This window comes from Aotus nancymaae, unplaced genomic scaffold (genome assembly GCF_030222135.1).
Source record: "Aotus nancymaae isolate 86718 unplaced genomic scaffold, 86718_ANA_hifiasm-v0.15.2.pri h1tg000007l, whole genome shotgun sequence".
Taxonomy (NCBI): domain Eukaryota; kingdom Metazoa; phylum Chordata; class Mammalia; order Primates; family Aotidae; genus Aotus; species Aotus nancymaae.
In genome coordinates, this window is record NW_026988418.1 from 46782871 (window position 1) to 47071228 (window position 288358).

At 36.3% G+C, this 288358-nt stretch overlaps 2 protein-coding genes, 2 long non-coding RNA genes and 1 other non-coding gene across 13 annotated transcripts; 3 read left to right on the plus strand and 2 right to left on the minus strand.

Annotated features, from left to right (window-relative positions):
• Positions 1-77872: 77872 nt before the first annotated feature.
• Positions 77873-80749, minus strand: LOC135272932 (uncharacterized). Its single transcript, XR_010340844.1, has 3 exons — positions 80659-80749; positions 80278-80457; positions 77873-78789 (listed from the first exon to the last, which is right to left on the minus strand). It is a non-coding gene; the product is annotated as an uncharacterized LOC135272932 (long non-coding RNA).
• Positions 80750-80874: 125 nt separating this feature from the next.
• PRKACB (protein kinase cAMP-activated catalytic subunit beta) lies at positions 80875-238864 on the plus strand. 9 transcript variants are annotated; one of them, XM_012442584.3, is made up of 13 exons: positions 172687-172840; positions 173352-173430; positions 181409-181432; positions 183160-183183; positions 187588-187649; positions 189798-189926; positions 191645-191743; positions 192737-192819; positions 202563-202689; positions 204000-204095; positions 208700-208822; positions 220633-220797; positions 235583-238864. In XM_012442584.3, the coding sequence occupies exons 2-13, from the start codon at positions 173424-173426 to the stop codon at positions 235706-235708; spliced, it is 1065 nt and encodes a 354-aa protein (XP_012298007.1). In that variant the 5' UTR covers positions 172687-172840; positions 173352-173423; the 3' UTR covers positions 235709-238864. The 9 variants fall into 9 exon arrangements, with proteins under 9 accessions (XP_012298008.1, XP_064228634.1, XP_012298004.1 ...); XM_012442582.2 differs by lacking the exon at positions 173352-173430 and having other exon boundaries at positions 172686-172840; XM_064372563.1 differs by lacking the exon at positions 172687-172840 and having other exon boundaries at positions 173111-173430.
• LOC105710316 (thioredoxin, mitochondrial-like) lies at positions 88026-89133 on the plus strand. Its single transcript, XM_064371657.1, has one exon. It carries the CDS (start codon positions 88450-88452, stop codon positions 89023-89025), a length of 576 nt encoding a protein of 191 aa, XP_064227727.1. The 5' UTR covers positions 88026-88449; the 3' UTR covers positions 89026-89133.
• Positions 238865-260588: 21724 nt separating the features above from the next.
• On the minus strand, positions 260589-278758 carry LOC105710463 (uncharacterized). Its single transcript, XR_001105792.2, has 2 exons — positions 278609-278758; positions 260589-261779 (listed from the first exon to the last, which is right to left on the minus strand). It is a non-coding gene; the product is annotated as an uncharacterized LOC105710463 (long non-coding RNA).
• A 5516-nt stretch (positions 278759-284274) lies between these two features.
• On the plus strand, positions 284275-284411 carry LOC135273514 (small nucleolar RNA SNORA2/SNORA34 family). The gene has a single exon (XR_010341304.1). It is a non-coding gene; the product is annotated as a small nucleolar RNA SNORA2/SNORA34 family (small nucleolar RNA).
• The last annotated feature ends 3947 nt before the right edge of the window (positions 284412-288358 follow it).

The following is a 288358-nucleotide window of genomic DNA, read 5'->3' on the forward strand; positions in this document are numbered from 1 at the left end:
AACAGGAAAAAAATAGAGAAAATAAATGAAACAAAAAAAATCAGTCTTCAGTAGCATTTCTATACACCAATACTGTTCTAACTGATAGCCAAATCAACAACACAATCCCATTTACAATAGTTACACACAAAAAAAAGCAAATGAAATATGTACATATATATCTAGCAAAAGAACTGAAAGATCTCTGCAGGGAGAACTATAAAACACCACTGAAAGAAATCAGAGATAACACAAAAATGGAAAAATATTGCATGCTCATGGATTGAAAGAATCAAAATCATTTAAATGGTCACACTGCCCAAAGCAACTTATACATTAAATGCTATTCCTATCAAAATAACAATGTCATTTTTCACAGAAGTAGAAAAAACTATTTGAAAATGTATATAGAACCAAAAAAGAGCCCTGATAGCCCAAACAATCCTAAGCAAAAAGAACAAAGCCAGAGGCATCACATTACCAGACTTCAAACTGTACAAGGCTACAGTAAACAAAATAGCACGGTAATGGTAGAAAAACAGACACATAGACCAATGGAACAGAATAGAGAACACAGAAATAAAGCCACATAGCAATACCTGTCTGATCTTTGACAAATTTGACAAAAATAAGCAATAAGAGACCAGTCATGGTGGCTTACACTTTTAATCCCAACACTTTGGGAGGCTAAAGCAGGTAGATCACTTGAAGTCAGGGGTTCATGACCAGCCTGGGCAACATGGTGAAACCCGTCTACTAAAAATACAAAACATAGCTGGGCATTGTGGCACATGCTTGTAGTCCCAGCTACTCGAGAGGCTGAGGCACAAGAATCAGTTGAACCTAGGAGGCGGAGGCTGCAGTGAGCCGAGATCATGCCACTGCAGTCCAGTCTGGGCAACAGAGCAAAACCCTGTCTCAAAAAAAAGATAAAATAAAATAAATAATCAATAAGAAAAAGACTCCCTATTCAATAAATGGCACTGGAATAACTGGCTGGCCATATGCAGAAACAATAAACTGGACATCCACCTCTCACCACAAGCAAAAATAAACTCAAGATCGATTAAAGATTTAAATGCAACCCCTCAAACTATAAAAATCCTAAAAGAAAACCTAAGAAATACCCTTCCTTGCAAATGCTGGCTTTGACAAGGAATTTATGGCTAAGTCCCCAAATGCAATTGCAACAATAATAAAAATTGACAAGTGGGATCTCATCAAACTTAAGAGCTTTTTTGTACAGCAAAAGAAACTATCAACAGAGTAAACAGACAACCTACGGAATGGGAGAAAATATTTACAAACTATGTATCTGACAAAGATATAATATCCAGAATCTGAAAGGAACTTAAATAGCTGAAAAAGTGAAAAACAAATAACTTTGTTTAAAAAAAAAATGGGCAAAAGGTTGAGTGCAGTGGCTCACATCTGTAACCTCAGCACTTTGGAAGGCTGAGGCAGGAGGACACCTTGAGCCCAGAGCTTGAGACCAACCTGGGCAACATAGTGAGACTTCATCTCTACAAAAAATAGGCGACATTAGCCAAGTGTGGTGTTGCGTACCTTTAGTCCTAGCTACTCAGGAGGCTGAGGAAGAAGGAATGCTTCAGCCCAGGAGGTCGAGGCTGTAATGAGCCAAGATTGTGCCACTACACTCCAACCTGGGTAACAGAGTGAGACCCTGTCACAAAAAAAGAAAAAAATGGGCAAAAGATATGAACAGACACTTCTCAAAAGATGATGGACAAGTGGCAAAAAAAATACGAAAAAATGCTCAACATCACTAATCATCAGAGAAATGCAAATCAAAACCACAATGAGATACCATCTCACATCAGTCAAAATGACGACTAACAAAAAGTCAACCAGCAGATGCCAGCAAGGCTGCAGAGAAAACAGAACACTTACACACTGCTGATGGAAATGCAAATTAATGCAGCCACTGTGGAAAGCAGTTTGAAGATTTCTCAAAGAACTTAAAACAGGACTACCATTCGACCCAGTAATCTCATTACTGGATATATATCCAAAAGAAAATAAGTTGTACTACCAATAAGACACATGCACTTGTATAATATGCTCATTGAGGTACTATTCACAATAGCAAAGACATGAAATCAACCTAGGTGCCAATCAATGGTGGATTGGATAAAGAAAATGTGGTACATATACACCATGGAATGCTATGCAGCCACAAAAAAGAATGAGATTATGTCCTCTGCAGCAACATGGATGCAGCTGGAGGCCATTATCCTAAGCAAATTAATGTAGGAACAGGAAGCCAAATACTGCATGTTCTCACTTATAAGTGGCAGCTAAACATCGGATACTCAGGGACATAAAGATGGCAACAGGAGACACTGGGGTCTACTAGAGAGGGGAGGGAAGGAGGGATATGTGAGCTGAAAAGCTACCTATTGGGTACTATGCTCACTACATGGGTTATGGGACTATCTATATCCCAAACCTCAGCATCATGCAGTATACCCAAGTAACAAACCTGCACATGTACCCCCTGTATCAAAAAAAAGTCTTCTAAAACAATGTATAAAATTGATAAACCTCTTGCAAAACTGACAAGGATTTTGTATGAGTCAGGGTTCTCCAGAGGAACAGAATTAGTAGGATATATGATTACATATATAAGGGAATTTATTAGAGAGAATTCACTCACATGATTACAAGGCTAAGCCCCACAATATGCCACCTACAAGCTGGGGAAGAGAAAAGCTGGTAGTGGCTCAGTCTAAGTCCAAAAGTCTCAAACCAGGGAAACCGACAGTGCAGCCTTCAGTCTGTGGCCAAAGGCCCAAGAGCCCCTGTCAAGCCCCTGGTTCAAGTCCCAGAGTCCAAAGGCCAAAGAACCTGGAATCTGAGGTCCAAGAGCAGGAGAAGCAGAAGGAAGCATCCAGCGCTGGAGAAAGAAGGCAGCCAGAAGACTCAGCAAGCTAAGTTTATCCCATCTTTTTCCATCTGCTTTGTTCTAGCCAGGCTGGCACAATGAGGGTCAGTCTTGTTCTCCCAGTCCACTGACTCAAATGTCAAGCTCTTCTGGCAGCACCTTCAGAGACACACCTAGAAACAATACTTTACCAGCTATCTAGGCATCCTTCAATCCAATCAAGTTGACACCTAATATTCACCATCACAGATTTTTTCAAAGATAAGATGCAAGTCACTAATATCAAGAATGAAACAAAGACGGAGGATTGCTTGAGCCCAGGAGTTCAAGACCAACCTGGGCAACACGCGAGAACTGTCTCTTAAAAAGAGAGAGAGGGCCAGGCGCGGTGGCTCACGCCTGTAACCCCAGCACTTTGGGAGGCCGAGGCGGGTGGATCACTAGGTCAAGAGATCAAGACCATCCTGGTCAACATGGTGAAACCCCATCTCTACTAAAAATACAAAAAATTAGCTGGGCACGGTGGCGCCTGCCTGTAATCCCAGCTACTCAGGAGGCTGAGGCAGGAGAATTGCCTGAACCCAGGAGGCGGAGGTTGCAGTGAGCCGAGATCGCACCATTGCACTCCACCCTGGGTAACAAAAGCGAAACTCCGTCTCAAAAAAAAAAAAAAAAAAAAAAAGAGAGAGAGAAAGACAGAGAGAGACTATCTGAACAGAACCTAAAGACAATAAAAGGATAATAAGGGAAAATTATGAATAACTTTACTATTATAAATTCAACAACTTAGAGGAAACTAATCAATTCTTTAAAAAAACACACACACAAAAAAATACCCAATCTTAGGCAAGATAAAACAGATCACCTAAATAGTTCTATAACTACTAAAGAAATAATTTTGATTTTGTCATTAAAAACCCTGAAAATGAAATGTCCAGACCAAGATGGTTTTATTATGGGATTTTGCCAAATACTCTGTGAAGAATTAACACCAATTTTAAACAAACTCTTTAAGAAAATAGAAGAGGAAACACTTTCCAACTCGTTTTATGAGACCAACAGTACTTTTGACAACCAAAGCCAGACAAAGAAAGCATCAAAAAAGAAAACTACAAACCAATATATCTCATTCACTTAGATGCAAAAATCCTTAAAATTCTGCAAACTGGATCTAACAATATATGTGCATATACTGTGTGTGTGCCTAATGTGCGTGTGTATATATCTATAAGTATGTGCTATCATGACAAAGTAAGATTTATTTCATGTATGCAAGCCTGATTCAATATTCAAAATAAATCAATGTAATCTACCATATCAATAAGCTAAGGAAGAAAAATCATACATCCCTATCAATTGATACTAAAAAAAGCATTTTATGTAATTAAACATTCATTCAGGATAAAATGTCCCAATACACTAAGGACAGAGGGAAACTTTCTTGACCCCATAAAGAGCATGTACAAAAAACCTACACAATTAGCCATATATTTAATAGTGAAAGACTGATTTCCCTCTATGATTAAGAAGGTGGCCAGGCATGGTGTCTCATGCCTATAATCCCAGCTCTTTGGGAGCCTGAAGCAGGTGGATCACCTGAGGTCAGGAGTTTGAGACCAGCCTGACCAATATGGCGAAACCCTGTCTCTACTAAAATACAAAAATTAATCAGGTGTGGTGGCATGAGCCTATGTCCCACCTACTCAGGAGGCTGAGATAGGATAATTCCTTGAATTCAGGAGGTAGAGATTGCAATGAGCCGAGATCGTACCACTGCACTCCAGCCAGGGCAACAGAGCGAGATTCTATCTCAAAAAATAAATAAATAAATAAGACAAGGATGTTCACTCTCACCACTTTTACTTAACTTAGTACTGGAAGTTCCAGCCCATTGCAATAAAGCAAGAAAAATAAAGACATAGAGATTGGAAATAAATAAATAAAACTGTCTCTATTTTTTGATGACATGATTGTCTACATTTTAAAAAAAACCCTCAAAAGGTCTATAATTCTCAGAACAAAAAAATGAAGAACACAAGATCAACATACAAAAATCAACTCATTTCTACATCTTGACAATGAAGAAATGGAAACAAAAATTTAAAACTCAGTATCATTTAAGTTGCTCCCAAGAAAATTTAAAACACAGGTATAAATCTAAGAAAACATGTACAAGATTCATATAATTAAAATTGTAATTGTGCAAGAAGGTTTACATAGAAAAAAGAAAGAAAAAAACAAAAAAAAGAAAAAAATTATAAAATGCTAATGAAAGAAATCAATGAAGACCAAAATACCTGGGGACAGCTCGCCATGTCCATGGATTCAAAGAAGCAATGCAGTGATGATAGCAATTCTATCTAAATTGATGTATAGGTTTAACACAGTTTCTATTAACATCTGGTTAAATTACAGTAACAAAATTCTATATTGGATAGATTTTTTTAAAAAAAGCTCTTCCACAGAGACAAATTCTATTGAAATTAATTTTAATTTGTAAAATAATTGTGTCATGTATCATCACTACATAGTCTCAGGAATAATACTGTGGACTTTAAGAAGGAAAGGAATTAGTAAACAGCAATTTGAAACAGTTCTAACAATATTTTTTTAAAACTGCTAACAACCAATGCTACGTAGGCAACAAAAGCAAAAATAAACAAATGGGACTACATCAACCTTAAAACATTTTGTGCACCAAGGGACACAATCAACAGAGTGAAAAGGCAATGCACAAAATGAGAAAATATTTGCCAAACATATTATCTGACAAGGAGCTGATACCTAGAATATATAAAGAACTCCTACAGCTCAACAACAAAAAATCAAATAACCCAATTTACTTATTTATTCTATAACTTCAATTTTTATTTTAGATTCAGGGAGTACATGTGCAGGTTTGTTACCTGGGTATACTGCATGATGCTGAGGTTTGGGGTATAATTGATTCCATCACGCAGGTAGTGAGCACAGTACCCAATAGGTAGCTTTTCGGCCACATTCTTTCCCCTCCTACCTCCCTACAGTAATCTCCAGGGTCTATTGTTGCCATCTTTATGTCCCTGAGTATCCAAAGTTTAGCTGCCACTTATAAGTGAGAACATGCAGTATTTGGCTTCCTGTTCCTGCATTAATTTGCTTAGGATAATGGCCTCCAGCTGCATCCATGTTGCTGCAAGGACATAATCTCATTCTTTTTTGTGGCTGCATAGCATTCCATGGTGTATACGTATCACATTTTCTTTATCCAGTTCACCACTGATTGGCACCTAGGTTGATTTCATGTCTTCGCTATTGTGAATAGTGCTGCAATGAGCATATTATACAAGTGCATGTGTCTTATTGGTAGTACAACTTATTTTCTTTTGGATATATATCCAGTAATGAGATTGCTGGGCCGAATGGTAGTCCTGTTTTAAGTTCTTTGAGAAATCTTCAAACTGCTTTCCAGAGTGGCTGAACTAATTTATATTCCCACCAGCAGTGTTTAATTCTCTGCAGCCTCGCTGGCACCTATTGTTTTTTGACTTTCTAATATTAGCCATTCTGACTAATGTGATGGTGCCTCCCTGTGGTTTTTGTTTGCTTTTCTCTGACAATTAGTGATGTTGAGCACTTTTTCATATTGTTGGCCACTTGTCTGTCTTCTTTTGAGAAATGTCTGTTCATGACTTTTACCCACTTTTTTTTTTTTTTTTTTTTTTGAAACAGAGTCTCGCTCTATTGCCAGGCTGGAGTGCAGTGGCATGATATTGGCTCACTGCAATCTCTGACTCCCGGGTTCAATTCTTCTGCCTCAGCCTCCCAAGTAGCTGGGACCGCAGGCACATGCCACCACGACCAGTAATGTTTGTATTTTAGTAGAAAAGGGGTTTTTTCACCATGTTGGCAAGGATGGTCTTGATATCCTGACCTCGTAATCCACCATCCTTGGCCTCCCAGAGTGCTGGAATTACAGGCATGAGCCACCACACTCAGCCTTTTGCCCACTTTTTAATGATGTTCTTTGTTTTTTGTTTGTTCAACAGTTTAAGTTCTTTAAATTCTGGATATTAGATCTTTGTCAGATACATAGTTTGCAGACATTTTCTCCCATTCTGTAGGTTGTCTGTCTGCTCTGTTGATAGTTTATTTTGCTGTACAGAAGCTCTTTAGTTTGATTAGGTCCCACTTACAAATTTTTTTGCTGCAATTGCTTTTGGGGACTTAGCCATAAATTCTTTATAAAGGCAATGTTGGGATGGGTATTTCCTAGGTTTTCTTCTAGGATTTTTATAGATTGAGGTCTTATATTTAAATCTTTTAAAAGCTAGTTTTTGTATATGGTGAGGGGTAAGTGTCCAGATTCATTCTTCTGCATATGGCTAGCCATTAATCCCAACATCTTTTATTGAATAGGGAAATGGGGAGTTTTTTCCGTATTGGTTTTGTCAACATTGTCAAAGATGAGATGGCAGTCACTGTGTGGCTTTATTTCTGGATTCTCTATTCTGTTTCACTGGTCTATGTGTCTGTCTTTGTACCAGTACTACACTATTTTGTTTACTACAACTTTACAGTATACAGTCTAAAGTCAGGTATTGTGATGCCTCCAGCTTTAGCTTAGAATTGCTTTAGCTTAGAATTGCTTTAGCTATGCAGGGTCTTTTTTTAATTCCCTACAAATTTTTGAATTTTTTTTTTTTTTTTTTTAGTTCTGCGAAAAATGACTTTGGTAGCTTGATGGGAATAGCATTGAATATGTAGATTGTTTTGGGCAGATGGCTATTTTAACAATATTAATTATTCCAATCATGGAATTTTTTTCTTTTTCTTTTTTTTTTTTTTTGGTGTGTAGTCTCTGATTTCTTTCAGTAGTGTTTTGTAGTTGTCTCTAAAGATCTTTCACCTCCTTGATTAGATGTATTCTTAGGCTTTGATTGTTGTTGCTGGGGATTTTTTTGTGGCTACTATAATGGGATTGCATTCTTGATTTGGCTCTTAGCTTGAATGTTATTGGTGTATAGAAATGTTACTGGTTTTTGCGCATTGGTCTTTTATCCTGAAACTGTATGAAAGCTTTTTTATCAGTTCCACGGGCTTTCTGGCAGAGTCTTTAGGGTTTTCTAAGTAGTGGATCCTAAAAAATGAGGAGAGGTAATTTGATTTCTTATTTGGATGTCTTTTTTTTTCTCTTGCCTGATTGCTCTGGCTAGAACTTTCAATACCCTATTTAAAAATGGGCTAATGTCTTGAACTGAAAGAGGATATACAAATGAGCAAGAAGCAAATGAAAATATGCCCAATGTTACTAATCATAAGAGAAATAGAGGCCGGGTCCAGTGGCTCACACCTGTAATCCCAGCACTTTGGGAGACCGAGGTGGGTGAATCATGAGGTCAGGAGTATGAGACCAGCCTGGCCAATATGGTGAAACCCTGTCTCTACTAAAAATACAAAAATTAGCTGGGCGAGGTGACATGTGCCTGTAATACCAGCTTCTCCAGAGTCTGAGGCGGAAGAATCGCTTAAACCAGGGAATCAGAGGTTGCAGTGAGCCAAGATCACACCGCTGCACTCCAGCCTGGCGACAGAGTGAGACTCCATCTCTAAAAAAAATTTTTTTAAAAAAGAGAAATATAAATCAAATCTATAACGAATCTTACATTACACCCATTAAGACAGCTACAATCAAAATATCACAAAGTTTAAGTGGCAAGGTTGAGGAGAAATTGCAACACTTGTGCACTGTTGGTGTGAAAGTAAAATGGTACAATATGGAGGTTCCTCAAAAATTAAAAATAGAACTACCATATGATCTAGGAATTTCATTTCAGGGTATAATCCGAAAAAAATTAACAGCAGTGTCTTAAAGAGGTATTTGCATGCCCATGTTCATAGAAGCAGTGTTCACAACAGCCAACAGGTGGAAGCAACACAACTGTCTATGGGTGATGAATGGATAAACAAACGTGGTATATACTTACAATGGAATAATATTCAGCTTTAAAAAGTAAGGAGATTCTGACATATCCTACAACATGAATGAAGCTTGAGGACATTATGTTAAGTGAAATAAGCCAGTTACAAAAGACAAGTATGTATGATTCCACTTGTATGACATATCTAAACTGGTCAAATTCATAGAAACACAAAACAGAATAGTGGTTACTGAGGGCAGACGGTGAGGCTAGGGGGAGGTAGGTGAAAAGGGGAGTTGTTTAATGAGTATTGAGTTTCAGGTTTACAAGATGAAAAAGTTCTGAAGGTCTGTTTCACAACAATGTGAACTATTTACTACTGCGCTGTACACTTAAAAGTGGTTAAGATGGTAAATATTATGTGTTTTTATCACAGTAAAAAAATTATATGGCCAGCCATGGTGGTTCACACCTATGATCCCTGCATTTTGAGATGCTGAAGATGGTAGATCACTTGAGCTCAGGAGTTTGAGACCATTTTGGGCAATATGGCAAAACCCTGTCTTTATGAAAAATACAAAACTTAGTTAGGCATGGTGGTACACCTGTAGTCCCAACTACTCAGGAGGCTGAGATGGGAGGATTGCTTGAGCCCAGGAAGTTAAGACTTCAGTGAACCATTGTCATACCACTGCACTCCAGCCTAGGTGACAGAGGGAGACCTTGTCTCAAAAAAAGAAAAAATACATATATATTAAAAATAATGCTACAGAATATTTACTGAAAGAAAAATGTGCCTTTGTAGAACACCCACAATCACCCAAATAATCATATAAATAATAAGATTTTCACACTCTTGAACTATATTATTAGGTTATTTTACTTGGAGATCTAAGTCAGTAATTGCTGAGTATATTTGCTTAATTTTATTCCCAGTAGAAGCTACACTTGAGGACCTTCACACATCCTATGTTTATATTATTCTAAGTCCTTGTAGGTTCTAAAAACAAATTTCACAGATACACTCTTAAGCACAATATGGAAGTATAGGCCCTACTAGAATGAAAAACGATATTCACTTTTAATCCTAAATCAAGGATGAAAATAGGTATTGATGCATATTATATATTCAAGATAAATGTTTAAAAAAGAAAATGCCTCTTACTCTGAAATGTCAACCCCATAACATATGTAGCAGTAAATGTTTCTTTCTGCCAAAAACGCTTATTTGGCACTGATTTTTGACAAGTGAAAAGGCTTTTTGCACATTTGTATCTACAGTTCACTTAATTTTGAGAAGCACTGATCCCTCCCTTTCAAATTTTCCATATTATTTAAGTTGTCTATTTCCCTATCATTATTGTGGCAAATTCCAGAAACAACTTGTTTATACTTTCCAAAAAAATAATGGGTTGAAATGTATGTGTATTAACTAAGGGGGAAGCTGGTATAAACTGGAAATAGGCATCACAGATTAGTTTTTCAAAAATTCAGTTAACTTGAGAAGACACTTTTTCCTCAAATACTCTAAAAGGAAAAAACAAAAAAGACTAATAAACCAATAAAAGTTGTCCTCTTATTTACATATGACAGCAAAAACTAGCATCTATTGTCAAAACTAGTATCTAAAACAGGCCACTATAGATCAATTTCAAATCTCATTATGATTCTGCATGCTAATTCTGCCTGGCTTTTTCTCTCTAGCTCCATTTTTCACATTGTAAAAATGGTGGGAATAATATCTGCCAATCTGTAAAATTCTAGATTCAAGAGATGCTTTAAAAATTATCATCTAGGATATGATCAAACCTAATGCTAAATGAAAATGCCTCCATGTGGTTTCATAAATATTAAACTGCTTATAGAAGTATTCAGGTTCTTTTCTTTTTTTTTGGGAAATGTTCAGTTTCTAGCTGTTCTCTCCATAAAACAACTAGCATGTATTTGTTAGTTAACTGCAGACTGACTGATTCTAAATATAGACTAAGTTGTGTACTAAAATTACCATCCTGATTTTTCAGCAATCACTATGAATATCACACATGGTCACAGATTTTGTTAAGTACCCTGAAAAATAGATTTTTAAGTCATAGTGATGACAAAATACACATGAAAACTTTCCCATCAAATGCAATAATTCAAATTAAACCCATAGACGCTAACTTTTTGTGCCAACACTTCACATTATGACCTAGTATTAGGACCACATCAATTAAAGCAGATTTTACAAAATAAAGTTTTAATGGAGTCATTTCACTTACAAAACAAAAATAGGCCCACCTTACCTGAGAGGTATACGTAAGCATCCTGAAGATTCCAATCCAACAAATAGCATTGAAATGATCTTGAAGCTGCTACCTAGATTACTGCTGAGCCACCTTTCAAATCTAAAAATGCTCCATTTATTTTAAAAAGTCAACTTCACTACATATATACTAATGGAAGAGGGAAGAACATGTTTATAAAAAACAGCTACTGCCATATTGTTGAATTAAACATGGCACCAGCTCACACTCTGCAAAATAGTGGGTAAGAGAGATAAAAATGTTCTAAATAATCATTTGTCAAATATACTGTTCCATTACACGTAACTAAGCAGAAAGACAAATATAACACAGAAGTTAGAAAGCTCAGGCACTACAGCACAATTTAGAAAAAGCAAACAATGTGGATGGTTCAATATGCCCAGTGGACCAACAATCTCATCAATTTCAAAAGAAAGGATCAGAGACCTTTGGGTCAGCCACAGAGAAGACCCAGAGAATGCTGGACTACTTAACTCTAAGGCTTCAAAGGAAACATAAGCCAATTCGTTGCATGCAAGTAAAAGGTGAAAGAAAAAGGGGGAAAATTTACTTAGCATTCACCTTCCCAGAGCCAAAACAATTCCAATACCTTGGATCTGTCAACTACTGTGTGTGCTATGGGCAGAAGTGTATTAACAGATAAATGTCAAATGGGAAATAACAAAAATAAATATTAGTGGAGAAAAGTCAAGTTTATTTAACTTTTCTACTTTAACTTAACTCCAGGGAAAATGTTTGCTAAGCTCACTTCAATTTTGACAGATAATGCCTGAGAGAAATGGAGATAGATTTACCACCTTCTAAGAGCTTACAAACTTTTTAATAATAGGTTTCAACTAAGCACAGGACAAATTCTGCCTAAAATACTCTGCCTATGTCAATGTTCAACTTCTATCAGAAATCCTCTTTCAGGACCTGAAAAATGGGGTGGGAATCCTTTTTTTGGTTTGTAATGTGATGCTTTTATTTTCATTGTTTCAAGTCTTTCAAGACTGATGGCATATTATAAGAACCTGCCTCTCTGTTCCCTAGTTGTGCCCTCAGGCACATTCATCTGCCTTGGCTCTGCTTCCACTGGCTCTCAGAGATGCTTTAAGGCCTGCCTTCCCCAGTGGATTCCCAGCCTTGTGTCCTCAATGGATTCCCAGCCTTGAAAGACAGTGGAGGCAGGACAGAAAGGAAACTCAGGGAAGAACCTGGAGGAGGAAGTCAGGAATCCAGCCAAAGTACCTGTCCAACACTGGGCCCCTGCCTTTCTCATTGCAAGAAGGTAGTACCATGTATCCCTTCAATGGATAGAGGAAACTGATGCAGTTTCTCTCCTCCATGAGCGGAATTTCCTCTGGTGGAGGGATACTGGGGACAAGGGGAAGGGAGCATCTGAATGCTGAGAAGAGATGTTGGGAACATTATGCATCTCCCAATCACTGTTCTCAAAGGTCATCTCTGGCAAATGTACAGGGAGGCATGAGGGCTCTTTAATGTCTGTCAAGTGTGCTTCCCTTACACCTTATACCTTCTGCCCAGGACTACTGCTCAGACCTAAGCAGAGGTCCCATATTCCTTCTCTCTCCTTTGTGAATTCCCCAAATTAAGAGTGCAAAAGTGAGCTCACAGCTGTGCCTTGCAATACCAGGACATTGAAGCTGGAGACCTAGGAATCTGATACAGGAGAATGGAAGAAGCTGAAACTTGAAGGAGATAGATATGGTGTGTGTTGTGGGTGAGGGAGTGCAGAGGTTTATAGCTGAAGTCCACAAAAACAACATTGGAACCAGAAAATAGCCTATCACATATTCTCCTTCTCTAACTATAAACTCTTGCTCACTCTTACCAAGACTCTTCTCCAAATTAACATCTTCTCTCCTCAGTAACACCAACTGCCTGCCTTTCTCCCAGTCCCCATGATTTAATCAGTCTTTCTAATCAAAAGAAGTTGCTTGAAAGAGTATAATCTGAGGAGCCACAGACAAGATTGGATGTTATTAATTATTAATATGCAAATATTCTATAATCAACATGTAAGTGTTCCAAATGGAACATGGGGAAATGATATAGTTTGGATATAGGTCTCTATCCAAATCTCACGTTGAATTTTAATCCCCAGGGTTGGAGGTGGGACCTGGTGGGAGATATCTGAATCATGGGGACATATCCATTATGAACAGCTTAGCCCATCCCTTTGATGATAAGTGAGCGCTCACTCTGAGTTCCCGTGAGATCTGGTCACTTAAGGTGTGTGGCACCACCCCCTCACTCTCTCTCTCTTTCTCATGCTTTCCGCTATGTGACATGCCTGCTTCCCCTTCCCCTTCAACATGATGGGAAGCTTCCTAAGGCCTCCCCAGAAGCAGATGCTGATATGCTTCCTATACAGCCTGCAGAACTGTGAGCCAATTAAACCTCTTTTCTTATAAGTTACCTAGTCTCAGGTATTTATTTATATCAGTAAAAGAATGAGCTAACATAAGAACCCAGTAGTTTCAAAAGATGCTTAAAATAGTGCAACTCCAAGACCTCATACCCTTTAACCCAGAAATTTTATTTCTGAGACTCTATGTTAAGGATACAAAATACAAAAAAATAAAAAAGACCATATGCACAAAGATGTTCTTCACAGTGCTATTATTATCATCAATAATTGTTTATTATGATGCCATCAATAGTGACAATGAGGAATGATTAGGAAATGATAATACATCTACCAAGTGGAAAATTATGTAGGCATTTTTAAGCCTATTAGGCATTTAAAAACGAGTATTAAGCCTAATTGTAATTAAATGAAAACTCAAGTTACACAATTTTAAATTTAAAAATAATATGAAAGTAATATGGATAGCATAATTAAAACTACACATGAAAAAAATGGAAAGAAACATGTCAAAAATGAATAGTGACTGTCTTTAGTTGGTGAGATTGTGAGGGTGTTTTTTTTCCTTTTCGTATTCTTGTAGTTTCTAAATTGTTCATAATTCTCTAATGGAGGCTGGAGCTAAAAGGCAAACTCCTTTGGAAGAGGAAAAATTGTACTTGCACAGAAAATCTTTTCTGGGTTCAGTTGACAACTAATCCTTTTAGTACCCAGGAAACAGACCATTTCCTGAAAGAGGACTCAGGGCAAAGGATATGGAAAATATAAGAAAGAGAAAGGATTAACAGATCAGAAACAGATCTCACTGCCCGACATTCAAGTTTCTTCATGATCTTTCACCATCTACCCAAACAGCATATGAGCACTTCTTATCTGAACCTTTTGTGGCATTCTCTTTGCCTATCAGAAACCTTCCCAACTCTGAGACTGATTTAATTCACTTCAACCCATGAAGGTTTTTCTGATCCTCTGATCCTCCAAGGCTCTACTATTTCTCGTTTCTCTTAAGGTATTGCTATAGCAGTTAAGTCTGAACCACCTTTTTCTGGTATTAAGCCAATTCTAAGTTATTTGTTAATTCCTCATGTGTAAGTAAATATTTCTCCTGCTAGACTTTTAAGTTTCTTGAAGTGAGGAATTTAGATGGTTTACAGACTATAGTCATTGGACAAACAGAGAGAGGAGAGAGAGAGCAGTTCTAAAGCCAAGTTGGTATTATATTAATACTGTCAGTGATGTCATCTAAGTAAAATGTGCTGCCTCTGTTTTAAAACGTTGCTGCTGACCATCCATCACCAGGCCATGCACTTTCCTTTTTTTTTTTTTTAATGGCAGTGATATGGTATTTTTGCTTATTCATGCATACCAGTTCTGCTGTCCCCCTTAGGATTAAACAGATTGGATTGCAAGATGTCTTGCCAAGGTTCAGAATATAGGTTACAGCCATGTAAAGAACAAAATCAAATGACCTTTTAGGAATCAAACTCAAGACTTTTCACAAGACCCCACTTCTCATAGTCTTGTTTGAACAACAAATATAAATCTATGCCTCCATTTTATGTCCTTATTTAGGCAGTGGATTTTATCAACATCCCCATTAACTTGAAAAAGAATTCTCCAATGCAAATGGCTCAATACTTTAGAAATGATGGACTAAATGATGGACTAATGATGGAATCTATTCCTGCCTATCATCAAATACTATGTTGAGTATTTAGAGACAATGAGCATCTGTACTATAACAACCTGCCTGCTGAGACATAAACAAGAGATGTATTTCTCAAGAGAAAATCCCTAAGTCCCTAATGAAAGCAAGTCGAAAGACCCATCAACAAGCAAAGAAACACCTGGCATCCATTATTTTTACAGAAGGACCATACAAGATCAATATAATTGTTGTCTCTGAAGGGCAGGGTAATAAAAAACTAATTCAGTTTTCCCTATATAAAAACTACATTTTACTACAACATGCATATTTCTAAACTGACTAACAGTCAAGGCTTGTCCAAATTCCACTGCTTACTGAGTGATCTTGAACCTTCTCTGAATTTTGTTCCTTAGTCTGTAAAATGGAGTTATCACCTGTTATGCAAAATCACAGAGTTGTAATGAAACAAGTAACATTATCTTAGTATGAGTGCATCTGTCACCCTATTGTGGGGTGAAGTTCAGTCGCACACCTCATGAACTAAGTAACTATTTTTACTGTAAATGTCTCCCTAACACTTAAGAAAAAGATTTCCAGAGTTCTTCCTACTTTTTAAATCAATTTCTCCAACACTTGAGCATCCACATCACTGCCAAAAATGTGTTGAACATCTTCTGTTATGACCTCACTCTGTAGTGTTGTTCACATATTATTTTTTGCCATATGCTTTCTAAGAAAATATATTTTTCACGATTCAAAGCATCTTACTTTCATATTGAAAGAGCAATAATTCCATATGCAGAAAGTTTACGGGTTGTTGCTGCTGTTTGAGATTACTTCTCAATTAATTAATTCTATGTATAATATCTAATAGGGCATATATATGTGTACTTGGACACACTTCATTAATACAGTGGAAAGTCCATGAACTATACAGAGTCAGGAAAACCTGTATTCGAATTCCTGTCCTGTGACCTTGAGAATGTAATTTAACTTCCGTGCTCCTCAGTTTCCACATTTGGTTCTGGGTTATTATGATGACTTAATAAAATACGATATATAAGAGTAAGTGCCTAGGCTCTGAAGGTGTTATTTCCTACCTTCCCTAAATCTTTTTTTTCTATGCCAGTATCAATCAAACCCACACAGAATACAACGCAACTTTCACAGGGTATCTTTCACATCAGTCGAGGGAATGCTGCGACGTGATAAAAGTGGATGATGGCATCCAATGGAGCAAGACGTGTAGAAAGTGAGAGGTATCAACAAGGGCCCTAGACTTCACTCGCATGTGCGAAAAAGGCATTAATGTGACACACTTTCAAGAATGCCCCGCATACTCACGGAGGTTTATACCAAGACGTGGGAAAAAGACGGAATTACGGAATAAACCAGCAGAGAGCCTCCACGTTCACCCGACCCGACCCTGCCTGCCCGAGTCTTCCATCTGGTGCCTAAAAACTGAGGTGAGATCACGGCAACTGACCCCGTCCCCTCCGCCCTCTCCCTCCCCCATCCTGCCCAAACCTCTCGGGGCACGAATGGTGCTGAATCATTTGCACGAACGCAGCAGCTCCCCGTTCCGCGGCTCCCAGCGGGAACAGTGTCCCCAGAGCAGTGACGGTCCCGGGATGGGGGCCCGGGATGAGGGCCAGGGTGGAGCCTTTGGGCGTGGGGACGTAGAAGGGGGTCGGGGGAGGATGGCGGCAGCAGGTACTCACCAGGGTGAGGAAACCCCAGCCCGAGTCCTCGCGTCTCCACTGCAGGCGGTCCCCCGGCTGCTCCCGCGCCTCGAGGCTTCCCCGCGGGCCGCCGCCCGGGCTCGGCAGCCTGCGCTGGTAGTCCGGAGCTCTCCTCCGCCCGCCCACCGCCCGTGGCAGCCACGGCTCGGGACTCCGGCGCTCGACACGGAGCTCCTGGAACAGCTGTAGCTGTCCGAGCTGGTGGCAGCTACCGACGGGCCAGACCATTCGCCTGCCGCGGCCGGGGGTGCACGACGTGCCGAGAGGCGCGGGCGCCGGGGGCCGACGACGGTTGGGAGGAACCAAGGACGCGGGGAATCCTCTGCCCTCTCGGAGTCAGGAGTGCTTGGGGACAGGAGGGACCAGCCGAGGGTCCGCTGCCGCTTCTGGAGATTTACTGAAAACACTGCTCGAGCTTTCCTGCGCCACCCCCGCTCCCCGTTTGCCTTGGTCGCGCTCGGGGCTCCTTCAGAAAGCTGCAAACAGAGGACTTAGCAACGCTAGCGCCTGGGCGGCGCCCCTCCTCAAAGATGCGAGAGGCGTTGGCCTGAGCGCCTCCTGCCACCTCCCTCTACCTCCCAGCCCGAAGCGCCGGATCCTCCTCCTGCCTCTCTGACCACAGACATCTTCCCACAAAACAGTGGTGCTTCTTGAATCTTTGAAGAGAGTCTTCAGATCGTTTAAGCACCTTTGTGAAGCAAAGAATAAACAGCTCGAAAGTTAGGAAATAAAATCAGATGGGGCCCCATCCCGTAGGTGCTTTGTAGATCCAGGGAGGTGAGGGACAGTTCTGACCTAGAGTTCCTGCTAAGCAAATTTTGAACCACGGCAGTTGGAAAAAAAAAAAAAATGTAGATTTAGGAAGCCATTTCAAGATAAAGATTTACAAAAGATCATTGCAGAAATTAAAGCATATTTGAGGTTCATTGTTCACCATTTTAGAGATGAGTGTCTTGAAAACGGAAAGGCAATCATGTCCTCACATAAAATGAATTGTATAGAACTGGAAGAAGTCCCAACACATGTATTCCTTAGACTTTTGTGGGCCCTGCCTCTGTCACACTGGGCTCACAGAGGTTCATTTCAAACCATGGTGAAGATCAGGACAAGTGTACAGTTTTATCTGTAAGAAAAAAAAAAAAAAAAACCAGAACTGGCAACTACCTATAAAATGTGATTAAAGGTAGCCAAAAAAAAAAAAAAAAAAAAAAAAAAAAAACCTTCCAAATGCATCCCAAATAATCTAAAATTTTGCAATTTAAAGTGATTTCCTCTGGATTAAAGCTTTGTCCTTTGTTGAGTAAATCAACATAAATTGAGCACTTTCTATAGACCATTGTACTGAGAGTGGTCTCATTTTCATTTCTTCCTTTATTCTTCTAAACTCCAGTGAGATTTGTAATATCTGAGAAACTGGGATCAAGGTTTGTCATGCTGGGTTAAAGTCTTACGATAATAAGCGGCAGAGCAGACATTGCCACCTGGAGTTTTTGACTTGTTCCTTTCCCCTAGAATACCTCTGGGAACCGTATGCGTTAAACAATGTCACATCTATGATTCCAACTTGAATGTGGGTCTATTTAACCTTCCTTTGTGAAAATAGGTTTTAGAATGGAGAGAGGGGGCAGTTAGGTATCTAGGGTAGGCATCACCTTCAGGTAAAAAAAGTGACCAAAAAGAAGCTGGACTTTATCCAGAACTAGCCGAATATCAGCGTCACAATATACTGTCAGGGTCATATGAGGGTGAAGAGGAACTCTCCACTGCTGCCTTGTTAATCATCTTCACATCATCATTTTCACTATATTACACTTTGCACTATGCATACACTATTACTACATGTTATCATTCTTCCATTCCCAGGAAAGGGCAAGAATTTTTCAGTGAACCTATTATAATGGATCCTCATATACCTTATCAAAAAATTTTTTAAGTAACAGAGGTATTAGCAACTCTTAACATCACCTCAAGAAAGCTTTTTAAGAAATCAGGAATAAAATTAAATTGTTTCCGTATGATACGGCATTGTTGTTATGTTAATGGTTGTTGTAAAGGTTCATACGTCAGCACCAGTACAGCAGAAATCCCCAAAGCTCCATGTTGCCAAGGAGCTGGAGCATTGGATCCCCCAGTGGGCCAGACTGGCCTCAGGCTCAGAAATGTGTGATTCTTCTCTCCTTGTGCATTGTTTCCTTTTCAAAGGGAACAGCGGGAACAGCAGGAACAGAACACAAATAGATGAGGCACCTTCTGAATTAGTGTTTTGTGTCAGATGCTAGATGATAGGAATATAGAAAAGGATTTAGAACCTTATGATTTATGATCCTGATGGGCCAGTGACATCTGCAGCCATCTATTTGTATAAGTTGACATTCTTGGGACACATTTCTGGATGAAGAAAGGGGAATTTTTGTGCTGGCAGCCTTGCGTAATTGTCAAAACAAGTGGAGAGAATGGTGTGATGCCTGCATTCTTTGCTTTCCTCAGAGTCCTCAAATGATTTTGAGCCTGCTGGGGAAAGAAGTTAGGCCCAGAAGCTAAATAATCATCTTCACAAGGTCATTTGTGAAATTTAAGTTCTAAGAAGTACTACTTTAGGCCTGGTGACAAAGGACAGCACAGAGCTGGCAAGAGACCCATTCTCTCACCCAACCTGCAATAGACTTCCATACAGCCTTGCCAACAATAGGAACTGATCTGTCCAGTAAGAGCATATTCTCATAAAGGACACTGGTGGCTAATACAGGGTCAAGGTAACTAAAGTAGGAGCCCAGAGCAGTAAAGCAGGAGCACTTGAAAGACACAGCTGAGGATTTCTTGCCCTAAATGATGGATCCTAGGGAGGCAGTGCAGGGTCAAGGGAATGATTATTAAACTTAAGATGATTGTTAAACCTTATTTAGACACTGATATTAATATGAATTTATTTGTATTCACAAACTAGCATGATCTGGGAACATTCCAATGATATTACTTTTTAAATAATACTCATAAGAAGACAGCTAGAGAGAAAGAGAATACTTAATGCCTTTGATAAAACTGCAGTGCGAGCCACAAAATGTTAAATCTTGATGAAAGATACTCAAGTACCTGCTATGTGTTGATCTCTTACCAAAACATGTGGTGACATTAACCTCTCAACTTACTCTTGCTGAAGAGAGTGTTTAATTGTGTTGTTTCTGTTTGCGTTTAGCTAACACTCATTAAATCCTAAGTGTGTTTCAGTGAGTAACTAGTATTCTGTGAAGTAAGTACTATTATCACATTTTATAAATAAATAGAATTACAAGGTTGTATTAATTTGTCAAAGATAGCACAACTGGAAAGAGACAAAGTTGGATTTCAAACTCAAACTAATAGATTATATGAATCTCGGCATACTTTTACTGTCTCCTGCTGTAGAGAGAACATTGCATATTCTCTCTGCAGTAGAAAATATATTCTTTATTTATTTTTTAAAACCTGTTTTCAACTCTCATTTCTCAGAGGAAATGAGTCATTTCCCACAAAGAGGATTTAAATGACAGTCCTCCCAATGGAAACATTGGATACCCTTTTCTATGTTTCTGTAAAAAATGAACCTTGTAGCATAAAGTTGACCAGTGATGCCTAAAATTCTTGCTACAAAGTTATGATTGCAGGAACTCTTGCATTTGACTCTGGAAACTAGATTCTTATGAAGTTCTGTAGGTAGTTCTAATGTACAGCCAAGTTTGACCAGACCAAAGTGGACAAAAAAAAGTTCAGTCTCCTAGACTTAACCCCTTAATCCCACCTTTTATTGAAAAGGAAATGAGAGACTGGTATTTAAAATCTACTTTATGCAATTTTACATTTATTATGTAAAATGTATTTATTAAAAGGTTTAGAATTTGTTTCAGTGTTGTTTTGATTATTCTCAACAAATCTTCAAAAAGCCCCAAATTTAAAATTATACTCATTCACAATTACTTTTATATATAGATATTGGATTTTAGGCCCTTTTCAATTATTATATGGCATTTTATATAAGACAAAAAATAATTAGTAGTGCATTAAACTTATGTATTAAATTTTGGAGAATTGACAAGACACTTAAGTCATTGCATCCAAGAAGATGATAAACTTTTCCAATTTTTATTTTCATTTCCCAATCATATTTTTATAATTTTGCTTATATATGTTCTGTAACTTTCTTACCAAATATACACCAAATTTTTTTTTATAGCATTTGCCTTCTGAATGAAATGTTCTTCCCATTTCCTTTTCTAGGGACTTTTACCAGAAAAGAGAGAAGATGATGCTTTCTGTAATTTATTTTGTATTCAAATAAATTCTCTTATTACTTGTTTTTTCATGAATCCCTTGGATTTTCTAAGAAAACAGGCATATCAGGCCGGGCGCGGTGGCTCACGCCTGTAATCCCAACACTTTGCGAGGCCGAGGCGGGCGGATCACGAGGTCAAGAGATTGAGACCATCCTGGCCAACATGGTGAAACCCCGTCTCTACTAAAAATACAAAAATTAGCTGGGCGTGGTGGCGCAGCCTGTAGTCTCAGCTACTCAGGAGGCTGAGGCAGGAGAATTGCTTGAACCCGGGAGGCGGAGGTTGCAGTGAGCCCAGATCACGCCACTGCACTCCAGCCTGGCGCCTGGTGACAGAGCGAGACTCTGTCTAAAAAAAAAAAAAAAGAAAGAATAAAAAAAGAAAACAGGCATATCAGCAACATCAAAAACTTTGTTTCTGACTGGGCACAATGGCTTATGCCTGTAATACCAACACTTTGGGAGGCTAATGTGAAAGGATCACATGACCCCAGGAATTTGAAACCAGCAGACTAGCCTGGGCAACATAAGGAGATCTGGCTCTACAAAACATTAAAAATAAGCTGAGTGTTGTGGCCTGTCTGTAGTCCCAGGAGGCCGAGGTGGGAGGATCCCTTAGTCCAGAAGTTCAAGGCTGCAGTGAGCCTTGATCACGCCATTGCACTTCACCCCGGGCAACAGAGTGAGAGTCTGTCTCAAAAAAGATATATTTTTTATCATTTATACCAGTTATTTTATTCATATTTGTTCAAATCACTAATGTAAGTGATTATGGTGATGCCTGATTCCAGATTTTAAGTGAAAGATTTAATTTTTGTGATTTAGGATGATGTTCACTAGTGGGCTTTCCTTGATTACATAAGAAATTTTTTTCTGATTCCATTTTGCTTAGAGTCACTTGACTTTTGTCTGATGCCTTTTCACAACTTATTGATAATGGTTGAGCTTTTTTCCCTTCAATTTTTAATGTAATCAATATGTAGCTAGACTTCCTGATATTGAACCATGTTTTCATTTCTCTAATAAAGCCTATTTTTTCACTCCATGTTATTCTTGTAATTCATTCCTCTGTTGTAGTCTGTAATATGTTATTTACAAACTTGGCAACTATATTCAGAAATGAAATTGCCCTATACTTTTAATTATTGTTGTACTCCTTCTTAGGCTTTGGTATTCAAGTTAGTCTGGCTTCAAAAAAATTAACTGGAGAGCTTTCCATTTTTTTCTAAGACTTACAATAGTTTAAATAATATTGGAATTATCTGTTCTTTAATAGTTAGATTAAAAATTCAGCTGCGAATTCATCTGCCTGCGGCCTTTTTCAATAGCAGATCATTAATCATTTCTCCAATCTCTTCGGTAATAATTGCTCTTTTCAAGTTTTTCACTTCTTCTGTGTCAGTTGTGATCATATATATTTTCCTAGGAAAGTATTCACTTCTTCTAGGTTTTATTTTTCTAATGTATTGCTAGTACCATCTTTAGTATTTACTTAGAATTGTTTTAATGTCTTTCCTGCTTTCACACAATTATTGTGTCTAATTTTGATCTTATTGTCTTTTTCTTAGCAGGCTCACATGTTTATTTTATTTGTCTTTTTAAAGAGGCAATCTTTGAATTTATCATTCTTTTCTACTATTTTATCTATTTTAATAATTTCATTGTTGATACCCTCTTCAGTTTCTTTTGTTTTGTTTTTGCTATTGTTTTTGTTCTTAAGTGAACTCGTTACTTAATTCCTTTAATTCACCTTTCTGTTTCTATAATTGAAGGCAACACATTATCCTGAGTTCAGTTTTTGCTGTGCCCCGTTTTTTTTTTTTTTTTTTTTTTTTTTTTTTTTTTTTTGAGACGGAGTTTCGCTCTTGATACCCAGGCTGGAGCGCAATGGCGCGATCTCGGCTCACCGCAATCTCCGCCTCCTGGGTTCAGGCAATTCTCCTGCCTCAGCCTCCTGAGTAGCTGGGATTACAGGCTCGCGCCACCGTGCCCAGCTAATTTTTTGTATTAGTAGAGACGGGGTTTCACCATGTTGACCAGGATGGTCTCGATCCCTTGACCTCGTGATCCACCCGCCTCGGCCTCCCAAAGTGCTGGGATTACAGGCTTGAGCCACCGCGCCCGGCCGTTCCGTTTTTAAAGTGTTTGATTTGTCAGTGTTTCTGGATGTTTCTTTATTCTTTAATTTCCTCTGTCATACAAGATGTTTCTTATTGTGTGCTTCTTTATTTTCAATTTATTTTAGTGAACTGTGGTGAGAGAATGTAACCTGTAAGCTTTCTACTTCTTTGATTTTGGTTTTCCTTTCAGCTAAACACATTATTTGTTTTGTGAAAGTTTTAGGGAAATATGAAATATATTTATATGTGTGTGTGTATATATGTGTGTGTGTGTGTGTGTGTATGTGGGTGGGGATGTGTGTATATATGTATTTGTGTGTGTATTCAAGAAATAAAATGTTCTACATTAATATGTGCTCATGTCTATAATCTCATCACTTTGAGAGGCCAAGGAAGGAGCATCTCTTGAGGCCAGGAGTTTGAAACCAACCTAACCAACAAAGTGAGACCCTGTTTCTACAAAAAAATTGGCACATCTGTAGTCCCAGCTACTTGGGAGGCTGAGGTGGAAGGATCACTTGACCCCAGAAGTTCGATGTTACAGTGAATGATGATCACACCACTATACTCAGTCTGGGTGACATAGTGAGACCCTATCACAAAAAAAAAGTGCCATAGACTGAATGTTTATGTTCCCCCAAAAATTCATGTTGAAACCTAATTATCACTATGATATTATTAGAAGGTGGGGGCTGTTGGAAGATGATTAGATCATAAGGGCAGAGCCCTCATAAATGAAATCAGTGCCTTATAAAAGAGGCCCCAGCAAGCTGCCCTGCCCTTTCCACCGTGTGAGGACACTAGCAAGAAAACATTGTATATGAACCAGAAAGCAGGCCCTCACCAGACTCCAAATCTGCTGGCACCTTGATCTTGAACTTTGCAGCCCCAGAACTGTGTCTATGGTGTTTTGTTATAGCAGCCTAAATGGACTATGGCAATGTTTAACAAGTTAAGGTTAATAACTGTATAATTCACTTACTCTATGTTGTCTCCATAGATTTTCTTTTTTTGTCGAAGTTACTTCATTTCTGGGAGAGATACACTGAAAAATCCAGAACAATTATTTTTATCATGTTCTTTAATTTCCTTTTGTTAATTGAAATAAAATGTTCCCTTGCAGTCCTAAAGTTTTGCTTGTTTATTTAGGTTTTTTATTTTGTTTGCTAAAAAAAGAACATTTAATCAATTTTATAATATCTTTCCTTCTATTACTTAGTGCTTTAACCTTCTATTCTGCATTGTTTGCTATTAAAATTGCCTCTGTTCATGTCTTTCTGTGCTTTCCCATTGTTTGGTTTGGTTCTTCTTTTATCTTCAAACTTTTTTATTACTGTATTTTCAGTATGCATTTTTCAAAAAACAAATCTACTTTTTTAAAATAAAATCTTTTTTTTAATAAGAGAGTTTCAGTCCAATCACATTTGTGAAATGCCTGATATGTGTAACTTTATTCTTCCTGTCTTATTTTGTACTTACTTATCATATTGTTTCCCCTTTTACATCTTTTTGTGGTTGCCAGTGTGATCAAGTTTCATTAATTCCCCTTTCTAATCATTTATTTGCAAGCTTGCTGGGATTTTTTCTTTTCATAAATGGTTATCTTCCCTTCCCTCGCTCTTACAATAAAATAGTATTACCAGATCATCATATGAAGGAAAGATATTATTTTCCTATTAGTTGTATTAGTTGATTTTCATACTGCTATACAGAGCTGCCGGAGACTGGGTAATTTATAAAGGAAATAGTTTTAATTGATGCAGTTCTGCACGGCTGCGGAGGCCTCAGGAAACTTACAACCATTGCAGAGTGGGAAGCAAACACGGCCTTCTTCACATGGCAGTTGCATGGAAAAGTGCCAAGGGAAGCTGGGGGGAAGTCCCTTATAAAACCATCAGATCTCCTGAGAACTCACTCACTATCATGAAAACAGTGTGGAGGTAAGCACCCCCATGATTCATTTACCTCCCACAGGGTCCCTCCCACAACTCATGGGGATTATGGGAACTATAATTCAAGATGAGATTTGGGTAGGGACACAAAGCCAAGCCATAGCACAGGTCCTATATTTCCTCTCTTTCCTGCATTTGAGTAAGACAAGCCTTGTAGAATATTTTCATTTAACTTCCTTTTTCAACATTCTTTCTCTCCTATCCTCCAATTCCACTTCTCTCCTCCTCAACCTCCATCTCTAAAGATTTCTATTCTGGTCTATTTACTGTTTGGTTCAGGCCTTTTCTTATGGATTTTCCTGTGATAAAATACTAAGTAATAAACTCTTTCTTGTATATCTATGAATTTTTTTATTTTGTGTTGAGAGATGAATCACATCCTGTCCAGGTACTGAATCCTTTGGTTAGGGTCCAATTCTTAAACTATGGATACTAGTTAATTTTTGTTTCTAGCTTCCATTATTACAAATGTGAAATGTGATGCAAATCTAATACTTTTTTATTGTAGATAATTTGTTTTTACTGCTTGAAACTTGCAGGTTTTTCCCTATATCTTTAACATTCAAGCATTTTACCACAAGGCCCAGGTGTGGTAGCTAACACCTGTACACCAACATTTTGGGAGGCCTAAGTGGGAGGACCACTTGAGGCCAGGAGTTCGAGACCAGCCTGGGCAATATAGTGAGATCCTGTCTCTAAAAAGAGAGAGAGAGAGAAGAATTTCACCACACTTAGGTCTTAAACTAGGAAATTTTTTCTTCTGGTTATTTTAAATTATTGCCTTTTGAAATTCAAAACATACTTTTATTTCTTTTTGAGGTTCATTCTCCTTTGCCTTAAACTTTGAAGTATTTCTCAGACCTTGATCTTTCAGATCTTCAGTTGAGATTTCTACAGAGAGTATCCTGTTCTTCAGATCTTTTTGTGAATTTTTTATTTGGGAAGCCATGTTTTCAGTTCCAGAAAGAATTTTTTATGCTGCTCTTTAATGGTAATTCAAGTTGTCACTGTCTCCTTTAACTCTAACAGTGCTTTGTTTGCTCTGATGTGTGCTCTTCTCTGAGCAGTTGGATAGGTTATTTTTCTATATTAATTCATTGGAGCTCAGATGCTCAATGACAGGAATCTCACCGACAGTGAAAGATAAAGCCCTCTCCATGTACAGGGACTTACAGTTGAAAGCAGAGAGGCCACCAGACCCTGCTCCAGATCTTGAAGGAAACTCTACTACTCTTAAGTCTTCTGGTACTCTCAGAGCCTGAGAAACAGGAAGATCCAGTCTTCCTGCACATTTCTTTCTTGCCTTTGTGAAGGCATGGAGATCTGAGCCAACACTGTCTTCTGTCCAAAGATCCACAGATCTCTAACCACCTAGCATTCCCCAGGCTCCAGTGCTCTTTGTCCTCACTAAGTCCCTGACGTTGTTCTTTGCCCATCCTTTGGAAGACAGAGCATTGGGCTAGGTACCCTCTGTTGGATTCCCCACAGAGCCAGAGACCTCACTTCTACCTAGTTGTACACGGAAGCTAGCTGCCACTAGACTCCTGAGAGGCAGACATATTAAAGCTGAGGATGAAGGGAGCTGTGTATGTGTCAACATATGACCTGTCCTCCCTTAGGTCTAACTGTATTTTTCTATAACTCAAATGAACTTTTATTTGAGTCTCTCACTCCATCAGGCCACGGAGATTTAGTCTCAAGCAATTCAAGATCTTCCCATATTTTCCCTGGATCATGGTTCTATGGTTCTTACATGATGGATGCTGAGATGTAAGGGCAGAAATACGCATCTAATCTGTGTCATCTATTTTACTACCTACATAGAACCAAACTGTCTGTATTAGTTATTACTGCATGTTGCATGTTCAAACACCTATTTTCATGTTATAAAAAAGATACATAAACAACAATGAAGCTAAGATTTACAGGGCTCTAGGTAGTCTATGCTTTGAAGATCAGTTAGGGCTTGTCTGGAAGGCTAATGTCTGCCAAGAATATATCTGAATAAGAGTCTGAGGAGTTTCCCGGTAAAACAGAACTCATCCTGTGCATGTCCTTTGTAGGGACATGGATGAATCTGGAAACCATCATTCTCAGCAAACTAACACAAGAACAGAAAACCAAACACCACATCTTCTCACTCATAGGTGAGTGAGAACACACAGACACAGGGAGGGGAGTATTACACACTGGGGTCAGTGGCAGGGGCTAAGGAAGGGACAATGGGGGATGGGGAGGCTGGGAGGGATAACATGGGAAGAAATGCCAGTTACAGGTGACAGGGGTGATGATGGAAGCAAACCACCTTGCCAAGTATGTACCTATGCAACAATCCTGCATGATCAGTACATGTACCCTAGAACCTAAAGTACAATTTTAAAAAAAAAAAGAACTCATCTTAAGGGAGAAAAGAGCTGGCACACAAATTTGTTTCAGTAACCTTGACTTTGTGCCAGAAGGAAGGGATGATTTTAATTGAGTTTGATATCTATTGCTCACACTGTCCTCCAGTCCAGTTCCCATGTTTAAGTCCTGGGAAGATGTTAGTCCTGCAACACTGAAGAGCCTGTTTTATTGGAAACTCAGTAAGACACAGAAAGCACAAAACACCTGGGAACTCCATGACAAAGATGGGTGAGACTTTTTGTTTAATTTTTGGGTTGTTGCTATTTATTTGTTTTACTAATTTCAGCTGCTCCCATTTCTGTGAGCGGTAACTTATCACTGACATTAGCAGTACCAGCAAACTAGGGGAGAAGTGGCACAGAAGGCAGCAGCAGACTTGGACTTCCTGGGATCTCAAGCAGAGGGGAAACTCATGCTGCCCCATGGTGACCGAACATCCTTAGCTGAGCAACTCCCCACCAGCTGTATTCGTCTCCTTGAAATAACTAGAACATGCTAAGTGGAACTCAAAGTATCTCAGAAGATACAGAAAGAACCAAGTTTAACTACTCATAGTTATTGTGTCTCCATTCACCCCCAGCAGCTGAAGTTTGAGGAAACACAATTTTATAATCAAAATCTGGCTATGAAGGAAACTGGGTCCCATAAGAAATCAATAATTGGACCAAGGATTAAACTAAGTCATCTAGCTCATAACCCATGTTATTTATGGAAGGAACGACTCAAAGTAAATCACAAACAAAGCACATGAAAAAGACAAACCCTTAAATATTTGTTCTAGTAATTATGGTTCTATGATTTTATGGTGCAATTTGAAGACTACACACGTGTTAGCCCCTCAGGCAAAGAGTGATCTCTGGTCTTCTGCATGACTCCCACACTCAGCTGATACAATCTGAAGAAGAAATATGGCTCTTCTTTTTTTTTTTTGACACAGAGTCTCACTCTGTTGCCAGGTGCCAGGCTGGAGTGCAGTGACGTGATCTCGGCTCACTGCAACCTCCGCCTCCCAGGTTCAAGCAATTCTCCTGCCTCAGCCTCCCGAGTAGCTGGGACTACAGGCACATGCCACCATGCCCAGCTAATTTTTGTATCTTTTTAGTAGAAATGGGGTTTCACCATGTTGGCCAGGATGGTCTCGATCTCTTGACCTCGTGATCCACCTGCCTCGGCCTCCCAAAGTGCTGGGATTACAAGTTCATGGCTCTTTTTATCCATTGCAATCCCCACTTCTTCATTCTTTCAGGGATGTGGCTTAAGGTTTTTTGTTTGTTGCTCCCAGCAATGGATACCTTAATTGTAATTTGCAAGTCTGATTATTTTAAGAGTGAGACTAAAATTTCTAGTTGATAATTATAGTAAGTCAATGTGTTAATAACAGGACTCAGTACATCAGATTTGTCTTGATAAAAAAATTGTAAGCAATTAAACCTAAATCACCCACAGAAGCTACAGGCTTGGTAGATTATTACAGTAAAAGAGCTAATAATGATAGTTATTTTTTACTGAGCTTTCAGTAAGCACAGTACGCTGTACAAAATATTTCATTTTATTCTCATTAGAAGGCCATATTACATCCATCTTATAGATAAGGAAAGTGAAATTTTCAATGTATCAAACAACTTTCTCTGTTTACAAAGGAAAGTGAGATTCAAAACTCAGTTTGTCTAAATCCAGTTCATTCTGATTTCTGGCTTCTCTTCCTCATTAAGGAAGAGAAACCAGTATAGTTCATCACATTTGGGGACTCAAATATCCTAGACATACAATATTTCATCCCCAGGCCAATTCCTTAAGAAATCATTCCATTTGCCAAGAAAATAATACAACATTAAACTTGCTAACATTTTGGTTCACGCTCAGATTCCAAGATAATTTCCTTAGAAGCACAAGAATGAAATCCTGACTCACAATAAATAATCCTATCAAATGGAATTCTGTACTGTCTTTGACCTTGCTCTTTTGCCTTAAGTCACTGCCAAGACTAATATAGATCTCATAATATTCTCGGGGGATAAATAACAATCATTGACAGTCATCTAATTATAAAAAGAAAAAAATTATTTTTACAATACACAGAGTGTTTGTTTTCCAAAAACAGCTCTTTCCTTCAAGTATCATATAATAATCCACATGATGATTTTGCATTTTCGGTGTGTAAAAATAGTTACCCTAGGATTATTTCCTACCTTCCCTTATTACTCACTGCCAAAACAAAAGATTAGAATTTTACATGTTCATTATTACCTAAATATTCAAGAATAAAACTAAGAAATAAAGCACAAAAATTAATAATTTAATTCACAAACATTCTTTATTTGGTGTTTTTTTGCCTGTAATTTCAACAATAACATTGTTTTGCACACAACAAATACCAAATAAATATTTGTCGAGTGAATGAATGAATAATATCTGGATTACAGATTTTTGAAATCTGTAGGCCTATTGCAAAATTATTTTGTCTTACCTACCCAGAATCCATTCACATTACTCCAGTGATATAACAACTATCTTGCTGTGTTAGCTATTCTCCATTGTGTCTTCCTGAAACATAGTGTCTTCCTAAAACCAAGGGATAGGTGTGAGGACTAAGCTGGTTATCAGAAATACTCCCAGTACTTTAAATCTGGAGTACCTATGACAGTTGGAGTTCATTCCTTTTAGTCAAGGTACCCTAACAAGATAGTTAAGTAATCTTTGTTGCCTAAACCTTTGGAAGTACCCTGGTTCTTGTGTAATTTTGAATTTTTTTCTGTTTATTGTTTGTTTCTTTCTTTTTTAGAGACAGGGTCTCACTGTATTGCCCAGACTGGAGTGCAGTGGCACAATCACAGTTCACTGTAACTTCAAACACCTGGGCTCAAGCGATCCTCCCACCTCAGCTTCCCAAGTAGCTAAGACTACAGGCCAAGTCTAGCTAATTGTTTTTTAATGTTTTTACAGAGATGGGATCTTGCTATGTTGACCAGGCTGTTCTTAAACTCCTGGCCTCAAGGGATCCTCCTATCTCGGCCTCTCATAATGCTGAGATTACATGTGTGAGCCACTGCTCCTGGCCTGAACCTCTTTCTTTAGCTTACCTGTAGGTTCAGTTAGTGCCCCAATATCAATATAAGAGTATTTTTTTCTTAAGTTATCCAGGATTGAGTTCTATTACTTAAAACTGAAGAATGAACAATTTCAGTTTCCTTTTAAGATATTTGATACAAAGTTAATATGATAAGGATTATCACTCTAAACCTATAAACAAGAAAAAGCTGATTAATCTATTAAAGCATAACGTGCCATGGAGCATTTTAGAAAGCTGCAATCACTAGGCAGTTGAATTGAGTAAACTGAATTCCAAAGTGAGACAGAGTCCTTCAAAAGGAGACAGAGCACATGAATCTTTAGACCTCTGGCAAAGTATGGGAAAAACTGGTGGTCATCATACAAGTGGGTAACAACAAAATGATCTAAAATAAATTTAAAACAAAATTAAGCCATATGTAGGAGAGCATGTGAGTTTTGGATAATTGAGCATCTCAGAAACAAAGAGAGACTTCGCTCTTGGACTTTTTTCACCACAGGGTACTCACAAAAGACTGAGGTTCTGGCTCAACTCACTGGCTCAGGTGTGACGAAGTGATTGATAACTGTTAGGGGATGGGCACAAGACCTGACTTGCTTTTAGTTCCTTTTCTTCTATGAAGCAGACACCTTAAATCATTGGGAAAGGAGCAGCTAACTTTCTTTCCTACAAGCAAAGACTCATTTCGCATGAAAAGAGTAGAAGCAAAATCCACCTCCCTCTTGGGGAGAGGCAAGAAACCATCTTGGGCCCTATGTCTTACACCCCTACTAATCAGAAGTCTACTGGCAGTGGGGGAGAAGCAGGATACTCCTGCACAGAACCAACCCCAGATCAAGACAGTTTCATTGCCACTTGGAGGACATGCAAGAATAGTGAGAAAGTGCCAGTCTGAAGGTCCAGCTGCAAAGGGCCTAAGAATGAAGCTGGAACAGGACAACAGGAAGCCCCTCCCTGAAACAGCATTATACCATTGAGGAATGGGGAGCAAGAGTGTGAGGAGAGATTCCCTCTGCAGCACAGGTGTGCAGAAATGACTGAAAGCTAAGGGAGTAGCAAAAACAATGAAAGAAACCCTTCAGCACCCTGTTTTCTATCCCAAGGAGTACAGGTAGTAGTAGCCCAACTACTAAAGGAATGAAGCCTGTGGTGCACTGAAAGCAACAAATGAAGGACAATACCCAAAGCGAACTCAACACCTAACTAGATTGACCCAACTCCACACTAACGGCCTGACAGAAGAAGAGCATATCCAGAAGTTAATACTGTTTACCTTCCTCTCCACTGCAGTATACAAAATGGCCCAATATTCAATCAAAAATTACAACACTGAGGCTGGGCACCATGACTCATGCCTATAATGCCAGCACTTTGAGAGGTCAAGGCGGGAAGATGGCTTGAACCCAGGAGTTAGAGACTAGCCTGGGCAACCTAGGGAGACCCTGGCTCTACAAAAATAAAAAAAAAATAGCCAGATGTGGTAGCACATGCCTGTGGTCCCAGCTACTCTGGAGGCTGAAGTTGGAGGATCACTTGAGCCTGGGTGGTTGAGACTGCAGTGAGCTGTGACCATACCACTGCACTCCAGCCTGAGTGACAGAGCAAGACCCTGTCTCAAAAACAAAAAATTACGAAACTAAAAAGAAATAAAAAACAACCTGCTATGAGGATGTAAAGCAATTCACAGAACCAAGTTTAGAGATGACCCAGATATTATTAACTAACAGATGACATCTTTAAAATAGTTATGAATAATGTGCTAACAAATCAAACATGTAAAGTGTACAACATGCAAGAACCAATCAGGAATTTCAGCAGAGAAATAAATCAAGAGCCTTCTACATTTTTGAGGAAATTATGTTGCTAAACAAACTGTGAGCTCTAACTAAAACAGCATTTAGCTATTTGAGATTTAAAACAACTTCTAAGGCCCAAAACGTGCACCAGAAAGAAATGGGCTTTGCTATTGTCAATAGTACTGTAATGAACACTCTCATTCATGTGTCTTCGTGGTAGAATGATTCATATACCTTTGGGTATATACCCAGTAATAGGGTTGCTGAGTTGAATGGTAATTTTGTTTCTGGCTACTTAAGGAATCACCACACTGCTTTCCACAAGGGTTGAATTGATTTACACTCCCACCAACAGGGTATAAGTGTTCCCTTTTCTTCACAACATAAATGCCCAACAATGACAGTTTGGATAAAGCAAATGTGACACATGTACACCATGGAATACTATGCAGCCATAAAAAAGAATGAGATCATGCTTTTTACAAGAACATAGATGGAGCTGGAGGCCATTATCCTTAGCAAACTAAAGCAGGAACAGAAAAGCAAATACCATGTGTTCTCATGAAGCAGAAGCTAAATGACGAGAATTCATGGACAAAGAGGAAACAACAGACACTGGGCCTACTTGAGGGTGGAGAGTGGGAGGAGAGAGAGGATTAGAAAAAATAACCACTGAGTAGTAGGCTTAGTACCTGGGTGATGAAATAATCTGTACAGCAAACCTCCGTGATGCAAGTTTACCTAGATAACAAACCTGCACGTGTACCCTCGAACCTAACATAAAAATTAAAAAGAAAGAAAGGACTGAGCTGTGAACATTGGCCAGGGCCTTTTAAAAAGAATTTGCTAATGGGTTAGATATAGGATATGAAAAGAGAGGAATTAAGAAAGCTTCCAATTCATCCTAATTAGAAGCATCCAATTTTGTTAACTGAGCTCTAGAAGCCCACCAGATAAGGTTGTTGGGAGTGGGAGAAACAAGCAGTTGCATTTTAGACACGTTAAGCTTAAGTCGTTTATTGGACATCCAAGTAGAGCTGTCAAGTAGAAAGTTAAATGTATGAGACTGGAGTTTCAGAGAGATATCTGGGCTGGAGAAATAAAATCAAGAATTAAAAACATACAGATGGATTTGAAGCCATGAATCTAGCTGAGGGAACTATAAGAATGGATGTATATAGAAACAGAAAAGGTTCAAAGACTAAGCCTCAGGGAATTTCAAATTTAAGAGGTTGGGAAAAAGAGAAGAATCCAACAAAGGAGACCTATCTGCTATCCCTGGACTAGACATATCTGATTGTCAATGAGTCTTATATGACTGGTCATCTTAAAAACCTGGAAATACAGACTTTTAAAAATAATGAGCAATCCTAATATTCTTTTATTTGCACCAGGTTTTTGAGCTAATATTTTTTTGCCAAACTGAAAATTTGATATGAGAATATATGTCACTTTCTGTTAATAGTGGTTTTTTGGGGTTTTTGTTGTTGTTGTTTTGTTTGTTTGTTTTGAGAGGGAGTCCCACTCTGTTGCCCAGGCTGGAGCACAGTGGTGCAATCTCAGCTCACTGCAACCTCCAACTCCCGGGTTCAAGCAATTCTCTTGCCTCAGCCTCCTGAGCAGCTGGAATCACAGGCCCCCGCCACCACATGCGGCTAATTTTTTGTGTGTTTTTAGTAGAGATGGGGTTTTGCCATGCTGGCCAGGCTGGTCTCCAACTACTGATCTCAGGTGATCCACCCACCTGGGCCTCCCAAAGTGTTGGGATTACAGTGCGTGAACCACCGCACGCTGCCTAATAGAGTATTTTTTAAATGTATAGAATGGTTGGTTTTTAAAATAATTTGGGTTTAGCCAAACATACCATTATATAAATCTATGACTGTAACAGTGAGATAAAAAGAATATAAATAACAAGTTTTGCAGTATTTGCACTCGTATAGGAAGTACTGCCAAATGGTGCTAAAGAAAATAAATTTGCAGTTATAACGAACTGTAAATTCTGCATACTAATGAGGACTTCAATGTTTTTCAAAGCTTTGGATATTTTTAGTACAAATTATGGCTGCATCTTTTCATAGAGTCAGTTATGAAGTATGACATACTTTCATGTAATAACCATGTTTTCTAGCTTTTGTGTTTGATGTTTTGACATCTGGGGCCTTGCTGACCCTAGAAGGGCAGCTCCTCCCAGGAATAGCTACTTCCTAGATGGCACACAGCTCACCTGCCCGCACATCTCTCATGTAGTAACCAAGCAATCCTCACCTCCCTCCTTTACAGCATCTTATGCCCAGTGCCACTATTCACCTACCCTAGTCAACCCAGATTCACATACCAGAAAACTAGGGACAGCCCTATGCCCCAGAGACGGTGGAAATTGTTTAAACTAGCCAATCCTAAACTTACTAACCAACCATGGTACTTCCCCGTATAGCCCTGTGTGGTGAGACAGCTGTTTCTCTTATTTCTAGGTAACTGTGAGTGAAAACTTCTTCCTTCATGACCATCATTTCTGTGTCTTTGTGTCTTACCACAGCTGAATAAAATAAATCCTGGGTACCTGATTAAAATATTGTGCACATAACCTCACAGTAGGAGGTTACTAGAACAATACCAAATTTTTTAAATGTCTAGCTCAGAAAAGGCAAAAATCCCCCAATTCAAGTTTTTCTTACTGTCTGTCTGGCCTCTTATGTTAATAAACAAATGATACAGTCATCTCTGGTTTGCTGTAGGGAACATTAAAAAGCCTTCTATTTTCACCATGTACCATAACTCAAGGTCTAAAGATATAAGGTTTCAGCAGACAGAAGTTTTTGTCATTTTCCCTTTTTTTCAGAACAATTTTTTTTTTTTGAGACGGAGTCTCACTCTGTCGTCCAGGCTGGAGTGCAGTGGCGCGATCTCAGCTCACTGCAGCCTCTGTCCCCTGGGTTCAAGCGATTCTCCTGCCTCAGCCTCCCAATTAGCTGGAACTACAGGCACACACCGCCACATTCCACTAATTTTTGTATTTTTAGTAGAGATGGGGTTTCACCATGTTGGATTGTTTTGATCTCCTGACCTTGTGATCCACCCGCCTCAGTCTCCCAAAGTACTGGGATTACAGGTGTAAATCACTGTGCCCGGCCTCTGAACAGTTTTTAAATTCATCTTGGAGATGATTAATATCTGTTCCAGTTCTACTATATTTTCTAGTATTCCTTTTCTGACAATTCTAAGCAGCCATTTTATTTTTATCCCTCATATACCTATATCATTTAGAAGTTTAGAAAGAGATTGGCTGAAATTAGCCAAAAACTGTGTGCTATTATTTATACTGGGCTCTCCTATGAAAGCAGAATAAAATTTATCACATTTATTTTTATTTTATTAAGTTGGTGCAAAAGTAATTGCAATTTTTGCATTACTTTTAATGGCAAAAACCAAGATTACTTTTTCACCAACCAAATATTTCACTATCATCTTTATAATAAATTCAAATGTATTAATACTTTAAATTTTAAATTGCATGTATTTAATATATTACATTAAAATAAAATGTATTATCTTAACGAGTTCTCTGTCACATGGTTGAGGTTTTCTGTGGGGAGGATGCTATTTAATGAATCTTTGGAGAATCATTAATATGATCTAAATTAAGAAAATTTATATTATAATTACCTACTTCTTTTTCCAATGAGAAGATTGATGTGTAGAAATGGTAATTGTCATCGATTTCTAATCAGTTCAGATTCTGGACTTGGAACAGTGGTGGTCTCAATGAGTCTGCTGTTTTGAATATTAAAACACTAATTATGGAATGGATCATAGCTCCTCCCTCTGCTGTATGAGTATTATTATCATATTATATCATATTATGCTCTATGAACCAACACTGAAAGACAGAAATTTCAGGTGGCTAAGCCAGATTAACAGTAAGCAAGACTAGGTTGTTGAGGAGGCACAAACATCATGAAGAAACAATGGAAGCATGGCTGCAGACACTCCAGTCTTACAAACTGGGATATCTGCCTATAGAGGTGTAGAATCAGCTGGGAGAGTAGGCTGAGCTGGTTGACTTGGGTGAGTAAACCCTTCTTTTCATCTAATTGTTGTGTGGCCCTCGAGGAGTTGACTTTGTGATTCCTTTTTAAGTTTGTCCTCTTTCACCAGCTTATGTTTCTATTACTGTCTGAAATTAAGCATATCATATTAGTATAAGGGTTACGTTATGCCCACAAAGTCTGTCAATCAAGTCCACATTCTGCTGGAATGGTAACTGGCTGGCCATGGGCCCAAGTGCATTACACTGGGCTCTTGAACACGTGCTGCAGCACCCCAGGAGAGGTGACACTCCTTCCACCTTCCCCTTCTTTTCCTATTTCCCCTGTCCACCTCCCACCTGGTGGAGAGGGCAGGGTGGCACAGAAGCAAGAACCTAGGAAAGCTTTATGAAGCCCACACAGATAAACTGCAGATTGCTTGCTAGTTTGCAAATTTAATATTTTCTGCTGCAAATCAGGACTTTACTACCAATTGCAGCATTCCTACGGACAGCTAGAAGACTGGAATTAATGCTTGACTAGGTCCAGAGACATATAACACTACTTAATAGTAGCAATAATCATGATAGTAGGTATTATTATTGCTCTAGGCACAGCACTACCTCATTCAGTCCTCTTAATAATCTTATGAGGTAAGTACTATTATCTTCTCCATTTTACAGATTTAAAAAACTGGTTTAGAGGGATGACCCAAAATGACACAGTGTGTGGCAGGGCTCAGATTCAAACCAAGGTCTATGTGGCCTCTTTACTTCTGCACAAGAAAAATGGTCCTGTATTTCCTAAAAGTCAACCTCAACATTTACCTCCCAGTCTTTATGCCTACACTCTAGCTTATACAGACTATCCTAATTGTACACTGCCAGAGCCTTCTGTACTTCTTTCTCAAGACACCCATCACATATATAAATCGCTTTTTTGAGATTTGCCTCCCCTCACGTCTGAGGAGGACAGAGCCATGTCTGCCTTGCTCCCCATTCTCTCTCTCAGGCCCAGTGGTTAGCAGTCACTTAATAAAAGTTCTTAAAATATTTATAAAGTTTCATAATTTCAGAATTTCCACTTTAACATACATGAAAACATTTGATTCTTATACCTCTGGAACAAAGTCTGTATTTTAAAAGGTATACTCTTCATGACTTGAACAAGAAATTTGACTTCCCATGGATAACATCCTTCTTATAAAACACACATTTGTAGAGTCACAGAATATGACCATTTAGGAAGCTATGCAGTTCAAGTCTCTCATTTTATAGGTTAGGACCTAAACAATTATGTAACTAAAACAAAGTCACACAGTTAAGCATAACAGAGCTGTAATCAAAAGCCTGACTTCTATTTAGTGAAGTTAGTGAACTTTTGAAGTCCACACGTCATTTAATTAGATGACAGCTTTCCATTTCTAGAAATACAAATTCAAAGTTTTTGTGGTTGTGTGTAGTGGGGGGAAACCTAAGCAGTAGAGTTTCAGGAAAATTAACATAATGTGTACATTTAGAGAACTTGGAAGACAAAAAAAAATCAGAATAATATTGGCTGAGACCTTAGGTGTGTCTGATATATTCAACATCAAAGGATAGTGTAGAAAGGACCAGGTGCTTGGTGGGAGTGTTAGGAATCAACAAAAGAAACATGGTTTTCTTTGTAAATAGACAATTTCTTTTTCTGTCCATTGTTTTGCATTTACCTTTCCTGTTTCTTTAGCAGGGTGACCGTCCTTACATTATGTTACACACCTTGAAGCCTTTCATTCACAACCAGGACAAATGATGTGGGAGCAGGCTCCATGGTTTGTCTGGCAACTAAATAGAAACCCCACTGGTGCTTGTACCAATACAAACACTCCACTGTCTGTGTTCCGAGGGCAGAGAAATCCACAACACTCACAGAGAGTGTATTTTTTAAAGTGTATTTGAGAATGCCCTACTTCCACTCACAACGTATTCCCTCAAAAAATGAAAAGTGTCTGAATCTATGAAACTCAAAACTAGACACGCATGTTATAGAATTGTAGTGGTTTCTGTATCCAGAGAATTCAAACTTAATTATAATCATGTTTTAGATTATCTTTAATGATATATTTTATCATTTGTATATCTTTTAAAATTTTGTTATTTACTCTTGCAGTTATTAAAATATGCACCAGGCTAACAGAAAAAATGGGCTCCCTGTGGATAACTAATTTGCTAAAAGTTAAAATAGAATCAGATGGCCATGGGTGGGTCAAGGAGTGGTTACAAACTCTATGTTCTCAGAAACATGTTGTAAAAGTGTCACAGGACCTCTCTTTCTACAATTGAGCCAAACCAGTTCTTGTCCTGCCAAGATAAACTGCCACAGGAACTCTCCTGACCCCAGCAGTTGAAAGAAACATTTGACAGAGACTCCTGGTTTGGGGCTTGGAAACTGCTCAATCAGGGCTTGGCTATTTCGATCAATCAGAGTTGAATCAGTTTGAATCCTTCACTTGCATAAGTGAACCTGATTGAGAATTCAGATAAGAATTTTCTGTATTTAAGCCGGACCCTCCCTTTGTCCTTCAGAAAGTACACTTTCACTTGTACAGGAGGCTGTGCCTCCCCAACCTGAAGATTTTTTTTTTAATATATAGAAAATAAAGCTCTTCTTTTTTCCTCTGTAGATCTCATGGTCTTTTGTTAACACAGTTGTTTGGCATTGTACCAGGCATTTTATTTCATGTATTAGGCTGACCTGCTATAATGAAGAGACTCAAAAATTCAGTGCTTAAAAAAAATAGAAATTTGTGCTCTCTCTCGTAACTGCCTGGAGTGTAAACCAAAAAGCATCTGAGACAGGTCTCAATCAATTCAAAATTTTATTTTGTCAGGGTTAAGGATGTGCCTTGGAGATAGGTCTGTGCCTTTCTTTACAGATGATTTTGAGGGGTTCAATATTTAAAGGGGAAAGGTGGGCTGTAGAAGAAAGAGGAAGTGTATGGAAATCCACATATTGCAAGAGAACAGGAACAGCTAGGGGAGTAGTCAATTATGTATTCATGTGGTGCTCAGTAAATCAGCACTTTACACAAGATGAACATACAAGGTGAACATAGGGTAGCTAGCTACCTGTAGAGATATTTAACCTCTTATCTGTAGCTATCTGATTAGGAACAAAAAGAAAGGCAGCTTCTTGCATGATTCAGCTTTTAGCTTAATTTTTTCCTTTTGACATAGTGAATTAGGGTCCCAAGTTTTATTTTCCTTTCATGTTTCTTCCCCTTTTCTTTTTAAAATCTTTTTGAGAAAGACATTTAGAAGAAAAGGAGTCTCTGGTCTTGGGTTTTCTCTGATCTCTTGTGGCTAGAACAGTTTATTTCAAGACAGATAAGTCCCACATTGTTAGGAAAATTAGTTTTCAGCAGATTGTGAAGTCTCACGTCCCACAAAGAAAAAAACAGGAGAGAAAAACAGAAAGAAAACAATAAAACAAACAACAACAACAAAAGGTCCTGGAAAACAGATAAAAGCCATATTACTCTAAAGTCCATACATCAATAGGTAGGTATGAAAGTGGCTTACATATATGAATAGGTTACTGTTCTTTTCTTCCAAAGTTTAAGTTGTCTAGCTTCTGTGTTTCAAATCAGCAAAAATGTCAGGGGTAGGGGGAGAAAAATAAAGAAGGAAAAAATTGAAACAAAACAAGTTTTGGAGACTTGTGGCCAGGAAAAATTTAGCATTCAGTCCAAATTGTACAAAATAATAAAAATCAAAAAACATTGGACAAGGTTAGAATCTAACAACAGGTTGTATTAGTCCATTTTCATACTCCTGATAAAGACATACCTGAGACTGGGAAGAAAAAGAGGTTTAATTGGATTTACAGTTCCACATGGCTGTGGAGGTTTCAGAATCATAGCAGGAGGCAAAAGGCACTTCTTACATGGTGGTAGCAAGAGAAAACAATGAAGATGCAAAAGCAGAAACCCCTGATAAAACCATCAGATCTCCTGAGACTTGTTCACTACCACGAGAACAGTATGGGGGAAACCACCCCATGATTCAAATTGTCTCCCACCGGCTCCCTCTATAACATGTGGGAATTATGGGAGTACAGTTCAAGATGAGATTTGGGTGGGGACACAGGCAAACCATATCGCAGGTGTACTATAGTTTATTTTGAAACATAACTTTTCTCTCTTCAATTCCCAAATTTTACTAATAACAAAATCATGGTAGGACCAATTTATTCGTAAAATAAATTTTAGTCCTATTACACTTGGCATGATTATTTGCATAAAATGCAGCACTAACAATCATTTGCCACATAGGCTCTCTCTCTCTTTTTTAAATTGGTTTTGCTGGAAACATTTTCACAAGGGACTTTAGATTGACATTTTTAAAAGCCTCAAGCCAAGCCAAGGATTTATCTGTGTCTGCAGATACTTGTGAATTGTGTGAAATCCCTTCTTTTTGAGGTCCCAAGAAAACTTAGAGTTCCTAGGTCTGTCAGAATGTGATTCTTTACTTAACATGGATCAGGACCCTGTAAAGGACAAGGTATGGGGCCAGTTTTTCTAAAGTGCTTCTATCAGCTCTACAGGTCAGCCTCATTTTCTCAAGACAGTCTGATAATGTCATTCCAGTCAAAGCTTGGTAAAATAACCAGTATATAATAATAAATAATTATATCATAAATGTATATATAATTATATACAATATAATCATATACAATATAATCATATATAATTACATATAATATATAATTATATCATATTATATATATAACAGATTCTTACTGATTTTATGCAAATAACTATATTGTCATAAATTAGGAATACTCGCAAAAATAGTTTCCAAATTTGGGAGGAATTAAGTTGACAGAAAGGAATTACGTTTCAACTTTTGCTCATAGGAGTAGAGTTTACACAATTGTTAAAAGCTATAAATAGCTTTAAAAAAGTTTTCTTGAGTATTAAAAAAAAGAAAATAAAAACAATCAGCAAATGTTTTCAACAAAAAAGTCATAAAATATTATTTCAGTCTTCTGTTAGTTCAGTTCATGAATTATCTCCTGTTTTGTTCAATGTTGGATCAACAATCCTTACAAATACATCAGCTCTCCATGAAAGTCCTCCATGAAGGTTTTGTCTCTATTCCAATGACACAATCTCTAAAGTTATTGGAAATCTATATTTAAGAGTCATCAGAGTTCTGTAGCTGATTATAAACCACTCTCTAAAAGAATCAAAGTAAAATAACAATTGTAGATGACAAAAGTCTTACAACAGCCATGGCTAAAGGCACAATTTACAAGGATATTTGTTTACTTCTGTGGCATACAACAATGTTACATAATAATTATAATTACTACTAATATTATCCTAAAACATATCAGAATCACAGGAATCGCAAACAATTTTGGAACACATACCAACAATATATTTATATAAATGTATATCTCTAATTTTATGTATCCAGAGTGAATGGAAACAAACATATTTTCCAGTTTGACTTTTCTCTTTTGATTTTTATACAAATCAAGAAATCTTAATAGTCTGGCAATACTTCAGTTGGCCATCAATCCATAATAATAATAGCTAATAACAAAAATAATAGCAACCACTTATTCACTCCTTTTAGTTATGTGGGCAATTAGTATTAGGGTGTTGTTAATGAAATTTCGTAAGCATTCTGTGATTCCCAACTAAAGTATCATATCAGAGCTTATAGTCATAGCCAATCCAAAATTTTAAAATTTTACTACCAAATTTCTATGCAATTTTCTTGTCTATTAACAAAACTACTTGTTGATCCTTAATCCCAAAATGTGCCATCATTCCTTCCAAGTGGATGTGCAAAATCTAGACTAATTCTGAGTACCTGGGCTACTGAACCTGGAGTTGGATGAAGGCTCAAACTCAAAGATATCAAACTAAAAAGAAAATAAGAGCCACCCGATGTTGCAAACCAGAACTGGCATGGAGACAAGATGAAAGAAAAGGTTTTTAACTTTCTTGTAGAAGCATTTTGCAGAATATCCGTTTTGAAGAAACACTATAGCCGTCCATGCTTTGTTCCTCATGTGGCCTATCCATCTCAGAAAGACAATATTAACAAATCACAGTGGATGGCATACCGGCCTATCTTTAATGTATCCCCAAGTTTCTTAAGTACCTTAGAGGGTCTCTAAAATCTGTCCCTGATGACAGTATGTAACTTCCCCCACCAGTCCTATGATGGGAATATTATTATCAGCTCAATTTTGCAGATGAGGAAATAGAGGCTCACCAAGTAAAAATAACTTGTCCAGGGGCACAAATCTAGGAAGTAGCAACCAGGGCTTAAAAAGTCTGCATCTCTATACTTGCCCAGCTGCATGAAGCCCCAAATTTGGCAATCGTCAGAGTACTCGTCATTCAACTTTCTCTCCCAGACAGGCACCAAGTCCTATCCTTTTAATCTATACAATAGTTTTCAATTTTTTCTCATTTCTGTATTACTATTGCTCCTGAGTTAGTTCAAGAGCTTTTCATTTTTTCCCAAGATTTCTCTAATTCTAATAATTACCTAATCTTGCCTTAGATTTTGTCCCACTTCTATTCCATCCTCTATATTATTGTCAAAGTGGTTTTTTTTTAATAACACAAATCTGATCTTGCCTCTTTCATGCTTAAAGCCTTTACTAGCTCTCCATGGCCTCTAAATTAAGTCCAGATTCTTTGTTTGATATAAAAGACACTTGGAAATTTGCTCTTGCTTAGCTCTTACTCTCATCAATCCCATCACTAACTCATCTACCCAGCTGTACAGCCCCAATAAGGAAAAGGATCATGTTTGCCATCACCAAGCAGCTCTGGTCATGGACTTACAAAGAATTCTCTATCTCTGTAATTAATTATCCAAAAATTTAAAGTCTTTATCAACTATATTTAGGTAACCATGTATACTTGTGTTTCTGTAAGTTTTTGTGCCAACTATATTTAGGCACAAAGTCTTTATCAACTATATTTAGGTAACCATGTATACTTGTGTTTCTGTAAGTTTTTTCATAGGCAGTGATGAAATATATGGAGATGCCTTTTTTCTGTAACTCGACAAATATACTCTGCTATGAGTGACTGGGAATTCTATTTTCTCTTTCTGCAGTAAAGTGAGTAGTTGGTTTTTTAGACTGCCCTGACTTTTGGTAGGAAGAAGCATTTCCAAAATAAGCACTACACAAAAAGTTTTTTCTTGCTCCTTAGAAGTCATTTATTTCAGTGTGGAATTGTCAAATGTCAAACCACGACTGCGTGACTTGATATAATACGTTAAAGGTAATCAAAATAATTGCTGTCCCTCCCCTTTAGGGCTGTCCTTTGTGCCCTATTGATGGCAGGCTTAGCTACATGACTTGCTGTGACCAGAAATAGAGTAGAAGTGGTGATGCCAACTTTCAGCAGAAGTTTTTTGAGCCCTCATATGATCTTACAATTTCACAATTGCAGCAATGGCTACATACAGGTTTTCTTTTCAGCCTAACTCCAAGAGAATGAGATGTGGTACAGAATTTTACTCAATTTGAAGCTAACATGGAATGAGAGTAAGAAAGAGATCTTTGTTTCTTTCTTGTTAGGCCACCAAGATTTTGGAATTGTTTGTAACTCCAGCATACCTAGCAAAAACAGACTGATGCAATTGAGGCTTTGATATTCTCCTTCTCCATATTTCACTATGTAGATTATTTATTTAAACATCCTCATCTGTAATTATTTAAGCATCTTTGGTTGGCTTTCATATGCACCATAATGAAGTCTTAGCATGTATCTTCAAAATTCAAAGAGGGAACATTGACTCTCTGAAGTCTCAGGTTTGAAAGGGACCTTAATGTCATCTGCTCAGTTCCCTATATAGCACTTGCATATTCCACATGATTTTCATGACAAACGTCTGCTTAAACAACTCTGGTGGTGAGAAACTCACTCCTTCCCAAGGAAAGTCATATCATTTGAGGCAGCTTGACTTGTTAGAAAACTCTTCCTTACATTTAGTGAAATTTGTTTTTCCCTTAGTTTCATATGGTCAGTTCTAACTCTATAGCCATACGCTTCTCTCTTTTCTCCCTTTGTCTGGTCATCTCTGGGCTAATCATTTCTGGAGCATTTGAAAATGTGTCATAGGCCATGATTTAAATTCCTCATGACCATAATGGTTGCTTTCATCCAAAAGCATTTGCAGTTTGCATCGTCCCTCTTAATGTGTGTACTCAGAACCAATCAGAGTAATAGAAGTATGCTTTGATACCTGGTGCAGAGTATAGACAGCCTATCATTTCCCTTTTTCTTGACTCTATATTTCTACTAATTCAAACTCAAACCATATCAACTTTTTTGACAATTACATCACATTACAGGGGAGAGGTTTTTCTTCTCAAGTAAAATTTAAATTTTAGAAAGGGAAATAGAAACAGAAAATAGAGTTGTAAATATGAATAAGACTATACTACTGGATATGGATGAGAATATTTGCATTACGCCAGAAAAGCACTTCAATGACTTTTGCTAACATTAAATGATCATCTCGTGACCTCAGCCATTTTCCGGGCTTCTCATCTTTTACTTCTCTTTCTAAATAACCTTCATCAACATATTCTTAGAGAGGTATACACCTCCTTGCATCCTAACTAAATAAGCCATCTACTTTGTATCGTATTTCCCAATTTCCCTACACAATTACTTTTTCTATTTTGTTTTCCTATAGCACTTTTAGATACATCTATTAAACCCACTTACCACACTGCATCATAGTTATTTACTTATATATTGATAAACATCACCATGATGGATAATGTCAAATTTAAAATTTTATTCCCTGCACTTTAAGAAAGATATGGCTAACACTTACTGAGTTCTTACTACATGCCACTCTTCTAATCACTGTACATACACTATCTGGTTTAATGCTTATCACAACCTATGAACTGGGTACCATTATTGTCCTCATTTTTTCTTTTTATGATAAGGGGTCTCACTCTGTCACCTACGCTGGAGTGCAGTGACATGATCATGGCTCACTGCATTTTCAACCTCCCAGGCTTAATTGATCCTCCCGCCTCAGCCTTCTGAGTAGCTGAAACTACAGGCTCGCAACACCATGCCTGGCTAATTTTTTAATTTTTTATAAAGACAGGATTTTGCCATCTTGCTCAGGCTGGTCTCAAACTCCTGGGCTCAAGCAATCTGCCCACCTTGGCCTCCCAAAGTGCTAGGATTACAAGCATGAGACACTGCACCTGGTCCCTGTCTTCATTTTATATATTAGCAAATGGGGCTTACAGGGGTTAAATAACATTCCCAAGGTGGCACAGACAATACGAAGAAGAGTTGTACTTCAAACTTCAGCCTCCAGTTTGTGTATAGCAAACACTAAAGATTTATGGTTTGGGCCAAAATATCAATTTCTTAAAACTCTCAAGTCATGAATAGAACAAAAATAGCTTACTCACTAAGTGTTATCCACTAAAGGATAATATTCTTTAGTGGTAATTTCTCTCAAACAGCCAAGGCCCTACCCCCACGTCCTGTGGATCCCTTGGCAGGGTGCTGGTGGTTCCTGTCCTCTGATTTTCCACTATTGCTGCTACTGCTGTTGCTGCTGCTGCCAATCTCTGCTCCACCTCTTGAGGGCCTGGATCAGCTGCTTCTCCCTCCAACACTTTCATTGTCCTGTTCCCAGTTTTGTTGGTTCCTCCTCTTATAGCATAAGCAAGTTGCCCTATTAAAAATATTTATTTTAATTAAGACTCAGTTCTCATATCTGTGATGTTTACCTCAAAGTGAGTGTGTGTGTGTAGACAGTACAGTACACGGAGGATGGGAGTGTGGGGGATGGAAAAGAAAAGAGTGAAGACAAATAAGTTAAAGTAAGTAGGACTACTAGTGACTTTCTTAATACACGGTTTCCAGAGGAAGGCAAAAGGCTAGGCAAGCCCCCACCTCACTACCCTAATATTTGGTTACGGTAACTTTGAAAAAAATGTGTTTTTAAAATCTATGCAAATAAATTAGATATTTATTTTAGATCTTTCCACAGAAATATGCCATGTTCTGATAGTAGCTGACAAAATATTAAGTGGAATTAAATAAAACTTACTATTTATTGTTTATTGGATTAATAGTATTATATACACTAAAAGGTAAGAAAAGATGGAGAGGAATATTTTGAATTACTTAAATGGTTAGCATAGAAAAGAAGTGGCCATAACCAAGCAAATTTATTTAGGAACTCCCCAGAGCAAAGGGATTAACCCAAGAGACAATAGAGCAACAACAGGGATTAGAACTGTTGCAGAATAAATCTTTGTGTCTCCCCCCAAATTAACTTGTTGAAACCCCAACTCTCAGTGTTGTTGTGGGGCCTCTAAGGAAGTAAGATTAAATGAGGCCACACAGGTAGAGCCCTGATCCAATAGGATTAGTGTTCTTATAAGAGACACCAGAGATCTTATGTGTTCTAGATAGATCGATCGATCAATAGATCGATCTAGATCTATCTAGACATGTCTCAGTTAATTTAGAAGTTTATTCCACCAAGGTTGAAGACATGCACCCATGACACAGCCTCAGGAGGTCCTGATGACATGTGCCTAAGGTGGTAGGAGCACAGCTTGGTTTTATACAATTTCGGGAGATGTGAGACATCAATAATATATGTAAGATGTACATAGATTCAGTCTGGAAAGGTGGAAAAACTTGAGGCAAAGGTGGAACAACCCGAAGCTGGGGAGGGGGCTTCCAGCTCATAGATAGATAAGAGACAAATGGTTGCATTATTTTGAGTTTCTGATTAGCCTCTCCAAATGAAGCAGCCAGATATGCATTTATCTCAATGAGCAGAGGGGTGACTTTGAATAGAATGAGAGGCAGATTTGCCCTAAGCAGTTCCCAGCTTAGGAACTGCTTGACTTTTCCCTTTAGCTTGATGCTTGGGCCCCAAGAATTATTTTCCTCTCACATTTTTTATATATAGGGGTGTGTGTGTGTGTGTGTGTGTGTGTGTGTATACATATACACTATATATAATCTCTCTCTCTCCTCTGTGTGCACATACTAGACCACATGAGGATGTAGTGAGAAAGCAAGAAGGGAAATCTTTTTGCAAGCCAGGAAGAGAACACTTACTAGAAACCAAATTGGTAGATGTCCAAGATCAAGGTTCAAGACAGAACCTTGATCTTCGACTTCTAGACTCCAGAAATGTGAGAAAATAGATTTATGTTGTATTAGCTATGCAGTCTATGGTATTTTGTTATGGCAGCCCAGTAGACTAATACAAGGACCTAGAGAGTATCAAGAAGTAGCAGCAAGGACCAAACATGTGCATCCTAAGGCAAGCAATCGGTAACCCAAAACTGATTCAGGACAGGTATCACTGAAAAACTCCAGGGTCAGTAGAGACCACTGGAAAAAAGCAGAAACCTAAAATTTTGGAATAAGACTTTTGGATAGGGAACCAAAGCAATTTATATACAGAGAGTGGGGGTTTAACTTAATCGTAAACATTTATAGACTAGTTTTTACATGCCAGAGACTGCATAGCAGTCTGAAAATTATAGTTACAATACAGACAAGCAGTTAAGTCATTATTATTTCTATGTAAGTGAATTTAACTTGTTTATCATCTCCCCATTTAGGCTCTGCAGAGAAAAGCACCTCCAGTATTATAACACATAGGTTCCCTGCCATGTGAAGTGAGTGCTATTACAGTGGGAAAGGCCAGATGGAAGCCACTAGAACTGCCTCTACCAGGGAAAATAGTAAAGAAAAAGCAACACCATATCACTGGAGTGATTGCAGAGATTACCACTGTGATCAAGCACTAAAGGATGCAGGGGTGGTGATTCCCCTGACATCTTCATTCAGCTAACTTATTCAGCCTGTGCAGGAGATAAGTGGAACTTGGAGAATGATAGTGAATTGTTGTAAGGTTAACCAGATAATGACTGCAGTTGCAACTGTTGTATTAAGTTGATGCAAAAGTAATTGTGGCTTTTGCCATTAAAAGTAATGCTGGCTATGGTGGCTCACACCTGTAATCCCAGCATTTGGGGAGGCCGAGGCGGGTGGATCACCTGAGGTCAGGAGTTCAAGACCAGTCTGGCCAACATGGTGAAACCCTGTCTCTACTAAATATACAAAAATTAGTCAGGCGTGGTGGCACGCCTGTAATTACAGCTACTCAGAAGGCTGAGGCAGGAGAATTGCTTGAACCTGGAGGCAGCGGTTGCAGTGAGCCGAGATCACGCCATTGCACTTGCAACAGAGCAAGACTCCATCTCAAAAAAAAAAAAAATTGCCGGGCATGGTGGCACATACCTGTAATCCTAGCTAAGGGGAGGCTGAGGCAGGAGAATCACTTGAACCTGGGAGGCAGAGGTTCCAGTGAGCCGAGATTGTGCAGCCTGGGCAACAGAGCAAGACTCTGTCTCAAAAATAAAACAAATAAAATAAAATAAAAATAAAAGTAATGGCAAAAATCACAATTAAAACTAATGGCAAAAACCACAGTTACTTTTGCACCAATTGAATACCAGATGTGGTTTTATAGCATGAATGAATTAATACATCCCCTGGTACCTGGTATGCAGCTATTCATCTGGCAAATGCCTTTTTCTCTATTCTTGTCATTAAGACCCAGCAGAAGCAATTTTCTTTCAGCTGGCAAGACCAGTAACATACCTTCACTGCCCTACCTCAGGGATTTCTCAACTCTCCAGCCCTATGCATAATTTAATTTGCAGGGATGTTGATTGCTCTTCCCTTCCACAAGATATCACATTAATCCATTACATTGATGGCATTATGCTGATTGGACTTAGTGAGCAAGAAGTAGCAACTCCTCTAGAATTAATGGTACGATATTTATTTGCTAGCAAGTGTGAAATAATCTGACAAATATTCAGGGAACTTCTAATTTTGGGGGCTCCGGTAGTATGGGACATGTCAAGACATCTCTTCAAAATGAAGAATAATTTCTTGTATCTAGCCCCTCCTATAACCAAAAAAGGGGTACAATGCCTAATGGGCCTCTTTGGATTTTAGAGACAACATTGTATTGGTTAATACTGAGTGTCAACATGATTGGATTGAAGGATACAAAGTATTGATCCTGGGTGTGTCTGTGAGAGTGTAGCCAAAGGAGATTAACATTTGAGTCAGTGGGCTGGGAAAGACAGACCCACCCTTAATCTGGGTTGGCCCAATCTAATCAGCTGCCAGCACAGCTAGAATATAAGCAGGCAGAAAAATGTGAAAAGAGAGACTGTCCTAGCCTCCCAGCCTACATCTTTCTCCCGTGCTGGATGCTTCCTGCCCTCAAACATTGGACTCCCAAGGTCTTCAGTTTTAGAATTCGGACTGGCTTTTCCTCCCCCTCAGTCTGCAGACAGCCTATTGTGGGACCTTGTGATCATGTGAGTTAATACTTAAAAAACTCCCCTTTTTATATATATGTCTATTCCATTAATTCTGTCCCCCTAGAGAACTCTGACTAATATAAGCATGTTCCTCATTTCAGTGTGTTACTCTGGCCCATTTACCATGTGACCTGAAAAGCTGCTCATTTTTAGTGGGTCCTAACACAAAAGATCAAAATAGGTCCAGGTTGCTGTGCAAGCCTCTAAGAAACATAGGCCATATGATCCAGCAGATCCAATGGTGCTTGAAGTGTCAGATAGTGATGTAGTTTGGACCCTTCAGTAGATCACTGTAGGCAAATTTCAAGGCAGACCCTTAGGATTTTGGAGGAAAGTCCTGCCATCCTCCACAAATAACTAATTTACAAAAAGCTCTTGGCCTGTTACTAGGCCTTAGTAGAGACTGAATGCTTAACTATGGGTCACCAAATTACCGTGGAACCTGAGTTGTCCATCACGAATTGAGGTAACACCAAGCCATAAAGTTGGGCCTACACTGTAGTACTCCACCATCAAATGGAAGTTGCATATACTTGATGAGACCCAAGATAGCCTCAAAGGAACAAGTAAGTTATTTGAAGAAGTGGCCTAAACACCCATGGTCTCCACTCCTGCTACACTGCCTTTTTTCTCACAACCTGGACTATGACCTCACAGGGAGGTCCTTATGACTCAATGACACAGATAAGGTATGAACCTGATTTAGAGATGGTTCCTTAGGATATGCAGGCACCACCCCAAAGTGGACAGCGACAACACTACAGCTCCTTTCTGGTACATACCTGAATGGCGGTGGTGAAAGGAAGTCTTCCTGGTGGGCAGAAGATCAAGCAGTGCACCTTGTTTTCACTTTGCTTGGAAGGAGAAATGGCCAGACATGTGATTACATACTGATTCATGGGCTTTTGCCAATGGTTTGGTTGAATAGGCAGAAAATTTGAAGAAACATGACTGGACAGTTGCTGACAAAATTTGAGAAAGAGGTATATGGGTAGATGTCTCTGAATGGGCAAAAAAACATAAAGATATTTGGATTACTCTGTTCTTATGCTGCTAATAAAGACATACTTGAGACTAGGTAATTTGTAAATGAAAGAGGTTTAATTGACTCACAGTTCCACATGACTGGGAAGGCCTCACACTCATGGTAGAAGACTAATGAGGAGCAAAGTCACATCTTACATGGCAGCAGGCAAGAGAGCGTGTGCAGGGGAATGCTCCTTTGTAAAACCATCAGATCCTGTGAAAGTTATTCATTATCATGAGAACATGGGAAAAACCCAACCTCATGATTCACTTACCTCCTACCAGGTCCCTACCACAGCAGGTGAGGATTATTACAATTCAAGGTAAGATTTTGATTGGGACACAGAGCCAAACCATATCATTTGGCCCCTCCCAAATCTCACGTCCTTTTCACATTTCAAAATACAATCATGCCTTCCCAACAGTCCCCCAAAGTCTTAACTCATTTCAGCATTAACTCAAAAGTCCACAGTCCAAAATCTCAACTGAGACAAGGCAAGTCCCTTCTGCCTATCAGTCTGTAAAATCAAAAGTAAGTTAGTTACTTCCAGATACAATGGGGGTACAGGCATTGGGTAAATATATTTGTCCCAAATAGGAGAAATTGGCCAAAACAAAGGGGCTGCAGGTATCATGCAAGTCTGAAATCCAGTAGGGTAGTCATTAAGTCTTGAAGTTCCAGAATGATTTCCTTTGACTCCATGTCTCACATTCAGGTCATGCTGATATAAGGGTTCCCATGGCCTTCTGCAGCTCTGCCTCTGGCTTTGCAGGGTACACCCCTGACTCCTGGCTGCTTTCATGGGCTGGCATGGAGTGCCTGCAGCTTTTCCAGGTGCACAGTGCAAGCTGTCAGTGGATGTAGCATTCTGAGGTCTGGAGGACAGTGATCCTCTTCTCACAGCTCAACTAGGCAGTACCCCAGGGGGATTCTGAGTGGGGGCTCTAACCCTATATTTCCCTTCTGCACTGCCCTAGCAGAGGTTTTCCATGAGGGCTCTGACCTTACAGTAAACTTCTGCCTGGATGAACATCCAGGCATTTCCATACATCCTCTGAAATCTAGGCAGAGGTTCTCAAACCTTAATTCTTGACTTCTGTATACCCACAGGCTCAACACCACCTGGAAGCTGCCAAAGATTGGGGCTTGCACCATCTGAAGCCATGACCTGAGCTGTAACTTGCCCCCTTTTAGCCATGGCTGGAGCTGAAGCAGCAGGGAAGCCCTAGGCCAGGCCCAAAAATCCACTTTTCCTTCCTAGGTCTCTGGGCCTGTGATGAGAGGAGCTGCCCTCTGGCATGCCCTGGAAATATCTTCCACATTGTCTTGGCTATTAACATGCAAATTTCTGCAGCTGGCTTGAATTTCTCCCCAGAAAATGAGTTTTCCTTTTCTATTGCATCATCAGGCTGCAAATTTTTCAAACTTTTATGCTCTGCTTCCTCTTGAATGCTTTGCCACTTAGAAATTTCTTCCACCAGATACTAAATCATCTCTTTCAAGTTCAAAGTTCCATAGATCTCTAGGAAGTTCCAAAGTTTTCCACATGTTTCTGTCTTCTTCTGAGCCCTCCAAACTGTTCCAGCATCTGCTTGTTACCCAGTTCCAAAGTCACTTCCATATTTTTGGATATCTTTACAGCAGTACCCCACTTTACCAGAACCAACTTACTGTATTAGTCTGTTCATACACTGCTAATTAAGACATACCCAAGACTGGGTAATTCATAAAGGAAAGAAGTTAAATGGACTCACAGTTCCACATAGTTGGGGAGGCCTTACAATCATGGCGGAAAGCAAATGAGGAACAAAGTCACATCTTACATGGCAGCAGTCAAGAGAGTGTATGCAGGGGAACTCCCCTTTATAAAACCATGAGATCTTGTGAAATTTATTCACTATCACAGGAACAGCACAGGAAAAACGTGCCCCCATAATTTAATGACCTCCACTAAATCCCTCCCATGACAAGTGGGGATTATTACAATTTAAGGTGGGATTTTGCTGGGGATGCAAAGCCAAACCATATCAATATTTGTGTCCTTGTGAATGCTAATCTAAGTGTTACTCAGCGGGGGAGAAGACGGAGTGAAGAAGATGGCATGTCAGCCTCTTTCTCCAGCCGCTACAGTTATTGCACAACGGACTCATGAACAAAATAGCTATTGTGGCACAGATGGAGGTCATGCATGGACTCAGCAACATGGGCTTCCACCCGCCAAGACTATTTGGCTGCAGCCACTGCTGAGTGCCCAACATGCCAGCATCTGGTACCAACACTGAGTCTCTGATATGGCACCATTCCCCAGGGTAATCAACCAACTAGCTCATGCAGGCTGATTCCATTGGACCACTTTCATTATAGAAGAGGCAGTAGTTTGTTCTTACTGAAATAGACATGTACTCTGGATACAGATTTGTCTTTCCTGCATGCAATGCTTCTCCCATCCATCCATTCAGTCATCTATGGACTTACAGAATGATGACCTATCCACCATCATGGTATTGCACACAGAATTTGTTCTCATCAAAGATCTTACTTCGCAGCAAAAGTAGTTCAATAATGGATCCATGCTCATATAATTCACTGGTCTTAACCATATTGCCCACCATCCTGAACAGCTGGTTTGACAGAATAGTGAAATGGCCTTTTGAAGACTCAGTTCCAGCACCAGCTAGGTGGCAGTACCTTCCAGGGATGAGTCAACGTTCTCCAGAACGTTGTATATGCTCTGAATTAGTGTCCAGTATATGTTGCTGCTTCTCCCATAGCCAGGATTTAAGGTCCAGGAATCAAGGAGTGGTAATCGAAGTGGCACCACTCTCTATTACCCCTAATGACTCACTAGCAGAATTTTAGTGTTCTGTTCTTGTAATCTTATGCTCTGCTAGCCTAGTGGTCTTTTTTCCAAAGACAGAAATGCTTTTAACAAGAGACACAACAATGATTCCACTGAGCTGGAAGGTAGGACTGTCACCTGGATATTTTGGACTCTTCATGCCTCTGAATCAACAGGCAAAGAAAGGATTATCTTGGCTGTCTGGGGTGATTGATTCTAACTGCCAATGGGAAATTGTACTGCTAATCTATAAAGAAGGTAAGGAAGAGCATATCTGGGACACAGGGATATCTTAGAGCATCTCTTAGCATTATTATGTTCTGTGATTCATGTCAATGGAAAACTACCACAGCCCAATTGGGGCAGAACTATGAATGGCGTGGACCCTGCAGGAACGAAGATTTGGATCACTCAGGTAAAGAACCGTAACTACCTGAGTACACTGGCCAAGAAAGAGTAGTGGAAGATGGTAGTTATTTATGTCAAAACTATGACCGCATATAATTGTCATGAGTATTCCTCATTTTTGTATGAATATGTGTGTGTGTGCGTAACTTTGTTTTCCTCTGCCTCTTATTCTTTTCTCATGTAATGTAGATGTATTGACTTACTATCTTAATATTTCAGTCTTCTTAATTTTACATCATAGTGTTTAAGTTATGGGATACCAAGGAGAAGAGCAAACATCACTCAAGGATTTGACCTCCCCTTCTGGGGAAGCGGTCAGTGTATTTTCAATTGCACTCAGGATAGTCATATCATTTTAGGTGGAATTCTGACCTTCTTATTATCTTTATTTGGATATAAAGTATGATTTAAAGAGATATGTATAGATGTTAAATTGTGGTGGTTAATTTTATTTATTATTATTATTATTTGAGATGGAGTCTCACTCTGCTGCCCAGGCTAGAGTGAAGTAGCATGATCTCAGCTCACTGCAACCTCTGCCTCCTGGGTTCAAGCGATTCTTCTGCCTCAGCCTCCTGAGTAGCTGAGATTACAGGTGCCCGCCACAATACTTGGCTGTTTTCTTTTTTCTATTTTTAGTAGAGACAAGGTTTCACCATGTTGATCAGACTGGTCTTCAACTCCTGACCTCAAGATATGCCCACCTCAGACTCCCAAAGTGCTGGGATTACAGAGGTGAGCCACTGCACCTGGCAGTGGCGGTTAATTTTAAAGTCAACTTGACCTGGATTCAGGGTGCCCAGTTATGTAGTTAAACACATATGTGGTTAAACATTGTTCTGAGTGTGTCTGTGAGATGGTGTTTCTGGGTGATATTAGCATTTAAATCAATAGACTGGGTAAAACAGATTACCCTCCCCAATTTGGATGGATCTTGTCTAATCCATTGGAGGTCTAAATAGAACAAAAGGAGGAATAAAGAGAATTTGCTCTCACTGCCACCCTACTTGAGCTGGAACATTGGTCTTCTGCCTTTAGACTTGGACTTATATCATTAGCTCTCCTAGTTCTCAGGCCTTCAGACTAGAACTGCAACTACAGCACTGACTTTCTGGGGTTCCTCGCTTTCAAACAGCAGATCATGGGACTTGTCCTCCATAATCACGTGAACCTATTACATACACACACACACACACACACGCACACACACACCATTGGTTTTGTTTCTCTAGAGAACTCTAATACAAAAATTGGGGGTAATTTCTCACTCACTTCAGGATGTGAATTGACTCATTTTCATGTTCAAACCCCATCAGTCTCTTCATCCCGCTAAAGAATTTTCTTCTCACTTTTCTCCCTTCAATAGTGTCTGGATACAGCAGAAAAATCCTGAATCTACCAAATTATAGTCATGTGACCTTAAAGTTTCTGTACCTCACTGTCTCATCTTTAAAATAGACTAGAATAGACTTTATAGGTTGCTAGGAGAATTAAATGACATAAAGCATGTGAATGCTTAGATCAGGTTATTGTACATAACAAATACTCAATATATATTAGCCATCACCACCATAGTAGAAGAGGGGTTTGCAAACAGCAGGTCATGGGACTTCTCAGGCTCCATAAAGGGAGGGGGCCCTGGGGGCTTCTGGCTTTAAAAATATACTGGTCCTTTCTTGCTTCTCCCAGTGAGGATGTAGCTTGTTCTTTGGTGTCTGGGAGTAAGTGGGACTGGGTGATTACCCCGGCACCACCTTCACTCTCATGGGCTTGCTGATTATTTGAGTCTTAGTTGAATCCTCCATCTGGTTCCTTGTTTCAAGTGTTCTTCCTGTAACTTTTATTACAGGGTTTCCTTGACTCCTTCTATAATGTCTCCTTGGTAAATACACTGACTTTTAATTATCATCTATTTTCTGTATTTTTTTCCAGAGGGGCTAATGGCACCTTCTTATTCTTCCCTATTCAATGTTTATCTTTAATACTATCTATGCTCTAAGTCCTGGAGTCTCTAGTTTTGGTGGTCCAAAACAAATCTTTTTAGAAATTAAAACAAAACAACTTTTCTCTCAAGGCCTAATCTTTGCAAATCAAAAGCTCTTTAGTTTCATACTGTGATGCCTACTGAATGTTTAAAGAATTCCACTTAATATTTCTACAAAATCTTTTGTTGTAAACTTTATCTGATTTGCCCCTGCTGTGATGAATATTAGCCCACTAAATGAAGAATTCAGATGCAAGCAAAATAATCTCAAAGAAAGAAAAAATAATTTCAAATCATAGAAATCTGATAAATAGGATGGATTGACCTGATGTAGAATATACACCATGTACCTGCTTCCAACACAAAGAAACACTGCATAAAATATAAAATATTGTTTTTAAATTGTTGGTGAAATCAAAGGAGAAAAAGAAAAATTCAAAGTGCCAGAAATTAGCAGGAATTCAGAGTTGGAATGGTGAAAACTTGCTTATAAGATTACCAAGACTGAACGTAATTATTAAAAGCGGGGGGCTAGAATTTCAATGTTTGCATAAAGAGGAAAATCCATGTCCTATGAATATCATGTTTGAGATATAAGTTGAGATAACTACATATAGCTTGAGAAAACTATGTGCTGCTGTCTTCGGGGCTTCTCAAATAGGAAGGGAAAATGAAGACAAAACAAAAAGCATCAAATGTTGCATTCTGCTCAAGGCCATGGATAGCAAAAGAGTCATGGAAAAATATTTGAATTCTCAACTTATATGAAACATAGAAGCAAAAAAATGCTAGTTAACAGAGTAATAAACCTGTGGGCAAACTAAACAAGCATTAGATTTCCTAACAACACGGTAGTAATATAGCATACATGTAGCAGGATTTCAAGCATTCTAAGATTGTTATATTTTTCAGGAAGCAATACAGACTTTAACTTTAGACTTACTTGAGTGTTATTTTAAACATTCATGGTTTACCAAGAAAGAATAGAAATGTTCTTACTCCTTTGTAATACTCCTATGATAGCTACAAAAACCTATGTAGTACTAAAAAAATTTTACCAAAAAGTGGAAAAATTTATGGAGAAAGTTATTAAACTTTATTAAGGACCTGATATGATTTGGTTCTGTATACCCACCCAAATCTCATGTTGAATTGTAATTCCCAGTGTTGGAGGTGGGGCCTGGAGGGAAGTGAGTGGATCATGGGGATGGTTTCTAATGGTTTAGCACCATTCCCCTAATGCTGCCTGAGGATAGACTTCTCAGGACATCTAGTTGTTTGAAAGTGTGTAGAACCTCCCCCTTGCTCTGTTTTTCTCTCTCCTGGCTGCCATGTGAAGACTTGCTTGCTTTTCCTTTGCCTCTGCCATGATTGTAAGTTTCCTGAGGCCTCCTCAGCCATGCCTCCTGTACAGCCTGTGGAACTGGTTTTTCTTCATAAATTATCTTTTCCTCATAAATTATCCAGTCTCAGATAGTTCCTTATAGCAGTGTGAGAATTGACTGACACACTGCCCAAATGGATAAAGAAAGATTTCATGCTCATAAATAAAGATATTCAATATTTCATAAATATCAATTCTTCCCCAAATTAATTTAAGAGTATAATAGAATTGCAATTCAAATTTCAACATGCTTTTCACAGAATTTAAGAAGCTGATTATAAATTGGATGGGAAAGTAAAGGATTGAGAAGCAAACAGAACACATGCTGCCAGTCATCAAGTAATAAGAATTAAAGTACAGACATATGGAACCAAATGAAACACTTAGAAACAAATTATGAATACATGGAATCTTGGTATGTGACAAGGGTAGAATAACAAATCCTTGGCAAAATGATGAAATATTCAATAAATGCTGAAAAAATTTGCTACTCACATCAAAAGTATATTACCCCATATGCAAAAATATATTTTCAAAATAGAGTAAATTCACTAAACAGGATAAAAACCTTTAAACTCTTGAGGGAAAAGATAAGAAAATAATGTTAGGTATTTCTTACATGTGAGGCTAAGTATTTGGAGTTTTGTCCTGTAAGCTAAGGGAGACATTGAAATGTTTTAAGCACAGGAATGGCATAATGCATGCAGAAGACAGCTGAATTACTGTAAACTTCATCAGATGTTAATTTCAATTACAGCTGCTGTTCCACAGGAAGTCTTCTTTGCTGGTGGTGCAAATCCACACTTCTCTGATGCCTTATATACAAGCTGTTGATCTTGTGTATGCATTTATTTTCTAAATCTATAAATAAAATTCTCAGAAACAGTTTTCTGCTGCTAAGTCCAGCAATACACCCTGAAGTTCCTGTCTCAGCATTATAGCCACTATTTAGACCATGTCAAATTTTTTAAAAAATTTCCATAGGTTTTAGGGGAGCAGGTGGTGTTTGGTTACATTAGTAAGTTCTTTAGTGGTGATTTGTGAGATTTTGATGCAAACATCACCTGAGCAGTATACACTGCTCAGTATGCACTGAACCCAATTTGTAGCATTTTATCCCTCACTACCTTCCCACCTGTTCCCCACAAGTCCCCAGAGTCCACTGTATCATTCTTATGCCTTTGCATCCTTGTAGCTTAGCTGCTACTTATGAGTGAGAACATATGATGTTTGGTTTTCCATTCCTGAGTTATTTTACTTGTTTAATAGTCTCCACTTCCATTCATGTTGCTGCAAAAGCCATTATTTCATTCCTTTTTATGACTGAGTAGTATTCTATTATACATATATGCCACAGTTTCTTTATCAACTCATTGATTGATGGGCATTTGGGCTAGTTCCCCATTTTTGCAATTGCAAATTGTTCTGCTATAAACATGCATGTGCATGTATCTTTTCCATATAATGACTTCTTTTCCTCTGGGTAGATACCCAGTAGTGGGATTGCTGGATCAAATGGTAGTTCTACTTTTAATCCTTTAAGGAATCTCCTCACTGTTTTCCATGGTGGTTGTACTAGTTTACATTCCCACCAGCAGTATAGAAGTGTTCACTTTTCACTGCATCCATGTCAACATCTATTATTTTTTGATTTTTTGATTATGGTCATTCTTTCAGGGATAAGGTGGTATCACACTGTGATTTTGATTTGTATTTCCCTGATAATTAGTGAGGTTGAACATTTTTCCATATGCTTGTTGGCCATTTGCATGTCTTCTTTTGATAATTGTCTATTCATGCTCTTAGCCCATTTTTTGATGGGATTGTTTGCTTTTTTCTTGCTGATTTGTTTGAGTTCTTTGTAGATTCTGGATATAAGTCCTTTGTCGGATGTACAGACTCTGAAGACCTTCTCCCACTCTGTTGGTCATCTTTTTACTCTGCTGACTATTCCTTTTGCCATGCAAAAGCTCTTTAGTTTAATTAAGTTCCACCTATTTATCTTTGTTTTTATTGCATTTGATTTTGGGTTCTTGGTCATGGAATCTTTGCCTAAGCCAATATCTAGAAGGGGTTTTCCGATGTTATCTTCTAGAATTTTTATAGATTTAAGTCTTTGATCCATCTTGAGTTGATTTTTGTATAATGTGAGAGATGAGGATCCAGTTTCATTCTCCTGTATGTGGCTTGCCAATTATCCCAGAACCACTTGTTGAATAGGGTCTTCTTTCCCCACTTTATATATTTTTTTTGCTTTGTTGAAGATGAGTTGGCTGTAAGTATTTGGGTTTATTTCTGGGTTCTTATTCTGTTGCATTGGTGTAGGTGCCTGTTTTTATCCAGTACCATGCTGTTTTAGTGTGACTATGGCCTTATAGTATAGTTTGAAGTCAGGTGAGGTGATGCCTCCAGATTTGTTCTTTTTGTTAGCGTTGCTTTGGCTATGCAAGCTTTTTTTGGTTCCATATGAATTTTAGGATAGCTTTTTCTAGTTCTGTGAAGAATTATGGTAGTATTTTGATAGGAACTGTGTTGAATCTGTAGATTGCTTTTGGCAGTATGGTCATTTTCACAATATTAATTCTACCCAACCATGAGAATGGGATGTTTCCATTTGTTTGTGTTGTCTATGATTTATTTCAGCAGTGTTTTGTAGTTTTCCTTATAGAGGCCTTTCACCTCCTTGGTTAGGTTTATTTCTAAGTATTTTATTTATTTATTTATTTGCAGCTATTATAAAAGGGGTTGACTTCTTGATTTGATTCTCAGCTTGGTCGCTGTTGGTGTATATCAGAACTACTGATTTGTGTACATTAATGTTGCATCCTGAAATTTTACTGAATTCATCTATCAGTTCTAGGAGCTTCATGGAGGAGTCTCTAGGGTTTTCTAGGTATACAATTATATTATCAGCCAACAGTGACAGTTTAACTTCCTTTTTATCAATTTAGATACCCTTTATTTCTTTCTCTTATCTGATTGCTCTGGCTAGGATTTCTAGTACTATGTTGAATAGCAGTGCTGAGATTAGGCATTCTCATCTTGTTCCAGTTCTCAGAGGGAATGCTTCCAACTTTTCCCCATTCAGTATTATGTTGATGGTGCGTTTATCATAGATGCCATTTATGTTCCTTGTATGCTGATTTTGATGAAGGTTTTAAGGTTTTAATCATACAGGGATGCTGTATTATTTTAATGCTTTTTCTGCATCAATTGAGATAATCAACAACATAGTACTAGAAATCCTAGCCAGAGCAATCAGATAAGAGAAAGAAATAAAGGGTATCTAAATTGGGTCACAATTATTCAGTTCAAAGAATTTTTAAATTTCCCTCCTGATTTCATGTGTAAACCAAAGATCATTCAGGAGTAGGTTATTTAATTTTCATATATTTGCATGGTTTTGAAGGTTCCTTTTGAAGGTTTCTATGGTTTTTGAAAGAAATCATAGACAAACAAATGGAAACACATTCCTTGCTCATGGATGGGTAGAATTAATATTGTGAAAATGATTGTACTGCCAAAAGCAATCTATAGATTCAATGCAATTCCCATCAAAATACCACCATCATTTTTCACAGAACTAGAAAAAGCCATCCTAAAATTCATATGGAACCAAGAAATCTGCATAGCCAAAGCAAGACTAAGCGATCCTGTTATATGGATTCCACTTAATCCCCTGGAATAAAAGTGTATTCCCAGTTTTACTCCACTTGGTCTTAAATTATTTAGACTTGTTTTGTTGCCTGTTATATGGTCTATCCTGGAGAAAGTTTGATGTGCTGATGAGTAGATTGTATATTCTGCAGTTGTTGGGCAGAATGTTCTGTAAATATTAGTTAAGTCCTTTTGCTCCAGGGTATAGTTTAAATCCATTGTTTCTTTGTTAACTTTCTATCTTGAGGACCTGTCTAATGCTGTTAGTAGAGTATTGAAGTCCTCCACTACTATTGTTTTGCTGTCTGTCTCATTTCTTAGGTCTAGTAGTAATTGTTTTATAAATTTGGGAGTGCTAGTGTTAGGTGCATATATATTTAGGATTGTAATACTTTCCTATTGGGCAAGGCCTTTTATTATTATATAATGTTCCTGTTTGCCTTTTTTAACTGCTGTTGCTTTTGGTATAAGGATAGCTACTCCTGCTCACTTTTGGTGTCCATTTGGATGGAATGTCTTTTTTACTCTTTTGCCTTAAGTTTATGTGAGTCTTTATGTGTTAGGTGAGTCTCTTGAAGGCAGTAGTTACTTGGCTAATCAATTTTTTTTTAATGGAGTTTCGTTCTTGTCACCCAAGCTGGAGTGCAGTGGCGCAGTCTCACCTCACTACCACCTCCGACTCCCAGGTTCAAGCAATTCTTCTGCCTCTGCCTCCTGAATAGCTAAGATTACAGGCGCATGCCACCATACCCAACTAATTTTTGTATTTTTAGTAGGGAAATAACTAAGATCAGAGCAGAACTGGAGGAGATTGAGACATGAAAAACCCTTCAAAAAATCAATGAATCCAAGAGCTGTTTGTTTTGAAAAGATCAACAAAGTAGATAGACCACTAGCCAGACTAATAAAAAAGAAGAGCAAGAAGAATCAAACAGACACAATAAAAAATGATTAAGGGGATATCACCACTGATCCCACAGAAATACAAACTACCATCAGAGAATGCTAGAAATACCTCTACGCAAATAACTTAGAAAATCTGGAAGAAATGGATAAATTCGTGGACACATACACCCTCCCAAGACTAAACCAGGGAGAAGTCAAATCCCTGAATAGACCAATAACAAGTTCTGAAATTGAGGCAGTAATTAATAGCCTACCAACCAAAAAAATCCAGGACCAGACAGATTCACAGCCGAATTCTACCAGAGGTACAAAGAGCAGCTGGTACCATTCGTTCTGAAACTATTCCAAACAGTAGAGAAAGTGGGAATCCTTCCTAACTCATTTTATGAGGCTGAATGAATCTTATCTAACACATATGATGCTTTGGCATCATCCTGACACCAAAATCTTGCTAAGACACAACAAAAAAAGAAAATTTCAGGCCAATATCCCTGATGAACATCAATGCAAAAATCCTCAGTAGAATACTGGCAAACCAAATCCAGCTGCACATCAAAAAGCTTATTCACCATGATCAAGTCAGCTTCATCCCTGGGATGCAAGGCTGGTTCAACATATGCAAACCAATAAACATAATCTATCACATAAACAGAACCAATTACAAAAAACACATGATTATCTCAACAGATAAAAATTTGATAAAATTCAACACACCTTCATGCTAAAACTCTCAATAAATTAGGTACTGATGGAATGTATTTCAAAATAATAAGAGCTATTTATGACAACCCCACAGTCAGTATCATGCTGAATGGGCAAAGGCTGGAAGAATTTTGGGTTGTCATAAATAGCTCTATCCATCCAAATTCCAACTCTATCACATGATGCTTCAATAGCTCCCTTTCACTACCAGGATAAAATAAAAATACATTAGGATAGGTTACAAGCCCCCTTTAATTTAGTTGTTTTCTACATCACCATTGAAAACTGGCACAAGACAAGGATGCCCTCTCTCACCACTCCTATTCAACATGATATAGGGCAATCAGGCAAGAGAAAGAAATAAAGGGTATTCAATAGGAAGAGAGGAAGTCAAATTGTCTCTGTTTGCAGATGACATAACTGTATATTTAGAAAACTCCACTGTCTCAGCCCAAAATCTCCTTAAGCTGATAAGCAACTTTAGCAAAGTCTCAGGATACAAAATCAATGTGCAAAAATCACAAGCATTCCTATACACCAATAATAGAGAGCCAAATCATGAGTGAACTCCCATCCGCAATTGCTACCAAGAGAATAAAATACCTAGGAATACAATTGACAGGGTATGTGAAGAACCTCTTCAAGGAGAACTACAAGCCACTGCTCAAGGAAATAAGAAAGGAACGAATTGAAAAACACTCTATGCTTTTGGATAGGAAGAATCAATATCGTGAAAATGGTCATACTGCCTGCCCTAAGTAATTTATAGATTCAATGCCATCCCCATCAAGCTACCACTGACTTTCTTCACAGAATTGGAAAAAACTACTTTAAATTTCATATGGAACCAACACAGAGCCTGCATAGCCAAGACAATGCTAAGCAAAAAGAACAAAGCTGGAGGCATCACGCTCTGTGACTTCAAACTATACTATAGAAACAGTAACAAAAACAGCATGGTACTGGTACCAAAACAGATATACAGACCAATGGAACAGAACAGAGGCCTCGGAGGATATCTAAGGATATCTAAGGAAGGGTAATTTTCTAAAGAAGGGTGTGAAATTCTGTGCTATCATCAATGTAGAATTTGAAATATGGAAGACAAATGTTTACTGTATATTATTTAGGATTTTGTTCAGCAGCTGAAAATAACATGAAACCTAACCAACAGAGGCTTAAAAGGGGATTATGTATTTCAGAGATTCAACAATGTCATAAAAAAATTAGGCTTCTCTATCTTTCTGATCTCGTATGTGGAGAAGGTGGTTTTTGTCCTTATATCCAAGCAGAAAAAAAGGTGGAAAGATAGCTAGGAAAGAGAAGTACCTATATCAGTAAGTTGAAAACTTTTTCATAAATCCTTAGCTTGTATCTTCTTACTCAAATTGATCGCATATTCATCCTGAGCTGTAAGGAAGCTAACGGAAGCAACACTTTTTAAAAACAATATAAACCCAAACAAAATTGTGCTCATGTTGGTAAGGAGGAACAAAAAATGGACTTTGGAAGGCAACTGGCCGTGTCTTTAGTCTTGAGCTTTTACATTTCATTGTTTGTCCTGGTACTTAGTTATTTTTAGAATACAAATCACACATTCCTCTGTACAATCCTTCAATAGCTCACTTTCATTGTCAGGATAAAATAAAAACACATTAAGATAGGTTACAAGCCCCCTTTAATCCAGTTATTTTCTAATTCACCATCTATATCTTTTCCCATTTCCCCATAACGATCCTTCCATATTGGAGTATTTGCGTTCCCCTGATTGATCTGACCACACTCACATTTCACTGCCTCTGAACAGGCTCAAATATATGTTCTACTTCACATGTTTGTTCCCATCTCTCAAGCCCTCTGGCCAACTTCCATTTCCACTTCAATGCTCAAGTGTAACAATCTTTTTACTGAGTAGTTTTCCCAAAGTCAGAGTTAAATACCCTCCCTCTCAGTGCTCTCACAAAAACTAATGTGTACTTATAACACTCTGCATTAGAAACACACACTGAATTAGATAGAGTTTGCTTATCTGCCTCTTCTCTTAGACGAACTGGCAGAGCGTACAGGCTCAGGAAATCTTTGCTAAATCAATGAATGAGGTTAACTCTATCACATGATGCTTCTAATAACATTATTTTAAAATATAGAAAGCAAATGTTGGGAAAATTATAAAGAAAGTCAACAAATCCACCATCCTAGTGGGAGATTTTATTACCCTCCATCAGTATTTGCTAGATTAAATAAATATCCAAAAATCAGTAAACTTGTACAACACTTGAACATGATTAACAAATTTAACTTAGTAGACATATATGAAACACAGTAAAATAACTGCAGAACACACATGTTTTCATGCAGACTTTTGACAAGCATAAAATTTGACCATTTAACTGGTGATAGAGCATGTCTAAACAAATTCAAAGAATGAGATAACACAGAAAATGTACTCTCACAACAGTGCAACAATAGTAGAAATTAATAACACAATCTAACTAGAAAATCTCTTATAGCTATAGGTTTTCATTTAGGAATATGATACATTTTGAGTTAACTTTTGTATCTTGCATGAGGCATGGATCAAAGTTCTTTTTAAAAGATGGATATCCACTGTTACAGCAATTTGGTTACAAGGTTTTCCTTTCTTCACTCAAAATGTACCTTTGAACCTTTTGCACCTTTGCCAAGAATCAACTGAAAATATATATATGGGTCTATTTCTGGCTACATGTCTGTCTTTACACCAAAAGCATACTATCTTAATTACTGAAGCTCTATCATAAGTCTTTAAATCGGGCAGTGTATATGTTACAACTTGCTTTTTCTTTTTCAAGGTTGTGTTAGCTATTCTTTCTAAGTCCTTTGCATTTCTATGTGAATTTTAGCTTGTTAATGTTACAAAAAAAAAAAGTAATGTAATTTTGCTTGGGAATGCATCAAATCTATAGATAAATTTTGGGAAGAAGTGACATCATAACAAAATTGGTCTTCTGATGCATGAACATGGCTTATCACTTCATTAATTTAGCTCTTTGTTAACTGCTTTTTTTTTTTTTTTTGGAGATGGAGTCTTGCTTTGTCACCCAGGCTGGAGTGCAATGGCACGATCTCGGCTCACTGCAACCTCCATCTCCAGGGTTCAAGCAATTCTCCTGCTTCAGCCTTCTGAGTAGCTGGGATTACAGGCATGCGCCACCATGCCCAACTAAGTTTTGTATTTTCAGTAGAGACAGGGTTTCACCATGTTGGCCAGGCTGGTCTTGAACTCCTGACTCAGGTAATCCACCTGCCTTGGCCTCCCAAAGTTCTGGGATTACAGGCATGAGCCACCAAGCCACGATGCCACCATGTAACTTCTCACAGCAATATTTTATAGTTTTAAGTTTACAGGTCTTGAACCTCTTTTGTCACATTTATACCTAAGTATTTAATATATTTGATGCTATTGTAAGTTGTGCTTTAAAAATTTTAATGCACAGACTAGAACTTCCAGTAAAATATTGAATAGAAGTAGTGAAAGCAGTCATTCTTATCAGGTTTCTGATCTTAAGAAGAAAGAATTTGATCTTTCACCACTTGTTAGCCTAGGGGTTTTTGTAGCTGTCACACATTTGGATGAAGTTCCCTTCTATTCCTAGATGAAAGGTGTTTTAAAATCAAGAATGAAATTGGATTTTGTGAAATAATTTTATGCATCTATTGGGATGATTATGCTTTTAATATTTTACCCCATTAATATGGTAAATTACAATACACTGATTGCTTTTCAAATGTTAAGATAACCTTGCATTTCTGACATAAGCTCTATTTGGCAATGATGTATTATCTCTTTTATAAATTATTTAATTTGATGTGTTAGCATTTCATTTAGAATTTTTGCATGTATGTTAGTAATTGATATTGGTTTATAGATTTATTTTGTATTTTTCTTTTTTATTGAGATGGAGTCTTGCTCTTGGACCCAGGCTGGAGTACAACGGCACAATCTCGGCTCACTGCAACCTCTGCCTCCTGGGTTCAAGCAATTGTCCTGCCTCAGCCTTCTGAGTAGCTGGGATTACAAGTGCTGACCACCACACCCAGCTAGTGTGTGTGTGTGCGCGTATGCGCATGTGTGTGTGTGTGTGTGTGTGTGTATTTTTAGTAGAGATGGGGTTTCACCATGTTGGCCAGGCTGGTGTCGAACTCCTGACCTCAAAACAGGTGATCTACCCACCTCAGCCTCTCAAAGTGCTGAGATTACAGGTGTGAACCACTGAGCCTGACCTGTAGATTTTGTTCTTCTAACATCTTTGTCTAGTTTTGGTAACAAAGTAATGCTTGTCCCATAGAGTGAGTTAAGATGTATACCCCCATCTTTAACTTTCAGGAATAGTTTGTGTAGACTTGGTATTATTTTTCTTAAATATTTGGTAGAATTCATTAGTGAAGCCATTTGTACTTGGAGTTTGTGCCCCAGTGCTAGGCAAAAATTTGTTGATATGACAACAAAATCATGATTAAAAAAAAGAAAAAAATGATAAATTGAATTTTGTTAAAATTAAGAAAAGAACTGTTCTTTGACAGCCAGTATTAGTAGAATGAAAGACAAACCACAGATTGAATGAATATATTTGCAAATAACGTATCTGATAAAAGAACTGTATTCAAATAAAGAACTCTCAAAATGCAATAATGAAAACAGAGAACCCAATAAAAATGGGCAAAATGTTTGAACAGATATTTCACCAAAAAAAGATACATGGATGGCAAGTAGGCATAGAAAAAGATGCTCAATATTACTAGCCATTAGCTAAATGTAAATTATTACCATAATAGAATACTATTACACATTTGTTAGAATATCTAAAATTAAAAAGATTATGCTAAAGTACTGATGAGAGTGTGGGACAATTGGAACCCTCATACTGTTGGAAATGTAAAATGTTAGAATATCTTAGGAAAACAGTTTAGCAATTTCTTTAAAAATTAAACATATATATCTCATATAATCCAGCCATTCTACCACTAGGATTCACTCAAGTTAAATGAAAGCATAAAATCATACACAGACTTGTACATGAATATTCACAGTAGCTTTACTATAATAGTCAAAATTGGAAATAATGTAAATATTGATCAACAGGTAATGTATAAACATAGCCATACAATGAAATACTACTCAACAATCAAAACCAGTGAACTCTTGATGCATGAAACAACACGGATTAATCTAAAAATAATTATGCAGAGTGAAAGAAGCCATACCAAAAAAGAATACATACTGCTTGAGCCCATTGTTTAAATTAAATGAAATACAAACTAAACTATAGTGACAGCAAGCAGACATATCATTGACTAGGACTGGGTGGGCAAAGAGGGGCATGAGGGAAAGATTCCAAAGGAGCAAAAGGAAACTTTTTAAGGTGATGAATATGTTCATTATTATAATTAGAGTGATGGCTTCATGTGTACATAAATTTAAAAAATTATTACACACTGAAATACGTCAATTATCTTCAATAAAGCTGATAAAATATTAAATACATCAGAAATACTATAAAGAAAATAAAAAGTCTAACCATTTGTGGTGGTTAATTTCAGGTGTCAACTTTACTGGATTGAGGAATGCTTCTGAATGTGTCTCTGAGGGTGTTTCCAGAGGAGATTAACACGTGAGTCAGTGAACTGAGAGAAGACCCATCCTCAATGTGGGCAGGCATCATCCAATCAGTTGGGGGCCTAGAGATGAGAAAAAACAGGGGAAAAAAAGAGGTGATTGGTGATTCTCTCTGTCTGTCTCTCTCCCTCCCTCTCTCCTTCCCCCACACTCCTTTCCTGGAGCAGGATACTTTTTCTCCTTCTGCCTTTGGACACAAGATTCCAAGTTTTTCAGCTTTTGGACTCAGCAACTTGCACCAGAGGTTTCCCAGGGCTCTGGTGCCTGACTGGGAAGCTGTACTGTCAGTTTCTCTGGTTCTGAGGCTCCTGAACATGGATTGAGCCACTCCTGGATTCTCTTCACCTTAGTGATACTGTGAGCTGATTTCCCTTAATAAACCCCCTTCCATATATCCTACTGGTTCTGTTTCTCTTAGAGAACACTGATTAATACACCATGAATGGGGAGAAGATAATTGCCACATATATAGGCTACAAAAAGTTAGGATATAGTAAATATGCAGAGCCCCTAAGAATCAATAAGAAAAATGTTAACAACTCAATACAGAAGTGGGTAAAAGTAATGGAGAAAAATGCCACATAAGTGACTCTCAAACATATGAAATTTTACACAAATTTTTTCAGCATGCAAATTAAAACCACTTTTCAAATTGGTTAAATGGGAAAAGTAGACAAGAAAGTATATGTGAGAATGTGGAATAGTAGGAAATAATTATTAGCAATTACTGGTGTGTATATAAATTGATACAACTAGTTTTAAAAATAGTTTCCTATTACCTAGGAACACTAAGCATGCTCAAACTCTACACACTTTCAATTTCACTATTAGATACGTATCTAAATACATTGTTGAGTGTGTATGCTTATAAGCAAGAATGCTTATGGAAACATTGTTCAAATAAAAAATATTCTAGAAACAGTCTAAATATCCATTAGCAGTCTAATAGATATATAATTTATGGTATAGTCATACAATTGTATATTTGTGATATTATAGACACGTAAAAATGAATGAACTACAGTACCACACTCAACATGATTATACCTCAAAAGCAATGCTGAGTGAAAGAAGTAAATTACCTAATTCTTACAAATTCTTATAAATTTCAAAAACAGGCAAAACTGAAGAGTATATTTTTTAGAGCTATATGCTTAGGTAGCAAAACAACAACGACAAGAACAACCCAAAAAATAAACCCACAGCAACTATAAAGTAAAAGAATGATTAATTAAATCAGGGTATTATTTATCTTTGGATGGAAACAATGAATCAGGGAGAGTCACATATGGTGCATCTGAGGGATAGTAATGTTCTATTTCTGGCCTGGAAATGAGTACAAGGATTTTGTTTTTTATTAAATTTGTGCATTTATATTTATTTATATCTATATACTCCTTTTTTAAAGATACTCTCCACTTCACAATTTAAGAATATTTACTACAAAGAATGGGAGAAAGATAGGAGCTAGGGGATAGGGACTAAATACAAGGTTAATGCAATTACTCACACAAAAGAAATCTGAAGACCTGGAGCTATATGTTGTCTGGAAGTGGGATTGGGGACAGCATGAATCACTATTTTGGATTAAATGAGTTAATATCAGTGCTCTGCATGGTATGTGACCCAAAGTAAGACTCGATAATTGTGAGTTTTCCTCCTTCAACTCTTTTCTCACTGACTCCTCATACTGTAAATGTATGGGGAAAATATACCAGATAAACTTTCAGTACTAATTCAAGAAGTTCAGTACTATCCTAAGTACTCTTAAGTGATGTCTGACCAACCGTGTGTTGGGACAGTTGATCTAGAGTAGCTGAAACTTTGGATGCAAGAGAATAGTGTAGTGGTTCTCAAATTTAAGTGTGCATAAGAATCACACTTAAATATATAAGGATTAAACACACACATACACAGGAACACACTTTGTTAAAAGGCAGATTTTTAATTGATACATAATAATTATACATGTTTATAGGGTACACATGATATTTTGATGCATGCTTACAATGTATAATGATCAATTCAGGGTAACTGGGATAACCATCACCTCAAACATTTATCATTTCTTTGTGTTGAAAACATTCCAAATCTTCTTTTCTAGCTATTTTGAAATATATATTATATTATTAATAACTATAATAAAAAAGGCAGATTATTTTGATCCACATGAAATATTTTGATTTAATAGGCTTAGTTAGAGTCTAGAAATCTGCATTTTTACAACAAGCACTCTCTAATGGTAATAAAGCAGATGGTTTAAACTAGACTATTGGAAACACTGGTTTTACTGGTGACGGTTTTGGAATGAGACAGATCTGGATTGAAATGAAGTCTATATAGTTCTTGATTTCCCAGGTATAAAAATTTGGGCAAGTTATATTACCTGTCTCTGTCTGATCTTCATCTTGTGGAATGGGAATATAATACTCTTTTAAATATATTACTTCATATAATTCACAGAATAGTCAATTGTGTGAATTATATGAAGTAATATAGTTAAAGGGTTTTAGTGCAGAGCCTGGTAGATAGAGGAGCTTTCATATATTTTAGTAAGAATTACAGTTGTTGGTGCTGTTGGTTGTGATTCTGTAGCCCAGATCAGCTGGGGCCATTCAGCTACATAACTCTACAAAAAGTTGATTCAAATCCCAATCACATGGATTTTGTATCCAAAACCTTCCTCATTTTATACACACCGGTGATAGGTTTATATTTTAATATATAGGTCATATATTTTCTGAGACACTCTGGTTTTCTTATTTCCTGTCTGTCAGAAGTTTTTGGCCTTTGCTGGATAATATCTTACGGCTTTTCATTTCTCTATCATAATTTTAAGTCAAAGGCAAAAATGCCCTTTATACTTTATCATTTCCTTCAGAGTAACCACAAAGATGGGCTGTTGCTTGTAGCAAAACTTGAATTGAAGATTTTGGGGCTACTTTAAGTGATACATAGGAAACAACTCAGAATCATATGTTAGATCTTTTATCTGCAATAGCTACCCTTGTCTACTGCAAACTTGCTAATTTTTCCCTTTTTATGTCTCTTCTTTTCTCCCTTCTTTCTAGATTACTCTAAATTTGGAATTCTCCTTTAATTAAACAGAGCAATTCAGCTCTCTCTAGCTACTTTTACACTTGCATAGTTACTGATTTTTTTTTAAAAATGCCTTTTATTTAGCAAGAGTTATTGTTTCTGAGAGAATAATTGTGGTTATAAGTAGTACATAATAAAATGTTTAGAAATAAAAACATAAAAATCACTTTAATGTTCTACAATGGTTCTGCCACATCCCACAGATAGTATTTAAATATTCACTTCAACTTATAGGTCAGAAAAATTAAAAAACTATATTTAAATTCATTCTCTTTAATTAGACCCTCAATAATTATTTAACATAATATTTTAAAAAGAAAATTAAACTTGCATTTCCTTCTTTATCCTTTCTGTGTTTCCAAATTATCATGAGTTATAGGGGTAAGAACTTCTAACACATCTGTGTGAAGTTCATTGAAACACTGGGTTGGGACTCTAGAGACTAGGTTTCAGTCCTGGTTTGTTCTCAATTTAACAAATCCACTTAACCAAATCCCTGTTTTCGCTGTTTTCAAAATGCAGTGGAGAGTATTCATTTTCTATTGCTGCTGTAACAAATTACTATAAAGTTTGTGGTTTAAAACAACCCAAAATTATCGTATAGTTCAGTAGGTTAGAAGCTTAACACAGATCTCGCTGGGTTAAAATCAAGATGTGAGAAGGGTTGTTTTCCTTTCTGGAGACTACAGGAGAATTGATTTCCCTGCTCTTTCTAGCTCCTAGAGGCTGCCCATATTCCACAGCTCTTGGCCCCCTTCCTCCATCTTCAAAACCAGCAATGGCATTGAGTCCTTTTCACATCTCATCACTCTGACCTCCTCTTCTGCCTCTCTCTTCCACTTTTAAGGATACTTTGATTACACGAGGCCCACAGGTATAGCCCAGGGATAATCACCCTATTTTTGCATCAACTAATTAGAAAAATCTTAATTTCTCTTTTTCATTCAAGGTGCCATATTCACAAACTGTAGGAATTAGGACATGGACATCTTTGGGAGTGACATTATTCTGCCTACCACATCAGGTAACAGAATATTTCTAGTATATTTAATAAAAAGTGTCTATGACTTTATAATAAACTTCAGCACATATTTTTGGAGCGGGGAAGGGGTACTCCAAATAGCTCTACAGATAAGAAATATTTGTCTTTACTAATACTGTTAAACAAATCCTCTATAGTGGACATTGTTTTGTGTGTTTTTTCTTTATGTTTATGTTTTTTTTCCCAAAGTGTTCAACTTCTATTCCATCTTCTTTGGTAATGGAAAATTTGTGCTCTAGCACTGATGAGTTTCATGGGACTACTAATCATTTGCCTTGCTCTGGGTAAGAATTAGAAATGTAACCCAAGGTAGGCCAATTGAATTGTATGCTTAGAAAGTGAAGTGTAAGAAAAGGAACAAAACTGAATAGCCTTTGTTTTTGTTTTCATTCCATTGGCTACATCAGGGGAAATAGTCAGGTAGTAACTGCTATTTCAACTTTTTGGAGCTACCTGGTTCCTGAGTGTGCCAAGTCTGATTCTTTAGTTTTCCATTCCTTCCTACATGCAGCTAAATATTCTTCCAATGAATTTGTCTTGCTTATATCAGTTGGAGTCCATTTCTAGTGTGTGGTCAATCAAATTAATAAAAACAATATTCCTCTTTCTTTCTTGACTTTTATGACTGAATTTTCTTGTTCTTTTTCAACTTGTCTGACCACTGCAGGCTCCTACTACACAAGACTCCTTTTCTTCTCTCTTCTATAGCTATTTATTCTTAGCTGCCTTTTTTTCTCTACATTTTCTATTTCATTCATAGTTATGGCTCTGACTCTCATCTTTATACTAAATTCACAACTCATGCATCTTTTTAATTTTTTTATTTCAATAGGTTTGCAGGGAGCAGGTGGTGTTTGGTTACATGAGTAAGTTCTTCAGTGGTGATTTCTGAGATTTTGGTGCATTGATCACCCGAGCAGTGTACACTGTACCCAGTGTGTAGTCTTTTATCCCTCACTCTCTCCCACCCTTTCCCCCTGCTCCCCAAAGTCCAATGTATCATTCTTATGCATTTGTGTTCTCATGGCTTAGCTCCCACTTATGAATAAGAACATATGATGTTTGGTTTTCTACTCCTGAGTTACTTCACTTAGAATAATAGTCTCCAATTTCATCTAGATTGTTGCTACATATATATATATATATATATCTCACATGTAATACTATTCATTCATTAAAAGGTATGAAACAATGGCATTTGCAGCAATCTGGATGAAACTGGAGACTATTATTCTAAGACTATATATATTATTCTAAATATATATATGTGTGTATATATATAACATTTTCTTTATCCATTTCTTGATTGGTGGGCATCTGGGCTGATTCCATATTTTTGCAATTACAAATTGTGCTGCTATAAACATGCATTTACAAGTATCCTTTTCATATAATGACTTCTTTTACTCTGGGTAAATACCTAGCAGTGGGACTGCTGGATCAAACAGAAGACCTACTTTTAGTTCTCTACACTGTTTTCCATAGTGGTTGTCATATTTACATTCCTGCTAATAGTGTTAAAGTGTTCCCTTTTCACCATATCCATGCCAACATCTATTTTTTTTTAATTGATTATGGCCATTCTTGCAGGAGAAGTAAGGTAGTATTGCATTGTGGTTTTGATTTGTGTTTCACTGATAATTGGTGATGTTGAGCATTTTTCCATATGCTTGTCGGCCATTTGTATATATTCTTTTGAGAATTGTTTATTTATGTCCTTAGCCCACTCTTTGATGGGGTTGTTTTTTTCTTGCTGATTTGTTTGAGTGCTTTATAGATTCTGGTTATTAGTCCTTTGTTGGATGTATAGATTGTGAAGACTTTTTCCCACACTGTGGGTTGTCTGTTAACTACGCTGATTATTTCTTTTGCTGAGCCAACTGAATTATACAACCCCTTTAATAAAAAATCATTTTTCTAACCTTATTATTATAACTTACATAGAACATTACAACATGCTTAGACTTTCTGTTTTGTCCTAAATATCCCTTTTTCTTGAACAAACCAGTCATTTTATTTTAGGACAAAAATTTGCCAAACAACATTCTTTCTTGCACAAAATTGCTTTCCTTTTTCCCTTTTCTACCAAAATTACCTCTTCATAACTTTAGCCTTTTTTACATTTTTTATTTGATTCCTTTTACCTTGTTTTATATATAACCCTTAAATAAGCTTTCAATTAGACAAATATATTTACCTTTTAATAAGAACATTAAAATTATTTTCCTGTGGCTCAAGCCTGTAATCCCAGCACTTTGGGAGGCCGAGGCGGGTGGATCACGAGGTCGAGAGATCGAGACCATCCTGGTCAACATTGTGAAACCCCGTCTCTACTAATACAAAAAAATTAGCTGGGCATGGTGGCGTGTGCCTATAATCCCAGCTACTCAGGAGGCTGAGGCAGAATTGCCTGAACCCAGGAGGCGGAGGTTGTGGTGAGCCGAGATTGCGCCATTGCACTCCAGCCTGGGTAATGAGAGCGAAACTCCGTCTCAAAAAAAAAAAAAAAAAAATTATTTTCCTATAAACTTTTAATTAAAAATCACCCAGATATTTAATATTTATTAATAACACTAGATCCTAAATTATATAACGTTTGTTTACAAGCATTTATGCCATTACATTTACCTGATTTATTTAACAATTATTCATATTATTTACAAAAACTGTGATATTCATTATTTCCCTGTTAACTATTTCTATAGCTGTGAATTTTAGGTGTTTACTTAAGTAAGAAACTTAAGGTTAAATATAAAGTTATTTTTATCAATAACTCAGGATTTAGCTGTTTTCATTAAACCAAGAATATTCCATGTCTTACTTGTCAAAAATTATCCAAGCAAAAATCATTTGTCTTGTGCTGGGTTTTATAATTTTATAGCCCTTATGGCTGATCTTATAGAATTCTGCAGGAGTAAACACAAAACCATCTCTAATATTATTTTACCAATAATTTTAAAGCCAGAATTTTTATTAAAGAATTTACTTGTCACATTAACTTGAAAAAGCACTTGACTAGTCATTTCTTTTGATTATCTGATTTAAATGCTTTTATTTTTTAGCCAATTAGAGCTCTTTTATATATTTTTGATGCTGAAATATTGTGTACACAACACCTAAATACATAGACATATTTGGACACGCCAATAGAAATGCATCTTATAGAGTCATAAGATCTTTTTTCTTTTTTTTTTTAAATCTTAGACTTTTAAGTTCTTGATAACCCGTTTCACTACCCTAGGCAGTTGTCAGCTAAATAGCCTTAAATTTGCATGTTAAAGGAAACAACTCTAAGGTGAAAATCAGCAAAGTTTACAACTCTAGGTACTGGTGTGCTAGAGGGAAATTAAAACAGATTGAATTTCTATAAACATAAAATTACAGAAATTATAAAGGCCTTTTAAATAAACACACACACACACACACAAAGATCCTATAGCTTTTACTTCAGAACTTTAGCCATGATATAAATACAAATTCCCTGGCTTGCAAAAAAAAAAATAAAACCTGTTAGATCCAAGCAGTGGTTTTTATCTCTGTAGAAAAGTAACAGCAGATTTAAAGCAGGCAGAAGAGAAAAGAGAAAAAAAGAGAACTTAGGAATTCTATCGTTTGCAGGTCTATCTTAGGGCTCCTTTTCCTTCATGTAAATGTGCATGAAGACCGTATTACTTCCATTTTACACAAATAGAGGTGCCATAAAACCTAGAGTGGTTGAAGGGGGGTTATTCCCCTTGTTTTCTGCTCATTCTTAGATTATTTGTTTCCTGTACTTTTTTTTTTTAAGGAGGAATTGAGCTCTGGCCTAGGGCTTTTGTGGAGTGAAACAAAGTGTTTGCTGCTTGTGGGCAGGACTCCACAATGTGTCACCAATCATTGCCACCATCTCATGTGTCTCAGTTTTTCTCTCCAGGTGGGCTCAAAGTGTGGAGTGACCAGCATCTATATGTGCTTGGTGGACAAGCCTTTTTAAAACTAATTTTGTTGGGGGTTCCCTGTAGGGCCACTGCACCCTAGACATTCCCATGAGGCCCCTGGCCACCCAGGGGTGCCTTTCAGTTGGGAGGAGCAAATGTCCTTTCTCTCTGGAGCTGAAGAAATGCAGTCTCTCATTTACCTATGAAAACAACAGTTCAGTTTCTCACTCAAATGTGAACCAACAAGCCAAATTGAGATTAATTTTGGAATAAAAGCAATAGAAATGACCCTTTAGAATGCAAGGATTAAATTAGGATCTGAACCAAAATTGGGATCCTTAAAAATCTTCCTAGGAGAAAAAAAAAAACTCAATAAAGCAAGGACCCTCAGCCAAAGGGAGGTGCAGGACTCAGGAGGACTCACCAGATCCACCAGAGGAGAAGCTTAAAGTCAGAGAGGCTTCAGTGGGCCCACACTGGTATGTTACCACTGAGTTTGGGCAATTCCTTTGGGGTCCTGAGTCTTCTCTGAGGCCCAACATGTTTGGGTGCCAAACTATTGCTGATGAAAAGAGTAAAATTGTAAAATATTTTGAAGAAATTTATTCTGAGCCAAATTTGAGTGACCATGACCCTTGACACAGCCCTCAAGAGGTCTGAGAATATGTGCCCCACAACTCATGTATTGATCTAACTTTATATTTCCCTGCTGTTCATCATCCCTATGGAGAAGTCCCGCTACCAACTCGAACTCAGTATGACCCACGTTACACATCTCTCACTAATTTAAAAACCAGTTTTTTTCCCTTTATTCCTGATCTCATTATCCACTCACTCAGGATAGAAGATTGATTGAGAGCTCTAAGTCTTTATTTTCGCTATATTGGGCATCTGTTATTTTTGTCTACTCCATATGACAGTTTCTTCTAGCAAATTATACGTCTCTCATTTCATGTCAACCATGGCCTCCTTTCCTCATAAGAATGTGAATGTGACCCATGCAGAACCAATATTTATAATATACAGGTTGGATTCCTAATCCAAAAATTCAAAATGCTCCAAAAGTCAAACTTTTTGTGCACCAGTATGATGCCATGAGTGGAAAATCCCATACCTGACCTCACATGACAAGTCGAAGTTGAAATGCAGTAAAAATTTTGTTTCATGTACAAAATAATTTAAAACATTGTTTAAAATTACCTTCAGACTGTGTATAAGGAATACATGAAATATAAATGAATTTTGTGTTTGGACTTGGATCTCATCCTCAAGATGTCTCATTATGCATATGCAAATACTCCAGAATCCAAAATCTGAAAACATTTTTGGTCCTAAGCTTTTTGGATAAGAGATATTCTACCTAACTTTATAATATATGGATGTTGGGAAAGAGAAGGCATTACTATTTAGACTGTTAAGCTGGGAAGATGTAAATTTGTCATGTGGAGAGAGCCTGTTTGACAGAATACAGTCAAATATATGAACAGAATAAGGATAAATATATAGAGATATATAGCCTTGGATCTATCTAATTCTAAGGACCATATCCAACCTAAATTTCCTGGTTCTGTGACCTAGTAAGTTCTGCTTATTTTTTCTTATGCTAGTTTGAATTGGGCCTCTATCATTTGTATTATGCTAAAGAGTCTTAACACTTACCAAATTCTATAGATCTTAACATTCAAATATCTGACATGCATCCTTTCTATTTTCTTCCACTGCTGATATACTATTGAATGACTTCCTCTCATTCTTTTACTACAGTAGTCATCTTGCTGCCAATCTATTGTTTCTCCAACATATCCATCACATTACTATTAAAGTTACCTTCTTAATAAAATGTGGGATTATATTACTTCTCTCTTTAAATATCTTCAAGTACTCTATTGGATAATAAAACCTGTATTTCTTAAGTGGCATTTAAAATTTCCCTAAATAAATACAATCTTATCTGAATCTACTATTTATTCATTTATTCACTCATTCAGCAAATATTTATTGAGTACCTACTATATGCAAGGCACGATTCTGGATATAGTAGATATAGTGATGACGAAATCAAAATTCCTTCACATATAGCTTACATTCCAGTGGGAAAGTTGCGACTCTTACTACATTCTTCCACAACATCTGGTCTAGTATGACCTGGGGATAATTTACATGCAAGCCTCTGCTCAAGCTGTTCTTGATGTTCTTCCCCACCTGTTAAACATAAAAATTCAATGTTAAATTATCTATGATTTAATGGCATTTACCTTTATGTTTCCTAATTGTTTACAGTTATGCTATAATACAAATTTATCTCATTTTACGCAATTACTGATTTATATATTCATCTTGCCATATATAAAACCTTCTTGAGGACAGAGAACTGATTTTGTTCATTTTTGTCCCTTTCATAATACTTTGCATATAGTACAAACTCATTATTATTCTATTTCTTGTAATCGAATTTGTTGAATGATTGTTGTTGAAACATAAACGTGAGAAAATACAATGTTATTGAGGAGTGGGGGACAGAGTTATAGTTACTGAGTGCCTATCATATAACAAAAGTTATCCTAGGTGTTTTTCATAGACTACATGATTTAATACATATTACTTCACACTATGGGAAACTAAGTTAAGGTAAACAAAATAATTTCTAGAAAGATTCCCTCTAGAATAGAAGGAATATCAAAAGCCCTTAATTTGGTATATATGTGGTTTAGTGCACACTATTTATTGAATTTTTTGTATGTGGGGCAAAATATTACATCTACAATACAAAACCAAATATGATTGGAGATGACATTATTGTGATATTGTTGCATGCTGACACAAATCCTCACATCATGTAGTCCAAATCCTTGCTTCCCGATCTTTATTTGAATTAATTGAAACCCAGAAAACAATATAATAAATTTCCCTAGGAAGTAAACTCACTCTCTTCAAGTCAATGTGATTTCAAATGGAGAGAAAGCAATTTACAACATCCAGAAGTTTCTGTTCAACATTATAGACAAACGGTCAGACTTTGGAGCCCAATTGCCTAGGTTCAAATACTGCTTCCACCAGGTAACAGCTGTGTAACCTAGGGTAAGTCACTTCTCTGTGCCTTAATTTGTTCGTAAAATTACAGTAAAACCAGGTCTCATAAGGTTCTTAGGAGAAGCAAATGAGTTACTATTTGTATAAAAGTTAGAACACAGTATACATTATTAATTTAACAGAATTGCCAATAATATGAAGTTTACTAAGAATCTTCTACTTATCGCTTCATTTTTTGTCAGTAATGAAAAATTTTTTAAAAGTCTGAGAAATTTGAAGTCAACAGGTATTCATAAAACACCTACGATGCCTGGTGCCTTGGGAACATGGAATAAATTGGGAAATTACAGTCTTTCTATTTTGAATTTGGAATAGATAGAAAACACAGGGCAAGGTGCAATGGAACATGCAACAACAAAAATGCTAGAGTGCCACATAATTTACCTAGGTAAAGCTAACAGCAAAATCAAGTACTCTAAGATTTATATTAATAAAACCGCAACTAACAATTGGGAATGTATTTATTTTCAGATCTACACAGAAGTTGCTAAATACAATGCCATACATCAGCAAAAGTTCTGCAGAAATAGTAAAACTTTCCTTTATCTCCACTTGGGAAGTCTGAAAACATCATAGGGTTTGTGATTGGAGCCTACTAACCCCGAGGACAACGTGGTGGGCTGAGCGAATACTTCAATGTCCGAGGGAACGAGAGGCTCGAACCACGACCATGCCTAGGACCAGGCTTTTCCCGCGGCCGATGCCTGGCAGATGCAGACTTAGAGGCCACCCTCGCGTGCGATGTCCAACCCGAAGGTGCTGCTCCTCTCGGACCTGGAACTGTGGGGAGAAGGCAGCCTTTGACTGAGGAGCCGCCGTGTGGCGGGACAGAAGGAAAACCACACGAGCCGCTGCATAGTCTCCCGCGACTCCACTCCAGGGCACCGGAACGCTAGGATGAGGAAGGACTCTGCGTTCTGCAAAGCTAGCGGTTCCCACTCCACCTCCCATTATGTCAGGGATGGGCACCTGAGCGCTAACCTGACAGCGGCGGAGGAGGCAGTCTGCGACACCTCTGACACCTGCCCCAGGCTCTGCCAGCTGGGGTCCAACGCCCGCCCCCGGGGTCCCGAGCCTACGTCACTTCCGGTGCGCGCGCCCGCCCGCGAACATACAGCGGGGCCAGAGCCTGACCCGGGCTCGCGGCTGCCCGGGGGCGCGCAGAGAGGGCGGGCCGCGCGAAGGGGGAGTGTCTCCCTGCCGCCGCCACTGCCGCCGCTGCCACCGGCGCCGCCGTCGCCGCCACCGAGGAGTTCGCTTAAGCCCTTTTCTCAGACCCGGCCCGGTCTTCCCGCCTGGACTCAGGGCGCCAGCGCCAGGCGCACTCACCGCTCCGACGGGTACAGAAGCGGGAGTTGCCTCAGACTGTGGAGTGGCGGGCACAACCCCAGCCCCCACTTCCCCTCCCTGACCCCTTCTTGCCGTCGCCCCAGACATGGGGAACGCGGCGACCGCCAAGAAAGGCAGCGAGGTGGAGAGCGGTAAGTCGAAGGCCGGGTCTGGGTATCCGCTGGGCGGGCCGGCGCAGGGCACCGAGCGCACCTCTGGGTCGCAGACCCTGAGGCCGCGGGCACTGGCCAGGCCTAGCAGCGGCCGCCGGGAGCCATTCTTGGGGGTCGAGGGGACCAGCTGCCTTCTTCCTCCATGCCGATCTCCAGCTCCGCGTTGAGGGTTGAGCGCGAAGGGCCGGATGGGGGGAGCTTGGGAAGAGCGTTCCTTGGGATTCCCTTTCTCACTCTAGCGAGGAGGACTTGCACACATTCTGGAACACTTCCCCAAATATGGTCCGAGGAAAGAAGTCCCTAGTGCCATCCCACCCCAGCTTTCCCCCCACGCCGACTCTTTTGGAGCTACAGGTAGTGCTGTGGGTAAGGTTGGCTCTTCTCCCTCCATCACTTGGGTCCAATCCAACCTTATCACAACGCGGGGGCTGCTAGTCTGGCTCTATGCAAGTGAGGCTAATCCTGAGTGGACAACCCTGTCTTAGATCTCCTTCATCTCTTCAGATTAGGAATGGAAAACATAATGAGACCAAACAGCAACTTTATCCATTAGAGGAAAGAGCCAGACAGGTTTGCGTTTTCTCTAGATTCAAGGATCTGCTACAATGCCTTTAAAACTTAAAGGTCATTTGGAGTTGAAGTGCTTCCAGAACACGGTTAATTTCTTCTGAGAGCTGAAGGTGCGGGTACTCCACACTTTACATCAAACAGTAGAAAATCATGAAAATGGAATTTCTGTATGGCTATATGATGTCTGTATGTGTGTGTGTGTGTGTGTGTGTGCGCGCGCATGTGTACACATGCATATATATGTATATATGTGTCAATCAGAATGATTGTGCAAGAAGAATTAGTTTGCCTTTGTAAAGTTCACATATTTTTATAATTCAGAATGGCCAAATAACAAATGGTATTTGTTACGTCACCAGGAGTAAATGACATCTTAGCACTTAAAGTGGGCCTGGTGATTTTAGTTTGTGTAAATCTTACTTGTAATGTTTTTATGGTTGTAACATAAGAATTAGGCTTTATAATTTAGCATGAAGAAAATAGCTTTTTTTCTGTATTAATAAAGTAGAATTCATTTAGAAGGATTTAGTCATTCATTTTGTTTAACATAAATAGTGAGATCAGATAATATGGTTTATGTTTCATCAATAAGGTTTTAGCTTTAATTTTCAGGAGCTCCAGAAAAGTTTGATGAACTAATATATAAACTATTTAAGAACACAGTATGCCATACGGAGATTTTAAAAAGCCAACGTAGAGGTAGAATTTATGTTTGTTTGTTTGTTTTTTAAGACTGAGTTTCGCTCTTGTCGCCCAGGCTGGAGTGCAATGGCGCAATTTCAGCTCACTGCAACCTCCGCTTCCCAGTTCAAGCGATTCGCCTGCCTCAGCCTCCCGAGTAGCTGGGATTACAGGCGCCCGCCATCGTGCTCAACTGATTTTTGTATTTTTAGTAGAGACGCGGTTTCACCACTTTGGCCAGGCTGGTCTGGAACTCCTGACCTTAGGTGATCCACCCACCTCGAGCTCCCAAAGTTCTGGGATTACAGGCTTAAGCCACCGTGCCCAACCTATGTTATCTTTTTAAAATTGCACAAATATGGTAACTACCCGTACAGAAAGGATAAAGAATGCAAAAAATGTAAAGAATTATTTGTACCTGATCATGTTGTCATTTTTCGTGTTAATTTAAAGCTTTATTAACTTAAAACGTGTTAATGTTACAAAAGAGTGTGCTTGGAGATTGGTCATATTAGTAGTTTTCATTAGCAAGTCTTGACCTGTATAATGTTTATATTTTTGATAATGATAGTAGACTCTTCTGTGACCTATATATTTTTTATTAAGTTACCAAAACAATTCTCCCTAAAGATTGTTTTGGTAACTTAATACCCTTAGACAGTATTAATTTGCAGCTCATAGTTGTGCGATAACCTCAGAATATTTACTGAAAACAAAATGGAAACTTTTAATGTGTATTTGAACATATTTAAATTATTTCTATGAATAAATTCTTTACTATGTTTTAAATGTTAATGACAGTCTAGTTCTTAAGTATGTTAGTCAGCTTTTTGTGTGACAGTATTTATGGAAACTGAAGGTTATTATAATAGTTTAAAATACTGTTGTGAAGTGACAAAAGAAAATAGCAAGTTTTGTGTTATGGGGAAAATTATTTGAAATGTCATGTGTTGATTAATGTTTGTAACTTCATTTGGAGTAATGTTATCAGGTATATGTTGCTGTTCTACTGTAGTGAGCATAGAAATTGTATTGCTACATTTTAAAACTTAATGAAAGAACTCTTATCATTACATACCTAACTGTTCTGTGTATTTTTTTAAAGAATTATTCTTGAAAATGTTTTTGAAAACTTAGAAGTATGTGACGTGAGAGGTCAGCCTGTACAATCATTCCCTTTTAAGATCCTGACCTCTGTAGAAGCTGGAGTTGAGATCATATTGTTAGTAATAATAGAGCAAGGAATAGAGTCTGATGCCTGGACTCCATTCAGCATCCCTAAATAATCAATTAATACATTTATTTTCAAAATATTCACTAAATGTTTTACTTTCAATTAGAGACTATAAATAAAAGCTAAAAATATTACTGTCTAATGGGAAAGAAAATATGTATATATAAGAGTTACCTGAAAGGCAAAATACAAATGCTGACATTATGGAAAGTGGAATTAGAACTCTGAAAATTGCTGTATGAAAATGTTTGATTTGAAAGTTGATTAAAAATGTCAAGTTAGTTAAGATTTCAGATTCAGCTAGCACCAAGCTTCAGAAAGATAGGTGATTCCAGAGCTCAGTTCTAAAAATATTCCAGAAGAATGAAGTTAGGCATAAAGATAATTTAGAACGGTCTTGGTTAGCTTTGACTGCCTGGTGCCTGTGTTGTACTCTACCGAAACTTGTCCCTCTATTAGAATAAACATGTTCTGGAGTAAGACCTAAAAGCTAGGTGAGATTCCATCTTCATCTCCACAGGCTTTGGAGATAACATTAAGTTGGGTACCTGTTGTTCTGCTATAGTGAATTAGGAAATTGTATTGATGTATCTCAAAATTTAATGAGAGAATAACTGGTACTATTATATATAACTGCTCTGTGTTTTTAAAATTACTCTTGAAGATATATCCCTTTTAAAATTTGAGCGTAGTTATTTAAACATCAGCTAATACACAGAAGCATAAACTTTTAAAAATATGTTGTGATAAACATCTCAGTTTTAAAATTTTAGACTCCTGTCGGTTAAGTTTGTTTTACTTATCCAGTCTTTTATCTTTACTTACTCCAGCCTCAGTCACCAACACAAAAAACACATGCCACTTCTTTTAACTTGGGAAGGGTTTTTAATTCATTTTTAAAAATACTATACCACCAGGTTGTCTATGGGGCTTTGTGTTATACCTTCATTGCAAAAATGTTGAGGCCCATGGGAGAAAAGTGTTGGTAGAGATTTGGATGTAGATTCTTTCATGACTGCAAGTCATAAAGTCATCATGTGACCTAGTGTTCACATATGATCTTTGAATGTTTTCCAGAGTATCTCTCTGTTCTATGCATTTGAAAGTCAATAAGAATTAACCAAAGAAAGTCACCAGTAAACTAGTTCAACCAAAATGCAGGTTTCTTAACAACTAACATTTTTTGAGGACTAATATATGCCAGGTTCTCTAATGCTTTGCATGTATAAACTTTTACTTAATCTTTTTAAACTTGAAGTACTTGAATTCTTTCTTCATTTACAGATGAGGAAATGAAGGCTCTGAGAGCCTACGTGACTTACTTAAGGTTGCATAGCTAATAAGTCAAGAAGCAACATTTATGAAATTCTAACCACTTTGCTGAAAAGTCTCTATATCCAATAGACTAGCCAATGCTAAGACACACAGAATAGCTTAGACTTTATTTCAGTTTATTATCAATTATAGCACATTTCAGTTTTCAAACATGACTTTATTTGGCATATTAAAATCTTAAATGAAAAAGATTTTTTTTTCTTGTACCATTCTCTGGATTCAGTTTCGTCATCATTAAATTATCTTTTCAGATTCATACTTAATGGCTTCATTACTACAGTAATTTATTTATTTTTTTCCCATTTGTAAATGTATACTTTTTCTTCTTGCCAAATAGTCAATCAAAAAATTATTATTTGAACTTGCATTACCATTTAAAAAGTATCAGCAAATTTGCATTTCACCATGATTTAAATTAGCGCTGTCCAGTCAAACTTTCTGTGATAATGGAGTGTTCTCTACCTGTGCTGTTCACTGTAGCTACTAGCCACATGTCTAGTGAGCACTGGAAATGTGACTAGTACCACTGAGAAACTGTATCTTCAACTTACATGTGGGTAATTAGTGTTTGGTATATTGGACAACACAGGCTTAGAACATAGCTGTTTTTGCATTTAATAAAAATGCCAACCCATCTTTCTGTCATCTTGGTTATTTGTGGATCCTTACAAGTGTGTGTAGATGAAAGCAATGTTGGATTTATCTTTTCTCATTTAAGAATTAACTGGTTTCTTCAGCATTTCCTCGGAATAAGCATTTATAAACTTAGTGAACAAATTATTATAGTTCAATAATTTGTGTATAATTTATTAACTACAAAGTTAAATTCTGTCTGGGGCTGTACTAGAATTAAAATTTTGTGGTTTTTAATAATCTCAGTGAATATTCTCTTATTGGAAAAATTTTTATAGATTTAAATGTTGATGAACAACAAATTTAGTGGTTTCTTATATCGTATGTCTTTGCACCTTTCAATTATCAAAGGAAAATTAGTAGCAGATATTTGTTCCAATTCAGTAGAATGCAGAAGTACTTGGGAAGTCTTTCTTGGGTGTAAGACAAGTAAAGTCAAAACAATCAGTTATGCAATTTTGATGATAAATACACATGATCTCATCTAGTTCCACGATTCTGTGATTCTGTTGGTACAGATTGTCTACTGTATCAAATTATCTCATGTTCAGGAACCATTTTTCCTATTCTCCTCCTCAGTGTCCTTCACTTAGACTGTAGACAGATTGTTGCTTTTTCATTGCCAGCAGCAGGATAATTAGAGGCATGAAAGCCAGCTTAGAAAAGTAAGCCATGGCTGAGTGACAGAAGCAGCATGTGAGAAGGTCCTAGGTAAGCCAGGATAACTATTAAGATCCTGTCAGATAATTAATAGTTGACCATAATTCATTTTGACATTCCATTAGATTAATTTTTAAAAATTAGTACAATTTATGAAATTGTATATCTAGGTGATAAACGTCTGTATACATGGGTGATCAAATTTCCTCAGATTAATAAATCTTAAATTTTTAATGAAAAACATTGTGTTAAATATAAAAATGTGAAATTTATGAAAGGTAAATATACTTAGGTCAGTATCATATTATTTTGAGTAATCTTACTTGTAAATGTATTCTTTCAAGAATGTTCTGTATAGTTCTTTTTTCATTGCTTCATTCATTCCTTTATTCAGTACACATAATTGAGCTCCTAAAATGTGACAGAGTCTACACAAGATTATAGGAATAAAGATTGAATAGGACACAGTACCTGCTCAGGGTGCCCATATTCCAGAAGGGGAAGATAGACATGTCAACAAATACATGAAACCTGTCATGAATTCTTTCATTAAAGTTCAGTGGGAGAACCAAAGGAAAGAATGGTCATTTCCACTGGGATGGGGAGGATGAAGTTCAAAAAGGACTTCAAAGAGAAGTTGAGCCTTGAGTTGAGCATTGAAAATTATAAGTGTTCATCAGATGGATTATAGGAGGAAGGGTGTTATGAGTAGACAGAACATTGTTAAGTGAAGATGCCAAGGAGTGAGACCATGTAGCATATTCAGGATAAGGAATTTACCCATTATGACTAAATGGTGGAATGTGGGGTTGGTGATAGAAAGAGGGGACATTGTGTAATGATAGATGAGACTGAAGAAATGGACAGAGGGCCACATAAGAGTTTGAATTTTATCTTTTAGACACGAAGGAGATATTGTACACTTGGAAACAAGAGAGAAACATGATACAATTTGGGTTTAAAAGAGGTTACTTTGGTGGTGATGTAAAGATAAATTATCATGGAGCAAGTGTAGTAGAGGCAAGATCAATTATAAGACTCATATGATAATTTGGGTGAGGGATTTTGAGGCTCTGAACCAAGGTAGTAGAGGTAGGGATGGAAACAAGGATCTGAAATGGGAGAAATTTGAAAAATTGAGCAGAATGTATTTTACGGATGGCATGTGTGAAATGAGGAAAAGGAGGATTGGGGATGACACATTAAGTTTTTAGCTTTAATGTTTTGGTAGATGGGTTGCAACACCAGTAATAGAGTCAGAAAATGAAGACAGAGGGCAGGATTATATTGGGGAGAGGGGTGGGGACATATTGAACTTGGGATACCCATGGCATTTCTGATAAATTATAGCTGATTGGTTATCACACATGTGGACTGTCTTTTATCTCCCAGCCTTGGGGGGAAATGACCTCAGCTGGTCAAGGGACCTTTTCCACATTTTATCTTCATTTTACTCCTCTTTTCTAAGACAACTGTTTAGAAACTATAGAAACTAAACATCTGGCATAACTTACATAAATTAAGAATTCTACATACTGAAAGTTCAGCCTTTTTGTTATGAAAAGAGGAAAGCCAAAGTACTGATAAGAACAATGTAACTTTTAAAGAAATAAAATAACTTAAAATAATAAAATATTACTTTTATAATTTAAGTGTGCATCCTCTAAGGTATTGAGTTTTGTAGTTATTCAGGGTAATGGAAAGAACATGTAAAATATAGTATGAACATCTAAAATGTACTAAGTAAATGTCAGTTTTATTCCCCTAGAGTCCTTTAAAATAGATATTTAAAAGTTCAGGTGTAATTTAATAGTAAAATCATAAACTGAGAATAAGAAAAATCTAAATCCTTTTTTTCTAATACGTTCTAATACCTCACTTTGGATAAATGTTTTAGTATCTCCAAGTGATGGTATAAAATTGAGAGGGATGAATTAGATAATGACACTATGATCTCTTCTTCCAGCTTTATAATCCAATGCTTCTATTACATTTATTAAGAGAAAAAAAATCCACCTAGGAAGCAGCAAGATTTGGGAATAAGTCATAGACAGTGCTCACAAAATGTGTGGGCAGAGAAGTGGCAAATGATCCTCAATTGAGCAAATAAATATATGGTAATATATTTAGGGAAAACTTTTGATCTACAATTTAGGAATGATAGTCTCTGACAAGAGTGTCCTTGACAGGCAGGGAGGGCTAGGCTGTGCATCCCTCCGCTTACTCTGGAAGGAGATGACTCAGCAACTTCTGAGGAGGTTCCTGGCCTTGGACGTCTCCAGGAAGCCCTCTCAGGGTCAGTGGCAACCCGTCCCTTCTGAAACCCTGCAGACCCCACAATGCAATCCTGCTGGCCTGACTGTAACACCCAACCCAGCCCGGACAATATACACCATAAGGATCTCCTCAACGACCTTCAATATCCAGAATGGACCTGACTTTCAAGACGAAGTGGTCAACAGTGAGACGCCAGTGGTTCTGGATTTCCACGCACAGTGGTGTGGACCCTGCAAGATCTTGGGGCCGAGGTTAGAGAATATGGTGGCCAAGCAGCATGGGAAAGTGTTGATGGCCAAGGTGAATGTTGATGACCACACAGATCTTGATATTGAGTCTGAGGTGTTGGCGGTCCCCACTGTGTTGGCCATGAAGAATGGGGACATTGTGGACAAGTTTCTGAGCATCAAGGATGAGGATCAGCTGGAGACCTTCCTGAAAAAGCTGATTGGCTGACAAGCAGGGACGAGTTCTGGTTCTCTTCCCTGAGTGGGACCCCAATAGAACTTAGCCCTTCCGTGTGGACCCTTCCCGCTGCCTCCCACATGCCTTTTGTCCCCTCCCTCCAGGACCTGTGGCAGTCCTCCCAGGATGCGTGGAGAAAGCCCGGGCCAGCCCACAGCACTGCTGGTCAGGCAGTCACACCTTGGTCCTCATCTCTGGTCCTTCCAGTCTGAAGCCTCGTGCATGGCTTGTCTGCACCTGCATTTCTCTTTCCTGCTGCTGTTTTGTAAAAAGAAAAAGAAAGAAAAAAGCCCAAATTAGTGAGAGTAATATATAATATTATCATTTTTGTAGGTCTGTAATGAAGTTAGTCATCCCTTCCACCTCCTACTGTGAAGAGCAGACCCTGGGTACCACCCTGAAATCCCCTGTAGTCACCCATCCCCACCCCCCAAAGAGCCCCTTCCCACCTAGCCTCCCAGGCAGGGGGGCAGAAAATGAGCGATGGGCCGAAGAGCCCTGGAGAGCCTTGACTCTGGAAGGCTCCAGGCACCTCCTTCGCTCCTTAGCTGGCCCATTGGTCCTCTGAGCAGGGGGCTTAACTGAACAAATAAGACCAATAAAGCAAGCGTCTGCACCTAAAAAGACAAATTTATGAATCACTGTACTGATCTTTGAAGATATTTTCATGTTGTACTACAGGTAAAGGAACCATCAAAATGTTCACCATCAGGGTAGAGTGTTAGAAATAAAACATGAAACATTCTGCTCTTACGTGAAACCATTAGTGTGCTATGTGTAGTTGTGGTGTTTTGTGTATAGCAGAACCGGAGAAAGTTTAGATCAGGGGCAGCTAATAGGAGTAAGAGCATGGGAGGTCTATATTGTGTGTGAATAAACTATATATATGTATTTTGTTTAGAAAAATTAGAGTTTATGATTTTATACACTAAAGTGTATAAAATTAAGAAACAGAACTCGTGGACTATTGTTCCAAATTTATAAAAGCTACTTGTAGAACAAGTAAAATGAATTATAGTAAAATCTTGATATAAACTGGGCTTAGACAATAAAGGTATTTAACTGATTAGTCATGGTTAAAGGTGAAACGTGTTTACAAATTTAGGTAGTATTTTTAGCAATTTAAAAAGCTAGAAAATTTTAATGCTTTTTTTCTCTTAATTTTTTTTATTTTTATTTATTTATTTTGAAACAGATTTCACTGTGTTGCCCAGGCTGGACTCAAACTCCTGGGCTCGGGCAATCTTCCTGAGTAGCTGGGACTACAGGTGTGTACCACCGAGGCTTGTTTTTTCACTCTTTTTATAGGTTTTATAATCTCTCCAGCCCTCAGCACTTTCCAAAAGAATCATCAGTATTCATAAGATAGGTCTTTTTTTTGATAATACTAAGGTTAACTACTATTATGCAAATAAATTGTTTCCCCTGATAGGGTGATATAGCTTAAATTGCTTTTGGTGGATTTCTTTATTTTAACCTGCTATAATTATTCATTTAGTTTGTTTTTATTTCCTAACCAATGAAATAGGGAGTAAAGAGTTTTCTTCATGTAGCTCATAGTCTGGTAAAAGATTTAGACAAGTAAAAGCACAATTATGAGAAGTGGATTATAGGGCATGTTTTTTTGTAATGTGAATTAGATTCAGTAATGCTGTGTATCTTTGCAGAAAATTTTCCGAATCAAATTTGGGATTCTTATAAGAGAGAAATGCACTAGTTGAATTGATACACTAGCATAATTGAAATTAGTTGTGCCTTAGAAAATCCAATGTAGATGCCTTTTATGTGACCTGAAAATCTTTTATGTGGCCTGGTGTAACAAGGTATGAAGTCCCAGGCTCTGTGGCCATAGTTTAATGTTATATTTACTGTTGTCTTCTATTCATATGTTAACTTTTCAGAGACATCTGAAACTTGTTTTGTTGTAAGACAACTATGGAATCTAAACCTTTAAGTCTGTGACAAACCTGTTTTCTTGATCTGGACTTTGTCCTTAGAAAATTAGAGACTGTTCTTGTTATCTTATTAGAGTCCTATTTAGTAGAATAAATATTCCATTTTTATACTGTATTATTCTTAAGTAGATGACCATATAGTATCAGCCAGCCATTGTTGTATGTGAGCCAAACTTGAGAGAACATATTGGTACAGGTAATTTGAACGTTACCTGGGACTGTCAACTAGAGCACCTACACATGACCTCTACATGTGGCTTGGGCCTAAGCCCAAGAAGGAGGGCTTCTAAGTTCCAAGAAGGAGGGAGAGAGCCAGGTAGAAGCTGTATCACCTTTTATGAACTAGCCTCCAAAGTCAAGCAGCATCACTTCAGCTGCATTCTGTTCATTAAGTGAGTCACTTAAATGAGTGTATCAAGGGAAGGTAAATTAGATTTTTCCCTTTGATATAAGGAGTTAGAAAAATTTTGGGACCACATTTCACATCTTTTTCTGCAAAGCCAGTCTCTCCACTATTACTTTGGATCCCAGCCCCTCCTGTTTTCCCTGGAGTCTTATGTATTCTTGTCTTTTATATCTATAATAATATGTCTTCTCATTTATTTAAAAAATGTGTACCTCTTTCCCCTTCACTTTCAGTTTTCTCTTTGACCCTACTTTCTCTTTCCCTTTCTCATCTCTCATGTACTAAAGTGAACTGGCCTAAGATTTACAGTATATGTGGTCAAATCAGTTGACTTTGGTGGCCCGGCAGGTAACTTTAATATGTCTTAGGTAAAACCTGAGATGAGAAGAAAGAAAAAAGAGAAAAGTGTTCTTTTTCTGTTCTTGCTATGTTATAATTACTTACAATCAAGATACAGAGAACTTAAATTTAATGTAGCTCAGCTTTTAGAATACAACTTGGTTGAATGTTGTGGTCTGCATATTAATGTTTAAGTATTAACATGAAGTTATATGAGGTATGTAACCACATAAAAACGGTCAAACTGGGTTATATGCACAACCTGGCTTAAAATATAAGAACCTATTCTCTAAATACCATTAGAATCTTTGACTTAACAATTATTTGGTTCTTTATGATTAGATTTAACTTTCTTGTTTTTTGTTTTTTCTGTTCTTTTGAGACAGGGTCTCACTCTGTTGCCCAGGCTGGAGTGCAGTGGTGCAATCATGACTCCCTGCAACTTCTGCCTCTTGGGCTCAGATGATCCTCCCACCTCACCCTCCTGAGTAGCTGGGACTATAGGCATGTGCTGCCATGCCTAGCTAATTTTTGTATTTTTAGGAGAGATAGGGTTTTACCCTGTTGGCCGAGTTGGTCTTGAACTCCTGGGTTCCAGCGATCGACCCACCTCAGCCTTCCAAAGTGCTGGGATTACAGGCATAAGCCACCACAACCTTTTTGTTCTATTACTTACACAGGTTTAGCATGAGAAGCAAACGTGTTAATGACTTCTTATCTTTAATCTTTATTGTACTCAAAGGCATCAGTGACCCAAAAATCTTCAAATGTTTTTTCCCAGTGATTTCTGTGACAATAACAATGGGAGCTGTAAGTTTTTTGGTTTCTGTTATGATTGGTTTTTGTTTTGATCTATTTTATAATATTCTGTGTAGTAGAATTGCGAAACTATGTTGCAGTAGTACTATTTTCAAGTAAAATTTAATTAAAGTATAACATGCATTTCAAAAGTGTTCAAATCCTAATTTATAGGTTGATGAATTTGATAAAGTTAACACCTGTGTGAATTATCACCCATACCAAGAGATAGAATATTATTGAAACCCCGGAAGCTTCCCTCCTGCCTCTACCCAATTATTGCTAGACTTAAAATGTGGCATACTGCATCATGTTTTCCTTTGTGACTGCCTTCTTTCACTCATGTATTTGTGACACTTATTCATGTTTTTGTCATAGCAGTGTTTTATTAATTTTCACAGATATATATCACTGTATAAAAATATAGCAAAACCTGTCTTTTCTATGATTGATGTAAATTTGGGTTGTTTCCAGTTTGGGGCTCTTACGAATAATGCTTTGAACACACTCGTACATGATTTTTGGTAAATACATGTATGTTTTGATCAATATGTATTTGATGAATGTATTATATATATACTGATATGCATACATTCATATATACATGGATGTGTGTCTTTGTGTGTGCATGAGAGATAATGATATTGAATTAATTACTGGATTTCTAGGTCACAGATCATGTGGTTCTGGTAAATACCGCCAAATAAATTTTCAGATTGGTTGAACCTATTTCTAACCAGCAGTGCGTAGGGTTTTAGTCACTCCGCATCTTTTCCAAACTTGATGTTTTTCATATTTCTACTTATACCTATTCTTGTGAACATATCCTGGTTATAATTTGTACATCCCTGATGACTGATAGTGTTGATTACTTTTTCATGTCTGTATTGGGTATTTGGATATCCTCTTTTTATATAATTTTTTTTCAGGTTAGTTCCCCATCCCTTTTTTGGGGTATTCTGTTGTCTTTTTCAAAAAAATTGATTTGTAGAGTTATTTAACATGGGTATAGGATTTTTTTCCTCAGACATGTGTACTACAAATGTCTTCTTCCATTTCATAGCTTGCCTTTTCACTTTCTTAACAATGTCTCCTTCATACTGTTTAATATTTTCAAATTTAAAAATAATTTACAAATAATTTCCTTTATGATTTTTGTTTTATTTGGCCTTCTTTCGTCTTCTTTAAGAAGTTCTCACTGCCCTAGAGTTACAGATATTTTCCTGTATTAGGTTTAGAAGCTTTGTTTTACCTTTCATATTTAGAACTACAGTCTATCTGGAGTCAAGTGCGTGCGTCTCTGTCTGTCTCTCTCTGTGTGTTTGTGTTTGTGTGTGTGCATGTGTGTGTGTGCATATGTGTCGTGAGGTAGGAGTCATTTTTTAATATCAGTATTTGACATACCATCATTTTAAAAGGAAAAAGAAATCGTCCCTTCCCCAAAGCATTGTAATGACATTTTTGTTATCAAAGGCTGAATACATTTGGTTTCCTTCTTTTCTGTTCCATTGGTATTGTCTGTTTTAGTGTCAGTACAAAACTGCATGAATTCATGTAACTTTATAATAGAAGTCATCATAGTCAGTAGTATAAATCCTGAAACTTCATCCTTCACAATAATTTTAAATATTCTTTCTTTTTGAATTTCCTTTAAGAATTTTAAGTCAGCGTGCTCTGGTTTCTCTTCATAACGAATAAATCTTTCGCCTTTTACTAAAGAATTTTAAGTCAGCTTGTCAATTTCCACATACATAGCTATATACACTAACCTTGTAGGAATCCTAATTAAGATTGCATTGAATCTAATTAGTAGTTTGAGAAGTAGTTTGAATCTAATTAGTAGTTTGAGAAGAATTTTTATCTCTATGATAATGAATTTTTAAGTCCATGAAAAGTATCTCTCCATTTATTTAGATCTTCTTTAACTTCTTTTAGTAATTATTTGTAACATTCTGTAACTTCTTTTAGTCATGCTTTGTAATATGCTGTTTAAATTTTAAATATAATTTAAAAATTACATTTATTTTAGTTTTACATGCTTTTTTATGTTACTATAAAGGTTATCCATGTCAAAGTTTTATCTTCTAATTTTTCATTGTGAGGATATAAACATAGGGTTAGAAATTTTATGCCGACCTATCTAGTCTTCTTGCTAATTTTATTAACTGTAAATTATTTATAAACACATTTAGATTTTATATATACACAATCAAATCACTTTTTTGCTTAATTCTGACAGTGTAATTTTTTTCCTTTTAGTCCTTATACGTTTTTTCTTGCCTTATTGCACTGATGAGGACTTGCAGTACACTAATACATAGAAATCATGATAACAGCCACCCTTGTCATATTCCTGGTGTCACTGAAAAGCTTTCTTTTGGAACCGGGCAGAAAAATTTTAAGATACCTGTTATCTGTTTAAGGAAGATTTCTTCTATTCCTGGTTTGCTAATTATTTTTCCTTTGAGAAAGGGTATTTAATTTTATCAAATATTATTTCTGCATCTATGAGTTTTGAATGTTAAACTAATATTGCATACCTGGAATAAACCCAGTCTGGTTGCAATATATTATCCTTTTCATATATATTTTTTTAAATGTAATAGTGAATTTGGTTTGCTAAAATGTCTCAATATGTTTTCTCTTTATCATTATTCCATTGTTTTTTCTTTGAATGGCTACATTGGTTCATTTTCAGATATTTGGGGTTTTCAGCTTAGTTTCACTGTGTTCAAAGAATATGTTTGGAAAGATTTCAGTTCTTTGAAGTTTGTTGAGACTTGCTTTATGGCTCACCTATAGCCATATACAGTAATCACTTATAAATATTCCAATGACTTTTGAAGAGACTGTCTGTTCTGCTTTTGTTGCCTACATCTACTTTCTCTCTCTCTCTCTCTCTCACACACACACACAGACAAGTTTAATTCACACTGAATTCAAGTTATTCTGTATCATGTTACATTTCTGTAGAGAGGACTTATTTTACTTCTGGTATGATTCAGTGTTATTCTTACTAATTACAACAACATTTCAGTCAAAAGCGAATATACAATCATGGTTCCAAAAATTATACTACTTTATTTTTAATGTACTTTTTATATGCATAGATGCACAAATACCATTGTATGATAACTGCCTACAGAATTCAGTACAGTGACATGCTGTATAGGTTTGTAGCCTAGGAGCAATAGGCTATCTATAGAGCCTAGGTACATAGTAACTGTCTAGATTTGTGTAAGTGTACTCTGTGATGTTTGTACAATGACAAAATTGCCTAATGATACATTTCTCAGAATATATCCCTGGCATTAAGTGACACATGACCGTATTTAACACCCCATCATGCGTTATTATTATTGTTCAGGGCCACCAATATTTATTTATATTCATATTTATCCTATAATTTGCTCTTTTTTTTTCACTTATTCTTTCATGCATTCTCTGGTCTAAGTTACTTGTGCCATAAGTAAGCCTTATGTAAAGGTGTCCTAGTGATGAATTATGTCAGTTTTTGTTTATCTGGATTTTTGTATTTTTTACTTTTTAGGAAATATTTTATAAGTATAGAATTTTAGGTTGAGAATTACTTTCTTTCAACACTCTAAAGATGTTTCATCGTGTTGTTTTCCATTGTTTTGTTGAGAAATCAGCTGTTAGTCTCAGTGTTGCTTTTCAAAGGTAGTATATTTTTTTTTCTTTGGTTACTTTGAGATTGTCTCTTTGCCTTGGTTTTCAGCAGTTTCACAATATGCCTAGGTGATTTGAAACACTTTGTGTTTGCAGCTTTTTAGAACTGTGGCTCAACATATTTCATTCATTTAAGACAATTTTCAACTAGCATATCTTAATATATTGCCTCTATCCCATCTTTTCTTTCGTCTTCTTCTGGGATAAAAATTACATGTATATGTCAAATTTATGATATATAATTTCAATTATTATATTTTTAATCTCAAATAAAAATTTCAGTTGATTTTTCAGTTTATACTTGTAAAATTTTCTACTCATTTATTTTCTTGTACAAATTAATCATAGCAACATTAAAGTTCTGTTGTTTGAATATATAATTTTTATTACCAATGTGTTTTTCTATAGTATGTTTTTTCTCTTTTTTTTGGTTATTTGGTCTTATCTTTTGGCCTGCTTGGAAATCTTTAATGGAATGTTGGCAATGGAGAATGCAAACTATTTTGTATCATGTTATATTTCTTTAGAGAGGACTTATTTTGGCTGATAAGAGTTGGGTCAGATTGTGTTGATCTAGTCAACAATTGAGATGAATTTTCTATTTCCTATTTATCCTTACTCCTATTGATGGAGCCTTTCAGTGGTTTTGACTGAAAGTCTGGCGATGTTTATTAGGGCCCTACTCCATGCTTGCCCTGAACTTCAATCTTTGTTTCCTCACTGTGAGATTACTGAAATATTTGCTTACTTTTCTAATCTCCTAAAAGGTACTTCTTGGTATCTGTTCTTCAGTGTTATGCCTTAGGATCTTAGACATCTGAATGCTTCAAGAAGAAAAAGAGCTGCTGGGCAGGTACGTTTAAGTCTGCTGCAGCAGAACTCATAACCCCCGCTTTTTTTTTTCCCAGATGCTCTGTCCTGGGGAATTAGGGCTTTATTTATGAGTTTCTGTTGTGCTGCTGGCTTTTTTCAGGGCTGCCCTGCCCAGTGAGGAGGCAGCCTAGTCACTGTCTGCATGCAGAGGCTTTGCTGAGCTGCTGTGGGCTCCGCCTAGCTGCCATGTGAACTTCCCTGCAGTCCCATTTATACAGGTATAGTTAGAAGTGCCTTGGCAATGGCTGCCCACCTCTGTAATGGCGGGCTGCCTTGGCAATGGCAGGCTGCCTCAGCAATGGCGGACTACCTCCGTAGTGGTGGAGTGCCTCAGCAATGGCAGATGCCCCTCCCCCACAGAGCTGGACCATCCCGGGTTCAGCTGTGCTTGCTGTGAAACTCTCAATCCAGAGCGTTTCAGATTGCTGTTTTTTTGTGGGAGTGGGACCAGCCAAACCTGATCACCTCGCTCCCTGCCTCAGAGCCTTTTTTTTTTTTTTAGTTGAACGGTCGACTGTCTCCCAGATATTCCAGTTGCCTGTTGAAAATGTGCTGGGATCTGTGTGATTTCCTGTGTGGTGACCCACTGCACCAGCTGAGATTCGTGGCGCTTTTTTGCCCGGAATCTCCTGGCCTGGCTCCCTATTTCAGTCCCCTTTTCTATCAGTTGAATGGGCAACTCTGTCTTCCCGGAGCTCCAATCGCCAGCTAAAATGGTGCCCGGACCTGTGTATTTTGTACGGAGAACCGCCGTGCCGGGGCTGGCCAAAACAGCCACACTGGGTGAAACAGCTGCGCTGGCGACCCGTGGGGCTCCTCCGCCTGGGAATCTCCTGGTCTGTGGGCAATAAAAATCCGTCTGGAAATGCGGCGTGCACCCACCCTCCGCGCTTTCGCTGGGAGCTGCAATCCTGAGCTGCTCCTAATCGGCCATCTTGGATCTGTCTCAGAAATAATTTTTACTAGCTCTCTGGGCGTCCCTTAGTCTAGTCAAGTTGATGCATAAAATTAACCACCATAGTGGGTGTATATTAGGATATAATTATGCTTTTAATTTTTGTTTCCCTGATGATTAATCATGTTGAACAACTTTTTATGTGCTTATTGGGTTATTCAGATATCCTTTTTTAGATGTAATGCCTAATTAAGTCTTTTGCCTGTTTTTCTACTGAGAAAAGAAAATAGGAGTTATTATTTTGCAGAAATGTTATACATACACATAGTTTATGAATATAAACAAAAATATTTTCTCCAACCCTATGGGTTGTATTTTATTCTCTTAATTATATATCTTGATGAGCACAGTTTTTAGTCTCAATATACTGAGGATACTAACTTTTTTCTTTTTTCTTAGCCCGTTTGTTTCCTTTTCAACAAATCCTTTTTAACAAATCTTTGCCTACTCCAAGTTCATGAAGATAGTTTATTTTTTTCTTCTAAAAGATGTATTATCTTTGTCACATTTAGGTCGCTTGCATGTCTCAGAGCAGTAGAAAGCAATACTATCAGTTGTGAGGAAGAATTATGGGAAAAGTACTGGAGGTTTGGTAAAGAAGAGAAGGTATAGAAGTCATCTTGAAGAATGGGAGATTGGATGGACTAGGGAAGTACAATATGATTGCCAGAAACCAGTAAGTATACACTTGAGGTTTCTGGTTATAAACTTTGAATCATGAAAAGTCAGAGTAGTTTGTTTTTCTCCAGCCTTACTCAGGTGCACAAGTACAGGCACAGAGTAGATATAGAGATTTCACCAGGGTTGTGGTTTTTCCAAGCAAGTATAGACAAAATGAGAGAGGGGCAAGTGGCTGAAAATGTATGCAGGAAGTGATTATAATGCCTGGCTTTGGAATTTGTGCTTTTTAAGGAGGAAAAAAGATAATATTGGGGTATCAAGGATCCTGAAAAGGATTGGAGATCCTAGTAAGATTTAAAGATTGTTGAAGTTGAGATATTAAAAGGGAGTGATCTAAAAAGATAGAACATGGTTTTCAGAGGGAAAGGGTAGAATGAAATGGGCTAAGGATATGACCTTTGGAGTCAATGCCTAAGATAGGGTAGGGTGGGAATGTATATATTAAGTGAATTTAGATATTGTATTAGAAAGGTTAGAGGATATACTTATTCAATGAGTATATACTACAAATAGTCCAATTTTATTTGTAGTGTTAAGTATAGTAAGAAATATAGGTACGATGCCTGTTTAAATAGTCTACAAAATATTTTAGCAAAGTACTTTTTAGAAATTATTAGCAAAGTACTTTTTAAAAATTTAATTTTTGGCCGGGCGCGGTGGCTCACGCCTGTAATCCCAGCACTTTGGGAGGCCGAGGTGGGTGGATCACGAGGTCAAGAGATCGAGACCATTCTGGTCAACATGGTGAAACCCCGTCTCTACTAATACAAAAAATTAGCTGGGCATGGTGGCGCGTGCCTGTAATCCCAGCTACTCAGGAGGCTGAGGCAGGAGAATTGCCTGAACCCAGGAGGCGGAGGTTGCAGTGAGCCGAGATCGCGCCATTGCACTCCAGCCTGGGTAACAAGAGCGAAACTCCATCTCAAAAAAAAAAAAAAAAAAAAAAAAAAAATTTAATTTTTAACTTGATTTATTTTTCAGGTAAAAGGATAATATATTCAGTGCATTTTAATGGAATGAGATTTTAATTAACGTTGTATAGTCAAAGACATAGTAGTATCATGTTTATATATTTTCTAGAATAACATATTTCAGTTTAAATGTGTATCTATTTTTGAATTTAAAATATTCATACTTGAATAGTTAAATGAGGATGTATCTTATTTCTGTGGAAATATAGCTTTTATTAATAGCGAATATAAATGTGTCTACTTGAGAAAGTCATTGGATTGTACCCCTGCCCTTTCTTTAATTAAATAAATATCCTTTGAGAATTTAGGAGCTAGCTACTTAGGGGATCAGAGGTTACTTACCTGGGCACTTAAATTATTAACCTGGTATATGGATCACATTGACATTCAGAAAGTAAAAAAATATTCTCAAAGAAACAATAAAAGACATCAGAGAGTATTTCATAATTCACACAGTTACTTTCAGATTTTTCTCTTTTGCAAGATAGAAATAGTTTCTAATTGTGAGGTTTAGATATCCTATGTAATGTGTTACTCTTAGTACCCAGAAGATGCTCAATAAATAGTAGCTATTGTTTTTAAGGGGAATTCTTAAGCATGGTCTATATAGATTAGGCTCGTTTTTAACAAGTTATTTGTAGTATAAGTCTGTGGACAACTAGAAACAACAAATTAACCCACTGGGAGTAATTTTATATTAGATTGTAGGGAACTTTGTATTTGTCCATTTTTACACTGCTATAAAGATATGAGACTGGATAATTAATAAAAGAAAGAGGTTTAATTGACTCACAGTTCTGCATGGCCAGGGAGACCTCAGGAAACTTGCAGTCATGTTGGAAGGGAAAGCAGGCATGTTCTTTACAAGGTGGCAGGAGAGATTGTGAGCACATGAAGGAAGAACTGTCAGACACCTATCAGATCCCATCAGATCAAAACCCATCAGATCTGGTGAAAACTCACTCACTGCTAGGAGAACAGCATAGGGGAGACCTCTCCCATGATCCAGTCACCTCCCACTGGGTCCCTCCCTCAACATGTGGGTATATGGGGATTACAATTTAAGACAAGATTTAAGTGGGGACACAGCCAAACCATATCAAATATATTTATATTCATATCCTCAGGATCATTAAGAAGAAAAAGATATAAAAGTGAAAGGGGTTATTTTAGAAAGTTATTTAGCAAAACTTTAATAATTACAAAATGTGGCTTATATCTCACATTTATTTCTCACAATAACCCTATGTAGTAAGAATACTGAGACTTAGAGAAGATAAGATCACACACTTAAATGGCAGAATTTGGAATGATACAAACTCCATCAGTCTGATTCTAGGCCCTCTGCTCATAAGCACCACATTATATCATTTCCCTCACACAATGATGAAAATTTTTTTAAAAAAATTATGCACTTGAAACTCATCAAATCTGAAGGACCTTAGAAGATCTATCTACCTACCTATCATGTTATTAGAATATTACATAGTTTTTCCTGTATGGCAGGCACTGTTATCAGTGCTATAACAACTCATTTAATCTTTACAACTCTTTGAAGTAGGAACCATTATTCTTATTCTATACAAGAGGAAATTGAGGCATAGATTAAGTAACTTGTCCAAAGCCACACAGTTAAAAAGTAGGCAAGCTAGGACTTGAAACTAAGCAGTCTGACTCTAGAGTGTTCTTAACCACCATGCCATATTGACTAACTTTGTAAAAATTTGTAAAGTTTTTACTTCATTTAGTCTTCTCCTTCATTTTAATCTTTTCAGTGATAAGAAACTCATTACTCTAACGCTGTGTGCAGTCAGAGTTACATCAGAGAAACAGAACCAGTAGGATATATCTGAAGAGATACATTGCAAGAAATTGACTTATTGATTGTGGTGGCTGGCTAGATAATCTGCAATGAAGGGCAAGCTGGACCTCTCAGTCATAGGTTGAAGCTGTACTTTATAGTCTGAGTTTCTTCTTCCAGGAAGCTTCAGTTCTGCTCTTAAGGCTTTCAAATTATCTGATATCCAAATATCAGATAATCCAAATTATCTGATAATCTTCTTTACTTGAAGTGGACTTTAATCACATCTACAAAATACCTTCACAGCAACACCTAGATCAGTGTTGAATAACTAACGACTATACCCTAGCCAAGTTGACACATGAAAATGTCCTGTAGGCAGTTTTTCCCCTTAAGCTCTGACAGTTTGGGGGATTGGTAGTTCATTTTCCCAAGTCAGAAATGGAACTTTCTACTTTCTTTTTAACTTTTGTTTATTTATTATTCTTTCTTGTCACCTCCTCACCTCCCATTATCACAGCCAAAAAAGATTTCAGGTGTTTTGCAATAGAAGGCACATATAATCTTTAAAGCAAAATTGTAAAAACAAGAGCCTTGAAATCAAAGGCAAGAAGGTGGTTGAACCAGTAAACCTATGTTGAAGCTAGTTACTGTATTTGAGCATAAAATTTAGCACTTTTTACATGGTGAGAGTATGGTATAAAACCACTTTCCTAGTGCCAAATTGTAACAGCAATTTAATCTATCTAAATACAGGGAGCAGTGATTTATATAATAAATGAGATAATTGTTATTTAGTAAAGATTTAGAGAACTCTCTCTAGATTCCTATGTTCATGAAGGAGGGTCTCAAAGCTGCCTGCAGTTATATTTTTATGGTAATTATTTATTAATATCTCTTGACTTAAAAATTCTGTTAACAAATAAAATAACTACCTTTTAAAAAATACTGTAAGACCCTTTGCTATGACCTCAGATAATTTAAAGTGATGCCTCATAGGTCTTTAATTAGACTGAAAGGCTTATAAGAATCTTGTGTGTATGGCTCACATAACTCAATTAGACAGTGAGGGTTTTTAGAAATCTTAAGGACTTGTCCCATAGCAGTCTTATGTGAGGCCCAAGGTAGAGAAGATCCTCTCCAAAGGAAATGTGGATGTGGCTTTTGTCTATTGGAATTTATTAAAATTTGATACATGAGAAACTCACAGAGTTTTAAAAGAAATTGTATGAATGTTGATTGAAAGGATCAGAGATAATACATAATGAAAAAAAGCATTCAGGCCTTTAACCTATGGAAAGGAAGCAAGCTGAAAAGCTACTGAGCTCTACACATAGGCCATTTCATGTGGAGGAATGACTCAGAGAAGGCAGCCAAGAAGCCAGAGTGTACAGCTAAGAGACAAGGAGAAGCACTGTCAGGACTAATCAAGCAATTAGTGACATGTGCCCAACTGGACTTTAGAATTGCTATTGATGAGGGAGTGTTACATACCTTTTATTTTCCCTCTTTTTGAGTGGGAGTATCCATTGCAATTTCTTTTTTTTTTTTTTTTTTAATGAGAGAAAGAAAGAGAAAGAAAAAGGGGGAGAGAGAATAGGATTCTTGCTCTATTGCCCGGGCTAGAATGCAATCTAAAAATAGGTATTAAAAACCTCTTTTATGCCAATAATTTTGCTTAACAACGGAGACAGGAGGGAATAAGGGAAGAAAATAACAAACAAACAGCCAACCAGTGTTTCATTTAAGTCTGTGAAATGCTATGCAAATGCTGAAGAATGATTTACTTCCAATTTTCCAATTATGTGGTCACTTTCAAAATAGGTGTAATGTGATACTGAGAAAAATGTATGTTCTGTGGACCTGGGGTGGAGAATTCTATAAATATTCACTAAGTTTACTTATTCCAGGTCTAAGTTCAAATCATAGATGTCCCTATTAATTTTCTATGTTGTTGAACCGTCGAATATTAACAATGTGGTGTCAAAATCTCCTGCTATTATTGTGTGGGAGTCTAGGTCTCTTTATAAGTCATTAAGAACTTGTCTTATGTATCTGGGTGCTCCTGTACTGGGTTCATATATATTTATAATCATTAACTCCTGTTGTTGCATTGATCCTTTTACCATTATGTAATGTCCTTCTTTGTTTCTTTTAGTCTTTGTTACCATTAAACTATTAAACTATTAAACTATATTAAACTATTTTGTGAGAGATGAAAGTTACAACTCCTGTGTTTTTTTTTCTTTTTTTTTTTTTTTGCTCTCCATTTAATTGGTGAATCTTCCTCCATCCCTTTGTTTTGAGTTTTTGTATGTCGTTGCTTGTGAAATAGATCTGGATACAGCGTACTGATGGGTTTTGACTTTTTATTCAATTTACCTGTCTGTGTCTTTGATTGGGGCATTTAATCCATTTAAATTTAGAATTAATATTAATATTTGTGAGTTCAATATTGTCATTTAATGCTAACTGGCTATTTTGCCCATTAGTTGATGTAGATTCTTCATTGTAAAGATACTCTTTATGTTTTGGTAAGTTTTTGGGATGACTGATACTGGTTGTTCCTTTCAGTTTGTAGTGCTTCTTTCAGAAGCTCTTGTAAAGCAGGCCTGGTGGTGATGAAATCTCTGAGTGCTTGCTTGTTCACGAAAAATTTTCTTTTTCCTTTGCTTATAAAGCTTAGTTTGGCAGGATATGAGATTCTGGGTTGAAAATTCTTTTCTTTGAGGATATTGAATATTGACCCCCACTCTCTTCTAGTTTGTAGGGTTTCTAGTGAGAGGTCTGCTGTGAGTCTGATAGGCTTCCCTTTATGGGTAACGTGACCTTTCTCTCTAGCTGCCCTTAGAATTTTCTCCTTTATTTCAACCCTAATGAATCTAGCGATTATGTGTCTTGGAGTTGCTCTACTTGAGAAATATCTTTGTGGTGTTCTCTGGATTAGCTAGAGTTGAGTATTGTCCTGCCTTACTAGATTAGGAAAGTTTTCCCAAATAATATCCTGAAGAATATTTTCCAACTTGGATTCATTCTCTTCATGACATTCAGGTGTACCTATCAATCGTAAATTAGGTCTTTTCACATAGTCCCATATTTCTTGGAGACTTTGCTCATTCCTTTTTACTCTTTCTTCTCTAATCTTGTCTTCTCATTTCATTTCATTAAGTTAGTCTTTGACCTCTGATATCCTTTCTTCTGCTTGATCAATTCAACTGTTAAAACTTGTGCATACTTCACAGAGTTCTTGTATTGTATTCTTCAGTTCCATTAATTCACTTATATTCCTCTCTAAATTGTCTATTCTCATTAGCATTTCATCAAATCTTTTTTCAAGGTTCTTAGTTTCTTTGCATTGGGTTAGAACATGTTCTTTCAGTTCACTAAAGTTCCTTATTATCCACTTTCTGAAGCCTAAATCTGTTAATGGAATGCACTCGTTCTCCATCAGGCCTTGTTCTCTTGTTGATGAGGAACTGTGATCACCTGTAGAAGGAGAGGCATTCTGATCTTGGGTATTCTCAGCCTTTTTACGCTGGTTTCTTCCCTTCATTGTGAGTTCATCCACTTGTCGTCTTTGTTAATTGCCCACTTTCAAATTAGGTCTCTGAGTGGACGTCCAACTTGTTGATTCCCAGCGCCAAAATCTGAGCAACCCACTGTGCCAGCCAAAACAGTGGCATCAAGATTCGTGGTGCTTTTCTGCCTGGGAATCTCCAATCTGGCTTCCCTCTTGAGTCCCTTCTTCAATCAGGTAAATGGGCGACTCTGCCTTTCTGGAGCTCCAAACATGGATCAGTTCCGTTTACTCTGCACCAAGAACTGCCACGCTGGGGGGCTGGCAAAATCGCGACGCCAGCCACAAGAGTCACCCTGGCGACCCTTGGGGCTCCTCCGCTGGGAATCTTCCGGTCTATGGATAACAAAAATTCGTCTGAAAGTGTGGTGTCCTCTCGTTCTGTGTGTTTTCTCTAGGAGCTACAATCCCGAGCTGCTAGTGATCAGCCATCTTGGATCTCTCTCTCCATTGCAATTTCTAATGCTATCTCACCATTGTGTATTGGATGTGTATTGGCCAGATAACTTGTCTCTTTAGGTCACAGGTCTTCAGATTAAGGGAAACTAAGTATGGGAAGTTGCAATCAGGAAACTGGATCTGAGGGGGCCTCATCTATACCTGCTTTTGATTTCAATTACATCCTGGACGTTAGGATGAGGCTTCTGGGGGTCTTGGAAGGAGTTGAGTATATTTTGAAAATGGAGGAATAGTCTGTGACAAAGTAAAGATGGCTGCAAATTCTTAACTACCCTTTTCATTTAGAAGCATAGCTAATTTCTTCATTCCATTGAATCTGGGCTGTGCTTCTCGTTGCTTTAACCAGTATAATATGGTGGATGTGATGCTAGATTGGTTATAGGGTTGAGCCTCTATCTTCTTGAAAGCCAACTGCTATGCAAGAAGTCTGACTATTCTGAGACCAACATGCTATTCGAAGCCCAGCTAGCCACTTGGAGAGAAAGAAAAAGAGGGATGGGTTGTGGGGATGGGGATTAGAGATTGGTAACACTAGATAAGGTAAATATTTCATGGAGCTTTTAGTCAGTGCAGACTTCAGCTGAAGATAGATGAGAGAGTGACTCAGCCAACAGTGTGAAGTGAGCCAGCAGACCTATGACTTCACTTGGGCTGTTCCAGCTTCTTGTAGCTGTTGAGCTACCCAGCTTAGACCCCAGACAATGTGGTATAGAGATGAACAGTTCCTACTGTGTGTTGCCCAAAATTCTTGACCCAGAAAATTTTGAGCAAAATGTGGTGGTTGTTTTAACACTATGTTTGTTACGTAACAGACAACTGAAACACAAACGGGAGAACTTAAAGATAGAAAAATTTTATCACCTACCCAACCTCACAGAGCTAGTAAGAACCAGTGCTTTCCCCTTTCCTTTTATTTTTAGTTGACACATAATAATTGCACATATCTACAGGAATACAGAGTAATATTTTAATACATATATAATATGCAATGATCAAATAAGGGTAATTAGCATATCCTTACCATAAACATTTATCATTTCTTTGTGTTAGGAACATTCAAATACTCTCTTGTAGCTGAAAATGTACAGTAAATTATTGTAAATTATAGTCACCATACAGTGCTATACAACACTAGACCTTTTCCTATCTAGCTATAATTTTTTTAAATCAGTTAACCTCTCTCTAATCTCTAATAACCCACAATTATCTAATTCTCTCTTCCTAACTTTTAATAACCACAATTCTCCTGTCTACTTGTATGAGCTCAAGTTTTAAAAGCTCCCTCATATGCGTGAGAACATATGGTATTTATCTTTCTGTACCTGACTTATTTCACTTAACATAACATCCTCTAGGCTAATCCATGTTGCCACAAATGACAGGATTTCATTCTTTGTTATGTCTAAATAGTATGTCTATAGAATAGTCATTGTTTATATATACCACACTTTCTGTTAATCTGTTAATGTACATTTAGGTTGATTCCATATCTTGATTATTGTGAATAGTGCTGCAATAAACATGGAGTGCAGATATCTCTTCAATATACTGATTTCCTTCCCTTTGCATTAATACCCAGCATTGGGATTGCTGGATTGTATGTTCTATCTTTAGTTTTTTGAGGAAGCTTCCTTATTATTCCATAATAGTTGTACTAATTTACATTCCCACCAGAAGTATATGAGAGTTCCCTTTCTCTGCATCCTCACCAGAATTTATCATTATTTTTTCTCTTCTTGACTATAGTCATTCAAATTGAGGCGATATGATATTGTGGTTTTGATTTGGATTTCCCTCATGATTAGTGATGTTGAGCATTTTTTCATATACCAGTTGGCCATTTGTATGTAGAACCAATGCTTTTAATCACATGTCAAACTGCCTATGTCCCAGTCCTTTCCAGAGGGCCTTCTGAAACGCTTTTCCCATTGTAAACAAATTTATTTGCACCTACAGCTTTTCCATGGAATGGAGGTTTATTCTTTAGTACTTTGCATCTACTAGTTGGGCAGTTAGGGTAAGCATATCTTTTTAATTCTGTAGTAATGATATCTGAGATACAGCTGGGAACCATTCTTTAGTTTAAAAATCTCAAGCAGGACTCTCCTTGGAGTGTTCTCTTAAAAAAAAAGTGATTCTCTTAAAAGACAGTTAGCAGAGTACAGCTGACTGAAAATATCTTAAGTGAAATTCAGGATAGTCTGTATAAATACTAAAAGATAAATAAACAACATAGTCCTCATGAGACAGTACAGTTTTTTTTCAACTGTCCCTCTGACTGCACTAACTGAAAGTCTTCTTTCTTGACCATTCTTTAGAACAGAATACCACTGTGGTCACTCCTCCCTTCTGGATGTTTTTTTCTGGACCATCCAATTCATTTCCACCCCCTTACTATGCAGAGAAACTTTCCTCTTTCATGGAACAGTCAATCTGACATCAAGGCGTCACAACTTGCTTTTAACAATAGAGTGGACATATCAAACTCTTTTTCTCAACAAAATAATTTTCGGAAAAAATATTAAGGTGAAAATTTCCATTCATCATTACATACATGTAAGAAAAGAAGAAAAATCTCTGCCAGAATCCCAGCATTTGCAGGTAACCACTGTTAGCATTTATTTATTTATTTATTTTTTGAGACAGGATCACCCTCTGTCACCTAGTCTGGAGTGCAGTGGCGCGATCATGGCTCACTGCAACCTTCACCTCCTGGGTTCAAGTGATTCTCTTGGCTCAGCCTCTTGAGTAGATGGAATCACAAGTGCATGCCACCACAGCCTAGCTAATTTTTGTCATTTTTAGTAGAGACAGGATTTTGTCATATTGGTCAGGCTGGTCTCAAACTCTTGACTTGAGGTGATTCACCTGCCTTGGTCTCCCAAAGTGCTGGGATTACAGACTTGAGCCACCACACCCAGTGTGTTAACAGTTTTTGAATACTGTTGGTTTTCTGTATCCACAGATTCAAACATTGAAGGATTCAACCAGCCATGAATCAAAAATATTGAAACAACAAAACAATAAAAATAATAAAACAATAAAAAGTAGTAGAAATAAAAACAATACAATAACTATTTACATTACAGTGTAATAGGTATTATAAGTAATCTAGAGATTCTTTAAAGTATACAGGAAGATGTGCATAGGTTATATACACATACTCTGCCACTTTATGTAAGGGACTTGAGCATCCATGGGTTTTGTTATCCACAGGGGCCCTGGAACCAATCTCCCATGGATACCAAGGGATGATTGTATAACCTCTTTAAAAGTATATGGGTGAGTTTCCTCCTAGTCAACATAGTATTGGAAGTCCTGGCCAGAACAGTCAGACAGGAGAAAGAAATAAAAGGCATTCAAATAGGAAGAGTGGAAGTCAGATTATCCCTGTCTGCGGACGACATGATTCAATATCTAGCAAACCCCATAGTCTGCCCAGAAGCACCCTGGTCTGATATACAACTTCAATGAAGTTTCAGGATACAAATAAATATACAAAAGTCAGTAGCATTCCTATACACTAACAGCACCCAACCTGAGAGCCAAATCAAGAATAGAATCTCATTCCCAATCCCCACAAAAAGGATGAAATATCTAGGAATACAGAGCTAACTAAGAAGGTAAAATATCTCTCCAATGAAAATTACAAAACACTGCTCAAAGAAATCAGAGATAACACAAACAAATGGAAGAACACTCCGTGCTCTTGGATAGGAACAATCAATATGGTTAAAATGACCCTACTGCCCAAAGCAATTTACAGATTCAGTGCTATTTCTATCAAACCACCATTACATTCTTCACAGAACTAGGAAAAAACTATTCTAACATTCATATAGAATCAAAAAAAGAGCCCAAATAGCTAAGGCAATCCTAAGCAAAAAGAATAAAGCTGGAGGAATCACATTCCCTGACTTCAAACTGTACTATAATGCCGCAGTAACCAGAACAGCATGGTACTGGTACATAAACAGACACACAGACCAATGGCACAGAATAGAGTGCCCAGAAATAAAGCCACACACCCAGGAGGAGGGAGAGGTTCAGAAGAGAAAGGAAAAAAAGGAAAAAAACAAACAAACTATTAAGTACTATGCTTAATACCTGGGTGACAAAATAATCTACACCAAACCCCAAGTCACAAGTTTACTTATATAACAAACCTACAGCCGGGCGTGGTGGCTCACGCCTGTAATCCCAGCACTTTGGGAGGCCGAGGCAGGTGGATCACTAGGTCAAGAGATCGAGACCATCCTGGTCAACATGGTGAAACCCCGTCTCTACTGAAAATACAAAAAATTAGCTGGGCATGGTGGCGCGTGCCTGTAATCCCAGCTACTCAGGAGGCTGAGGCAGGAGAATTACCTGAACCTAGGAGGCGGAGGTTGCGGTGAGCCGAGATCGCGCCATTGCACTCCAGGCTGGGTAACAAGAGCGAATCTCCGTCTCAAAAAAAACAAAACAAAACAAAAAACCCTACAGATATGCCCTGAATCTAAAATAAAAGTTAAAATATTTTTTAGAAAAAATATAAAATGGATATATGTGTCAGTTTTAACAAACTGATATTTCACAAAGCTGATTAAACAAGCAATAGGGAAAGAACTCACTATTCAATAAATGGTTCTGGGATAACTGGCTAGCTGTATGAAGAAGACTAAAACTGGACCCCTTCCTTATACCATATACAAAAATCAACTCAAAATGGATTAAAGACCTAACTGTAAAACCTAAAACTATAAAAACCCTGGAAGATAACCTAGGAAATGCCATTTTGGACATAAGAACAGGCAAAAATTTCATGACAAAAATGACACAAGCAATTTCAACAATAGCAAATATTGACAAATGGGGCCTAATTAAAGAGCTTTTGCACAGCAAAAGAAACTATCGACAGAATAAACAAGCAACCTACAAAAAATATTTGCAAACTATACATCTGACTAATGAATAGTCTGGATCTAATATACAGAATCTACAAGGAACTTAAGCAAATGTACAAACAGAAAGCAAACAACTCCATTAAAAGGTGGGAAATGAACTTGAACAGACACTTTTCAAAAGAAGACATGCATACAGCCAACAAACATGAAAAAAAATGCTCAATATCGCTAATCATTAGAGAAATGCAAATCAGAACTGCAAGAAAGATACCATCTTCCACCAGTCAGAATGGCCATTATTAAAAAGTCTAAAAATAACCTGCTGGCAAACTTGCAGAGAAAAGGGAACACTTACGCAGCTGGTGGGAGTGTAAATTAGTTCAACCATTATGGAAAACAGTGTGGCAATTTCTCAAAGAACTAAAAAGAGATTTGCCATTTGACCCAGCAATCCCACCGGGTATGTATGCAGAGGAATAGAAATCATTCTACCATAAAGATGCATGCACTTGTTTATCCATTGCAACACTATTCACAATAGCACAGACATGGAGTCAACCTAAAGGTTCATCAGTGGTAGACTGGATAAAATAAATGTGGTACATATACACCATGGAATAGTATGCAGTCATGAAAAAGAACGAGATCATGTTCTTTGCAGGAACTTGGATGGAACCAGAGCCCATTATCTTTAGTAAACTAACACAGGAATAGAAAACCATCGTCACATGTTCTCACTTATAAGTGGGAGCTAAATAATGGACAGAAAGACGGGAGCAACAGACACTAGGACATACTTGATGGTAGAAGGCAGGAGGAGGGACAGGTTCAGAAGAAAAAGAAGAAAAAAAAAACTATTGGGTATACCTGGGTGATCAAAAAATCTGTACACCAAACCGTTGAGTCACAAGTTTCCCTATATAACAAATTTGCACATGTACCCTGAACCTAAAATAAAAATTTTTTAAAAAGTGAATTTTAACAAATCAAAATTATAATGATAATAATATAGTACTTATTATATACCAGGCACCATTATAAGTGCTTTAATCTGTTTGTTTAATCCACCTGAAGACCCTCCAATAAGGAGTGTACTTTTTATTAACCTCATTTGCAGATGAGAACTGATGCCCATGGTTGTTAAGTAAATGTGCTCAAGATCACATAACTGGGATTCACATCCAGATAGTCTTGATTTAAGAACCTACCCTAGTAACCATTATTCTAACCTGCCATTCATATTACATATTCTGAAATAATTTGTTTTTTTCATTTTTGTGTCATGAATTTTTCTTTGCAATCAAATAATCTTCCATAAGGAATTTGTTGGACAGTCAGCATGTTAGATTTATTAAAATAATAAGTGTATGGAACTGATTTTTTATCTTCCTAACTTAAGGGTAACCATTCTGTCTACTTCTGACTAGACTGATTATATTTCCCTCTTTCATAAATATAATCACACAGCATATACTCAGTATGTACTCTTTTTGTCCTGGGCTTCTTTTTGCTTGACAGTTTGTTTGTGGGATTCATTCCTCTTGTTAGGTATAGTTGGAAATTGTTCATTTTCTTTGCTGTATAATGTTCCATTGTGTGTATATGTCACAGTTTAAATGTTCTACTGTTGATGGGATGTGATGTTTCTTTTTTGGGCCTGCTGTGAATGGTGCTACTATAAACATTCCAGTATATGTATTTTGGCAAACATATGTATGCATTTCTATTGAGTATGCATATCTAGGAGTGAGCATTCAGCTTTGGTAGATACTGTCAAATATTTTTCTAAAATGGTTGTACCAATTTGCACTACTACTAGCATTGTATGAGGGTTCTCATTGTTTTACATTCTCATCAACTTTTGGGTTTTCTTTTCATTTTTGCTTTAGCCATTCTGATGGATGTTACAATAGCATTTTTATGACTATATAGTGTTCTATTGTATGGATATGTACTATCTTTTAGAGACAGCAGTTTCTATTGTGCATTTAGGTTGTTTACAGTGTTTCTTTGAAAAAATATTAATGGTACCTACATTAATACTTTTGTAGACTTTCTTTAAGGCTTGTGATATGTGTTTCCCGTACATATGATTGAAAAATAACAAGTGTGTTTCCCTGAAACATTATGAAAATTAGTTATAATTTTTACAACTTCATTCAGTTACTAGGCAAAAGATAGCTTCTCACATTTTAAATTTAAATTTCTTTTATTTCCGGAGAAAGTTGAGCATTATGTTTATTGTTAATTTTTATGTTGGTAATTTTTATATACTTAATAAATTTCCTATTCTCATCTGTGCTCATATTTCTATTGAAGTATGTGTGAATATCTTAAGCCCTTTTATTAACCCTTTTGTGGCTATATATGTTATAAACTTTTTCTATTTATCTTTCAACTTTATAAAACTTTAACTTTTTATATAGTCAAGTGTATATTTTATGGCTTTTGTCTTTGGTATCATGCTTTAAAAACCTACTCATACTTTGAGCTTTTTCATTTTGCTCTGTTCTTCCCCAGAGTGCCTGTGTATGTCTGTGTGTACATATATATGTATATCTATTCAAATTTTTCCCATAAAAACATTATGCAGACAGCCCTCCATATCTTTGGATTCCACCAACCAAGAGAATCCAACCAGCCATGGATCAAAAATATTAAAACAATAAAACAGTAAAAGATAACAATACAACAATACAAAATTATATGAATAAAAACAATATAGCAACTATTTACATAGCATTTACAGTGTATTAGGTATTACAAACTAGAGATGATTTAAAGTATATGGGAAGATATGTATAGGCTATATGTGTCAGTGTGTATGTATGTTTACATGTATACATATATGTATACTTGAGTTTTCTATAATGTTCAATTTCCTCTGGAAAGAAAATGTAAACTTGCTTCCTCCATGCTGTATCATTATCTTATTCTCAAATTCCCTTCAAAACTAAACTTTTTAATTGGTAGGCTAATTCACCGCTTCCATTTTCTTACTTTCTGTTTATGTCTCAAATCCTCTGAGGTTGATTATTCCTTCCTGCCATGGCAAACGTCATCAATAATTTGTTGTGAGTTTTTTCCCTTACTCTATGGTAGTTTCCCTTCTCAATAGTGTTTCCCCCAAGTGACTTATTCACTAATTATTTCATGTTCTGCCACTTCCAATTGCTTTCTATCTTTGTGACAACACATATCTCTTCTGTGCTCTGAGCATATCTAATTTTTGCTGGATGTGAACCCTGGAAAGTCAAATTGGGGAAATTATCTTTCCCTGAATCTATACTTCTTATTTTGGTGAAAATGATGTACCTCCTTAGTCATATAAGCCAGAATTTTGGGAGTCATCTTAGATACTTTAATTTTCCTTGTCCTCTTCCTCTCCTTGGTGACCGTGTCTTAGGAATTTGTTCCTTCGTTTCTGATTTCACTGATTCTAGCATAGTTCAGGTCTTTATCAACCCTTTTGAGGATATCTGCAACCATTTCTTAGCCATTCTCCCTGTCTTCAGTTTTCCTAGTCAATCTTCCAAATCGGATCTACTCCCTGCTTAAAACTATCTTTATGGTGCTCCATTGCATATAGGATAAAATCTATTCTTAACTTGATATATAAGAACTGTCATGATTTGGCTCCTTTATCTTGTTTATTTGTTTTCCCCTGTCACTTCTTATAGTACTTTTTAAGGCACAATAAGACATTGTTATTACTATGATTACACTGGCATTGCTACTGACTTTAACACCCAAAATTTTTGTATTCAGAATTGTGCCCCAAACCAAAATGAGTCTTTCTGTGCTACTAGCTAATGTTTACTAGGATCTTACAAATTACTTCTTTTATTAGTTTGGAAAAAATATGGGGTTAGTTCAATGCTAAATCAAAATTATTTTTTCTGTTTCCTGCTTGAGACTATCTATAGTAATATCTTACATTAGTATGGATTATTAAAGATTTATATATGTAATCCTTCCATTATTTGATTTTATGGAAACATCTCAAAGGAATTAACCAAGGGTAAATTAGTACCCATACGTAATTTCCAACATTTTGATCAGATTCTACTGGGTAAGTATGTATGTTTTTTAAGCTATAATTTCTATAATCTGTACAACAAACCTCCATGACACAAATTTACCTATATAAAAAACCTGCACATGTACTCCTGAACTTAAAAGTTAAAAACGTGTATGTCCATGCCATAGAAGATAAAGAAAGGCTGTATAAATTTTCTAGATTAAAGGCAGAGTAAAAGACATAACAACTAAATGCAAGGCCTGATCCTCAAGTGGTTCCTATACTCAAAGGGAAGAAATATTATATAGTATATTATTAGAATGTGAGTGATCTTTAAAAATACAAATAAAATTAATTAGAATGTGTTTTTAAAAAATACTAATTAATAAATTAGAATGTGAGTGATTTAAAAAAATACACATAAAATATTTAAAAATGAATATGAGTGATAAAGTATTATACCAACACTAAATTAACCAGTTTATAACTGCACATGTGAGAAAATATATTTATTCTTAGAAAATAAATACAAAAATATTTTTAAGAGATGTAGAGCCATGATATATTTACCCTCAATCGTTGAAAAATTGGGAAAAGTAGTGACAGAAAGAGGGAGTGCAGGGAAGCAGATGGGTTCAAATGTTAATAGGTGAATTTGGACAAAGGATAAATGGTATTTATATTATTTTTACTTTTGTAACTTTTTATGTAGGTTTGAAATAACTTTCAAATAAAAAGTAAAACTTTCCTTTAAAACTTCAAAATAAAACTATAATTTCTGAAATTTGCCCCCATACTTAGCTTTCATAAGGCCTTGACCCATACTCTTTCCTTCCCGGAAGACTCTTTACCTCCTTCCTCTTTACGAAGTTAATCCTTCTTCACATCCCTCACATTTTATTTCAATCATTATGCCTTCAGGAAGGCCTTTTCTCATCTTACCACACTATAGCAGGGTCTCATATTATATGTTTTTATACACTTATACCACTTTTTTCACAGTTTATTCTCTTCCACTGCCCTATCTATGGTGTCTGTTTTTGCTTGTCACAGAAATCTAGCATACAGCATGGTGGCTGGCACATAGTAGGCACTCAACAAATACTTGATGAATAAATGAATACAGTTCCTTGGAAGGTGAGAGATAGATACAGAGCTATTTGTGTCTTCAGTATAGTCATAACAACTTATAAATATTTAAAAACACTGCAACAACATCTCTGCTGACCCCAGAGAATGATGTGGCAACTATTGCTTTCAATTTTTATTTTGCATTTATTTATAATATAAGATTGGGAAAATAGCCATCAAAATACGTATGTTTAGTAGTCAAGAAGACCAATTATGTACCTGGAAATAATTACAACTGTGTACTTCACCTTCAGGCCAGAGTTTACATGTTATATTAATAAGAAACCAATATTGTGAGTCTTGTGAGCCTGACTCAAAGACACAAGATTAAATGATTAGTTTTACAGAATGAGAATATAGTGATGTAGTAATGCATATCCATTGGTGACATTGCCATTAGCATTGGAGGCAAGTGTCCATTTCACAATAGATGGTGTCCTAAGGTTTTTTTTTTTTTTTTTTTTGAGACAGAATCTTGCTTTGTCTTCCAGGCTGGAGTGCAGTGGTGTGATCTTAGCTCACTGCAACCTCCACTTCCTGGGTTCTGGTGATTCTCCTGCCTCAGCGTTCCAAGTAGCTGGGATTACAGGCATGTGCCACAATGCCTGGCTGAGTTTTGTGTTTTTTTAGTAGAGACAGGATTTTGCCATGTTGGCCAGGCTGGTCTCGAACTCATGACCACAAGTGATCCACCCACTTCGGCCTCCCAAAGTGCTGGGATTACAGGCGTGAGACAATGTACCCGGCCGTACTTCTTAACTATGTCTTGCCTCATTTGATTCCTGCCTAAATTTGGTTTTCCAGTCTTCTCATTTACTCCATGTGTACTCTTAATAAATTCATTTTCTGCTTAAATTAACTAGCATCAGTTTTTATTTTACATTTTGGCAGCTAACAACCCAGACTAGTACAGGTCATAAAGGGGAGCCTAATTCACATGTCCTACCAAGAAAGGCAAGTAGCAAGGAGTCTTATTTGTATGTGTCTGATAGGGCTCCCAAGAAACCAGTGGAAAGTACTCTGAGGATGGGTAAACTCTTAGGCACAGGAATCAAGGAACCTAAGACTCTGAGTGACAGAGAAATGTTTTTACATGGGAGAACTCTGAGATACAGTGTTCAAAATTCCTTGAGGAGGTTGATAGGAAATATTTTCCAAGAATAAAACTGACAAAGGATTAATATCCTGAATAAAGAACATTTTATAAGTCGACATAAGGAGACCAAAAATGAAATGGAAAAACATAGCAAAGGATATAAATGGATAAATTACTAAAGATGAAATTTCGATGATCAATTAACATGAAAATATTTTGTTTCACTAGTGATCAGTGAAATGTGATTTAAAATGAGGTACCTTTTTTTTTATTCACCAGATTAGCAAAGATGAGCAAGTCACATAGTATCACATATGACAAGTATGTTGCATGTAAATTGGGATAGCCATTCCTGAGACAATTTCATTGTATCAGTTAAAATGAAAATGGGTGTAAACTATGACCTAGGACTTCCACTTATAGGTATCTTCTGAGTAGAAACACTTATACATGTTCAAAAGGAAGTATGTATCACAAAAAGACAAATATTGGTGAGGATGCAAAGAAATGGGAACCCTCAGACATTGCTGATGGAAAGATAAAATGGTACAGCTGCTTTGGAAACAGTTTTGCAGTTTCTTAAAATGTTAAGCATCAAATTGCCATACCCAGCAATGTGCACTTCTAGAAAAATAGCCAAGATGAATAAAAACACTCCATACAATAATTTGTACTTAAATAGTCATAGTATCATTATTCTTAGTAGCCACACACTGGCAATAATTGGTGAATAAACAGAATATGGTATATCCATACAATTCAATACTATTCAACAATAAAAAGGAACAAGGTATTGATACATGCTACAACATGGATAAACCTCAAAAACATGCTAGTGAAAGAGGTGAGACACAAAAGACCACACATTGTGTGATTTCATTTATATGAAAGGAAAGGCAAATCTGTATATACAGAAAGTAGATTAGTGCTTGCTCAGGGCTGGGAGTGAGGACGGAAAATGACTACAAATAGGAGTGAGGCTCCTTTTTTGGAGTGATGAGAAAAATGATACATTATTAAGTTATGGCAGTCATTTCACAACTTATTAAAAATCACTGAATTATACATTTAAAACTGGTGAAATTTATGGTACATAAATTATCTCAATAAAACTGTTAAAATGGTTAATAGCTAGGGACTTTATAAACATTACTGTAACCTGGAACAGTAGACCAACACTTGTAAGAAGGATAGCTGGAAGAAATCATGGCTACAGGCCTATCATGTTAGGAGAAACAAAATGGAAACAGGAAGAAACAGACATGAACATGACGTCCATTATTGAATTATCTGTGAGACTGGAAATGAGAAATAACCAAGAAGCCCATCAATAAAGAAACTGGTAAACTATAGTACCTTTGAAAAAAGTAATTTGTAAAATATGTAGACCATGATACCATCCAGGAAATGAGAAAAATAAAGCAGTATATGTTTTCTGTGTAAACGTTTATGTAAAAGTATAAAAATGACATTTGAAGGCTATGAGCAAATTCAGAATAGTGGTTGTTTCTAAGGGCAGAGAAGGAGAATCAGGATGTGGGTAGTAATCAGGAGGGCCTTTAGTGTTATTTATAGTGTTCTTTTTTTGTTTTTCCAAATTAATGGGGTAATGTGAATTTTGTTAAATGTATGTGATTTATAGTGATCAAGTCACGGTGTTTAGAGAGTCCATCAGCCAAGTACAATATACTTTTGCTTACTTACCCTACTCTGCTATCAAACATTCAATATATTTCTTCTATCTTACTGTATGCTTGTACCCTTTAATTCTCTTCAGACTCACCCCCACCTCCACCCCAGTCACCCTCCCCTATCTCTGGTCCCTATCTTTTCATTCTCTTCCTCCATGTGATCAAATATTTTAGTTTCCACATAAAAGTGAGAATGTGTGAATTTGTCTTTTTGTGCCTGGCTTATTTCACTTTTAAAAAATGATTTCAGTTCCAGCCATATTGCTGCAAATGACAAGATTTCACTTTTTAATGGCCAAGTAATATTGCATTTTGCATACATACCACATATTCTTTATCCACTTATACATTCATGAACATTTAGGTTGATTCCATATCTTTGCTATTGTGAATAGTGCTGCAATAAACACACGAGTGCAGATATTCTTTGATAGACTGGTTTCTTTTATTTTGGGTAGATACCCAGTAGTGGGATTGCTAGATTATATGATAGTTCTGATTTTAGGTTTTTGATAATTTTCCATACTGTTTCCCATAGTGGCTGTACTAATTTACATTCTTAGAAAAATGTATAATTCCCTTTTCTCCACATCCTTGCCAATATGTCCTACTTTTTTTTTCTTCTTATAATGGCCATTCTGACTGGAGTAAGGTGATACCTAGTTATGGTTTTGATTTGAATATCTCTGATGATTAGTGATTTTTCATAAACCAGTTGGCTGTCTTCTTTTGCAAAATGTCTACTCATGTCATTTATCTGCTTTTTAATTGGATTATGTTTTTCCTATTAAGTTATTTGAGTGTCTTGTATATTCTGGATATTAATCCCCCGTTGGATGAGTGGCTTGCAGATACTTTCTTGCATTCAACAGGTTGTCTCTTCACCCTATTGATTATTTCTTTTCCTGTGCAGAAGCTTTTTAGTAATTAAGTTTCATTTGTCTATTGGTGTTTTTGTTGCCTGTATTTTTGAGGTTTTAGTTGTAAATTCTTCACCTATGCTGGGTGCAGTTGTAGTGGCTCACGCCTATAATCTCAGCACTTTGGGAGGCTGAGGCAGTTAGTTCAAGACTAGCCTGACCAACGTGGAGAAACCCCATCTCTACTGAAAATACAAAATTAGCCAGGCATAGTGGCGCATGCCTGTAATCCCAGCTACCTGGGAGGCTGAGGCAGGAAAATCACCTGAACCCAGGAGGCAGATGTTGCAGTGAGCTGAGATAGCACCATTGCATTCCAGCCTCGGCAACAAGAGTGAAACTCTGTCTCAAAAAAAAAAAAGAAAACTTCACCTAGAGCAGTGTTCAGGAGAGTTTTTCCTAGGTTTTCTTCTAGTATTTTTAGAATTTCTTGTCTTATGTTTAAGTCTATAATCCATTTTGAGTTTATATTTCTATGTGGGGAGAGATAGGGGTCCAGTTTCATTCTTTTGCATGTGGCTATTCAGTTTTCTCAGGACCATTTATTGAAGAAAGTGTCTTTTCCCCAGTATATGCTCTTGTCTGGTTAGTCAAAGATTAATTGGCTGTAAATATGTGGCTTTATTTCTTTCTGGATTCTCTATTCAGTTCCATAATGTGTCTTTTTTCATACCAATACTGTGCTGTTTGAGTTACTACAGCCTTCTAATATACTTTGAAAGCAAGTAATGTGATGCCTCCAGTTTCGTTCTTTTTGCTTAGAGTTGCTTTGGATATTTGGGCTTCTTTTAGGTTGTGTGTGAATTTTAGGATTGTTTTTTCTAATTCTGTGAAGAATGATGTTGGTATTTTGATATCGATTACACTGAGTCTATAGAATGCTTTGGGAAGTCTGATCATTTTTAACAGTACTGATTCTTCTAATTCATGAGCATGGGATATTTTTTCATCTTCAATTTCTTTTACTTGTGTTTTATAGTTTTCAATGTAGACATCTTTCACCTTGGATAAATTTATTCATGGGTATTCTTTTTGTAACTATTGTAAATAGGATTGACTTTTTAATTTCTTTCTCAGATCATTATTGGTGTATAGAAATGCTACTGATTTTTGTATGTTGATTTTGTCTCCTGCAACTTTACTGAATTCATCCACCAAATCTGGGAGTTTTTGGTGAAGTCTTTGGTTTTTCTAAGTATAAGATCATATCATCGGCAAAGAAGGACAATTTTGCTTCCTATTCTCTAATCTGGATGCCTTTTATTTCTTTCTCTTGCCTGTTTCCTCTGGCTAGCACTTCCTGCACTATGTCGAATAATAGTAGTTAAAATAGGCATCCTGGTCTTGTTCTAGTTCTTAGAACTGGAAAGATTTTCAAGTTTTCCCCACTTAGTATGATGTTAGCCGTGGGTTTGGCATGTATGGCCTTTATTATTTTGAGATATGTTCCTTCTATGCCTAGTTTGTTGAGTTTTATTATGAAGGGATATTTAGGTTGTTTTTTTTTTTCAGATGTCTTTTCTGCATCCATTGAGATAATATGATAGTTTCTGTTGGTGTGGTGCCTCCCATTTATTGATTTGCATATGTTTAACCATTCTTGCATTCCTGGAATGAATTCCAATTGATTATAGCATATTATCTGTTTGATGTGCTATTGGATTTGGTTTGCTAGTATTTTTTTGAGGATTTTTGTGTCTCTGCAGCAGGGATGTTGACCTGTAGTTTTCTTTTTTGTTATTTGTCAGGTTTTGGTATCAGATTGATGCTGACCTTGTAGAATGAGTTAGGGAGAATTCCTTTCTCTTTGATCTTTTGGAATAGCTGAAGGAAGATTTGTATTAGTTATCCTTTGGTAGGATAGCTGTACATTTGGTAGAATTCAACTGTAAATCCATCCAGTCCTTGTCTTTTCTTTGTGGAGAGACTTTTTATAACTGGTTCAGTCTCTCTACTTGTTATTGAACTGTTCAGGTTTTCTGTTTCTTCCTGATATCATCTTAGTAGGTTGTATATTTCCAGGAATTTATTCATTTTCTCTAGGTTTTCCACTTTGTCAGCATTTAGTTGTTCATAATAGTCTCTGATGATCTTTTGTATTTTTGTGATATCAGTTGTAATGTCTGCTTTTTCACTTCTGATTTTGTTTATTTGCATCTTCTCTTTTCTTGGTTAGTGTAGTTAGCAGTTTATCAATTTTGTTAATCTTTTCAAAGAACCAACCTTTTTTTTTGTTGATCCTTTATGTTGCTTTTAGAATCTCTATTTCATTTAATTCTGCTCTGATCTTGTTTCTTTTCTTCAGCTAATTTGGGGTTTAATTTGTTCTTGCTTTTCTATTTTCTTGAGGTATATTGTTATATGTTAATTTGTAATCTTTCTACTTTTTTGATAATAGGCATTTAGTGCTGCAAAACTTCCCATGATGACTGTGCTCCCAAATTGGCACCTTGACACAGCTGTTCATGTCTAGGTGGGAGTGAGTGACCCAGCATGAATTCCTTGTCTCATGCAATGCCCTCACACAATCACCAAGTCACCATCCATGCTAGTTTCATGATTCCTGTTGGTAGAGGAGTTCTACTGAGGTTTAGTTCACAGCAGTCTGTAGCAGAGAGGTGAACTGCTGAAGTTCTGTCACTTACCCTGTCCCTGCAATACTGAGCCCTTCTAGGCCCCAAGCCAATCTTGACCAAGCTGTTTACTTGCTTCCTTTTCCTTCTGTGCCTCAAACGTTCCCTATGTGTTCTCCATTACACTCTAGTGTTCTCTCCTAGATGTTCTATTCATGGTATGATAATCAATTAATAATTCTGATTCTTCTTTCTGGAGAGAGCAGGTACCTCATGTCCCTAGTCAGCCATCTTGTACCAAAATCCCATTATTCGTAATTTTCTAAATTTCAAATAGATATATATTCAAAATGAATACATTTTAACATTACAGACAGAAATATGGACTTGAAGCAAATATTCTAAAATGTCAATAATAGTATTTCTGGGTGCTGGGAATAAGAGTGACAAAAGAAAAAAATCTAGGAAACAAATATAAAACAGCCATCATTCTCTTTGATTACCTAATATAAAGTTTAAAGTGAAGAAGAAAGCCGGAAAATTGGCAGTGCGGACCTGAGAACAGCAGAAAAGAGTGAAACAACAACTCCCCACCAAGGACACTGACCTTTGAAACACAGAATCAGTGACTATTGTAGGAAAACCTAGGACTCTGCTTGAAAACAGAGAGATTTTAGGGATCACTTATAATATTTACTTCTTAAGTTGAGAAAGGTGGGAAGTCACTTTTGTTGTTACCTAGCAGCTCTTAGAGATGAATTTGTATACAAAAAGTATTTGACATATATATCAAAAGTAGGATGATCTAAGAAATACTCTTGTTTTTGGAATATGTATTTAATATGTTTCTTTCAGTTGCAAGAAGCAGAGACCCTATTCAAACTGATTGACACAGAAATGAAATAATTTTTTTAGGTAACTTGAAAGTTCAAGTGGTGAAATAGCCTTTAAGCATTGAAATATCTGGGACCTCAAATGATGTCATTAGATATACATATATTTCTTCTTCTTTCTGTATTTGTCTCTGTGCCTCTGCCACTCTTTCTCTGTCTTACAATATGGATATGATTTTTTTCATAGTTCAGAAGCTGGAGCTGGAAGTGACTAAAATACTTCTGAGAAACCTTATTTCCATGATCATGATTGTCATCAGAAATATATATTCAAAGATCATAGAAGAGCATCTAGTGGGGAGAACTTTATTTTTATCCAAAACTTAAGGAACAAGGAATCCAGGAAATATATTTTATAGCTTTCCAGCCCATCCTACTATTATAGGAGAATGGAAGGGACATTGAATGAACCAATTTGCTATATCCAGCATGGTCCACTCTTTTAGCTATTCATCACCTATTTATACCCTTCTACTGATGCTTTCAAAGAATGGCAGTTACACTATGCTACAGCTAACTTAATGCTACTATCCTTCATATAAATGAAAACCTTCAACTTCTACCCAAAAGGAGAGATTTAAAAATCCATCAGTCCCTGTATCAATTTCTGGATGATATTCACTCATATCATTTAGCCATACTATCACCTTGACTTTCTGCAGCCCTGGTGCTGAATTATAAAATAATGACCATGCCTTATGTAAAATTATCGGGGAAAAGGGAGAAGGAAATTGATGTGTTTATATATACACACATACAATGGCACACATATAGCATAGCAAGGTGGCATTTATGGGCAGCTGCTATAGTCCTTGTTCTGTTTGGAAGTTGGTTTGAATTTCCCACTGCCAGCATGTAAGTGTAGAAGGGATTTTTTTTCAGGATAGTAGTTCAGACCATCATTCTTGAATCATTGAGACCTTGGTAGTGTTTCCTATATTGGATTACTGAAGTCTTCTCTGTTTTTACACTCAATATGCAAATTACAAGAAGTTTCTTATAGTACTATAATTTTCTTCCATCTATAACACAAATTTGTGTCTCAGTAATAACAAGGATTAATATCCCAAACACAAGTAATTCTCCTTTTAAGTCTGTTTTTTTTTTTTTTTCAGTGAAATGTGACCAGAATACCCAGATGGCATTCTAAACTTCTAGTTCAAGGGATTAATTGTTATGGGTACTTCCCATACTTGAAGAGTACTTCTAAATTCATATTTCTTGATGAGTACTTCCAGAGGTATTAAGATTTCTCAACTGTTAGAGTCCAAAGTTACAAAGACAAGAAGTAGAAAATTTTAAAATGGGTAACTTATGGTATTATAGTTCATTAATTCTAACATACATACTTTTTTCTCATATTTTAGTATATTCGAAATTAGGATGTTTCCTAAAATGATGACATCAGTCAGGCAATTCTTGTAATGTGCTTGTTATTGTCTGTGCATGCACAAACATGAAAATGAGTATCAGCAGGTTGGAAGAAGAAAATATAGGAAATGGTAGTAGGGTGCTTCAAGAAATACCATATCAACAATATTTTTGATATCATAAAGAATAATAATTGTGTAAAAACACAATAATAACTGTGAGTCAGAAAATGATCTGGAAGAGTCAGACTATGAATATGAAGGCATTTTAGGAATTTCTTAAATTTTAAAGTGTTCTTTTCATTTTATATGTATACAAGAGTGATATAAAAAGTTATGTCTAAATAAATAAAAAATAGTTCTCTTAATAGAGAAAAAAATTATAAGTGACAAAGTAATACCTCATAGTTTAATTGCTGTACTCTTTTTCTTTTTTTTCTTAGTGGTACATGATATAATGATGATTTTTATAATTGATAGTCATAGATTCAATATGGGTAGTGATAGCTACCACTCCCACCTCCACCTTCTGGTTCCCAGATATGTTTTTTTATGGTTGAAGAAACACTATGTAATGGTCCCTGAGAAGTTTCTTTTGTATGTGAGCTATAAAATTTCCTTCAAGTCTTGATCTTAGGTAATTTTTGAAGTAACAATATTCACTGATAATTTATCATCTTTAATGTCCTTGTACTAGCCTTCACGAGTTTTAATGTATCTTTGTTATTGTTACTATTTTGTGTCAATTGGCAAGAGACTTAAACTCTTTTCTAACATGTTCATATTCTCTTCATTAATTACATTATGAAACAAAGTATGTATTTATTATTTCTATTTGGAATTTTTCCTTTTTTCATAATTTAGTGTATTTGTATGTTATACAAAATAACTTGAATTCACTTTTCCATATAGGGATATTTTTATTTATGTCTCATCTTTATAATCCATTTCATATTTCATTATGTTTCTCCTAAATTTATCTTGTTTTTTTAATATATAAATTTAAAGATGAAAAAGTAGGTATTCCTCATATATGATTTATGTATTACACATATATATTCACATACATATATATGTATACATTCAAATCATGAAGGCTGTCATTTTTTTACTTTTTAGTTGAAAAATCCCCAAACTTCTTTCCAATCGTAGCTAAAACTGCACATTACCACCTTAACTTTCCCTTATCCAGATCTCTAAAATGCCTGCTGCCACTCCATTAGCACCTGACATAATGGAAAGTGTGAAGGGGAAGTTGGAGAGAAAAGAGACAGCAATCTCAACCAGTTGCAATTAAAATATCTTACTTTTGCAAGTCTTACAAAAGCATATGTCCTTGTGAACACAAGTTAGAATCTCTCCCAGGATATTAGAAAGGTCGCCTGCACTTGAGAGGTCCAGAAATTTAATCACAGTAAACCTGCTGTGGCCCTCAGATTTCAGTTCCCATTGTGATAGAAGGCGTCTCCTCTGGCTGGCCACTAATGATTCCCTTGACCATACTCTCTTTTGTAGGGTCCATAGGACATAAATGTATTTTCCGTGCTATTCCAGGTTGACCTCCCTCTCAACACAACTCTTTTCACCCTGCCACTGTACAGAGGTGACTTTATCTACCATTTAGTACCTTTACATTTTGTACATTTGGTGAGTTCCGCAAAACAGCTCCTAACTCTTATAAACTCTAACTGATAGGGTACATGTCAAGTCTCTGAGTGGTTCCCTTGAAGCACCTCAATTGATTTGAGGTAAGGGTGAAACACCTTTTTTCCTAAATGTGTTGCATATCTCATAACTCCTCCAAAATAATTCTCTCCAGCACTCTTCAACCTCTCCCTTTGATGTAAATTGGCTAATGTTGGCGGATCTGGCTTTAAAATCTTGTTTTTGTAGGTGGTTTTGTTTTTCATTTGGGAAGGCTGGTCACATGGTAGAAAAATAAAAATAACCATGCTAATACAAATTGGTGTTTTAGCTGTCTGCTTAATTGCTTTCGGCCTTCAGTTTTCTCCAAAATCTTATACTCAATTGAGCAAATGTTTCTTAATTTGAGGGTTTATGTGTTCTAAGTCCTGTGATAGGTACCAGGAATGCAGAAATAAACAGATCCATTGTAAGCAGTCAAATGTAATAGAATAATAATATGGCTAATCTGCCATATATTAAGTCATAGTGTCTAAACTCCATTAAACAAACCCAATATAAGAACAACTGTTTTCTTAGAAGATATATGAGATTTTATTAAACATTCTACCTTGCTGTTATATAGTAATTATGATTAAATATAATATAATGTAACATTTATTAGTGTTTTTCCATTAAATTTTTAGTGAATTAAAATGATATTTTGGAATTACATGGGGGAACTTTGGAGGACTTAATTTTGTCATGGGGTTGTATAAGTTTTATGAGAGAGGGAAAATGGGTATTAGTTTCTGATATGTCAGTATATTTGAGAATTTTATAGTTTGATTTGTATACATAAAATAATGTTATTGCATAGTTCTAGTACATTACACTTTTATTTCTATAAGAACCTAAAATTGTGTTTATCTTATATTGCCAAAATTTAAGGTAATGATAATAAAAGATTTTTCTGGTATATATGTGAAGCCTAAATGGCCCCATTCTGCCACCTTCTGGCTGACTCCATTGCTTATAATACTGTGAGGTAAGTGCCATCTAACTGTTATGTCGTGGTTGGCAGCAGAGCATACTTTTAGGGGCCTGAGTGATTTCAAACGGGGTCAGTTAAAGCTATAATGTAGTTCTAGTGCCTCAGACTCACATTTATTTCATAGTTCTAAAATGTGTTAGAATTTATTGGAGTAGGATACCACATAGTGATGTGTGAGATTGTTTCTCCCAGAGTATGGAGTTGTAGTTTCTTTTGACTTTTCTTTAATACTAAAGTGTCTTCAGATATTACTGATATCGACTTTGTTAGCTATTTATCAGAATCACCATAAGAAAGTTATTTGGAGAGTGATATAGAAATGAAAGTTACTGACATCAGCACCAATTCCTCATAAAGAAACTAATGTTGGGTTCAGTAATCACTTATCAGAGTTCTAAAATAAAAGGAGAAATCATATGTACAACAACAAAGTACTAACAAAACTTTAGTAATTTAAACCTCTACTTTTGTGACACTTCTATATATTGCCATTTATTAAAAAATAATTTGGGAAGGCTTAAAACTTTTGGAAATGCAATTCACTTAAAATTGTTTTGATAAATTTCTTGAAAAGGGATAGAGAAAATAAAGTAGAACACTTTATAATAGAATGTGTTTGTTACCTTTTGCAACACACCTAACCTCTTTGTCCCTCTGGAAAATGGGATAATAATAACCAATATGAAGGTAGATTGTTGAGAGGAATAAATGCTTTATTTACTTCATGTAAAACACTTAGAACAATATCTGACATATAATAAGTTAGCATTGTTATAGTTAGTCTTACAACATTTAGAATATATTACATAGTCTAATATAAGAGGATTCCAAAATATTCTAGACTGTAAGCTTTGTATTTTCTTAATAGTTTTGCACTCAGTAGTATTAAATTAAAAGAGAGAAATTGAAGCCTGGAAATACATGGCTCCCCAAAGTAGTGTAGAAATATGTGTGGTATACTGGGGCCTAAAAAAGGGCCTCTATTTCTGTCTGTGACTCATTGTTGAGATACCTAAAGCTATCTCATAAAAGAGCTATGGTATCTTGAAGAATTTAATGAATTCAAAAACATTTATTGAAGACATACTGCGTCATCACCATTGTGTTAGATACTGGTAAGAAATGATATGAAAAGCTCACAAAAAGAGTTAGACGTATAAACAGGTGATTACTACAATGTGGTTAGTACAATAATGTGGATGTTAATATAACATAGAAACTAGAAGAGGCGAACTAACATTGAACTACATTTTGATTAACAAGTTGGAATGTGCTAGGAGAAAGTCATCTTACATAAATAGAACTTCTGTGCATGAATTTTGACTGCTGGTTTACCTGAAGTTTCTGACATTTTGTATTAGTAGTACCAGAGTGCTTTTTCACATGTTACCTGAAGAATTAGGTTTTCAGGTTATTATTTGAATGCTGAAAATTGGGCTTCTATTATAGTAATTATGGGTGAAGGTGAAATGTGTGTTTTTTAAAACTGGAAATTTGTAATGTTTCTTTCTGAGCCTATAGCCCCCTACCTTCACCTCCTTATGCTGTGGAGTCAGGGCAACCACACCTACACTAGCAGTCAAATAAATTTCTGACATCTGAAGTTTGCCCTTATCAATGCTCTTGAGTGTTCTAATGTGAGTGAAAAGAGTGACTGTCCCACACCCTGTAACATTTCTGTGGTGTTAGTGGTGGTTGAGGGGAGAAGTTTCATCTTCACATTTCAGGTGTTTAGAAAGCCCATCTGTGGATATTTAGATATGGGACTACCTGGCCATAGTCTTGGCTGGGGTGTTAGTATATCAGTGAAATTTTGTCATCGCTCTAAGTGTTAAAGGGAGACAGTGCCCGCACCAACCATGGCTAGGAGTTTCACATGTCCATATTTCATACATTTTAGTACTCTGGAAATAGAATCCCCTTCCTCATCCCTATCACCTTTACTTTAACTCCTTTTACTTTAGTTTACTCTTTTCAGCTATCGTTTTCAAATCTCCATTTGGATGTCTAATAAGCATCTCAAATTTAATATGTCCAGTAGAATAATCTTTTATTACAACACCCCTCCAGCCCCTTCCTTCTGAAATAGGATAGTTCCCTTGACCCCGTCACAGGACTCTCAAAGGGATTGACTCATTTACTAAGCCTGCAGCTCTCAACCCCTCACTGGAGGGGAAGCATGCAAATGAGTGGGTGCAGGGACTGGGACAAGTGCTTCTGGGTGTCAGCAGGAGTGTAGAATTCTGTACAGTCCTGTGGCAGCTTCTAGGGGTGGGGTACCTCTGACCTCTGGAGTCCCTCTAGGGCATCTGTTATAGTGTGCTCATTTAGCTTTTCCATCCATAGACAACCCTAATGTTTAACAGATCAGTGGAGGGTCAGGGTGACAGCCTTTTGCACCCACCCTCTTGGTAGCCGAGTTCTTGTCTGGTATCCAGGAAGAATAAGGTCATGCAAATGAATTGAAGGGTGGTGAATGTGGAGGATTTTATTGAGTGGTGGAAGTGGCTCTCAGTGGGATGGGAAAGTGGAAAGGGGATGGAATGGGAAGGTGGTCTTCTCCTGGAGTTCAGCCGTCCCCTGCCAAACTCTTCTTTGAAGTCCCGCCGTCAAGCTGTTCCTCTGAAGTCAAGTTGCTTCTCTCTAATGTCCTGCTGCTGCTGCTCTTCTCTCCTTCTCTGCTGCTCTGCTGCTCTGCTGGTGGGGAATTGTTCATTTGGGTCTAAAGCATTCAGTCCACATTGGCAGAAATTGATAGTTATGGCATACCCACCACTTTCATGCTCAAATATTATAATAGAATAGTTTTTAAAAATCTCACTTGAACAGTTTGATTGTTTGCATGCTTCCAGTGTTTAGACTTTAAAAAAATATATTGAAATGTACTTTGATTTTCTTTAATTTAAATAAATAATAGTCATTAATAGTTATTATCTCCTCAATAAGTTGTATATCCTCAATAAGCCCTGAGTCAAATGTATAGCTTGATGAAATCACAAGTTAGAATAAATAATAATTCACAGTAGCTCCTAAAAATACTTGTGAGAAATTTAAAATAGCCTCACTTTTCTAAAAAACTTAGAAAATGATTTGAATTTTTTTCACTGTATGCGTAAAATAATAAGGGCTAACACAGTTCTCCCCTGTAGCTAATTCAGGAACTATGCTTCTATAAAATTATGTGTGTTCCTATTGCCCAGTTTTGCCCATGTGATTTTCTGTGATGTTGGAAATGTTTGATGTTGACACTATCTAGTAGATAACCATTTAGCTACATGTGGCTGTTTGAGCATTTGAAATCATGGCTCATGTGACTGAGGAACTGAATTTTTAATTTTATTTAATTTTAATTTGCATAATCATGTATCACTAGTGACTATAATATTGGACAGTGTACTCTAGACTCAAACATGTGAATAAAAGCAATTTGAATTTCTGGAAGAAAAATTAGAGAATACTTACTTTTCAATGTAGAGCATATGTTTTGAGCAATTGAATATTCTCACATTGGAATTGTGAGATTAAATAAATTTCCATCTCTCTTTTTATGTTGAATAGTAAGATAATTTTTTGTATATTATATTAACTTATTGCTTAATATTCAGCAAAATTACAAACTTTTTTAGTTTACTATACTTTGAGATTTATGTTACTATTAAAATTTTAGGTGAGTCCAAGGTTAAAAATATGGAGTGTGATTGTGAAAATTTGTTTATATATTTGAAAATATATTAGTTTTCCAAGTGTGAATCCATTTCATATTAATAATGGAACCATACTTGTTAGTAGAAATAATGAAATTTTGTATAAAATTTACACTTTTTTAAAGAAATGTATGCATGTAACTTTTTGTCTCATAAAGGACTGTGACAAAAGTAATACAACTTTACTGTGGATTTACTTAGAGAAATGTATGTTAATTTCATGCTTAGATTAAGGTGAACCATGTTGAAAGTCAAACTTTATCTTTTAAATTTTTTGTTTCTAAATCTATTATTAAATTATTAAAATCACAAGTGATAAGATTAGTTTCTAGTTCCAATTAAGATGGAGTAAGTAAGTGCACATCACTTTATTCCTCCCACTGATTACGCCTAAAAAAAGATTCTGAACAGAATACATAAAGTAGCTGTGGAAAGACTTTGAAAAGTAAATATAGCAGGCAGATTGGAAAGGGAAATCAAAACTTGAAAAGAAACAAATACAGTAGTGAATTTCCTGCTTTTAAAAATTCCCTCCTACATCCTCCAGCTTAGACTCAAGGCAATGTGAATTCCAGAACTGTACAGTGGATTCAGATAGCAAATACACCAAGAGAAACCCTCTTTTTCTAATGAAAGACCCTGTAAAGAAATCCCCTGTGACAAGGAAAAAAAAATGGATGAAATTCCATTTGTTTATTTGTTTTCTGGTCCTGCTTTGAGACAATACCTACTCCTAAAACTGCATTCCTGTGTTAGTGACAATAGCAACAATGACCAAACAAGTACCTAAAACTATGAGAAAAAATGGAGATGACACAGAAAAGAGTCAGTGAATTAAAATAGAAGATCAGAAGAAATTGTCTGTTGTAAAACAACAGGAAAACATTTGTTTGAAAAAGGGAAAAGAGCCTTAAGATTCTGTAGGACAATATAAAAATGTCTAACATACAGGTCTTTTAAATCACAGTAGGAGAGGAAAGATATTGCTGCAGAAATGTTTTAAAAATTGAATATGTAATGGCTGTAAACTTCTCAAATTTGGCAACTGAGATAAATTTACAGATTGAAGAAGCTAGTGAATGTCAAGAAAAACCACATCCAAAGATATAACCAAATTACTGGAAACCAAAGAGATAATTCATCAACAGCAGTGCTGCTTTAAAAGAAATGCTAGGCCAGTCACAGTGGCTCACGCCTGTAATCCCAGCACTTTGGGAGGCCGAGGCATGTCGATCATGCGGTCAGGATATTGAGACCATCCTGGCCAACATGATGAAACCCTGTCTCTACTAAAAATACAAAAATTAGCTGGGCATGGTGACATGTACCTGTAGTCCAAACTCCTCAGGAGGCTGAGGCAGGAGAAGGGCTTGAAACCGGGAGGCGGAGGTTGCAGTGAGCCGAGATCCAGATCGCGCCATTGCACTCCAGCCTGGGTGACAGAGTAAGACTCTGTCTAAAAAAAAAAAAAAAAGGAGAAATACTTTTAAAGGAAGTTATTTAAACAGAAAAGAAATGATACCAGAGAGAAACTTGGCACTTCAAGAAGGAAAGAAAAGCAACAAAAATGATAAATATCTGAATAAATATAATAGATTGTTTTTTCTCTTAAGTTTATTAAGACATATATAATGGTAGAAATAAAAAGTTACAATATTATCTGTTGGAGTTTCCAATGTATGTGGATAGGAAACAACTAACAATATAAAGGAGAAGAATTTAAAGAGAACCAAATCTCACTCCTATAATCCCAGCACTTTGGGAGGCTGAGGCGGGTGGATCACCTGAGGTCAGGAGTTCGAGACCAGCCCGGTCAACATGGTGAAACCCCATCTCTACTAAAAATACAAAATTAGTCGGGCATGGTGTTGCATGCCTGTAATCCCAGCTACTCGGGACGCTGAGGCAGGAGAATTGCTTCAACTCAGGAGGTGGAGGTTGTGGTGAGCCGAGATTGCACCATTGCACTCCAGCCTGGGCAACCAGAGCGAAACTCTGTCAAAAAAAAAAGAGAGAGAGAGAACCAAATGTCTGTAAGGTTTATAAATTTCCCTTGAGGTGATAAATTTTAATTCTGGCTGGGAGCGGTGGCTCATGCATGTAATCCCAGCACTTTGGGAGGCTGAGGCAGGTGGATTACCTGAGGCTGGAAGTTTGAGACCAGCCTCACCAACATGGAGAAACCCTGTGTCTACTAAAAATATAAAATTAGCCTGGCATGGTGGTGCATACCAGTAATCCCAGCTATTAAGAAGGCTGAGGCAGGAGAATCGCTTGAACCCAGGAGACAGAGGTTGAGGTGAGACGAGATCACGCCATTGCACTCCAGCCTGGGCAACAAGAGCGAAACTCCATCTCATTAGAAAAAAAAAAAAAAAAATCTATGTAGACTTTGAAAAATGAAGTACATATATTGCAATCTCTAGAACAACATCAAAAAAGGGGAAAGAAAGCAACTATGCAGATGTTCAAGTAATTCAAAAGAAGGCAGATAAGGAGAAACAGGAATGAAAACCAGAGAGAAGAGACTCCATTTTTAGCACTGACATGTAAAGAACCTAGAGTTCTTACAAGTCTAGTGTTCTTACAAGCTAAGAAACTGAGAATCAGTGTTTTGTTTTTTTTTTTTCCCACATCAGAGAACTGAGATTGCAGGGCAACCACTAGCCTGAAATCTGGAGAGAGAGAGAAAGCAAATCCAGAGACTCACAGAAGCAATCTGCTTACCTAGAGTCAAAACTACTGTAGCCATAAATTGGTAGGAACATTTAAATGATAGTTTTGACAAATTGCTGGAGGCTGAGTGTGGACTAACATGGGAGTGTGACACCTCTGGGAGCAGCATTCTTAGGGAGGCCCCTACACTTTTCGTGGATTTTTCTTTCAGGTACTTTATCAGGTACTTCATCTTCTCATGAAGATCCTGGGAAAGGTCCCCTTGTAGTTCTAGCAGAGGGAAAGAGGATAATCATTATGATATATACCCAGAGTATTCGTCAACAAAGATCTACTCTGTAGGGGAAAATATACTATTAGACCTCTATCCTGGTTTGCGCAGGGCATTTTTCTCACTTCAGCTCCCTCTAGCCTTCCTGTCTCAGTTTAAGTGGGGGAAAAGCTATACCAGTGGAGAAATGCCCATGAAGGTCACAGCTCAGTGAAAATAGGCAAAGTAAAAACTGAAGGCTTAATGCTTATTCTATGAAAATCATAGAATGTTTTTCATTCCCCATATTTTACTACCACACCAACAGAGCTCTGGTATAATAACAATGCATTTCAGCTGGAAGAGCTGCAAGGATGGATTCTTTTCTGAGGAGAAGTACTGAGACAAGCTCAAAGTCAATGGAGGAGACAAATATAAGGTTACTAGAGGAACTTACTTGTAGTTTCTGATGTCTATAGCAAACATTAAACACTTCCTGTCCAGATTGACAAATCCGCACCATAAGTTTACCTCTGCTCTCAATGTTACTCAATGCAACATGGTGAACTTTGAACAAAAAAAATTAGAAGGCACACCTAATGGCAAGAAAAAACAGTCTGTAGAGATAAAGCAAGAATCAGAACCAGACTCAGATATTAGAAATATATGAATTATCAGCTAAGAAATATAAAATAACCATGATTAATATGTTAAGGACCCTAATGGAAAAAGTAGACATCATGTAAGAGCACATGAGATACATAAAGCAGAGAGAAACAGAAAAGATCAAAAGGAAATGCACTTTCAAAAGATCATAAGAAAAGCACTATAACAGAAATGAAGAATGCCATTGATAGGTTTATCAGTAGAATGAGCACTGCTGAGGAAAGAATCAGTGAGGCTGAAGATAGATCAATAGGACCTCCCTAAACTGAAATAAAAGAGAAAAAATAATAAGAAAACAAAAACAGAGCACCCAAGAACTGTGGGACATTTTTAAAAGGTATATAACTTATCTATCATTGGAATACCAGAAGAAGGAAGAAAAAAGAAGAAATATGTAAAGTAATAATGGCCAAGAATGTTACAAAATCAGTGACAGACTTTAATTAAAAATACAGATCCAGGAACTTCAGAAAATACAAAGCAGAATGAATGCTAAAGTAACTGAACCATGCACTTTATATTCAAACTGCAGAAAACCAAAAACTAAGAGAAAATCTTAGAAGAAGCAAGAGCATGGAGGGGAAAATAAAAATTTACCTATAGAAGAACAGAAGAAGAATTATGGCAGACTTCTCATCACCATGCAATCAAGAAGAGGGTGGAGTAAAATATTTTAAAAATTGAAAGAAAAAAGATATATATATATATATATATATATATATATATATATATATATCCAGCCAGGTGTGTGGCTCATGCTTGTAATCCCAAAACTTTGGGAGGCCGAGGCAGGTGGATCACCTGAGGTCAGGAGTTCGAGATTAGTCTGACCAACATGGAGAAACCCTGTCTCTACTAAAAATACAAAAATTAGCCGGGTGTGGTGGCACATGCCTGTAATCCCATCTACTTGGGAGGCTGAGGCAGGAGAAGCTTTTGAACCCAGTAGGTAGAGGTTGCAGTGAGCTGAGACCGCGCCATTGCACACCAGCCTGGGCAACAAAAGTGAAACTGTCTCAAAAAAAAAAAAATCCACTGACTAAGAATTGTAGATCTGTGAAATTAACCTTCAAAACTGAAGGACAAATAAAATAAATACTTTCTCAAATAAAAACTAAGGTTATTCATTGCCAACAGACCTGAAACTCATATCTACTTAAATAAAGGAAAATAATACAAGGAAAAAACATGAAAGTAAAATAAGGATCTTTTATTTTTCTTATTCCTCATTGATCTGAAAGAAACTGTTTAAAGTAACAATAGTAACATCGTACTGGGTGATAATGAATCAGGAAGTTTTCCCTGACCCCTTCGTAGTGGTGGGGGAGGGGGGAGTTGGGAACTAGAGTGTCGGTGCTAGAGCTAGTTGGCTCCTTTGGCCAACTTCACATAGCTTCACTTGGCTTCACTGGGTTTCACTGACTCAGATCTGCTGCACTCCTCCCCTTGTGGGAAGAGGAGCACAGCTGAGCCACCAGCTCACACCAGCAGGATTCAGACTCCATGCAGGCCATGGCAGCACCTAGTGGGGGAGTACCTGTGACCCCCTCAAACCCCTAGAAGTAGTGTTACAGTCAGTGCTCTTTTAGCTTTGCAGTCCATGGATGGCTTAAGCGTTTAACAGTTCAGTGGAACCTTTGCCTTTTCACAAGGGCAGAGGGTCAATGTGATAGCCTTTTGTATTCTGAGCTCTGGTCCTGTGTCCAGGAAATACCAGGTTGCGTGAATGAATTGAAGGATGGTAAATACAGGGGATTTTATTGCTGATGGAAGTGCCTCTCAGTGGGAAGGGGAGCTGGAAAGGAGATTGAGTGGGAAAGTATTCTTCCCTTGAAGTCTGACCCAGCCAGACTCTTCTCCGAGTTCCTGCTGTCAAGCCATCTCTCTGAGTCAAGCTGCTTCTCGCCAACGTTCAGCTGCTGTTTCTCCTCTCCATGTTCGGCTGCTTCTCCTCTGCCAGCTGGGTCAGGGGTTTTTATGCGTACAGGATTTGGAGCATGGCAGGCCATGGGTGGTTTTGGAAAACGCAACATTCAAGCGGGGGAATAACTGGAATGTATGTTCTCACTTTGAGCTGTGCTTCCAGGTTTGAGGATGGGGCCTTCGCTGGGTCTCCACCCTTTTCTGCCTAGAATTTTTCTGCCTCCTGTCCCTATCAGTAATACCATATGGACAAGGGATGAATGACCACAGCGTTACAAGAGATAAGAGAAAGTATTTGGGAATACTGTTACAAAGTACCTGTACTACAAAGAAAACAGTAGAGTGTTCTTTGAAGGTGCACTTAGATTAGTTAAAAATGAATACTGCAAACTGTGGGACAACCACTAAAATTCTAAAAAGAAGTATAAGTGAAATGTTAAGAGAGGAGATTAAGTAGAATCACATAAAATGTTCATTTAAAACCAGAGGAGAAAGAAAAATAGGAGGGGGAAGAAATAATAAATGTAACAGTTAGAAACAGTTACAAACATGGTGGATATTAATATAACTATGTCAGTAGTCACTTTAAATGTGAATGGTATAAACACATCAATTAAAAGGCAGTTCAGAGTGGATAAAAAACAAAACTCTTTTTAGAAAAGCAATACTTTCTCCCATCTCTTATGACATGGCAGTTATTCATTTTTCTTGTCCATGTTGATATTATCACCTAGTATGTTGTTACTGTTGTTACTTTAAACAGTTTCTTTTAGATCAGTGGGGAATAAGAAAACTAAAAGATACTTATTTTACCTTCATTTTTTCTTTTATGATTTTTTAAGGCAAGTTATGCATTGTCTGTAAGAAACCCACTTTACATATAAAGAGTAGGCAAGGTAAAAACAAGAGGTGGAGAAAAATATACCATATAATCACTAACCAAAAGGAAGCTGAAGTAGCCACATAAATTTCAGAGAAAGCAAACTTCAGAGCAATAAACATCAGGGATTTTAAAAGTTCCAGGGAGCATTACATATGTATTTGGCAATCAATTATCCAAAAACACTTATCAATCCTAAATATATGAACTTAACAACAAAGTATCAAAATGCATGAAGCAAAAGCTGACAGAAGTGAAAGGAAAAACAGTCAACTCCACTATTATAGTTGAAGACTTCAACACTCCTCTTTCAATAATTGATATAGAGTAGGCAGAAAATCAGTTTAAGTATGTAACTGACCTGAACAGCACTGTCAGTTTGATGTAATTAGCATTCATTAAATGCTCCATTTAACAATGGCAAAATATACATTTTTTCTTTAGCTTATAGGAACATTTACCAAGATAGACCACATTCTGGGCCATAAACCACATTTAACACATCTCTTAAGATCGTAATCATGCAAAATATGTTCTTAGACCACAGTGGAATTAAACTAGAAATCAGTAACAGGAAAAAAGCTGGAAATTAGTTAAAGAACATATTTCTAAATACCACTGGGGTCAAACCTCCAGAGAAATTTTAAAATATTTTAAGCTAAATGATAAAGTATAATTTATCAAATTTTTTACAATTTAGTAAAAGCAGTGCTTAGAGGGAAATTTATAGCCTTAAATGCATATCCTAGAAAAGAAGAAAGATCTAAAATCAGTAACAAAAATTTCCACCTTGGAAAACTGAAGAAGAGCAATTTAAGCCCAATGCAAGCAAAAGAAAAGAAATAACAAAAATTAGAGCAGAAATCATTGAAATGGAAAACAAGAAAATCAACAAAACTAAAAGTTTGTTATTAAAAAAAAAGTCAATAACATTGATAAAATTCTAGCCAGGGTGAGGAAGAATAAAAGAAGATAGAAATTACCAATATCAGAAATGAAAGATGGACTTCACTGAAACATCCATGGGCAGTAAGAAGATAATAAAGGAATATTATGAAAAACTTTATGCCCAAAACTTTGACAAATGAAATGGACCAATTCCTACAAACTATCAAAATTTACACATGTGTAAATGAATCTGAATACTTCTATAGCTTTCAAAAATTGAGTCAATTATTTAAAAATTATAATTAATAATTTCCAAAAAAAGAAAGCATCAGGACCAGATGAATTTACTGGTGAAATATACCAAATAAAAGTTAATACTAAGATAACAAACAACCCAATTAAAAAGTAGGCAAAAAATATGAACAGCCATCTTATAAAAGATATAGATGTCAGGTAAACATATGAAAAGATATTTAATATTATTTGTCATTAGGAAATTACAAATTAAAAACAATGAGATATCACTGTACACTTACTAGAATGGCTAAAACCTCTCTCTCTCTCTCTCTCTCTCTCTCTCTCTGACTGCCAATTGGTGACAAAGAGGCAGAGCAACATAAACTCTTTTTCATTGCTGGTGATAATGAAAATGGCACAACCACTTTGGAAGACAGTTCGGCAATTTCTTGAAAAATTAAATATAGTCTTACCACACAATTCAGCAGTCACACTTGTAGGTATTTAACCAATTTAAAAAGGAATTGCCGCACAAAATACCTGCACAAAATGCCGCACAAAATACCTGCACCAATATCCGCACAAAAACCTGCACATGAAAACTCTGCATTATGGTTTCATTCATAATTGCCAAAAACTAGGAGCAACCAAAATGTCCTTCAGTAGGTAAATGGATAAACTGTGATATATTCATTACCCAAATCTCATCTGGAATTGTAATCCCTGTAATCCCCATGTGTCAGGGGGAGGAAAACAGCTGGAGGTAATTGAATCATGGGTGGTTTCCCCCATGCTGTACTCATGATAGTGAGATCTCAAGAGATCTGATGGTTTTATAAGGGGTCTTTCCCTCTTTGCTTGGCACTTTTCCTTCCTGCCACCTTGTGAAGAAGGTGTCTTGCCTCCTCTTCACCTTCTGCCATGATTGTAAGCTTGCTGAGGCCTTCCCAGCCATGCTGAACGGTGAGTCAATTAAACCCCTTTCCTTTATAAATTACCCAATCTTGAACAGTTCTTTATAGCAGGATGAAAACAGACTAATACATTCATACAGTTGAATATTATTGAATTACATATAAAAGAGCTATAAAGTCATAAAAAGACATGGATAAATTTTAAATACACTGAAAAGTCTGTATACTTTATTATTTCAATTATATGACATTCTGGAAAAGGCAAAACTCAGCAATGGTAAAAATAAATATATATTTATATAAAGACACTGATATATATATCAGTAGGTGCCAAGGTTCAGGGAAACACAAGGGATTAATTAGGGTTGTAAAATTATTGGCTACATGGCCTTATGCATTTGTCCAAACCCACAGTACTTACAGCACAAAGAGCAAGGCTTAATGTTTGCAAACTGTAAAAAATCATTTAGAAAGTTGATAGATCCTAGGAAGGAATGCAGAAGGTGAAAAATAATCTAACTGTAGTACAAATGTGTTAAACAATCTACTGAAGCAAATGGACACAAAATGTGTTGACTTAAGTTACCTTGGAAATAAGTGGAATCTGTAAGACTAGAGGCAAAGGAGTACCGTACTCTAGTTGGTAAAGTTATTTTCTATGGGAATAAAGTTGTTAACTTACTTACCAGGTTAACAATTCTAATATTTCTATATGTGTATACTAAAATTGAACAAGTAAATAAGTTGATGGTGGATGGTGGGAGCCAGGTTTCTCTCTATTGGAATGAATAGGAATTTACAGATACAGATAAGCTAGGCAAGGCAGCTAAAAGAAATCATGTAGTAATTCATTAGAGTTGGAAAATAGAATGAACTCATGCTTTGTTTACAGATACAGGCAGTTACATATGGAAATATAAATAAAGGAATATGCAAATGTTGGTATACATGTATATTTTTCTTGCTCTCAGATAAGAGGGCCTAGAAGCAACAGCGCCCCAGTAGATGAATGTACCCATTTCCCAGATCTTGATTTCTAAGACGGTTCTCCAGTAAAAGGAACGGAGGCTCCTTGGAGAAATGGCTGATTCTAGGACTGGGGCAGAAAGTAACACAAAGTGAGCATGGAGCATCTCGTAGTGCTAGAAAATAAGGAAGTGCTCAAACGTATTCATGTATATATACATGCACACATACACAATTATGGAGGTATATCAAAGGGACACAGGAGACAGTTAATGGAGCTTACAATGGTCAAAGTGGAATAATCTGATCAACAAAATAAATAACGTAACATTGTATAAATACCACAGGCATTAAAAGAGTAATAAGGGGATATTAGAAACAACTTTATTCAAACAAAGTTGACAACTTAGTTGAAATAGACCATTTCTTGAAAGACACAAACTATCAATATTCATTTGAGATGAAATTGATAACTCAATAATACTACATCTATTGATGACATTGTATTGGTATTTGTCATCTTCCAAAAACCAAAAAGTAAAACACTGTCCCAGATAGTTCTACTGGGAAATTCTACAAAACATTTAAGGAAGAAGTGATACTAATTCTCAAAATTTCCTCTGGAAAAATATAAGACAGAATACTTCTCAACTTATCTTCTGAAACCAACCTTAACCTGCTACCAAAATCATGCAAAGATGGCACATGAAAATAAAACTACCGAACAATATATCTTTATGAACACAAACACAAAAATCCTCAATAAAATATTAGTAAGTTGAATCCAGCAATATATACAAGGAATATTACACCAAGACAGAAAAATATAAGACAGAATACTTCTCAACTTATCTTCTGAAATCAACCTTAACCTGCTACCAAAATCATGGAAATATGGCACATGAAAATAAAACTACCGAACAATATATCTTTATGAACACAAACACAAAAATCCTCAATAAAATATTAGTAAGTTGAATCCAGCAATATATACAAGGAATATTACACCAAGACCAAGAGGCGTTCATTCTGAGAATTCAAGGCTGGTTTAATGTTTGAAAGTTAATCTGTGCCTCCCACCATATTAGCAGACTAAAAAGGTAAAACCACATGATTATATCAACAAATGCTAAAAACACATTAGGTAAAATTCAGCATCTTTCCAAGATAACTCAGGATAAAAAAGGAAACTTTCTTATCTCAATAAGAGGCATCTACAAAACACTGTCTATGGCTAACATTATAGTAGTTAATGATGAAAAACTGAATGCTTTCTTCCTAAGAGTTGGAATAAGGCAAGGATGTTCACTCTCACCACTCTTGTTCAACATTTGCACTGTGACTAATGCAATAAGACATATAAATAAAAGGCATACAGATTAGAAATAAACAATTTCTGTAAAAAGATGACATGACTGCCTACACAGAAAATTCCAAGAAATCTACAGAAAGAAAGTCTCCTAAAACTGAGTTGAGCACCAGTAAATATGAAATATAATAATGTATAGTAGCAAGGAACAATATATTAGATTGATGCAAAAGTAATAGAGGTTTTTGCCATTGAAAGTAATGGTGAAAACTGCAATAACTTTGGCAACAACCTAATAAAATATTTTTAAAGTACTGTTTGCAATAGCTCCAATTTTAAAAATAATTAGGTATAAATCTAACAAAATATGTTTAAGATCTGTATGTTGAAAACTATAAAACAATGATGAAAGAAAACAGAAAACCCAAGTAAATGAAGAGACATGCTATGATTATGGATTGAAAGACTCAACATAGTTAAGATATCATTTCTTCCAATAAACAGAATCCAAATAAAATTCCAGCAATATTATATTTGTAGACATAGATAAACTGATTTTAAAATTTATACCTGAAGGTGAAGAAACTGTAATTCCCCAACAACTTAGATAAAAAGGAAAAAAAAAGTAGATTTACACTGTCAGATTTCAGACTTACTAGAAAGCTATGGTAAGCAAGACAGTGTAGTTTTGGTGAAAGAGCTGACACATACATAGATTAGTGAAAGAGAATGGAGAGTCCAGAAATAGATCCACACAAATATGGTCAATTGATTTTTGATAAAGATGCAAATGAAATTCAACGGTAAATAGATATATAAATTATGCTAATTCCATACAATGGAATACTATTCAGCCATAAAAATGAGTGCACTAGTAAGATGCACAACATAGATAAATCACAATTGCTATACTATACTAAATTAAAGAAGCCAATCTGAAAAGGTTACATAGTCTATAAATCCACTTATATATAACATTCTGGAAAAAGCAACACTATTACCCTAAAACCTTTATATGAATAGCAGGAGTTATAGTCATGTCGTTTGTCCTCCATATGAAGCAAATACATCATTTACACATTAAATATGTTTTCGTGTTTTTCTTTTATTCAATGTTTAAACTCTAAAGTACATAGTTCTGCTTGGCCCCAACATGATTGTAACAAACATGGACAATGAAATTGAATGACTGTAGGTGACCATCTTAATGGAAACCTTTTCAGCAAATTTTCAGATCTGGGACAATATATCCAAGAATCAATCTTACCCACCACTATTCTTTCACCCCCACTTTTTCACCCTTATTTGGAAAATAACAGCGTTAAAAAAAATGTTTACTGCTTGTGTAATCAGTGTCCTGCAGTACAAGGAACCCTAATCTAGGAGTTTGAAGACCTAGGTGACTTTGGGCAAGTCACTTAATGTTTATAAGTTTATTTTTTGCATCTTAAAACAAGGATAATAATACCTGTGCTGCTTACTTTAATTGTAAGGGTCTTATTTGCCTTACAATAATATCAAAATGGTTTTACAGAGCAAATCACTTTATATGTTGTAAAGTGCTTGGTAAGTATGTCATCACTATTATTAAATAGAAGAAACCAGTATTTTGTAGTATTTTATGGCAATTAAAGCTGGTTCAACTCTGAAATTTTCTGTAATTTTAAAAATTAATGCAGAATGAATGAGGAATAAAATCAACCTCATGAAGTTGATTGCACTCTAGTTTTAAAATCTTATTTAACTACAAGATAAGCTATTCTGACAAATTCTGGGTGCATGGCAGGACATTTAGTGCAAATTAAAGTTACGGAAACACCATTAGGAAGAATAAAAAGCAATATACTTCTTAAAATTAATTTCACTTATGAAGAAATTCATAGTTTTAGTTAAAACTGCAGTTGTTTCTTTCTAGCAGTAGATGCCAGTAGAGTTCTTCTTTTTATTTTTTTTAATCAAGAATCAAATATCCTAAGCACTTTCATAGCAATAGCTTCCTGGTCACATTACCATATGTAGAAACATTGCTCTAAAGATTAAATATTCTATTTTCTGGAAGGACTTGATTACGAATTGGAACAATTTTATTTTTTAAGCTGTGCAGATTTAAAATACAATGTTTTGGGGATGAACTCATCTAGTGAAGTTTACTCTTTTTGCTATAGTAATTTTGTTTTAAAGCTTATGCATTGTTTTAATCAGTGTTCTAGTTAGGAATCTGCAGTTTCTGTACTTGAGCAACATTGAATATAAATTAAAAATCTGGCTAGATGTGTTAAAAATGAATATGGTCGAGCTGAAATGTTCGGATTAGTTTGTGTATTTGGCAGTGGAATACCATGAGTATAATATTTTGGGGAGGTTAATATGTCAGAGAAGTGAATGACTAAAGGGGATGATTGGAAGCAGAGAAAACAATAAGTTATTTTAAGAAATCTGCATTGGCACTGAATAAAAATGGAATTCAAAGAATGAATAAAATTTAGTAACCATACAGAGAAAAAAGGAGAAGTTCGATGTCAATTCTATGCTGTTGTCTCTATATGTGAACAAGTTGGTGCTTGTTGGATTATCTATAAATACGGTCCTATCATAAATAAAATTCAAAAATTTTCAAGTATTTGATGATTCTACTTTAGACCTTTAAATAGTTAAAAATGAGAGGATACTTCTTTCAGCATGTCTATTGAGTATGTTATACGTGTATTTCTTTTGTGAATTCAAGTAACTCACAATTTAGGGTCATATAAATTCATAAACAATACCTTTTAACATAATATTTTAAGATCACTGAAAACAAAGGAGCAAAGTTTATTTTCCTAGGAAGTAAGTGGGAGACTTCACTGAAGAGGTGACATTTGAACTGAGCCTTGAAGATGATTAGAATTTCCTTCATTAGAGCAAGTCAAGGGAATTCAGTAATTTTATCCACTTCTTCCCTTACAGTGTCAGTCTATGCTCTGTAGATGTTTAGTGAAGACTACAGACATTTAATTAGTGTCTGTTTTGTATAAGGCACTACCAGATGTTAAGAAATAAGTTATGGTTATGCACAAATAATATTTATACATAAAGCTACAAATTTAAGAAGTTTATCTTATAGATACTATTGCATATCTGTTTAGATTGATATAAATTTTATTACACAAAAGAAGTATATAGAAATGAGCTGTTACCATGGCAAAATTCATTGGTGTTTTGTTAATAAATTGTTATGCACACATAATATGTATACATAAAGCTACAAATTTAATTTATCTTACAGACGTTGTTACATATTTGTTTAGATTGATACAAATTTCATTACACAAAACAAAATACACAAATGAGCTGTTACATGGCAAAATTCATTAGTCAGTGTTTTCTTATTGACTTTGTATGTAGTCCTAATTTGATTACATTATTGTTCCTATTTCTTGTATTTGTCATTATTGTTTCTATTTTTTATGTTTGTCAAACAGTTGGCAGTAAATCTGAACTAAGATTTTTTTAGATAGTTTTAGATAGATCTTTTTTTTTCTTTCCTTTCCTTCCCTTCCTTTTTATTTTCCTCCCCTCCCCTCTGCCTCCAAAGAAAACCACACAAATTTCTTACCCTTTAGCGTCAAAAAACAAGAACTCAAAATTTTTGTTAAATGCCACCAGTTACTTTCATTCCTGAAAATCAACAAGGCAAATTTTATTTACTTTTAATCAAAAGAGATGTTTTGGCCAGGTTCAGTGCCTCATGCTTGTAATCACAGCACTTTGGGAGACCAAGGCGGGCATATCGTTTGAGGCCAGGAATTTAAGACAACTCTTGGCCTGGCCAACGTGGCAAAACCCCATCTGTACGGAAAATACAAAAATTGTCTGGGCATGGTGGCGCGTGCCTTGTAATCCCAGCTTCTCAGATGACTGAGGGGCGAGGGCGAAACCCCATCTCTACTAAAAATACAAAAATTAGCCAGGCATAGTGGCACAAGCCTGTAATTGCAGCTACTCAGTGGCTAAGGGACAAGAATCGCTTGAACCCAGGAAGCGGAGGTTGCAGTGAGTGGAGATTGCACCACTGTGCAATCTGTCTGGGCAACAGAGCAGAACTCTGTTGGTGGTGTTGTTAAAAAAAAAAAGAGAGAGAGAGAGAGAGATGTTTCTAAGTGAGATCACTAAATCAGGAATTTAGGTAAGTAGTAGTCTTCAGTGGTAAGATTTTAAAATTAACATGTCTCAGCCAACTAGAAAGAACATTTTTTCTCTCAATTGAAATTTGTTGGTATGGTGAATTTTATGTAATTTAAATCTTCTATTTTGTTATTTTTTTCAAATTTTAGAATGTTTTAGAATATACTCCTGGTAGTAGACATATATCAGCAGATTAAAAGTTTGATAAGCAATACTGACATACTAAGTGTCTGTAGTTATGTACGTGTTAGACCTAAATCAATGAATTAGAAACTTTCCATTTTTTAAAGTGCTATTTCAGATTGTTTTATTTATATGTGTTATAAATTTGTTTTGTAAGAGTTTTGTCATACCCATTTCATACTAGTTTTTTGATGAAAAGTTAGCTGCTTATAAGATTCATAAAATCTGTATATTAGTTGATTTCCTAGAAAAAAATACAGCCTGTCTTTAGCATGTTGTATTTGGAGAACAGCTTGGCCTTCAGTTGTTTGCATAGACTTGTCATACATGTTTAACTAGTTTTCTTTTATTTAAATATTCAGCCCACTATATATATATAAAGTTTTATATTTAATGCTCTCATTGACCTGTATATTAATATTAAAACACCCAAACACAAAGCCTTTTAGGCAGATATTGCAAGTTTTTAAAATCCTCATCTCTAGCTGAGATGAAAAGTGTTTTGCTGAGAAAAGCTCAGTAATGTGCTGTTTGATATTAACAGGAAACAGAACAGCAGTAGTGGTTTGAATACCCTGCAAACAGGAAGTTTGAGACATGCATAGCTCTTAGCTTCTGTGTAAGAAGTTGTGAGCTCTTTCTGGAAATATTTGCAGTTACATTAAGTAAAGTGTAAATGCACATGAATGGCAGCTTATAGAGAACCACCTTGTAACCAGTATACAGGTACAACTACAGCTCTTCAGAAATTGGAAGGTTTTGCTAGCCGGTTATTTCATAGACACTCCAAAGGTACTGCACATGATCAGAAAACAGCTCTGGAAAATGACAGCCTTCATTTCTCTGAACATACTGCCTTATGGGACAGATCAAGTAAGTTTTACTTTTTAAATGCTACATTTTAACTAGCAGCTAAAATGATAATTGGAGTTTTACAATCAAACATAAAGAACCCTCTTTTGTTTGTCGTTTTCTAATTTTCACAAGGACATTTTACAAGATAAAGTTAAAAGAATTCCACAAAAACTTGATTGTAAGTTTAACTGAATCATGCAGCTTTCATCGTTGTATGGTTTTATTTTTGACTATTTAAGTTCAATATCAGTGACAAAGTTTTCTACAAAATTCTTACATCATTTCTAATGTATTGTTTTTTGTTGTTTTTACATAAAAGTGAAATACTTAAGTTTTAGAAACAATCATCTGTTTACTTCTTAAAATTTCTTGTATTTATAAGCTTTAAACTTTGAAAGGACAACAAGACTCTTGAATTTATAATTAGATTTCTATTGTGTTTGCCATGTTTTTATTTTTAAATGCATGTGTGAAAGTTATTTCAGTTTTACAAACAGGAATTTTAAAAATAAAACCATAATTATTCTATCTAAATTCTTACATTTATAACATTATGGATATCAAAACTTTATATTTCATGTTATTTATACGTATGACTCAAATGCAGGAAAAAATTGATTATGCATGAATCGCATTCCTTCCAGGCACATTAAAATGTTTGGACTTACTACTTTGCTTAACTGGTACTATGGAACCATTTTTGGTGCCATACACTCTAAAAGATAAGTTGCACATATAAACAATACTAGTGCCGCCATTCTGCATCTCACCTTGGACCCTACTTAAGGTACTTTTGTCACTTCGATTAGATGAACAATAGAATTACCCTTGAAACTTTTGTCCTCTTTGGTGTGTTTGTTTGATCATCAGATAGCACTATGGTTTGATCTTTCTGTTTATGTATTCGATAGCAGTTAAGGAAGAAAACTCAAGAATGGCTTACAAAAGTTACTTCTAGGTTTATACAGTACCTCAACAGTGTTATAGAAGCGTATTTGAATTAATTTTTTACTGAGTCAGAAATTTTTTTACATTCTTCAAACTATTTTAGAGATATTGAGGAAGAACATATATTTGTGCACTTTTTTCCACTTAAAAGGTTTTGGGTTAAAGTAGTCTTTACTGTATAGCAAGTTGATGGATTAGGAATATGAATTATATATATACATATATATATAATCTTCAAGTTAATGAACTGTTGAATATTGAAATAATGACATATTATTAAACTTTACAATGTAACAATGGCTTATTTATTGTTATCTTTGCCCTATTCTTTTAAATTTCAGTCTCCTAAATCCTTTTGGAAATTATTTATGCATTTCAAATATGTTTTAATTTAAAGTTAAATGAGGAATAGAGACAGAATTGAATTAATTTCTGTTTCATTAATACCTGCTCCTCGTATAGTGGGTGTTTAGTAAAAATGTCTCAAATAAATTAATGTTAGGGGTTTTTAATAATTAAAAGTTATGTTTGAACTAGACTTTCACCACTTTTTAAATGTATGGGACTTGTGATGCTTTCTAAAACACATTTTAAAATCTAGTAATGGAAAATAGTATGAGCCATGGTTTCTATTGGAAAAACAGACTGATAAAATGCTGTTTTTCATTTTTTTTTAATCGTGAAGTCAAAACAAATAGAATCATTGTACACAAAAAATTAGGAGCAAACCATGTAGCCCTGCAAATAATATACATAGTGTAAGAAATACTCAAAGATTAACTGAATGTTCATTAAAGTATTCCTTTACTTGACTCTCCTTTTTATATCCCCAAATACCATAGTAGAGATAATAATTTTATATCTAAGGATGAGTATGGTAGCGTGAAACTCTAATCATGAAATGTGTTGATATAGAGGAGAAAACAGTGATAGAGCTGAAATAGAGGAATCCTATCATTTCAGAATTCCGAGGTTTATTTTTGTGATGAAAACATAATTTTTATTCATTTGTCAAATTAGTTATAGAAGGAGTTCTGACTGTACAAAGTTTCATATGAACCACATTCTTCAAAGCTTCCTAAAGCAGTTTACTTGTATGACTCGTTTGACAAGGAAGGGGAATGTAATGTCTCCTGATGATAAACACTGAATATGTTTGTTCCTAAAGTGTTTTTTTTTTTTAAATGAAATCAAGTAAGCATAGAAACTTTACCAAGTTACAAAAAAATTAAGTTCATAAACTGTTTATAAAAATTGATTACAAATTTAGGAGATATGTAATGCAACAAACTTTAATCCAAGTTTCTTTCTTGTCCAGTGACAGTATATATAGGAAGAAACACAGAACGAAGACCATATAGTGGTCTCCAGGTGTTTCATCTTTTACTGTTAAACTTACAGAAATTCATGTTTGATTAAATAAATATGTAACAGTTAATTGCATGCACATATAAATACATGAAGTTCATAGAAAAGCATGGAGGAATTCTGCTTTTTGTTCCAACTCAGAATGAATGAGAGTATTGACATTCATTAAGTTCTCTTTCTAGCAAATTTATTATGGTTAGCTTTTTAATCTTTGTTTGATCATAAATGTGTAAAGTTATATAATACTGACTTAATGAATGTCTAACTAACTGCAGTATTTTAAGAAGCAAATAGGTCAGTGCCATCAAATACTTTTCCTTTCTCCTTTCCCATGAATTGACAGGCTGTTTCTCTTGTAAATACAAATCCATTATTAGTAAATCTTAGATTTAAATATGATATTAAACAAATGAGCAATTTTGATTATGGATATCCTCACAAAAATTATAAAGTGGTTACAATAGACCACTTTAGTCAGTTCTACCTTTGCAAATTTTATACAATCTCTCAGACAGTTTACCTCCTATTTGTTAGCCCATTGAATCTATATCATTTTAACTTCTCGGCTAAAAGACTTTCTACATTGTCTTTTCAACAGCTTTTCCCACTTGCAACTAATCCATAAGCTTCTTTTTAGTAGTGAATTTCTACTTAATTTCTACTCATTTGGTGAAACTATTTTGAGTATTTACTATATCATAGTAAGTAAGCAAGGTTCTAGGAAATATAAGATCTATTTTTTATCCTCAATAAGAAGAGTAGGAAGAGCAAACGTAATATTCAAGGTGTAATGAAATAGTTGCTTTAGATGTCTAAGTAGCTTACTGTGGAAGCTAAGTGTAAGAAAAATTATTACTAAAGAGAAAATGGGAACCTTCAAAAACATTAACAAATGAATAAAATTTTGAGACCCAGTTAAGAAGGTTATTTTGAGAAAATAGCATACACAAATATGGGAAAATATGAACACTAAGAAATTACTTAAAAGATTTAGTAAGATATTGTCTGGAAAATTAGTTTCTGGATTTATTTAAAAGTTTTCTGTTAGACATCCAGAATTTTGTACTATGCTATATTAGTGGGGAGCCAATGCAGTTTTTTAAAGTGGAAAATAATATAATGCAACCTTTGTTAAAAGAGCCTAAAGATTTTAACTAGCATAATACAGGATTAGTTAACTTGCTTACTTTACTACATGGAAATGTATATAGCTACTGTATATTTTCTGTTTTTGCTGGGCATTTAATTAGAAGTAATGCTTTCGACATGGCATGGCAATGAATAGTCAGATAATAGATTCCTTTTATACAGTGCTTATTCAAGATGCTGCTTCTGTCTGGAATTCTCTTTCTTCACTTCCACCAGTGGTGAGATTTGCCCATACTTTAGGTATCCTCTCAGCTATCATCTCTGTAATAAAACCACCAATGCATCCTATTTATCTATCCTTCATCCTTATTAGAATCTATGCTCTTCCTTATGTTCTTATATCATCTGATACTTAACTTTTAATGTGGTTTATTCATAGTATTTAAAATGTATTACTGTAAATCCTTATGAATCTATCTCTCATATTTGATTTTGAACTCCTTGAAGGCAAATAACTTGTCAGTTTATTTCAGTATTACTAGCATAATTTTCAATAAATCTTGAGTTATTTGTTAAATTAACAGTAAATATCTCTGCAGTGTTACACAAGTGATCTTCTTCTAATTTCTTTTATTGTGATCTTTGCAATTTATTTTAAAAGCCCATGACCGTTAACTAAAAGCAGTCAAATGCTGACCTGGCTCTAGTAAATACCAATTTTTAGTATTACCTATGCATTTTTACCATGATTTTTAATAAAAAATTGAGTAATAGGCAGACTTTTTAGTAAAATTAAAGTAGTTGAGATATTAAATGATGTTGAAATCAGGAAATGATTCCATGGGTTGTTTAGCAATGCAAGTACTATATCAAATTTACTAACATAACCAGAAGCTTTTACTTGCTTGTACTTTGCAAAAATAGCCATGTGACAGAGTTAGAAGAGAGCTTGCTACTCCAATGTGGTCCCTGTCCAGCATCATTAGCATCCCCTGGGAACTTGTCAGGATGAAGAATCCCAGACCCCACCTAGACCTACTTGGTCAGAATCTGCATTTTAAGAAGATTTCCCAGCTGATTTATATGCACACTAAGGTGTGAGAAGCACTTTTTGTCTAATAACATTTTAATATGATATCTAAATGTGTATCTTCACTGGAGAAAATTTTGAAACCACGGGGAAAAAAGAAAAAAGTTAAAAAAAACCTCACAATTCTGTCAAAAGGTAATGACTGTTATCATTTTTGTATATATACTCTATTTTGTATATAGACACACAAATTTCTACCAGGTCTATTTTTTTTTATTTTTTAAGACAGTCTTGCTCTGTCACCCAGGCTGGAGTGCAGTGGTGGGATATTGACTCACTACAGCCTCTGCCTCCCAGGCTCAAGGGATCCTCCCAACTCATTCTCCCAAGTAACTGGGACTACAGGCACATGCTACTATACCTGGCTAATTTTTTGTGTTTTGGGTAGAGGTGGAGTTTCACCATGTTGCCCAGGCTGATGAACTCCTGAGCTCAAGCAATCAGCCTGCCTTGGCCTCCCAAAGTGCTGGGATTACAGGCCTAAGCCACTGCACCCAGCCCAGGTCCAAAATTTGGATCTTTCAATACACAGTGTTTAGTAACATTTTTCCTTATAGAGAGTTGTTCTACAATACTATTTTGTATTAAATCAGAAGGATGTGCCATAATTTATTTAACCAATCATTGGCCATCTAGACTGTATTTAATGTTTTGCTATTACATTAAAAAATATCATGATAAACATCCTTGTAACTCAATCTTTGTACATGTTAGGATATTTTTTATTTTATAGGATAAATTTGAAGAAGTTATGACCGTTTTAAGGCTTTTGCATTAAATTAATTGAATCCCAGAAAAATATGCATATCTTTTTGGAGTTAATTATTATAATAATTTTTTCATAGATTATAGCACTTGAGAATGTGTGAAAATAATTATATAACTGTTATCCTTAATGAAATTTTTAAAAACAAATTTAAGGCCGGGTGTGGTAGCTTACATCTGTAATCCCAGCACTTTGGGAGGCTGAAGTGGTCAGATCACTTGAGGTCAAGCATTTGAGACCAGCCTGGCCAACGTGGTGAAATGCTGTCTCTACTAAAAATACAAAAATTAGCCAGGTGTGGTGGTGCACACCTGTAATCTTAGCTACTCAGGAGGCTGAGGCAGGAGAATCACTAGAACCCAGGAAGCAGAGGTTGCAGTGAGCCGAGGTCATGCCACTCACTGCACTCCAGCCTGGGCGACAGAGTGAGACTCCATCTCAAAAAATTAAATAAAGTGAAAAAATGAAAACACATTTAACATTATAAAATTTATTCTCAAAACAATATATTTAAAAATTAAAAAATATAATGGCCCAGTATACTTCCTTCTGTTACAACTACCAGTATCATGGTAAGAACATTATATGTTTGAGTATTTGTCCCCTCCAAATCTTATATTGAAATGTGATACCCAGTGTTGGAGGGGGGGCCTAGTGGAAGGTGTTTGGGTCTTGGGGGAAGATCCCTCATAAACGGCTTGGTTTCCTCCCAGTGGGTAATGAGCGGGTTCTCGCTCTATTAGTTTACGCAATAATTGGTTGTTTAAAAAAAAACAAAAAACAAAGCACCTCCCCATCTCTCTTGCTCCCTCTCTTGGCTTGTGACATGCCTGCTTCCTCTTTGCCTTCTGCCATTATTGAAAGCTTCCTGAGGCCCTCATCAGTAGCACATGTTGGCACTATGCTTCCTGTACAGCCTACAGAACCATGAGCCAAAATAAATCTATAAATTATTCTGCCTCAGGTATTTCTTTATAGTAATGCCAAAATAGACCAATCCATAACAAAAATCTGGATGTGGAAAATACGGATTTGATCATTTAGCTCCATTCTTTATAAGTTGAACCTAGAAAGTTTATTTCTTCTCCCCTCCTCCTCAGCTTTATAAATGTATACTTGACAAATCAAATTGCATGTATTTATGATGTAAAACATGATGGTTCAATATAAGTATACATTGTGAAATGACTAAAACAAATGAATATCCATCACCTCACATAGTTTTTTTTTTTCATAGCAGAAATTTAAGAATGAATCTCTTAGCAACTTTCATGTATAGTCATCCCTCAGAGATACTGCAGGTCTAATTCCAGACTACCACAATATAGCTAAAGTCACAGTAAAGCAAGTCACACACATTTTTTGGTTTCCCAGTGCATTTAAGTTATATTTACAATGTAGTCTATTCAGTGTGCAATAACATTACATCTTTTTTAAAGTATATATCGTAATTTGAAATTATTGCTAAAAAAAAAAGCTGATGATCATCTCAGCTTTCAGCGAGTCCTAATTTTTTTGCTTGCAGAGGGTCTTGCCTTGATGTTTGGCTGTTGATTGATCAAAGTGGTTGTCGCTAAAGGTTGGGATGGTGGTGGCAATTTCTTTTTTTATTTATTTATTTATTTTTTATTTTATTTTATTTTTTTGTATTGCATTTTAGGTTTTGGGGTACATATGAAGAACATGCAAGATTGTTGCATAGGTGCACACATGGCAGTGTGATTTGCTGCCTTCCTCCCCTTTACCTATATGTGGCATTTCTCCCCATGCTATCCCTCCCCAACCTCCCACCCCCACTGTCCCTCCCTTATTTCCCCCCAACAGACCCCAGTGCATAGTGCTCCCCTCCCTGTGTCCATGTGTTTCCATTGTTCAACACCCGCCTATGAGTGAGAACATGCGGTGTTTGATTTTGTGTTCCTGTGTCAGTTTGCTGAGAATGATGGCTTCCAGGTTCATCCATGTCCCTACAAAGGATGCGAACTCATCGTTCTTGATGGCTGCATAATATTCCATGGTGTATATGTGCCACATTTTCCCTGTCCAGTCTATCATTGATGGGCATTTGGGTTGGTTCCAGGTCTTTGCTATTGTACACTGTGGTGCTATGAACATTCGTGTGCATATGTCTTTATAGTAGAATGATTTATAATCCTTTGGATATATACCCAGTAATGGGATTGCTGGGTCAAATGGAATTTCTATTTCTAGGTCCTTGAGGAATCGCCACACTGTCTTCCACAATGGTAGAACTAATTTACACTCCCACCAACAGTGTAAAAGTGTTCCTATTTCTCCACGTCCTCTCCAGCATCTGTTGTCTCCAGCTTTTTTAATGATCGCCATTCTAACTGGCGTGAGATGGTATCTCAATGTAGTTTTGATTTGCATTTCTCTAATGACCAGTGATGATGAGCATTTTTTCATATGCTTGTTGGCCTCATGTATGTCTTCTTTTGTAAAGTGTCTGTTCATATCCTTCGCCCACTTTTGAATGGGCTTGTTTGTTTTTTTCTTGTAAATCTGTTTTAGTTCTTTGTAAATTCTGGATATCAGCCGTTTGTCAGATGGGTAAGCTGCAAAAATTTTTTCCCATTCTGTTGGTTGCCGATTCACTCTAATGACTGTTTCTTTTGCTGTACAGAAGGTGTAGAGTTTGATTAGGTCCCATTTGTCTATTTTGGCTTTTGTTGCCAATGCTTTTGGTGTTTTGGTCATGAAGTCCTTGCCTGGTTTTTATGGTGTTAGGTCTCATGTTTAAGTCTTTAATCCATCTGGAGTTAATTTTAGTGTAAGGTGTCAGGAAGGGGTCCAGTTTCTTCTTTCTGCATATGGCTAGCCAGTTTTCCCAACATCACTTATTAAACAGGGAATCATTTCCCCATTGCTTGTTTTTGTCAGGTTTGTCAAAGATTGGATGGTTGTAGATATGTTGTGTTGCCACCGAGGCCTCTGTTCTGTTCCATTGGTCTATATCTCTGTTTTGGTACCAGTACCATGCTGTTTTGATTACTGTGGCCTTGTAGTCTAGTTTGAAGTCCAGTAGTGTGATGCCTCCCGCTTTGTTCTTTTTGCTTAGAATTGTCTTGGCTATGCGGGCTCTCTTTTGGTTCCATATGAAGTTTAAGGTGATTTTTTCCAGTTCTGTGAAGAAGGTCATTGGTAGCTTGATGGGGATAGTGTTGAATCTGTAAATTACTTTGGGCAGTATGGCCATTTTCGCGATACTGATTCTTCCTAACCATGAACATGGAATGTTTCTCCATCTGTTTGTGTCCTCTCTTATTTCGTTGAGCAGTGGTTTGTAGTTCTCCTTGAAGAGGTCCTTTACATTCCTTGTTAGTTGTATTCCTAGGTATTTTATTCTCTTTGTAGCAATTGTGAATGGCAGTTCATTCTTGATTTGGCTCTCTTTAAGTCTGTTATTGGTGTATAGGAATGCTTGTGATTTTTGCACATTGATTTTGTATCCTGAGACTTTGCTGAAGTTGCTTATCAGTTTCAGGAGATTTTGGGCTGAGACGATGGGGTCTTCTAAATATACAATCATGTCATCTGCAAATAATAGAGACAATTTGACTTCCTCCTTTCCTATTTGAATACCCTTTATTTCTTTTTCTTGCCTGATTGCTCTGGCTAGAACTTCCAGTACTATATTGAATAGGAGTGGTGAGAGAGGGCATCCTTGTCTAGTGCCCGATTTCAAAAGGAATGCTTCCAGTTTTTGCCCATTCAGTATGATATTGGCTGTTGGTTTGTCGTAAATAGCTTTTATTGTTTTGAGATATGTTCCATCAATACCTAGTTTATTGAGAGTTTTTAGCATAAAGGGCTGTTGAATTTTGTCAAAGGCCTTCTCTGCATCAATTGAGATAATCATGTGGTTTTTGTCTTTGGTTCTGTTTATGTGGTGAATTACGTTTATAGACTTGCGAATGTTGAACCAGCCTTGCATCCCTGGGATGAATCCTGCTTGATCATGGTGGATAAGCTTTTTGATGTGCTGTTGCAATAGGCTTGCCAGTATTTTATTGAAGATTTTTGCATCTATGTTCATCATGGATATTGGCCTGTAGTTTTCTTTTCTTGTTGAGTCTCTGCCGGGTTTTGGTATCAGGATGATGTTGGTCTCATAAAATGATTTGGGAAGGATTCCCTCTTTTTGGATTATTTGGAATAGTTTCAGTAGGAATGGTACCAGCTCCTCTTTGTATGTCTGGTAGAATTTGACTGTGAACCCATCTGGACCTGGGCTTTTTTTGGATGGTAGGCTCTTAATTGCTGCCTCGACTTCAGGCCTTGTTATTGGTCTATTCAGGGTTTCGACTTCTTCCTGGTTTAGGCTTGGGAGGAGACAACTGTCCAGGAATTTATCCATTTCTTCCAGGTTTTCTAGTTTATGTGTGTAGAGTTGTTTGTAATAATCTCTGATGGTGGTTTGAATTTCTGTGTAATCTGTGGTGATATCCCCTTTCTCGTTTTTTATTGCATCTATTTAGTTATTCTCTCTTTTCTTTTTTATTAGTCTGGCTAGTGGTCTGTCTATTTTGTTGATCTTTTCAAAAAACCAGCTCCTGGATTTACTGATTTTTTGAAGGGTTTTTTGTGTCTCTATCTCCTTCAGTTCTGCTCTGATACTAGTTATTTCTTGTCTTCTGCTAGCTTTTGAGTTTTTTTGCTCTTGCTCCTCTAGCTCTTTCAATTTGGACTATAGGGTGTCAATTTTAGATCTCTCCTTTCTTCTCATGCGGGCACTTATTGCTATATATTTTCCTCTAGAGACTGCTTTAAATGTGTCCCAGAGATTCTGGTATGTGGTGTCTTCGTTCTCGTTGGTTTTGAAGAACATCTTTATTTCTGCCTTCATTTCATTGTTTATCCAGTCAACATTCAAGAGAAAGTTGTTCATTTTCCATGAAGCTATGCGGTTCTGGGTTGGTTTCTGAATTCTGAGTTCTAACTTGATTGCACTGTGGTCTGAGAGACTGTTGGTTATGATTTCTGTTCTTTTGCATTTGCTGAGGAGTGATTTACTTCCAATTATGTGGTCAATTTTAGAGTAGGTGTGATGTGGTGCTGAGAAGAATGTATATTCTGTGGATTTGGGGTGGAGAGTTCTGTAAATGTCTATTAGGTTTGCTTGTTCCAGGTCTGAGTTCAAGTCCTGCATATCCTTGTTAATTTTCTGTCTCGTTGATTTGTCTAATATTGACAGTGGGGTGTTAAAGTCTCCCACTATTATTGTATGGGAGTCTAAGTCTCTTTGTAAGTCATTAAGAACTTGCCTTATGTATCTGGGTGCTCCTGTATTAGGTGCATATATATTTAGGATCGTTAGCTCTTCTTGTTGCATTGATCCTTTTACCATTATGTAATGTCCCTCTTTGTCTCTTTTGATCTTTGTTGCTTTACAGTCTATTTTATCAGAGATGAGAATTGCCACTCCTGCTTTTTTTGCTCTCCATTTGCTTGGTAAATCTTCCTCCATCCCTTTATTTTGAGCCTTTGTGTATCCTTGCATGTGAGATGGGTTTCCTGGATACAGCACACCGATGGGTTTTGGCTTTTTATCCAATTTGCCAGTCTGTGTCTTTTGATTGGGGCATTTAGTCCATTTACGTTTAGGGTTAATATTGTTATATGTGAATTTGATACTGCCATTTTGATGCTAGCCAGCTGTTTTGCCCATTAGTTGATGCAGATTCTTCATTGTGTTGATGCTCTTTACCATTTGGTATGTTGTTGGCGTGGCTGGTACTGGTTGTTCTTTTCTATGTGTAGTGCCTCTTTCAGGAGCTCTTGTAAAGCAGGCCTGGTGGTGATGAAATCTCTGAGTACTTGCTTGTTAGCAAAGGATTTTATTTTTCCTTCACTTATGAAGCTTAGTTTGGCTGGATATGAATTTCTGGGTTGAAAGTTCTTTTCTTTAAGGATGTTGAATATTGGCCCCCACTCTCTTCTGGCCTGTAGGGTTTCTGCTGAGAGATCTGCTGTGAGTCTGATGGGCTTCCCTTTGTGGGTAACCCGACCTTTCTCTCTGGCTGCCCTTAGTATTTTCTCCTTCATTTCAACCCTGGTGAATCTGACGATTATGTGCCTTGGGGTTGCTCTTCTTGAGGAATATCTTTGTGGTGTTCTCTGTATTTCCTGGACTTGAATATTGGCCTGCCTTGCTATGTTGGGGAAGTTTTCCTGGATAATATCCTGAAGAGTATTTTCCAGCTTGGATTCATTCTCTTCGTCACATTCAGATACACCTATCAAACGTAGATTAAGTCTTTTCACATAGTCCCATATTTCTTGTTGACTTTGTTCATTCCTTTTCACCCTTTTTTCTCTAATCTTGCCTTCTCGTTTTATTTCATTGAGTTGATCTTCGACCTCTGATATTCTTTCTTCTGCTTGGTCAATTAGGCTGTTGAAACTTGTGCATGCTTCGCGAAGTTCTCGTGTTATGTTTTTCAGCTCCATCAATTCACTTATATTCCTCTCTAAGTTGTCCATTCTCGTTAGCATTTCGTCAAATCTTTTTTCAAGGTTCTTAGTTTCTTTGCATTGGGTTAGAACATGTTCTTTTAGCTCTCGGAAGTTTCTTATTACCCACCTTCTGAGGCCTGATTCTGTCATATCATTACACTCATTCTCCAACCAGTCTTGTTCCCTTGGTGGTGAGGAGTTGTGATCTCTTATAGGAGGAGAGGTGTTCTGGTTTTGGCTGTTTTCATCCTTTTTGCGCTGGTTTCTTCCCATCTTTGTGGATTTATCAACCTGTCGTCTTTGTAGTTGCTGACTTTCTGATTGGGTCTCTGAGTGGACGTCCTGTTTGTTGATGATGAAGTTATTTCTGTTTCTTAGTTTTCCTTCTAACAGTCTGGCCCCTCTGCTGTAGGACTGCTGAGGTCCACTCCAGGCCCTGCTTGCCTGGGGGTCACCTGCAGCAGCTGCAGAACAGTAAAGGTTACCACCAGTTTCTTCTTCTGCTTTGTCCCAGAAGGATACCTGCCAAATGTCAGTCTGAACTCTCCTTTTTGAGGTGACTATTTGGATATATGGGGGTCAGGGAGCTGCTTGAGGAGACAGTCTGTCCTTTATAGTCGCTCAAGTCCTGAGCTGTGAGCTCTATTATTCATTCAGAGCTGCTGGGCAGGTACGTTTAAGTCTGCTGCAGCAGAACTCATAAACCCCTTTTTTTCCCAGGTGTTCTGTCCCGGGGAGTTAGGGCTTTATTTATGAGTTTCCGCTGTGCTACTGCCTTTTTTTTTTTTTTTTTTTCCCAGGGCTGCCCTGCCCAGCAAGGAGGCAGCCTAGTCACTGTCTGCCTGCAGGGGCTTTGCTGAGCTGCTGTGTGAACTTCCCTGCAGTCCTGTTTATTTGGGTATAGTTAGGACTGCCTCGGCAATGGTGGTCTGCCTCTGTAATGACAGACTGTCTGTAATGGCAGGTTGCCTTGGTAACGGCAGAGTGCCTCCGTAGTGGTGGAGTGCCTCGGTAATGGCGAACGCCCCTCCCCCACAGAGCTGGACCGTCCTGGGTTCAGCTGTGCTTGCTGTGAAACTCTCAACCCAGAGCATTTCCAATTGCTGTTTTTTTGTTTTTGTTTTTGTGGGGGTGGGACCAGCCGGGCCTGATCACCTGGCTCCCTGTCTCAGAGCCTTTTGTTTTTTAGTTCAACGGTCGGCTCTCTCCCAGGTGTTCTGGGTGCCTGTTGCAAAGGCTCCAGGATCTGTGTGATTTCCCATGTGGCGACCCACTGCGCCGGCTGAAACGGCAGCTCTGAGATTTGTGACTCTTTTTTGCCCGGGAATCTCCTGGACTGGCTCCCTGTTTCAGTCCCCCCCTTTTTTTTTCAATCAGAGGAATGAGCAACTCTGCCTTCCCAGAGGTTCCCAGAGCTCCCCGGAGCTCCCCTTGCTGGCTAAGAGGGGACCCAGTTTTGTTTACTGTGCACTGGGAACCGCCGCGCCGGGGCGCAGGCAAAACAGCCACGCCGGCCAAAACAGCCGCACTGGCGACCCGTGGGGCTCCTCCGCCTGGGAATCTCCTGGTCTCTGAGCAATAAAAATCCGTCTGGAAATGTATCATCCACTCACCCTCTGCACTTTCACTGGGAGCTGCAATCCTGAGCTGTTCCTAACCGGCCATCTTGGATCGGTTACCGCAATTTCTTAAAATAAGACAACAGCTAAGTGACACATTGACTAAGTCTTTTCATAAAAGTTTTCTCTGTAGCATGTGATATTTTTAGTACCGTTTTACCCACAGTAGAACTTCTTTTAAAATTGGAGTCAGTTCTCTCAAACCTTGTTACTGCTTTACCAACAATATTCATGTAATATTCTAAATACTCAATTGTCATTTCAATAATCTTCATAGCATCTTCACTAGAAATAGATTCCATCCCAGGAAACTACTTTCTTTGTTCATCTGCAAGAAGCAACTCCTCACCCATTAAAGGTTTATCATGAGATTGCTGCAATACAGTCACATAACCAGGCTCCACTTTTAATCCTAGTTATCTTGTCATTTTTACCACATCTGCAGTTACTTTCTCCACTGAAATTTTAAACCATTAAACTTATCTGTGAGACTTGGAAACAACTTGTTCCAAACTCCTGTTAATGTTGATATTCTGACCTCCTCCCATAAATCACAATGTTCTTAATGGCATCTGGAATGACTCCTTTTCAGAAGGTTTTCAATTTACTTTGCCCAAATCCATCAGAGTAATCACTATCTGTGACACCTATAGCTGTATAAAATATATTTCTTAAATAATAAGACCTAAAAGTCAAAATTACTTCTTGATCCATGACTGCAGAATGGATGTTGTATTATCAGCCATGAAAACAACATTCATCTCCTTGTACATCTCCATTAGAGCTCTTGGGTGACCAGGTGCATTGTCAATTAGCACTAATATTTTAAAAGGAATCTTTTTCTGAGTAGTTCCCAATGGTGGGCTTAAAATAGTAAACCATGCTTCAAACAGATAATGCTGTCCTCTAGCCTTTCTCATTCCATTTATAGATTACAGGCAGAGTAGATTTAGCATAGTTCTTGAGGGCACTAAGATTTTTAGAATGGTAAATGAATGTTGGCTTCAACTTGCAGTCACCAGATGTATTAACCCCTAGTGAGAATCAGCCTGTCCTTTGAAGCTTTGAAGCCTGGCATTGTCTTCTCTCTAACTAAGAAAGTTCTAGATAGTATCTTCTTCCAGTAGAACACTGTTGTGTCTGCATTAAAAATCTGTTGTTGAGCCACATTCATCAATTACTTTAGCTAGATCTTCTGGATAACTTGGTGCAGCTTCTCCATTTGCACTTGCTTTTTTCATCTTGTACTTTTATGTTATAGAAATGGCTTCTTTCCTTTAAACCTCATGAACCAACCTCTGCTAGATTCAGACTTCTGCAGCTTCCTCACCACTCTTAGCCTTTATAGGCTTGAAGGGCATCAAGGCCTTGTTCTCAATTAGGCTTTGGCTTACGGAAATGCTTTCACTGGTATGATCTTTCCAGATCACAACAACTTTCTCTATATCAGCAATAAGGCTGTTTGCCTTATCATCATTAGTGTGTTCACTGGAGCAGCACTTTTTGTTTCCTTCAAGAACTTTTTTCTTTCACCTTGGCTGTTTGGTGCAAGAGGCCTAGCCTTTGGCCTATCTCAGCTTTCAACATATCATCAGTATTAGGCTTAATCATTTCTAGCTTTTGATTTGAAGTGAGAGATGTGCAATTCTTCCTTTCATCTGAACACTAAGAGGCCATGTAAGGTTATTAATCAGCGTACTTTCAGTATTGCTGTGTCTCAAGGAATAGGAGGGTCCAAGGAGAGGGAGAGAAATGGGGGACCAGTGAGGGGGTAGAGCAGTCAGAGCACACACAACTTTTATCAATTAAGTTCACCATTTTTATGAGTGCAGTTTGTGGTGCCTTAAAACAATTACAATAGTAACGTCTGAACACAGATTGCCATGACAGATACAATAATAATGAAAAAGTTTGAAATATTGTGAGAATTATTAAAATGTGACACAGAGACATGAAGTGAGCACATGCTGTAGGAAAAATGGCACCAATAGATTTGCCTGACACAAGGTTGCCCCAACCCTCAATTTGTAAAAAGTGCAGTATCTGCTGCGTGCAATAAAGTGACATGCAATAAAATGAGGGGTGTACCTGTATTAATGCATTATTATTAAATGCAATCACCGTGCTATATGATGATTCTCCAGGACTTATTCATCCTGTCCAACTGAAATTTTGTACCCTTTAACCAACATCTTCCAAATCTGCCTTCCCTGAACCCTCCCATCCTTCAGCTCCTGACAACCAGCATTCTATTCTCTGCTTCTGCAATTTTGACATTTTTAGATTCCACATGTGTGAAATTATGCAATATTTGTCTTTCTGCGTCTGCCTTATTTCACTTAGTATAATGTCCTCCAGGTTAATTCACGTTATCACAAATGAAATAATTTCCTTCTTTCTTAAGGCTGAATAGTGTATTCCACTGTGTAGTTACACACCACAGTTTTAATCTATTCACCTATCAATGGAAATGCACATGGATACCATATCTTGTGAATAATGCTATAATGAACATGGGAGTACAGATATCTCTTAGACCTACTGATTTCATTTCCTTTGGATACATACTTAGAAGATTGCTAGATCATATGGTGGTTCTATTTTTAATTTTTTGAGGATTCTTCATATTGTTTTCTGTAATGGCTGTACTAATGTATATTCTCACCAACAATATACAAAGGTTCTCTTTTCCCTATATCTTAACCAATGCTTGTTATCTTTTGTCTTTTTCATAATAGCCATTCTAACATATGTGAGGTAATAGCTCGTTGTGGTTTTAATTTTTATTACCTTCATGATTAGTGATGTTGAGCATTTTTCATATACCCATTGACCATTTTTATGTCTGCTTTTGAGAAATGCCTATTCAGATCCCTTGCCCATTTTTTAAATTAGGTTATTTGTTTTCTTGCTATTGAGTGTTTTGAGTTCCTTACACATTTTTAATATTAACTCCTTATTAGATACGTGGTTTGCAAGTATCTTCTCTCATTCGATAGGTTATCTCTTCACTCTGTCGATTGTTTTCTTTTTGTGCAAAAGCTTTTAGTTTGATCCAATGAACAAACCAATAAGGAATATAGAGACTTTGAATCAGTAATCAAAAAACCCCCAACAAAGTAAAACCCAGTAGTACTTCATGGCTTCATATGTGAATTTCTATCATTTAAGGAAGAATAATGCCGGTCCTTCTCAAACGCTCCCAAAGTAACTGAAGAGCGGGGAATACTTTCAAACTCATTTACCAGGCCAGCTTTGCTCTGATACCAAACCCAGACAAGGACACTGCAAAAGAAAATCATAGGCCAACATCCCTAATGAACATAGATGGAAAAATTCTCAACAAAAATCTAGCAAATTAAATTCAACAGCACATTAAAGGATCATACACCACAATCAAGGATGGTTCAACATATGCAAGTCAACATTGTGATACACTATTAACAGAATGAAGGATAAAAGTTATATATAGTCATCTCAATAGATGCAGAGAAAGCTTTTGAGAAACTTTAACATTCTTTTATGGTGAAAACTCTCAAAAAATTAGTTATAGAACTACTGTACTTCAACATAATAAAGGCTATATAGGATAAGCCCACAGCTAACACCATACTCAATAGTGGTGAAAAGATTAAAGCTTTTCATGAATAAGGAAAGGATGCCCACCAGTTACCACTTCTACTCAATATAATACTGGAAGTCCTAGCTAGAGTAATTAGGCAATAAATAAATAGCATCTAAATTGGAAAGGAAGAAGTAAAATCTTATACATGTGCAAATATTATATATAAAAAACCCTGAAGACTCTACCGAAAAAAACTGTTAAAATTAACATTCAATAAAGATGCAGGATACAAAATTAAAATACATAAATCAGTAGTGTTTCTGCATACCAACAATGAACTATGGAAAAAAGAAATCAAGAAAGCAGTTCTTTTTACAATATCACAAAAAATGCATGGGAATAAATATAACCAAAGCAGTAAAAGATTTGTACACTGAAAACTAAAGCATTTATGAAGAAAGTAAAGAAAACACAATGAATGGAGCTATCTAATGTTCATGGATCTGAAGAATTAATATTATTAAAATGCCCTCAGTATCTAAAGCGATCTACCGATTAATGCCATCTCTTTCAAAGTTTCAGTGACAATTTTCACAAAAATAGAAAAAAAAAATCCTAAAACTTGCATAGAACCACAAAAGACCTTAATAACCAAAGCAATCTTGAACAAAAACTTCTTCCACTTTTAAAAATTGATCGGTTAGTAGTAGCAGGTGATCTGAGAGACAAATAACTTTGAAAATAAGATGTCATTCAGAAAGAAATAGTAAGTTGAACAGGAAGAATGACGTGTTTTCTGAGAGATTGAATATTACTTGCATGTTCTAAAACCATGGTTGCTTTTAGCTCTGATTTCTAGTTATTGTTATTTAACAAGTATGGCTCACTTGAGTTACAAATAAGTTGTCATCTTTTAAATATTTAGTTTAATCACTGATACACTTGTCTATTCAAATTAGCAAGACTTCCAAGGAGGTCTTTTCTTAGAGTCTTCTTTCAGCTGCTTCAAGTATTGCTATAGTCCTAAGAGTTTACTCATTCCAAGGAGACTAATTTGCTTTCCAAAAGTTAGTTGAAGAAAGAGATGGGGATTTTTTTTTTTTGAGATTGAGTCTTGCTTTTTATTTTTATTTTTTGGAGACAGGGTCTTGCTGTGTTGCCCAGGCTAGAGTGCAGTGATGTGATCATGACTCACTGTTGCCTTGTTCTCTTGGGCTCAAGCTATTCTCCTACCTCAGTCTCTCAAGTGGCTGAGAATATAGATTCATGCCACTGTGCTAGGCTAATTTTTTTTAAAGTTTATTTTTTGTAGAGACGAGATCTTATTGCATTGCCCAGACTGTTCTTGAACTCCTGGGGCAAGCAGTCTCCTGTGTTGGCCTCCTAAAGTGCTGGGATTGCAGGCATGAACATATAAGCTAGTGATACCATTTTCAGCTGCTGTTGATTTTACCACTGCTACATTATTTCATGATTTAAAAGTGGCCTCAACAAATTTTATGTATCCTTGCTCTTGTTGATGTGATGCAACTGATCTTTGCAGAGTCCTCAGTGGTTCTTAATGACAAGATGATTCACTCTTCAGTATTATGTTCATTCAAGGGTTATGTCAAAGGATTTCATTTCCTTAATTTATACTCATAGCTTAGTCATCTTGGCTTCCTTGCCAAGTTGGATGTGTGAGAAGGTACTTTCAGCCCATCCCCACACTGTACCAGAATTAGCCTTTCTTTCTTGAAATCTAGTCCAGGGATAGCAAACTAGTGGTCTGTGAGCCAGATGCAACTTGCGGATATGTTTTGTTTAGTTCTCCTGGTATTTTTTAAAATAGTTGAATTTCATATCATTATAGGAACTATAAAATACCATGATTTTAAATCAAGAGATTCATTTAAGTATCTGGACTTTGATATGCTTGAACCATTGGAGAAACTGATTTCAGTGGCCTCTTATTCTATCATGAGAAAAAAATGGGTTGCACTGAATAATTGTCCTCTTTAATCAGATATACACTATCTGATTTGCTGCAGCCTTCACTCTTTCTATTGCTTTACCTGCCTGGCCTCTGTAGGCACTTAGATTTAGCCTACAATGTCTCTACTTTTCAGCCTGAATCACCAACCCAGATTCTCCTTTCTTCTTTGATAAAGCCTTCTTAAGCATATCTTCCTACTTGTGAGCCACAGAGCTATCACTAAAATCCATGAAAGAGATTTTTGTAATTCTGAACCTCAGAGAGGATGGAGTCTAGGAGTTGATCCCTTTCGGAATTCCTGTTTTGTTTTTTTATGCAGATCTATTTACCTTCTTTCCCTTAGTTCTCTCTGTTTACCACAAAGTATTGAGAAGAAACAGCCTTTACAAACCCTCAAAAGATTTTTGTTAGATGGTTCCCCCAAGGTAATGGATGCCTACCAGTCTTACATTTGCATAATTAAATTGTCCACTGAAATGATTCTTCCCATGGCAAAGATCTGTTTCAAGCCAAGTGTTTCTTCCTTGGTAGAGAAGCATTTGACAACTTCTTTTTAAAAAATGGAGGTATGTTTTCATTACCATTTAACTCACTCATTGTAAGTGTATAATTCAATATTAATTAGTAAATTTAAGGATTTGTGCAACCATTAGCACAAATCAGTTTTAGAACATTTATGTCACCCCACAAAGTTCTTTTGTTACCCATATCCAGTCAGTCCCCACTCTCACCTCAACCTCAGATAAATACTGATCTGCTTTCTGTCTCTATAGATTTTCATTCCTGGATATTTTATATAAATGAAATTATATAATATATAATCTTTTGCTTTTGGCTTCTTTCATTAGAATAGTATTTTTGAGGTTCATCCATGTTTTATATTAATAGTTGGTTCTGATTTATTGTTGAATTATAATATGTTGTATGGATATAATACATTTTGTTTATCCATTCTGCAATTGATACACATGAGAATTGATTTGTTTTTGGTTATTTGGATGTTGCTATAAATATTTGAAAACAAGTCTGTGTGGACATATGTTTTTATTTTTCTTGGGTAGATATCTACAAGTAGAAATTTCTAGGTATATGTTAAATTTATGTTTTAAAGAAACCGCCAAACTGTTTCGCAAAGTGGTGGTACCATTTTACATTTTCACCAGTAATGTAAGAGGGTTCCAGTTTTTTCACATGCTCATCAACACTTGGTATCATCAGTCTTGTTTTGTTGTTGTTGTTGTTGTTGTTTCTGAAACAAAGTCTTACTCTGTCACCCAAACTGGAGTGCAGTGGCACAGTCTTAGCTCACTGCAACCTCCGCCTCCAGGTTCAAGTAATTCTCCTGTCTCAGTCTCCTGAGTAGCTGGGATTACAGGTGTGTGCCATCATTCCCGGCTAATTTTTGTATTTTTAGTAGAGTTAGGGTTTTACCATGTTGGCCACGCTGGTCTTGAACTCAACTCAAGTGTACCAACCACCTCGGCCTCCCAAGTGCTGAGATTACAGACATGAGCCACTGCCCCAGTTCATCAGTCTTTTTGATTATGGCCATTAGGTGGGTGTGAATCCGTTGTTCATATTGTTTCACTTTGTATTACCCTAGTCACTTTATGATGTTGAGCATATTTTCAAATTTTTATAATCCATTCATGTATGTACTTTGGAGAAATTTATTTTCAAATCTTTTGCCCACTTTAAAAAGTTTTTTTTCTTATTATAAAGTCTCAAGAATTCTTTGTATATTCTGAACTAAGTTCTTTTCCAAAGATATAAATTTCAAGTATTTCCTTCTAGTCCATCTTATGTTGTCATTTTTAAAAATGATGTTTTGAAGAGCAAAATTGGTAATTTCAGTGAAGTCCAATTTATCATTTTTTCCTTTATGGATTGTACTTTTGGTACCAGATCTTAAGAAATCTGTGTCTAACTCAAGGTAGTGAGGATTTTCAATCTGTACTTCCTTCTAAAACACTATTTTTTTAGTTAATTTTTATATATGGTATGAAGTATGAATTGAAGTTCTTTTTGCAACATGTATATCCAATTTTTAACTGCACTATTTGTTAAAAAGACTTTCCTTTCTCTATTTAATAATCTTGGCATCTTTGTCAAAAATCAGTTGCCTATAAATGAAAGGGTTCATTTCTGAATTCTCAGTTCTGTCCCAGTGAACTACATTTGTCTATCCTTATGCCTATATTACACTGTTTTGATTACTATAACTTTAAGGTAAGTTTTGGAATCAAGTAGTGTATGTCCTCCAACTTTGTTCTTCTTTTATCAAAACTGTTTTGTCTATTTTGGGGTCCTTTGCATTTCCATATAAATTTTAGGATCAATTTGTTAGTTTCTAAAGAAAAGCCTTATGAAATTTTCGTAGAGATTATATATTGAGTCCATAGATTAATTTGTAGGGAATTGTTACTTTAACAATATTGAGTCTTGGAATCCATGAATATGAAATGTCTCTCCATTTATTTAGATATTCTTTAATTTCATTAGTGTTCAAGTCTTGTAAAAGTGATTCCTAAGCACTTTATTTCTGTTGATATTATTTTGAATGGAGCTGTCTTAATGTCACATTTGGATTGTTTGTTGCTAGTATATACAAATGTTACTGATTTTTATATTGATCTTATATCATCCTATGGTGTTGCTAAACTCATTTTTTAGTTCTAGTGGTTTCTTCATAGATTCTTTATAATTTTCTACATATAGAATCATTTCATCTGCAAATAAAGACAGTTTTTATTTCTTCTATATCCTTTAATATCTATTTTATTTCCTGATTGCACTGGCTAGATTTCCCAGTACAAAGATGCATAGAAATGATGAATGCCTTATGCCCCATCTTACAGGGAAAGCATTCCATCTTTCATCAATAAATATGACATAAATATAGAGTTTCCCCTGCCCCACATGCCCTTTATCAGTTTGAAGAACTTCCTTGCTAGTCCTGGTTGATGATTATTTGGTTTTATAGTTTATTAATATAATGTAGTCCATTAATTGATTTTCAATGTTGAACCAACCTTACCTTTCCTGGAATAAATCCCACGTGGTCATTGTGTATAATCCTGGTTATATACTGCTAGATTAAATTTGCTAACATTTTGATAAAGGTTTTTGCATCAATGTTTGCAATGGATATTGGTCTATAGTTTTCTTTTGATCTTTGCCTATCTTTGGTATTAGGCCCCTCAGAATGAGTTGGGAAGTGTTCCTGCTGCTTCTGAATTCTTAAAGCGTTTGTGTAGATTTGTATTATCTTTGAATGTTTCATATAATTAACCAGTGAAGCCATCTCAACTTGAACTTTTCTTTGTGGGAAAAATCTGAATTACTAATTCAGTATTTTTATTTGTTACGGGTTTATTTAGATTTTCTATTAGTTTTGGTAATTTGTGCCTAAGAGTTTGTCCATTTCACCTGTTATCTTATATGATTGGGTAAGGTTGTTTATAGTATTCCCTTATAATTCTTTTAATTTATTTAGCATCAGTGGTGATATCATAGTTTCAATCCTGATTTCTATAATTAACATCTTCTCTGTTTTCTTTTAATTTATTTTGTTTTGATATTTGGTAATGCAAGTGAAAGTTTTATCAATAAGACTTTTGGTTTTATTCATTTTTCTCTACTGTTTTTCTATTTATTTTACTAAATAGATTACATATAATATGATAACAATATAGTATATAATAATATCTATATATATAAAGCTTAAGTTACTGATTTGGAACTTCTTTTTACTCTAAATGGTTAAAGCTATAAACTTTTTTCTAAACCCTGCTTTAGCTACATCCAATAAATGTAGATATGTCATAGTTTATTTTCATTCACCTCAAAATATTTTCTAATTTCCCTTGGAATTTCTTTGTGATTTAGTATCTAAATATTTGGAGATTTCTAAAATTTCTCTGTTTTTTATTTCTAACTTAATTCTGCTGTGATTATAGAATACATTTGGAAGATTTCACAAACCTTTCAAATTAATTGAGACATTATATTGTCTAGCATTTGCTGAATATGGATAATATCCATGTCTGCTTGAAAAGAATGTGCATTCTGCTGATGATGTCAAGATTTTTTTGATGGTGTAATTTAAGTTGTCTCTTTTCCAATTTCCTGTCTAGTTTTTCCATCAATTATTGAGAGAAGTATGGAAATCCCCAACTATTAATATTAAATTTTTTTTCTCCTTTCAATTTCGTCCATTTTTATTTTAGTACTGTGGGGGCTCTTCTATTCCATTCATATGCATTTCAAATTGCCAAATATTTCAAATGTATTGGCCTTTTATCATTACGAATGTCCTTTTTGTCTTATAATATTTCTTGAATTAAAGTCTATGTTGTCTAATATTGATAAAGACATTCCAACTGTCTTATGGTTACTGTTTGCATAGTGAATCTTGTTTTTTTCCCTTTACTTTTGGCCTATTTATATCTGTAAATCTAAAACGTGTCTCTTATAGATGGTACATAATTTGACGTTGATTTTTATCCAATCTGATAATTTCTGCCTTTTGATTTGTGTTTCTTCCATTCATGTCTAATGTAATTATTGATATGATTGGATTTCTATCTTCCATTTTACTGTTTTCTGTCTCATACTTTTTGTTGTTCCTCTTTTCCTTTTCTACCACCTTCTTTTCTATTACAAAAATGTAGTGTGACATTTAAATTCTTCTGTTTTGATTTTTTAAACTAAAATTTAAAAGACATTTCTTATTTGCTTTAGAGACTATACTACACATTTTATCTTGTCCTAGTCTATTTCAGGTAGGTACTGACTTAATTCTGGTGAAATAGAACTGCTTTAATCCAATATAGCTTCATTTCTTTTCCAAATTTGTGTTTTTTCACATATATTATATGTTTTATAAACCCAGCAACATAATAAGTATTGCCTCATACAACTTTAAGTCTCTTAAAGAAATTAAGAGATGAAAACAGAAAAAAAATGTGTATTTATACAGCCTTTTATGTATATATTTACCATTTTCAGTGCTCTTTATTTCTTCTGTTTGAGCTATTATCTAGTGTTATTTCCTCTCAACTTTAAGGACTTCATTAGGTATTTCTGCTTGCAACAAATATCCTCACTTGTTTCTCTGGGAATGTTTCATTTCACCTTTATTTTTGGAGGATAATTTTCCCGGACAGAGAAATGTTGGTGGATGGGTTTCCTTTCTTGTTTCTTTTAGCACTTCATTTCTCTGCCTTCTGGCCCTTCTTATTTCTAATGAGAAGTCATTAATCATATTCTTTTTCACCTAGACATGATTAGTCATTTTTCTTTTGCTGCTTTCATGACTTTTCTCTTTATCTTTCAACAATTTGACTATGATGTGCCTGAGTGTGGATCTTTTGGGGTGTATTTCATTTGGCATTGGTTGAGTTTCTTGGACCATAGGTTACTGTTTTCCATCAAACTGGGACATTTTCAGCCATTATTCCTTCAAATGTTTTTTCATCACTCTTTGTCTCTCTCCTCTTTTTCCAATTCTCATAAGATATGTGTTGGTTTCCTTGATATCCCATAAGTTTCTCAGGCTCTGTCCACTTTTCTCCTGTCTTTTTTTCTCTGTGTTCTTCCAACTGGATGATTTCTATTGGTCTGTTTTCCAGTGCACTGATTTGATTTTTTACTCTTTCAAATCTGCTGTTTAAAATTTTGGTTATTGTACTTTTCAAGTCCGCACTTTTTATTTTTAAATAGTTTTTTTCTTTCTGTATTGAAAGTTTCTTTTTGTTGTTTCATTACTGTCATGTTTTCCTTTAGGTGTTTAACAAATTTTCTTTTAATAATTTTAATATATGTATAATAGCTATTTTAAAGTCTTTAAAGCCTTTGTCTGCTAAATTCTATATCTGGGCCCATTCAGGTACATTTTTTATTGACTGCTTTTTTCTTCATTATGGATCACACAGGTTTTTGTCAAAAATGTGTTTTTTAAAATAACATGATAGTAGCTCTGGATTTTGATTATTTTTTCCTTGAGGGTTGGTTTTGTTTATTTTTTTATTAATAAATTCCTTTGTCTTAATCTGTAGAATCTATCTATATCCCTCATGATATGTGACTGCTGATTTCTCTGCTCAGTTCTTTTTTCTTATTCTAATTTTTCTTATTTAACCTGGCTTCCTAGGGATTGCCCTGGATCCCCATAGTTTAATTGTTATTTAATGATTGATCAGAGGTTGTGCTCAAACACTGGGACCAGCCAGTGCTGATGGAACTGTGTGGCAGTTGAGGAGCACATGCAATATTTTGGCAGTTTTGAAGTCTGTACCAGCTTTAACTTTCCACTGGGCCCTCTTTCGTCTCCTTTGTGCATGTCATTATGTCCTAGTCAGATTGTATAGCAAGGCGGACAGACTGGGTGGCCTGGTGAACTTACGTAGCCTCTGTCTGCCTGTCTCAGATTCATTTACCCTGGTATGTTTCTTGCTATACCACCAATGTGCTGCTAACCCCTACCAGGGCCATAGCCGTAAACTTGTAGAGCTGGGAACTTTCCTTATTAATTTCTTTCAGTTTGCTTTCTTTGTTGACAATATCACTAATAGGTTTTTTGGCCTCCACTCCAAATCAAATCAGCCCCCTCTATTGTCAGCCCCTTTCAGAAGTGAAGCTGCTAGTTTTCATGACCAGCCCTACCCTGGTAGGAGTACTGTACTGACTGAGCTATGAAGGAGTGGGAGCAGCCCCAGGCAAGAACATCTCTGACTCCCAGTGTTCTTAGGCAGAGTTCAGTGATTCCTCACGAATATGTTTCTCAATTTGATGTTTATGATTTCTCGATTTCCAGAGCCATGAAATCATTGTTTTTGATAATTTTGTCCAGTTTCATAGTTGTTTCTTGGGGAAATTTCCTGACTTACTTCCACATCAACAAAAGTCCTGCCTCAAATGGCAACTGTTAAAATGGCAAGTTCACTTGCTGAAGTTCTACTTAACAAGAATCCATTCTATAGAGTCTTTGTACCGTTTTGGTACAGATTTTGGGTCTCTGGTAATCAGAACAATCTGTTCACCATGCTACCCAGTCAGCCCACTTTGCTATACAATCTGTCATCTTAGTCCTGTTTGAGGAATTTTACATTTCAAAAATAATTACCAGTAACTTTTTGCATATTATTTCCTTTTGAATACCACGTGGATGGCATCTGACACTGTTTGTAATGCTGAATTTAATGGAAGTTTACAAATAAGTTATTCTATGATTCTTCTTTAAAAATGCAGATATACATATATGTATATAGTATTATATCTTGTCTCTTCTATAACACAGAATGTCTAAATGGTTAACATTTGTGCTGCAGTATAGCTTTCTGGCTCATGAAAAATGAAAGCTATCAGCGATCTGGGCAATAAGATTCATCGCCAATAGTCACTAGCAACAGCACACAGCATTTTAATATCAGTGAGGTCCACAGCTAGCAGTAAGAACTGGTGTAATTGAAAGACGTTTAGGTGCAATCATTCTGCTGTTTGTTCCTTGCCAGGTTCAACATGGGATTATGTGAGTATTTGAAGAAAACAGCATTTTTTTTGTATCTTTGAAAGATGTAAAAAGCGTAGATTAGTGCTTAAATGTAAGGAATGTGGTAATTTAAAATCATGTGGCTCTAAAATAAAAAGGTATTTTATTTGTCTGGTTGATTAAAGCTTTATAAAAGCTACGCCATGGATACAAGTGAACCGATAATTCTGGTCTAATGTTGCCGTGGTAACAACTCATGCTGATATAATTGAGAACATCTTATACATCCTGGTTCGAACATTTTCTCCCTGCCATTTTGAGTTGTTCTAGTGGTATATGAAGGAGGCTGGATAACTAGCTTGAAAGAAATTCAATCTCGTCATGGACATCTTTGGCATTAATCTGATGTTTACTAGTGATATCTCATGCTAGGCAGTTATGCTTTGCTTCTAGGGGCTTCTCTTTTTAAAACAAAAGAAAGCTCTTTTCATTTTCTGTGTGCTGCATGCTCCAGTGTGTGTGTTTACACCATCGGTTCTTCTCCCTCTAGAGATTAGCATAACTCCCTTTGCCGTTGGATTGTTGTTTTGAGCAATATGTTTTGGAAAGGTTGGTTTTCATCATGAGTGGTAAGTATGCTCTCTGAGACTCTGCAGCTGTTTATTTAAAAAATATATACTTATAAAAGGAAAAAATATTTTTGAAGGGGCAGTTATAAAGCCGGAGCTACTGTGAATTATATTTTGTGACGATGCTTTTGTACTTAAGCATTATAGTAAATTGCCTTCAAAAACCATTAAGAACTGTAAATAATTAATGGCACTATTAATAGTCAATACCAATAATCAGTTTCTAATTTTCTTTATGGTTTGATTTATTGTATTTTTGGACACTGTTATTAATTGTGTTATAAATTAGTAAATAGACTGACCATAAGAGAGGATTTTCTTTTAGTATCTGATCCTGAAGATAATTAGTTTAACTTTCCTTTGATTAGTTTTGTCTTCCTAATGCTAATTTTTGTTAGATTATTCTTATTAGATTTTTAAAATACTAATCTTGAAAATAAGCTGCTGCCAAAATTTTGTTGATGTATTGGTTGCGTTTACCTACAATTTATTAAGAAATAAAGATATAATGATGAAATAAATAGAGCATTTTGGTTTGGTAGGGTTCATTAAAATTTTTAATAAACAGTTTTTTGGGTAAATAATTTTTTAGAATAAGTACACTTGTAACAATGAGTCTCTTTTTTGTTATTATAATGTGATTTATTTTTTCTAAACATTTCCAATACTGTTTTTTTTTTTTGAGAAAATATACTACAGTATGTACTGCAGTTTATCATAGGGTAAAAGCTGTCACTTCAAGCCAAACCTGCAGCTAAAAATAGATATCCTGTTGTTAGAGTGAGAAATATTTGCTTAGAGCATAATTCATTAGCATCTTTTGCTTAACTAAAGAATAAGATGCTTGGAAGTTAACCTTTGATTCAGATATTTTTAAGAGAAGTCAAATTTGGTTTCTCTGATAACGTAACAGTCCTATAATTTGCATTTAAAAGATTTGGAATTGGAATTTTAGAAACTGAGAGGTGAATTTTTGCTGTATAATGATAGAATTCAAAATTGACAAACCTTTTCTTTCATAACTGGAAATCACCTTATTATAACCAATAAATATTCTTTATCCTGCTGCAGTACAATATAAACCTCTTAAACACTGTTATATATTTGTTTATAGAATAATATTAGACATTAAATGGACATTTCAACATGCAAAATATTAAGAATTAACTGGATTGTTATTTTCCTGTTATTGAAGTAGATCTTTCTGATCTGCTGTTTTAAATTTAAACTAATATTACAAATTCAACATACCCATTCCTTAGGATTTCTGTGGATATCAAAAGTGAATATACCTGGTTATTATACGTTTATTTGTTTGAATCAGGTCAATGTATGTTTTCTCTTTGAAATTTTGGCATATAATCTAGAGTCTTTAGGTAACCACTGTGGTGTTCTGGAGGTTTTACAATAGGATAGATTGGATTTAGCTGACGAAAAATGTTGTTGCTTCACTATTGCTTATTTTTCTTTAAAAAGCTATGCATTATAAATAGTATTTGATATATTTGATCATATTGGCCTTCTCTTCTAGCCATTTTCTACCACAATAATCATCGTAATCACAATTAGGCATTCTGACTTTGTCAGGATTGCCCAATTTCAGCTGATTTTAATCATGTCATAAATGGTTAAATGCCCTAGCCATTTCAAAATGTGGAAAATTACAAGTGAGGTGTGGTTTTATTTGTAAAAATAAGCAAATGCTAGGCCTTTTAATCTAAGTCTATAATACACTTGTGGTATTTATGTGTATGTGGTACTTTTCTCATTATAAGGCTATTCCTTTTATCCTTTGCCAATTAAATGTTAGTTTTTTCTGAGAATCTATCTTTGGCCTTCTTTCGATGCTACATTCTCTCCAAATAATCTCATCCATGCCTACATCTTCAGTCATTACCTGGACATTCAGTTCAAAAGTGAATTGTTTCTTATCATCCCTAAATCTGCTCCATTTTCATTGACTCTGATATCTGTTAATGATCTCACTGCCCATGCAGGAAGTGAAAACAGAAACCTTGGTCATTTCTAACTTGTTTCTTACCCTCAGGCATGTACTCAGTCATTAAGTTCTATTGATTCTATATCAGAAATCACTCAATATTCTCCAGTCTTACTGACACTGGGAAGGCTTCTAGATCTCTTCTTAATCCTATTACAATAACTGCATCACTGGTCTCCCAGCTTCCAGTTTTATATCCTTCAAGGCCATTTTCCACACTGAAATTTTTTAAATGCAAAAATGCCCATTTTTTAACCTAACATAAAAATTTTCTACTCCCTATTGCCTTTAGAATAAAGGTTAAACCCCTTAGTAGGTTATATGTGATGAATGACTTACCTTTCTGGTTTTATTTGCAAAATCTCTCTCACAAATCTTGATCTAGCCATACTTTATTACATATAATTCCTTGCTATCTTTCCATATTTATATTCTTTATTATAAAAATTTGGAGAACTAGTCAGTACCTCCAACACAGACCCTGTAAAATTAGGTGATTTATCTGTACTTCCAAAGCAAACTCACAAACTATAACAATTACTTTATTATATTGAAATTATAAATTTGTGTGTCTCTTTCTAATTTCAAAACATTGAACACAAGTCTAAGATAGTGCCTTGTTCATTGTATGTTTCTAGTAGTCACCACAGTACCCCAAACATAGCAAGGAACCCCATAAATACTTATATAATTAATTATTGACTAAATATAATTCCTTTTTATATACTTGAACATTTTAAATGTTCACTTTTAAATGTTTTTTTACTCATAACACTTTTTATGAAGTGTTTGCTTTTGTTAAGCAAACAAGTTCTATAAAGAAATACTAAAGGAACTTCTCTAAAAATCTATCAAACTATTTTAAGGCCCTTTTGTTTAGAGGATATAGCAACTTACTCAAATAAGCTTAAGCAGAACAAGATACAGGTATTATTGGGATGCAGAGTATGCCATGGAGCTCAAAGGCAAAAGTAGAGTTGAGCTGTCCCAAAAAGTAGAATTGATTTGGAAAGCTGACTGGAATCATAATAATACCTTTCTCTGGCAAAGATGCCAACACCTAAATAAATCTCAGTTTTTCTCACTGAGATTACATGACATCTTGACTTTTTTCATTGTAATCGCTTTATTATCCTCATTGTGTAGAGAATAGGTTTCTCTGATGCTTGTGCAAATTGAAGCTTAGTTCTCTTAAAGTTTCAAAGTTTATGTGCTCTCCTAGTTCATATGCTTATTGATATAACTAGCATAATTATATGAAAATCCTGGGTGAGAACTTTGGCCCAGCTGTAGTTGAGGGCAAATCCCTGAAGAAGAAGGCATGAATTTGCTGTGAATTACAGCACTATACAGACTTGAGACCAACACTTCATTAATTTCCCTTTCTAGATCCTAACTAAAAAATACAGGAAAAAAAATTGGGAAAGCAGTATATCAGTTCTGAAATTAAAGATGTATATTTGCCCAAATATGTACAAGATTTGATGATGAGACTCCAAAGTCTAATTAACAGTTTTAACTTGAGTAGCTTTTCTTCATGGAAAAGAAGTAATAGTTTCACCCTCACTAACTTGGAGGGATGAGGAAAATGAGTGGAAGATCAACACTGCTCATTACTTTCATTCTAAAGCAGCTGTAGTGGGACAACCAAGAATGTATTAGGCCATTCCAAGTTGAAAAGTGGCCTCTATTTAAATATAGAAGACATGGAAGGCATCATCACCAGCAAGAAATCCTATAGTCCTGGCCACATTCCCATTTATGAAGGTCACGTTATTACTTAACTAATAATGTAAACGTGTACGCTAAATGATCTGAAGAGTTTATTCTAACAGCACCTAAATAGGAAGTCAGAAGGCCCAAAGAAAAACCACTTACCTTATTTGGATCGTTTGAAAAGTTTTGAAAAGCTTGTAATTGTTCATGAATGAATAAACAAGAAAAGCAACAATGTGGAACCTATAAAAGAGCATATACACCACAAAATGATAAAGTCACAGTCTTCAAGAGGTAGAGAATGAACTTATATTTAGAAAATATGTTCTAAATATAAGAGTATAAACACAAAAAATTATAGATTGCATCTGTGTTAATTCTTGAAAGTTTCAAGTGAGCATGGAGTTAGTGAACTAAGACATGAAACAAAGATAAAACAAGAAACTAGAATGAAAAGATTACTGGCTGAGAGGCAGGAATGGAAAAGAAACATAATGATGTGATAGGGAAAAGTTATAAGAAAGTAAACCTGGCATTTGCAGAACATAAAGTTGCATTAGAGGCAGTAAAGAGCAAAATAATCACTGCAGAAAATTAAATTAATAACGCGAAGATCTAGCTAGATAGACCCTAATAGAATATAGAGGAAATGGACAAGATAAAAATTTTAAAATTAAAAGTATGTTGAATAAAAGTAGGGCAAAAATTAAAAAAGAAAATAAAAGTAGGACATTTTACAAATTGAATGGATAGCATTCCAACAGAACAGAACAGATATGATTAATAGAATAGAAGCATTCAAAAATATGATTCAGGATAACTTGTTAGTTGAAGAAAAACCTGAATCTGTAGATTGAAAGAGCCCATTTTGTTTTGATAAGATTAACAAAGATGCCAACACCTAAATATATCCTGGTGAGAATTTGGAATTTCCAGCATAAGAAAATAAAATCCACAAACATTCCGGTATCTTTGCATCTTACAACCTAACATGAAGCTTGTCCAATAAAGAAAAAAATCCAAAATTGGAGACTAGATAACTTAAAAATATTTTTGGGGCAGAAATTATTGAAAATCATAGCACCTTGAAATGCTGAATAAACTGTAACAAGTGTCCCTTTAAATGAATACCTGAATTTGCCGTTTAAGTGAATGCTGATTTAATTAGGATTAAAATAAATTCTCAAAGTACAAAAAAAATGATGTGGTAAATGAAAACCAGAGCTGTAAGGGGGAACATACTTCAACTGCACTGAGGATATTTTTAGACCTTGGTGGAGATTTTGTTTAAAATGGCCTCACAGAGATGTTTAATGCCTGCAGTTTAGGATTTCTTTGCCCCCTGTATAAAAACCAGGATCCTACAAGGATCATAACCTCAGTGAAAGCATAGATTAGAAAATAAAACCGCTCCACTGACAAAAGGAGAAAATAAGGAAGCTTGCATTTCTCGGCTTGGGTTCCTGGGAGCAGGGGAGGGATGTGTACTCATGTATAGGATGCCTCTCCTGAGAATATTTTATCAACTGCCTCCTCTCAAGTAGGTTTCAGGTTTTAATCTGTATTAATTGTGTGGTTTAGGAACCACCAATAAAATACATCATTATCAGAATAGTTGCAGGCCTGTAACATATACTCTATAGGCAGAAGCTAATACAAAACCCTATACTGGGACACATCCTCAGACCAAGACCTGCAGGTTTCTTGCAGCTAAAGCCCCACTGAAGTTTGTGTTCACAATCTAAAAGCAAAATAGACACACACACACACACTTACACACATCCTACAAATGATACTGAGATACAACAGGATTAGAACCTGCCAATAATGTCGGTAGACATAGTAAGATCATTGCCTATGACTACTATATTTAATTAGTGACATAAAAATTAATATGAGGAAAAAATGTATATAATTCTAACAGAAACTTAGAATATACAAAACAAAATTGACCTATGTAGGAGAAATTTCATAGATATAGAGAATTCTAACCCAGTAATTGAAGAATACACAGGAATATGTATAACACTTATAAAATTAATTATATGACTAAACATATTCAACAAATTTCAAAGACTCGATATACAGGCTACAGTATATCAAGTATAATTACTTAATTACCACAAGGCAATTAAGCTCAATCAATAATAAAAGGCATAAAAAAACACACAAATGTATATATTTGGGGATTTAAAAAATTTAACTCACCAAAGAACTCATAAATTTAAAGTCTATGTATCAGAACTTGTGGGATGCAGCAAAAGTGAATATAGAATTAAATTTCTAAGTGCTTAAATTAGGAAAAAGAAAGACATTCATGATGTAAGAAAACAAGTTAAAAACACTGCATGGTTACTCAAAAGAAGAAAGAAACTAATAAAGACATGAGCAAAGATGAATGAGTGGAATGGAAACATTCAAAGAACAAAAATTTCAATCTTGTATGAAATTTTCCAGAGGATTGAAAAAGAGAAAATATTCTTAAATTCATTTATTGATTCTAGGATAGTTTTAGAAGTCAAGTATGGGAAAAGAAAATTAGTTAGATACATTTTCTCTGAAGTTAGGAATAGGAAAAGGATGCCCACTGCCATTGTTTCTGTATGTCATTGCAGTTTTACTCATAACCTGAGCAGTAAAAGAAGAAAAATGTGGAGAGAACCAAATTGTCATTATTCATGTGTGATTTGTGATTGTTTCATAGAAGACTCAAGTTAATCTACCAATGTGATTTCAGAATTGATAAGAGAGTCTGGCAAGATTGTCAGATATTAAAAAAATCAATATATAAACATCAACCATGTTCTATACATCAGCAACAAACAAAATAAAAAGTAATTTTTAAAAATCTCCCTTTTACAATAGCAACCAAAGTGCTAAAAACCTAGGTATAAATCTAATAAAAGTATAATAAGACCTTTAAGGGAAAAAGTATAAAATTCTACCAAGGATTATTTACCTAATTTTTAACAATAAGATATACTTTCTATATTCATTAGATTAGCAAAATATGGAAAGTCTGACATTAACAAATTTTGTTGAGGATATGAAACATCAAGGATATGGTGGGAAAATAAATTGATGCTACCATTTATTGAGCCATTTGTTACTGTGGAAGTTGATACTATGCATTCCTTATCATCTAGGAATCCATTCTTAGCTCTATATTGTCTGGAAATGACAAAATATTTGAATTCAGGCCTCTCTGGAAAATCCTTAACATATGATTGTAGTAGATATAATACACCTACAAGAAAAAGCCTTACTGAACAATTAAGGAAATGAAGTATATTTCAAGGAGCATTTCAAAGATTGTCTGGGTCATTAGTTTTAGGCCTGTAAATTTGAGTTTTCATTACAAAATTATATAGGAAACATCACCAGTCAAACATGGCATGGATGGCCTGGAAAATCCACAGCATCCCCAGATGGAGAGCTATTGGGAGAGAAAGCATGTACATGTGATTAGTTGTGAGTGAATACACTGTGTGAATTCATAGTATATCCATCTATCCATGTAGATGCTAGTAATATAAGTTAATGTATTTCTTTCTAGAATGATTATGTAAATGTATGTCTTATTAAAAGTGTTCCTATTTTTCCATATAAAACTGTAATAAAAATTTTGTTTTTCACAGTTTCGTGACTCAGTCAATTATGCTGTTCACTTGTAACTAAGACTTGATGAAAAATTAACAACTAATAAAACAGAGAGAGTAAAGAAGAGTAAAATAAATATTGCAATAAGAAGTATAACTTTCATTGCCTATTAAACTTCCAAATACTTATTTATATGTGACTTTAGTCTTTGTAGAAAGACTAATTAATCATCTTAGAAATCAAAAGTAGGCATAGTCCAATCCAATAAACTGCACAATTACAACTGAAGTGTTAAAGCTGTTTTTTATACCCACTATCATTTTCAAGGTTATGGTGAATTTAGTTTGAATCAATATGTTTAAATATGATGAGGCAAGTAAAGTGCCCCGTCAGCAAAGTAAACACAATTATTCTTCCATTTCAAAGGATATAAGATGATAATTTATTAAAATATTTCCCGAGAAGAATTTTGGTTGGTTAAAAAAGGGATATCCAAAGAATTTCTTTTAATCCTTATATAAAACGTTTTTAGTATGTATGTTCAAGTTTTTTTTCATTCTATTTCTATGTGCAGTACAGTATTGAACATGTATGGATGGGTAAGTTCTTGTAGGTATGTTATTTTATATGTTATTTAATCTCTGTTTATTCTTTTTGATCAAGCACGCAAGTCATCAGATGCATCTGGTAGGAAAACCTTTTTTTTTTTTTTTTTACAGAACAATTCTGTTGCTTTGATTATTGTAAGCTAAATTTTTGTGAGATATTTTTGTGGCAATTAGAATATTTTGTATTGTTTTTACAGTTCTGTTTACTGAAAATATTTTTAGTGGATGTGGGGAGGGGGAGAGCATTTTTAGAAATACCAAGTAGAGCTCTAAAGAGGTAGATGTTTTTAAATAGGGATGGAAGAAGACAGACTAATGTGTTCCCCTAGATGTACACTTTCCAGAGATTTTGGCAAGATTTTGGAAGAGACTGTTCTCTTCTGTTATTTAATGAAAGAACTTGGTATTTTCATAGGTAACTTCCCTTAGTTTCCATTCTGTTTTGTTCTTTCTGGCATTCACTAAATAATTCTTAAATGGAATAATGCTTTTATTAAGGTAAATGAGGGAGATGAAAATAATGACAAAGACAGTAGAAGGAGCATGAATTACTGTCTTTTCAGCAACAAATTTTTCAACTGTTATTACAAAATTGACACTATTAAAAATGTATCATATTATTGTTTATGGTTCCTAATATATTTTTCTAATAGAAAAGTTTATAATAGCCTTTTTCCTTATTCCCTACAAAAATAGCCATCAGGGTTTAACGTACTGAAACCTCTAATCCTCATCATCCCTCATTATTTTATCTGGATTCCCCACTCCCTTAGCAAAAGATCTTGCCTTCTATTTCCCAGAAGAAATAGAATCTAGCAACTGTGAACTAACTCAGTTTACTCCTCTTTCTACCCATCCATTGAAAAGTATCCCTGTGCCAAAAAATGCCTCGATGATTCAGCACCTGCTTGCCTGGGCACTTCATCTCCCGCTGATGTTTTACATGTACCCAATGCTGTGGTTATTAAAGTCAGTTGCTATTTCCTGGATAAACCATGCTCTTCTTCCATCCCATTTATGTAAAATCACCTCAGCCTAGAAGGTCTTTTTCCCCAACTTTATCTGCCAGAGGAATTCTTTATCTTTCAAGATTCAGCACAAATGTTGTGTCCTCCATTATGCCTTACCTTACTGTCCAAGAATTTCCCTCTCCCAGCTCTCACAGCACCTTATAATTGCCTTTTGTTGTTGCCTTTGTCCCATTCCATTATGATGATTCATGTAAACTTCTCATTTCCTTAACAGTGGTGATACATTTATTCTTTGTAGTATTCAGAGTCTGGCTCAGAATCTCACACCACTAAATGGTGCTCAATAAATGTTGTTGAAAAGATTGTTAAATCAGCACTGAGGAAGTAGAATGACTGAAAAATACTAGTCTTTCCAAAGGGAAGAAACCAGGTTTTTTAATTCATAGTGTCTTTCCTGCAGTAGATTTTGACTGAATAACATAACTTCAGAGATGGTATTGCAATAGTTACAGGATATGCATTTCAATATTTACTTCTTAATATTATTATGAGGACTATTGTTATAAGAACTTAAAGTTTTTGTTAGTTTTTGTTTTAAGGAAAATAAGAAGGGTATTGATTTTGGCACTAAAGAGCAGTTACTGATTTTACTTCTTTACCGTTTAATTTTAAGATAACTTATTTGAATAATGCAGTCAAATAATTGAATTTCTACATTAACATTTTATTTCTGTATATAGTATTCTGAAAAAAATGTGCATTGGTGACTTCATGCTAATATGTTATTTTTATTCATATAATTTAATCATTGTCTAATTTATTTTTTGGACACAAGCTTGCTCCTCTTCAGAAATATCTGGTAGGCAATTACTTTTTAATAAAACAAATATTACTTTTAAAATTTTTTATTTATTGTTTGCAAGTTTTTACTTTCCTTATAAAGTTATATTTTTATTAATTATATTGAGCTGATACAATATTTTCATTGATGAAGGACATGGTTTGTTTAGTTTTATTGGGTTTTACCTATATAAATGATTTATATTGCAATTTCTTGTGTGATACTTTAGAAAGAATAACTATAGCATCATGAAACAGTAGAAGTTGTACAATCAATAACTATAGCATCATGAAACAGTCGAAGTTGTACAATCTAGTATAAGAAAGATTAATATATACCACTGAAATTAGATTACCCAGGTTAATGAGTAGTTTTTGAAAATACATTTATACTGTTGTAAACTTTGCATGAAACAGTGAATATTTTAACTGTGTATTTACCCTGGAAAGTTTTTATTCTGTTTTTTTTTCTATTGTCGGTTTGTTCTTTTTCTATTTTTCTTATATAAATTGAATAAAAGTTAGAGCTTTGTGTAAAAGAAGGTGAAATTTGTCTTATTAAAAAGAAACTGGAGAACTCAACATTTAGAGTTGTAATCTGTTTATGAATCTTAAAAGTAGATTTATAAACTCTAAATACAAAATATGAATGTATTTTATACTTTCAAGACTTGGATAATAGTATACTATAACAACATACTCTTTTTATCATAAGCAGTAACCTAGTTTATCTTACACAGCACCCAAACATATTTAATAAATACATTTGTTAAATGTTAATAGTGAAACATTCTTGTCATAGTAGAATTATCTAAATTACATGGGATGAAGTTATGCTGTGCCCTAATTTTCAGGTCAGTTTTCCTAATGTTTAAAATAAACTTTGACATCTGATTTTTAAACTATGTTCTAGATATAAATACATTAGAAATTTCAGGTGAGAATAAGAACTAAGTTGTGCTTTTATATACTAGTAAAAATGGATAAAAATTGTCTCTCTTTTTTTCATCTCATGAATGTGGGTGAATGTTCCTGCAAAAAAATCTTTGGTGAACATAAAGATTCCTTTGGTATGCTCATTTCCTTTAGAATGCAATGCAATAGACTCTTTAAATGATACAAACAGAAAAAATATATATTTGAAAATGTATACTTCTGGGAATAAATTATTTTTTGTATGTGTCCTCTTTTTGGTAGTACCTAGTTTTCTCAGATATTGACCAATACAGAATAAAATGTACTGCAGAAAAATCCTTTGAAGTATTTTTTTCTTATGAAGAGTTATTAATCACTGTTAGATGCTTTGGATTTAGGTACCTATCATCACACAGCTAGGAAGTATTAGAGCTAATATTGTAACTCAGATGTGCCATGCTCCAAAACTATCACAGTGGTTTAAGTGGTTAAATGTAGATATGGCTTATATATTAGAACACAATAAGTAAAGCAAAAAATTGAGAACTTGAAAGCATATACTTTTAGGAAATTCTGGGTTGAATGTGAAGCAGTATTTGAATCTGACTGTCTGTCTCACGTATTATTTTATTATCTGCAAATGCTTTATTTCAGTGGATAGAAATTTTTTAAATAGCTAGATAAGAGAAAGGCATTTAGAAGTTACATACACCAATATCTAAATGTAATAAAATTAAAAGCAAATACATGTGGTTCTAGATTGCCTATTGTTTTAGGGTTACACATAATCCAGTATATTGTGAAATATTTATTTTTGGTAGATTTGTTATTAAAAGATGTATATTTTGGTTAACTTATATTTTTACAAAGAATTACCTATGTTCATCTTTGCATCTACATAGTACACATATAAACTAGAAATTTCATGTGTCGATTTTTTATATGACAAAAAAATGTTTCAAGAACAGGTTTTCCTCATGGAACTACTAACAACATCATACTTAGTGCCCATCCTTTAATGCACTCTTAAAGGAAATCCCTTTATATGTTGATGTAATTCATAAAATTTAATATATTTGATTAATACCCATTTCTGATAATTGTCACATAAGACCTTTATGAAAACTTTTATTTACTTTCTTTAGTATTTGACAATAAACTCAGGAATATTGATGAGTACAGAGAATATTTTAAAGAATTTCTTGCATATTCTATTAGTGAATAAAGTTAAATAATACCTGAAATTTTTCTTTTAGCTTATCACCAAGGAGGGAAAAGGAATTTTTTTCAACTTAACCATCTTTGACAAATACTGCCAGTCCATCCTTTGATCAGTTACTTTTTTCTTAACTCCAGATACACTTAGCATAAGGTGACAGGAAAAGCTGAAATAGGATGTTAAGGGTGTTTTTTTTACCTTGCCTGACTCTCTTCTTTGTCTCTAAATTATTTATACTCATGTAGGCATCTGGAGAGTTTATACTGCAACTTAATGTGCAAGTTCTATAAATAAAGATAACTAAAAATATTTTTCACAAGAAACAAGAGATATATTTTGGGAATCACAAGTTGTTTTTTTTAAATGCCACAGTGCATGTTGCAATAAATTATGTTTTTAATTTAATTTATAGCCATCATGTCCAAGTGAATGCCATGTGCAGATATGTCTGCTCCATGCAAAAAAATAAAATATTACCTATGAAACCACTCTTTTTCAGTTGTAACTAGTGCATTAATTTTTAGAAGAATGACTCCAACCATCCTTAATTCCAAGAAAACAACAATTTGGCCAGCACAGTGGCTCACACCTGTAATCCTAGCACTTTGGGAGGCTGAGGCAGAAGGATCACTTGAGGTCAAAATTTCAAGACAAGCCTGGGCAACACAGTGAGACCCTATCTCTATAAAAAATAAGAAAATTAGCCAGATACGGTGGTGCACATCTGTAGTCCCAGCTACTTAGGAGGCTCAGGCAGGAGGATTGCTTGAGCCTAGTAGTCTGAGGCTGTAATGGACTGTGATCATGCCATTGCACTCCAGCCTGAGTGACGGACAAGACCCAGTTTTAAAAAGAACTAATAAAAAGAAAAGAGAAAATGTAAGAATTTGCCCTCCTTAATCCATCCCTCAAGAAGAATTAGATTATATTTGGATGATTAGGTGCAATTCTTTGATTCATTGTTTTAGTACATGAGATTTTCCTACAATGGGAAAGTTCTAAGTTTAAAATTTCTTTTTCTCAATTTTTCTAAAGTAGGCATTCTGAGAGTATTTTACAAGAAAACACAAAGAATAGTTTATACAAAGTAGTAAAATAATGTCTTCAGAGATTCATACTCCTGTTACTTAAAAACTAATGTCTGCTTTTGGTGCCTGTCATCATCATTTTGAAATCTCAAAACATTTAAAATGCCAAAAGCCGTTTTGGTTAGTAACAGTATTTTGCCAAAGGTATGACATTGGTATGACATTTATAAAGAAGGAAAAATAAAATATACTTTAGAATAGGTACCTATCTCACTTTAATACTACTGTATCATTGAGAACATTAAAGAATTTGTGAGCCCTTTGCTAGTATAGTCAGGTTTTGTTCTTTTACCCAAAGATATGAACAACAATACATTTTATTAATGCCTTTTTATCTCTTTGGAATATTTTTTCTATTTAGTTTTAAACATCTGATGTTGTTTTCTAAAATAGCTTTTGAAAAGGGGGAAACTTTTAACTGGTTCATTTAATTTACAAATTAAAAACTTCAAACCATAGCTCTATAAAATAATATATATATTTGATACCCCCATTATTAATCAATATATAAACATTCGGTTTTGAATTGCTTTACTTTAGTGTACATTTTAAATTGGGTATTCAGACATTTAGTTTATGCTGCAAATTTAGAATGAGATTGTTAAACTGGATTATTTGTTGGTGATGTTTTGTTCTGTTTTAGCGTCTTTGTTGGTGTCCTTTATGTGTTAGTCTGTGCTTTTATTTTTCCCTTTACCCTTAGTAAAAAAAAAAAAAAATACAAATCTAATAAATAACATAAATCCTTACACCTGAAAACAGCTCTTTATAAAAATCAATTATTTTTGAAATTCCACAAATGTTAATGTTCTCCAGATGTTTTCAGTTCTTGTATCTAAAGGCTCTGTTAGTATCACTGATGGCCTTTTTACAATCCCTATTTTGTCCTAGATCAATTTCTGAGTTTCTTACATTAATTTCTGGTATGTTTTCAGGTATAGAATTTTCGTTCTATTCTGTTATTTCGTCATAACATTTGAAATTGGTTTCCTTATAGAACAATGTTAGAGATTCTTAAAGATTTGAGAAAGTTCTTAGAGATACTAAATAGCTCTTTGATGTATCATGGTGATAAATATACATTTTATCACAATAGATGACATGACTGTTTTCTTAAGCAAGAAAACATGTAATATAAATATTCTTATACATAATTAAATATTCTTACAAGGCAAATTTGTTTTTATATGTATATTTTCAGTGAAAGAGTTTCTAGCCAAAGCCAAAGAAGACTTTTTGAAAAAATGGGAGAATCCAACTCCGGTAAGGAATATTTAGATTTTTGTACAATTTAAAGATCTTGTGTTAATAAAAATCATGATTCTTGCCTAAGAAATTTACACTTCAGAAATTTTAATTTTAATGTGGTCTTAGCAAACAGAAGCTTAAAATGGGAATTTTGCCAGTTATACTTTGATGTATTAATTAATAATCTTAATGTATATCTAAATTGCAGAAGGAACTAATTTCCAGTATAATACCTAATTATAAAGTTTGATACTAATTCCAATTGCTATAAAATTTTATTATTTTCTAATATATTAATTTTGAATTATGCCTTTAATAGCATACTTAATATTTTTATTAAATACAAAAATAAGTGTCCTTTTGTACAGTTTAAAATTCTCAATCATAGAGAATTTGGCTATCAACAACATTCCTGGTACACAGGCATCTTTTTTATCATTTTGATGGGGTATGTCCTATATAATTTAAGTATTTTTAGATCTTAACTAGGATCTAAAAACTGTATATAAAAAGAGCCATCTATACTTTATAAAAATAATCTTTTTAGAGTTATAAATAATGAATAAATTTTAATAGTAAATTAAATTTTAAAGCCTTTTCTTTCTAGCTCAAAAGTTTATATTTCAAGTATTTTCTCACTAAAGAATTCTAAGTAAATGTTATTTAAAGATGCCATTACTACCAAGATTTAGAGTATGACCTATAAGTTAAAACATAGTCACAAAGATTAAACATTGTGATTACAAAATGTAGACATTGTGTAACATGAAACAATAAGAGAAGTAAGGAAGATAACATATTTTTATAATACAAAGAAAAGCAATGAAAAAACCATAAAGAGCAAAAATGCATGTTCTGTTGCCTATCAATAAAATTTGTTTTAATTATTTAGTTGGGATTATGGTAAGATTTTAATCCATCTATGTTGATAAAACCTAAAATTAAAGATTAATTAAATTAATTCAATCAGAATTATGAGAGTTTTTGCATTGATAAAAAAATCTCATAACTAAAAATTACTTTAAATTTTAAATTGTGAAATCAAACTATGATGAAATCAAGTTATAAGTAAAACAGAATTGCTTGCTCTCTGTAATGATCCAACAGGAAGCTAAAATGGGTCTCAAAAGGCAATGTTTGATTTGCAATACAGATACATTCCAACTACAGTGAACTCCAATACCTATTCGGATTCCTCACTGGATGAAGAATCATATTGCATCACATTTTTCTCAAGCTAAACACTGCATATTGGGCCTTCAAAGTATTTTTCTGATATTTTCATGGAGTTCTTTGCATTGAAAACCTATTAAACAAATGGGTCAGCAATTACTACTTGTTGCTGTTTAACACATAATAATTTTCTAATAATTTTCATTTTGTTGTGGCAAGAACAAATTTAATAGATTGATGCCTCCAATTATTTGCTGCTTTTCGGTAGTCAAAGCCAAACAAAGATGTTTCCTTATAACAAAACATCTATTCAAGAAAAAAAGAGTCTGATTATTGTTCTGGGATTCTGGCTCTTGGTTCTTTGTAGAATGAGGAATGCTTCTTTCCTTATTGTTACTGTTTTAGATAATACTGTGTTATTACAACATACAGAGAGAAAGCCACTAGGCTCTCTCATGCTGCTATTATCTAGTTCTACAAGCTTATATAAGACAGAAATGAAGCAAGACAGATTTCTTCATAGGTAACTTTAGTGAAAGGGTTCTGATTCCTTAGTTTATCTATTCATTACAGTTATTTGCAAGTGCATTAAGTCTGTATGGCTTCTATGACTGTCAGTATGCCTCTAGTCAGTTTGTAATTATTAAAATATGAAACTGATTTATTAGAAGTTCAGTACTAAGATTAAAAGTTCAATACTAGGAATGCATACTGGCATGTAATCTTTAATATTTCAGCTGAGGCTCTTATTTCCTTCTATTACTATTATGCTCTGTTTTGCAATACATTCTCTCCTCAGATATTAAATCCTTTCTTGTTCAAAGGGAAAAATTGAACCAATAACCTGGAATCTCAATAGCCTTTTGTATTGCTTTTAAATGGATAGTTATAAATTGAATCATTCATTATGATTATGTATTGTTAAAGCATTTATAATTCTCATAGTGTTTTTATGAGAAGTTTTAATTTTATTTATATATTTATATGTAGAGTAATGCTGGACTTGAAGATTTTGAAAGGAAAAAAACCCTTGGAACAGGTTCATTTGGAAGAGTCATGTTGGTAAAACACAAAGCCACTGAACAGTATTATGCCATGAAGATCTTAGATAAGCAGAAGGTTAGTATATTTGTTGTTATTTACCTTTAGTGTAAACTTTACTTTTATCAGCTAGACTACTAAACAGATTCAGTATAATGTCTTACCATTGACACCTTGAAATAATTTTATTATTACATTTAATTTTTATCCTTATTTATTGTAACTATATGATACATAGTTAATATACAGTCAGCACTTCCATATCCATTGGTTCTACATCCATGGATTTAACCAATCACAGATTGGAGATATTTGGGGAAAAAAATTACATCTATACCTAACGTGTACAGACTTCTTTTTCTTATTATTCCTTAAACAATACAGTATAACAACTGTATACATAGAATTTACAAAATATTAGGTATTATAATTAATACCTAATATTAGATATTTAAATGATTTAAAATATATGGAGAATGTTTATAAGTTTTATGCAAAGCCTCTGTCATTTTATATAAGTGACTTGAGTACATGGGCATTTTGGTTTCTGCCATAGGTCCTGGAACCAACCCCCAGGGATACTGATGGACAACTGTAATTTATTGACAAATATGGACTAATTTGTTATGTAACTAGTTAAAATGTGTACAGTAGTGACCCAACCACTTCATGTTACAGATTTTGAAAACCTGAAGCCCAAAGAGTTGAAGTCATCTCCAGAGTCAGAAAGTTAGTTAAATAGAAGGCCTAGATTAAAACACAGATCTGAAAGAAAGAAAAAAAAAAAAGACCACAGATCTGGCTCCTACTCAATTTCTTTGCTCAATATTATTGGTATACTCCAAATATATATCAATACCTGATTGGCTTCTTTAATTACTTTTCTTATTCATATTTATTTAACTTCTTGACTTCTGTGACTATTTTCACATTGACAATTAGACTCTAGCAAGAAAGAATGCCACCTTCTAATGATTTACACATATACGAGAAAATTATTTATATGTTTTGCTAAGGTCACCACTTCTTAAATTCAAAATAGAATCACATATGGAATAGAATTACAATCTTCGTGAAGCCAACATAAATTACTTAACCCTTCTATTGAGTAGAAAATCCGGAGGAAACTGAAGTCTAAATGACCGAGGATACAAAGATAGTTTTTGTTACGAAGATAGTTTTTTCCCCAATATTTTGTGTGTACTCTTCTATGAGAGTATAAATTAAATTTTTAGAATTTATTAAATTTTTAGAATTTAGATATTATAAAGTGAAGATTGTTCACTTTTACTCACTATTTTTTAATTATGTACTTTCTCTTTGTTCTTAATTTTCTTACTGATCTTCTGAAGTATTTGAAATCAGTATCTAGTTATTCCAGAGGTTTGGACCAGCTTTTATAGAGGACTTTAAGTCATTAGGACCTTAGTATTTTCACATTAATTTTTAATTTAGGTAATTATATATTTGTTTAAGTTTAATTGACATAACTAATTTTAAAGTAATTTCTTATGGGTCTGTTTCTTATTCCTACTTAGCTCTCACTTCTTAATTAAAGCTGTAGTTGACCTTTCTAAGACCAAGTTTTAAATCCTCTATTAGGTTTTTATGTGAATCCTATTATTAAAAGTAATGGCAAAAACCGTAATTAATTATGCACCAACATAATTGTTGGTAATTGTTGTTATCTTCCTTATCCAATTCTAACAATTTTGCTTATCCAAGTTCATTACTTGATAATATAATGTTTTAATTTTGCTTAAATACATTAAAAGATATTTATCTCTCAATGACAGGTCGTTAAACTGAAGCAAATAGAGCATACTTTGAATGAGAAAAGAATATTACAGGCAGTGAATTTTCCTTTCCTTGTTCGACTGGAGTATGCTTTTAAGGTAAATTTTAGTAATATCTAAATAAGATATTTTCAACCTGATTTTTTTTGTATGAAGCTATAAATAAGATTCTAAACCAGATAAGCCTAGAGAATATAATTAAACAAAACAAATATCTTTAGAGTTTATGTAATTAAATCCTATTGTGCTTATAAACTCAGCTAACATTTGAAAAGGTTTTGATTCTCCTTGGAGAAATTGTTCAAGGTGATATGTGCAATTCTTCACAAGTCGCTATTACAAAATGAAATATTTCAATTTATCAAAAACCATAAGGATATCTTATTAAACAATTCTTATACTTACACAAATAAATACACCCAACACATCTTCTACTTTTATTTAACCCTTTTTGCCACTATCTCACCATCTTCTTTTACTTAGTAATTTAAGTTCTAGTCTTTTCACTTATACAAAGCAGAATAATGTTTGTTTCACTATTCAAGTGTCTGAAAAATTGTACAAGATTTATTATTTAAATTGGCCACTTTTCAGCTCTTTGGAATAATACCAGCATCTCTCTGCAATATTGAATCATATGAAACATTTTAATCTTTTTTCCCCTTTATTCTTTAGATTAAATGAAGACCTATGTATTTAAGATATTAAAATGTAAATATTCTTAAATTATACATAACATGTAAATATCTATTAACTTTTTCAAATTGTTTTTTCACTTTGTTATTTATTTGCATATATTATAGCACTGTTTCATTTCCTGAGTGTTTAATTGTTCGAGAACTAGGAGGTCTCTGCAAGAAAAGGAAGAGCAAAAGCCCCAGACTAATTTGTGACAAAAATAACTAGGAGAGGAAAAACATGAGTGTCTCTATATAGAAAAGCTAGAGCATGTTTCATTGATTCTTTATTTCTCAAGGTTATTAATCTGTCAGAAGGATATTAAATTTTTCTTTTTCTAATTCAACATGATGTGATATTAAAATAATTTTTACCTAAGTTTAATAATTTTATTTCCTTTTTATTTTTTCATAGGATAATTCTAATTTATACATGGTTATGGAATATGTCCCTGGGGGTGAAATGTTTTCACATCTAAGAAGAATTGGAAGGTTCAGGTAACTAATGCTTTGTGTTCTTCAAATCTTGTATGCTTGTGTTGTTTAACCAAATTTTTAAGTTAATGCCAATGCCAAAAATTTATTTCATTTGATTAATATTTTAGCCATATGAAGCATTAGGTGGAAACAAAGAGGCCACATCATACACAAGTTTTAAAATTCAAATAAAAGAACTTTGAAGACAATTTAAATGTTATACTATTGGTAGGTTTTGTGAGGGTCCACTATTTGAAGATTTTTTGGAAAATGCAAAAATTAATTGAATTTTAAAATACCAATATTTATTAAACAAATATTAATAATATAACTCTGGGACAGAGGATTGGGTTAGGGATGAAGATGGAAAATAAATATATAGAGAAATAATAATAATGGTATGGTAATAAAATTATTAAAGTTTGTTTTTCATAAATTTAATTCTCCTTAAAGTTCTTGCTAAGTTTAGTTTTTAAAAATATGCATAATTTAAGAGGAGTTTATACCTCATCAGGTTATGACTAATAAGATCTCACAGTTATTAAAATAGTTTATAGAATCTGATAGTTTTACTTGTGTGCAATAGTTTATAAGCTTCTACTGTTCATTAATAATCACCAATAGAATAAAGCTAAAGTAAAAAACAGGTACAGCTTCATTCTGTTTAGTATGTTAAGTCAAAATAAAAATGTAGAGACAAATTTCTAAGTCAGCATTTTATTAAAGAAGCAAAAATTGCAGTTTGAGGCATATACACAGACCAGGTATTCTTCAATGTGTCTAGAAAATAAAGAGAAGATTGGAAGTTTTATAAAAAGGAGAAATTTTATGTTTATTTGTTTTGAAACAAAGTTTACTAGGACTAGTTAAGTTTTGGGACATGGCAAGCTGTGATTGGTGAGCGATGGTGGTGGATCAAACTAGTCTAAGAGTCGCAGTAGGTTGTCTCAATAGCTGTTAGAGAAAACTAGTTTCAGGTTACAACAGGCAGTTTCAGCAGCTAGGCTTGTAGAAAATTTAATTTTTTTTTTTTGAGACTGAGTCTTCCTCTGTTTGCCAGGCTGGAGTGCAGTGGTGCCATTTCAGCTTACTACAACCTCCACCTCCTAGGTTCCAATGATATTCCTGCCTCAGCCTCCCAAGTAGCTGGCACTAGAGGTGCCTGCCACCGCACCCGGCTAATTTTTGTATTTTTGGTAGAGACTGGGTTTCACCATGTTGGCCAGGCTGGTCTCGAACTCCTGACCTCAAGTGACCCAACCTCTTTGGCCTCCCATAGTGCTGGGATTACTGGTGTAAGCTACCACACTTGGCCTTAATTCTTGGAGCAGGGGACAGGTGCTGTGTGTCCTGAGTGCTTTATTTCCCTGGCGCCTTGACTCTGATTTAGTTGCTTATGATGAGAATCAGCTTTCATGTTTTTTCCCTTTCAATCAAGATCTTTCTCTGAAAGCATTACTGATCAACCATCTTGAAGTCAGGCTTAATTGTTCGTTGGTGCCAGGATGGACTTATTCTAGTTGTTTCTGTCCCATATATGAGAGAAGGTATGGGGAGGGGGGCATTCTCTGTCACAGAAGTAGGTCACATTCAAGTAACCAAGAGGTCAGAAGGTAAATTTTTCTCAAAGTAGATGTTTGTCTGGAATCCAGCATTGAGTTCCCTCTTATCACTTCCATAGGTATTAGCAGTCATCTTTAAGTGTTGGGCTAACATTATTCTGTTGGGACTTTACAAAGATTAGATAGGCACTAAGAACAAAGCTTACAAATGATAGGAAAAAAAATTAACAATATAGTAAAATTTATTTGTGCAGTGCTTTTGAACTAAAGCCCAGGCCTAAGGGCAAAAAACTAAACAAATTAAAGGACCAGGGGAAACTAGTGAGACTTGCTGTTGCCATTGACTAACATTTTATGACTGGGTTGAACTAAAGCAGAGAATGCCTAACTTTGCAAGAGGGACCACCAGTACAAATTAAACTAAAAATTGTGTTAAAGATATTGTCGATGTTGTGGACTAGATGAACTGAAAGAATTTCTTAAGTCAGGTTTTGTCAATGGCCATAGCAGGTCTTACCAGTACCTATAGCAGTAACTGATTGTGAATTTTTAATTACAGTATTATTTGGTTAAGTGAAAAAGGCAGGCATTAAGAGGGGTAAGAGTTTCATTACAATATGGAGTCTTGTTCCAGTGTCTGAGAAAAGCTGTTTACACCACGGAAAACATCAACTTTCTTGGCCTTGTTTACAGTTTAAATGTCTCTGACTATGGCTTTGGACAGTTTGATGAACTTTCTGTGTGGCCATACATCAGACATGAGATTTGTTTCTTAAAATTTACATAGTTTCAGCTTACAGGGCTTCAGGAACAGAGCGGTTCTCATTTTAGAAATTTTATGGAAGAAAGTTTGATTGGAGGAACCTAGAAGAATTTAGGACCTTGTCTAGTCTATAGGTAGATAACAATACTCAAAAACAATGTACAGACTTACAGTCTAATAACAGGTGTATTATAGTTATTCTTTAGAAACAACTTTTTTCTCTACATTGATTACATAGGAATCTTAGATTTAAAAACTTCTTGAGGCAAGGAAGCCAAACCAAGGCAGTCTTTAGATTTTATTTACAGTCCTAAGGTTCCTGGTCCTGCCAGGAAGTAACAGTTTTTACTCATTGTAATGCTGAGACACCCTTGAGTTGGGCATTTTATGCACTTTTTAAATACAACAGGTCGGTAAGAACCTTGGTAATATAATCAGTGTTTTCAATTGTATTCTGCTGTAAACAGCAGATTTTTACTGGACTTATGCAAATCATCATATTCCCATAAAAGTACTTACAACTAATTTTTGAATAATAAGGAGAAAAAAGGGAAATGCTTTTATCTTTTTTTTTTTTTACAAATATATACTTTGCCAAATTGCTACAAATAATAAATAGCTTAAGAGATAATTTTTTAAAATCTGGAAACCAAAATATTTAAGTAAAGAACTAACAATGTTTTAAATGAAAGCTATAAAAACATTATTTTTATCAATTACTTAATTTATGTAAGTAATTTTTGTTTTGCTTGATCTTGATTAGTATTTTCATATACTCATCATTTTTATTAGCGTTCTGGAGAATTTTATTTAGTCAGTTAGTCTTAAAGTTATTAGAAACCTGTATTTAAGAGTACTTGTTGGGGTCTTTTCCACACATCTGATTATAAACGATTCTGGGAATTCAAAATAATAACTCTGGATGACAAAAATATAGAATAGCCATGGGTAAAAATCTGATGAAAGTTTACAATGAACAAATACACTTATTTCTATTGTATCTAGCATTTTAAGACAATAACTGGAATTATGAATAACATTAATTTATATGAATTTATATAATTTTTAAAACATTCAGATGAACAACGTAGCCATAAATGCAACTAAAACATCTAATATCACATCATTTATACAATGTCTTTTATATAATTTACCAAATAAATCTGATTATTTAATATATCTACAGGATGAGATCTGTGTCTTCGGATGTTTTTCAAGGGCCACATATGGAAAATCCCAAAGCTAATTCTAGATCAAGAACACTTAAGTTAGGATTTGATTTTTGTGGAGTTTGTTAAAGATCTTAACAAACTCAAAACACTTGGTCAAAACAGAATAACAGGTCACTGTAAAATAATAGTCATTTAAATGAAAAACCTGATGAAGACAACAGGATGTTATCTTGATAAAATATAAAATCAAGTTTTTTAGACAAATTACCAAAATGGTACAGAAAAATTTTCTGCAGTATGTTCATTTTTTCTTATTTCTTTTTCTCATTTAGAACTTTCCATTAAAAAAATTACCAATCAGTGAAAGTTGATTGAGTAGTTGAATTTAATCAGACACAGGATGAATGCATGCAGAGTATAAGTGTACACTGTTAATATCAAATGTTTACCTAAATAAGAACTTAAAGTTAGATACATGAATATTCTGTCAATAACTCAGAAGATACATATGTTTATTAAATCAATAAGATTCAATTAATCTTATGTATCAAATAATTGCATAAGCAAAGATCATTTTGTTTTAATATGGGTTTATAGCTTCATGATTTTAAGGAATTTATCAGAGGCAAACATAAAACTCTCTGACCAGGAAATCCAGACAAAAATCTATGTTGACAATTTTGAAAACATTTCTGATTTTGTTTTATTAATAATTGTTTAGTTCGTATAGTTAAGTCTTGTTGAACTGGACCCTTTATCTTTATGTAATGCCCTTCTTTGTCTTTCCTGATCATTTTAGGTCTTTTTTGTTATATGTAAGCATAGTGACTCCTGTTCTTTTTTGTTTTCCATTTCCATGGTAGTTCTTTCTTCATCCCTTATTTTGAGCTTTTGAGTGTCTTTACAGGTGATATGGGTCTCTTGAAGATAGCAGACAGTTGAGACTTTTCTTTTTATCCAGCTTGCCTCTCTTTGCCTTTTAAGTGGGTCATTTAGACCATTTACATTCAGAGTTTGTAGTGATATGTGAGATTTTGATCCTGTCATTATGTCACCAGCTGATTGCTTTGTAGACTTGATTTTGTAATTGCTTTATGTTGTCTGTGGGCTATGATCTTAAGTGTGTTTTTATGGTACCAGGTATTGATCTTTCATTTCTATGTTTAGGACTCCCTTAAGGACCACTTGTAAGGCTGATCTGGTGGTAATGAATTCTCTTAGTGTTCCCATGTCTGAGAAAAATTTTACTTCTCCTTCACTTATGAAGCTTAATTTGGTGGGATATTAAATTCTTGGTTGGAATTTCTTTTCTTAGAGGATGCTGACAATAAGCCCCATCTCTTCTGGATTATAAGGTTTAAGCTGAGAGGTCCACTGCTGATGGACCTGATGGACTTCCCTTTGTAAGTGACCTGACATTTCTCTGCAGCTGCCTTCAAGTTAAGTGGAATATATACACCATAGAATAGCGCACGTCCATAAAAAAGAATGAAATCATGTCCTTTGCAGCAACATAGAAGCTTCTGGAGGTCATTATCCTAAGTGAATTAGCACAGGAACAAAAATCCAAATACTTCATGTTCTCACTTTCAAGTGGGAGCTAAACATTGAGTGTACATGGACATTAAAATGGAAACAGTAGACACTGGGAACTGCTAGAGAGGAGAAGGAGGGAGGAAAAGCATGGGCTGAAAAATTACCCAGTAGGTGTTATGCTCACTACCTGGATGATAGGAACATTCATACCCCAAACCTCAGGATCATGCAGTATGCCCATGTAACAAACCTGCACATGTACCCTCTGAATCAAAAACAAAAATTTAAAAAAATAAATAATTTAGAAACCAATTAATTTATCAAGGATGTACTTAAGTCATGTGAACTAAAATATTTTATATTAGTATGCATTTATCCAAATAGAATTCCTTAAGGGATTTCTAGACAACTCTGTCAGATTTTGTTATATAGATACAACATATAACATCATATATGTACATATGCATAAAAACATCTAAACACCTATACAAATATATAAATAAAAATCTTACAGCTTCTTTTTTAGAACTCATGAGATAGTAAAACAATAAACCTGCCAGTTTACAAAAAGAGAGTTAGATCCAAATTGTTGTTTTTCTAACAAAATGGGATAAGACTAAACTTACTAAGCTTTTTTTTAATAGGTAATATTATGAAGTCTGTGAACTAAATTATAGGTAGAGTGTTTTGAGCCAGTTAGCAATATACTGGATTAGACAAAGAATTATTAACTGTGAAAATGTGAATGAATTATGTGAGGAGACCCAAATAATAGGAGTTATAAAGTTTGTACAATATTTTCTTGTCTCAATTCTTTGTCCCTGAAGATAAGATTGTTGCCATTGCTTTTAGTATAGAGACAGTGTCCTTTACATTGAAATTTTATCTTAAAAACAAAACAACATGAAAATCAAAATGACTTTCTTTTATATCTGATGATTTTCCAGTGTTTTTACTTAAATAGTCAGTATGCCAAAATAGGAAAAGAGAGTTTAGTCTAGATTAGGATAAAGAAGAGGAATTGTAAAAGTGGAGGGAAAAGCTTCAGAGAGGATATTGTCTCAGCTAGCTTTGAGACAGTATTTTGTAGCAAGGCAATCTCTGAGTCCTGAAATTTTTGTTAGCCTTAAGATATCGGTTGAGATATGAGTCTTATTTAGAGTATATGATTTTATGACCATGGTCTTTTAGTTTTGTTGTAAGAACAACAGACTGTTTGAATGATTCCTATAATGTTTGAACACTTTACCAGCTGGAGTCCCAGAAAATATCCTGGCATGCCTTTAAACTTTGAGAGCCTATTTTTAACTAAATGTATTTAGGTGATTCAGTTTAATGCCAAATACACAAAAGCCAATTAAACACAAGTGCTGAATACACAAGGCCAAATAAACACAAGCGCCAACAGAAAATAAAGTATGTCCTTACCAAAAAGAACAATAAGTCTCCAAATGAAAGGGAAAGTACCCTCAACTAAACATCAAAACTGAGATCTAAACCTTGCAGCTGAAGTTAACAGGAGAAAAATAACCCTCCCCAACAGGAGATCAGTCAGCCAGGAGGCAAAAGACCCCTCTCAAACAGGAGGGGGAATGAGAAAGACCCTTTCCCAACCAAATCCCAAACAAAAGAGAACTCAACCAAAATTAGGAGTTTAGTCCAAAAGAGACTCACCAAGTGGAAAACAGGTGATCCCCCCCCCGACTCAGAAGCAGCGAGACCGAAAGGGCCCCAATGTGGGTACTTCATGCTATAGTTCCCAGGGCCAAAGATTCTCCCTGAAGTAATTCAGCTTTAGGATCCCACTTCTGACACCAAGTAAATCAAAGTCAAAAAATATAGAGAGATGAATCTCTAGATTCAGTATTTTATTTGGGAAGCAAAGATTGCAATGCAAGGCATACACACAGACCAGGAGTTATTTGGTGTGACTGAAAAACAAAAAGAAGGTTGGAGGTTTTATAAAAAGGAGAAATTTTACATTTGTTTTGGAACAAAGTTCATTGGCACTAGCAAAATTTTGGGGAGCTGGCAAGCTGTGACTGGTGAGTGATGGTGGTGAGTCAAACTAGTCTTAGAGTCACAGCAGGTTGTTTCAGTAGGTTTTAGATAAAACTGGCTTCGGGTTACAGCAGGAAGCTTTAGCAGCTAGGTGTGTGGAAAATTTAATTCTTGGAGTAGGTGCCATGTGCTCTGAGTGCTTTATTGCCCTGGCCCTTCAATTCTGATTTAATTGGGTATGACAAAAATGACTCAATTTGTATAATCAACTTTCACAATTAAATATTGGCATAATTAAAACACAAGTATGAGCTGAAACATGACTGATGATGGTAATTTGATTCATAAAATGATGATGGCAGACTCAGAATATCACAAGATGATATCGAGTAATGACCAAACATTAGTCATTTTAATTACCTGAAGCCTAAGCCAAAGCCAAGATTCATTTATTGACTTAATATGTACAGGGCAACTAATATAATTAATAGTGTCAGGCACTGTGCAAAGTAAAGTAGCTTCTACTTATCTTTGAGAATTTTCTTTCCCCTCCTGTTGTCCTCTCTATCCTACTGCCCCTTGTTCAAGCTGAATCCTCATATTGCCCTATGATTATTTAAAGTTTTCACTAAAGTACCACACCTGAACCTGTTCTCAAAAAAGTTTTCGTTAACTTTCTATAATTGGTAACTTCTTTTCTTTGCAACTCCCCACAGTCTGAGTACTCTTTGATAGTGGCTCTTTAATACTTGACTTGGTACTAAACAGCAAGTCGATTGAAGGAATTCACACTGAGACACTTGTCTTTTCTCATCTTTCACAAATACTACATATACACTTGAACGATTGATAATGTCTGTCTTAGAAGTTTTGAGGCAATAGGAATATAAGTTATTGTTTTGCATGACTTTAATCAGAATCAAAGGAGTCATTATAATTCTCTACTTAAAGCTGTCTAGACTTAAAACTACCACAGCATTAGCCCTTACTATTGTCTTCCTACATTTAATTAAACATCAAATAGAAATATCCAATAACAGTTTGCACTTGGAATATTTACTTTCACCTTTCAAGAATTTGATTATAGACTGAACACATAGGCTCATGTAAGCCTGTAATTGCAGCACTTTGGGAGGCTCAGGTGGGTGGATCACTTGAACTCAGGAATTCAAAACCAGCCTGAGCAACATGGAAAACCTCCGCCCTCCCACTACAAAAAAATACAAAAAAATAGCTGGGCATGGTGGTGTGCAACTGTAGTCCCAGCTACTCGGTAGACTGAGGTGGGAAGATTGCATGAGCCCAGGAGTTTGAGGCTGCAGTGATCATGCTACAGCACTCCAGCCCTGCAACAGAGCAAAAAAAAAAAAAAAGAATTTTATTATAGATCTATGTAATGTGTGTATTCCTCCAATTAAACACCAGGATTTGGAAATTAATATTTTATAAGTCAAAAGTAATAATACTAATGACATGTTTACAGATGCATAAAGGCAATAAGAGGGGACCTCCCAGGTCAAATGTTTCCCAGTTTAAGCATAAATGTTGCAATTATTTATATAACCAGAATGATTCTTTTAATCTCTGCTTACAATGTTCTCCTCATTCCTTGTCATTTGGCATACAATGTAGATTGATAGTGTTGGGATGAAGCTGAAACTAGAAGAGTATTATAAAATTTTGCTCCCTAAAAGCATTTTTCTTTACATACTCATTCTTTCGACAAATATTTACTGAGCACTTGGGAAATGTAGTGACAAGCAAAGAAGACAGCACATATAATCTTTTTTTTTGAAATTTGTATTTCCTGTGCTACCAGATCAAATTCATACCAACCATCTTGAGGGAAATCCTATTCATAGTAAAGGTTGTTCATTGAGGACACAAATCTGAAAGTCATTACAATTTATCAGGCAGTTTACTAGAATTCAATTAATACATTAGAAGATATATTAGAAACTCAAATTAGAAAATTGGTACATCCTTTTGGATTTTTCGGATTATGACATCAAAATTACGCTGATCTCTCAATCTAATTATACATAAAATAACTGTACATATTTACACTAACAGAGATTATACCGATGTCTGTGTATCTATGTAAACATGCATAGTAGAAGATTTGGAAATTCTCATGCCAGAATTATATGTATGGTCTCTGAATGGGATTAGAAGTATTCATTATTCTTCAACAATATTTTATGATATTTTTCCCTGTGAGCATATGTCATTTTTGTAGCAGAAACTATTACAAAATGAGTAAAATGACATTAATCTGCAGATAAATTCAGCTAAAGAGCTTCTATTTAGGGAAATTCTATAAACACTTGAAATTTGTGAGAAAAGTAGATGGAGCCTGTTAACAATAGCAATGGCCCTGTTAGACAATCCATTGTTACATTTGCTTTCAAATCATTCTCAAGATACCACATAATTAGAAAGACATCAATATATTCAAATATAGGCAATAATGATTTATAAGAAGATAATATTTTAAGTTTATATTTTTCCTCAACTTATACTTCCCTATAAATTTGTCAGAGTTTTATTTGAACACAGTATAGAGGTTTTCAAAATATTTGGAAACTAACAAGATTCTTTATATACATTTTTTTAAATACTTCTTGTTCCCAAAGTATCTCTACTTCATGTTAATTTTTATGTATAATCTACTAATTAGAATGTATTAACTCATTTTTACAGAAAATCAATGTTTTTGTTTCTTTGCAGTGAACCCCATGCACGGTTCTATGCAGCTCAGATAGTACTAACATTCGAGTACCTCCATTCACTAGACCTCATCTACAGAGATCTAAAACCTGAAAATCTCTTAATTGACCATCAAGGCTATATCCAGGTATGACTTGAACACATTATGTATAGTGTATTTGAGAAAATACTAGGGAAGACATTGTATGTATGTAACCCCAACTTCGACCTTTTTTATAAAGGAGACATTTACTTATTCCTGATAGTTTAAGTAGAGCTCAGAGTTTCACTGCTGTGACAGAGAAGCAAAAATCCTATTATGAAAGAAAACTGTTTATATCTCCTTTAATCTATAGTTGTGAACTTAGTATATAGGCTCTTGCATGAGGAGATATTAATAGCTAAATCTGTTAGCACTTGTTAGTGCCAGGCATATTTCAAGTGTTTTACAGGGATTATTTCTTCAATCCTAATAAACCTATGAAGTGGAAATACCATTGCTATCTTCATTTTAAGATTAACAAAACTGGCTGGGCACAGTGGCTCACGCCTGTAATCCCAGCACTTTAGGAGGCCAAGGCAGGCGGATCACCTGAGATCAGGAGTTCCAGACCAGCCTGACCAATGTGATGAAACCCTGTCTCTACTAAAAATACAAAATTAGCTGGACGTGGTGGTGCATGCCTGTAATCTCAGCTACTCAGGAGGCTGAGGCAGGAGAATCACTTGAACCCGGGAGGCGGAGGTTGCAATAAGCCAAGATCACACCATTGCACTCCAGCCTGAGCAACAAGAGTAAAACTCCGTCTCAAAAAGAAAAAAAAAAAAAAAAAAAAAAAAAAAAAAAACTAAGCATAGCAAGGTCATTTAGCCCGTAAATGGTAGAGTCAAAATTTGAACCTAGGCAGTCTGATCCCAGAGTCCATGCGCTTTACAACTGCAGTATAACTGCCAAAGGATCCCTGACTACCAATACTGAACTGGTAGCAACGTTTTCTTTCCACTTCTACTATTAACAAAGTGGGAACATTTCTTTTTACACAATTATTGATAGATTCTCCCATTGATGTTTTTGCACTTCTGGTGGTGCAATTAATGGCAAAGGGCACATTGGGGTAAGGCAAACTTTTAGCATTGTTTCATTTTTATTAATGCTATTTACTTTTACCTTTTTTTTCACTTTTTTATTTCTTGGGTCTAGGATCTTATGACAATGACTGAAAAGTGTTTTGTTGTTCACTTGTTCCTTTTCTTTGAGTTGAGGAAGGATTTCCAACTTGGGTTGTTTAAACCTTCATTCACTAAATATTCATGAATGAATCTCAATTACATGGACTTAATTTATTTTTCCATTTCTTTCATGGTTTCAATTTGAATTTTAAACTTTCAGTTTAGGCTCAATACATATATTTATTGTGAGGCAATACATTTTCACAAGTATTTTCTTTTCTTTTATAGGTCACAGACTTTGGGTTTGCCAAAAGAGTTAAAGGCAGAACTTGGACATTATGTGGAACTCCGGAGTATTTGGCTCCAGAAATAATTCTGAGCAAGGTATATTCCTAATATCAATATATAAGAAGTAGAAATATGAGGCATGCATTCCTATGAACTTATGTAAAAATAGTTTGTTGATCTAATTTTACATTTTTAATTTGATCTAAGTTATGAATTTAAATCTATTTGTGCATGATTACTAAAGAATAATTATTTAGCATCTACTGCTAATCCTATAACCTCTGTCAATTTTAACTCTGCATCTTAGAGAAATAATACGAATAAATATGACCTCTAGATCCATGTTTTGCAACCAAAACATAGTCTTTTCTTAATTATTCCTAGTAACGGGAGGGTAGAGAAGACTTGCTCTGGATTACACCAAGAGGTAAATCTAGAGATGATATGTACTAGTTGTCCATTCTTTATTTGTTTCAAATTTACCATTTAAATAAAAGGAATGTATGAGAAGTGTTTTTAAATCTTAAATAGGACTATTAACAGCCATTTAATAGTTTTAGTCTTATTGAAGGCAGCTCTACTTTTCTAAATAGTGAAATATGGTGAGAGAAACTGTACCTATATCTAAAAGAACGGTTTAACTTTTCCTCTGCCATCTCTTGGTGGAGAAATCTAGAAATGAGAACCTAACAATAACCAGGCACAAATAGGAGAGAGGAAAAGGAAAGGGATAAAACACATGCTTCAGTGGTTCCCAAATGGAATCAGTGAAATATGGCTAATCTATAGAAGTGTTAAAATAAAAGATTTCTTTCAACTTTTCTCTCATCATCTTTTATGATTCAAATAATAACTTCTTGATCTTTTATAGTCCAAATGTCATTGCAGTTAACACATTTCTTCTTTAAATACAGTTAACATATAATGTGACATTAAAATGAGCACTAAAACTTTTATAAATATGTATATATTGTAAAAATAATACTCATTTTACAAATTTAGAAAATACAGGAAAAAAAGAAACAACCAAAAAAAAAACTATATGTAATCCCACCAACCTAGAGGCAGCCTTTTTAAAAATATTTATTTATATGTGTGTATATATATATACACACACACACACATTCACACACATATATATGATAATATATCATATATGATAATATATATGACTATATATATATTAGCTTATATTTTAGGTTCAGGGGTACATGTGAAGGTTTGTTACATAGGTAAACTCATGTCATGGGGGTTTGTTGTACAGATTATTTCATCACTCAGGAATTAAGCCCAGTACCATAGTTATCTTTTCTTATCCTCTTCCTCCTCCCTACCTCCACCCTCAAATAGGACCCAGTGTCTGTTATTTCCTTCTTTGTGTTCATAAATTCTCATCATTTAGTTCCCACTTATAAGTGAAAACATGTGGTATTTGGTTTTCTGTTCTTGCTTTAGTTTGCTGTGGATGATAGCCTCCAGCCCCATCCATGTTCGTGCAAAAGACATGATCTTATTCCTTTTTATAGCTGCATAGTATTCCATAGTGTATATGTACCGTATTTTCTTGATCTAGTCTACAATTGATGAACATGTAGGTTGATTCCATGTCTTTGGTATTGTGAGTAGTGCCACAATGAATAAACAAGTACATTTGTCTTTATAATGGAATGATTCATAATCCTCTGGGTATATGCCCAGTAGTGGGATTGCTGAGTCAAATGGTAGTTCTGCTTTTAGTTCACTGAGGAATGGTTGAACTAATTTACACTTCTACCAACAGCGTATAATTGTTCACTTTTCTCTGCAGCTCTGCCAGCATTTGTTATTTTTTCACTTTTTAATGATAGCCATTCTGACTGGTGTGGAATGGTATCTTCTTGTGGTTTTGACTTGCATTTCTTTAATGATCAGTGATATTGAGCATTTCTTCATATCCTTGTTGGCCACATGTATGTCTTCTTTCAGAAGGTATCAGTTAATGTCCTTTGCCCACCTTTTCATGGGGTTGTTTGTTTTTTGTAAAATTTGTTTAAGTTCCTTATGGATGCTGGATATTAAACCTTTGGCAGATGCATAGTTAGCAAATATTTTCTCCCATTCTGTAGGTTGCCTGTTTACTGTTGATAGTTTTTTTTTTTTTTTTTTTTTTTTTTTGCTGTGCATAAGCTCTTCAGTTTAATTAGATCCCACTTGACAGTGTTTGCTTTTGTTGGAATTGCTTTTGGTGCCTTTGTCATGAAATCTGTATCTATTCCTGTGTTCAGGATGGCATTGCCTAGGTTGTCTTCAAAGGTTTCTATACTTTGGGGTTTTGTATTTAAGTCTTTAATCCATCTTGAGTTGATTTTGTATGTTGTATAAGGAGGGGGTCCAGCTTCAGTCTTCTGCATATGGCTAGCCAGTTATCCCAGAACTATTTATTGAGTAGGGAATCTTTTTCCCATTGCTTGTTTTTGTCAGCCTTGTCAAAGATCAGGTGGTCGTAGGTGTGTGGCCTTATTTCTGGATTGTCATAGTTGAAATCATAGTAAATGTATATAGTCTTATCTCTGACTTTTTTTACTTTCATAATAACAAGCATGGAAACATCATTCTAATGGCTTGTTTGCAAATGTACCATGAAGTATTTAGTCACTCTTCTATTGTTGAGTATTCGGGTTTTATTTTTGTGTTTTGTTTTTTATTATTATAAATAACTATGATAAACATCTTTATGCATAAAGCTCTTTCTGTATTTTACATTATTTCCTTAGCATACATTCCCAGAAGTAGAATTACTGGGTCAAGGATTAGGAACATTTTTAAGGCTTTTATACATATTGCCAAATTGCTTTCCAAAATTATTATGCCATTTTATACTTCTACCATTAGTGTATTAGAGTGCCTATTTCATAACACCATCACTCATTTTTAAAATATTTACTGATTTAATAGGCAATAAATTGTATCTTATTGTTTTCATTCTCAAGTTTTTGATTCTTTGTGGTTTTTTTTTTTTTTTTTTTTCGCTTTTTTGTTTTTGAGATGGAGTCTTGCTCTGTTACCAGGCTGGAGTACAGTGGTGCAATCTCAGCTCACTGCAACTGCTGCCTCTCAGGTTCAAGCGATTCTCCTGCCTCAGCCTCCTGAGTAGCTAGGACTACAAGCGTGTGCCACCATACCTAGCTAATTTTTGTATTTTAGTAGAGACAGGGTTTCACCATGGTGGCCAGGATGGTCTTGATCTCTTGACCTCACGATCTGCCCACCTTGGCCTCCCAAAGTGCTGGGATTACAGGTGTGAGCCACTATGCCTAACTGATTAATTTTTTAAATGCTTAATAGCCATTTGGTATTTCTTTGTGTGTCTGTAAATTATTAGTTCATCTCCTTTGCCCATTTATCTATTTTAATTTTACGTATTTCTTATTGACGTGTTCTGATTTCTATACTGTGGGTATTAACTTGTGTCTGACATATTTACTATAAACATTAGCACACAATTTAAACATATAAATCAATAAGTTAAAGAGAGCTAATGCCTATTTCTGTTAGAAAACAAAGTGATATTCCTATTATACCACTCCTTCCCTTAGAAAGATATATGCAGAATCAGGGAAAAAAAAGAGAAAAAGAATATCTCTATAGTGTTATAGAATTATGTTTTTGCTAGAATTTTGAAAACTAAATAGTTTGTAAAGCTTAAGTTTTGACAAAAAGGTGGAATGTGGGGAGTCGTGATGATAGAGGGTATTTCTGAGGGTAGAACAATAGATCTGTGTAGAATTCAGTTTATTTCTCTTCATGACCAGGTTGTCAGGGTTTTTAAAAAATCTCTTGGGCCAGTTGATACTGATCATAGTTGATAAACTATATTAACATGTTAATATAAACATGTTATTCTTATTTGTCTTCTTGTAAATAGTTCTAGATCTTAATTTTAGTAAGGTTAATATGAAAAAGAACAATTAAACATAACCTTTAATTTTTACATTTGGTTTGCAAAGCCCTTTTTATACACATTACTCCCTTTCATATGATATGGTCCTCACAAAACCCTATGAATTCATTTTTTTTTTCCTGCATACCTTTTAGAGATAGGAAGCAAAACAGTAGATAGCAGAAGTAAAGTATACTTAAATATTTACATTAATTGAATTCTACATTAAACTTTTTGTTTTCACAAAATCCTGTGAAACAGATGGGATTGTCCCTAGCATATTTACCCTCCTAACTCCAAAAATACAGAGTGTTTTGAAGTCAACTTCACTATTCACTATGTAGTTCAGTTTCTATTATTTTCTTTGAAAACGTTTGATCTTTCTAGGCATGCTGTGGAAAATCTAATTAGTAAGATTATGGACCTAGAACAGGCCTTAAGAAGTAATGTGGTCTAATTGCCTTCCTGTTATTGAGCAAGAACTAAATTATCCCAGTGAAATAAAGAAAATTTCATTATCTGTAATATTCTTAATCATTTAGGAAGAAGATTTAATAATCTTTCCTAATATCCAATTTCAATATCTGGAAATTCCCTCTTTTGTATAATTTAAATCTGACCTGATACATTTGGTTCATTTTTAAATTCTGTCCTGAAGAGCTGCTCAGCAACTGCTTTAAAAAAATTTTATATGCGTCCAGATCATTTTGAAATTACCTTTGACTTTATTCTCTTCTGAGTAACTTAAGTAACAATTGACATTGGTGTTGGTTTATCTCAGGGCTACAATAAGGCAGTGGATTGGTGGGCATTAGGAGTGCTAATCTATGAAATGGCAGCTGGCTATCCCCCATTCTTTGCAGACCAACCAATTCAGATTTATGAAAAGATTGTTTCTGGAAAGGTAAGTAATATTTTTTTAATTATTCTCTTACTCATTGTTACTGTCCATGAATTTTAAGCTTCATGGATTGAAACCATATTTTGTCATCAGAGTATTATCGAGAAAAATATAGAAAAATCTATAGTTGGGAATCTACATTGGGAAAAATATAGAAATATACATCAAAACATAGAATCTACATTGGGAAAAATATAGAAAAATCTATAGTTTCTACTTTTACTAGCATAAGAATTGACACATTTAAGTCTCATAAGAATTGACTCATTTAAGGAAAAAAAGGACCGCTTTATCAAGAAATTAGGAAAACAGTAAAGCAATGTCTATATTTAGTATTTTTATCACAAAGAACAGGATGATAGCCATAATTCTCAATATTCCTTCAAATAAATAAAAAATAGTTTATTATTTTATATATCTGTCTTCATGGAGACAAGTTTTAGGGGCTGTTTTATATGCCCTTGCATTTTCAGGAGAGACTTCTAGTTTTAATTATGTCTAATACTACAAAATTGGAAGTAAAAGTAAATATAAAATGAATAAGGCTTTTTAAGATGAAAATTTATTGAATTGATTTTAACAGAATTGTTCATGTAAATTGTGATTATAATTGTCATTGGTTTTTAGCAAGCATGGAAATAACATTAATTTTTCTTGAACATGAGTAGATTTACTATGTTATAGTTTTTTACATTTTGTAAATTACTTCATAAATCTTCCTTCTTTTGCATTTCTCTCATTTTGCTTTCAAGAGTATTTTGTTTAGGGTCAATCATTTGCTCTTGCCTTAGCTCAGACCTCAGATCTTTTTTTTAAAAGACCATAGTCGATTCAGTAGAAATGAGCCTGAATCTCCTACCATGCAGCAATGAAAGAATAGGCTTTTAAACATTCCCAGAGGAGACCTTCTATACATTAATGACAAAATATATGGGACGGGATATTTTGCTTATTTTCCCTTCTTTCTATTTCTATAAGTGGTACTTTGTCTTTTATTTTTTTTTCCCCCCACATAGTTCCATCTAGAATATGATCAGGAAATAGAGCATCATTCTTGATATCACATTACCCTGAGATGTTATATAGTTGAAATTTTTTGTTTATTTTTTATTTGTTTTGTAGTTTGTGACCTTCTTAGGCAGAGATAAACCTAATCAACCTGAAGAATCTGGAAGGGAGATAGAGGGAAAGGTTCTGTTTCTTTGTATCTCAGCCAGATTCAAATTCTACATTTAGTGTGAAAGCTTACCATTGGCATCTATCAGCTTAAAATTTCCAGTGTTAACTATTCACAAGGTACCCTGAATGTCCATATTGTAGTAATTTATCTCTTTTGCCAACACTTAAATTTAAATCATGGATGCTGCACAGCTGGGCTGTAGGAACAAGACACTTGCCACTAGAATTTGTCTATCCAATCACCTAGAATATGCATTTCAACACAGTATTATTCCTTTTCTTATAGTACATATACAGTCTACTGGGTCACAAGATTTCTGCTTGTATTTTGCCACATTGTATGCAGAAAGTTTTATGTATTGTCAGTATTCACAAATTAAGAGACTGACTACCCCAACTATGTCAAAGGTAAAAAATAAATACCTCTTACAGATAAATAAACTAAGCTAGGTGTTGAACACTGTGCACTGATAAAGGCAATACAGAAAAGTAGAATGCAGTACTTATTTAAACAAGTATTAATATCACTGTTGTTCTTGTCACATTTGTAGATCTGTAGATCTCTGGCTTCAGATTTCTTATTTTTGTAATTGTTTTCCCCCAGCAGAACTTTTGATATGAACAAAACAAAACTTTGCAAAAAAATTAACAGACAAAGTAGTGATTTATTTTTCAAGAATTTGAGAAGTGTAGATTCTCAAGAGGACTAAAGGTCATATGAAGGATGATGAGAGAACCAAAATACATTAAAATCACAAACGGAAGAAGAATATTTTACTAATATAAAAACTGAGTGTAAAAATTATAATAATTGTTTAAAATTAATTAACAGTAAAGTTCTTGAATCTTTACTATATTGCTTTTATTTATACTTCATAAAAGAAATCCAATTTTCTAACAAAGATATTGTCATAAATAAATTTACATTTATTAACAAAAATTGCTTTAGTTAAAATTAATGTGTCTTCATCTTTATGCATTGGCCTCAATTTGCCAATCATTCTTCATTGGTTAAAATTTATATTCAGCTGTTTATGAATATATATTCATTTTATATCAAACTTTAAAATTTTGTACCTGATAATCAGCATATATTCTAAAATCATAACAGTCTAAATCCTAGGCACCTTAGAAGAATAGCAATATAAAACTTTATTATACTACAATATTCTGTTTTTCCCCTTCATTTATTTAGAAATATGATAGGATATTTGGTGTACTTTTGTTTTTTAACTAAAAGTACCAGATTATCTCTCCCCATATGGGATATAAAATTATTCCGATCTCTTCATTTACTCATCTAAAGTAGAAGTCGTGAAAGCGGAATATTGCTGTTAAATGATCTCTAGGCTCTGTATTATGTGAAGTATAGATTGTACTAACTGTTTCCCAATAAGTCATCTGTTTCAATACTCAATTTCAAACTAGAATGTGTTTCTATTCACATTGCAAAACTATTGTCTCCCTGGTTAGTAACTAACAGCCAAACTGGAAACCAACTAGTTTTTTACATTTTTTAAATTGTGTGGTTAGTTAAAAATCCAATTTGGTCTTATATTTGTGGATCCTTATATTTATATTTGCATTTGAAATTTTAATGGTTTTAATGACATATCATTTAAGAATATGCTTTTCATTCAGAATTATTTTTATTTTAAAAGCATATTATTTTATACAACAGCATCTTAAATTGATTATATCCTCCAATCTGAAGTCATGTTATGAAGATTGTTGAGTATCAATGGCTTATCAAAGTTAAAGTTAAATTTATTAATTAAGTGATAAATTCACTAAAGTACATACATATGAACATTAGATTGTAAAATACTTTCTCTATTACGATATTTTAACTCAAGCTGGTATTTTTAAATGCACAGAAAGATGATCAATCAACTTGTTAGATTCTCTCCTACACATATTTTGCTTTTAAAAAACAGAGAAGGTGGTATTTAAATGTCAAATTATTCATGCAATGTTAAGGTTCGAGTCTACAAATGCATAGTTGACAGAAAAGATTTATGATTCCTGCATTAACTATGCCTCATCATAGCAATACATATGCTGAGTTTCTGTATATAGTCTTTAAATTTCATGCCTCAGTGTCATGTACTCTATGACAAGAATCAGTTATGGTCTCCATAACACCTCTATCTGACTGCATTACCCATGGAAATATAGAAAGTTTATATTGCAGTCAAAAATTATACTTGCAATTAAGGTACTTAAGTAATAGCTACTATGGAAACCGTAACTTTAGAGTCCTTGACTTATATAATTTAAAAAATTGTTAGCTTCAACATATCTAATGTAAATATTGTTCCACTCTTAATGAGTAACAATGTGTAAGAAGACATTATGCAAAATATAGAAGTATAAACGTAAGTATATACTGAATGGTCAAAGAATTGGTTAATATTTCCTGAAGGGAAATTCAACATTCACATGAAGGGTAATTCATTATCAGCCCAATTGCTATTCCTTTCTGTGTCAGAGGTCCCCAAGACCATTTTCAAGTTTGGTGATTCACTAGCAAGACTCAACAAGATTCAGCATACAGTGGTACTCAAGGCTAAGATTTATTACAAGAAAAGGGTACAAAGTGAAGTGAGCAAAAGGAAAAGGCAGTCAGGGCAAAGTCCAGAAGAAACCAGATACAAGCTTTCAAGAGTCCTCTCCCAAGGCAGTCACAAGGGATACTCATAATTCCTTCAACAACAAACTGTGACAAGTGTAAAATTTTATCTACCAGTGATACTCATTAAATACTCAGTGCCTAAGGTTTTTATTGGGGCCTGGTCACATATGCACCCTCTGCCTTGCTCATGCCAAAATCCCAGGCTCCCAGAACAAAAGTAGATATTCAGAATAAACTATATTGTTTGTACCAACAATCTAGGCACAGTGAGCCACTTTAATCATTTAGGAAAAGTTTCATATTGGTATAAGGCACTGGTACTATTCAAGTTGCCAGACACCTCCCAAGGGCCAAACTTGTAGCATTTCTTTCTAAGGGTAGCAGACTCAGGCCTGCTATGTTACTGCTACTGCTTTTCTACATACATTCTGTTTCCTAAGTAACATACACATATGCGGATATACCACTATACCTTTTCTAAGATATTATTGTCGGTGCTTTTGGGGAAATTACAATGTCATTTTCTGTTTTGCTATGGCCATAGTCAAAGAGACTTAGAAGTACTCAGAAATCATTTTCATAAAACACAAAAGCAGTTTTACTCTTTGCCTAAAACCCAGGGTCAGTTTTAAACACTTGATTGTGGTTATTTAAAATTCTTGTTAATACCTTCTTTGTGACAGCTCTTGTGGTCCTATGAGCAAATAATTGCAAAACTGGCTTCTTATGTGGGAGCAGAGGGAGGGAGAACAGGGTGGATCATAATCCTCTGCAATCATGTAGACTCATTATATCTACCACTGTTTCTGCGTAGGTAAGGGAACAGATGAGAGAGCCCACAGATACAGTACCAATATTTATAAATATTTTTAATCTCATAGCTTTCTTTTCACATACAGAATCAAGGCTGATTAAAGATGCTCAGGTCTTATGAGGTAGTATGGAACTTGGCACTGTACCTATTACATGCCTAGTGTATGAGAAGTATTGTGCCTATTGAAAACTTGTTTAATGTATATGTTAATTTTTTATAAATCAGTTCTTTACTGGGATTGCAGATATTTTTAGAACTTACTGTACCTAATTTAGAGATAATTTGTTAAAGTTTATCTCAATATGCTTGTGGCCAGAAGTTAATAAATTATTGCTTCTTGGCTGTGTGCAAACTCCTTTGAGTCATGTAAGCCTAGTAAGTTTTATCCCAATTCATAAAAGATAATATTACTAGTTAAATGATCCTTTCTCCTGCCAATAACTGCAGAATAGCAGTAAGATTTTTCCCTTCTTTCAAAGGTCAACTTTGTAATTTCTATGATTAAGCTTAGTGTAAACAAATTTGATTTGGCCTTCTTTTATTTCTTTTTCTACTTCTTATTTATTTATTTATTTAAGATGGAGTCTTGCTCTGTTGCCCAGGCTGAAGTGCAGTGACACAATCTTGGCCCTCTTCAGCCTCTGCCTCCTGGGTTCAAGTGATTCTCCTGCCTCATCCTCCTGAGTAGCTGAGACTACAGGCATGTGCCTCCATGCCCAGCTAATTTTTGTGTTTTTAGTAGAAGCAGGGTTTCACCTTGTTGGCCAAGCTGGTCTCAAACTCCTGACCTCAAGTGATCCACATGCATTGGGCTCCCAAACTACTGGGATTACAGGCATGAGCCACAACACCCAGTCAGCTTTATTTTTTATTTCTAAAAGAACAAAAGTCAGGCCGGGTGTGGTGACTCACGCCTGTAATCCCAGCACTATGATAGTCTGAGGTGGGCGGATCAAGAGGTCAGGGGTTCGAGACCAGCCTGACCAACATGGTGAAACCTGGTCTCTACTTAAAAATATAAAAATTAGCCGGGCATAGTGGTACACACCTGTAATCCCAGCTACTTGGGAGGCTGAGGCAAGAGAATTGCTTGAACCCGGAACGCGGAGGTTGTGGTGAGCCGAGATCATGGCACTATACTCCAGTCTGGGTGACAGCAAGACTCTGTCTCAAAAAAAAAAAAGAAAAAGAAAAAAAGTCAGTAAACCAGTTAGTGAATTAAAATCACTAAGTATTGATACCATGAACAACATGAATGGATTTACTTTTTGGTTATAACTTCCTCTTGAACTTTTAGAAAGTAATAGTTATTCCTAAAACTCAAATGTACAAGACTTTATAATCAGTGCTGAAAGCAGAGCAGATAATCTGTTGAGTTTGCTCAACTCCGAGTGAGTTTTACAGTTCATTTAACATATTACATAATGTAATTTGACAGCAGTTTAGGATATCAGCCATATTGACAATGGTGTCCTTATAAAACAGTTATAGTAAGACATTTTCTCCCTCACTTTGTTAAACTTAGGACCTTAAGATAAGTGTTTGTTCTATAAATTAATAGGTGGAGCCTGAGACAAGAAGAAAGGAGGAACTTCCTATACTTTCCCAATGACTTTTCTAGCACAGACTGTCCTTGGCTTGTCTGTAAACATAATGATGGATATGGTTGTCTTCGAAGTTCTTTCTTTGATTCAAAAATTCAGTTTCATATCATTAAAATAGTATTCTAATGGGAAGGCTTAAAAATGAAAAATGTGTTGAATTAATGTCTACAAAATTCTAGGCATAATACAAGGCAGTTTCATATGTTACATAATTTTTTTTCATACCTGTCAGATAATACTCTTATTGTTTTATAAATAAGGAAACTGAGAGTCAGAAAGTTAAGAGTTATCCCTAGATTGCAGAGTGTGTATGTAAGTGGAGTTGGGATTGGAACCCAGGAATTCTTTCTACTAAAGAAATAGCTTGGTAGAATTTTTTAAGTGGCAAGGATGTTTACTTTTATTGCATAAAGCTCTCTAGTCCTATATATAGGTAAATCAAAATGCAGAATTACTCAAAGACAAAAGGAAGTTTGCGGCAAAACAAGAAATAGAAGAATTTAGTTCAGTGATTTATTTGTTACTCCTTCATTTGACTTCAGTGACTTTGTATCACTGACCATTCCCTCTCCATCTCCTTGACTAGATCCTCTTCTCTTGTTTCTCTGAACTTCCTCAATTGGTGGTTTCATCCAGTCTCATGACTTAAATGCTCAAGATAATTCCCCAATTCATTTTTCCAGTCCATACCTGATTCCCAAATTCCATACTCTTGTATCCAGTTTCTAACTTGAAATCTTCATTTGGATGTCTAATAGTACCTTAAATTCAACCTGTCTAAAACTGACAAGTTTTTGTTTCCTTTTCTACACTCCACCCACTCCCCCTGCACGAAGCCTTCCCCATCTAAACTGATGACAACTCCACCCTTTCAGTTGGTCAGGCCAAGACACCTGGGAGTCCTCACTTCATATCTAATGCACAGGGAAACCATTTTTGCTCTGTCTTTAGAATTTACAGAATTCAGCAACTTCTTACCACATCCACTACTGTCACTCTTAAGTGAGTCACTAGAGTGGTTTCTTAAAGATGTTAAATCATATCCTATTATTCTTTTAAAAATTTTGCAATAGTTCTCCATTTTCTTCAGACTAAAAGTCGAAAACCTTACAATGCAGAGTTTCTTGAAGAGTGATAGGATAACGTTGTTAAAGGATCACTTGGTCGCTAAGTTTTAATTGTCTTCCTCACTAGAATGTAAACTCCATGAAGGCAGAAATCTTCAGTTTATTTTGTTTACTAATATAATCCAAGCACATGTTCTGAGATATACTAGTAAGCACATAGTACTTGCTTAGTGCAAGCATAACATATAGTAGAGGTTCAATCAATGTTTGTCAAATTTCTATTCGTTGATTCATTAAATATTTATGAAGCTCACAGCATGTGCCAGACCAGTTCTACATGCTAGATACAGCAAGTCAGTTGTGGTCTCTGCCTTCATGAAGCTTTCATGAAGTGTACTTTATCTTTGGTGTTTCTCCTGAGAAATACTGACTCAGAAGGTCTTCTGTGGATTCAAAACATTTTTTTAAGTATCACAAATGATTCCGATAAACACCATGTGTTGAGAGCTTGTTTTGTGTATCTGTACCTCACTGGGGAAGTAGATTTATTCTCAAGAAAATATAATTATCAAAATCAGGAGTAATATGGTCTCAAATGGTTGGAAAAGAATCCTAAACAAGAAATAATATTGAAGAAAAAAGGATTAAAGAAAACACTTCAGGAACTGTGTATATCACAAACATCTCTTTTATGTTATACAAACACCTCGTCCATGTTAAATGATGCCAGTTTCCAATAACCTTATCTCTCAGACTTAATGGCTTAATTACTTTAGGCTGTCTTTCTCTTTTCAATATCTAGCTCTTTGCATTTACTTTCACATTATTTGTTCTATCTTGGACTGGCAGAAAGCTCCTAGCTATATGTCAGGAAGATTAAGTTATTTTCCCAGTAATTCCACTAACTGGGTTGGTAGCCTCACTGGAGCTCAGATTTCTTGTCTTTAAAATGAGAGTTGAGACTCAATTAAACTAAGCTCCCTTTCACTCCAATATTTGAGAATTCTGATTTCACTTTCTATAGTAGTTATAATTGATAATAATGATAAGGGCAATACCCTTTTGATATAATTTTAAAAGAAAAATTAGATAGTCACTCTTCCCATCATAGAAATCTTTAGTGTCTCCAGATTGATGTATTACAAGTAAAGGTTGTACATTTAACAAAATTATGTTGAAGTTATCTTCTGTTTTTTACTAGTTCCAGTTTAATAAATCAACATGGCTCTTTGGAGAGTTCAGTCAATTAGGAAATTACATTTCAGGTTACATTTTAGAATAATCATGAGAAAAAATACTTTCACAGTGACTTTCATTATTTCTCCCCCAAAATACTTTAAAGATATGACAGATTCCCATTATTAAGTGGACCTCTATGAGAGTATGGGCTGCCTATCAGAATCTCTGGGGAAGCGGGTGTGATGTGGAGGTAAGGAGGATATGTCTATAATTTGAAAAAGTTCCCGAATCATTCTGATATCTGCCATCACAACCCACGACCACTCCCCATTTGAGAATCACTGTTCTGAAGATTAAAAACACACACACACACACACACACACTCAAGAACATAACTTTATTTGCATTCCAAAATAAAGAACTACATTATTTAGAATGCTTTTATTCTTCAAGCATTGCATTGCATGTTACCAGAATTCCAAAGATAATTTGTATGTAGTGCAGTACTGTCTGCCATCTGAACATAATGAAGGGGATAACTGGTACATTACCATTGAACAGTTCACACAGATTTAATACTAAACAAATACAGATATACGTCAAATAAATTATTTCTTTGGAATCTAAATAAAGTTTAGATTTATCACTGGAAAAATCTGAGCTAACAAAACCACTGGAAAAATGTCATGTTATTTTTAAAGTAGATAGTATGTCCTTTGAATACTCCTTATTCTCCAGTTGTTTCTTCATCTGGAATAAATGAGGAAATGTGCGGCAAAATATTTTTAAGATGAAAATTGCAGCCTTTTAGAAGTTTCCTGATAATGAATATTTACAGTTATTGAATCATGGAGTAGATAATTAAAAATATATACTCCACAGTCAGTGTACCCAGTTTGGAATTACATCCTTACTATTTATTAGCTCTGTAATCTTGGGCAAAGTAATTTCTGTAGGTTTCAATTGCTTCACCCCTATTTATAAAATTTGGATAATAATCATACCTATGTTTGGGATTTTATGAGCCACTGCATAAAGTATTTAGCACAATGCCTAGCTTCTAGTAAACCATTGTGCCAAGAATAAAACTAGAGAAGGTAGAAGTTCACATATCTTACTCTTTTAGAACATTAAAACTGTTCATAATCTAGGATAATAAAGGGCCTTGCAAAAATGAGATTTTGAGTTGCTAATTTATATGAATTGAGCCTAAATCCTGGTCATTTATTAACTATTGACCTTTCAAATAGTCTTTGGTTGCTTGACACAATATCAGTTTTCCTCTAGCATGATAATAGTTTCAATTTACTGTATTATATTATATACACTTAAAATGTTATGATCTTTTACTAGCATAGAAAATAAAGCCTCTGCATAAAGTAGTGAACAGAGTTGAGAATAGTGCTTTTCAAGCTTTCATGTACATGTGAATCCCTTGGAGATAGCAGCTCAGATTTTCAGGCCCAATGCCCCCATCATCTGAGGCAAGCCACAGGAATCCACGTTTTTATCCTTTTGTCTCCCAGTTTATTCTGATGTACATGGGTCCTAGGGCCAGATTTTGAGAAACATTTACTTATAGAATAGCACAAAAGTGACAGTCAAAAGACTATGGTTATGAATCTAACTTTACTATAAAATCTATCTTTGCATGCTGATGATTTAACTTCTACTTTGAGAACATAAGAATATATGTCAAGTATGTTGAGCTTTTAGAAAGAATATAAATTAAGAAGTCTATATATTTGAAGACAGTATAATAAAGAGCAAAATTCATGAAGCTACAAATTATGACTAGATTTCTATTCCCAGCTCTGCCACTTTATGGCCTGATGACTGGGGAAGCTATACCCAATACCATTTCTGAATCTTAGTTTCTCCATCTTTAAAATGGAGTTAATACCATATTCACTGAATTTGTCGTATTCAACTAGAATGTAAGTTCCATGAAATCAGAGACTCACCTGGTTTTGCTCACTGCTATATATCCAGCACCTAGTATAGTGCCTTACATATAGTAGCTACTCGATAAATAATTATAAAATGGATGAACTACAGTATTTGAAATAGTCTAATAAATACTGAGAATAAAAATGGCACAATACCTTCCCTCAGAAGCTCAGAGCTTGGGGCAGACAGAAATATGCAAAAATACTACAGCATAGTTGGAATAAATAAATGTATTGTAAAGAACAACTGAGATAATGTAATGATGCACTATATAAATTATTAAGTGGTGGTAGCACTTGTAGTGGTAACACTTGTAAGGAACCAAAATAAGAATGCAGAGAGTTCTAGAATGGGTCTTTTAACCCTTTAAAATGTTTTCTACAAAGGTGCTATGATCAATTTGTAGTTGAGACTAATAATCCAGCTATGTACATATATATGTGTGCATACATATGTGTTTATGGTAGGGAAGAGGGTAGTGGAAGGGATTGAACACAAGTTGGAAAGGATAGTGGAGAGGTGGTAGTAACGACAGAAAAGAATAAGGAGGCATAGATGCAGCTATTCCATTCCTTCATCCTTTGGTGGTACCCATTTTAAATTTTTTAGTACCCATATCAATAAAACAGTAAGAACCAAAAGTTAGGTTGGTGTAGAGGAAAAGAATGTGTTTAAACAAAACAAAAAATAGACTTAGGTCTCCTATAAATGGTACTTTAACCTTATTGATTGCCAAAAATATTCAGTTATTTGGGGTTTTCCATTTGTTTTTAAGGCCAGAGGTCAGACTAGTAATTGTTAAGTCTTCACAATTTAGTAGGTAGAAAAAAATGCTTTTAAACCAGCCTAAATCATTTTTATGCTGTTGCATAATAGTATTATTTTTAAAGCCAACTCTTGATAAATGAAAAACGGTTTCCTATGCTGTGAAAGGCAGTGTGGGTTTTTACAACCATTTTTAGACTTCCTTTTTGATAGATCTCTTTTCAAAATGTACATACTGATTTCCTTCATATGCTGGTTCTTCTATTTATATTACAAAGTTAAATTTGTATATCTTTGAGACACAGATTTATAATGTGTGATCCAAAGAGATTGCTCTTAAAGATAGGTGAACCTTCTGATATTATTACAACAGTTCTGTAGGTATGCACATTTTTCTGGAGACTATTCCATGTTTTTAAAGACATCATGTCCAAAGCAAGTAATTCTTTTCTTTATGACTACTGTGGGGACTGTAATGTATAGTTAAAAGTATGTGAAGGTCATCTCTCCATATTTTTGTTTATATAAATATTTGTTGCCTTAAAAAAACTTTATGAAATCAAAACAGAAATATCATGAGTCTTAGCATGTGTGTTTTACCACATGGTGTGTTTGTGTAGGTCCGATTCCCATCCCACTTCAGCTCAGATCTCAAGGACCTTCTACGGAACCTGCTGCAGGTGGATTTGACCAAGAGATTTGGAAATCTAAAGAACGGTGTCAGTGATATAAAAACTCACAAGTGGTTTGCCACAACAGATTGGATTGCTATTTACCAGAGGAAGGTGAGACTTTCTTTTTTAATTTAAAAGCTTTTTTAAAGTTGGTGTTTAAATTATATGTGGTAGAGATATTTTCAACTTAACACATAGTTTTAATTTTTTTACCTTTTGAATTAATCTTGTGCAGAATCTAAAGTACTTTACAGGCCACAACTTAAAAATGAGTTTCCCCCTGGAATTTTTTTTTTTTTTTTTGAGGTGGAGTCTCGCTCTGTAGTCCAGGTTGGAGTGCAGTGACACAATCTCAGCTCACTGCAGCCTCCACTTCTTGGGTTCAAGTGATTCTCCTGCCTCAGCCTCCCAAGTTTCTGGGACTATGGGTGCATGCTACCACACCTGGCTAATTTTTTGTATTTTTAGTAGAGACGGAGTTTCACTATGTTGGCTAATTTTTTGTATTTTTAGTAGAGACTGGGTTTCACTGTGTTGGCCAGGCTGGTCTTGAACCCCTGACCTCAAGTGATCTACCTGCCTCAGCCTCCCAAAGAGCTGGCATAAGCCACCATGCCCAGCCCACCTAGCTTAAAAAGAAAGCATATATTCTATTTTAATCATCAACCTGAAATGTTTCCTTTGTTAAATTTTTCCTATCTATGCCTGTTACTCTTTACAAAACTGTGAAAATTATATATTAGACAATGTTCTAAGGGTTTTCAAAACTAATGTGAAGCCCCATTAGGAAGATAATATATATATAAATATAGTTGCTCATCTAGAATTGGCATGTGCCAGATATATAATAACATTTAATTGCTAGTTTCATCCCCTTTTAGTCTTCATTTTGACCTCTCTGTGGCATTTATCAGGATTACACATTTTTAATCTAGTGTTTCCCAAACAGACCATGCTTTATCACACTCCGTGCCTGTGTAAATTTTTTTTTCCTTTATGCTGAATGACTTTTCCCATTTGTGCATCTGCCCTACTCTTATTTATCTTTTAAGATTTAGCTTAAATAACTCTGATATTTTTCTCTGATGGGTATTCTTTATTAATATATACTCACTGTTGTTTTAAAATATTTCATTGAGAACAGGTACCTTATCTTACTTGTTTTCATATTCCTGTCATCTGGAAAGAGCTTTATGGTTGGCACATGCTCACTAAACATTTTCTGACTAAAATGAGCCTTGGTCTCTCTTTAGATACAAGTTTCCTTTATCCATTTGAAAGCTAATTTGAACATAATTCATGCAATAGGGGTTTTAATTCATGCTTTTTTCGGAAGGTCAGAACAAATTATCTGAAGTTACTACTTTTCTTCTTTTAACAATTATTTATTCACATGAGATTTTTCCAAATAGTTATCAGGTGCCTGCTTATATGTTAGGTGTCTGCAAGGTGCTGAGAACACAATGATGAGCAAAATCAACCTTTATTCCTGCCCATATGAAGCTTATACTTTCAGGGGACAGGGAGATTAGTTAGATGGTCATATAAATAAATGTAAATTACTATAGTGTGAGAAATGTGGAAATTCAGAAAAACTTTGCCCCTGAGTTTTTTGAGATTTGTTTTATTTGGTCTTTTGTTTGACTCTTTGCTTGCTTAAGGGATTCTTAGTGTTAAAAATTCAGGAAACTTGAAGACTTGAATATAAATATAGATCAAGTTAATCTCTGGCATTAGTATACCACCATAATAAAATAGAGAACAAATCCCAGCTAAACAGTAGTATATTTAAAAGAAAGTAATTTTTGTTTTGTTTTGTTTTTGCAGCACAAGGTGCCAGTATAACAGTTGTAGTAACAGTAATATATCAATTGATGGTAGTTATCATTTCACTTTTATAATAATTTGAGATATTTAAGAAAAGATTTTGCTGTACCGAATTACACTTATCTCTCATTTTGCTTCTTAAATGCTTAAAGATAATTTGCATAAAGTGTTTTCATTTTTAATATATTTAATTTTTTTCTTTTTTTTTCATAAAACCAAAACTTCTAATGTTTTAGAGACTTGGCATCTTTAATAATGTTGTGCAAATACATGATTGAGTTTCCTTAAGGAAAAAAAATTAATGCTCTAATTAAGTATTAAAAACACAGTTTTTCTAATTTATATATTTTATGAATGATTACAATAACAAGCTGGGTGCCCTGGCTCACACCTGTAATCCTAACACTTTGGGAGGCCAAGGTGGGTGGATTGCTTGAGTCTCAAGAGTTTCAGTCCAGCCTGAGCCAACATGGCAAAACCCTGTCTCTACAAAAAGTACAAAAATTAGCTGGGTGTGATGGCTCAGCACTGTAGTCCCAGTTACTTGGTAAGCTGAGCCTGGGAGATTGGGGCTACAGTGAGCTTTGATTATGCCACTACACTCCAGCCTGGGAAACAGAGCAAGACCCTGTCTCAGAAACAAAATTACCAAAACAAAACAATTAAATAATTTTAAAATGCAGCAAAAAGAAATGTAGCCAGACCAAAGCAATGTGAATGTAATACAGCCTCTCTATCTCATAAGAAGGATCCAGAAAATCTCTGTTCAAAGTTCATGAAATATCATGAAATATGGCTGTTAGCATTATTATCACAAATAGATGTGTTATATAGTCAAGAACAAGATTCATAGCACTTTAAAATAGATTTAGATCTCATTAAAAAACAGTTTATTTTTATATTTTTTCTAAATTTGCTAGCACCAATGGAATACTGTATAATTAATAAAAGCAACTCTCTATAACTTCTCATTTCAGTCTTCAATTTAACCCTGTGAAATAAGTTCTGCCATTTTCCCCATTTTACAGATGTGGAAATCAGCTCAGAGAGGTTAATTAATTTAAACATAATCATGCAGCTGCTAAATAATACCTATATTTGATCCCAGGTTCTTCAGATTCTCAATTCCAGGTCACATTATCCTTTTAAAGTCCTTCTGACATGGTTCTTAAAATGAAGCTCCAAACCACTAAACCATACGTTGTTTCACAAGATTTTCATGGATTTTACAGGTATCATCTTCTTAACTTTTATGCCGTGAGCATTTTGGGAGTAGGATGACTGTCTCAAAAGGTAGCAAAGAAAGAGAATAAACTATGGGGTTAGGTAGACATTGAGTTGAATCCCTGATCAACCAATCATTAGCAGTATGATCATGAACAAATGATTTAACCTCTCTAAAGCATCAGTTGTATCACCCTTAAAATTTGGATTTGGATAGAAAAATACAAAAGGAAGAGTAGTTTGGTGAGAAAGATTAGATAGATTGGCCCAGGCTCCATTTTCCTTTCTGGTTGAGATAGGTTTCATTTACTTATAATCAGGTAATTTATTAAGCAAATGACTTTGAAATTGTCATAATTCCACCATCCAAATAGAACCTCTTTTAGTATTTGACATACGTCTTTTTCCTTTTTTTTTCCTGTCCTCTTCATCACTGCAGTCCAGTCCTATGATCTCAGTAGCCAGCTAAGATCTACTTCCTCCAACCCTGCACTTTAACTCTCTCCTTCAGTCTCTTACATCACAGTTGCTACATACTACATAATTACCTCTGAGTGACTTACTGCCATATTATACAATCATTTTAAAATAGGCCAGGTGCAGTGGCTCACACGTGTAATCCCATCAGTTTAAGAGGCTGCAGTGGGAGGATCTCTTGAGCCAGGAGTTCAAGACCAGATGGGCAACATAATGAGACATCATCTCTTCTGAAAATAAAAAAGAATTAGCCTGGTGTGGTGGCGCACACTTAAGTCCCAGCTACTCTGGAGGCTGAGGCAGGAGGATCACTGGAGCCCAAAAGGTCAAGGCTGCAGTGATCCATGATCATGCCACTGTACTCCAGCCTGGGCTACAGAGCAAGACCCTGTCTCTAAAAGAAGAAAAAAAGTCCTGCTCCACAATAAATGTCTTTATTTAACTTTTATTTTCTTTTAGTGCTTTCTGAACTCTAACTTATTTTTGTTGTTGTTGTGTAATAATTAACCAGTTGTCCCTTCCATACTATTGAATAATTCTTATTTGGCCTCTTATTTGAAATTCTACCTTTACTTATATTAAATTAACATATACATTGATCTATTTCTGAACTTATCTTTTTGTTTTTATTGATGCATAATATTTTTATATAGTCATGAAGTACATGTTATATTTCAATACATGCATAGTATGTGTAGTGATGAAAGCTGGATATTTAGCATATCCATTATCTTGATCATTTATTATTTCTTTGTTTTGGGAACATTGCAATTTTCTGTTCCAGTTTCTTTGAAATATACAATATATTGTTGTGAACTAACCAGCTGTGCTATCAAATGCTAGAACTTATTCCTTCTGTCTAACTATATGTTTAGTCTCAGTAGCTTAGTTCTCTTTATCCCTTCCCCAACATGGACACATCCATCCCAGCCTCTGGTAACTGTCATTCTATTCTTTACCTCCACGAGATCAACTTTTTAAGGTTCAACATATAAGTAAGAACATGTGATAGTGTCTTTCTGTGACTGACTGATTTCACTTTACAGAATGTTCTGTTTCCATCGATGTTGCTACAAATGACAGGATTTCATTGTTTTTTTATAGCAAAATAGTATTCCATTATGTATATATATTACATTTTCTTTACCCATTCATCTATTGAAGGACGGTTAGGTTGATTCCATATCTTTACTATTATGTATAGTGCTGTAATGAACATGAGGATTCAGATATTGCTTTGATATACTGATTTATTTTCCTTTGGATAAATGCCTATTAGTGGAACTGCTGAATTGTATGGTAGTTCTATTTTTAGATTTTTGAAAAATCTCTATACTGTTTTCCATAGTGACCGTACTAATTTACATTTTTACTGACAGTGAATAAGAATTCCCTTTTCTCCACATCCACTCCAGCACTTGTTATTTTTTGTCTTTTTGATAACAGCCATTCCACCTGGGTATGACGATATCTCACTGTGATTTTTGATTTACATTTCTCTGATAATTAATCATTTGAGCATTTTTTCATATACCTGTTGGCCATTGTAATTCTGGTTTTGAGAATTGTCTACTCAGATCCTTTACCCATTTTAATTAGATTATTTATTTTTAGCAGTTGAATTGTTGGAGTTCCTTGTATATTCTGGATATTAGTCCCTTCTTGGATTAATAGTTTGCAAATAGTTTCTTCCATTCAACAGGTTGTCTCTTACTCTTTTGATTGTCTCCTTTGCTCTGTAGAAGCTTTTAATTTAATATAGCCCCATTTGCCTATTTTTGTTTTTGTAGCCTGTGCTTTTCAGGACTTAGTCATAAAATCTTTTTTCTTTTTTTTTTTTGAGTTGGAGTTTTGCTCTTGTTGCCCAGGCTGGAGTGCAATGGCACAATCTCAGCTCACTGCAACCTCCATATCCCTGGCTCAAGCAATTCTCCTGCCTCAGCCTCCTGAGTAGCTGGGATTACAGGCACCCACCACCATGCCCAGCTAACTTTTGTATTTTTAGTACAGACAGGGTTTCACGATGGTGGTCAGGCTAGTTTCAAACTCGTGACCTCAGGCAGTCCACCTGCCTCAGCCTCCCAAAGTGCTGGGATTACAGGCATGAGACATTGCACCTGGCCCATAAAAATCCTTAACTAGACCAATCTTTAACTAGAGCATTTCCCCTATGTTTTCTTCTATAATTTTTATTGGTTGGGGCCTTATTTTTAAGTACTTAATTCATTTTTAGATTTGGAGATATGGTAAGAGAGAGGGGTCTAGTTTCAGTCTTCTGCATATGGATATCCAGTTTTTTCAGCACCATTCATTGAAGAGAATGTCCTTTCCCTGTTGTATGTTCTTGGTGCCTTTGTCAAAAATCAGTTCGCTGTAATATGTGGATTTATTTCTGGGCTCTCTGTTCTGTTCCATTGATCTCTGTGTCTGTTTTTATACCACTACCATGCTATTTTAGTTACTCTTGCTTTGTAGTATATTTTGAAGTCAGGTAGTGTAATGTCTCCAGCTTTGCTCTTTTTGCTCTGGATTACTTTGGCTATTCAGGCTCTTTTGTGGTTCCATACAAATTTTAGGATTTTTTTTCTATTTCTGTGAAGAATACAATTGGTATTTTGACAGGAATTGCATTGAATCCATAGATTCCCTTGGATAGTTTGATCATTTTAATAATATTGATTTTTCTGATTCATGACCATGATTTGTCTATTTGTTTGTGTCCTTTTTAATTTTTTCATCAGTGTTTTGTAGTTTTTCTTGCAGAAGTCTTTCACCTCTTTGGTTAAATTTATTCCTAGGTATTTTATTTTATTTTTTATAGCTATTATAAATGGACTACATCCCTGATTTCTTTCTTAGCTAGATCATTATTGATGTATGAAATGTCACTGATTTTTTATCTTGATTTTCTATTCTGTACCTTTACTTAATTTGTTTATCAGTTCTAAGAATACTTTGGTGGAGTCTTTAGGTTTTTCTACATATAGGATCACGTCACCTGAAAAGAGGAACAGTTTGACTTCCTCTTTTTCTGTTTAGACGCCTTGTATTTCTTTCTCTTCCCTGATTGATCTGGCTAGGACTTCCATTACTATGTTGAATAGGAGTGGTGAAAATGGACATCCTTGTCTTGTTCCAGTTGTTAGAGGAACAACTTTCAACTTTTCCTCATTCAATTAGCTGTGAGTTTGTCATATATGGCCTTTATTATGTTGAGGATCTTCTATGCCTAATTTGTTGAGAGTTTTTATCAAGAGGGGATGTTTACTTTTATCTAATGCTTTTTTCTGCATCTATTGAGAGGATCATATGATTTTTGTTGTTCATTCTACTAAAGTGATATATCATGTTAATTGATTTGCATATATTGAATCATCTTTGCATCCCTGAGATAAATCCCACTTGATCATGGTGTATTATATATTCGATGTGTTATTGGATTTTTGTTAGCTAGTATTTTATTAAGGATATTTGTGTCTATATTTGTCAGAAATATTATCTGGTAGTTTTCTTTTTTTGTTGTTGTGTGCTTGTCTGGTTTTGTATCAGAGTACTGCTGGCCTTGTTGAATGACTTAGGAAGAATTCCCTCTTCTCCAATTTTTTGGAATGCTAGGAGATGAATTGATGCTAGTTCTTTATAAGGTTGATAGAATTGAGCAATAAAGCCATCCAGCCCTGGGTTTTCTTTAATGTTTGGTGGGAATCTTTTTTATTACATATGCAATCTGTTCCTTATTATTGGTCTGTTAAGATTTTCTATTTCTTTCTGGTTCAGTCTTCGTAAGTTGTATGTGTCCAAGAGTTTATCCATTTCCTCTAGGTTTTCCAGTTAGTTAGCATATAGTTGTTTATAATAGTCTCCAATGATCTCTTGTATTTCTGTGGTATCAGTTGTAACATATTTTTATTTCTGATTTTGTTTATTTGGGTCTTCTCTCTTTTTTTCTTGGTTAATCTAGCTGGCAGTTTATCAATTTTGGTTATTTTTTCACAAAAACAACCTATCATTTTGATAAACTTTGTATGTTTTTTCTCTATTTCATTTAGCTATGCTCTGATCTTTATTATTTCTTTCCTTCTACTAATTTTGTTTGTTTTGTTCTTGCTTTTCTAGTTCCTTGAGGTACATTATTAGGTCGCTTATTTGAAATCTTTATACTTTTTGGTGTAGGTGTTTATTGCTATAAACTTCTCCTTAGCACTGCCTTTGTTATATTCCATAGGTTTTGGTATATTGTGTTTTCATTTTTGTTTGCTTTAAGAATTTTTTTATTTCTTTCTTAATTTCTTCTTTAGTCCAGTAATCATTCAGGAGCATATTGTTTCATTTCCATCTATTTGTACAGTTTCCAAAGTGCTTTTGCTATTGATTTCTAGTTTTTTCCATCAATATTTGAGAAAATGCTTGATATGATTTCAAGTTTTTAAAATTTGTTGAGACTTGTTTTGTGGCCTAACATAAATGGTCTATCCTGGAGAATGTTCTGAGTGCTTATTAGAAGAATGTGTATTCTGCAACTATTGGCTAAAATGTGTAAATGTCTTCTAGGTACATTTGTCTACAGTGCAATTTATGTCCAATTTTTTGGTTGATTCTCTGTCTCAATAATCTGTACAATGCTGGGAATGGAATATTAGACTCCTCAATTATTATTGTAGTGGAGTCTGTCTCTCTCTTTAGTTCTAATAATATTTGCTTTATATATCTGTGTGCTCTAGTATTGGATTCATATGTATTTGGAATTGATCCCTTTATCATTATGTAATGACCTTCTTTGTCTCTTTTTACTGTTTTGACTTAAAGTTTCCTTTATTGGATATAAATTTAGATACTCCTGCTTGTTTTTGTTTTCCATTTGCATGGAATCTTTCTCCATCTCTTCACTTTCAGTCTATCTATGTATTTACAGGTGAAGTGAGTTTTTTTGTAAGCAGCATATAGTTGGATCATGTTGTGTTTATATATTCAGCTGGTCTATATCTTTTAAGTGGATAATCTAATTCATTTACTTTTAAAGTTATTATTTATAGGTGAGGACTTATTCTTGTCATTTTAAAAATTGTTTTCTGGTTGCTTTGTATATCCTTCATTCCTTTCTTTCTCTCTTACTGTTTATCATTGTAGTTTGATGGTTTTCTGTCATGGTAACATTTGAGTCCTTTCTCTTTCTCATTTATGTGTCTACCCTACCAGGGACTTTTATACTTTCTTGTTTCATAATGGTAAATGTCATTGTTTCACTCCCAGATGTAGGACTACCTTAAGCATATCTTGTACAGCTGGTGTAGTAGTGATAATTCCCTAAGTTCTTGCTTGTGGAGAAAGACTTTTTTTCTCCTTAATTTTTGAAGAAAAGTTTTCTTGGTTAGTTTACCTAGCTGTTTACCTTTGGTGGCAGAGGTTTTTTTTTTTCTCTTTTAGTACTTTGAATATATCATCCCATTCTCTCCTGGCCGGCAGGGTTTCCCCTGAGAAATCCACATTAGTTTGATGGAGGTTCCCTTACACGTGACTTGATGCTTTTCTCTTGCTCTTTTTAGATTTCTGTCTTTGTCTTTGACTTTTGACAGTTTCACTACAGTGTGTCTTGGAAAAGACCTATTTGGATTGTATCTATTTGATCTTTGAGCTTCCTGTATCTGGATTTCTAAATCTCTTAAAAGAACTGGGAAGTTTTCACCTATTATTAAATAGGTTTCCTATGTCTTTACCCATCTCTTTACCTTCTGGAAAACCCAAAATTTGAATATTTGATTGCTTTAACATGTCCCCTATGTCATGTATGCTTTGTTTATTCATTTTTCTTTTTTGTTCTTTTTGGGGGGTTCTGTCTGAATTATTTCAAAAGACTTGTCCTCAGTTCTTCTCCTTGATCTAGTCTGTTGTCAAAGCTCTCAGTTTTATTTTTTTATTTCATTCATTGAATTCTTCAGTTCCAGGATTTCTGTTTGGTTCTTTTTTCACGCTATCTAACTCTTTGTTGAATTTCTCACTCATATCCTGATTTGTTTTCTTAATTTCTTTGTATTGTTTGTCTGTGTTCTCTTATATCTCACTGAACTTCTTTAATACCATTATTTTGAATTCTTTTTCAAGCATTTAATCTTTTTTTTTAATTGGAATCTGTTGCTGGAGAATTATGTTCTTTTGGAGGTATCATGTTTCTTTGCTTTTTCATGTTTCTTGTATACTTACATTGACATCTCCACATCTGGTGTAACAGTCATTTCCTACAGTTTTTGGGATCAGTTTTTGTAGGGTAAGACTTTTTTCTGTAGATGTATCATCATGTTGGTTTGCTTTTTCTCCTTCATTTTAGTTTTTATTCTGAGTGCATATGGTAGTGAAGTCTCTATGATTTCTTCAGCTGTAATTAGCATCAGTGGGTGTCTGTGATTTCCTCAGTGACTTAGGCCTCAGTTGTTAGTGGAGGCTGTGGTGAGGCTTTGCTGGGGACAGGGACACCAGGCATCCTGATCCTCAGGTCCCAGTGGTGGTAGCAGCAGACCAAGCATACCTGCCCTTGGTCCCCTGGTGGGCATACACTGACATCAGTTTTAGCAGCTCTACATGGGCCAATTCTTAGGTCTCCATGTGGCTTGGGTACCAGCAGTGGCAGTAGTAGGCTGGACAGATAGATGAGACCTTAGCCTCCTGTGTAGCATGTGTAGCATCAGCAATGGTAGTAGTGATGGTAGGCCAACCCTCAGGCTCCCAGGCAGTACACACTGCTGCTAGTGATGATAGCAACATACTGGGCAGGCCAGGCCCTAAGCCCTCAGGTGGCATGTGTGGGTAAGTGCCAGCAGTGGTAGTGGTGACAGACTGGGCAGGTCCAGCCTCAGGCCAGTAGTGGGTGCGGCAGGGCAATCCCCAGGCCCTCAGATGGCATGCTTGAGCATTGGGGTTGCAGTGCCAGGAAGTGCAGGCCTTTACTCAGGCCCCTCAATAGGGCACATGGGCACAAGGTGTGGTGGGCCAAGTCAGGCAATCCCCAGGCCCTCAAACAATGTGTTTGAGTGCAGGCAGTGGGTGGTTTGGGTCTGTTTAGTTAGACGTCCTGATGGTGCATGTGCATGCCAGAAGCAGCAAGAAGGGTGGATGGATCCCCAAGCCTCCAGACAGTGCGTTCAGTCACTGTGGGAGGTACCACCAGGCAGGGAGGGCCTGTCCCTAGGCTCCCCTGTTGTACCTGTGGTTGTAGGCTCTGGTGGACAGGGCAGTCTTCAGGACTCTGGGCAGCATGTTTTGATGCCAGTGGCTAATGGCCTGAGTTTTTTTTAATGCTTCCTAATCGTATATATATGTACCCAGAGTGGTAGGTAGAGGGGGGCGCTCCCCAGGTAGTGTGCTGGGGCACTGGGAGGGGTCGTACCTAAAGGGACAGGCCTGTCCTCAGGCCTCCATTGGTGCACCCAGATGCAGACTCTGGTAGGCAAAAAAGGACTATTCCTAGGCCCCAGGACAAAATACATGGGAGGTGGTAGGCAGGGTGAGTCTGTCCCCATGCCCCCAGATAGCATCCAGGTGGGCCAGTTCTTAGTCCCACTGCAGGTGGTGCAAGTACATGGCAGCCCTGCTGTGGGGGCTGGGCATTGTTATCAGTGGCAGTGGCCCCAGGCAGGTCGCTCTCAGGCTCTGGGGAGTGTGTGCTTTGGCTTCCTTTACCCCAGAAACAGCCTTGCCTAGTGTGCTGCCCTACCTGTTCTTTGCAGTGGAGGACATTGTGTGGGCTAAAGTGCTGGGGACCCTGTTACACCATTGGGTCCAGCCAGCACTGTGCCACTGCAGCCCTCTTGGTGGACATGGGGTGCTGTCAGTGGGGCTCTAGGTGTATAGAGATGCATACAGTCTAATGGTAGTTGGCCTCTCAAAATGGCACTCTGCTTCAGCTTCTTGGGTCCTGGGGGGTGTAGGACCCAGCACAAACTCCCTCTCTGGAACAGTGCTGTTGTGTGAACTCTAGGCAGGTCCCTATACTTGTGTCAGAATTCACAAGGGTTGTGGGCATCTTACATGGCTAGGATTGCAAGAGTCTGTGGTGGAAATGTGGACCACTGGGGATTTCTCAATTACCCTTTCCCCGCACTGGATAACCTCTACTGGCTCCCAGCTGGTCCCAGCCATGCCAGCTGCTTTACTTCCTTTTGCTTCTCCGCCTCAGATGTTCCCTGTCAGTTCCCTGCTAAATTTCACTGTTCCGTCTTAGAGGCTGTTTTCAACATGTAATTATCTACTCAATGTTTTGGTCCTTCTTTGTGGAGGAGAGTTCTGGATCAGCCATCGTGAAGCCCTGACCTTTATTTTTCATGCGTTCTTTTTGTCTGTTCTTGTACTGTGTATGTTACTGCTTTATGTAGCTTTATAATATTTTAATAAATATTAAATAATATTTTAATATTTTTTAAAATATTTAATATTTTAATATTATAATATTTTCTTCACCCTTGTTTACCCTTTCTAAATTTTTTTTCTATCTCCTGTATGTTTTCTCTTTCTTTTTTCATTAGACTTGCCAATGGTTTGTTTTTTTGGTCTTTCTAAAGATTTGTTGAATTTGGGGATTAACAGTAAAGTTGCATATTAATTAGGAGAGAACCTGAATCTTGAGAATTTACCATTATGAACATGTTGCTTCTGCATTTACTCAAATATCTTTTGTCCTTCAGTAAAGTTTTAGAAACCCCCTTTCCTCCATACAGGAATGAATTTATGTCTTAAAGTTATTGATTAAATGTATATTTTGATTGCTATTATTAATGTGTTTGCCTTACCATTATAGTAGGATATGGGCAAAACATAATTTCTATGTATATATTATAATTGGCCATCTACTAAATTCTGTTACTGATTTCCACATTTTTCAGTGATTCCTTTGGATTTTTATTGACACTCACAAGAGATTGGTATATCATTTTGTCTGTCCCTTTTCAGTATTTACATCTCATTTCCATTTTTGTTTTATTATATTTATTAAAATGTCTACAACAATATTTTAATGTCTTGTTCCTGCTTTGAATTGAAATGCACTAGAATATATTTTCAGGGATCATTTCTATAGTTTGTTGCCTTTTATGTTTTACCACCAAATATAAAGTTGGCCATTTGACTGAGATAGGTATTCTTTATCAGATTAACAAAATATTGTTGATTCTTAATACACTTATTTTATCTTTTTTAACATGTTAGTGTGATGAATTATACCAGGGAGACATCCTCACTTTCCTGGAATGAATACCATTTAATCATGGGCTATGATTTTAATATTTGCATGAATCTATCTGCTAAAATTTTATTTGGGCTTTTTACTTCCATAGTCATAAATTTTATTAATCTATAGTTTCTGTTTTTCTGAAGTTGGAATTATATGGGATTCATAAAATGAGTTTAGAAAGTTTCTGTGCTTTTATTCTTCAGAAAATTTAGGAACCTATGTTATCATCTTATATTCCTTATCAGTTTTAACAAACTAATTCTTGAATATTGGTCTCTTTAAGTTTTTATACTTCTTGAGTCAATTTAAGAAATTTATGTTTCCAATAAAATCATCCATTGCCCTTTCTTTCTATCATTACTTATATTACCTTTATTATTTTATTTATTGTTAATTAATGCTTTTTAGAGGTATATTTTTTAGACTTCCTTGAGGTTTGTCAACTTTTTTAGTATTCTAAAGATTTATAATGTATTTGAATCTTTTCATATTTATATTTAGAAATAAAATCTTCTGCCAAATAGCAATTATTTACTAATCTATTCATGTTATGTGTTTAGTTTTTAATAATTATTTCTAAAATGGGGTAGAACTAAACTGCCACTGCTCATTTAGAGTTTATGTGCTTTTCAAAGGGCTTGACTTACCCAGGTAATAAACAGCTAACCTACTGACAGGCGGCACATTGTAACATGCAGGTTGTAGTAATGGACAAATTGATTGACAGCTGAATCTTGATTATCAATGAAACAGATATAAGGGTCCCTGGATAATTTAAAAATAGAAATAATAGAGTACTTTAATTTAGCCATTTATTTTAATATCTTCTCAACTATTATAACTATGCACAACAGTGCAAAAATCATAGTAAATATGAATAGTTTTCATTGTCTTCTTTATTCCCTGATGCATCTCCAGAGATGCATCAAGGGGAGAAAAAAGGCAGAACAAAGAAGTGGCCTGAACAACTCAAACTGTACAATCATTTTCTCCACATGATTGCCCCAATAGATTTGTTATTCTAAATTGCTGGCTGGCTAGACATTAGGCAGCTATCTGCTTAGCTCATTTTTCTGGAGCATGCAAAACAGCAGTCCCGAAAACAGGGCATGCAAGGCAGCCAGTTGTCAAACAAAAAGATAATATGAGAAGTCCCATTCCTGCTTATTTTTACCATATTCTTTTTAAATGCCTTATTTGTATGTATATCTTATATAATAGCATAGTCATGCACCTAAATAATTTATAAGTAGATAACTACATATATTATATGTACTAGAAAATGTTTTACTGAAAGGGATATAAGTTAAAAACCTTTGGAGAACTCTGGGCCAGAAGTGAAGAATCATGAATTTGAAACCTGCTTTAGCCGCTTGTTAGTCATGAGAATTTGGTTGACTCTTTTATAATTTGTAAAATGGGAGTAAGAACACCTGTCCTTCCTTCCTCACAGTGTTGTATTGAGAACAAAATAAAGCAACTGTAGTAGTTTGTAAATTCTATAAAGGCTGTGCAAATTGTGAATTTTTTTTAAGTTTTTAAAATCTTTTCCTTAAATGTATTCGGTATCCCCATTTAATCTTTACAGAAGACCATAATCGAAGTAGTGGAAAGACATTTTACTTTCAGGATCAAAGGAGAAAACTGTTTAAGGTTTAACACTTCTCTCATTCTAAAAGAGATATGTTTCTTTCCAACTTCTCAGAAAGTTTTGATGGCCAGCTATTTTAAACAAAATAAACTTGGGAATTAATAAAGGAAAGCAATTAAAAGTAAGTCTGAGATTTATCTGCAACTTCAGGAGAAAAGAATTTTTACAAAAGGGATAGAAAAAGATAAGGTTTTAAAAAACAAGGAACTGAAAAAGGAAGACTAAAGTTTTATAACCTTAGAAGCCAGGATTTTGGTAATTATCCCAGAAATTTCTTAAGTATTTCGTTGACCTGCATACTTCCTTGAATGAAAATGTTGAGGTTAATAGCTAACCTACTGCTTGCTGCTTCTTCTAGCGCTATTATATTTTAGGAACCTAATGGCATCTAAGGATTCCACCATGCAATAACAGTGGGAATTTATTTTTCTTAGTGTTTGGAAGCTCTCAGGAATTTTTTTCTTTCCTTTTTCTTATTTTTTTCTCTCTCTCAATAATAGGTTGAAGCTCCATTCATACCAAAGTTTAGAGGCTCTGGAGATACCAGCAACTTTGATGACTATGAAGAAGAAGATATCCGTGTCTCTATAACAGAAAAATGTGGAAGAGAATTTGATGAATTTTAAAGAGGAACAAGATGACATCCGAGCTCACACTCAGTGTTTGCACTCTGTTGAGAGATAAGGTAGAGCTGAGACCGTCCTTGCTGAAGCAGTTACCTAGTTCCTTCATTCCAACTGAGTGAGGTCTTTATTGCCATCATCCCGTGTGTGCACTCTGCATCCACCTATGTTAACAAGGCACCGCTAAGCAAGCATTGTCTGTGCCATAACACAGTACTAGACCACTTTCTTACTTCTCTTTGGGTTGTCTTTCTCCTCTCCTACATCCATTTCTTCCTTTTCCAGTTTCATTGTTTTCTCTAAACAGTGCTCCATTTTATTTTGTTGGTGTTTCAGATGGGCAGTGTTATGGCTATGTGATATTTGAAGGGAAGGATAAGTGTTGCTTTTAGTAGTTCTTGCCAATATTGTTGTTGGTCAATGGCTTGAAGATAAACTTTCTAATAATTATTTTTACTTTGAGTAGCTCAGACTCGGTTTTGCCAAAACTCTTGATAATTTTTGAAGACTGTCTTATCACCAAGGAAATTTATACAAATTAAGACTAACTTTCTTGGAATTCACTATTCTGGCAATACATTTTGGCAGACTAATACGTACAGCTAGACCCAGAAATTTGGATTGCTGTAAATCAGAGGTTCTAGTTCCCTTTCCCTCCTTTTATATCCTCCTCCCTTTGAGTAATGAAGTGACCAGCCTTTGTAGTGTGACAGATGTGTCTCATTCAGCAGGAAAAACTAATGATATGGATCATCACTCAGATTCTCTCACTTGGTACCAGCATTTTTGTAGGTATTAGAGAAGAGTTTAAGTTTTCTAAACCTTAACTGTTCCTTAAGGATTTTAGCCAGTATTTTAACAGAACATGATTAATGAAAGTTTTAAAGTTTCTTTAATAGTTCTCATCATAAACTTTTTAAAGGAAAATAAGCAAACTAAAAAGAACATTGGTTTGGATAAATACTTATACTTTTCAAAGTCAAAAAAGGCTTGATTATTGAAACAATATAGAGGTACTTATATTTAAATGAGGGTTAACTGTTTTGTTTTGTAACTGTTAAAAATGAAAGAAGTTGTTTCCAGCTAATGATTCTGGTGTACTATATTTGTGAGCCTAGGGTAAGGGCACTGCTGCAACTTCTGGTTTCATCCCATGCCTCATCAATGAGGAAAGGGAACAAAGTGTATCAAACTGCCACAATTGCATTTTCATTTTGAGGTATGATATTTTCAGATAGTTCATCATTTCTAACCTCTTTTCTCTCAGTAAACAGAATGTCTAAACGATCGTGCAGATACAATTTTAGTATTTGAGAGGTTAGTTTTTTCCTACACCTTTTTGCCAACTCACTCAACAACATTGCTGTCAGGTGGAAATTTCAAGCACTTTTGCACATTTATTTCAGTGTTTGTTGAGAATCCGTGGCTTAACTCAGTTGTTTTGCTTTTTCTTTGCTTTTAATTTTCCCCATCTGATTTTATCTCTGTTTCAGTGACCTACCTTAAAACTACACACAAGAAGAGTTAAACTAGGTTCATTTTTATGATCAATTTACATGCATATAAAGTGAGTTGTTTTTAATCAAACTGATCTTAATGTATATAACCATTCTATTTGCTTTATTATCGGTGCAGGTAGGTCACTCACATCACTTCTTTTCATCCATACCACACCCTTGTAAAATCTTTGAAGACTTAAAAAAAATCCTGTCTGAGATGTTCTTTTACCAATCTATATGTCTTTCGGTTATCAAGTGTTTCTGCATGGTAATGTCACGTAAAGGCCAATATTGATTTCACTGGTCCATCTATATTTAAAACGTGCAATTTAAAATACTCTGCTCTAGCAAGTTTTATGTAACAAAAGCATATCGTCATGTTAATAAATTTAAAACATCATTTGTATAAAATATTTTAATTTTCTTGTATTTCATTTAGACCCAAGAACATGCTGACCAATGTATTCTATATGTAAACTACAAATTCTATAGTAGCTTTGTTGTATATTATTGTAAAATTATTTTAATAAGTCATGGGGATGACAATTTGATTATTACAATTTAGTTTTCAGTAATCAAAAAGATTTCTATGAATTCTAAAAAAATATTTTTTTCTATGAAATTACTAGTGCCCAATGATAGAATCTACCTTAGGTAGATGACCCCTAGACATACATTGCTTTTGAGGGCTATTCAGCCATTCCATTTTAAGGCCACTCTATTTAAAGGCCATGAACAAATAAGTCAAGGGAGTCCATTTCTGACCAATCAAGTACACTAAATTAGAATATTTTTAGAGTATGTAAAATTCCCAATTTCAGCCACAATTTAGCCAAGAACAGGTTAAAAACTTGAATAAGAAATAAGTAGCATAAATCAGTATTTAACCTCAAATTACATTATTTAAAACAGAAGATATTATATTATGCTCAGTAAATAATTAAGAGATGGCATTGTATAAGAAGGAGCCCTAGACTGAAAGTCAAGACATCTGAGTTTCAGGCTGGAAAACAGTAAGATCTCAGCCTCAGTTCTCTTATCTGTAAAATGGAAGAACTGGATTAGGCAGTTTGTAAGATTCCTCCTAACTTTCACAGTTGTTCACAAGATTGCCTTTTTATCTAGTATTTTGAAAGGATATATTGCTTTGAAGCAAGTCTCAGTAAGGTGATATATTTTAGGGCATCTTTCTTCTTATCTCTGACAGTGTTCTTAAAATACTTTGAATATCATAAGAACCTTGGTGTCTGTCCTAATTCCTTTCTCATTCACTGATGCTGAATACCCAGTTGCATCAAACTGTCAACCTACCAAAAAAGATACTGTGGCTTATGGGTATTGCTGTCTCATTCTTGGTATATTCTTGTATTGACTGCCCATTGGCCTGAAAATACTCATTGTAAGCCTGAAAAAAAAAATTTCTTTCCCACTGTTTTTTCTGCTTGTTGTAAGAATCAAATGAAATAATGTATGTGAAAGCACCTTGTAAACTGTAACCTATCAATGTAAAATGTTAAGGTGTGTTGTTATTTCATTAATTACTTCTTTGTTTAGAATGGAATTTCCTATGCGCTACTGTAGCTAGGAAATGCTGAAAACAACTGTGTTTTTTAATTAATCACTAACTGCAAAATTAAAGTCTCTTCAACGGATAAGATAATTGATTGAGTCTTGAATTCTGCTTGATGCCCTTATCTTCTGATTTATTTTCCGCTGATACAAGAGATGCTTATAGATTCCTAGTTTTTATGTATTTGGGTTGGTTTCTGGGTGGTGGGAGCAGAGCAAATGGGCGAGAAATATATCCACCAGTTTACTCAAACTAGATGTTTACTAAGAAACTGCTAGATTCATTTCATAGTTTCTCAAAAGTATTTCTACTTCCTTCTCGTTTCTCATATTGGTTCAGATTACTCCTAACACAATGTTCTAAATATTCATATTTAAAGGATTTGATACTTCAAGAGCTGTCATCCTTATACTGTAACAATGAACTATTAATTTCTAATTTTTTCTTCAGGAGTGTTTTTGAGCTACACATTACCTCTTTTCATTTTAGTCAAGTTAATTAGTGTGTATTTCCATAGTTGCCCTTTACTTCAAGAAATAATCATTTCTTTAGATAATTGTAATGGCTTGCCATTTTGTATGATTGTTCTTACAAACATTTATATTTATGCATTTTATAACATGGAGCTTACTATTTTTATACCAGTGCTCACTTCATTTTATCATTATCAGGGCTTAATATAAATTGCAGTTTTCTCATTTCCTTGTAAAACTAATTACAAAAATCTAGGTATGTCTTCAGGACTATCATCATTTGAAATCTATTTAACTGTAAATTTTCTCTTGTGCACAAATACTGGATATGAAGTTAAGTACTTATTTTCATTTAAACTTTTTTGAAGATTTTCCATATGCTTATTTAATAGCCTTTATGCATGGTGTTATGGCCTGGATTGTGAGCTGTGAACAAAATTCATGCTGAAATTCTAACCACTAATATCTTAGCATATGATTGTTTTAGGAGATAAGGCCTTTAAAGAGTTAATTAAAGTAAAATGAGGTCATATAGGTGAGACTTCATCCAAGATGATTGATGTCCTCATAAAAAGCACACAGACAAAGGGAGGACCACATGAAGACATAGGGAGAAGATGACCATCTATAGGACAAGGACAGAGGCTTCAGAAGAAGCTGACTCTGCCAACATTTTGATTTGGGACTTCTAGACTCCAGAATTGTGAAAAAATAAATTTCAGTTGTTTAAGCTGCCCAGTCTGTGATACTTCATCTTGGTAGCCATAACAGACTATTAATAATATACCTGCTGAGTTAAGTATTCTTGTGGTAAAAGGCTTGTATTGATTTCTCTTCGTATGCTTTATACTTGGGCAAAACTGTATTTACCACAGGCCAAAAAAAAAGTCAGTGTGGTCACAAACCTCAATGCACCTGCTATCTTGTTTCTGTTCTTCTTGGAATACAAGCAGGAAACAGTAGCCACTGAGATGCTCAGAGTAAGGGAAAGCATGGGTAACTCAAACCACTACTAACTCCTGGTCAGACTTACCCGTGGAAGGATAGCTCTCCTCTTGAAGCAGTCCTAATGTAACATAAAATTAAGCACACCAGATTCATTGAGTTTATGGTCTCTGCCCATCGTTTAGTGGTGATACTAACAATGAAATAGCCAAAAGGAAAGTGGGAGTGCAAATAAAGGATTAATGAGAATACCCCAGCTGGTTTGTCCTCTCCTGATTATTCAGGGGTTAGTAATGCTCACAGCAAATGATAGCCTTAATGTATTTAGTTTTCTATTGCTGCTCTAACAAGTCTTCACAAACCTAGCAGCTTAAAACAACATAAATTTATTTTCTTACAGTTCAGGAGGTCTAGCAGCCACAGTGAGCCACACTGGGTTAAAATTGGGGTATTGGCAAGATGTGTTTCCTTCTGGAGGCTCCAGGGAAGAAGCCATTTCCAGCCTCCACCTTCTAGAGGCCACCTGCTTTCCTTGACTCATGATGCCATTCCTCCATCTTCAAAGCCAGCAACATTAGACCAAGTCCATCTCATGCTGCATCACTCTCACTTTCTCTTCTTCCTCCCTGTTTCACTCTTAAAGACCGTTGTGATTATATTAGGCTCACCTGAGTAATTCAAGCTAATCTCCCTATTTTATTTATTTATTATTTTGAAAAATTTATTTTTATTTCAATAGGTGTTGGGGGAACAGGTGGTGTTTGGTTACATGAATAAGTTCTTTACTGGTGATTTCTAAGATTTTGGTACGCCCATTACCCAAGCAGGGTGCACTATACCCATTGTGTAGTCTTTTATCCCTCGCCCCCCCCTCCCACCCTTTCCCCTGAGTCCCCAAAGTCTATTGTATCACTCTTATGCCTTTGTGTCCTCATAGCTTAGCTCCTGATTATGGATGAGAACATACGGTGTTTGATTTTCTATTGCTGAGTTACTTCACTTAGGACTGGAGAGTAATAGTCTCCAGTCCCATCCAGGTTGCTGCAAATGCCATTAATTCATTCCTTTTTATGGCTGAGCAGTATTCCATGGTATATAGAAACCATATTTTCTTTATCTACTCATTGACTAATGGGCATTTGGTCTGGTTCTATATCTTTGGAATTGTGAACTGTGCTGCTATAAACATGCTTGTGCAAGTATCTTTTTCATATAACAACTTCTTTTCCTCTGGGTAGATACCCAGGAATGGGATTGCTGGATCAAATGGTAGACCTACTTTCAGTTCTTTAAGGAATCTCCACACTGTTTTTCATAGTGGTTGTACTAGTTTACATTCCCACCAACAATGTAAAAGTGTTCCCTTTCACCACATCCACGCCAACATCTATATACTTTTTTATTTTATGATTATGGCCATTCTTGCAGGAGTGAGGTGGTATTGCATTGTGGTTTTGATTTGATTTGCATTTCTCTGATAATTAATAATGTTGAGCATTTTTCCATATGCTCGTCAGCCACTTGTATTTATTCTTTTGAGAATTGTCTATTCATGTCCTTAGCCTACTTTCTGGTGGGATTTTTTTTTCTTTTTTTTTTTTTTTTTTTTTTGAGACAGAGTCTCGCTCTGTCTCCCAGGCTGGAGTACAGTAGCGTGATCTCAGCTCACTGCAACCTCCACCTCCTAGGTTCAACTGATTTTTCTGCCTCAGCCTCCCAAGTAGCTGGGATTACAAGCATGTGCCAACATGCCTGGTTAATTTTTTGTATTTTTAGTAGAGATGGGGTTTCACCATATTGACCAGCCTGGTCTTGAACTCCTGACCTCGAGTGATCCACCCACCTCAACCTCCCAAAGTGCTGGGATTACAGGCATCAGCCATCATGCCTGGCTGGAATTGTTTGTTTTTTACTTGCTGATTTGAGTTATTTATAGATTCTGGATATTAGTCCTTTGTGGGATGTATAGATTGTGAAGACTCTCCCACTCTGTGGGTTGCCAGTTAACTCTGCTGATTATTTCTTTTGCTGTGCAGAAGATTTTTAGTTTAATTAAGTCCCAACTATTTATATTTGTTTTGTTGCATTTGCTTTTGGGCCCTTGGTCATGAAGTCTTTGCCTATGCCAATGTCTAGAAGAGTTTTTCCAATGTTATCTTCTGGAATCTTTATGGTTTCAAGTCTTAGATTTAAGTCTTTGATCCATTTTGAGTTGATTTTTATTTAAGGTGAGAGATGAGGATCCAGTTTCATTCTTCTACAGGTGGCTTGCCAATTATCCCAGCACTATTTGTTAAATAGGGTGTCCTTTCTCTCACTTTTTGCTTTTGTTTGCTTTGTCGAAGATCAGTTGGGTGTAAATGTTTGGCTTTGTTTCTGGGTTCTCTATTCTCTTCCATTGGTCTATGTGCTTATTTTTATAGCAATACCATGTTGGTACTGGCTTTATAAACTTGTTAATAATAATATGACCGGTACTTATTTTTGTTATCTGAAGTATATTTGTTTTGCTCTCTATTCATCATCACCTCTGTAACAAAATTATTCTATTAATACATTTTCTCAGTTGAAATACTCAGAATGGTTTTTATTTTCCTGACTGGACAACCAATTGGCATTTCCATTATTACCACAACACTCCTTTCTACATTGTACTGAATAATCCTAGCCATCACTGTTAGATAAGAAACAACAATGGTAAAATGAAGACCATTCCAAATAAAAGAGAACATTTTCTACCAATAGCTTCTCATTAAGGAATTCCAAAATTGTATTTCAGGAAAAAGGAAAATGGTCCCACAAAGAACAAACAGCCTCAGGGAAATCTGAAGGAAAGAAAAAAAAGAGAGAGAAAAAAAAACAAAACCCCAAATAAACATCTTTAGAAATAAGAAGTTAGCTACAGAATCACTTCTAAAACTTAGAAGAGAATTCTGGTCAGGTTAAAAATTTGAAAACATAAACCCATCCTTCCCTCTTTCCACTATCCCTCCCCAAACACACTGAGAGGATAGAGCATGTTTTGAAATATCTTTAATAACATACACTGCACTCAGAACAAGATAAACATCTCCACACACCAGACACAGAACGGAAATAGACGGTGTTAAGTGGTGCCTGTGCCTGAAGCCACAGACACTAAAATACAGAAAAGGCTTTTATTATAGTGAGGTAATTACAGCAAATGCAAAAGAAAAAGATAAAGAGATTTTTAAAAATTCAGAGATGGTAATGGATGTTGAGAACAAAGATGATCCACAATTAGTATAAGAAGCTAATAAATAAAATAGAAAAATTATTCAAATATATCATACAGAAAGTTTATATCCAAAATGAAGGAAGAACTAAATTTACATTCTGAAAGAACACCTGTTTTTCAGGAAATACTGACATACAGCTTTCAACACCAAGCCATATTCTGGTGAAGGTTTTGAGTTTTAACAACTAAAATATTATGCAGAAAAGTCAAGCAACCCCCAAGGCTGGGGGTGGGGTGGAGAGGGAACCAGGTTGGCCTCAGAAGTCTCCACAATAATATTCCATGCCAAAAGATCATTATATAATGGCTATAAAGTTCTAGGGAAAGGAAAGTATAAGCCAAGAGTATTATACCCAATCAAATTGCATTTAATTTAAAGGCACAAGGCAGACACCTTTAAATATCAAAAAGAAAAAAAATAGAAAACCAAATGAAGAACTTAGTAATAGAGAAGCAGTAATGTAAAGCTCGTGGTAAACACTGAATCTGTCTTAATGTAGTTCTAATTATAAGCAACTATGATGACTACAATCATAGAACTGAATGTAAATGTTTTAAACCTTGGCAAACTTAGAATAATAAAATTAACAAACTTGGACGTAAGAGAAAGAAAGAAACTTCTAACTTCGATACATTTTTATAGCAGGATGTCAACTAATGGAGTCTAAAATTAGTACATGAAGTTGGTTAAATAAGATAATGACTTTAACCTCTTAATTTTTTCTATATGATTTTGTAATTTTTTTGTGGGGAAGGAAGCAGTTTTCATTTCCATTTTCACTTCAACTTCTTTTCTTGTATTAAATTTAATTACATTTTTTTTTTTTTTTTCTTTCTTTTTTTTTTTTTTTTTTTATTTTATTTTATTTTATTTTTTTATTGCATTTTAGGTTTTGGGGTACATGTGAAAAACATGCAAGGTTGTTGCTTAGGTGCATACGTGGCAGTGTGATTTGCTGCCTTCCTCCCCTTCACCCATATCTGGCATTTCTCCCCATGCTATCCCTCCCCAATTCCCCACCCCCCCGCTGTCCCCCCCACTCCCCCACAACAGATCCCCATGTATAGTGCTCCCCTCCCTGTGTCCATGTGTTCTCCTTGTTCAACACCCGCCTATGAGTGAGAACATGTGGTGTTTGATTTTGTGTTCTTGTGTCAGTTTGCTGAGAATGATGGTTTCCAGGTTCATCCATGTCCCTACAAAGGACGTGAACTCCTCGTTTTTAATGGCTGCATAATATTCCATGGTGTATATGTGCCACATTTTTCCTGTCCAGTCTATCATCGATGGGCATTTGGGTTGGTTCCAGGTCTTTGCTATTGTAAACTGTGCTGCAATGAACATTCGTGTGCATGTGTCCTTATAGTAGAACGATTTATAATCCTTTGGATATATGCCCAGTAATGGGATTGCTGGGTCAAATGGAATTTCTATTTCTAGGTCCTTGAGGAATCGCCACACTGTTTTCCACAATGGTTGAACTAATTTACACTCCCACCAACAGTGTAAAAGTGTTCCTATTTCTCCACATCCTCTCCAGCATCTGTTGTCTCCAGATTTTTTAATGATTGCCATTCTAACTGGTGTGAGATGGTATCTCAATGTAGTTTTGATTTGCATTTCTCTAATGGCCAGTGATGATGAGCATTTTTTCATATGCTTGTTGGCCTCATGTATGTCTTCTTTTGTAAAGTATCTGTTCATGTCCTTCGCCCACTTTTGAATGGGCTTGTTTGTTTTTTTCTTGTAAATCTTTTTTAGCTCGTTGTAAATTCTGGATATCAGCCCTTTGTCAGATGGGTAGGCTGCAAAAATTTTTTCCCATTCTGTTGGTTGCCGATTCACTCTATTGACTGTTTCTTTTGCTGTGCAGAAGCTGTGGAGTTTGATTAGGTCCCATTTGTCTATTTTGGCTTTTGTTGCCAATGCTTTTGGTGTTTTGGTCATGAAGTCCTTGCCTACGCCTATGTCCTGAATGGTTTTGCCTAGGTTTCCTTCTAGTGTTTTTATGGTGTTAGGTCTTATGTTTAAGTCTTTAATCCATCTGGAGTCAATTTTAGTGTAAGGTGTCAGGAAGGGGTCCATTTTCTGCTTTCTGCATATGGCTAGCCAGTTTTCCCAACACCACTTATTGAACAGGGAATCCTTTCCCCATTGCTTGTTTTTATCAGGTTTGTCAAAGATCAGGTGGTTGTAGATATGTTGTGTTGCCTCCGATGCCTCTGTTCTGTTCCATTGGTCTATATCTCTGTTTTGGTACCAGTACCATGCTGTTTTGATTACTGTAGCCTTGTAGTAGAGTTTGATGTCTGGTAGTGTGATGCCTCCTGCTTTGTTCTTTTTGCTTAGAATTGACTTGGCTATGCGGGCTCTCTTTTGGTTCCATATGAAGTTTAAGGTGGTTTTTTCCAGTTCTGTGAAGAAGGTCATTGGTAGCTTGATGGGGATAGCATTGAATCTGTATATTACTTTGGGCAGTATGGCCATTTTCACGATATTAATTCTTCCTAACCATGAACATGGAATGTTTCTCCATCTGTTTGTGTCCTCTCTTATTTCGTTGAGCAGTGATTTGTAGTTCTCCTTGAAGAGGTCCTTTACATTCCTTGTTAGTTGTATTCCTAGGTATTTTATTCTCTTTGTAGCGATTGTGAATGGCAGTTCGTTCTTGATTTGGCTCTCTTTAAGTCTGTTATTGGTGTATAGGAACGCTTGTGATTTTTGCACATTGATTTTGTATCCTGAGACTTTGCTGAAGTTGCTTATCAGTTTCAGGAGCTTTTGGGCTGAGATGAGGGGGTCTTCTAGATATACAATCATGTCGTCTGCAAATAGAGACAATTTGACTTCCTCCTTTCCTAATTGAATACCCTTTATTTCTTTTTCTTGCCTGATTGCTCTGGCTAGAACTTCCAGTACTATATTGAATAGGAGTGGTGAGAGAGGGCATCCTTGTCTAGTGCCAGATTTCAAAGGGAATGCTTCCAGTTTTTGCCCGTTCAGTATGATATTGGCTGTCGGTTTGTCGTAAATAGCTTTTATTATTTTGAGATACGTTCCATCGATACCTAGTTTATTGAGGGTTTTTAGCATAAAGGGCTGTTGAATTTTGTCGAAGGCCTTCTCTGCATCAATTGAGATAATCATGTGGTTTTTGTCTTTGGTTCTGTTTATGTGGTGAATTACATTTATAGACTTGCGTATATTGAACCAGCCTTGCATCCCCGGGATGAATCCTACTTGATCATGGTGGATAAGCTTTTTGATGTGCTGTTGTAATCGGCTTGCCATTATTTTATTGAAGATTTTTGCATCTATGTTCATCATGGATATTGGCCTGTAGTTTTCTTTTCTTGTTGAGTCTCTGCCAGGTTTTGGTATTAGGATGATGTTGGTCTCATAAAATGATTTGGGAAGGATTCCCTCTTTTTGGATTATTTGGAATAGTTTCAGTAGGAATGGTATCAGTTCCTCTTTGTATGTCTGGTAGAATTCGGCTGTGAACCCATCTGGACCTGGGCTTTTTTTGGGTGGTAGGCTCTTAATTGCTTCCTCGACTTCAGACCTTGTTATTGGTCTATTCAGGGTTTCGACTTCTTCCTGGTTTAGGCTTGGCAGGAGGCAGCTGTCCAGGAATTTATCCATTTCCTCCAGGTTTTCTAATTTATGTGCATAGAGTTGTTTGTAATAATCTCTGATGATGGTTTGAATTTCTGTGGAATCTGTGGTGATATCCCCTTTGTCATTTTTTATTGCATCTATTTGGTTATTCTCTCTTTTCTTTTTTATTAGTCTGGCTAGTGGTCTGTCTATTTTGTTGATCTTTTCAAAAAACCAGCTCCTGGATTTATTGATTTTTTGAAGGGTTTTTCGTGTCTCTATCTCCTTCAATTCTGCTTTGATCTTAGTTATTTCTTGTCTTCTGCTAGGTTTTGAGTTTTTTTGATCTTGCTCCTCTAGCTCTTTCAATTTTGACGATAGGGTGTCAATTTTAGATCTCTCCTTTCTTCTCATGTGGGCACTTATTGCTATATATTTTCCTCTAGAGACTGCTTTAAATGTGTCCCAGAGATTCTGGTATGTGGTGTCTTCATTCTCATTGGTTTCGAAGAACGTCTTTATTTCTGCCTTCATTTCATTGTTTATCCAGTCAACATTCAGGAGAAAGTTGTTCATTTTCCATGAGGCTATGCGGTTCTGGGTTGGTTTCTGAATTCTGAGTTCTAACTTGATTGCACTGTGGTCTGAGAGACTGTTTGTTATGGTTTCCGTTCTTTTGCATTTGCTGAGGAGTGATTTACTTCCAATTATGTGGTCAATTTTAGAGTATGTGTGATGTGGTGCTGAGAAGAATGTATATTCTGTGGATTTTGGGTGGAGAGTTCTGTAAATGTCTATTAGGTTTGCTTGTTCCAGGTCTGAGTTCAAGTCCTGGATATCCTTGTTAATTTTCTGTCTCGTTGATCTGTCTAATATTGACAGCGGTGTGTTGAAGTCTCCCACTATTATTGTGTGGGAGTCTAAGTCCCTTTGTAAGTCTTTAAGAACTTGCCTTATGTATCTGGGTGCTCCTGTATTAGGTGCATATATATTTAGGATCGTTAGCTCTTCTTGCTGCATTGATCCTTTTACCATTATGTAATGTCCTTCTTTGTCTCTTTTGATCTTTGTTGCTTTAAAGTCTATTTTATCAGAGATGAGAATTGCAACTCCTGCTTTTTTTTGCTCTCCATTTGCTTGGTAAATCTTCCTCCATCCCTTTATTTTGAGCCTTTGTGTATCCTTGCATGCGAGATGGGTTTCCTGGATACAGCACACTGATGGGTTTTGGCTTTTTATCCAATTTGCCAGTCTGTGTCTTTTGATTGGGGCATTTAGTCCGTTTACATTTAGGGTTAATATTGTTATGTGTGAATTCAATCCTGTCATTTTGGTGCTAGGTGGCTGTTTTGCCCTTTGGTTGATGCAGATTCTTCATTGTGTTGATGCTCTTTACCTTTTCGTGTGTTTTTGGAGTGGCTGGTACTGGTTGTTCTTTTCTATGTGTAGTGTCTCCTTCAGGAGCTCTTGTAGAGCTGGTCTGGTGGTGATGAACTCTCTGAGTTCTTGCTTGTTCACAAAGGATTTTATTTTTCCTTCACTTATGAAGCTTAGTTTGGCTGGATACGAAATTCTGGGTTGAAAGTTCTTTTCCTTAAGGATGTTGAATATCGGCCCCCACTCTCTTCTGGCCTGTAGGGTTTCTGCTGAGAGATCTGCAGTGAGTCTGATGGGCTTCCCTTTGTGGGTAACCCGACCTTTCTCTCTGGCTGCCCTTAGTATTTTCTCCTTCATTTCAACCCTGGTGAATCTGATGATTATGTGTCTTGGGGTTGCTCTTCTAGAGGAGTATCTTTGTGGTGTTCTCTGTATTTCCTGGACTTGAATCTCGGCCTGCCTTGTTAGGTTGGGGAAGTTTTCCTGGATAATATCCTGAAGAGTATTTTCCAGCTTGGATGCATTCTCTTCGTCACATTCAGGTACACCTATCAAACGTAGATTAGGTCTTTTCACATAGTCCCATATTTCTTGTTGACTTTGTTCATTCCTTTTTACCCTGTTTTCTCTAATCTTGCCTTCTCGTTTTATTTCATTGAGTTGATCTTCGACCTCTGATATCCTTTCTTCTGCTTGGTCAATTCGGCTGTTGAAACTTGTGCATGTTTCACGAAGTTCTCGTGTTGTGTTTTTCAGCTCCATCAATTCGCTCATATTCCTCTCTAAGTTGTCCATTCTTGTTAGCATTTCGTCAAGTCTTTTTTCAAGGTTCTTAGTTTCTTTGCATTGGGTTAGAACATGTTCTTTTAGCTCACGGAAGTTTCTTATTATCCACTTTCTGAAAGCTGATTCTGTCATTTCATCACACTCATTCTCCGTCCAGTCTTGTTCCCTTGCTGGTGAGGAGTTGTGATCCCTTGTAGGAGGAGAAGTGTTCTGGTTTTGGGTGTTTTCATCCTTTTTGCGCTGGTTTCTTCCCATCTTTGTGGATTTATCCACCTGTTGACTTTGTAGTTGTTGTCTTTCTGATTTTGGTAATTTTAAGTCTGCTGTGGCAGAACTCATAAACCCCCTGCTCTTCCCCCGAGGTGTTCTGTCCCAGGGAGTTACTGTTTTATTATGTTCCCCTGTGCGGTTGCTGTTTTCCCTGCCCACAAGGTGGCAGCCTAGTCTCACTCAGGTTGCAGAGGCTTCGCTAAGCTGCTGTGGGCTCCACCCAGCTTCCGTGTGAACTTCTGGGTGTAGTTAGAACTACTTCCGCTATGTTGGCCCGCCCCTGTAGTGACGGAGTCTCTGTAGTGGCGGATTGCCTTGGTAGTGAACAGCAGGGTGCCTATGGAGAACGCCCCTCCTCCACAGAGCTGGACCGTCCCGGTTTCAGTTGTGTTTCAGGTCTTCTTGCTGGGTAAGAGGGGACACCGTCTCATCTGATCTGCCTCCGGAGCCGCTGCGTTGGCTAAAGCCGCGGCTCTGAGATTCGTGGCGCTGGCCTGGCTCCCCGTTTCAGCTCCCCTTGCTGGCTTATAGGGGACTCAGACTCTCTCACTTTATACAGTGAGCCGTTGCCTCAGGGTGCCGGCCCAGCGGCTGCGCCGTTCAAGCCAGCGGCGCCAGCGGCGCTGGCGACCCGTGTGGCTTCTCTGCGTGTGAATCTCCTGGTCTGTGGGCAGTAAAAATCAGTCTGGAAATACGGCGTCCACTCACCCTCTGTGCTTTCTCTCAGAGCTGCATTCCCGAGTTCCTCCTAAGCGGCCATCTTGGATCTCTGTTCAATTACATTTATTTTTATTTCATGTTCTAGTGAATTAGATTTGTAATATAGGCAAAATTAAACTGAATACTTTATATCAAAAAGTATAATACAATTTTATAAAATTAAAGCTATCTAGTTATGTACCTCTCTATCTCTCTACCCTTCTGTCTCCGTGTGTGCACAGAGAATAGTGTAATAATATTATTGATGGTATGAGATTTGAGGTTGTTTCCTAATTTTTCCCTTATACTTTGTTGAATTATTTGCAATCTTTAAAATGTTAAAATAATCAAAGATAAAATAAAGGTGCCCAATAATGGAGCATTGATTTCTGTATCCATTAAAAAAAATCATCAATCTGGTAAGAGTCCTACTCTTAACAGTTAAGCTATTTTCACCAAGGTTCAGTCTTAAGAAACCTTAATCCTTTAGGTTCTTTTTTTTTTTTTTTTTTTTTTTTTTTTCTGAGATGGAATCTTGCTCTGTCTCTTAGGCTGGAGTGCAGTGGCACAATCTACGCTCACTGCAACCTCCTTCTCCCAGGATCAAACAATTCTCCTCAGCCTCCTGAGTAGCTGGGATTACAGATACGCACCACCGTGCCTGACTAATTTTTTTGTATTTTTATTAGAGATGGGGTTTCACCATGTTGGCCAGGCTGGTTTCGAACTCTTGATCTCAGGTGATCCACCCTCCTCGGCCTCCCTAAGTGCTAGGATTACAGGTGTGAGCCACTGCGCCTGGCCTGATCCTTTAATTTCAAGGTGGAATATGTGATACTATATCATCAATATGCTTTTGTGCAAGCCACCAGATGTCACTAAAATGGCTTCTGTAGCATTACTATTGCCATGAAGAAATGTTTCGTCTCATTCTTCATATCTCAAACTCATGAGAACCCTTTCTTTTAACAGCCAGACCACTGCCATGTGAGGAGAAAAAAACCCTCTTATCTTCACTGCCAATTTCTTCACCACAATATGCCAAAAATAAATAATCAACACAACCAACTTGTTATTAAAGTTTCTACCCATTTTTTAATAGTGAGTCAAAGTCAGGAAGTACAGGGCTGAGTTAGACTGTTTTCTGTGAATAAATCATGTGGTTAATTGGATATCCAGAAAAAGCCTCTTTTATTCAAGTAGCAATGTCCTTCTTTGTCATTTACTTGTCTGTTGATAACCTTATTCCTGTTTATACCATGGTTCCGAAAACAATCACTAACCAAATACAAGTTTTCTTACATGTGATAAAGAAAAAGCTGCTGAGTGTATTTCCTTCATCTATCACCAACTCCTAAAATCCAATTCAGAATCTACTCATCAGCCATCTCTCCTAGCTTTAAGGTAACAATACATTGCTCTAGATCATATGCCACTGATACGTTTTTTCCTAATTTTGCTTTCCCTCCATACATATCACTTGTCAGTTATTTGGGACTGGTTTTATAGATTTCCTTATACTAGAGTGTCCAGTACTGATTTTTGCTAAGGAGTTAGCCTTTGAATCTTGCTTTTGTACTTCTGGAATTGATAGTGATCAACATCCTCTCCCTAGCAAGTGGCAGACTACACAATGAAAAGTCGTTTTTGCAAAAATAGAACAGCAGCTGACTCTCATAACCAGGAAGGCCAAGGGTAGACTTCTGTCTAATAAGATCTAAAAGATCAGACGATATCATCAGAACTCTGCTTCTCTCTGCCTCTGGGCCCTGCTTTCCTCAGAATTGACTTCATCCTCAATAAGCACTATTCATGGGGCAGAAAATGAACCACTTTTTTTGAATACTTTCAAAAGAGTTTTATTCCCAGTTAAAGGCGAAGGAAGTCTCCTGCACTATATCAAGTCCCAAAAGAGACTCTGATTGTCCAACCTGGGTCAGCGCCTACTTCTGTAGCTGGACAAGGTGAAATACATGATTGATAGCAACAGAATTAGGTGCATTAGGAGAGGGTTAGCCCTCCAAAGAAAGATAAGAAAGATGTGCTGCTCAGACAAGGAAATAGCTGATGTTTACTAAAATCTCTTCTTCATCTTTAAAAATAAAACCCAACAATTTTGTACAGAAAATAATTATTTTAAAATAAAATAATAAATAAATAAAATAATTATTCCCTACTGTTTTGGGAAATTTTATGGGTTGACAAGAATGATAGATGTAAAATTTCACTGGTACCATACCACTTGTTAAGAAATTATCCTAATAAACAGCATCATGGATGAGAAGCACATGATTGCCCAATCCTACAAAACCTTGCTGTCAAAGATTTATAATTTTTCCTCCTCCTCCCACTTTTATTTTTCTACCACTTATGAGAAATCATGAAACTCAAAAATTTGTTTCTCCTAATACATAATTCAAAATTAATATTCTCAACAGAATCAGCTTCACTATTTAGGTTTAAAAATTATTTTGAGTTAAAGTATTAATTTCATTATACTCATTACCACTTTTATCTTTTAATAAAAATTTTGAAGACTTTTTAACAATAAAATAAGACATTTAATAGTAACATGTAATTGATGTGAAATGTTATTCAGAACAAACTATATACTCTGTTAAGTGAATGTTATTTTAGGGAAAATGATGAAATACTTCTGAGACATTATGGTAGTTCTAAACTTGTTCACAGATTCTTTGACATTTAAAAAAATTATTTATTTTATTTTATTTATTCCTCTTACCAAGAAGTGGGGACATTCCTCCTATTTCCCTCCCTTTGAACATGTGCTCACCTTGTTGACTTACTTCTAACCCGTATAGTGCAGGAGAAGCAATAGCATGTGTCTTCTAAAGCTGGGTCACAAAAGAACAATACAGCTTCAACCTTGTTTACTGAGATACTCCAATTTGAAAATCTGAGTCACCATATAAGAAGTTAACTATCGTGCTTGCATCAGCAGCACATATACTAAAACTGGAAGAAGTTCAACTGTCCTAAGTACAATGCTGTGAGGAAGCCCAGGCCAAATATAGAAGCCGTACATAGGTATTCACATCAGTATCTTCATGTGAGGTCTGAACCAATAGCCAGCATATGTAAAGATTTCTCCAGATGATACCAGTCCTACCCATTGAGTCACCCTCAGCTGTTCAGTGCTCCCAGCTGAACCTCAGGCATCCTGGAGCAAAGATAAGCCATTTCTGTTGTTACCTGTTTAAATTTGTGATCCATGAAATTTCCAAACATCAAAAATTGATTGTTTTAAGGGATTAAATTTTGGAGTAATTTGCTAGACAGCAATAGATAAGTACGACTGATATGCCCAACTGTTAAGAATGTAATGGATAAAATGACAATAAAATTCTATTGTGTACACATCAGATGGGCAAAAACTGAACAGCCTAATGATATAGCTATAGAGAGCAATCAAAAAAAGCTCTCATATGCTGCGTTGGAAATGTAAATTGGTCAACCATTTTAAAAGGCAAACCTGACAAAATCTAGTATTAATAACATCGCCTAAGCACATGTCCTGTGACTACAGGTTTCACTCATAGGAATATAGCCTAGGAAAACTCATTTGTCTATTAGGAGATACATATTTAAAATGTTCTTTGCAAAATTATTTGTAGTAGCAAAAAATTGGAAGCAGTCTAAGTAGCCACGAAAATGAAAATGAATAAATAAGCAGAGGTAAATTTACGTGATTGAATTCTATACAGGTGAGAAAATAAATGAATTAGATCTACAAACATCAACATGGATAAGCCTCAGAAGTATAATGCTGAAAGGAAAACAGATAATTACAGAAAATGTTCTAAATATTACACAGTTTATATAAAGTTTAATTTTTTTATAAAATAAAACTATTACTACCATAATATGTAAGGATATACATATATGTAGCAGCATAGTGGTTAACTGAAAATATGAAGCCAAACTAACTGGGTTCAAATTATACACAAACACCAACTGTGTATCTGTGGAAGAGTTACTGAATCTCTATGGACTCTTCTCATCAGCAAAATGGACTAGCCTGACCAACATGGTAAAACCCCATCTCTACTAAAGATACAAATATTAGCCGGGCCTGGTGGTGGGCACCTGTAATCCCAGCTACTCAGGAGGCTGAGACAGGACAATCACTTGAACCCAGGAGGTGGAGATTACGGTCGGCTGAGATTGCACCATTGCACTCCAGAGTGGGCAATGAGAGTGAAACTCTGTCTCAAAAAAAAAAAAAAAAAAAGGGAATAATAATAATACACATCTCATAGAATATGTGAGAATTTAGCATTAAAAAAATTTATTATGCTTTAAGTTCTGGGGTACATGTGCACATCTTGCAGGATTGTTACACAGGTATACACATGCTGTGACGGTTTGCTGCCTCCATCCCCCCTTCACCTACATTAGGTATTTCTCCTAATGTTATCCCTCCCCAACCTCCCCACCCCCTACTATCACTCCCCTAGCCCCCAACCCCCCAACAGACCCCACTGTGTGATGTTCCCCTCCCTGTGTCCATGTATTCTCATTGTTCAACACCTTCTTATGAGTGAGAACATGCAGTGTTTGGTTTTCCGTTCTTGTGTCAGTTTGCTGAGAATGATGGTTTCCAGATTCATCCATGTCCCTGCAAAGGACATTAACTCATCCTTTTTATGGCTGCATAGTATTCCATGGTATATATGTGCCATATTTTCTTTATCCAGTCTATCCTTGGTAGGCATTTGGGTTGGTTCCAAGTCTTTGCTATTGTGAACAGTGCCATAATGAACATACGTGTGCATATGTCTTTATAATAGAATGATTTATAATCCTTTGGGTATATACCCAATAATGGGATTGCTGGGTCAAATGGTATTTCTAGATCCCTTGAGGAATTGCCACACTGTTTTCCACAATGGTTGCACTAATGTACACTCCCACCAACAGTGCAAAAGTGTTCCTATTTCTCCACATCCTCTCCAGCATCTGTTGTCTCCAGATTTTTTAACGACTGCCATTCTAACTGGCATGAGGTGGTGTCTCAATGTGGTTTTGATTTGCATTTCTCTAATGACCAGTGATGATGAGCATTTCTTCATGTTTGTTGGCTGCATAAATGTCTTCTTTTGAAAAGTCTGCTCATATCCTTCACCCACTTTTTGATGGGGTTGTTTTTTTTTTCTTGTAAATTTGTTTTAGTTCTTTGTAGATTCTGGATGTTAGCCCTTTGTCAGATGAGTAGCTTGCAAAAATTTTTTCCCATTCTCTTGGTTGCCTGCCAGTTTACTCTAATGATTGTTTCTTTTGCTCTGCAGAAGCTCTTAAGTTTAATTATATCCCATTTGTCAATTTTGGCTTTTGTTGCCATTGCTTTTGGTGTTTTAGTCATGAAGTCCTTGCCTACGCCTATGTCCTGAATGGTTTTGCCTAGGTTTTCTTCTAGGGTTTTTATGTTGTTAGGTCTCGTGCTTAAATCTTTCATCCATCTGGAGTTAATTTTTGTATAAGGTGTAAGGAATGGGTCCAGTTTCAGCTTTCTGCACATAGCCAGTTTTCTCAACACCATTTATTAAACAGGGAATCCTTTCGCCATTGCTTGTTTTTGTCAGGTTTGTCAAAGATCAGATGGTTGTAGATGTGTGGCATTACTTCCAAGGCCTCTGTTCTGTTCCCTTGGTTTATATCTCTGTTTTGGTACCAGTACCATGCTATTTAGATTACTGTAGCCTTATAGTATCATTTGAAGTCAGGTAGCATGATGCCTCCAAGCTTTGTTCTTTTTGCTTAGGATTGCCTTGGCTATGTGGGCTCTTTTTTGGTTCCATATGAAGTTTAAGGTGGTTTTTTCCAGTTCTGTGAAGAAGGTCAATGGTAGCTTGATGGGGATAGCATTGAATCTATAAATTACTTTAGGCAGTATGGCCATTTTCATGATTTGATTTTTCCTAACCATGAGCATGGAATGTTTTTCCATCTGTTTGTGTCCTCTCTTATTTCTTTGAACAGTGGTTTGTCATTCTCCTTGAGAAGGTCCTTCAATCCTTTGTTAGTTGTGTGCTTAGGTATTTTATTCTCTTTTCAGCAATTGTGAATGAGAGTTCGCTCACGATTTGGCTCTCTGTCTGTTATTGGTGTATAGGAATGCTTGTCATTTTTGCACATTGATTTTGTATCCTGAGACTTTGCTGAAGTTGCTTATCATCTTAAAGAGATTTTGGGCTGAGATGATGGGGTCTTCTAAATATACAATCATGCCATCTGCAAATAGATACAATTTGACTTCCTCTTTTCATAATTGAATACCCTTTATTTACTTTTCTTGCCTGATTGCTCTGACTAGAACTGCTAATACTATGTTGAGAATTTAGCATTTTTAAAGCCCTTACAAGAGTGGCTGGAACATTAAAGTGCCCCTTTGGCTAATATTGTAAATTTAAAAATTAAAGAAATGCGTGGAAATGCTAAACACCAAATGCAGGGTAATGGTTACCTATAGGGTGGAGAAAAGAAAAGAAATGGAGATGAAACTCAGGAGCTGGGGGCACAGGAATTATCCTGTGTCTCACTCTATTCTATTCTTAGTGTTTCCTTTCTTAACCCAGATGACATGTGCATGGATGTTAATTGATTTGTATACATTTCTGTGTGTCTTAAATATTCCAAAATAATTAGTAAAAACAAAAAGGAATATAATTAGAATTCTGGGAAAATCTTAACCAAATGTACCTATTAAATCTAAAAAATGACACTTCTGGATTGAGGCAATGTGGAAATGCCTCAGTAAATAAATAAACACATAGAAATGCTGGACAAAACAAAACAACAGCTCAAATGCTCAGAAATTGTCAAAAGAAAATTCCCAGCTACTATAAGTGAAAAGAGTGCTCAAAGCCATGGTGCAAGCCAAAGCTGATATTCTTGTGGTTCAAGAAAATAGTGGGCTAGCTAGAAGCTCTAGGAAATGGCCATTGGAGTTTTATTGCCCACTAGGGTCAAGAAACATTGCCTTAGGCACACAAAAAGAGTAACACACAAAAAGCTCTCATGAAAACTTCTACATTAAACTTGTAGTCCAAAAACTGAATATCAGTAAAAAGAGTACTAGAAAAATCCAACCTACTTTCTTGCCCAATGCCAGGCAAGAAGTTTGTCATTTGGTGGTAAATGTAGGGGAAAAAAAAGTTTGAGAAATCACATCTCCAAGCCTGGAACTTGCACAAATATGAGATCAAATATACAATGTGAGACTTCAAGCAGAGCAATTGATATAGACAGTTGTCTGGCTAGTTAAACCTCTTTGTCAAATACAAATGCAAATTCTTATGATGGTTGCGCTTTCACAAACCAATATTTCCCGTGAAAAAATAAACCTGAAAACTGATGTTAAAAAATTGCGAATCACATAAGGAAATCAACTATCACAAAGGAAAGTTGGCAAATATAACAAAACAGGAAATCAGCACTCCAATAATTTGAGGTAATAAGACAAAAAACAAAGTAATTTATCTTATTAAATTTTTAAAGGATGGAAAGATTGGGAAAAGAACCAAATGAAAATTCTAGAAGCAAATCATGTAACCATTGGGAGGTAAAACAGAAAACTATTGCATAGCTACCTATACACAGATGAAGACAGATCTTGGAAACTGGAAAGAACTGAATAAACAATTTAAATACAGAATAGAGAGATTAAAAGTGTGTAAAATGTAATAGTTTAAGAGACTTGTAAGATAAAATATTTCTAGGCCTGCTGTTATGTTTTCACCTGAATTTCTTGTCCTTGAACTCCTAGTTCAATCCCACCATTTCTTATATTCTACATCTTTCACATATTTATATTGGTTATTTTCCTCCAATCTCCAAGCAACTGTGTGAAAAATGACCTCTCTCATTTTTTTACATTGTTTCACCTTCTATTTCCTTGCCTTTCCTTGATTCAATATTCCAAATAAAATTTATTTGCCATTTATATTTTTTTCTACTAATGGTCAATGTTCTTTGTTCTAATTTGTGTTTGGGTTGTCTTTTGCAGGAACTATTTTATGTATAGTGGAGATTAATCTTTTGTAGTACATATTGCCACATTTTTTTCCAAAATATTTATTTTTTAAATTTTGTTGGTGGAACATTTTGCTTCAGAAATTTTAAATTTATGGGTTAAGGCAGATCTAGTGGTGATGAATTATTTTAGCTTTTGTTTATTTGCAAAAGTCTTTATTTTTCTGTCATTTCTGAAGAACAGCTTTGACAGGTTTTTTTCCTCAACACTTTGAATATATCATCTCATTCTCTCCTGGCCTGCAAGATTTCTGCTGAGAAATCAGCTGATAGTTGTACTGGGGGTCCCTTATATGTAATATGTTTCTTTTCTCTTGCTGCTTTCAGAATTCTTTCTTTGTTTTGAATTTTGATAGTTTGAATATAACATGTCTTACTGAACTCTTCTTTGGGTTCAATTGATGGTATATAAGAAGGAGAATTAATTTTTTTCAACACTAGAAACATTTTGTTCTGTATAGTAAGCAGAATAATAGTTCCTCAAATATATTCCTGTCCTAACTAATCCTTGAAATCTGTGAATATATTGCTTTACATGGCAAAAAAGATTAAAGTTAGGGAATTTTATTTTATAATTTCAACTTTTATTTTAGATTAGGAAATACGTATGTAGGTTTTCTACATGGCTATATTGTGTAATGCTGAGGTTTGAGGATGTGAATGATCCCATCACTCAGGTAGTAAGCACAGTACCCAATAGGTAGTTCTCATCCCTTGCTCTTCTCTTTCTCTCTTTCCTCTAGTAGTCCCCAGTGTCTATTGTTCCCATATTTATGTTATGTTTACCCAGTGCTTAGCTCCCACTTATAAGTGTGAACATGCCATATGTGGTTTTCTTCTCCTGCCTTAATTCATTTAGGATAATAGCCTGCTTATTAAATTTTAGATGGAGTTATTATCCTGAATTTTCCAGGTAGGCCCAATTGAATCCTATGAGTTCTTAATAACAGAGAACCTTTCCAGGCTATAATCCGAGAGAGATGTGATGCTGGAAGAAGATACAGAGAAATTCGGTGTTTGTTGGTTTTCAAGATGGAGGAAGGGGACCATAAAACAGAGTGCAGGTGGCCTCCAATAGCTGGAGAAGGTAAATAAATGAATTCCTCTCTGGAGCCTCCAAAAAGAACCAGTTCTGCTGACGCCTTGCTTTTAGCCCCATGAGTCTCCTGGCAGATTTATTACTTTAAGAAATATGGTAGATTTGTGTTGTTTTAGGCCAGTAAGTCTGTAGTAATTCTTATAGTAGCAGCTGCATACTAGCTACAGTCTGAAAGAAGCAGGAGTCATGATATTGATGTGTAGCCCTGCTGTGAAAAAACATTTTCACAGTTAAAATAGCCCAAATTTATTTTTGCTTCTCAACCTTTTAGAATCAACCTACATGTAATATAAAATAAGACTAAAATATGGTTACGGAACAGAAGATAAACATTAATAATCCAAATAACAGAAATTAGAAGGTAGAAGGGGTAGTGGACGGAAGAATGCCTCTGTCTTACAAAATGAGAGCTCAGAGACATCACTGAAAGTTAACAGAACAGGAAAGAGAGATTTAAGTAGGTATAAAGTTACACAAAGGTATCCACAAAAGAACTAAAGACATTGTTGTTAACTGTTAAAAATAATTAGGATGAAGAAGGAGAGGGAGACATGGGGATATAAGATAATAGCTAGAATTTTAAAATCAGCAAATGGAAATATAAATGTAATTGAGTCATAAAGTTTTTTTCACATTTCACTCAGGGCAGAGAAAATACAGTTCCTTTACTTTATCCCTTATCTATCTGGCTTTTCTCCCAAGCCCCCACCATCTGGCTAAGGGAGGAAATAATTAGTGTTTATACTATTCATTTTCAAGCATAATCCAGTCTGATAAATCAAGCATTTCCTTAGAAAATAGTCTCTCAGAGAGCACCTCTTCCACCTGACTCTTCACCTGAGATGACATGTTTGCAGGTAGAGAGAGGGCAGGGTTTATCTGTATATCCTCATTGTATTGGGGAAAAGGGGCCTTGCCTTGTGCTGGACTTTGGGAGTGATTGGCCAGCATCTGCAGCTCTTTGGCATGAGGCTCACGTATGCCCTGCATTTTTCCCTTCCTTTGTTAAGCTCCTCCACCTGCCAGGCACTATTCTAGGCACTGGTCTAAGTCATCGCTCTTTTCCATAAGTTACCCCAGTCTGCTCAGGCCCCTTGAGGTTCTCTTCCTCTCAGCTTACAGCATGTTTTGTCCACACTAGACATTTGGCTGATCCCTGCAGTGATTCTCAGGCACAATGGCTCTGAACACATGAAGGTGCTGTCATCTGTTGTGAGATAACAGTTGGTATTTAGTTACTAATAACTAAAACACCAAAGATCCTCATTGATTTATTGTGATTTAATATTAGAGCAGATTTAAGTAATTCCTTTAACAGCATTTTCACAGTTAGTTGCATTCTATTATAACACACTTTCCTTTGTGGACAGAAAAAAAGAGTGATAGCTATGGCCCCACAAATACCCAGGGAAGTGTATCACACATGAGATCACCATCATTGTGTGCCTGATGGTAGAAATGTGTGGAATTGCTGATGTGCTTCCTTGAGACAGCGCCTGTATTATCACACTGCCTTATTCCTCACAGTGGTCTTAGGCCTCTTTGGATCAACCTGCAGTTTCGTCACATAATATATGTTGACTGATTGCCCAAATGTTGGGCTGAGAATACTCTAAACCCACTAGCCCAACAAGGTTGTAAGTGGGTGGGTAATATAAGCTGTTGATTCTGGTACACAAACTTTAAAATTTTATTTTACAACTATATCATCAGTAGCACAAGTGGAACAAGCATGGGCTTTAAAATAGCGTCTCACTAGAATCATATCTTGGCCCTATCATCTACTGGTTGTATAAAATTGAGCTAGTGACTTTGCCTCTCTGATCCTCACTCTCCTCATTTGTAAAATGGAGATTAAAAATGCTAATACAATCTAAATACATTTAAAATGAAAAAGCATCTAAAGCATGTCTTGGTTCACAGTAGGTATGCAATGGATGTTCATTGTTTTCTCTTTCCCTCAAGGAAGACAGGTAGATAATATGCTCAGGGACACAGGGAAGATAAAACTTCAAACTTCAAAAAGGTGGCGTCTAGTAACTATGTAGGTCCAAGAGCTGGTTTTTCTTTTTTGCATCTGGCATCTGCCCTACAGTTGGACAGACTGTGAGTGACTGTGGGAGCACCCTTGAGGCTGATCATCAGCCCAGTTCTTCCAGTTGGTTTACAGTCTTTGCTAGCTGGGCTCTCCATGAAGACAAGTGCCCCTTTGTGCCTGTTCCTTCCATTTTTAGACAGATGACTAATCCTTTCTCCATCTGAGAGAGCAATGCTGTGTAAATTGTGGTCCTTGCCCAGATCTATGACTGTATTGCAGAGGCCTGCAAGGTTCACAGGATGCTGGCACTTCCTGAGATGGCATCACCATGGGATTAAAAGCTTGAACTGGAGTGGCCTTCCCCTGTGCACTTTAAACAGGAGGCTTCATACCTGGACAGGAACACCTGGGAACACCGAGGAAACACAGAGGAAATAAGCAAAGCTAAATTCCACTCCTGTTAACCCTTTTATCTCCCCTGAAAAATCCCTTTATATGAAACATTAGCCAAGGGTTGTTATTTTGTCTGGTTATGGGGAAAATCATGTTATTCTAGAAAGGAAATGAAGTGGCATTTCTTGGCAGCCAATTTTGAATTCTGCATTTTAAATTATTCGAAGCACTTCTGCAGCTGGTGGAAGATAGCAACTTGTTCAAAGAGAGGAATGAGAAACTCATCAAAGAATCACACCTCCTTGGGGGTAATTTTGATCACAAATAGGACAGATGCCATCTGTCTAGTATGACTTCATTCACTCACTTGTTCATTCAGAAACATTACTAGGCATGTCCATTGTGAGGACCCTGTGCTAAGTACTCATAATACAAAGATGATAAGACACAAAGATGGGAGATATGCATGTGAATAAAAAATTAAAGTCACGTGAGTTAGATGCAATAAAAATGCGTAAGCAAAACACAGTGATAGCCTTGAGTAAGGGTTGTGGAAGTTGCATCAAGGAAGGAGTCAGGGAACAGTTCACAAAATAAGAACTGGCCTTTGGTTTAAGGAAGAGTAGATCTCCATGCATATCAATGAGGAAGGGCATTCCAGTCAGAGGGAACAGCAAGTGTTCTCTTATACCCTATGTGTATGGAGAGCGGCAACTAATGTTCTGTAATACTGGAATATCAGATAGCAATGAGAAAGCGGTAAGAAATTAAGTTGGAGGCTAATGCACAGTCATATCATAAGAGGCGTGGAATGCCATACTAAGGACTTTGGACTTCATCCTGTACGTTGTTGGAAACCACTGAAGGATGTTAAGTCAAGGAGAGATATGATGTGATCTGAGCTGCCTTTGAGTGATTAGGTTGTGCTATGAACTGAATGTGTTCCCCAAAAAGTCACATGTTGAAATTGAATCCCCAAAGATGGTATTTGCAGGTGGGCTCTTTGGGAGGTGATTAGGTCATGAGAGTAGATCCCTCATAAATGGGATCATTGCCCTTATAATAAGCCAGAGAGCTAGCTGGCTTTCCTTCTGCTATGTGAGAGTAATCATGTGTTCAAGTCTGTAACCTGGAAGACAGCCCTCACCAGAATCTGACCGTGAGGACACTCTGATCTCAGACTTCCAGCCTCCAGAACTGTGAAAATAAATCTCTGTTGTTTATAAGCCACCCAGTCTACAGTATCTTATTATAGCAGTTGAAGCTGACTAAGGCAGGCTGAAATCAGGAAGAAGAATGAATCCTAACAGATGAATTAAAGGAGAATTGTTATAATCTAGTAAAGCGGTAATCAAGGCCCTAGGTAAAGTGCAAAGGAGGGAATGGATTGCAGGACTTGGAGATCATTCAAGCAAGAGACTGAAGGTTTTAGACTTGAGCAGCAGATTTGTATAGGGAGATAGTAAGTCAGTGTGGCCGTCCAGCATGCAGTTAGAGATGTTGTTCTCAGCTTATCATAGAGGTCTGCCTGGATGAATAGGCTTACAAGTGATTGTGCACACTACATAATCCTTACACATAATGTGATAATTTCCAAAGGGAGCGTAAAGAACAGAGGTTACAAATGGCCTTGGGTTACAACCCAAGGCCAAACACAGCAGCAGATGTGTTTGGTTTGGCTTGCATAATGCCTTGAAATATTTAAATTCATTGCCAACATTTAAAAGTTGGGGGACATAATAAAGAAAATCTAAAGTTTTAGCTTTTCTGAAAAATCAGATCTGGCAATGCTACGCCCACGTTCTCACGCAGCAAAAAGGGGCATCCGGGTCGACATTTGTGTTTCTCTGACCAACTTCACTCACTTACGCTGCCTGCTGGCCCCTGTAGGTCTCAGTTTGCAAAGGGAGAGCTAGAGAACAACAAGAATAAAGAGGCTTTAGTAATAGAAGACTCCCCGCAGGCCGGGCACGGTGGCTCACGCCTATAATCCCAGCACTATGGGAGGCCAAGGTAGGCAGATCACGAGGTCAAGAGATCGAGACCATCCTGACTAACACAGTGAAACCCTATCTCTACTAAAAATACAAAAAATTAGGCAGGTGTGGTGGCACGTGCCTGTAGTCCCAGCTACTTGGGAGGCTGAGGCAGGAGAATCACTTGAACCTGGGAGGCGGAGATTGCACTGAGCCGAGACAGCACCATTGCACTCCAGCCTGGGCACAACAGAGCGAGATTCCATCTCCAAAAAAAAAAAGAAGTCTCCCCCTCCCACAAAAATGTCCATGGCCGAATCTCCAGAATCTCTGAATAGCGAATAGCTTATGATGTATGGCAAAGGGAAATTAAGACAGCAGATGGGATTGAGGCTGTTCATCAGCTGACCTTAAAACAGGGAGAGTATTCTGGTTTCCCCAGGTAGACCCAATATCATCACAAAAATCTTTAAAATTGGAAGAGGGAGGCGGAAGAGGAGGTAAGAGCGATGCAACAGGAGGACTTGGCCCAAATGTGACTGGCTTTGAAGAGGGAAGAATGGAAGAATCTTAAAAATAAGAGAAGAGCAGCTAGAGAGAGAGATGTGAGTACAGAAGCACGATCAGAGCGATGCGATCAAAGACTCAGCCAGCCATTACAGGCTTTGAAGGTGGAAGAGGACCACGAGCCGAGGAGTGTGGGCAGCATCTAGAAGCCAGGAAAGGGAAGGAAACATTCTCCCTGAGAAGCTCCGGAAGTAATGCAGCCCAGTCAACACCTGGACGTTAGCCCAGACAGCCCTAAGTGGAACTTCTAACCTGCCTAATTATAAGATAGCAACTTTGTGTTACTTCAAGCCACTAAGTTTGAGGTAATTGGTTACAGCAACCCTAGAAAACAAATGCATGGCTGGTGGGAAAAGAGAAGTCAGGGAAAGAGATCGACAAAAAAACAGAGAGAGAGGAAATGCAGTTAGAGAATCAAGACATGGCCCATTTTCAAGAATGAGATGCCATCAAATGACACTGAGATGTCAAGTCCAGTTATGAAGGCAAAAGATGATCAAACCGGAGCACGTCAGAATCACCCAAGGATATTGTCAGACCAGTTCCCAGGTTCCTTCCAGGTTACTTGCTCTAGACTCTGATACACTGCTAGTGAGATGGGCTGGTGTTTTACTAGGTAAATGAGCACTTCATACTGTTGACTTAATGCTCACTTTTAAGGCTCCTGGTGACTTTTCAACAGAAGAAAACCCGTTTAAAATTTAATAGCACACTCTATTAAAGCCATTTATCTGAACTTTTTTGTCCTTATGTAGATAATAAACGGCTTGCAGGTTGTAGGTACTCGCTAAATATTTGTTGAATAGATAAATGAATGTAACCATTTGAGAACGATTGTTTTCTAAAACTAGCAGAATGAGCAGGGATCATTTCTCTCATAAACTTCTATAAATTAAATAATTCAAGTTATTTAATGTACATTCACTTGTTATACGAGTGGGGTTCTAATTTTCTACTTAAAGGCTGGAATCCTCTGTTCCTTGTCAGCTCATCAGAACCAGCCAGGATTAATTTCCAGAGGAGCTCTTGGATCAGATGACAAAGCACCTCCTTTCACAGTCCCACTTCTGAAATTGCCTTTAATAATAATATGCTAGGCCATATAAAATGAAATCCGTCTCTGTCTCAATCCTGGATGTTGCAGACCATATTCCCGGTTCAACACCTAAAGAGCTAACCTAAAAGATGGCTCTGATACTTGCTGAGCTAAAAGAAGCAGTCTTGTGATTAAGGGGAGAGGGCTGAGGCACAACAGCCATCCTCCTTAGAGGCTTGGCGTACTTATAAAGGTCAAACCGTGGCATCATGTGGGCCCCAGACGTGCTGGATGATGAAAGCCTGATCTACTTGGCCACATGGGACAAGTTGCCAAGGCTGAGGAGAATCTGTGTTGTGCTGCCACAGTCCCACTGCAAGAGAAGAATTCCAAATAGTCTGTGAATAGAAGGCTAGAATTCCAAGCCACACTTTCAGCAAAAGGAAGACCCATGAACTGAGATCCAGAGGGCAAAGTCTGGGAGAATGAGGGACATCCTGCCTTCATGAGGAAGGGGGGCTCAATGACTGTATGGACTGAATGAGTGGGTGATAGGGAGAGCTATGTGCTTTCATGTGAGTGATGTCAGAGAAAACCGTAACAGTGAAAGAGTCAGGACAGAAACCAGGTGGCAGTGGGTTGAGAATATGCTTTAGAAAGTCTCAGACAAGATGGGAAAGTAGGTCAGGGTGCTAGGAAGAAATGCCATAATGAAGGAAGATTTCTGTTTTGTTTGTTTAGTTGAATACTTGGTTTTATTTTTAGGATTGGAGACTTGAGCAAGTTTATTATCTGAGGAATGGGGAGACTTGAAACATAGGAAATAAAATGAAAGCAACAAAGATGAAGATAAGGTGAAGAGATGGGACAAACACTAGTCACAGACGGGGTTAGTCAAAACTGGCTACTGAGTATTTACTGTGTGCCAGACATGGTCCTGAGTCTGGGAGTAAACAACACAGCCAGACTAGTCCTTTCCTAGTGACACTTACAGTCCAGATAAAGTATATTTCCAGCCCTCTTTAGTTGCAAGTAAAAGAAACTACCAGCTTAAGAGAAAAAGAGAACTTACCAACCCATTAACTGAAAAAATTCAAGCAGTACTTCCTCTGAACACTCAGCAAAATGTCTTCAGGACTCTCTCTGTCCCTCTGTCTCCCTCTCCCGTTCTCTCTTTTCCACATCCTCCCCCTCCTCTTTCCTCTTCTCTCCTGTCTCTCGGCTTCACTTTCCTTTCTATTGACTTCATCCTCAGGCAGTCTGCATCCATGTTTGTGAAAAATGGTGCTCACTCTGCCCATCATTATATGGTCCACAAGGCCTGTTGTTTCAGTAAAATAAATAGCCTGCCTTTCAATGGCTCTGTCAAGACTGGGTGGACTCTGGTTGACCCAGGGTTATGTATGTGTCTCTTCTGACCCAAAAACTCTGCCCAAGGGGAAAGAGTGTCTTGACTGGCCCTGAATGGTCACGAGTCTACCTCTGGAGCAGGAGGAGGAGTGGGGTCTATACCATCTCAACCACATGGGCTGAGCACAGAAGATGATTCCAAATGGAAGTTTGAGCTTCTTGGCCAGAGAAGGGACACCAGGGAGGCAGAAAGAATATGAGTCTATTACAGAGGGATTGCTCTTGAACAGAAAGAATTGCCTCTTGTCTCCTCAGGCTGGAGGGGAGGAGGGAAGGGCTGGTACCAAAATAGACAACTTTGAAGATGCAGGCATGACAATGAGCCCTAGCAGACTGGGTTCCTCCAGGGAAGCGGAGGCCGGTGCATGTGCAGGGTGGGTGAGAGCAGAGGTCAGCTGGGAGACTGGTGGGAAAGGGTTAAGGTTTGGAAGAGCAGCAGAGGGAACAGGAAAAGGAGCTGATAGTCAAGAAAAGATTGTTAAGAGTTAACTGATTTTGAAAGCCATGAATTGGCCATAGCCCTAATCTGCACAATTGTACAATTTTCTCCACAGGCTCAGTCCTGAATAATGATAGCTGTGGCCATTTGTGTAGAAAGGACACAGTGAGGAACCCAATCTTCCTAGCCATTCTGGAGCAATTAGGCTATCAGGCAGATCCCCAGGAGTTGTATTTGTACAAGGGCTCTCAAGCCTCCCAAGAGAAAAGATGAAGAGGAACAGCGGTGAGCTCTATGGGGCGCAGGGTCGAAGTGACATGACCTACCACATCTCAGAAAACCCTCCGCTATAGACAGGAAACTCACTGAGTGGCCTCACAGTGCCCAGTGTTTGGACCTATTCTGGTCCCTGGCACATTAGAGATGACGATTGTGCAAGCTGCACCTTTGGCTGGTGGCTGGCAAATGCTTCATGGCCCTGTCCCTTGTACTTTTCCCTGTTTACTGTCTTCTGTGATGCTCCTACTGAATATCGGGCACATTAAATTTGACATCTTATTTAGTCCTCTCAGTACATTGATAGGATGGGTCTTCTTAGCCTAATTTTGCAGAAGAGGACATTGAAGCTCACGATGCTGAAAAACTCGCCCAAGGTGACACAGCTAGCAGGAACGGGCTGAGGTGTGTGTAAAGATAGACCTTGGCCTGTCACTTGCCCTCCTGTTTCCCATCACTGGAACATCCTAGAATAGTGTTCTAGGATGAACAGCATTCCCAAAATTGCAATCCAAAGATTCCTGGAGGTCCTCAAACATATCTTCAAGGTGTGTGAGAATGTTTTCCTCCTTTAAAGAGCCTGTAGTTGAGTTTCAGAGACCTTAACCTGGAGAACAGTGTCACCTGTGGGGAGATGCCCACACTCAGCCCTGAGCAGGTGTGCCCAGGAGCTTCAGGTGTGAGTGCTGAGCTTGCTGCGGTGTGAATCACAAAGGACAGGAGCCACCTGGCTAATCACAGCATTACCTTTGCCAGGGGTGGGCTGGGGAGCCAGGAGGAGCATGCAGGCTGCCAAGCAGAGAATGTCAAAGACAATCATGATTATGGCAGAAAAAAAAAACATTGGCTTTCAAAGGGCAAGGTCGAGAGGTCTCAGAATTTTAGTATAACACTCAGGAGGCTCAGACCAAATACCATTACAAGCATTACCCACTTCTCCGCTTGTCCCCAGGACTGGGACTGCCTGGAAAAATGAGAATTAACCAGGGCTGTGAAAAATATTACACTGAAAAACAATTTACACTTTAAAAAAATCTTATTTTCTCTTAGCAAAAGCCCCTCTGGAAAGGTATCATTAAGCCTATTTTATGGAGGAAGAAACTGAGCTCAGAGCAGTAAGTTTACACAGCAATATAGTAGTAGGCACAGAAATCAATCTTAGGACCTCCCAGTTCAGGACGTTATCACTGAGCCCACTCGAAGCACGATTCCCAGCAGAACTGGAGAGATCAGCATGGAGGTCAGTTGCAGTCTCCTTGAGTTATCCAGTTAATATACTTCCATATCAATGTGCCATTTTCTCCTTCTGTAAACACAGTGAGTCAACAGAGGCCTTACAAGGGAATTTTTGCTGGTGAAAAGTTGTAGAGTGGGGCAAAGGGCTCAATGCCTCTCATTCAGATGATGGGAAATTTTCCCTGACTGCCCCACCACCGGTGAGGCCCTCCCTTAAATAAAGCCAAATATGTCATTTGCTTTCATTGCTGAGGTAAACACAGGTCAGGCATATGGATTTTGACTTTTGTAACAAAGGAGGGAAAATGGGACTTTGGAAAGCACTAAATGTGTTCAGCAGAAGTCCCACGATGCAGATGCCCATCGTTCGGTCCTTTCCACTGCACTTTGTTTTCTGGACAGCACTCCTCAGTGCCTGTCTGAGAAAGAGGTAGTGAACCAGTAGCACTTGGGCCAGAGTCACCTGGCTGATGTGATTTGTTTGACCTCCACAGTTTTTTTTTTCCCAACATTTAACATTTATAAACCTTAATGTCAATATTTAACATTTGGGAAAGATCATTAAAAAATCAGATTTTCTACCGACCTTAACAAAACAACAACCTGTATTAAAAAATGGGCAAAGAACATGAATAGACATTTCTCCGAAGAAGATATGTCGACAAGCACATGAAAAGATGCTCAACATCACTAATCATTAGGGAAATATTAATCAAAACCACGAGATACCACTTTACGCCCGTGAAAATGGCTCCTGTATAAAATAAACAAACCAAATAGAAAATAGCAAGTATTGCTGAGGACCTGGAGAAATTGGAACCCTTGTACATTGCAGGTGAGAATGTACATTGCAGGTGAGACTTCAGCGTTATTTCTGGGGATGTGAGCTCCTACCAAGGCTCAGAGGACTAGTGACTGGCCGGGTGCACACTGATCACCTGGACCACACCATATATCCATGCATTCATATGGTACATCATCATATCTGGACCACAGGTATAGCACACAGAGCTAGACGGGTGAGATCCCACAGTTTTTGAGCAGGGAACACCCTTCTCCATGGGGGTGCTATGCTTGGGCCTCGCTGCTCAGGTAGAACTCCACTTATCATACATGCTATGTCTTACCTGGGACCCAGGTCACCTGGGGAGCCAGAAATTCCTCCAACCAGAGCAAGAAACCCAGGAGCTGGCTGAGATCTCCCTGAAACACGGGAGTGGGCCTCACAGCAGCATGGCCAGGAACCCACCACAGCGGTGCTCCCGGAGGCATATTGCAGGAGCAGTATTGGACTAAGCAGGACACATCAGCTACAAAGAATGGTGTTTGAAAGAAACACCAGATAAAAGAATAGGAGACAAAACAGACGGGATGTGGATGAAGGTAAAAGGATAAGGAAGAAGGAGGAAGTCTTATCAGTTGGAATAGAGTTACTAAATGGGAAGAACTAACGAGATGATAAACTAGAGGGAGAAGATAAGAGTTAAACTAGAGGACGTAGAGTCAGAATGAGGTGTTGGGGTTCCCATGGCTGCTTCTATGTGGGCGTCAGAATCACAGAGCACCAGCCTGAGTATCCTGCCATGCGTGAGTGTGGGATGCGTCCTCTCCCCAGGCCAGAGATGTCCCTAAGAAGGGAGAGAATTCCAGACGCATCACAGATTCCACTCTGAAACACACTTAGGAAATTCAGTTATCCAAAAATCTCTCAGACAATATCAACTTCACTAATATCATAAAATGATTTCTTCACAAGCAAAGTTAAAAATAGTAGGATTTTTAAAAATTATAGAAAAGTTGGACACGTGCAAAGAGAAAATTATTCCAAAGGTTTTGTCAAACCAATATTTTCTAATATTCAGTAAATGCTGAATGTTCAATCAATGTTCAGTAAATGCTGGGCATTCCGAACCTGAAAAATTTCAGTGACTACGGCAGTGGGAGAATTTCAGACTGAAGGCTGAATTTGTCCACAAACTGACTTCCTTCTACCCCTGAGTTGTTTCCTATGGCTGACCAGTAATTAATAGAATTTGTGGTAATAATGTGCTAGCATGTCATGAATCTTCATATGTTCAGCATTTGACTTTATTATTGTGGGCCTCCTGGGACGAAGATTCAGTTCCAGTTGGGCAGTTTTTCCAGTCTTTGCCCATTAGCGGGAAGTTGTATAATACGCTTTTGTGATGTACTACAGACAAATACATTGATAGGCACCTAAGCATCTTATTAATTGTGAGCCCAGACTGCAGAAGTTTCATAATTTTCTTTCTTTCATTTAATATGCATTTCACTGAATAGAAAAGTGAAAGAAATAAAAAGGATTATGTGTTAAAATTAGTTGAGAAGAAAACTCAGTTGAGGCATCTTTTAAGTTAATTTTAATAAAGTGCTAATGCTTTGATACCCAAAGCCAGAACCAGAAATTCCGTTAAGGCCCACAGGCTACATGCCATAGGAAGAACTGTGTCCCAGAGGTTGAATAACGCCTCACCCCTAACTTAGGACTACCCCAAACACTGAGCTGCTTCATTTATCTAACCAACAAATATCTAAGGAAACTAGGACGGATCTTATTATCCTACTAACATTAAATGGTTCCCGGAAAAATCAACATAGAAAGACACAATTGTATCAGTGAAAGCCAGAAAATGAGTACTGATTGGGCCAGGTGCGGTTGCTCACACCTATAATCCCAGCACTTTGGGAGGCAGAGGTGGGTGGATCATTTGAGGTCAGGAATTCGAGACCAGCCTGACCAACATGGTGAAACCTTGCCTCTACTAAAAAATACAAAAATAACTGGGCGTGGTGGTGCGTGCCTGTAATCTCAGCAACTGGGGAGGAGAATCATTTGAAACTGGATTCAAATGAGCCAAGGTGGTGCCAGTGCACTCCAGCCTGGGTGACAGTGTTCATCAAAGAAAGGAAAGGAAGGAAGGAAGGAAGCGAGGGAGGGAGGGAGGGAAGGAAGGAAGGAAGGAAAGAAGGAAGGAAGGAAGCGAGGGAGGGAGGGAGGGAAGGAAGGCAGGAAGGAAGGAAGGAAGAGAGGGAGGGAGGGAGGGAAGGAAGGAAGGAAGGAGGGAAGGAAGGAGAAGGGGGAGGGGAGAGGAGGGAAGGGAAGGGAAGGGAAAGGAAAAGAAAAGAAAAGAAAAGAAAATGAGCACTGATTAGACAGCTAATGGTGCAGGGATTCCCAAGGCTCTGAGGATAGTGGAGTGGAGATGAGGGGGAAGGATGGTGGGCAGGAGGAGTGAGTCGGGGCAGTGACTCTACAATGGACAGAGGTGAAGCAAGCAGTTCTCTTGTGTCCATAGTTGTCTGGTGCAGCCAGTGGCTAAGCGTACTGTGCTCGTCACTCACATCCCCACTTCTCTAGTTTTAAGAAGCTCTGTTGCTTGGAAACGCACATAAAATGTGAAGTGGGAGTCTTGCAAACCAACCCACTATGCCCTGTTCTTATTACGTTTACAGCTTTTCAAGGTGAAAGTCTACATTTAGCCTTGTCTTTTGCTTTCTCCGGGAAATTCTAGACAACTGCAGAGAAGCTGTGAAGTTGCTCTTGCCTTAGTGGGACCCTGTGCTTTCATACTCTGACCTACAGGAAGTCTGCAGTCCAGAGGCTGAATCTTCTTTAGGACAATGAATAATCTGGGAGCCATTTATGAAGCTGTGCATGACTGTTATTCCCTTTATCGCCTCTTAAATGCCACAGTATAACCTTGGATATGGGAACTTTTTTAAGAAATAGCGAGTTTTTTCTTTTTTGGCTTTTTAAAAAATATATATATATAAAGAAACGACAGTAGCTATTTCCAGACCAGTTGATCTGCTGTTGTGGGAACCTTCCCTAAGAAAAAGACAGGATCTGTCTGACATCTTTCATCTATGCACTCCCTTTTCTCCCTTCTAATGAAAAATGCTGCTGTGATAAAACTCCCTTTGCATCAATCTTAAGCCTCAAAAGCCATCTTGCTAATGCAAGATGCTGGCATTTTTCTGTGACAAGAAAATGAACAATTTGCTATTTTTTTTTAAGTGAATAAAAGCTGTTCCTCACATTTTTTCAGAAATAGAAAAACAAGAAGAGAGTTTTAGGGAAAAGATTGAAAATGTTTCCAATATGTAGACATCTAAATTTACCAGGAAGAGGGCATTTGAACCTTTTTTCACACCACCGCATATGTGGATTTATGACCTTGTTCCTGCTATTTACTATCTCTCACATATCAGATTATAAACCATCACTCCACCCAAACCATGCTGGAAAGTGTCTCTTAATTCTATAGAGCATATCATAGGTAGCTGTTCAATTAAAGGAATAGGGTCTAGGCAGGGGTCTCCAATCTTTTGGCTTCCTTAGGCCACACTAGAAGAAGAATTGTCTTGGGCCACACATAAAATACAGTAACACTGGCCTGGCACGGTGGCTCACTCCTATAATCCCAGCACTTTGGGAAGCCGAGGTGGGCAGATCACGAGGTCAGGAGATTGAGATCATCCTAGACAATATGGTGAAACTCCGTCTCTACTAAAATACAAAAAAATTAGCAGGGCATGGTGGTGCACACCTGTAGTCCCATCTACTTGGGAGGCTGAGGCAGGGAAATCACCTGAACCCAGGAAGCGGAGGTTGCAGTAAGCCCAGATCACACCACTGCACTTCAGCCTGGCTACAGAGCAAGATTCCATTTAAAAAAAAAAAAAAGATAGCTGATGAGCTAAAAAAACAAGTTGAAAAAAGAAATCTCATAATGTTTTAAGAAAGTTTACAAATGTGTGCTGGGCCACGTTCAAAGCTGTCCTGGGCTGCATGTGGCCCACAAGCTGCAGGTTGGACAAGCTTGGTCTAGAGTAGGAAGATCTGGACCTGAGAACTGCATCCATGACTGATCCCTGTGTAGCCCTGAGCAATGTTAGTGACACGAGGTAAGCCTGCTTCCTCACCTATAAAATGGGGCTAGCAATAGAACCTTCTTCAGTTTCTTCCCCTGTAAAAAAGAAGTAACATTACATGACTCACTGGGTTAGTGGGAAGACGAAATGAAATGAAAGGGCAGGGAATATGTGAAGCACAGAGTGTGTATGCAGCAGGCACTTAATCAATGGTAGTTACAAGGATGATGAAAATCTAAAGATGGTGTCTAGACAATGCTGTTCAGCTTAGGCTGGGACACCACACGAACACAGTGAGAAGAGCTCTTCTCTGGCCTGAGTTCACAGAATCTTTTGATAAATGCTGAGAAGCTCTTGCTGTAGTTAGTAGTCTAAACTAAATTTATTTCACTCTATTTGTTAGTTATCTCTATACATGAATGCCCCATAGTCACAATATATTCAAATTAGGCATCTTAACTTTTGTTCACCTCATGTGGACCTTGCCCTTCTTTCCATATTCATTTAATGTTACCGATCCCTGATGCAAACGAGCAACCTGAGAGCGGCCCTGTAGCCTCGCTAACTCCCTCCCTCCCGAACCATGAACCATTCCGCTTCCTGAATGTGCCCTGAACACATCATCCTCAGCACTCCTTGACCACTACTGCCTTAGAATATACCTCTTCCTCTCTCTCCTGTGCTATTGCAATAGCTTCTTAGCAGTTCTTTCTAATCTCTTTGCCTTCTGCTCCACCTCCCTCCATACACTCTTACTGCAGTGGTCATTCAAAAAAGCAACTTGATCATGTCACTCCCGTAACTAATCCCCTGCAATCCCTCCCTACCAAGAAAAGAATTATCTCCCAACTCTTGGGCAAGTGTACAGGCTCCACATGCTCTAGCCCTTCCTTCCCATGCCAACCTCACCCCTGCCGACCTCATCCCTGGTAATCTTTCCTGATTGCCTACTTGTCAACAATGGGAAACTGTAATCCCAAGAATACTGTGGCAGCCAGACTCCAAGATGGCCCCAGTGGCCCCTGCTCCTGGACTTCACCCTTTTTGTGGTCCTCTCCCGCCTCCATATTGTACTAGGATTGGTCTGCAGGACCAACAGCATGGCAGAAGTGAGGATATGTCAGTTCAGAGATTAGGTTATCAATAACTGCGGCTTCTTTCTTTGATTCTTTCTCTTTGATTACTCTCTCTCTGGGAAACCAAATGCCATGCCGTGTCCCATAAGCAACTCAATGGAGAGGCCCATGTGGTGAGGCACTGAAGCCTCCTGCAGCAGTCACATGAGTAAGCTTAGAAACTGCTTCTTCAGCCCCTTCAAATGACTGCAGCCCCAGCCAACAACTTGGCTGCAATCACATGATTGACCATAGGGCAGGATCAGATGGTTAAGATTAATGATCCTCAGAAATGATGAACTCTTAGACATTTATTGTTTTAAGCTGCTAAGTTTGGGTGGTAATTTGTGACCCAGCAATAAACAAAGGACGCAAATCTCATCTTCATCTATACCTCATTTTTCTTGTTTATTCCGTTACGAATGGTACATACCTACCGTTCACTGCACCATGCAAGCCTCAGCTAAGCAGCCACTTGCTCTATAAAACTACCTTGCTTCTCCTCAACATCTTCTCTGATCTGTCGTTTTTGTTTACATAGCATCTAATATTTACCCTAACTGTAGCACTTGTCACGTCGTCCTGTGACGGAATAATGCCCCCCTGAAAAATGTCCACATCCTAATCCCCAAACCTGCGAATAGTAAGTTCCTTTAAGTGACAAAAGGAAATTTGTAGAAGTGATTAAGTTAAGGATTTTGAATTAATTACACAGCAACGTGGCTACAGTTAATAATCATGAATTATATACTTCAAAATTGCTGAAAGAATAGATTTTTAAATGTTCTCATTACACAAAAAGGATAAGCACAGTCATCTGCACGCACAGTGGTTCAGCCAACGATGGATGGTATCCATGACAGTGGTCCCATAAGATTATAATACTGGCCGGGCGCGGTGGCTCAAGCCTGTAATCCCAGCACTTTGGGAGGCCGAGGCGGGTGGATCACGAGGTCAAGAGATCGAGACCATCCTGGTCAACATGGTGAAACCCCGTCTCTACTAAAAATGCAAAAAACTAGCTGGGCATGGTGGCGCGTGCCTGTAATCCCAGCTACTCAGGAGGCTGAGGCAGGAGAATTGCCTGAACCCAGGAGGCGGAGGTTGCAGTGAGCCGAGATCGCGCCATTGCACTCCAGCCTGGGTAACAAGAGCGAAACTCCGTCTCAAAAAAAAAAAAAAAAAAAAAAAAAAAAAAAAGATTATAATACTGTATTTTTACTATACCTCCTCTAGGTTTAAATATGTTTAGACACATGAATATCTAGCTTGTGTTACAACTGCCTGCAGTATTCAGTACAGTAACCAGCTGTACAGGTTTGTACTCTAGGAGCAATAGGCTATACCATTTCTCAGAACGTATCCCACTTGTTAAGCAATGCATGATTATATGTGAGGTGATGGATATGTTAATCAGCTTGATATAATCATTCCACAATGTATACATATATCGAAACATCACATTGTACCTCAGAAAAATACACAATTATCTGTCAATTAAAAAATATATATATTTTTTTAAGTCAAAGGTCTTGAGCGACCCAGGAGGAGTCAGAGTGAGAGGGGAAGGCCAGTGGGGAGATGTGCTTTAAAGATGGAGCAAGGGATAGGAGCCAAGAATACAGGCGGCCTCTAGAAGCTGAAAAGGACAAGAACACAGATGCTTCCCTAATGCTTCCATAAGGGATAGACTCCTGACACCTTGATTTTTAGCTGAATAAGATCCATTTTGGACATCTAACTTCCAAAACTGTAAGAGAATAAATATGCATTGTTTTAAGTCATGAAGCTTGTGGTAATTCATCATAGCAGCGATAGGAAACTAATGTGCCCTGTCTTTGTTTGCTTACCCTCCTTCCCCACACATACACACTAGACTGTTCACTCCCAGGAGACTGTCACATCTCTCTGTTTATTCCCAGCACCTAAATCAATGCCTGGCATATATCAGCGCTCAATAAAAATGTGTCTCTTTGTGGAATAAATGAACTGTTTAAATCCTTCAGGCTATAGTTTAAATATTTTATTTATTATACAGTTAAATCCTAATGACTTCCTTCAAGCAAATTTTTTCCCCTTGTGAAATAATCAGTTTCCTGAGATCCAGACAGACCCAGAATTCCTGTCTAGGAAAAACAAAATCTCAAAGGCATATCCTTGGAGCGAGAAAGAATGCTAGAGGTCGTCCCCTGTGTGTGACTGAGTAGATTATTGCTAGAATAAAATCTTTATTTCCTTAAGTGCAAAGTTTAAAAGAGGCATAAAAATGTGCTTAGAGTCCAGTGAAGAAACTCAAATATAGGTAAAGGGCTGGGTTCTAGATGGCAGCATCTGATCTTACTGAGGGTACATCCACTCTGCCCCTAAAAAAAGCTGTGAGACCCTGGGAAAGCCACTTATCCAGAGTTCCTTCGCCTGTATAATGAAGCGGTTGATTAAGATTCATTCAGTATTTCATTCCACAGAGTTAGTGAACACCTACTATATACCAGGTACAGTTCTAGATTTCAGGAGCACAACTTTAAACAAAACTCCCTGCCTGGTGGGTTCTACAGGGGAAGTTAGACAATAAATTAAATAAGAAAGATATACAGTACGTTACATGGTGACAATGCTATGGAGAAAAGTAAAACAGGGAAAGAGGATAGTGGATATGGGAGTGGAGGTGGGTGAGGAATTCAGTTTTCAGCAGGCTGTCAGAAAGGTATCGAGAAGGTAAAGTTTGAATAAAGTCCAGGGAAGACAAAGAAACATCCAGATAACTGGGGGAAGGTTTTCTAGGAGTGGAAATGGCAAGTGCCAAGGCCCTGAGGTAGGAGTATGCCTCGTGTGCTCAAGGAATGGCAAGGAGGCCAATTTGGCAAGAACAGAGGCGAGCAGGAGATAAGATCAGAAGAGGTTTTAGGGAGGGACCAGTTACTACAAGCCAGCTCTGTCTAATGGAAATATAATTCAAGCCACAAACATGAATCAGTTTTGTAAGTTTTAATTTTCTAGTAGCCACAGTAAAAATGTAAAAACAAAAAGTAAAATTGATTTTAATAATATATTTTATTTATTAAATATATCAAAAATATTATAATTTCATATATATTACTATGAAAATTATTAATGAGATATTTTACATTCTTACTTATTTTACATTATTTCAAACTAAGCCTTCAAAGTCTAGTGTGTATTTTGCATCCCAATTCCAACTGGCCCCATGTCGTGTGTCCTATAGCCATAGGTGGCCTGCGGTTACTGCCTTGGACAGCATTACTGTAGAGCTCGATAGGCTTTTGAAAGGCCTTTTAAGGCTTTTTACCTTGGAGGAAATACAAAGCAACCAGAGGCTTTTGAGCAAAGAAGCAACATGATCTAACTTATATTTGGAAGGACCACGTTGGTTGCTGTGTTGAGATAGACTGCAGGGACAAGGGAATACGCAGGAAGACAAGATGGGAGACTCCCATAGTCAAGCAGGCAAGAAGTGGTAGTGGCCCCGCCCTCATGGCAACAGTGGAGATGGGACAAGCGGTGGAACTCAGAACCAGGGTCTCCTGACTGATTGAATAGATCATGAGAGGAAGTGGGAAAAAACATCATGGATCATTTCTCGAGTTTTAATCACTTGGTCACAACACTTAAATTTTCCAAGCCCAAGTGTCCTTCTCTGAAAAATGGAGACAGCAGTCTTTCAGGAAGAGGAACCCCAAGTACAGAAGCCCTGAGGCAAGAGCGTGCCAGGTCTGTTCCCGGAAGGAGGAGGCCAGCGTAGTTGCAGAGGAACAAGCGAGGAGGAAAGTGGTAGGAGACAGGGTCAGAAAGGTGATGGGAAAGTGTTTATGAAGGGATTATGTTGCTCTTTCTACAATTTCAGAGTATACAGGGGATAATGAGAAAACTCACCTGCAAACGAAGCCTGTGCCACTGGGCTGTGGTTAAGAACTCAGCCTCAGACTCTTCCAGGGCATGTAAAAGATAAACAAAGCCAGATGTTAGTGAAAACAGTGAAAACTGATTTTGTTCAGTAGCTACTGACAACAAGGGAAAGGGCTGAGCCCATGCAGATTTGCATAGAAGTGACTGGTGTTTTTAAAGGAGAACGAGGGAGTAGGAGAGGCGTGAGCGGAGGCTCAGTGGAATCAGGGAAGTGAAAAGTTACAAAAGGTTGGTCAATGCAAATAGAATTAAGCCAACTGTGAATGCTTGCTGGCAATTATTGAAGTTAGGCTTCTATCCTCCCACAGACACTGGGAGACAGAGACCCTATCCTTCCTGAGGATTACATTTCAAAGGAATGGCTTTCAAGTCCATGAGAAAGACACTCACGAGTTGCAGGAGATGCATACACATCTCAAAGGGACAGAGGAAAGACTAATAAAGGAAGGTTAAGGACTGAGCTCTTCCAGACAGGAACTCAAAAGGTGTTTGAGTCTTCCCAGAGACAAGGCTGAGACTGCTAAAAGCCATGCTAAAGTATGGCCATGTCTCTCAAGAGAGGGTGAATAACATGTTTGTGCCCAGAGTTTTTGTAGTTCTCAGCCAAAATGATCCATTTCTGTGGGTTTCTTTTTTTTATTTCTAAAAATTATATTTAACTAAATGGATATTGAAAGTGTTTGTAAAACAGAGTTCTTTTGATTTGCTCCAAAATGAGAAAGTTGTCCAGAGGCAAATCTGCTATGACGGTAATGAAGCCTAAGCTTTAGAATTCCTCATTTTTACAGACCTCTTCTGAGGGCCTTTGTACTTTTATATTCGTACACTGATTTTTTTTTTTCCTTAAAGAGGCTATGTCCAAACTGCATAAGCCTTAGGACCAAGAAAATCTGAATATCCCCCTACTTAGGAAAAGCTTGTCACCTTAGATCTAACCTGGGAATAAAAATGCCTGACTTGGGTAAAAGTAGAGGAGAGGCTGGGACACACCTGTCTGTTAAGCATTCCTGGCAAGGGCCTGCCATTTATATAGCAGGAAAAGCAGCCAACACCTACCCAGCGGCTGCTCTTTAGAAAGGTGAAGTTAAACAAAGAGAATTATCTGGAAGATTTAGATGTTTGCCTTTCCCAGCCTGGTTGGTTATAAAATCAGGTGTGCTGTTTTTTAAAAAAATGTAGATTTTATTTTTTAGAGCAGTTTTAGGTTGCAACAAAACTGAGCAGAAAATAGAGATTTCTTATGTATTCCCTGTCCTGACACTGGCATTTTCAACATCACCCATTTTTAACATCTGCACCACAGTAGCACATTTGTTACAATTGATGAAACTGTATTGACACAGCATTATCACCCAACGTCTATAGTTTGTATTAGCCTTCACTCTGTGTTGTACATTCTTTGAGTCTGAAAAAATTCTTAATGACCTGTATCCACCATTATAGCATCATACAGAATAGTTTTACTGCTCTAAAAATCCTCTGTGCTCCAACTATTGATCTCTCTTTTTCTCTTAAACTCTGGCAACCACGGATCATTTTACTGTCTCAGTAGTTCTACCTTTTTCAGGCTCTCAGATAATTGGAATCCTACAGTATGTAGCCTTTTCAGACTGGCTTCTTTCATTTAATAATATACATGTAAGTTTCCTCCATGTCATTTCATGATGTGATAGCTCATTTCTCTTTAGTGCTGAATAATATTCCTTTGTCTGGATGTACCACAGTGTATTCATCCATTCACCTACCAAAGGACATCTCAGTTGCTTCCAAGTGTTGGAAATTTTGAATAAAGCTGACATAAACATCCATATGCATGTTTATGTGTGGACATAATACCAAAAGAACATGATTGCTGGATTGTATAGTAAGAGTATGTTTATGTTGTAAGAAACTACCAAAGTGTCTTCCAAAGTGGCTGTATCATTTGTATTCCCACCAGCAAAGAATGAGGTTGCTCCACATCCTCACCACCATTTGGTGTTGTCAGTTTTTGGACCACTCTAATATATGTGTGTGTGTGGTACTTCATTGCTGCTTTAATTTGCATTGCCCTGAAGATATATGATATGGAACATCTCTTCATATGCTTATTTGCCATGTGCATATCTTCTTTGGTAAAGTGTCTGTTAAGGTCTTTGGCCCATTTTTTCAACTGGGTTGTTTGTTTTCTTATTGCTGGGTTTTAAGAGGTTTATTTTGTTTTGTATTTTGGAAAACAGTCCATTACCAGAAATGTCTTTTGCAAATATTTTCTCCCAGTCTTTGAATTATCTTCTCATTATCTTGACACTATCTTTTGTAAAACAGAAGTTTTTAATTTTAGTGAAGTCTGGTTTATCAATTATTTCTTTCATGGATTATGCCTTTGGTGTTGTATCTAAAATGTTATCACCATATCCATGTTCATCTGGATTTTCTCCTGTGTTATTACATTCTAGGAGTGTTACAGTTTTACATTTTACATGTAGGTCTGTGAACCATTTTGAGTTAATTTTTGTGACAAAAGTAAGGGTTGTGTCTTACTCATTTTTTTCTTTTGGTATGTGATGTCCAGTTGTTCTGGGACCATTTGTTGAAGACTCTTTGCGCCATTGTATTGCCTTTGCTCCTTTGACATACACTATCTGCAAGGTTTATCTCTGAGCTCTCTATTCTGTTCCACTGATCTATTTGTCTATTCTTTCACCAATGCCACACAGTGTAGTTTATCATAGCTTTATATTACGTCTTCAAGTCAGATAGTGTTAGTCTTCCACCTTTATTCTTCAATGCTGTGTTAGTTTTCTGGGTCTTTTGCCTCTGCAGATGAACTTTAGAATCAGCTTGTTAATCTTCACAAAATGGCCTGCTGGGATTTTAATTTTGACTACATCGAATCTGTACGTCAAGTTGGCAAGAGCTGACATCTTGACACTATTGAATCTTCCCATCCATGAACATGTAGTATTTTTCCATCTGTTTGGTTCCTCTTTAATATCTTTCATTAAAGTTTTGCAGTGTTTCTCATATGGATCTTGTATGAATTTTGGTATATTTATACCTATTTTATTTTGGTGAAGGACTTTTTTTAAATTTCAAATTTCATTTGTTCATTGCTTGTTGTCATGGATTGAATATATCACAGATAGAAATTTAATCCCCAACGCAACAGTGTTGAGAGGTGGGACCTATAAGAGGTGATTAAGACATGAGGGGCTCTGTTCTAATGAATGGATTCATGCTTATTGTGGGAGTGGGTTCCTAATAAAAGGATGAGTTTGACTCCCCTCCCCTCCCCTTCCTCTGGGGGTCGGGGGCCCTTCCCCTCTCCCTTTCTAGCCCCTTCCCTTCTTTTTCCCTCCCTTTCCTTTCCCTTCTACATATATGCTCTCTTGCCCTTCTGCTTTCCACCAGGCGATGCACAATAGGAAGGACCTCACCAGATGTAAGCCCCTTAACCTTAGGCTTCCCAGCCTCCAGAACTGTAAAAAATAAATTTCTATTCTTTGTAAATTACCTAGTCTTGGGTATTCTGTTTTAGAATCAAAAAACAGACTAAGATACTGGTATATTGGAAAACAATTGACTTTTGTATATTAACCTAGTATTCCTCAACATTCCCATAATTACTTATTAGTTCCAGGAGACTTTTCTGCAAATTTTTTTCAGATGTTCTTCATAGACAATCATGTCATTTGCAAACAAAGACAGTTTTATTATTTCCCTCCCAATCTGTATCTTTAATTTCTTTTCCTTGCTGTATTATCTAGCATTTATCTACTGTTCAGAAGCAGTGGAGAGAGGAAACATTTTGTCCTGCTCCTGATCTTATGGGAAGGCTTCAAGTTTCTCATCATTAACTGTGACATTATCTATAGGCTGTTTGGTTTTTTGTTTTAGTTTGTTTGTTTTTACAGATACTCTTTATCGAATTGAGGAAATTTCCCTCTATTCCTAGCTTATTTAGAGTTGAGTGTCTCCCTTCTTCCAGGTCAGTTAGGTGTTGGTAAAAGCCCTGAAGGTTAGGCTCTGGTGAAGTAGTTCCTCCTAAGGGCAGACCACATTCAGAAGAACATAGTGTTCTGGTGTATTTTTAAATGATTCTTTTCCCCTTCCCCTAGCAGAAGCATGAGGGGATTTTTCTCCAATATTCACTGTCAGGTGTGGTAGAGCTTCTAAAGGTAAAACACAAAAATGTGGGAGTTCTCTTAATGACTGGGTCCCCCTAGAGTTCTCGACTTTTCCACACTCAGCCTCCAGCAATTCATCAATTACAGTTAAGGTCTTCCTACATGGGCACTAGTTGCTGTAGGGGGCCCTGTAATCTAACGTCTCTTAGAGATCTAAAAAGGGCTGTTGCAGGGTCTTACCCTCTCACCCAGCTGGAGTGCAGTGGTGCTATCATGGATCGCTATAACTTTGAATTCCTGAGCTCAAGTGATCCTTCCACTTCAGCCTCCCAAGTTGCTGCAACTACAGGTGTGCGCCACCACACCAGGCTAACTTTTAAATTTTTTGTAGAAATGGGGTTTCACCATGTTTCCCAAGGCTTGTCTTGAACTCCTGGGCTCAAGAAATGCTAACCGCCTCAACCTCCCAAAGTGCTGGGATTACAGATGAGAGCCACTGTGCCTGGCCTGTTCAGCTTTTTCCTTGTTGTTAGGGCTGAGTGACAACTTCCAAGCTTCTCACATGCAGACTGGAAACTGGAAGTTGGTGTGTTGCTTTTTTAAATTATAAATTCTGGGCCTTACCCCAGACCTACTGATTCAGTCTCAAGGGGTAGAGCCCAGGATCTTTATCTTAAGAAATCCTCACCAGTGGGCACCCATGTATTATGGCTTCTGAAGCATAATTTTATAAGAATTAAACATAACTCTGGAATACTCCTGTGAGAAGAGTAGCCTTGGCCCCAGAAACAAGGTAGAAGGGTTCCTAAGTTGTTCATTATTAAAAGAAACACCCAATCAGGGATTTCTAGTTTGGTTAGCTCTTCATCTACTCTCAAAAGTGCACCCAATAAAATGAAGGGCTAGGACCAATACAACCAATATCCTAAGAGCAGGCCTAGGCAAGAGGAGATGGACACCAAGGTGCTCCCTTAGGTGATCTTCAAAGATGTGGTTTGAAGATCACCACATCTTTGAAGGAGGAGGACCTGTATCAGAGCAGTGGGAAATTTTGCTTTCTAGCCTTCCAGTTTCCACACCTGGCATGATTCTGGCTGGACCACAAGAAAGAGCTGAGGAGAGTGAGCCCAAAAATACCTGCTTATATGACAGCTGCAGTTCAGACAGGTGAGGTAATTAGCTCAGGATCATCCAACCAGTAGGCAGGTAGTTGTGAGATGATGCAAAAGAAGGTATCAGCAGGAGTGACCCTCTATCTGTATTGCATGAAATAAGTATGCTTTGCTGTAGAAAAGAAGGAAACCAAACAAATCATTAGTCCCAATCTGGAAATGAAAAGAAAGGGCATCCCCATGATACCACTGGGTCCCTGGACTGATACCTTCCAAGGCCAATCCCACCTCTCTGCCTCCTACTCTTGTGAACCAATAATTCTTTTTTGCTTAAGGTAATATGAGTTGGGTTGCTATACCTCGAAGCCAGAGTGGTCTAGTAAAAGTATTCCATAGGTATTAAAAAGAATGGTTGGTCCTGATTCAAGGTCAGCAGTTTGCTGAAGCTGTTGGTTTCAAGCAGGAGACTAAATGACTGTCTTTCTGTGGTCTCTTGGCCATTTTATAACTTTGGAGATGTAATGGCCAATTCATTAGAAAGGAACATTTGGAAAAGAAAATGATGGACAAATATACTGACATAGAAAGGGATCACAATAATTATTAAATGAAAAAAGTCGCATTACACAATAGTGTTTTTGGTAGTATTCTATTTGTGTATATAGTGTGTATTTTTATGTTACCTTATTTTATTTCATATTATTTTATTTTAGTAAATGACTAGAGAACAACTGGAAGAATACTTACTGTTAGCAGGAGATAGGATTGGGAAGTTCTCCCTATTTTGAACCACTTACTGATGATGAGCATGTATTACTTTCATAAGAAAATACTAAATTGAAAAAAAGGAAAGAAAAGAAAGTTAGTCACTGAATGTACCAGATACTTCATGCCCCCAGCTTCCTGGCTTTCTTGTTAGGGAGAAAAGAAAGTTAGATGTAGCAAACAGAATAGGTTCCATGGTTAAGCCAACCAACACTATATTGACTGAGACAGTAAGTCAGCAAGACATGGACAGGCTTAAGTATGTACAACTGAGAGAGTTTGTGTCACAGGGAATTAAATGCCCAGAGTCTAATCAGTCAATAAAAATACAAAAAGGGCTAAAAAAGCAATCATTCATGTGGAATCTTCACAGTCCAGGGGTGGGGGGTCTGGAGGGAGTGAAGAATCTTACCCAACGTACTAAATGGAGACTTGGGAACATCAACTGGCTAGAACTTAGAGGGAGGCTTTGCAGGTGCTCAGAATGTGCAGCATCACCACTTCCAATTATGTGGGCTGCGGAAAAGCCCCATTAAATAGTCACTTAAAAGGGAGACATTAAATGGGAGGAGTGCCTGGAGAGGGAGCAAAGAGGGGATCAGCAAGTCAACACAAGTTAAGAATGCTAATCCAGAGGCAGAAAAGCCCACCCTGAATGGCAATGGAATGGATTCCAAGGGGATGCTTTTGATTGATTCTGTTACATTATTTAAAGATTCAGAGTAAAGGATGCCCCATGACTTTGTAAATCATTAGAGAGGCAACAAGAAAGTGTACATCTTTCCACTGATTCACATGACACCAAATTCCAGGAATTAATCAAAGAAAGTTTAAATATCTTGGTAATGACTCACAAATTTCATAAATTTTACAAAAAAAGGCATGTAGCAAACAATGAGAGATGAGTTGATTTTCTTAGAATTAATGTACCAGAGAGGATATGAGGAAAAAGGGACTGAGTCAGAGGCAGAATTAGGTACTATTTTCAGAAAACAGCAGCCTTGGACACAAACCAAAGGGCAGGCAATGTGCATCCACTCAGCTCTGAAACCAAGTTCTACATCAATCTCTCTTGTCACAGCTGCACACAGAGATAGCAAATCATTATCTTACCATCTAAGGATCTAAGATAAATATTGCATGACAACATCGTTCTTCTGCAAAGAAAACTTGTACCAACAGGCACCCTGCCTCTGAGTTCAGACTCTTTTTCCATCCTCTCCGTTGATCTGCAGACTGCAGTGCCGAAGTCGTCCCCAACCCAGGAAGACCACTTACCATACTAATCATGTCTGGACATGCTCAGCTGTTTTGAAACTCTCCTGTCCTAGCAGCTAGAGGTAGAGGCAGAACTTGAACACAAGTCTTCTTAATCTGACTTCAAATTTGGCTTTTTTTTCTTTGTCTTCTAAACTAGGATTTATTTCAACCCAGGCCATCCATCCACCCACATCCATGTAACCAGGAAAGTCTCAGGCACTGTGCTTGGTGGTGGGGAGACAGAGTCAATAAGACATTATAAAACCAGAAGTGAGTGTGATGCTTCCATTATAATCATAGGACCATGGACTTATGGCCTCACTCCCTAAGCCTCAGTTTCCTCAAATTTAAATTGTAGCTGAAGATAGGTACCTTTGACAGTTATGTTGGGGATTAGAAATAATGTAAGTAAATTGCCTAGAATGCTCAGTAAGTAACACATTACTATTATGAAAGACTACTAGAGGATGAGACCTAACCGAAGGTTTTAGTGTAGTGCAATTAGTGCCATGACATAAGAAAGCATGGAATGTTACAGAAGGAGGAAAGATTATAAATCAATATTGAGGGAAAGTATAAAATGAAGTTCCAGGATTTGAAGGATGAGTAGGAATTAGCTAAATGGAGAAGGGAGGAAGAGTATTTCTGGCCAAGAGAAAGCAACGTGTACTAAGGCATGGAAGTGTGAAGTGCCATTATGCGTGGTTGTGGAAGATCCATACAGATGGAAGTAAATAATGGGTTTAGAGGTTTGGATGGATGTGGCAGTAGAGGGATGGTGAGGGGCCAGAACATGAAGCCTTGTGTGGTAAGCAAATGGCAATGTCACGGAAACTTCCTATGTCTGCTCCACACCAATCTGTATAGCCTGTCTCCTCCACTAAAGGCAAACCACCCCGCTAAATTGTGTGTTTATCCTTCTTTTAATTCACATAGGTGCCTAAGAGTTTTTGCTTGCTTGCTTGTTTAAACATGGATAAAAAATAAATTGTATGGAATAATTTATCTGCAACCATTCATAATAGTATGTGTTTATTCTCTATTAATCTGTAATTTAGTGAATTGTATTCGATTTTATAAAGTTAGACCATCCTGTATTTGAAAGTAAATATCTGCTTAATAATGTATTTAAATACATTATTTAAATATATTTAATCATAATATGCTATCTTCTGTGCATTGCTGGATTACATTTTTATACTTTTTTGCAGAGTTTTGCATGTATGCTCATGAATGAGGATGGTTTGTCATTTTTTATCTCTCGTATTATCCTTATATGTTTTACTATATAAAATATATTTTTTCCATGGAATGAGGCCAGCATATGTTTTATTGGGGTGTTTTTCCTTGTTTCAAGTTTTTGAAGTGTGCCTTATATTGTTTATTAATATTCACCTATAAAGTCATCTGGGCCAGGTCTTTGTGTAAGATTTTTAAATTGGTGAACCAGTTCCTTCAAGGGCTTTACAATGACTCAGAATTGCTATATCTTCCTGAGTTTGTTTGGTAAGTTACTTTTTTTCCTAATAATTTGACCATTTTTTCTAAATTTTCAAACATGACACCAAGTTGTTTGTACTAGTTTACCATTTTCTTAATCTCTGAATTTTTAAAATTCCTAACATTTTTGTTGTCATCTTTGTCTTCTTCTTCCTCCTCCTCCTTCTTTTTTCTTTTTTCTTTTAGTTCAACCAGGCCAGACCAGTTTGTCAATTTCACTCACTTCTTTGAAAACCTTAATTTTGACAGTGTTGATCATTTTTTATTTTATTCGTGTTTTCTATAACATTAATTTCCAGGCATATCCTTATTATTTTCTTTCTTCTGCTCTCTTTAAATTAGTTCTATTTTTGAATAATTTCTCATGGATGCTTAGCTCAGCAATATTCAGCCTTTCTCAGTTTCTAATATAAGCATTTATGACTTAAAATTTCCTCTAAGTCCCTTTTAACCATTTGTTTTAGTGAAGTTGGTAATGTTTTTGGATTTGATTATTGTTCAATCCTAAGCACTTTCTATTTTGCATTATGATTTACTCCTTGATTGATGAGTTATTCAAAAGTGTTTTCCAATTTTCTAAATTTTTAAAACATTATTTTTTAGCTAAAGATATCTTTATTAATTGAATTGTGATAAAAAAAAATACGTGTTTAAGATCAGTTTCTTAAAATTGGTTGAGACTTGATTTATGGCCTAATTCATAATCAATTATTGTAGTGTTTCTTGCATAACCAAAACTAATTTGTATACCTTAATTTGGAGTGCAGAAATCTATATGTTCTGTAGGTTAAGCTTTCTGTATTTTTCAAATTAATCATACCCTTAATGCTTTTTGGTCCATTTTATCTATCAATTATTGAGATATCTATATTTAATGACTTATAATAGTGGAGAATTCGACAGCATCTCTTTGTAAATATGTCAGATTTCCCTTTATTTTATTGAAGTTATATTATCAAGTTTTAAATTTT

Bases quoted from the DNA above. Each gene is read 5' to 3' on its own strand.
- LOC105710316 (XM_064371657.1), top strand. From the start codon at position 88,450: ATGATAGTCTCTGACAAGAGTGTCCTTGACAGGCAGGGAGGGCTAGGC.
- PRKACB (XM_012442581.2), top strand. From the start codon at position 146,244: ATGGCAGCTTATAGAGAACCACCTTGTAACCAGTATACAGGTACAACT. The intron at 189,927-191,644 runs GTTAGTATATTT...TCTCAATGACAG, and splicing joins AGATCTTAGATAAGCAGAAG to GTCGTTAAACTGAAGCAAAT. The intron at 208,823-220,632 runs GTAAGTAATATT...GTGTTTGTGTAG, and splicing joins AAAAGATTGTTTCTGGAAAG to GTCCGATTCCCATCCCACTT.